The sequence below is a fragment of the Amblyraja radiata genome, chromosome 2 (assembly GCF_010909765.2).
Source record: "Amblyraja radiata isolate CabotCenter1 chromosome 2, sAmbRad1.1.pri, whole genome shotgun sequence".
NCBI lineage: Eukaryota > Metazoa > Chordata > Chondrichthyes > Rajiformes > Rajidae > Amblyraja > Amblyraja radiata.
In genome coordinates, this window is record NC_045957.1 from 125,458,342 (window position 1) to 125,746,699 (window position 288,358).

The 288,358-nt window shown below is 43.4% G+C and overlaps 3 protein-coding genes and 1 long non-coding RNA gene across 6 annotated transcripts; 3 read left to right on the forward strand and 1 right to left on the reverse strand.

Annotated features, from left to right (window-relative positions):
- Positions 1 to 15,064: 15,064 nt before the first annotated feature.
- Positions 15,065 to 116,862, forward strand: LOC116968454 (alpha-2,8-sialyltransferase 8E-like). The gene is made up of 8 exons (XM_033015222.1): positions 15,065 to 15,226; positions 39,615 to 39,704; positions 48,477 to 48,563; positions 55,587 to 55,731; positions 106,600 to 106,712; positions 108,764 to 108,853; positions 115,782 to 116,000; positions 116,752 to 116,862. The coding sequence occupies exons 1-7, from the start codon at positions 15,129 to 15,131 to the stop codon at positions 115,789 to 115,791; spliced, it is 633 nt and encodes a 210-aa protein (XP_032871113.1). The 5' UTR covers positions 15,065 to 15,128; the 3' UTR covers positions 115,792 to 116,000; positions 116,752 to 116,862.
- An 8,949-nt stretch (positions 116,863 to 125,811) lies between these two features.
- On the reverse strand, positions 125,812 to 171,695 carry hacd1 (3-hydroxyacyl-CoA dehydratase 1). The gene is made up of 7 exons (XM_033015233.1): positions 171,502 to 171,695; positions 155,354 to 155,471; positions 155,245 to 155,263; positions 155,075 to 155,163; positions 153,629 to 153,750; positions 131,475 to 131,653; positions 125,812 to 129,700 (listed from the first exon to the last, which is right to left on the reverse strand). Exons 1-7 carry the CDS (start codon positions 171,612 to 171,614, stop codon positions 129,618 to 129,620), a joined length of 723 nt encoding a protein of 240 aa, XP_032871124.1. The 5' UTR covers positions 171,615 to 171,695; the 3' UTR covers positions 125,812 to 129,617.
- Positions 171,696 to 202,714: 31,019 nt separating this feature from the next.
- On the forward strand, positions 202,715 to 270,905 carry stam (signal transducing adaptor molecule). 3 transcript variants are annotated; one of them, XM_033015260.1, is made up of 15 exons: positions 202,733 to 203,149; positions 227,505 to 227,527; positions 228,338 to 228,422; positions 231,645 to 231,720; positions 232,017 to 232,112; positions 240,386 to 240,532; positions 240,691 to 240,781; positions 243,757 to 243,946; positions 247,852 to 247,946; positions 248,167 to 248,255; positions 258,041 to 258,128; positions 262,308 to 262,362; positions 263,790 to 263,943; positions 267,039 to 267,217; positions 268,548 to 270,905. In XM_033015260.1, the coding sequence occupies exons 3-15, from the start codon at positions 228,355 to 228,357 to the stop codon at positions 268,744 to 268,746; spliced, it is 1,527 nt and encodes a 508-aa protein (XP_032871151.1). In that variant the 5' UTR covers positions 202,733 to 203,149; positions 227,505 to 227,527; positions 228,338 to 228,354; the 3' UTR covers positions 268,747 to 270,905. The 3 variants fall into 3 exon arrangements, with proteins under 3 accessions (XP_032871144.1, XP_032871151.1, XP_032871136.1); XM_033015253.1 differs by lacking the exon at positions 227,505 to 227,527 and having other exon boundaries at positions 202,715 to 203,149; positions 267,042 to 267,217; XM_033015245.1 differs by lacking the exon at positions 227,505 to 227,527 and having other exon boundaries at positions 202,735 to 203,149.
- A 7,773-nt stretch (positions 270,906 to 278,678) lies between these two features.
- Positions 278,679 to 279,125, forward strand: LOC116984661. Its single transcript, XR_004415092.1, has 3 exons — positions 278,679 to 278,788; positions 278,988 to 279,000; positions 279,032 to 279,125. It is a non-coding gene; the product is annotated as an uncharacterized LOC116984661 (long non-coding RNA).
- The last annotated feature ends 9,233 nt before the right edge of the window (positions 279,126 to 288,358 follow it).

Consider the following 288,358-nt stretch of genomic DNA (forward strand, 5'->3'; position numbering starts at 1 on the left):
TAACCCGTGCCTGCCTTCTCCCCATATCCCTTGACTCCACTAGCCCCTAGAGCTCTATCTAACTCTCTCTTAAATCCATCCAGTGACTTGGCCTCCACTGCCCTCTGTGGCAGGGAATTTCATAAATTCACAACTCTCTGGGTGAAAAAGTTTTTTCTCACCTCTGTCTTAAATGATCTCCCCTTTATTCTAAGACTGTGGCCCCTGGTTCTGGACTCACACAACATTGGGAACATTTTTCCTGCATCTAGCTTGTCCAGTCCTTTTATAATTTTATATGCTTCTATAAGAACCCCCTCATCCTTCTAAACTCCAGTGAATACAAGTTTAGTCTTTTCAATCTTTCCTCATATGACAGTCCTGCCATCCCAGGGATCAATCTCGTGAACCTACGCTGCACTGCCTCAATTACAAGGATGTCCTTACTCAAATTAGGAGACAAAAACTGTACACAATACTCCAGATGTGGTCTCACCAGAGCCCTATACAACTGCAGAAGAACCTCTTTACTCCTATTCTGAAATCCTCTTGTTATGATGGCCAACATTCCATTAGCTTTCTTCACTGCCTGCTGTACCTGCACGCCAACTTTCAGTGACCGGTGTACAAGGATGCCCAGGTCTCGCTGCACCTCCCACTTACCTAACCTAACCCCATTGAGATAATAATCTGCCCCCTTGTTTTTGACGCCAAAGTGGATAACCTCACATTTATCTATATTATACTGCATCTGCCACGCATCTGCCCACTCACTCAACCTGTCCAGGTCACCCTGCAAACTCCTAACATCCTCTTCACAATTCACACTGCCATCCAGCTTTGTGTCATCCGCAAACTTGCTAATGTTGCTCCTAATTCCCTCTTCCAAATCATTAATATATATGGTAAACAGTTGCAGCCCCAACACCGAGCCTTGCGGCACTCCACTCGCCACTGCCTGCCATTCTGAAAAGGACCCTTTCACTCCTACTCTTTGCTTCCGGTCTGCCAACCAATTTTCTATCCATGTCAACACCCTACCCCCAATACCATGTGCTCTAATTTTAGTCACCAGTCTCCCGTGTGGGACCTTATCAAAGGTTTTCTGAAAGTATAGATACACTACATCCACTGGCTCCCCTTCATCCATTTTACTTGTCACATCCTCAAAAATTTCCAGAAGATTAGTCAAGCATGATTTCCCTTTCATAAATCCATGTTAACTTGGACTAATCCTTTTACTGCTATCCAAATGCCCCATTATTACCTCTTTAATAATTGATTCCAGCATCTTTCCCACCACCAAAGTCAGGCTAACTGGTCTGTAATTCCCCGTTTTCGCTCTCGCTCCTTTCTTGAAAAGTGGGATAACATTAGCTATCCTCCAATCCACAGGGACTGATCCTGAATCTATTGAACATTGGAAAATGATCACCAATGCGTCCACTATTTCTAGAGCCACATCCCTGAAGACCCTGGGATACAGACCATCAGGCCCAGGGGATTTATCATCCTTCAGTCCCATTAGCCTACCCAATACTCCTTTGATGTTTTCCTGGAGTTTATCCAGCAGGCGTTTGGTGCATGGTTTTGTTGTTGTTATTGTGGTCATGTCATCCATGTACGCCCTGATTGGAAGAAGACGCAGCCCACTCTTCAAGCGCTCCGCTCCGACCACCCATCGTGATACCCGAATGATGAGCCCCATTGCCATGGTGAAAACCAGAGGAGAAATGGTACAGTCTGCCATTATGCCTACCTCAAGGTGCTGCCAGGCGGTGGTGTTGTCCTGTGTTGTGACGCAGAACTGGAGATCCTGGAAATAATCTTTAACCAGCTTTGTGATGACCTCTGGGACCTGGAAGAAATTAAAAGCTGCCCAAAGAGTCTCATGGGGCACTGAAGCAAAGGCATTGGCAAGATCTAAGAAAACCACATGCAGATCTCTCTTTTCCTTCTTGGCAGTTTGTATCTGGTGCCAGATGACGTTTGCATGTTCCAGACATCCTGAGAAACCACGTACCCCTGCTTTCTGCACTGACGTGTCAATGAAGTTGTTGCTCTGCAAAAATGCTGAGAGTCTTTGGGCCACAGCACCAAAGAAGATCTTTCCTTCCATGTTCAGAAGGTTGATCTGGCGGAATTGGCTAATGGTTGAGGAGTTCTTTTCTTTGGAAATTAAGATCCCTCCTGCCCTTCGCCATGCCTTAGGTATGATTCCTTTCCTCCATGCCACTTTCATTAACTTCCAAAAGTATTTCAGGCACCAGGGGTGTTCGTATAGAGCCTGTATGGAATGTCATTGGGCCCTGGGGCTCATGCTGTCTTTGCCCGTTTGACTGTGTCTCTTAAGGGCCTATCCCACGAGCATGCGACTGCATGCGGCAAGCACGACCAAACCGGAAGCGGGGGCCGCGCGGAGGTCAAGTGATCCCGTACGAGTTGACGTGAAGTTCGAGCGAAGTCCGCGGGAAGTTTGCGCTAGGTGTACGCCGTCAAGATGCTGCGTACGGCGTCGAGACGCTGCACACGCCCGTCGAGTATTGAATTGAATATGTTTATTGTCATTGCACAAAACTGAGCAACGAAATTCCATTTGCTTCTCCTCCGTTAAAAGAAATACAACACAACAACCAATACACATATGTACAGTTAATAGTAAAATAATAAATACATTTTTAAAAGAGTTTAAAAGAATTTAGCGGTATTCCTCGAAGTTACTTCTTGCTTCCCAGTGTTCACTATTGGAGTTAAGCTCTTTTATCGCACATGGGTAGAAACTATTTTTTAGTCTACCGGTGCGAGCCTGCAGAGACCTGAGTCGCCTCCCCGAGGGTAGCAGAGTAAAAAGGTGGTTGGCAGGGTGGGATGTGTCCTGCTTGATATTTATGGCCCTGCGCAAGCATCGGGCCTTGTATATGTCATCCAAGGAGGGCAGGTTAGCGTTTGTAATGCGCTGCGCAGTTTTTATAATTCCCTGCAGCGCCCTCCTCTCAGCCACAGTACAGCTGGCAAACCACACCAGGATTCCATAGGTGAGGATACTTTCCACGGCGCATCGATAGAAGGACAGCAGCAGCGGCTGTGAGACGTTAGCTCTCCGTAGAGACCTCAGGAAATACAGCCGCTGATGTGACTTCTTCAAGAGAGTGACGGTGTTCATTTGCCATTTGAGGTCCTGGGAGATGTTTATTCCCAGGAACTTAAAGTCGTTGACTCTCTCCACCATGTCTCCTTTGATGTATAAGGGAGCAGGTTCCTCTCTCCTCTTCCTCCTGAAGTCAACGACAAGTTCTTTTGTCTTTGATGGGTTTAGTACCAGGTTGTTTTTGGTACACCAGACGGTCAGTTTTTGGACTTCATCCCTGTAGGCAGACTCGTCATCGTTGTTTATCAGTCCCACCACAGTCGTGTCGTCCGCAAACTTGATGATCCTGTTTGTACTGTGCGTTGGTATACAGTCGTCAGTGTATATTGTATACAAGATGGGACAGCACACATCCTTGTGGCGCACCTGTGCTAAGCGTCAGGACTGGGGAGTAATTGGACCCCATCCTGACAGTCTGTGGGCGATCTGTTAAAAAGTCCTTAATCCATCCACATGTGTTTGCATTAACACCTAGATCAGACAGTTTGTCCACCATTCTGCTGGGGATGATAGTATTAAATGCAGAACTAAAATCTACAAATAACATCCGCACATATGAGCCAGGACGCTCCAGATGTGTCAGTGCAGAATGTAGAGCTGTGTTGATGGCATCTTCCGTTGACCTATTAGCTATATACGCAAACTGATGCTGATCCAGGGTGGGTGGGAGTGAGGACTTAATGTGGGCCAGGACCAGCCGTTCAAAACATTTCATCACGGTCGAAGTGAGAGCAACAGGTCTATAGTCATTCAAGCTCGTAATGAATGTTTTTTTGGGTACAGGTACGATGGTAGCAGTCTTAAAACATTTAATGACAGTGCACGTTAACAGAGAGAGGTTAAAGATTTTGCTAAAAACCTCCGCTAACTGGTCTGCACAGTCCCACAATACTCTCCCTGGGATGCCATCCGGTCCAGCAGCCTTCCAGGGGTTGACCCTGCGGAGTGTTCTTCTGACGTCCTCCGTACTCACAGCGAGTGGCGGGTTGTCAGTGCTGGGTGCGGCTGCAGGTGCACGCTCTGCCTCATTCAGCTCAAACCGGGCGAAAAAATGGTTGAGCTGCTCAGCTAGCGAGTTGTTATTGCTGCAGATGATCGGCCCCCCTTGCCCTTATAGTTTGTGAGTTGCTGAATGCCCTGCCAGACACGCCGAGGGTCCCTCTCGTTGAAATACCCCTCTATCCTTCTTCCATAGGCTGTCTTTGCCTCCTTAATGGCTCTCTTTAGTTTAGATCTGGCAGTGCTGTACAATTCATCACTGCCAGATCTAAAGGCTGAGTTCCGTTCTCTCAGCAGGTTCCTGACATCCCTGGTCATCCATGGTTTATTGTTTGGGTAGCACCTGACCTCCCTGTTGACAGTGACGTTGTCAATACAGTTCTGTATATAGAACATGACTGTGGATGTATATTCATGTATGTCCTGGTTTGCAAACAGGTCCCACTCGGTGCGCTCAAAACAGTCCTGAAGTTGGGCGGCAGCGCCCTCGGGCCAAGTCTTTATGTTTCTCACACTGGGCTTGGTTCTCATAATGAGAGGTCTGTATGCCGGGGTGAGAAAGAGTGATAGATGGTCAGACTGGCCGAGGTGAGGGAGAGAGGAGGCTTTGTATCCATCCCTAATGTTGCTGTACACGTGATCCAGTGTATTTTGACCTCTCGTCGGACACGTGACATGCTGGTGGAATTTAGGGAGGACAGTTTTTAGATTAGCCTGGTTGAAGTCTCCAGCCACGATGAAAATCCCATCAGGATGCGCAGTCTGTAATTTGTTGTTTGATGCTAGCAGGGTGTTCAGTGCTAGCTTGATGTTGGCACTTGGTGGAATATAAACAGCCAGAATAACAACAGCTGTGAACTCCCGCGGCAGGTAGAAGGGTCGACATTTCAATGTAATAAACTCCATGTCTGGTGAACAATGTCTCTCGACAACGTTTACATTCGTACACCACTTGTCATAGGAGTAAATACATAGCCCCCCCCTCTGCTCTTACCAGAGTCACTGCTCCTGTCGGCCCGGTGTGCTGTGCGACCTACCAGACTGATGGTCTCGTCCGGGATCCCAGCGTGAAGCCAGGTCTCAGTTACCACCATGAGAGAGCAGGTTTGTAAAGTTTTGTTTTCTTCAGTGATCAGCTCCAGCTCGTCCATCTTGTTGTTGAGCGATCTGGCGTTCGTCAGAAAGATGCTGGGTAGCGCTGGTCTGTAAGGATCTTTCTTTAGCCTAGCGTGAATGCCGGCTCGACAACCGCGCTTCTGCCGCCTCTGTCTGCGGCGCCTCCCGCACCGTCCTTTCGGTAAGATGATCCCCTCGGACTTCGCTGGGCGGGTGATTTCTGCCGGTATATCGTCGTTGTGGGAGCTCCTTGCGAACTCTAGTTCGCTACACAGCGCCCCAATCCTCAGAAGGTCCTGCCGGTTGTGTTTTGAGTCACAGGTCCACAGACAGACGGACAAGACGGACAAAAACAAGAACATCCACACGGGGGAGAGCAAAGCCGCTGCATTCAGGTGCGCCGCCATTTTCCCAATGTACGGCCTCAATGCGGCTGCGGGCCGGCAGGCCGTTGCCGTGCGGAATTTTTGGACTGTGTCAGTTTTTCGGAGCCCCGCGTGAAGTCGGGACCAGCTCCGCACAACTCCATATGGCTCCGGCGATCGAAGTGGGACCGGCCCCGCGAGGCCGTACGGCTCATGCGACCACGTTAGGTCGCATGCTCGTGGGACAGGCCCTTTAGATATCGATCTCTTAGGTAGGCATAATTCTCCGTGCCTTTCATCCGCAGCGCTTGTTACATGTGAATGGTCTGTGCAGCCCACGTGCCGTCAGCGCTGCTGGAAGCCGTCAATTTCAAACGGGGCTGAAGGCAGCTGAAATTCTGTCTTCGCAGCACTGCGCAGGTGCAGCAGCCTACTGCGCATGTGCTGCGCTAGTTTCTTTTTTTTTTTTTTTTTTTTTTTTTTTTAAATCAAAAATATTTATTCAAATATTAAAATAGTATTGACACTACAATTAAACAAAACACCACCATAATACAAGACGAACAAATATGCTCAGCAACTGCTAAACAATTATATTGCAATCCTTGTCAAGGATACATTCAATCCCCCTCGGTGCCCAGCGGTCCCGGAACTCCCTCAGGGTGCCCGTAGACAGGGCGTATTCCCTTTCCATCCGCACCCGGGCACGGACGTATCCCCGGAAAAGGGGCAGGCAGCTGGCTCGGGTAGAGCCCTCCACCGTCTGGTGCCGTGACTCGCGGATGGCCAGCTTGGCCAGGCCCAGGAGCAACCCAACCAGGACATCTTCAGCCCTACCCTCTCCCCTACGCACAGGGTGTCCAAAGATGAGGATGGTGGGTGAAAAATGCAGCCAGAAGGCAAGGAGCAGCCCCTTTAGATATTCAAACAGTGGCTGCAGCCTCACGCACTACATGTACACGTGGTACACAGACTCTTCCAGCCCGCAACAGTGGCAGGCGGCTGGGCGCTAGTTTCTTGGCAGGGTTTTCAAATATGGATTGGCATTATTTTAAGTGTATCTTAGGAAACAAAGAGAGAAGAATGGAGCTCGTGTACCAATACCGTATTTCCCGGGGTGTGGGGGTGGGGGGAGAGCTCCTTTCACAGCGTTTGGGCCCGGGGTAAAGTTGCGGGGAGGGTAGGAGCTTTCTGAAGGAATGGATCTGGATCATACCAGTAACCCACTTGTGACACTCCTTGCACGGAGCCACCGCATTGTGGGTGGGGGGGAGAGAAGTAGCTCGGGTGGCTGTGAACGGGGCCGGGCCGGACAGGGGAACCGGCCGCCACCTCAGCGCCTTCTGCCGGTCCCCGCTCACCTCTGGCAACTCTCCGTCTAAAAACCTCTCTCCTGCCGCTCGCTGGCCTCACTCATGTCAGCCGCTTCCTGCAAATCCTCGGCTGTGGGAATGTAAGGATTTGCAGGAAGCGGCTGACATGAGCGAGCGGCAGGTGAGAGATGTTCAGACGGAGAGCACTGCCAGAGGTGAGCGGGCCGGCAGAAGGCGTTGAAGTGGCGGCCGCTGTCGTTCTGCTGTCGGGTTCAGGCGGCCGCTCGCAGCCACCCGGGCTGCTTCTATCCCCGGCTACAATGCGGTGGCTTTGCGCCCGGAGTGCCACAGCAGCGGTGAATGAGTGAGTTACTGGCATTATCCCCGACACCCTCCTTCTCAACACTCCTGCCCTCCCCGCAACTTTACCGCTGGCACAAACTCCCCACATGCTGTGAAAGGAACTTTCCCCCCAATTGGTCCCTTGAACAAGTATTATCATTCAATTAGATGACAACATGATTCAACTTTTCCCTGTGGTCCCGTTTTCCCCACCATCTCTCCACCTGCCATCACCCTTTTGCAAACAAGTCCCACTCGGTGCGCTCAAAACAGTCCTGAAGTTGGGCGGCAGCGCCCTCGGGCCAAGTCTTTATGTTTCTCACACTGGGCTTGGTTCTCATAATGAGAGGTCTGTATGCCGGGGTGAGAAAGAGTGATAGATGGTCAGACTGGCCGAGGTGAGGGAGAGAGGAGGCTTTGTATCCATCCCTAATGTTGCTGTACACGTGATCCAGTGTATTTTGACCTCTCGTCGGACACGTGACATGCTGGTGGAATTTAGGGAGGACAGTTTTTAGATTAGCCTGGTTGAAGTCTCCAGCCACGATGAAAATCCCATCAGGATGCGCAGTCTGTAATTTGTTGTTTGATGCTAGCAGGGTGTTCAGTGCTAGCTTGATGTTGGCACTTGGTGGAATATAAACAGCCAGAATAACAACAGCTGTGAACTCCCGCGGCAGGTAGAAGGGTCGACATTTCAATGTAATAAACTCCATGTCTGGTGAACAATGTCTCTCGACAACGTTTACATTCGTACACCACTTGTCATAGGAGTAAATACATAGCCCCCCCCCTCTGCTCTTACCGGAGTCACTGCTCCTGTCGGCCCGGTGTGCTGTGCGACCTACCAGACTGATGGCCTCGTCCGGGATCCCAGCGTGAAGCCAGGTCTCAGTTACCACCATGAGAGAGCAGGTTTGTAAAGTTTTGTTTTCTTCAGTGATCAGCTCCAGCTCGTCCATCTTGTTGTTGAGCGATCTGGCGTTCGTCAGAAAGATGCTGGGTAGCGCTGGTCTGTAAGGATCTTTCTTTAGCCTAGCGTGAATGCCGGCTCGACAACCGCGCTTCTGCCGCCTCCGTCTGCGCCGCCTCCCGCACCGTCCTTTCGGTAAGATGATCCCCTCGGACTTCGCTGGGCGGGTGATTTCTGCCGGTATATCGTCGTTGTGGGAGCTCCTTGCGAACTCTAGTTCGCTACACAGCGCCCCAATCCTCAGAAGGTCCTGCCGGTTGTATTTTGAGTCGCAGGTCCACAGACAGACGGACAAGACGGACAAAAACAAGAACATCCACACGGGGGAGAGCAAAGCCGCTGCATTCAGGTGCGCCGCCATTTTCCCAATGTACGGCCTCAATGCGGCTGCGGGCCGGCAGGCCGTTGCCGTGCGGAATTTTTGGACTGTGTCAGTTTTTCGGAGCCCCGCGTGAAGTCGGGACGAGCTCCGCACAACTCCATATGGCTCCGGCGATCGAAGTGGGACCGGCCCCACGAGGCTGTACGGCTCATGTGACCACGTTAGGTCGCATGCTCGTGGGACAGGCCCTTTAGATATCGATCTCTTAGGTAGGCATAATTCTCCGTGCCTTTCATCCGCAGCGCTTGTTACATGTGAATGGTCTGTGCAGCCCACGTGCCGTCAGCACTGCTGGAAGCCGTCAATTTCAAGCGGGGCTGAAGGCAGCTGAAATTCTGCCTTTGCAGCACTGCGCAGGTGCAGCAGCCTACTGCGCATGTGCTGCGCTAGTTTCTTGGCAGGGTTTTCAAATATGGATTGGCATTATTTTAAGTGTATCTTAGGAAACAAAGAGAGAAGAATGGAGCTCGTGTACCAATACCGTATTTCCCGGGGTGTGGGGGTGGGGGGAGAGCTCCTTTCACAGCGTTTGGGCCCGGGGTAAAGTTGCGGGGAGGGTAGGAGCTTTCTGAAGGAATGGATCTGGATCATACCAGTAACCCACTTGTGACACTCCTTGCACGGAGCCACCGCATTGTGGGTGGGGGGGAGAGAAGTAGCTCGGGTGGCTGTGAACGGGGCCGGGCCGGACAGGGGAACCGGCCGCCACCTCAGCGCCTTCTGCCGGTCCCCGCTCACCTCTGGCAACTCTCCGTCTAAAAACCTCTCTCCTGCCGCTCGCTGGCCTCACTCATGTCAGCCGCTTCCTGCAAATCCTCGGCTGTGGGAATGTAAGGATTTGCAGGAAGCGGCTGACATGAGCGAGCGGCAGGTGAGAGATGTTCAGACGGAGAGCACTGCCAGAGGTGAGCGGGCCGGCAGAAGGCGTTGAAGTGGCGGCCAGTTCTGCTGTCGGGTTCAGGCGGCCCGCTCGCAGCCACCCGGGCTGCTTCTATCCCCGGCTACAATGCGGTGGCTTCGCGCCCGGAGTGCCGCAGCAGCGGTGAATGAGTGAGTTACTGGCATTATCCCCGACACCCTCCTTCTCAACACTCCTGCCCTCCCCGCAACTTTACCCCTGGCACAAACTCCCCACACGCTGTGAAAGGAACTTTCCCCCCAATTGGTCCCTTGAACAAGTATTATCATTCAATTAGATGACAACATGATTCAACTTTTCCCTGTGGTCCCGTTTTTCCCACCATCTCTCCACCTGCCATCACCCTTCGCCCCCCACCCATTCAGTAATTCAGAATAAAGGAGACCAGGAAGCCTTGGGCACATTGAATTGTTACTGTTTTTATTTTTACTTTTTATTTTTACGGAGAGAACAATCTGTGCATGTGCGGTTTAATTTTTTTTTTATAAAGCCGACTGACTGCCTACCCTGAGTAATTACTTGCGCCGCATACCTGCCTTATGTCCATCTGATGCTCAGGTGGGTGGATAGGTGGCATGTCATCTGGAATGGTGACTGGCTCATGCCTCAGGTTGTCACAGTACATCTTCCTCAGGTGCTCCTCCAGTTCCCTTACAGGTACTCTCAGGATCCCGCTCGTCTCCTTGACAAAGAGGCTTTTGACAAACTTATACGGATCTCTGTAGAAACTTGTCCTCGCCCATCTTTCTTCTTGTGTTGCTTTCTCAGGCATTCTGCTCTTCACAGGATTGCCAGGCGCTGCTTTATTTCTGTCTGCAGTGCCTCGAGTCCTTTCCTTTCTGCCTCTGTGGCCTTCCTCCACTGTTTTCTCAGCTTTCTTTCACCAGTCTTTTGATCTCTGAGGGTATCGCCTCAGCGCAGAAGGAGAAGAGGAGGGAAGAGACTGGAGACCTAAGACTTTTGCCTCCATCACAGTGAGGAGATGTTGGGTGGACTGACTGTGGTGGATGTTAATATGTGTTTATTGTTGGTTTTTATTGTATTGTATTGTATGTATGACTGCTTCAATTTCGTTCAGACTTCGGTCTGAATGACAATAAAGGCTATCTAATCTAATCTAATCTAATCTAATCTCCTGCTGCCTCCTGGACTTGTACTGGAGTGCTGGTTCCTTCTGTGTCCTCTGTTTCATGACCTTCACCCCAAATCTCTCCGCCCCATAGTTGTATATGGTGTCTCCCATCTTCTCCAGTTTTCTTTCCACACATCCCTTCAATCCTTCCAGAAGATGGACGAGGTCAGTGTTAATGGTCTCCCACTCTTTCCTCCGGCAGGATTTAGGCCACAAGATTTGAGGCTTTTCCCTTTCCATTTCCCTCTCTACCGCTGACTGTGGCTGGTTGGGTCTCTGGACTCGTGTCCGTTGGTGGGACTGTACCTGGTTGAGCTTCGCCTGGGGTGCTTATACCCTGTGGACTGTGCCACTGGGCTTCACTCGACTGATGCGAGGCCCCACACCAAGCTCTCTCAGGCACTTTTTCCTGCCCTGGTGGATCTTGAGACCCTTCTCTGATGTTATCTTTTCCCAGCCACAGATACAACCGTAGCTTATGTCCTGCCGGTGCTGCTGCTCTGTCAATTGCTGTGCTAGTTGTAATACTCATAATCGATTCTGTTCCTTGGTCTGTTGCCTTGTGGTCTGTCGATGAATCATCTTACGCCTCCGCTCTCGCAGACTCAAGGGGTATTCTTCTTCTTGTCTTTTTCATAGCAATAAGAGTTAGATAGAGTTCTAGGGGCTAGTGGAGTCAAGGGATATGGGGAGAAGGCAGGCACAGGTTATTGATAGGGGATGATCAGCCATGATCACAGTGAATGGCAGTGCTGGCTCAAAGGGCTGAATGGCCTCCCCCTGCACCTATTTTCTATGTTTCTATGGAAGGAAGGAATTGCAGGTGCTAGTTTAAACCAAAGATAGACACAAAATGCTCGAGTAACTCCACGGGCCAGGCATCATCTCTTGAGAAAAGGAGTAGGCGACATTTCAGGACGGGACCCTTCTTCAGGGTAAGACCCAGCCTGAAGAACGATCTCGACCCGAAACATCACCTATTTCTTTTCTCCAGAGAGGCTGCCTGACCGGCTGAGTTAGTCCATCATTTTGTGTCTATCTTTGGTTTAAACTAGCATCTGCAATTCCTTCCTTCAAACTTTTAGAGCAGTTTGTTTCAAGAAACAACCCTTCCAAAATTGCTCAAACTTGTTGCATTTGCCTCTTTGTCTTGAGATGAATCACATTAAGATTGCATCTGAGAAAGGCTTAACTCGCTTTCTAAAGAAAACCAGGACAACTCAATGAAGCTGCACCAACTCAACATTGTCCTGCATTAGATGTTTGGTTTGATTGAGCTGTATCACTAAAACTGATCCGTGCCCTTCCCTTGGGGTCAGAAATACTAAAAGCCATGCTGTGCTAAGGCAACGGGTGTCCATTTGAACTGCATTTGTTCAAGGTCTGGCAGCAATCATTGAAAGGCATTACTCACTGAAAATGAATTGTTAGAGCACTGTAAAATTTTCCATTAAGATCTGACTAATTTTCAACATTTCACTTCAGGCACTCAGGCCAAACCCACGAGTGACTCACGAGTCACTACGGTAAACTCACGGGCTATCACGGGTATTACAACGAGTTTAAAAGTTTCAAATGTTTCATTCAAGAGTACATTTGACTCGTGGAAATCTTTCAACATGTTTTCACGAGTTAACACGTTTCCCGAGTACCTGCCGTTAGCGTTACAAGTCGCTAAGTTCGAGTCAAGTCAAGTCAAGTTTATTCGTCACATACACATACGAGATGTGCAGTGAAATGAAAAGTGGCATTGCTCGCGGACTTTGTGCAAAAAGAAAAAAAAACAAACAACCAAACAAACTACAAACAGAATGGAACAATCACATATTCTTTTACATATTAAATATTGTGGGCGGAAGGAAAAAGGGAAAAAAAACAGCAATTTAAAAAAAAGCAGTAGAGTGGTACAGTAAAAGTTAGTCCCTGGTGAGATAGGAGTTTACAGTCCTAATGGCCTCTGGGAAGAAACTCCTTCTCAACCTCTCCGTTCTCACAGCATGGCAACGGAGGCGTTTGCCTGACCGTAGCAGCTGGAACAGTCCGTTGCATGGGTGGAAGGGGTCTCTCATGATTTTATTGGCTCTGGAGTTGCACCTCCTGATGTATAGTTCCTGCAGGGGGGCGAGTGAAGTTCCCATAGTAAGTTTGGCCGAACGCACTACTCTCTGCAGAGCCTTCTTGTCCTGGGCAGAGCAATTCCCAAACCAGATGGTAATATTTCCGGACAAGATGCTTTCCACAGCCACAGTTACGTCCACGAGTTCCGACGTTCCCGCTACGTTAATTTTACGTGATTACCACGAGTTTGATTTGTTTTTAACTCGGGGTCAACATCTCCGATGACCTCTCTTGGACCCACAATACCTCAACACTGGTCAAGAAGGCTCACCAGCGTCTCTTCTTCCTGAGGAGACTAAAGAAGGTCCATAGTCTCCTCAGATCCTGGTGGACTTCTACCGCTGCACCATCGAGAGCATCCTTACAAACTGTATCACAGTATGGTATGGCAACTGCTCTGTCTCCGACCGGAAAGCACAGGTTCCTCACTCCCCTCCATTGAGTCTGTCCAAAGCAAGCGTTGTCTGCGGAGGGCGCTCAGCACCGTCAAGGACTGCTCTCACCCCAGCCACAGTCTGTTTACCCTCCTACCATCCGGGAGGCGCTACAGGTCTCTCCGTTGCCGGACCAGCAGGTCCAGGAACAGCTTCTTCCCTGCGGCTATTACATGACTTAACTCCGTACCTCGGTGATTGCCAGTCACCCCCCCCCCCCCCCCCCCCCCCCGACACTCCTTCACCCAGAAAAAATTGCACTCTGACGACTGTATTTACATATCTATATTTATTGCTTGTATTCTATGTTCGCTCTTCCAGGGAGATGCTAACTGCATTTCGTTGTCTCTGTACTGTACACTGCACAATGACAATAAAGTTTGAATCTGAATCTGAACCTGAATCAATGGAGGGTGGACTCGCACCGTGTGACAGGGGTTTAAAAGCTCCTCTATCTGTGCAATATCTACATCCATTTGCGATCCGGCTCGGGGCTGGAACGGTGCTCCGGTGGCTGGGATGGCGTTCTGGCGGCGGTGGCCTGAGTCCGGGGTTCGGCCGCGGGCCAGCGGCTGCATCAGCAGGACTGGTGGGCGGCAGCTTCGACCACCCCGGGCCGCGGTGTTTGAGCCGCGGGACAGTTGTAACATCGCCCGGGGGGTATCGCCTCAGCGCAGAGGGAGAAGAGGAGGGAAGAGACTGGAGACCTAAGACTTTTGCCTCCATCACAGTGAGGAGATGTTGGGTGGACTCACTGTGGTGGATGTTAATATGTGTTTATATGTTGTTTTTTATTGTATTGTATTGTATGTATGACTGCTTCAATTTCGTTCAGACTTCGGTCTGAATGACAATAAAGGCTATCTAATCTTACCCAAAAGGCTTGTGGGTGGATTTTCACATTCAACGTGTATTTATTGTGAAGGGAGTCAAGTGGACAAGGCTGTTGTGTTCAAAAGGGAACTGCAGATGCTGGAATATCGAAGGTACACAAAATTGCTGGGGAAACTCAGCGGGTGCAGCAGCATCTATGGAGCGAAGGGTTTCGGCCCGAAACGTCGCCTATTTCCTTCGCTCCATAGATGCTGCTGCACCCGCTGAGTTTCCCCAGCAATTTTGTGTACCAAGTGGACAAGGCTGATTGGTTCTGAACTGTTCAAAACTTCTAGTTTCCCTTTCCCCCTGACTCTCAGTCTGAAGAAGGGTCTCGACTCCGAAACGCCACTCATTATTTTTCACCAGAGGTGCTGCCTGTCCCGCTGGGTTACTCCAGCATGTTTGTGTCTATCTTCGGTATCATCCAGCATCTGCTGTTCCTTCCCACACAACCTGGTTAATAGCTTTTTTTCGCCCAGGCAAAGAACAAACTGCAAGTGGCACTCGACGAGTCAGACTGCATTTTTGGAGAGGAATGGGCAGACGATGTTTTAGGGCGAGTTATTGCTTCACATTAGGGGGCCGGCTATCTTTTATGCTATCAGCCCCGGACACACCCTTTCCCTTTTTTTTGCAGTTTAACCAATTTATTTTCCTCCCGATTGTGATTAAACAAAAAGATAACGTTATTCTCGTTTCACTTCCCCAAACAACGACCTGCTGAGTATTTCCAGCAGCAGTGTCGGTTTTCATTGCTGGTGGAAGTGGCGGTGCCACACACAATGACTCGATGAAGGCGCAGGTGAACCAGACACTTAGGGGATTTTGCCTTTGAACGCAATACGAGAGAGTACCTACCAGAGCAGAGCAGAGGGCGGCATCACTGCGTGTATTTACTACGAAGGAAGTAAAGTGGAAATGAGTGGACGTTGGCGCCCAGTAAACTCCTTGATCTTATCATCATCATATATACTCCACAGAGGGACAGGATTGGATTTAGAGTTCCTTTCTCTAACCTTCACAAGACCAACGATGAAACAGAAGACACTATGTTTCCTTGTCCTGCTGGCTTCTTTATTTTGCTTTTACTCTGTCACCTGGATGAGAAAAGAGAAGGCGAATTATCCCAGGTACGATTTGTGTTCTTTTTGTTTTCAAGCATGCAAATAATTTGAAAGTAAATTAGAATAGCCATATTTTCCTATGAAACAATAGGTGCGCGGGTGTGATTTGGTTTTAATTTCCCCATGAGGAAGAAATTGTGGAGGGGACGTATTGACTGTTTGTTCTTATTCATTGGAAACTTTAATTATTCCTTTCGCAAAGCTCAATATTATTTTTGAAGCGTGTAATCCTGCCCCTCTGTGGAGTAGATATGATGATAAGATCAAGGCGTTTTACTCCAAAGACGTACAGATTTGTAGGTTAATTGTCTTGGTAAATGTAAAAATATGTCCCTAGTGGGTGTAGGATAGTGTTAATGTGCGGGGATTACTGTTCAGTGCAGACTTGGTGGGCCGAAGGGCCTGTTTCCGCGCTGTATCTCTAAACTAAACTAAACTAAACTAACACGGAGTCAGAAAACACAGCAACGTTTACTTCATTGCCTGACTATATTTGAAAAAGACACAAAGTGCTGGAGTAACTCAGTGGGCACATAAACCTTGGCGCCGAATTACTACAGGACTTTGTAGTTTTTATGTCAACCCGACATCTGCCGTTCCCCAGTTGCCTTTATTCAAAAATGCACCCATTCTTTCAGGCATCACAGGAATTGTAAACGAGGAGACATTGACATCTTGATAAATTAACGTTCAGTCCCTCGGATTTTAGACGCATGTTTTCAGGGTCGATTGCAGAAAAGGGCGGAGATAATGATAATTAGAGAATTAAAGATGGGCTAAGGGTGCCAAGGTACCTGAGAATGTAGGTGCCAAAGAATATAGGTGATCCTTGAGCCTAGTATTAAAAGATTCATGTAACACAAACATCGATCATTGGGTCTTATGGCATGGAAAACAGGTTCTGTTTCCCCAAATTGCCCACATCGGCCAACAGGTCCCATCTACAGTAGTTCCACTAGCCTGCGCTTGTGTTATCCATGTACCTGTCTAAATGTTTATTTAACGTTGCGATAGTACCTGCCTCAACGACCTCCTCCGGCAGCTCATTCCATGCACCCACCACCCTTTGTGAGAAAAAAGTTACCCCTCAGGTTCCCATTAAATCTTCCCCCCCCACCCCTCACCTTAAACCTTGGTCGTCCCTTGGCTCGTGATTCCCCAACTCTTGGCAAGAGACACTCTGCGTTAGCCTGATCTATTCTTCTCATGATTTAAATAAATTAAAATTTAAATAAATTTCTTTATTTATATAGCACATTTTTAGTCAACTTGCATTGACCCCAAAGTGCTTCACATAATTACATTCACACACACAGGCAAAGGTGGGTGAAGTGTCTTGCCCAAGGACACACACAGGCAAAGGTGGGCGAAGTGTCTTGCCCAAGGACACAACGACAGTATGCACTCCAAGCGGGATTCGAACCAGCTACCTTCCGGTTGCCAGCCGAACACTTAGCCCATTGTGCCATCTGTCGTCCCTTTGTACGCCTCTATAAGATACCCCTCATTCTACTGCGCTCCAAGGAATAGCGTCCTAACCTACTCAACCTCTCCCTATAGCTCAGACCTTCGAGTCCAAGCAACATCCTCATAACTCTTCTCTGCAAATCTTTCCAGCTTGATAACATCTTTCCTATAACACATGTCCGAAACTGGACACAATATTGTAAATGCGGCCTCACCAACATCTTGTACAACTGCAACATGAGGTCCCGGCTATTGTGAGACACCTGTGGATAGCAGCAACTCATTCGTTAACATTTCCATTCAGTTTGAGGGCGAGAAGGATGGACACTGGTATTTTCCAGTTAACAATCAAATATGTGAGCATTGAAGCACAGTGACCTTAAGGGAGCTGGCATATTAAGTAATGGATTAGTCAATAACTATGAGAGTGTTGACATTCGCGGGAACACGGAGTATAAAGTACAAAGGAAGAACAAAATCAAAGGGAAGAAAAAAAGTAATGGTATCAAACTTAAGAAAACACACACAATATCACAAAGGTGAATCACTAGTTAGAAGACAACAGATAAACCAAAGCCCTAAATGAGAAGGGTGAAGTTTAGGGTGTGAATCAAAGCCATGCAAATAAAACTGATTAAATGCGATTGCTAGTCACGAGAAAGCAAGTTTGGGAAATTGATAACAACAAATGTGGAAATGACATTAAGTTACGAAATGAAAATAAATTACTTTAATTAATAAACCACCTGCTGGAGGATTTATATTTCGCTTGGGCAGTTTTCGGAATTAATTTCTCTAATTTCAAGTAACCCTTGCACTCCCTCTCACTCTGTCCCGTACCCACTCTAGTCATCCTGCCGGTTGCACAGTTTGTATCCCTTCATCCACAGCCAACAATGGACCATTGTGGGCTCCACCCTCCTAAGTCATCGGTGCCAGCTCTGATTTGTTCTGTATCTTTTCATACCTCTAGTTACCCCCACCCCTGACTCTCAGTCTGAAGAAGGGTCTCGACCCGAAGTTACCTCCTCCTTTTCTCCGGACATGCTGCCTGACCGGCTGAGTGAGTGGGCATTGGGGTTGGTGAAGGAAGATAGTCAGAATAAGCAGTGGTGAGAAAGGGGCTAGTTGTTCAAGTCTGCAGTCAAGCGAGTCACAGCTGTTTAATTGTCATATACTAACAATGGAACAATTACATTCTTATTTACTGCAGCTAAACAGGCCTGTAAACACAATGACAGAAAAACGTACACCAAGCAAAACTAAGATAAATTAATAACCGTCATACCGGGGAACTATAAATAGTGCAAAAACGGACATCCGAGGTACAAACAAAGACGGCCATAGTTGCTGATGTTAATGTTGTGTAATGTTCAAAAGCCTGATGGTTGCTATGAAGAAGCTGTTCTTGAACCCAAAGGTTACTGTTTTCAAGGTCCTGTACCATCTTCCTGATGGCAGCAGTGAAATGAGACCATTGCCAGGGTGATATGGACCTTGATCAAATTAGCTGCCTTTTGAGGCAATGCTTCCTAGAGATCCCTTTGATGGTGACGAGGTCATGACTTGTGATGGACCGGGCGGTCTATCACTTTCTGCTGTTTCCTTGGTTCACGCGCGTGTTAGTTGCCAAACCAGGCTGTGATGCAAATACCCAGATCCTTCTCTACTGTACATCTGTCAAAGTTTAATAGAATATTCATCGACATGCCAAATCTCCTCAATATGCTGAGGAAGTAGAGACTTCCTGTGTGATTGTACTGATGGTACACAGAAATTCTGGAGAAACTCAGCGGGTGCAGCAGCATCTATGGAGCGAAGGAGATAGGCAACGTTTCGGGCCGAGACCCTCAATGTACTGATGTGCTGGCCCAGCACTGATCTGCAGTACATATGAACAGCCACCATCCTGAAGCTGTTGACCCTCTCCACACGGATGTGTCTTTACCCCTCCAGAGGCCAACAATCGTCTCCTTGGTCTTGCTGATTGTTGACTTCATGAAGAGAAAGCCAGAGATTTAGAAGAACTGTTGGTAAATTAGCTTTGCTGAATGAAGGTGAAGGTTCAAGTTGCCAACTTTTCAGCAACCACAAGCAAGAATATTCATCAACTTTTTCATATTTTAGGTTGACCTGCTATCTTACTGTGGACTTTGCACACAATGTTAATAATACTATGTGCAATATATGTATATAGATGAAAAACAAATAAATACATAAATGCTACTATGCATATATTGCACATGGTGTATTAACATTATGTGCAAAGTCTCTCTCTGTCTCTTTTTCTCTCTCACTCTCTCTCTCTGTCTGTCCCCTCTCTCTCTCTCTCTCTCTGTCCCCCCTCTCTCTCTCTCTCTCTCTCTCTCTCTCTCTGTCCTCCCTCTGTCCTCCCTCTGTCCTCCCTCTGTCCTCCCTCTCCCTCTCCCTCTCCCTCTCCCTCTCCCTCTCCCTCTCCCTCTCCAATTTCAATTCAATTTAAAAACTTTATTGGCATGATAAAAAAACATTGTTATATTGCCAAAGTATAAAACATGACATACATGTTTAAAATGCACAAATATAAATAAGTATACAGTGCATGGATAGATATGTCCCTGTACATAAACTCGCAATAGACCTATAGCCCTTTATTGATTGCTACACGTTCTTGCAGCTGTAAGCGGTACAACACAATAGCAAGTTTAGCAATTCAATATTAATTTCTTAGTGATAGTTAATGTCAATTAGTGTGTGCGTACATGTGTGCATGTTGGTCATTCACTGTCTCTCAGGTTATGGCATGCTGTTACGTATTGTGCATCAAGATGTGCCGTATTTTCTTCACCAAGGATTATTCTCAGTTTTGATGTTCTTTGAAATCAGGGGTTGCCAGACTGAGTTTTTTCTTTTCTTTTTCTCTCCCTCTCCCTCTCCCTCTCCCTCTCCCTCTCCCTCTCCCTCTCCCTCCCCTCTCTCCCTCTCTCCGTCTCCCTCTCTCCGTCTCCCTCTCTCCGTCTCCCTCTCTCCGTCTCCCTCCCTCTCTCCGTCTCCCTCTCTCCGTCTCTCTCCCTCTCTCTGTCTCTCTGTCTCTCCCTATCTCTCTCTCTCTCTCTCTGCCTCCCCCTCCCCCTCTAGTGGGGTGCCACAGGGATCTGTGTTGGGTCCACTGTTGTTTGTCATGTACATCAATGATCTGGATGATGGTGTGGTAAATTGGATTAGTAAGTATGCAGATGATACTAAGATAGGTGGGGTTGTGGATAATGAAGTAGCTTTTCAAAGTCTACAGAGAGATTTATGCCAGTTGGAAGAGTGGGCTGAAAGATGGCAGATGGAGTTTAGGTCTGTTCCTAATCAGCCGATAGATTTTCTTTAATTCCTCGTTAAACAAAGAAAATTTTTGCTACTCTCCAGTCCTCCACAATCTCGCCTGTGGCTAAAGACGACACAAATATCTCCTCTCTTACCTCTCAATAAACTGGGATTAATCCCAACAGGCTCTAAACCTATCCACATTTATGTCCTTCAACAACTCCAACATCACCTCCTTTTTGATTATCAAAATGCCCTAGCATATTGATCTCACTAACTTCGCCATTCTTTATGTTGAATACTGACACAAAGTACTCATACAGCGCCTAAATCCTCTGACTCCAGGAATAAATGAATTCCTCTTCTTTTCCATGGATGCTCCCCCCTCTCCCTAGCTGCCCTCTTGTTCTTAATGTATTTTGAAAGTGCTTTAGGATTTATTTTAATCCCTATTGCCAAGGACATTTCATGGCCCCGTTAGGCCCTCCTGATTCCATGTTTGAGTTTCTTCCTGCTTTCCTTATATTACTTTAGGATCCTGTCTGATTTCAACTTCCTAAATCTTATATATGTGTCATTTTAGTTTTTGACAAGGTTTACAACATCTCTCATGAACCAAGGTTCCTGAATGTGGACAGAAACAACATTGTAGGACCCTTAGAAACATAGAAAAATAGAAATTAGGTGCAGGAGTAGGCCATTCGGCCCTTCGAGCCTGCACCGCCATTCAATATGATCATCCAACTCAGTATCCCGTACCTGCCTTCTCTCCATAACCTCTGATCCCCTTAGCCACAAGGGCCACATCTAACTCCCTCTTAAATATAGCCAATGAACTGGCCTCGACTACCCTCTGTGGCAGAGAATTCCAGAGATTCACCACTCTCTGTGTGAAAAACGTTCTTCTCATCTCGGTTTTAAAGGATTTCCCCCTTATCCTTAAGCTGTGACCCCTTGTCCTGGACTTCCCCAACATCGGGAGCAATCTTCCTGCATCTAGCCTGTCCAACCCCTTAAGAATTTTATAAGTTTCTATAAGATCCCCTCTCAATCTCCTAAATTCTAGAGAGTACAAACCAAGTCTATCCAGTCTTTCTTCATAAGACAGTCCTGACATCCCAGGAATCAGTCTGGTGAACCTTCTCTGCACTCCCTCTATGGCAATAATGTCCTTCCTCAGATTTGGAGACCAAAACTGTACGCAATACTCCAGGTGTGGTCTCACCAAGACCCTGTACAACTGCAGCAGAACCTCCCTGCTCCTATACTCAAATCCTTTTGCTATGAAAGCCAACATACCATTCGCTTTCTTCACTGCCTGCTGCACCTGCATGCCCACTTTCAATGACTGGTGTACCATGACACCCAGGTCTCGCTGCATCTCCCCCTTTCCTAGTCGGCCACCATTTAGATAATAGTCTGCTTTCCTGTTTTTGCCACCAAAATGGATAACCTCACATTTATCCACATTATACTGCATCTGCCAAACATTTGCCCACTCACCCAGCCTATCCAAGTCACCTTGCAGTCTCCTAGCATCCTCCTCACAGCTAACACTGCCCCCCAGTTTAGTGTCATCCGCAAACTTGGAGATATTGCCTTCAATTCCCTCATCCAGATCATTAATATATATTGTAAATAGCTGGGGTCCCAGCACTGAGCCTTGCGGTACCCCACTAGTCACTGCCTGCCATTGTGAAAAGCACCCGTTTACTCCTACTCTTTGCTTCCTGTTTGCCAGCCAGTTCTCTATCCACATCAATACTGAACCCCCAATGCCGTGTGCTTTAAGTTTGTATACTAATCTCTTATGTGGGACCTTGTCGAAAGCCTTCTGGAAGTCCAGATACACCACATCCACTGGTTCTCCCCTATCCACGCTACTAGTTACATCCTCGAAAAATTCTATAAGATTCGTCAGACATGATTTACCTTTCATAAATCCATGCTGACTTTGTCCAATGATTTCACCACTTTCCAAATGTGCTGCTATCCCATCTTTAATAACTGACTCTAGCAGTTTCCCCACTACCGATGTTAGACTAACTGGTCTGTAATTCCCCGCTTTCTCTCTCCCTCCCTTCTTAAAAAGTGGGGTTACGTTTGCTACCCGCCAATCCTCAGGAACTACTCCAGAATCTAAAGAGTTTTGAAAGATTATTACTAATGCATCCACTATTTCTGGAGCTACTTCCTTAAGTACTCTGGGATGCAGCCTATCTGGCCCTGGGGATTTATCGGCCTTTAATCCATTCAATTTACCCAACACCACTTCCCGGCTAACCTGGATTTCACTCAATTCCTCCAACTCCTTTGACCCGCGGTCCCCTGCTATTTCCGGCAGATTATTTATGTCTTCCTCAGTGAAGACGGAACCAAAGTAGTTATTCAATTGGTCTGCCATATCCTTGTTCCCCATGATCAACTCACCTGTTTCTGACTGCAAGGGACCTACATTTGTTTTAACTAATCTCTTTCTTTTCACATATCTATAAAAACTTTTGCTGTCAGTTTTTATGTTCCCTGCCAGTTTTCTTTCATAATCTATTTTTCCTTTCCTAATTAAGCCCTTTGTCCTCCTCTGCTGGTCTCTGAATTTCTCCCAGTCCTCCGGTATGCTGCTTTTCCTGGCTAATTTGTACGCATCATCCTTTGCTTTGATACTATCCTTGATTTCCCTTGTTATCCACGGATGCACTACCTTCCCTGATTTATTCTTTTGCCAAACTGGGATGAACAATGTTTGTAGTTCATCCATGCAGTCTTTAAATGTCTTCCATTGCATATCCACCGTCAACCCTTTTAGAATTAATTGCCAGTCAATCTTGGCCAATTCACGTCTCATACCCTCAAAGTTACCTTTCTTTAAGTTCAGAACCATTGTTTCTGAATTAACAATGTCACTCTCCATCCTAATGAAGAACTCAACCATATTATGGTCACTCTTGCCCAAGGAGGCACGTACAACAAGACTGCTAACTAACCCTTCCTCATTACTCAATACCCAGTCTAAAATAGCCTGCTCTCTCGTTGGTTCCTCTACATGTTGATTTAGATAACTATCCCGCATACATTCCAAGAAATCCTCTTCCTCAGCACCCCTGCCAATTTGATTCACCCAATCTATATGTAGATTGAAGTCACCCACTATAACTGTTTTGCCTTTGTCGCACGCATTTCTAATTTCCTGTTTGATACCATCTCCAACTTCACTACTACTGTTAGGTGGCCTGTACACAACACCCACCAGCGTTTTCTGCCCCTTAGTGTTTCGCAGCTCTACCCATACCGATTCCACATCCTCCAAACTAATGTCCTTCCTTTCCATTGCGTTAATCTCCTCTCTAATCAGCAACGCTACCCCACCTCCTTTTCCTTTCTCTCTATCCCTCCTAAATATTGAATATCCCTGGATGTTCAGCTCCCAGCCTTGGTCACCCTGGAGCCATGTCTCCGTGATCCCAACTATATCATAGTCATTAATAGCTATCTGCACATTCAACTCATCCACCTTATTACGAATGCTCCTTGCATTGAGACACAAAGCCTTCAGGCTTGTTTTTACAACACTCTTACCCCTTATACAATTATGTTGAAAAGTGGCCCTTTTTGATTTTTGCCCTGGTTTTGTCTGCCTGCCACTTTTACTTTTCACCTTGCTACCTATTGCTTCTACCCTCATTTTACACCCCTCTGTCTCTACGCTCACACATTCAAGAAACCCTTTCCCTTTAACTCCAACCTCCACTATCCCATTCGACACCCCACCCCCCTTATTCAGTTTAAAACCACCCGTGTAGCAGTGGCAAACCTGCCTGCCAGAATGCTGGTCCCACACCTGTTAAGATGCAATCCGTCCCTTTTGTACAGTTCCCCCTTACCCCAAAACAGATCCCAGTGATCTAAGAATCTAAATCCCTGCCCCGTGCACCAGTTCCTCAGCCACACGTTCAGGTCCCGTATCTCCCTGTTCCTGCTCTCGCCAGCACGAGGAACTGGAAGCAAACCGGAGATAACAACCCTGGAGGTCCTGCTTTTCAGCATTTTTCCGAGCTCTCTAAAGTCACGCTGCAGAATATTCATCCCCTTCTTTCCGACATCGTTTGTGCCGACATGCACTACCACTTCTGGATGTTCACCTTCGCCCTTGAGGATTTTCTGCACTCTGTCCATGACATCCTGGATCCTGGCACCAGGAAGGCAGCACACCATCCTCGCATCCCGTCTGTTGCCGCAGAAACCCCTGTCCGTACCTCTCACAATGGAGTCTCCCACTACAATGGCGTTGCCTGCCTTAGGCCTTTTTGGTTCTGGCTCAACAGCCCTATTCGCATCGAAAAGCCAGTTCGCCGTTCAGTGTAAACACGTCTTCTGTCCCGACAGCTTCTAAGTGGGTGAACCTGTTCACAAGAGGTACAACACCCGGGGACGTTGGCATTCCATGCTTCCCTCCCTTTCTCACTGTCTCCCACCTTCTCTCTTCCAGTACCTTAGGTGTAACAATCGTACTGTAGGACTTGTCGAGGAACGACTCCGTTTCTCGGACGAACCGGAGGTCATCCACTTGCTTCTCCAGTTCCCCAACACGGCCCTTCAGGAGCTCTACCTGGATGCACTTCTCGCATTTGTAGCAGCCAGAGGCACCAGCGGTGTCCTTGACCTCCCACATACTGCAAGCATCGCACTGAATCAGCTTGCCTGACATCTCCTTCTTTCGTCTCTACCTCTCAAGCGTATTGCGTGGTCTCCTCTCCCCAGCAGCCTCCTCGAAGACTCTCGAGCCAAAGACTCACACTTTTCTCACAAGGCCGCTCCTCACTGCCGCTCCCCAAGAGCAGTCTTGCTTAAATTGACTGATAAATTGCCTGATTTACCAATTTAAACCAAATTCCTCAGTTTTCAACTGTTTTCCCAGCACTGACTCACTTCTCTCCTCCCACTTGGGCTAGAGCCAATCAGTCGTATCTCTTGCTAAGCTCCTGCTGCTGTTGCTCCCAAATCTACAGCAGTTCTGAGTAAAGTCTGCCTGTCCTTGGCCTCTACTTTTCAACTGTTTTCACCCCTCTGACTCACTTCTCTCCTCCCACTTGGGCTAGAGCCAATCAGTCGTATCTCTTGCTAAGCTCCTGCTGCTGTTGCTCCCAAAACTACAGCAGTTCTGAGTGCAAACACACCATCTCATGCCTGTATTTACCAGTTTTGGATACAAAGAGACAGGCTGACCCTCCGTACCCGGGAGTCATCCCGCAGGTGGGGTGGACTCTGTGCTGGGAGCAAGCTTTAAGAGATATGGCCAACAGCTTATGCCAATAGTTTTTGGATAAGTTTTTAATTGTATGTTATTCAGAAACAAATAAAATCATTTCAAACCAACTTTGATATTTAATATATATTCTTAATATTCTTGGTATTGAGGGAGTGCAGCGTAGGTTTACAAGGTTAATTCCCGGGATGGCGGGACTGTCATATGCTGAGAGAATGGAGCGTCTGGGCTTGTACACTCTGGAGTTTAGAAGGATGAGAGGATATCTCATTGAAACATATAAGATTGTTAAGGGCTTGGACACGCTAGAGGCAGGAAACATGTTCCCGATGTTGGGGGAATCCAGAACCAGGGACCACAGTTTAAGAGGAAGGAGTAAGCCATTTAGAATGGAGACGAGGAAACACTTTTTCTCACAGAGAGTGGTGAGTCTGTGGAATTCTCTGCCTCAGAGGGCGGTGGAGGCAGGTTCTCAGGATGCTTTCAAGAGAGAGCTAGATAGGGCTCTTAAAAAATAGCAGAGTCAGGGGATATGGGGAGAAGGCAGGAACGGGGTACTGATTGTGGATGAATCACTAAAAGTTAGTATGCAGGTGCAGCAAGCAATCAGGAAGGCCAATGGAGTTTTGGCCTTTATTGCTAGGGGGATTGAGTATAAAAACACGGAGGTCTTGCTGCAGCTGTACACAGTATTAGTGAGACCACATTTGGAATACTGTGTACAGTTCTGGGGTCCATACTTAAGAAAGGATGTACTAGCCCTGGAGGCAGTGCAGCGAAGGTTTACAAGATTAATTCCTGCAATGAGGGGATTGACATATGAGGAAAGGTTAAGTAGGCTGGAACTCTACTCTTTGGAGTTTAGAAGAATGAGAGGCGATCTCATTGAAACATATAAGATCGTGAGGGGCCTTGATCGGGTGGATGCACCGAGGATGTTCCCAATGATCGGGGAAACTAGAACTAGGGGACATAGTCGCAGAATAAGGGGGGGCTTTTTAAAAACTGAGATGAGGAAGAACTTCTTCACCCAGAGGGTGGTTAATTTATGGAATTCACTGCCCCGGGGAGCAGTGGAAGCAGAAACGTTAAATATATTTGTCTAAAATAGATGTTTTTTTAGCTGCCAAGGGGATAAGGGGCTACGGGGAGAGGGCAGGGATATGGACCTAGGTATGGTTAGTATAGTAAGACCTGAGTGATCTCCTGGACAAGTGTCGATCGCCTGGATTGGGGTCGGAGAGGAATTTCCTGGATTTTTTTCCCGAATTGGACCTGGGTTTTTATCCGTTTTTTTGCCTCCCCCAGGAGATCACGCGGTTCTTGGGGTGGAGAGGGGTGATAGCGGTATAAAGGGGAGGGTAGTGTCTTGTGTTCTGTGTCTTGTGTCTACTGTTTGTGGGTAAGTGTGACTGTTTAGTGTTCAGCCATGAGCGAATGGCGGTGCGGGCTCGACGGACCTGGTGGTCTACTCTCGCACCTACTTTCTATGTTTCTATGTTTCTATGATCAGCCATGATCACATTGAATGGCCATGATCACATTCTGTAAATGGGCTGGATGCGTTGGAGTTTGTAAAATGTGTGCAGGATAGGTTTTTGCAGCAATACATAGAAGTACCTACTAGAGAAGGGGCGGTGCTGGACCTCCTGGAGGCCAGTGACTAGTGGGGTGCCACAGGGATCTGTGTTGGGTCCACTGTTGTTTGTCATGTACATCAATGATCTGGATGATGGTGTGGTAAATTGGATTAGTAAGTATGCAGATGATACTAAGATAGGTGGGGTTGTGGATAATGAAGTAGATTTTCAAAGTCTACAGAGAGATTTATGCCAGTTGGAAGAGTGGGCTGAAAGATGGCAGATGGAGTTTAATGCTGATAAGTGTGAGGTGCTACATCTTGGCAGGACAAATCAAAATAGGACGTACATGGTAAATGGTAGGGAATTGAAGAATGCAGGTGAACAGGGGGATCTGGGAATAACTGTGCATAGTTCCCTGAAAGTGGAATCTCATGTAGATAGGGTGGTAAAGAAAGCTTTTGGTGTGCTGGCCTTTATAAATCAGAGCATTGAGTATAGAAGTTGGGATGTAATGTTAAAATTGTACAAGGCATTGGTGAGGCCAATTCTGGAGTATGGTGTACAATTTTGGTCGCCTAATTATAGGAAGGATGTCAACAAAATAGAGAGAGTACAGAGGAGATTTACTGGAATGTTGACTGGGTTTCAGCAACTAAGTTACAGAGAAAGGTAGAACAAGTTAGGGCTTTATTCTTTGGAGCGCAGAAGGTTAAGGGGGGACTTGATAGAGGTCTTTAAAATGATGAGAGGGATAGACAGAGTTGACGTGGATAAGCTTTTCCCACTGATAGTAGGGAAGATTCAAACAAGGGGACAGGACTTGAGAATTAAGGGACAGAAATTTAGGGGTAACATGAGGGGGAACATCTTTACTCAGAGAGTGGTGGCTGTGTGGAATGAGCTTCCAGTGAAGGTGGTGGAGGCAGGTTCGTTTTTATCATTTAAAAATAAATTGGATAGTTATATGGACGGGAAAGGAATGGAGGGTTATGGTCTGAGCGCAGGTATATGGGACTAGGGGAGCATACGTGTTCGGCACGGACTAGAAGGGTCGAGATGGCCTGTTTCCGTGCTGTAATTGTTATATGGTTATATAATGACCTTGCTACCTACATTTCCCAAGAAGTTGAGAAAATCCATAAGGTTGACAGTGACATGCATGGGTACAATGAAGTAAATGGGAGATGCTGGCTTGATGGACTTTGGAATACTATATTATACTAATAGTAATAATAATAAATAATAATAGAAGGGTCGAGATGGCCTGTTTCCGTGCTGTAATTGTTATATGGTTATATGGTTTGATGGACAAATTGTTCATTCCCGGAATATCTGTGTTGTGACATTCCAATCTCCATGGTTTTATTGACCCTTATCAGCGACAATGATTGAGACATATTCAACAGACTTAAGAGTTCTACGTAGGTATTTTTCAGAGTGCAGTGGAGGTGTACTATTCTATGATGCTCTGGAAAAATCATGTCTGGAAGTTACAGCGACATGGGTGAGCAGCAGATGAGCTGATGCAGGGACAGATGTTATGGAGTGGAAAATGAGAAAGAACATGGAGTGTAAAATATAGTTACAGCAATAGAGAAATTGCAGATAAAAGAAAATGTTGTGGTTGCAACAAGGTAGATTGGGAAATCAGGAATATCTCCTTGGCTTACGAGGCTCATTTCTAACAGCGAGGAAGAATCTTTTCTTGAATATGATTGTACATGCTTTCAACATTTTGTATATTCAATTCACCAAGAGAAGGGAGAAGAGGGAATGTTGGGGGTGTGAATGTTCCTTGATTATGTTGGCTGCTTTTCTGAGGCTGCATGAAGCGCAAATGCAATCAGTGGGGTGGTGAGGGATTTGCTTGGAGTCTGTAGAAGGGTCCCAACCTGAAACATTGCCCATCCATTCCCTTCACAGATGCTGTGTCTGACTTGCTGAGTTACTCCAGCTCTTTGTGCTTATGCAATGTCCTGTGCTGGCGAGAGGTGTTGCCAAGCCAAGCTGAGACATATCCTGATAGATAATAATAATAAGCCTTTATTGTCATTGTACTTAGAAAATACAATGAAATTAGGAGAGCTGCTCCTGATCAGTGCAACCAAAACATCCAAACAAGACAAAAACACATCCAATGCGTTACTTAAATGCTTAAAATAGTAGATGAATTATAATTATCACAACTAGGTAGAGCATTGCTCTGGGAGAATATTACACTTTAAAATTTAATAAATACTTCGAATAATTTTTTAAAAAAAGAAGAAATATTAGCTGAGTGGTCTGTTTTATAGTGGAATGGATGGCAGCATCTCTTCATGTCGTGTGGATATTTGAGGAATTTAGAGTTCTGATGGCCCAGGGAAAGAAACTGTTCTTGAGTCTGTTTGTCCGGCTTTTGACGCACCTGTACAGTCTACCAGAGGGCAGGAGGTTGAACAGGGACTGTCCAGGATGGAAGGGGTCTTTGATTATCTTCCTGGCTCTACAGAGGCACCGAGAGCAGGAGATGTCTTCCAGGGAAGGCAGAGGGCAGCCGATGATTTTCTGGGCAGTTTTGATCACTCTCTGCAGGGCTCTCCTGTCTGCTGCTGAGTAGCCGGCAAACCACACTGTGATACAATATGCAGCACACTCTTGATGATGTAGTGGTAGAAGGTCACCAGCAGCTTCTCCTCTAAACTGTTCCTCCTTAGCACTCTCAGCAAGTGCAATCGCTGCTGGGTCTTTTTTACCCCCACTGAAGTGTCGGCGGACCAGGAGAGGTCCTCCGCGATGTGCGTTCCCAGTAATTTGATGGTGGAAACCCTCTCGACACAGTCCCCGTTGATGTAGAGCGGGGCAGGGTCCGCTCTGTGCCTTCTGTAGTCGATGACCATTTCCTTCGTTTTGCTGATGTTGAGTGCCAGGTTGTTCGCAGAACACCACTCTGACAGCTTCAGGACCTCGTCTCTGTACGCTGCCTCGTCTGCTCCTGATATGAGTCCGACCACCGTGGTGTCATCCGCAAATTTAATAATGGAGTTTGTGGAGTGGATGGGAGTGCAGTTTACAGAGCATAGAGGAGTGGTCTCAGCACACAGCCCTGTGGAGAACCAGTGCTGAGTGTGATGGTGGAGGAGCAGTGGGGGCCATTTTGACTGTTTGTGGGCGGTTATTGAGAAAGTCCCTTATCCAGGTGCAGGTGAGACGGGGGAAGTCTAGGTCTGACAGCTTGTTGAATAGTATGTCAGGGATGATTGTATTAAAAGCTGAGATATAGTCAATACAAAGGTTCCCCGGGTGTTCCAGATGGCTCAGTGCAGTGTGGAGGGCAGTGGCGATGGCATCCTCCGTCGATCTGTTTGCTCTATAAGCAAACGGATGAGGGTCAAGGTTTGGAAGGAGGCTGGCTTTAATGTGCTGTGAAATTAGTGTATCAAAGCATTTCATGACTACTGATGTTAATGCAATTGGTCTGTAGTCATTGAGTGTTTATGACTAGCTTCTTGGGGACAGGGATGATGGTAGCTGACTTCAGACAAGGTGGAATAATGGCTTGTGTCAGGGAAAGATTGAAGATCTTGGTAAAGACCCCTGATAGCTGGTCTGCACAGGCTTTGAGTACTTGCCGAGTACACCATCGGGTCCAGCGGCTTTCCTTGGGTTCACCGACATGAGCGCGCGCCTCACTTAGTGTTCCTGGAGAGTGAGCGAATGGGAGCTGGAGGTCGGTGGGAGCAGCGTGACTGCATGGGGCCTCGTTGCCTCAAAGCGAGCAAAGAAATGGTTTAGTTCCTCAGCCAGCGAGGCGTTAGCACCGTCAGTCACGGGTGTGTTGCCTTTGTAGTTAGTGATTTGCTGCAATCCTTGCCAACACGGAGCGGGCGATGCCTTACGGTAAGCTCCGGAGCGCTGTGGCCGCCGACTCCCAACATCGCGGAGCTGTGGCTGCGGGCGTCCGGCCGCGGGCGGCGCTGGATTTGGAGCGCCGCGGAGCCTGAGATCGAGTTCGCCGGGGTCGGAGCTCCAACCGGCGCGGCCTGAGGTCTCCGGGGAGGAGGCAGCCGCTCCAGACTTTCCAAGCCGCTGAGGAATGTTTCACCCTATGCCGGAGTTCCATCTTCACGGCAAGAGGGCCCTGAAAATCATCGGACTGGCTGCAAGGCCACAAATGGGCCCCGACCTCGGGTGTTTCACAGAGGAAGAGGACTTAACTTTCTGGTGCCTTTCCCCACAGTGGAAAATTTTGATTCTGCTGTGGGGGGATGTTTGTGTTGAACTCTATCATGTGTTGTGTCCATTTTCTTTATTTTTTTAACCTTTTTCTATGGTTTGTATGGAAACATATTATCTATTTTATGTAAAGCACTTTGGTGTCAAAGCGAGTTGACTTAAAACGTGCTATATAAATAAAACGTACTTACTTACTTACTTACCACACCTGCCGTGGGTTGTTGTGTGTGAGATGGTCCTCCGCTTTTTTTCTTGTAGGCTTCCTTTGCAGCTTTGATGCCTCTCCTCAGTTCTGCCCTTGCCATGCTGTATTGGGCCCTGTCACCCTGTACTTCACTAGTTTTGGGTTGGGATAAACCCGGATGTGTTTTTCACCAGTGACATTATTGGTGCAGTTCTTTGTGTAGGGCAGTACTGTTTCTGTGTATTCCTGTAAGTCCTGTTGTTCAAATATATTCCATGCTGTATGTGCAAAGCAATCCTGCAGCTGAGAGGGTGCTCCCTCAGGCCAGGTTTTTATGATCTTTATGTCCGGCTTGGTTTTCCTCCTGAGGGGAGTATATGCTGGGATGAGGAGCAGTGAGGGATGGTCTGACAGGTCCAAATGTGGGAGGGGTACTGTTCTACATGCATTCTTTATGTTGCAGTAGACTTGGTATCAAAGCAAAAGATGATGCGTACAAATTAGCCAGAAAAAGCAGCATACCAGAGGACTGGGAGAAATTCAGAGACCAGCAGAGGAGGACAAAGGGCTTAATTAGGAAAGGGAAAATAGATTATGAAAGAAAACTGGCAGGGAACATAAAAACTGACTGCAAAAGTTTTTATAGATATGTGAAGAGAAAGAGATAAGTTAAAACAAATGTAGGTCCCTTGCAGTCAGAAACAGGTGAGTTGATCATGGGGAACAAGGATATGGCGGACCAATTGAATAACTACTTTGGTTCCGTCTTCACTAAGGAAGACATAAATAATCTGCCGGAAATAGCAGGGGACCTCGGGTCAAAGGAGATAGAGGAACTGAGTGAAATCCAGGTTAGTCGGGAAGTGGTGTTGGGTAAATTGAATGGATTAAAGGCCGATAAATCACCAGGGCCAGATAGGCTGCATCCCAGAGTACTTAAGGAAGTAGCTCCAGAAATAGTGGATGCATTAGTGATAATTTTTCAAAACTCTTTAGATTCTGGAGTAGTTCCTGAGGATTGGAGGGTAGCAAACGTAACCCCACTTTTTAAGAAGGGAGGGTGACAGAAAACGGGGAATTACAGACCAGTTAGTCTAACATCGGTAGTGGGGAAACTGCTAGAGTCAGTTATTAAAGATGGGATAGCAGCACATTTGGAAAGTGGTGAAATCATTGGACAAAGTCAGCATGGATTTACGAAAGGTAAATCATGTCTGACGAATCTTATAGAATTTTTCGAGGATGTAACTAGTAGAGTGGATAGGGGAGAACCAGTGGATGTGTTGTATCTGGACTTTCAGAAGGCTTTCGACAAGGTCCCACATAAGAGATTAGTATACAAACTTAAAGCACACGGTATTGGGGGTTCAGTATTGATGTGGATAGAGAACTGGCTGGCAAACAGGAAGCAAAGAGTAGGAGTAAACGGGTCCTTTTCACAATGGCAGGCAGTGACTAGTGGGGTACCGCAAGGCTCAGTGCTGGGACCCCAGCTATTTACAATTTATATTAATGATCTGGATGAGGGAATTGAAGGCAACATCTCCAAGTTTGCGGATGACACTAAGCTGGGGGGCAGTGTTAGCTGTGAGGAGGATGCTAGGAGATTGCAAGGTGACTTGGATAGGCTGGGTGAGTGGGCAAATGTTTGGCAGATGCAGTATAATGTGGATAAATGTGAGGTTATCCACTTTGGTGGCAAAAACAGGAAAGCAGACTATTATCTAAATGGTGGCCGATTAGGAAAAGGGGAGATGCAGCGAGACCTGGGTGTCATGGTACACCAGTCATTGAAAGTAGTCATGCAGGTGCAGCAGGCAGTGAAGAAAGCGAATGGTATGTTAGCTTTCATAGCAAAAGGATTTGAGTATAGGAGCAGGGAGGTTCTACTGCAGTTGTACAGGGTCTTGGTGAGACCACACCTGGAGTATTGCGTACAGTTTTGGTCTCCAAATCTGAGGAAGGACATTATAGCCATAGAGGGAGTGCAGAGAAGGTTCACCAGACTGATTCCTAGGATGTCAGGACTTTCATATGAAGAAAGACTGGATAGACTTGGCTTATACTCGCTAGAATTTAGGAGATTGAGAGGGGATCTTATAGAAACATACAAAATTCTTATGGGGTTGGACAGGCTAGATGCAGGAAGAATGTTCCCGATGTTGGGGAAGTCCAGGACAAGGGGTCACAGCTTAAGGATAAGGGGGAAATCCTTTAGGACCGAGATGAGAAGAAACTTTTTCACACAGAGAGTGGTGAATCTCTGGAACTCTCTGCCGCAGAGGGTAGTTGAGGCCAGTTAATTGGCTATATTTAAGAGGGAGTTAAATGTGGCCCTTGTGGCTAAAGGGATCAGAGGGTATGGAGAGAAGGCAGGTACGGGATACTGAGTTGGATGATCAGCCATGATCATATTGAATGGTGGTGCAGGCTCGAAGGGCCGAATGGCCTACTCCTGCACCTATTTTCTATGTATCTATGTATCTATGTCAGTGTGTTTTCCCCCCTGGTGAAGCACTGTACGTATTGTACGAATTTAGGAGGCACTGACTTGAAGCATGTTTGATTGAAATCCCCCGCTACAATGTAAACTCCCTTGGGATGAGCCTGTTGTTGTTTGTTTATGGTGCCATGTGGTGCCATATGGAGCCTGTGCTAACGTTGGCATCTGGTGGGATATAGACAGCTGTCATCGTCACTACTGTGAACTCCCTAGGCAACTGGAAGAGTCTGCAATGGGTGTATACTGTTTGTACACCAGTCATTATGTACATTGATGCAAAGACCACCCCCTCTGTTGTTACCGGAGTCAGCATTTCTGCCTTGGCGATGGGTGGTCAGTTGTACCGCAGGGTCTGGGATCAGCGGGTGTAGCCAGGTTTCTGTTATGATCATCACACAGCATTCGTGAACGTGGGCGTTTGCAGCAATTTGTAATTCCAGTTCCTCTGTTTGTCTCCAATTCCCCAAGAACGGTGCATTTGTAGTAATTGGTAGGAGTCCTTGGCGAAATGTCCAACTTCTGTAGTCTTCCGGGAAAGAGGTGTAAACGTGGTTCGGCCAGGCCAAATTGTTGGTGAAATTTATGCTGAGGAATTTTTATGTTGAAACATTTAGACAGGTACATGGATAGGATAGTTTAGAGGGATATGGGCCAAATGCAGTCAGGTGGACTTGTACAGATGGGACATGGTGGTCGGTGTGGGCACGTTGTGCCAAAAGGCCCATTTCCACATGGTGCGACTCGCTGACTCTAACTTGAAGTTCTTCAGCATTATTGATGCAGACCGGGGTGTGTACTCCATCCTGTTTGATGAAGTCAGCGACCAGCTCCTTTGTCTTGTTGATATTGAGGGAGTGGTTGTTGTCTTAACACCATGTCAGTGAGCTCTCTATCTCCTTGCACTGCATCTGGTCATGGTTTAGAATCTGGACTACTTCAGTGGTTTCAGCTGCAGCCTTATATTTTAAGTTAGTGCAGAATTTGGCCACACATTCATGAGTGTATATGGAGTATAGTATGTAGGTATGTTGCAAAGCCTACCTGAAGCGTCGTTGAAAATCTGTCGCTGCGGGTGTGCGCGATTTTGGCGCCGTTTAGAGGGGGCGGGTTTAAAACGCGATTTTCTCTAAGCTGTTCCAATCGAAAATGTTCAGCCTAGTTAATTATTAACGAAAAATCGCTGGAAGACCCCGTCGCAAAAGCTATTATTAGGTTTAAAGGCCTTGAATAATAGTTATAGTAGTTTAAAAATCAATCTCTAAACCCGCGACCGCCAGCAACCGCAGGGTCTCATAAAGCAAACCACAGAAGGTATGCTGTATATTTTTACATTAAAAAGGGCTTCTAAAGATCCCTTTATACAAAGTTTAATATTGCGAGTAGCTCATTTTGGCCCCATTATATCCCGCAGTATTTTTCTGGGCATTTGGGGCACAAATCTACCGCAATGTGAACGTTCTAAACCAGCGCGTTCCACAGGATCCCACTAGAAAGCTGATTTAAATGGGCATTTATTTACAGCAATTAAACACTAAATTCCTTCCATTTGGCCTATAAATTAATGTAAATGAGATTTAAAAATCATGTTTTATTGTGAATTATTTGTGAATATTATTTGGACATTTAGGCTATTTAAAAATGTTAATCATTTATTAAGAAATGGATAGATGTTTAGATCTAGTAATTTAAGTCTGAAATTAGCTACAATTAGGTAACTAACTAATTATATGCTTTAATTTCAGGTCATCCAAGTAAGATTATTTTATATTTGTTTCAGAATGCTTCAATCTATGATAACTGAAAATTTCATTCAGTTCTCTTAATCTTTAAGAAAGTTATGGGCTTTTGACTGTTCACGATCACAGCTTTTTTGTTGTGTCCATAGAAAATCAATAGGGAACAAGATGCTCATTTCCCAGTATGAAAATGGCCATAACTTTTTAAATACTTGAGATATGAAAGTGAATTAGGTGTCAAATTAAACTTATTTTTATGCTTTATCTGATGGGATAAATTACAGACTTGATTTTTAAAATCTCAAAATTTTGTAACATTGCTATAGTATGGCGTTGAAAATGCATTCTTGCAGGGCATTGGTGTTGAGAATTATTATGGGGAATGTTTTGTCACCCATCCTATTTTCCCACATTTGATCCATATCACTCTAAACCTTTCTTACACATGTATCTGCTCAAATGTCTTTTAAATGATGTTATTGTACTTGCCTCAACCATTTCCAAGGATGGTACAGTGGCGTAGCAGCAGAGTTCCTGCCTTACAGTGTCCGACACCTGGGACTACGGGTGATGTCTGAACGGAGTTTGCTTGAGCACCTGTGGGGTTTTTCCATGTGCCCGGTTTCCTCCCACACTCCAAAGATGTATGGGTTTTGGTAAAGTTGTCCCTAGTATGCATGGTGGTGTTCGTGTATGGGGTGAGCACTGGTCGGCACAGACTCAGTGGGCTGAAGGGCCTGCTTCTGCGTTGTATCTCTAAAGTCGTGCTTCTGTTGAAAAAATGCCCCGAAGGTTCCTATTAATTCTTTTCTCTCTCACCTGAAACCTTTGTCCTCTGGTATTTAATTCTCCTATCCTGGGGGGAAAAAACTCTCTATGTTCGCCCTATCAGTTCCCCTCACGGTGTTAAGAGAGTGTTTTATTGTCATATTGCCATATACACCTCTATAGGATCAACCGTTTTGTCTCCAATTCTCCAAGGAATAAAGTCAGCGAGTTGTAAATAATGGAAATAGGCCCTTCAGCTCAACTCGCCCAAACTGACCAAGATGCCCATCTCCGCTAGCCCTATTCGCCCACATTTGACCCATATCTCACTAAACCATTCTATCCATGTACCTGCCCACATACCCCTTAAATTTTATTATTGTACCTGCCTCGACAACTTCTTCTGGCAACCTGTTCCCTATATTTACCACTGTGTGAAAAATGCTGCCACTCAAGATCCAATCAAATCTTTTCCCCTCTCATCTTAAACCCTTCCCCTCTAGTTCTTGATTCCTTCTAGTCCATGATTCCTCAACACTAACATATTTTCTATGCCCCCCTATGAAATTACTCCTCAGTCTCCTACTCTCCCCGTCCTGGCCTGCCTAATCTCTCCCTTAGGTTCTGGCAGCATCTTCATACATTTTTTTCTGTCCTCTTTTCTGCTTAATGGGATCTTTCTTGTAGTTGGGTGACCATGACTGAACACAGTTCTTCATCAACATCTCGCGCAATTGCACCAAAATGTTTCAACTTCAATATTCAATGCCCTCATTGATAAAAGCCAGTGCGCCAAAAACCCACTTCGCCACCCTGACTGCCTGTGACACCACTTTCAGGGAACTGTGTACTTGCACTCATAGATCCCATTGCTCTTGAATACTCCACAGGGGCCCACAGTTCACTGCAAATGTCCTGGCCTGGTTTAACTTCCAAAATTGCAGCACTTCGCACTGTTTTACATTCCATTTGCACATGTACCTAGCTGATTAAGATCCTGCTGTAATAATAACATCTTAATACCAATCATTGCTACCACCTATTTAAGTGTCATTTATAAACTTATTTTCTATCCTATAATCTATACCAATTGCTAGCTCTCTCTGCATATCATTTGATATAACCTTCCAAAGTAGCTTGCCATACAAACTCTATCAAAAGCCTTGCTGAAGTCCATATAGACTACATCTACTGCCTTACCACATTGATCTTCTTGGTTGGTTCTTCAAATAAACATCAAATTCATGAGAAATTATCCACACACACACAGTTTTGATCAATTCCCATAATCAACCCTCATCTTTCCAAATGCATACATCTCTTCAACATCAGAACTCTCCAGTAACTTACCTACAATAGATGTCAGCCTTACTGGTTGTTCATTCCCAGGTTTTTTCTTTACAGACATCCTTAAATAGAAGCACAATATTAGCAATCCTCCAGTTCTCCAGTTGAGTTTATAGGACTTGTTACTAGAATCCCTACTATAATTGGCACCTTCTTAATATCTTGAGTGGGGGTAGGGGAGACACCTCCAGAGGGCTCAACAGCAACACCTAGCGTCCCAGGCGCGCTCCCCGCCGTTTTACCCCTCTTGCTGGTCACTTTGCAGCCCAGTTGGAGTCCTTCCTATTCAGCCACAGCCACTTGCCGGAAGGCCTGTCCTCGAACTCCCATTCCCTTCAGGAGTCTGGCTACAAACCCTCTACAACCAACCTCTACAGGGAGCAGCTGGGTACACCAGCCGCGTTGTTCTGCCTCAGCTGCTAAATCTGAATACTTTAGACATTTGTGTTCATGCGCTTCACCAACTGCAGCTTCCCGAGGCACAGTTAACTCCACGATGTACAGGGACTTCTGTGAGGTTAACCACAAGATCAGGTCCGGCCTGAGATTAGATGTGATGATCTCTGGTGGAAAGATGAGCCTGGTCAAGATCAGCCTGTATTTACCAGTCCTGGGCAGTGACCAGGAGGGTTGGTTCTTTTCTTGCAAATGGCTTCTCTGGAAGTAAAGTAGGTGAAGTGTCCTTCATTGTCATTCAGACATTTCAGTCTCAACAAAATTGTATACCTTGCAGTCATAACATAGAATAAAATAACAAAACACACAGTTTAACATCCACCACAATGAGTTTTCCAGGCACCTCCTCACTGTGATGGAAGGCAAAAGTGTTAAAGTCCTCGTCTCTTCCCTCCTTGTTCTCCCTCTGCGTTGAGGCGATCCACACTTCCGATGTTGGGATCCCGCCGGGTGATGGTAAGTAAGTCCCGTGGCTGAATCCGAGCTCCGCGAAAGGGCCGGTTCAAACTCCGCGGCCCGGGGCGGTCGAAGCTGCCGCCCTCCAGTCCAGCGGACGAAGCTGTTGTTGCGGGAGCTCCGGAAAACAGGTCACCAACCTGGGACCTGCGAGCTCCCGATGTTGTCCACTGGGCCCGCGGCCGAGTCGCCGCCGCCGCAGCGCCGCCACAGCCCCGAAGTCGGCCAGCCTCGCGTTGGAAAGCCCTGGCTCTGCCTCTGGAGCCTCAAGGTCGGTCCCAGTTGGAGGCCGCCAGATCCGCGATTAGGCCTCAGCGCAGACGGAGACGGAGACGGGGGATACGACAAGAAAAGGTCGCATCCCCCCGAAGGAAGAGACTAAAACAAGTTTCTCCCGCCCCCCACACATACACAACTAAAATAAACAAAATAAACTAAACAACAGGACAAAAGAAAACAAACAAAAAAGAAAAGACAGACGGACTGCAGATTAGCCGCAGCTGCTTGGGCAGCGCCGCCACTTCCGGAAGTTGTCCTGCCTTTACATAAAGGGTAGTGCTCGAGAAAGCAGGCGTTGGGGGAGGGAGGGCATTGGCGATAGTTCTCCTTCCTTCCAAGGTAATCGCCAGTTGTCGCAGGACCTGATTGTGCCTCCAGGTGTAGCAGCCTTGTGAAAGACTGGTTTTGCAGCCAATGAGGATGTGTCTTAATGTTGCTGGGGTTTGGCAGAGAGAACACGATGGATCTTTCCAAGCCACTGGTTTAGGTTCTTGGTTGTGGGAGGAACATTGTAGGTGGCTCTGATGATGAACCAAAGATGGCTTCCTTCCATTTCCCACAAATCCTGTGCTCTCTTCCCAATTTAATGGCATCTTTCCTCTTGCATGGTGACCAAAATTGTACGATATTTTAAACGCAGCCTTATCAATGTATCGTAAAACTGTAACTTCTCTGCCCAATGCCCTTACTGAAGAAAGCCAGCATGAAAAAAACCTTCAGCACTAATTGAAATGATTGTATTAATATTTTAAATTAACGTGTAACAGTGTGAATGTAGTCAAATTGCACTATTGGTTGTTTTATCATTTATTCTAAGCCATATTTTGTGTCCTTTTTCCATAGAATCACACTGCAGGAGGGAGAACACCTACAGAGTCCTAATTCATCAGAATGTGTGGACCTGAGAAAAATCCTAACTCTCAAACCTAATAGGTGACTTTTTAAAATTATGTAATATTCATTGTCGTCCCTGATTATACAAAATAAACCATGGTATTGCATTGGGGTGAAGTGAGCCTTTGGTTTATTGTTAGCGTTCCCACCTTGGAGTCATTGTTACACAACGTGGAAACAGGCCTTTTGGCCCAACGTGCCCACGCCGACCAATGTGCCCCATCTACAATAGTCACCTGCCAGTGTATGGCCCCATACCCCTCCAAGCCTATGTATCCATGTACCAGTCCATATATTTTGTAAAGTTGTGATAGTACCAGCCTCGACTACCTCCTCTGGCAGCTCGTTTCAGATATGTGTATGTGTGTGTGCGTGTGTGTGCGTGTGTGCGTGTGTGCGTGTGTGCGTGTGTGTGTGCGTGTGTGCGTGTGTGCGTGTGTGCGTGTGTGAAAAATTAAAATAAAATTTAATTTAATTTAATTTAATTAAAATAAAATAAAATTTAAATCCTCTCACCTTAAACCCATGTCCAGGCCCTATCAGAGGGGGGGGGGGGGCAACGAGTGCCATTTGGCATGGGGCTCATGCCTGTCTGTTTCAAAGGGATCTTGATTTGAGGGGCTCTAAAAGTGAAATTGGCCTGGGCCTCAGTTCATCTATGAGAGGGCCTGCTGGTTCTTGATTCCTCTTCTCTGGGTAAAATACTGTATGTATTCCTCTCATAATCTTGTACACGTCTATATGATCACCACTCATCCGCCTGCGCTAAGGAATAAGGCCCCAGCCTGCTCAACCTCTCCCTACACCTCAGGCCCTCGAGTCCTGGCAACATCCTCGTAAATCTTCTCTGCACACTTTCCAGCTTAACAACATCTTTCCCATCAGTGGCGGACTGGTCTAAAAATATTGGTTGCTAGGAGACGAAGGGGGCCCACCCACAACTACAATCCTATCACTTAACAGGGGCCCACTTGCCATCACTTGCTATCACTTCATCAGGGGCCCACTTGCCATCGGGTAAGCTGACACCCTGGCCAGTCCGCCACTGTTTCCCACTTTCCCATTACAGGGTAAACAAAACAGAATACAACTCTAAATGTGACCTCACCAATGTCTTTCACATAATGAAATGGCCTGCCAAATTCTACGTTCAAAACTCTGACTGATGAAGGCCAATATGCTGAATCCTTCTTGACCACCCTATCTTCCTGTGATGCCAATTTCAAGGAATTATATAGCTGCACTCCTAGATCCCTCTGCTCCACAACACTCCCCAGAGCCCTGCCATTCATTGTGTCGGTCCTGCCCTGGTTAAATTATCCAAAATGCAACACCATTGCATTTATTTGTATTAAACTCCACTAGCCATTCCTCAGCCCACCTGCCCTACTGATCAAGATCCTGGTGCAATTTTTGACAACCAACTTCACTTTCTCCAATACCACCCACATTAGTGTCAACTGTAAACTCACTCCTCATACCTTGTGCATTCTCATCCAAATCATTAATACAGATGACAAACAGCAATACACCCAGCGCCAAACCTGAGGCACACCACTAGTCACAGGCCTCAAGTCCGAAAAACAACATTTCACTATCACCCTCTGCTTCCTTCAATGATGCCATCGGCTTTCTCTCCTTGGATCCCATGCGATCTAACCTACTATGTGGAACCCTGTCAAATGCCTACATAACGTCTACAGCTCAGCCTTCAACCACCTTTTGGTCACATCTTTAAAATACTCAATAGGATTCATGAGATACAATCTCCCACATACAAAACCATGCTGACTATCCCTAATCAGCACTTGTCCATCTAAATGCATACATGCATTCATAGCAAAAGGATTTAAGTATAGGAGCAGGGAGGTTCTACTGCAGTTGTACAGGGTCTTGGTGAGACCACACCTGGAGTATTGCGTACAGTTTTGGTTTCCTAATCTGAGGAAAGACATTCTTGCCATAGAGGGAGTACAGAGAAGGTTCACCAGACTGATTCCTGGGATGTCAGGACTTTCATATGAAGAAAGACTGGAGAGACTCGGTTTGTACTCGCTAGAATTTAGAAGATGGAGGGGGGATCTTATAAAAACGTACAAAATTCTTAAGGGGTTGGACAGGCTAGATGCAGGAAGATTGTTCCCAATGTTGGGGAAGTCCAGAACAAGGGGTCACAGTTTAAGGATAAAGGGGAAATCTTTTAGGACCGAGATGAGGAAAACTTTTTTCACACAGAGAGTGGTGAATCTGTGGAATTCTCTCCCGCAGAAGGTAGTTGAGGCCAGTTAATTGGCTATATTTAAGAGGGAGTTAGATGTGGCCCTTGTGGCTAAAGGGATCAGGGGGTATGGAGAGAAGGCAGGTACAGGATACTGAGTTGGATGATCAGCCATGATCATATTGAATGGCGGGAGCAGGCTCGAAGGGCCGAATGGCCTACTCCTGCACCTATTTTCTATGTTTCTATGTCATATCCCTCAGAATATACTCGAATAACTTTCTGGCCACAGATGTTAGACTCACTGGCCTGTAGTTCTCGGGCTTTTTCCTGCAGCCCTGCTTAAATGGAGACACAACGCATGCCACCCTCCAGTCATCCGGCACCTCGGCCATATTTCATGACAACTCAAATCTCAACCAGACCAGATGCAATTTCCTCTCTTGCTTCCCAGTATCCTCAGATATATCTGAACAGGCCCGTGATATTTGTCTAACTTCATATACATTAGAGCTTTCAGCACCTTCTCAACCATAAACTGACTGCCATCAAGACGCTTCGATTGACTAGCCCAAGTTCCCTGGTCCTCGTGTTTTTCTCCATGACAAGAACTGAGGAGAAATACTCATTGTGGACATTCATTATCTCCTGTGGCATCTCACACACACAGTGGCCCCCCATGACTTTTTTAATTCTTGACCAAAGCCTCAATTTCTCTCATCATCCAAGCTTCCTTACACCCACCTGCCTTTCCCATCATTCTATTAGAAATATGCATGTCAGCACACTTAAAAACATCCCACTTTCAGGACATTCCATTTCCCTCAAACAACCTACGCTAATCAACGGAGCGAGTTCCTATCTAATATCTGCAAAGTTGGCCTTGTCCCAATTTAGAATTTTAACTGGCCTGCTTTGCCTCTTTCCAAAGCTATCTTATACTTAATAGAACACTGGTCACTGGTCCAAAAAGGCTCATCCATGAACACTTCATTCATTGCACTTCAAGCACTGTCCTCTCCCATGTAGGGACTCTCTATGTATTACTTGAGGAAACCTTCTTAATCACTCTTGACAAGTTCTGCCCCGTCTAAACCTTTTGCACAATGACAATCCCAGTCAATATTGGGAAAATTAAAATCTCCCATGACAATCTTATTATCATTATTGCAGCTACCTGCAATCTCCTGGCACATTTGCTCTTCTAATTCCCATTGCCTATATGGGGCCTATAATCCACTCCCAAAAAGGTGATCATCCCTTTCTTGTTTCTCAGCTCCACCCATATAGCCTCACTGGATGACCCATCTGTAATGTCATCTCTGACCACTGCTATGACATCCCCCTTAATTAATAAAACAACACCCCCTCCTCTTTTGCCCCTACTTCTCTCTCTCCTGAAGCATCTGTACCCTGGAACATTAAGCTGCCAGTCCTGTTGCTCGCTTGACCATGTCTGTAATGGCTATGATGCCCCAGTTGCACGTACCTATCTATTGCCCAGTGTTCTTCTGCCTTGCCTGTCAGGCCTCTCACATTTTAAAAAAGTGCAATTCAAACCAACGGTCCTCCGTCCCTTTCCCCTGCCTATTCAGTCCACTGAACTTTCTGTCATCAGCATCCTTACCGACCTCCAGCCTCCCGCTCTGTTTAGTCCTGCATAGGACACCCCCCGGCCCCCCCGCCAACCTAGATTAAACCCACCCATGTATCATTAGCGAGACTGGCTGCCAGGATATTAGTTTCCCTCCAGTTAGGAAGTTATACCGTTGTGTTCAAGAAGGAACTGCAGATGCTGGAAAATGACTCCCATGGCTATCTGGACTACACTTCTTCCCACCCCGCCTCCTGCAAGGACTCCATCCCCCACTCCCAATTCCTCCGCCTACGCCGCATCTGCTCCCAGGATGAGACGTTCCACACCAGGGCCTCTGAAATGTCCTCATTCTTCAGGGAACGGGGATTCCCCTCCTCCACCATAGATGAGGCTCGCACCAGGGTCTCTTCCATACCCCGCAACACTGCTCTCTCTCCCCATCCCCGCACTCGCAACAAGGGCAGAGTCCCCCTAGTCCTCACCTTTCACCCCACCAGCCGTCACATACAACAAATAATCCTCCGCCATTTACGCCACCTCCAACGTGACCCCACCACTCGCCACATCTTCCCATCTCCCCCAATGTCTGCCTTCCGCAAAGACCGCTCCCTCCGCAACTCCCTTGTCAATTCTTCCCTTCCCTCCCGTACCACCCCCTCCCCGGGCACTATCCGTTGCAACCGCAAGAAATGCAACACCTGTCCCTTTACCTCCCCCCTCGACTCCATTCAAGGACCCAAGCAGTCGTTCCAGGTGCGACAAAGGTTCACCTGTATCTCCTCCAACCTCATCTACTGCATCCGCTGCTCTAGATGTCAGCTGATCTACATCGGTGAGACTAAGCGGAGGTTGGGCGATCGTTTCGCCGAACACCTCCGCTCTGTCCGCAAGAACCTACCTGACCTCCCGGTGGCTCAGCACTTCAACTCCCCCTCCCATTCCCAATCCGACCTCTCTGTCCTGGGTCTCCTCCATTGCCAGAGTGAGCAACACCGGAAATTGGAGGAACAGCACCTCATATTCCACTTGGGGAGCCTGCATCCGTCGGGCATGAACACTGAATTCTCCCAATTTTGTTAGCCCTTGCTGTCTCCTCCCCTTCCTTAGCCCTCGAGCTGTCTCCTCCCATCCCCCAACCCTCGGGCTCCTCCTCCTCCTTTGTTTCCTTCCTCCTCCCTGCCACCCCCTATCAGTCTGAAGAAGGGTTTCGGCCCGAAACGTTACCTATTTCCTTCGCTCCATAGATGCTGCTGCACCTGCTGAGTTTCTCCAGCATTTTTGTGTACCTAGGAAGTTATACCTTCAGGTGTAAGGTTTGAGCCCTCACCAGTAAGAGTGGATATGGGTTCTGGTTCACAATTAGAACATAGAACATGGAAAAGCAACAGCAACAGGGCCTTTAGCCCATGGCTGTTCTGAACATGACATCAAGTTCAACTAATCCTGTCTGCCTCTACCACCACCCCTGACAGCACATTCCAGGCACCCACCACTGTTAAAAAAAAAACATTTGCCCTGAAAATCTCATTTCCTCCTCTCACTTTAATGACCACCTTCCCTTTATGATTTGGCGTCTCCACCTTGGGGAGCAATGTTCTGATTGTCTGCCCTGTGCAAATCTTATAAACATCCATCAGCCTCGGATGCCACAGAGAAAACAATCTAAATTTGACCAACCTGTCCTTATAGCTAATATACTCTAACCAGGCAGCATTCTGATAAGACTTCTCTGCACCCTTTCCAAAGCCTCCACATTCTTCCCATTATGGGGCTGTTCTGCATCTAATACTCCAAATGCAGCCTAACTAAAGTCTTATAAAGCTGCAGCATGACTTCCTGCCTACTACACAATGCCCCTACCTATGAAGGCAAGCATATTATATGCCTTCTTTACCACTTCATCTACTTAGTTATCAGTTCTAAATTGAAATCCAGTTGGTTGCGCATAGCCCGTGTGAATAATCTAATAGGCAGCTATTATCTGTCTATGGAAATCTAATTTCACTTGCCGGCCTTTCAATTTTCCAATCCCTTGGAATACTGAATGAAATTCCTGCCTCATGTCATGATATGACTGCACTAAATTGACATGCACTCCGATGTGAAGCATTCCCAGCTCTCGAGCTGTATTTCAACATAGAAACATAGAAACATAGAAAATAGGTGCAGGAGTAGGCCATTCGGCCCTTCGAGCCTGCACTGCCATTCAATATGATCATGGCTGATCATCCAACTCAGTATCCTGTACCTGCCTTCTCTCCATATCCCCTGATCCCTTTAGCCACAAGGGCCACATCTTACTCCCTCTTAAATATAGCCAATGAACTGGCCTCAACTACCTTCTGTGGCAGAGAATTCCAGAGACTCACCACTCTCTGTGTGAAAAATGTTTTCCTCATCTCGGTCCTAAAAGACTTCCCCCTAATCATTAAACTATGACCCCTGTCAACTCAACAGAGTTTCTCCCTTCTCCTCTATCACCACGAATTCTGCTTCAGTTTCTCTATCTCCGGCTTCTACTTTAGCCGTGAAACATCCAATGATCTGCAATGGTTTAGTTGCGGTGTATGGTTATAACTTCCTACTAAGCCTCCTTGACGTGCACTTGATTTTCTGCTGTTTCAAGCATTCCCAAAGTGATCTGTCAATTACGTTGCTGTTACTACCAGAATCTACAATCACTGACACTGTAACACCTCCGATGGTCACTGCAACTTTCTCGTGATGGCTCTCATTCAATGCAAACCGATAATTCCTTTTAACATCATGTTCACCAGGTTTATCACTGTCTTCATCACTTCTGAAATCACTTTCTACATGACGGACGTGACCCTTCTTTTTCTCCCAAGGTCTATCTTTCTTTTCACTGGACTTCCCTTCCTTGTTGTAATCACTTGTTTTGTCATTTGACCTCCAAGTTATCTGATACAATGGTCATGATATTTGCATATCATCATCATGGCTCATCGTCATAACAGAAGGGAGGTTTGTTTGTGTGATGCTGTGCTGGGCTGCATCCACCATACAATGCAGTTTCTTGCGGTTTTGGATGGAGCTGTTCCCAAACCGAGCTGTGAAGCATCCTGATAAAATGCTTTCTATGGTGCATCTGTAGAGGTTGGTGAAAGTTGCAGAGGATCTGCCAAACTTCCTAGGCCTTCTAAGGAATTAGAGTTGTGGTGTGCTTTCTTAGTGATTCATTCAATATTGGTGGCCCAGGAGAAGGTGTTGGTGATATTGACTTCTAGGAATTTGAAGTTTTCAACCATCTCTCTACTTCGGCACTGTCTATGCAAACTGGGGTATGTGAACCGTTTCGCTTCCTGAAGTCAATCACTATGTCCTTAGTCCCCACCAGACTTGCTGATAAGCTGCTGGAACTGGGACTGAACACTCCCCTGTGTGCCTGGGTCCTGGACTTTCTGACCGCCAGGCCCCAGGTGGTCAAGATGGGGAGACGTACCTCCAACCCCCTCACCCTGAACACAGGATCCCCCAGGGTTGCGTCCTCAGCCCCCTACTGTACTCCCTGTACACACATGACAGGTTCAGCTCCAACTCTGTCATCAAGTTTGCTGATGACACTGTGGTGGTGGGCCTGATCTCCGATAACGATGAGAAGGTCTAGCTGGAGGAGGTGGCTGATCTGGCACTCTGGTGTCAGAACAACAGCCTCCTCTTGAATGTCACAAAAACTAAGGAGCTGATTGTGGACTTTAGAAGGGCTCAACATCCGAGGATGTACATGCCACTGGGGATAAATGGGACTACTGTAGATAGGGTGAGCAGCTTTAAATACCTGGGAGTCCACATCACAGAGGATCTGACATGGACAACACACACTGCCGCATTGGTGAGAAAGGCAAGGCAGCGCCTTTACAACCTCAGGCAGCTGAGGAAATTCAGAGTCTCTCTGAGGATCTTTCAATCCTTCCACTCTGGTGCTGTAGAAAGTATCCTGACGGGAAACATCTCTATCTGGTTTGGTAACAGCTCTGCCCAGGACAGGAAGACTCTGCAGAGAGTAGTGCGTTCGGTTGAACGCACCACGGGAACTTCCCCGACCTTCCCCCCCACCGACCTTCCCCCCCACCCCCCCCCCCACCCTCCTCGCAGGACCTAAACACCAAGAGGTGCAGATCCAGCGCCAGCAAGATCATGAAGGACTCCCTACCACCCCTGCAACAGACTGTTCCAGCTGCTACGGTCAGGCAAGCGCCTCCACTGTCACGCTGCGAAAACAGAGAGGATGAGATTGAGTTTCTTCCCACAGGCCATCAGGACAGTAAACTCAGGGCGTAAATACGAGAAAGTAGACAAAAATGCTGGAGAAACTCAGCAGGTGAGGCAGCATCTATGGAGCGAAGGAAATAGGCAACGTTTCGGGTCAAAACCCTTCTTCAGTTGCATATTTCCTTCGCTCCATAGATGCTGCCTCACCCGCTGGGTTTCTCCAGCATTTTTGTCTACTTTCGATTTTCAAGCATACTGTTTATGTCTTTTTTAATGTAAATACTGGTTCTGTTCTGTTTTGCACAATCCCACAAGCATTGCCACTTCCATTTCACACGAGATCTTGTATGTGTGTGTGACGCATAAAGTTGACTTGACCTGTCTTGCTGACATTGAGAGAAAGGTTGTTGGCTCAACACCAGGACATGAGGTTCTCAATCTCCTTCCTGCACCCTGTCTCATCGTTATTTGATGTCTGGCCCACAATGGTAGTGGTGTCTGCAAATTTGAACATTGAATTGGATTTGTTCATGGCATCACAGTCGTAGGAGTAAATGAGCCACCTGTGGTCAAAGGAGCATTCAGTCAGGAGATGGATAATAAATTACATTGGATAATAATTTGTGACATGCCACATCTTGCCCATTATGGAAAACTCTCTTGAAATCCATCCTTTGAAATATGCCTGTATTTTACTTGTATCATTCTGTCAACACTATGGATTTTCCTTCCTCTTGACCTCTTCATTGTTTTGTGGTCTTAGGTTTACAGAAGATCATTATATCGAACTGTTCAAGAAAATTCAGAAATGCAGGTGGATAAAAAATTCGGACGAGCACCAAAAGATCAGGTAATTTTCCAGTGTTAAAAGATAGGTATTCCTTAAGAATTACAGTATTGAAGCCTTAGACTGGGATGAAGAAAAATTTATTTTGGAACAGACTTGTGGTAAATGGCTTAAAAACAACTGTCTGTGTGTGTCCAAACTTTTTTCAAGATGGTTCTTTTAAGGATTATGTCTGTTGCATTGTAAATAGCAATTTAAATATTTATAATTGTATTTATCAAATATTTTGTATACAAAAGTTCATATTTGTATCGAGAAGATTCCAGATACATCCGTTTCTAAAGGATACGACTCAGTGGGCTGGAATCTAGATCCAGATTTGGTACCAGGGATAATAGTAAGATTAAACCAGAACTTACCAGTTTGAAGTTTGATCTGTATTTTATGAGGAGTTACGATGAGGGATTACGTGAAGAGCCCGCTCAGCACGCATGCGCGGCATACTTCAAAGCAGCGGTGTGGAATCACAGAAAGACACAGTTATTGAAGTAAACATAGTAAAGAAAAGGAGACATCAGTTATCAGTTTGACCCATATTATTGAGGGTGGGAGCGGAGGGCACGTAATCCCTCATCGTAACTCCTCATAAAATACAGATCAAACTTCAAACTGGTAAGTTCTCGTTTAATCTTACTATTTTACTTCGGAGTCACGTGAGTGACTACGTGAAGACTTCAAAGCTCTGTGATTTCAAACCGTGTAACAGTTATTACTTCACTCATTGCCGAAGTCCTTGAGGGAGGAAGTGTGTTATCGTAATCAACCAATGAATCTGTTTGTAGAAAAACACAATGGTATTTTTTAACAATAACAACAAAGAAATTAAATTGCTCCCCTGGGCTTAAATTAAATATTTGCAATCTGTAAAAAAAATTCTGCAAATAAAGCAGGTTTTGCCAACGGCTTATTATAAAATTTTTGAACGGTCTTTCCCCCGACCATCCTGCTGTAGCCAGGATGTGGTCTATAGGCACGTCCATTCTTTTGGCCGTCGACGTGGATGCTGCCCTGGTGGAGTGAGATTTGTACATGTTAGTGTTTATCCCAGCAGCTTTTAGCACCTGCTTGAGCCATCTCAAAATGGTTTGGCTCGTCACCCGACCATAAGGTTTTTTATGACTGACCCACAAGGCTTTTCATCTCCCTCGAATATTTTTGGTTGTGTCTATGTAGGTGGGTCATGGCACATAACCGTGGTTCTGGCGGGTAAGCCCGGAATTCCACGACTGGATTAGGTGTTCCTGGTCTGCTCTGTTTGATCAGTCCCTGGATAACGACAGAGATCTGGTCTGGAGCTGTGAGCATGCTGTCCAGTCGCAATAGGTGTAGTGACTGGACCCTCTGTGCAGATACAAGTGCCATCAACATGAGTGTTTTGAGCATAGATTGTTCCAGGTTGAGGGATCTGGCTGGTGGCCATCCCCTGAGGCATGTCAGGACCACACTGACATCCCATATATGGGTGTACCTTGGTCTAGGGGGTTAGAGTTGTAAATACCCTTCATTAGTTTGACCACCAGCGGGTGGGACCCCATGGCCTGTTGTCCTGGAGCTGGTTTTAAATAGACAGACTTCTAGACACTTCTAGCTGTGTTGATGGCTCTGTAGCTGAGTCCTTCATCGTGGTGAAGGTTCGCCAGGAATTCCAGTACGTTGGTAACTGTAGCGGTTCAGTAGGTGGTCCCTGTATCCAAGCAGTACTTTTCCCATTTCTTGATGCTGGACAAGTGCTGTTTTTCAGTGGATGTTCGGAGGGATGCTGACATGGTGTCGACGGTTTGTTCTGATAATCCCAGTCCCAGAAGTGGTTTGTGCAGAATCTGCAACCCAGGAGTTTGATTTTTTCATGGCACGGGTGGCTTGACTGGGTGTTAATAACTCTGGGTCACTGGGGAATACCATCGGAGTTTCAACAACCATGTCATGGAGTATTGGGAACCATGGCTGCATGGGCCAGTCGGGTGCTATCAAAATATCTGAAGCAGAGTCCATTTGTATTGTGCGTAGTCCCCGACTGATGAGGCAGAAGGGAGGAAATGAATAGAAGAAGAATTTCCCCAATCCAGCGCGAACGCATCTACCGCTGCTGCCTCAGGGTCTGGTTCCCAAGCGACATACATAGGTACCTGGTGATTTAGCCTTGATGCAAATAAATCGATATCTGGCGTGCCATATTGCTTGATAACTTTTGCAAATTTTTTGGGGTTTAACATCCATTCGATGTTGTCATTAAATTTACGTGACCTGGTGTCTGCCACTGTATTTAGCTTACCTGGCAGGTAAGTTGCTGATAGCCAAATATGTCTTTCGACACACCATTGCCAAATTGTGTTGACCAACTTGTCGCATGATACCGATTTTATGCCGCCCATATGGTTAATGTAGGCCACCACCGTAGTATTATCTATTTGTAACCATACATGCAAGTGATGCATATTTGATGCATATGCTTTTAAACCATAAAAGTCACCCAACATCTCTAGATAATTAATGCCCAGTGTAAGTGGTAATGATGACTCTGGGTTAGTCCATCTACCACCTGTGCTGGATATGGAGTTAGTTGCTCCCCAGCCTTGAGCACTGGCATCTGTTTGGATAACTAACGTAGGGTTAGTGATGATAATAGGGCTGAAAACTATGCCAAACGTTTTTTGCCCACCACTGTAGTTCTGATATTGCTTCAGTGGGTAACTTCATGACACGATCATAATGACCTGTATGTCATTTTGGTGCCTGTACCTTTGCTCTTTGTAAGTTTTGACAGTGCAAAGGTCCGAATTGTGTAGCCGGAAATGCTGCTACCATTTTCCCAATTACTCTGCTACTTGTCGAATAGTTGGTCGCTCGTTGACCATTAAATTGTTGCATGATTGTGCCAATTCAACTGTTTTGTCTCTTGGCAATGTTACAGTCACGTAGTCTGAATTAATTGTGAAGCCCAAGTAGTCCATGATTGTGGATGGCTTCAACTTAGATTTATCTGGATGTAAGACAATCCCAGGGTTTCGAACAACTGTTTGGTAGCTGATACAGCTAACATAGTCAATTCCATGGTCTTGCCTACTATTAAGATATCATCAAGATATGCCATGACAATATGTTTTTGTCTTCTTAATATTGCCAGAGCTGGTTTTAGTATCTTGGTGAATAATCTTGGGCTGATGTGAACCCATTGGGTAACGCTTTAAACTGCCATAGCTGCCCCATCCAGGTAAATTTCAGGTATCTGCGATGATCCTTGTGAATGGTACTGAATAGTAAACATCTTTAAGATCAATGCTTGCCATGAAGTATCCTTTGGAAATGAGTTGCTTGGCAGTAACAACCGTTTCCATTTTGAAATGTATATACTTAACAAACATATTTAGTGAAGTCAATGATGATGCGACATCCACCATCTTTTTTGGGTTTAGTGAATATATTTGATACGAATTCCAAGGGTTCATGTTTTCCCATGATACCCTTTGTAATTAGTCTCACCAGTTCAGCTTGTCCCTCTCGTTTCTTTAACGGAGAGGGGAAAATACCCTCTGGGGTGAATGTTGAACTGGTGGCAATTTTTCTAGTATGAATTGTATTTTGTATCCACTAATGCCATTGAGTATATACTGATCACTCGTGATAGACTCCCGTGCTTCTTTAAACAGGTGTAATCTCCCCCCTGTTAGCATTAAGCCCCTATTTTCTATACGCTGGTAGGAACCAGACCCACCTACCTCCATGGTTATGGGTATTCTTCTGTTTCCTGCCGGTCCAACGAGTCTTGCACGTTGTCTGACGTGGCGGTGATGTTGGGGGGTGGCGCATTTTCCATGGGGTCCGCTCTGGGCCCTGGTCTAAAGAAGACTTCCGGGGATAGAATGCGGACCCCGAGCTTTACACCAGTCCCATATGGTAGACATCGACTGATGGACGCGATGGGGTGCTGCTGCTTAGGAATTATTGTTTTTGGTTTGCTCGTCCCGGGCCTGCCCTCATGAGACCGAAAGTTTTTTAAGGCCTCTTCCATATCCTTCATATGCTTTGTGAGGTTTTTGCCAAAGAGCAGTGGGTCTGGCTCAGTGGCTGGGGTTTTGCACAACCCCGCAAATTTAGGATTTTATGGCAGGTTTTATGATTTGTTTACGAAGGTTGTGGTCATCTCCGTATTTGTCCACGGAACGAGCGATGTGACGGCTGACGTCAGGAGCCTGAGGATCCGCTGCAGTTTTAGCTCCTGGTTCCGAATATTTGCCCCAACGTGCCCCCACTTTTGGTTGTTTACAGCCGGCACTTTAAGGGACTCACAGTTCTCTGGAGCTGTATACGTTTCTAAGGCCTCATTGACCACCTGCTCCTGTAGGGGCCTGTTGGAGAGGTGGTTAATGCTGGCCGCTGGTTTGGCCTTTAACGGCCTCCTGCACATGGGGCTGCCACGTAGCGGTCCACCACACCTAGCAGCTCTTCCTGTTCCTGCACCCCTTGCATACTCCCGACATCTTCAGCCAGTGTCCCCTCTTCTTGACCAGCCCAGTCCAGGTCACCAAAGCTACCCTCGGGTAAGGAGGAAGCAATGGACAGTGCAGAAGGCACTGTGGAGGGAGTGCCTGAACTCCCCCTGCGAGAGCGCCCCTCATGAAACGCGTCTCGCTGGAGCTCCTGCTCCAGGAGCCGCTCCATGCGGCTCAGGCGGCTGTCTCCCCTCCCCGTGCGGGTGGAGAGACGTCCCCGTCCGACAAGTCGGAAGCCACCGGCCGGACGCTTCTTCGGTAGCTTTACTTCCAGCCTGCTGCTCAGGCGCTAGCGGGCTGGGCTCGGCACGGTGTCGGGGATAGCGGAGCGCCCGGTAAGCGGTCCTACCGCCTTGTTGCTGCCCCCCCCAGATGGAACGCTCCTCCGTGGAGTCGAGCGGGGAACAGGTTTGTCCAAGAGCCTTTCTTCTCTGCCTGAAATAAAGCAGAAGGCTCCCTGTGAAAGAAAACCCGTCCTCAGAGCTTACCTGACGGTCCGTTCTTTCACTCCGTAGCGGGAGCGCCTGACTCCCGATGCGGCCGCTGTTGCACTGCTGAACGCAATGCCGCGCATGCATGCTGAGCGGGCTCTTCACGTAGTCACTCACGTGACTCCGAAGTAAAATCAGAGGTTTTGAGCCCAGAGACTTTGAAAAATAACATTTTATTCTGTGCAAATAAAATACATTGTGGGTAGAGAGGTGTGTTGGTGATCTGTAGAAGGAATCAGCTGGGGAAGTTCAGTAAGTGATAGTAGGTGGTTTCTTTCCTCACCTTATAATAATGTCTTTATTTATATAGCACATTTTTAGTCAACTTGCATTGACCCCAAAGTGCTTCACATAATTACATCCACACACACAGGCAAAGGTGGGTGAAGTGTCTTGCCCAAGGACACACACAGGCTTCTTTCACCTAAGGAAGCTGGCAAAGGTGAAGCCCATTCTCGAGCGGCAGCATTTTGAAACAGTAATCCATGCCTTTATTACATCTAGGCTGGATTACTGTAACGCACTCTACTCTGGAGTCGCACGAGCTTCATTGGCTCGTCTCCAGCTTGTTCAAAATGCTGCCGCTCGCCTTTTGACCGGAACTCGAAAGAGGGAGCACATTACGCCAATTTTGGCCTCCCTTCACTGGCTCCCAGTGCACTTTCGAGTTCATTTCAAAATTCTTTTATTTGTTTTTAAATCGTTGAATGGGCTCGCCCCACCTTACCACTCTGAGCTGCTCCACCTATATGCTCCTGCCCGGTGCCTCAGGTCAGCTGATCAGCTGCTCCTTGAGGTACCAAGGTCTAAGCGGAAGCTCAGAGGGGATAGAGCCTTTTCTGTTGCTGCTCCGGCACTCTGGAACACCTTGCCGCTGCACATCAGACAGGCCCCCTCACTGTCCATCTTCAAATCCTCCCTAAAAACACATTTTTATTCTTTGGCTTTCGACACTGGCTGAGGCATTGCTCCTGTTTTTAGTGCTTTTAATGTCTTTTAATTTTTAGTGTGTTTTTTATAGTCCTTCGTTTTACGGTTTTTAATGGTTTTTAATTGTTTGTAATAGCTTTTTGTTCATGAGTTCTCATGTACAGCACTTTGTGGCAACTGCAGTTGTTTAAAGTGCTTTATAAATAAAGTTATTATTATTATAGTTATTAAAGGTGGGTGAAGTGTCTTGCCCAAGGACACAACGACAGTATGCACTCCAAGCGGGATTCGAACCAGCTACCTTCCGGTTGCCAGCCGAACACTTAGCCCATTGTGCCATCTGTCGTCCCATAAATTATGCCAAGAAAATTCTGGATTCATTCCAAGAGAATCTGGACGGCACAGTGGCACAGGGACAGAGTTGCTGCCTGAGTCCCGGGTTCGATCGTGACTACGGATGCTGTCCATACAAAGTTTGTACATTCTCACTGTGACCGCATGGGTTTTATCCGGGTGCTCTGATTTCCTCCCACATTCCAAAGACGTGCAGGTGTAGTGGTTCAGTATTCTTAAACAGACAAAAACGCAAATATAATCAGTGATCAAGCAGTACAATCTGTATTTCGCCAGGCGGGTGTGGTAAAACTCTTAACAGTATGCAGATTGCAGACTATACAGTTCTCATCCCCACACACAGGGGCAGTGATCTTATTTCATATATATACTCCAAAAACCAAAGATTCAGCAATACCTTATCTACAGATCATATTACAGCCTCTTGCTTCTTAAGATTGACAGCTTCTACCATGTTTCTACCATGTTTCTAGGAACCATATTTTTATTGGTATGAATTATGGGTGAAGGTTGAAAAGTTTGTAGGAGTGAGTATAACCAAGCCTACGCTTTTTCAGTAATGCCATTGGATCATCGAGAAATGTTGTCTTGTCAAAGTTTTTAATTTAAAAAAATGTACCATCATCAGTGCTGGCCTAGACTTCTGATGCAAATCTTGAAATTGAACTTTGAATCTCCTGACCTCAAAGTGAAGATGTTGCGATTTACATCATGGACGACAGTCAATGGCACAAAACGACACAAAATGTTTTGCTTTCCAGATCACAGTTGGAGAAATGCTGCAATGCAACTCGAAATTTTGTTGTTACACAAGTTAATGCACCACTGGGAACAAAAATTACTTATGAAGCAGAAGCCAAAAAAATATTTGAAATTACTCGAGATACCCTTGAACTGATTCCGGAGGTAAGTTTTGTTTCACTCTGTCTGGAGCTCTGACAAATCTGTTGGAGTTTTTTGAGGAAGTAACAAGCAAGTTAGGCAAAAAAGAATCAGTGTGGAACGCCTTTAAGGTGCCGCACACGAGGCTGCTAAACCAGGTAGGGCCCCATAGTGTTAGAAGGAAGGTACTAGCATGGTTAGAAGATTGGCCAACTGGCAGGTGGCAAAGAGCTGCAACAAAAGAGGCCTTTTCTGGTTGTCTGTCAGTGATTAGTGGTGTTCCACAGGGGTCAGTGTTGGCTCCACTACTTTTCATGTAATGTATTGATGATCTGATTGAGCTTTATGGCCAAGTTTGCAGATGATACGAAGATAGATGGAGGGACAGGTAGAGTTACGGATGCAGGAATGCTGCAGAAGGACTTGGACAGACTGGGAGAGTGGGCAAGGACGTGGCAAATGGAATACAGTATCGGGACGTGTACCATCATGCACTGTAGTCGAAGGAATAAGGGCATAGACTATATTCTAAATCGGGCGAGGATTCGGATATTGGAGGTGCATAGGGACTTGTGAGTGCTGGTGCAGGATTCCCAAGGGTTAATTTGCAGGTTGAGTCAGCGGTATGGAAGGCAAATGCAATGCTGCATTCAATTTGAGGGGACTAGAATATAAAACCTAGGATGTAATGTTGAGGCTTTATCAGATGCTGGTAAGGCCACATCTGGAATACTGTGAGCAGCTCTCCAGGGTGGATGTGCTGGTTTTGGAGAGGATCCAGAGGCGAGAATAATCACGTGGATGATTGGATTAATGTATGAGGACTGTTTGAAGGCTTTGGGCCTGTACTCATTACACTTAGAAGGGTGAGTGGGACATCTAATTGATCTATAGAATAATGAAATGCCTAGATAGGGTGGATATGGAAAGGATGTTTCCATTAATGGGAGAGTCTAGAACCAGAGGGCACAGCCTCAGAATAAAAAGGATGCACCTTCAGAATGAAGTCTTGGAGAAATTTCAATAACAAGAGGGTGGTGAATCTGAGGAATTCATTGCTACAGATGGCTGTGGTGTGGTAATGGGTATTTTTAAGGCGGAGATTGATGCGATCTTGATTAGGAAGGGCATCAAAGGTTATGGGTATAAAGCAGGAGAATGGGGTTGAGAGGGAAAAATAGATCAGCTATGATTTGAATGGCAGAGAAGACTCAGTGGGCTGAATGGCCTGATTCTGCTCCCATATCTTTTACAGGAAAGGTAATTTAATAAATATTTTATCTAATATTAAACTATTCAAAATGTTCTTGAATATATCATTGCTGATCATCTTGGATGCTGAGAGCATCAGATATATGAGTTTTAGCGAGGTGGTTGCACTCAAGGTGCAGGAGAAAGTAGCTCCTGACCTCTGGAAAAGGAAATGGAAGCTGACAAAGAGTGCAGGGATCACCTGTAACCATTCCCTTAAAAAGCAAGTTTTTTCTTATTAAGAAACAAGGGATAACAAATGGTAGTTTACAAACAAAAACACAAGAATTACTTCATATGTTCATAGGTTATAGGAGCAGAATTAGTCCATTCAGCCAATCAGGTCTACTCTGCCATTCAATCATGTCTGATCTATCTTGCCCTCTCAACTCCTGCCTTCTCCCCACAACCCCTGACACCCCGGTCAACTCAACAGCATGAATAGGTGATGTCTTGGGTCTGAAATTTCAATATTTATGTATAGTATTATCTGATCTGATAGCAAGATAAAAAACAAAACTTTTCACTGTAGAGGTCAAAACCAGCAAAGAAAACAATGTTGACTCCGATATGGAGCTGGTACTGCAAGATTTGCATCTACCACTAGATTGAGAGCAGGGTCAAATTGCTCGGAGGAAGGGGACCATGCTGCCATAAGATCTCAGGAATGGACAGAAGAATCTCCAATTACCTCTGATTACACTGTCTGCTTCCCATGTTCATGTCATTTTTAAAGGGCATCTCCCATAACGCCAGAGGGTTGCTGCATGTGGCTTCTATGTCACTTCCTGAAAACAAGGAAATAATCCCAATTCCACACATTTATCTACTGCATGTCCTCCGGCAGTATTTAAAAAGGCCCTACACGGGAGAGGGCAATGGGAGACGCTTGATCTAGTCGTGGGAAATTGTGAGGAGCAAGTGAATGGTGTTCGTGAATTAGCCTTTAGGGACTAGCGACCACTGTTCAATTAAGTTTAGGATAGTTATGGATGGACACGAGTTAAAATTGTAAATTGGGACAAGACAAATTTTGAAGAAATTAGTTATGAACCTGTTCAAGTTGATTAGAGCAGGTTATTTGATGGAAATTGAATGGCAGGAAAGTGGGATGTTTTTAAAAAGAGTGGTGACAGGAGTCTAGGCCATGCATGTTCCTGTTAGAGTGAAGGGTGAGTCACGTGGGTGTAAGAGAGCTTGGATAACAAGAGAAATTGAAGCTTTGGTCAAAAATAAGGAGGTGGCATGGGACAGATATAGGCAGGTGAGATTAAGTATATCCCTGGAAGAGTATCAGGAACGGAGGAGCAAGCTAAAAGAGGGAACCAGGAGGGCAAAAAAGGGACAGAAGATAGCTCTGACAGATAATATTAAGAATATTCCCAAGAGTTTTTAATGTACAAAAAGGGGAAAGGCAACCACAGAGAGAATGGGACCATTCATGAATCAAAGCAATTAACGGTGTGTGTGGTCACAGGAGATGGTCACAAGGTCCTTAAAGGGCCTGTCCTACTTGGCTGTCAGTTGCCCGCCATTTAGGCGACCTCCAAAAATTTAGTCGTCGCGTTGTGACGCACGGGTAGCATGTGGGTAGCGCGGGACGGGCGCATGGAAAGGCATGGAGTATGGAGTTGCGCGCGGTATCGTGGGGCGCTCCAGGATTTCATGCTGCTCCGGCGTGGCGTATCGCTTACGCACGTGGACGTACTGTGATCGCACGCTGACATCCTGACCTCGTACATGTAGGGCGTGGTGACGCATGAATACGTCACCGTGCGTAACCATGCGCCACCGCTCGCCGCCCATACGCAGTTGGCCACAATGAGAAAATAATTACGCCGTAACCATCGATGCTTTCAGAGTAATGCCTTCAGAGTAACACCGTAATAAGTATTTTTGAAACATCCTTTGTTAAGGATGTTTCAAAAGTTATCATCCAGGTAAGGATTGCAGATTTTATATCCTTAAAGAACACTAGTAACCAAATTAGTTTATTTAAAAAATAACCACCACCAATTTTACTAACACCATTTGTAAAAAAAATTGCAAACTAATTCTTAAGCTGGGTTCAAACCCTCAAACTGCTTCAATGGAATACTATTTTGTGTTGTTGGGAGTAATTCAGAAAGTTTAAAAGTAAATGAATTTTTCCAGCAAACAATAATGTTATCAATGTTTCACTTAACAAATGATGTCAATACGCTGACTAATTCTACTTGCAGAGCAGAGAAAATATTGTAAGGCGCATGATGACGGGTGATGATGTGCGTGACTGTCACGTGTAAGTCACTACCGGCCTGTCACGTAAATGACGGCCACATGGGACAGGCCCTTAAGTATTTCTCCTCTTTTTAATGTGGAGAAAGACCAGAGGACTGGGGAACTTGGTGTAGTCAATAGAACTGTCTGAGGGCAGTCAGTATTATGGTGAAGGAGGTGCAGAACGTCCTAATGCATATGAAGGTAGAGAATTCCCCAGAACCTGATCAGATATATCAGAGGAGACTGTGGGAAACCAGAGAGGAAATTGCAGGTGCCCAGGCTGTAATTGATGTCATTAATTACAGGTGAGGTGCCAGATGACTGGAGGCCAGCAAATGGTGTGCCTGTATTTAAGAAGAGCTGCAAGGTCAAGCCTGGGAGCTGCAGGCCAGTGTGCCATCTGCGTTTAGTTGGATAAGGGCTGATTAGGGGCAGTCAGCGCAGTTTTGTACATGAGAGATTGGTGTCTCAAGAATCTGAGATTTTATGACGTTGCGACCAAAATGGTTGATGACGGTAGACATATCAATGGATTTTAGCAAGGCAGCTATCTCTCGTTGGATCCCATGTGATCTAACCATCCTGACTACCCTTGACAGGGTTCCGCATGGTAGGCTAGTCAGGATGGTTAGATCGCATGGGATCCAACGAGAGATAGCTGACTTGCTTGAAAATTGGCTTCATCAAAGAGAACAGAGAGTGATGTCGGCAGGTTGCTTTTGGACTGAAGGTCTGTGATTAGTGGTGTGCCGCAGGGTTAAGTGTTGGGCCCATTACTGTTTGTCATCCAGATCAATTATTTGGATGAGAACATATAAGGCATGTTTAGAAATTTTGCAGATGACAGATTAAAGTGGGTGGAAGTGTAGGTTGTGAAGATGGGTGTCAACAATTGCAGCAGGACCTTGATTGGTTGGGCAGGTGGGCTGAGGAACGGTTGATGGAATTTAAAATAGGGAAATGTGAGGTGTTGCATTTTATGGAAGTCTAACAAGGGCAGGATCAACACGGTAAATGGGAGGATTCTGGGGAGTGTTGTACAGCATAGGGAACGAGTAGTGCAGCTACATGGTTCCTTGAAAGTGGCGTCCCACTTGGGAGTGGTCAAGGCACACATAGGGTGGTCAAGACAGCTTTCGGCACATTGGCCTTCATCAGAGTATTGGGTATAGAAGTGTACAAAATCATAGGAGGAATAGATTGGGTAAATCCAGAGTCCTTTGCCCAGAATAGGGGAAATTGAGACTACACAATAATAGACAATAGGTGCCATTCGGCCCTTCGAGCCAGAACCTCCATTGATTGTGATCATGGCTGATCATGCACATTCAATTTTTTTGTCTACCATCCACATTCAGTACCCCATTCCTGCCATCTCCCCATATCCCCTGACTCCACTATCTTTAAGAGTTCTATCTAACTCTCTCTTGAAAGCATCCAGAGAATTGGCCTCCACTGCCTTCTGAGGCAGAGAATTCCACAGACTCGTAACTCTCTGGGTGAAAAGTTTTTTCCTCATCTCCGTTCAAAATGGTCTACCCCTTATTCTTAAACTGTGCCCCCTGGTTCTGGACACCCCCAACATTGGGAACACGTCTCCTACCTCTAGCGTGTCTAATCCCTTAATAATCTTATGTTTCAATAAGATATCCTCTCATCCTTCAAATTTCAGAGTATACAAGCCCAGCCACTCCATTCTATCTGTAGTTGTACAGGGCCCTAGTGAGACCACACCTGGAGTATTGTGTGTAGTTTTGGTCTCCAAATTTGAGGAAGGACATTCTTGCTATTGAGGGAGTGCAGCGTAGGTTCATGCGGTTAATTCCCAGGATGGCGGGACTGTCATAGGTTGATAGAATGGAGTGGCTGGGCTTGTATACTGAAATTTAAAGGATGAGAGGGAATCTTATTGAAACATAAGATTATTAAGGGATTAGACACGCTAGAGGGAGGAAACATGTTACCAATGTTGGGGGAGTCCAGAACCAACCTATGACAGTCCCGCCATCCTGGGAATTTACCGTGTGAACCTACGCTGCACTTCCTCAATAGCAAGAATGTCCTTCCTCAAATTTGGAGACCAAAACTACACACAATACTCCAGGTGTGTTCTCACTAGGGCCCTGTACAACTACAGAAGGACCTCTTTGCTCCTATACGCAACTCCTCTTGTTATGAAGGCCAGCATGCCATTTGTTTTCTTCACTGCCTGCTTTACGTGCATGCTTACTTTCAGTGGTTGATGAACAAGGACCCCCAGATCTCATTGTTCTTCCCCTTTTCCCATGACATAATTCAGATAATAATCTGCCTTCCTATTTTCCCACTAAAGTTGATAACCTCACATTTATCCACATTAAACTGCATCTGCCATGCATCTGCCCACTCACCCAACCTGTCCAAGTCACCCTGCATCCTCACAGCATCCTCCTCACAGTCCACACTACCACCCAGCTTTGTGCAATCTGAAAATTTGCTAATGTTACTTTGAATTCCTTCATCTAAATCATTGATGTATATTGTAAATAGCTACGGTCCGAGCATCAAGCCTTGCGGTACACCATTAGTCACTGCCTGCCATTCTGAATTCCACAATTTGTGGAATTCCCTGCCACAGAGGGCAGTGGAGGGCAAATCACTGGATGAATTTAAGAGAGAGTTAAATAGAGCTCTAGGGACTAATGGAATCAAAGGGTATCAAGGAGAAGGCAGGAGAAGGGTCATTGATTGGGGATAATCAGCCACGGTGCTGGCTCGAAGGGCCGAATGGCCTCCTCCTGCACCTATTTTCTATGTTTCTATGAAAGGGACCCATTAATCCCTGCTCTTTGTTTCCTGTCTGCCAAGTCTATCCATATCTATGGACCCCCCAATAATAATAATAATAATAATAATAATAATAATAATAATAATAATAATAATAATAATATCTTTTATTGTCATTGCACGTCAGTGCAACGAGATTTAGTATGCAGCTCCAACCGATGAAAAAGAAAAGTAAAATAAATAAATAAGCTGTGTGTCGTGGCCATCCGAGGGAGACAGTCCAGGGGGGGTGGGGGGCACTCAGCAGGGCCGGTTCAGAGCCGCTATAGCTCTTGGAATAAAGCTGTTTCTGGGTCTGGAGGTTCGGGCGTAGAAGGCCTTGTAACGTCTGCCGGAGGGAAGTAGTTCAAACAGTCTGTTACAGGGGTGTGATGAGTCTTTATGGATGCTGACGGCCTTCCTGAGGCACCGTGTGTGGTAGATGCCCTCCAAGGCTGGTAGCTCTGTAAAGCACAATACCATGTGCTTTAAATTTGTCCACTAATCTCCTATGTGGGACCTTATCAAATGCTTTCTTAAATTCCACGTACACTTCATCTACTGGCTCTCCATTGTCCATTTTCCTAGTTTCATCCTAAAAAAATTCCAGAAGATTAGTGAAGCATGATTTTCTCTTCATAAATCCATGCTGACTCGGACAAATCCTGTTACTGCTATCTAAATATGCCGCTATTTCATCTTTTATAATTGACTCCAGTTTCTTTCCCACCATCGATGTTAGGCTAACTGGTCTATAATTCCCTGTTTTAGCTACCCTCCAATCCACAGGAACTGATCCTGAGTCTATAGAACATTGAAAAATGATCACCAATGCGTCCACGATTTCTATAGCCACTTCCTTAAGTACCCTGGGATGCAGACCATCAGGCCCTGGGGATTTATCAGCCTTCTGTCCCATTAGTCTGTCCAACACCATTTCCTGCCTAATTTCCTTCAGTTCCTCCATCACCCCAGATCCTCTGGCCACTAGTACATCAGGGAAATTGTTTGTGTCCTCCTTAGTGCAGACAGATCCAAAGTACCTGTTGAACTCCATTTCCCTGTTCCCTATAATAAATTCACCCGTTTCAGTCTTCAAGGGTCCAACTTTTTAACTAATCTTTTCCTCTTCACATACCTAAATAAGCTTTTACTATCCTCCTTTATATTCTTGGCTAGCTTACCTTCGTACCTCATCTTTTCTCCCCGTATTGTCTATTTAGTTATCTTCTGTTGCTCTTTAAAAGTTTCCCAATCCACTGGCTTCCCGTTCATCTTCCCTAAGTCATACGTTTTTATTTTTATACTCTCCTTGACTTCACTTATCAGCCATGGTCGCCCCTTACTTCCCTTGGAATCTTTCTGCCTCTTTGGAATGAACTAATCCTGCACCTTCTGTATTATCTCGAGAAATACCTGCCATTGTTTTTCCACTGTCATTCCTGCTAGTGTATCTTTCCAGTAAATTTTGTCCAGCTCCTCCCTCATGGCCCCATAGTCCCCTTTGTTCAACTGTAATACTGACACTTCCAATTTACCCTTCTCCCTCTCAATTTGTAAATTAAAACTTATCATATTATGGCCACTACCACCTAATGGCTCCTTTACCTCGAGTTCCCTTTATCAAATCAGGTTAATTGCACAACACTAAATCCAGAATTGCCTTCTCCTTGGTAGGCTCCAATACTAGCTGCTCTAAGAATCCATCACGGAGGCACTCAGAATCAGAGGACATAAGTTTAAGGTCGGGAGGGAGAAAGATTTTATAGGAGCTTGATGGGGTTTTTTTTTGGTGGGTATATGGAAAGAGCTGGTGCAGGAAATAGTTGAAGCAGGCACTATCATAACAAGAGACATTTGGACCGGTACATGGTTAGGATGGTTATGGGCCGAGCACAGGCAAGTTGGACTAGTGGAGATAGGGCATGTTGGTCTGTGTTGGCAGGTTGGGCCGAGAGGTCTGTTTTGGCAACCATCCTCACTATGGCATTAACTATCTTAGTGGCATCTGCAAACTTAATCATACCGCGTACATTCTCATCCAAATGGTTGGTTATAAACCACAAACAGCAATGGGCACAGCACCGTTTCTTGAGGCACACCACTAGTCACAGGATTGCAGTCGATAAACAACCATCCATCACCACCGCTTCCTCTAATGAAGCCAATTCTGTATCTTGTACACCATGCCTCGACCGATGAAAGCATGCGTAAGATACGCCTTCTTTAACTACTTGTATTGCCACTGTCAGGGAGCTAATACTCCTGTACATCAATGCTGTCAAGGGTCTTGCCATTAACTTGCAACCTCTCAAGGTGAAGCACCTCACATTTGCTTTGATTAAACTCCATCTGCCATTTCTCCACCCACATCTGTAACTAAGCTAAATCCCACTGCATTGTTTGGCAGCCTTCCACACTGTCCAATAACTCCAATATTTGTGTTGTCTGAAAATTTACTGACTAACCCACCCACACATATATATCATAAATACTAAAGGTTCCAGCAATAACCATGCTGAACACCACTGATCATGCACCTCCAGCTAGAATAACTCCTTTCCATGATAACCCTCTGCTTTTATAGGTAAACTAGTTCTGAATCCAAACTACCAAGTCACTGAGAATCACATGCATCTAAATCTTCTGGATGAGCCTATCATGCGGGACTGATGCCAAATGCCATACTAAAATCTACATAAACAACATTGACTGCTGATCACCTTCCACAAAAAGCTCAATCAAGTTAGTAAGACATGACCGGCCATGGACAAAGTTATGCTGTCTGTCCCCAATCACCCCATTCTCTTCCAAATGTGGTGGGTTGCCGGGTCCACCGCCATTTTGAGATCGCCATTTTGACTCGTGTCACAACGGGGATCTCTTGCGTCACAACGGAGACCCGTCAGCCACGCCTGCGCAGTTGGGGGAGGGTTAAACCGTCAATGGCACAAGTTTGAACGCGGAAGTCGCCTCTTTTGTCTCAATAATCTGCAATAGAGCGCATCTGGCCCTGGGAATTCACACACCGTAAAACTTTGAGAGACCTCGTACCACTCCTCCTTGATCTCAAACATAGAAACATAGACATAGAAAGTAGGTGCGAGAGTAGACCACCAGGTCCGTCGAGCCCGCACCGCCATTCGCTCATGGCTGAACACTAAACAGACACACTTACCCACAAACAGTAGACACAAGACACAGAACACAAGACACTACCCTCCCCTTTATACCGCTATCACCCCTCTCCACCCCAAGAACCTCGCGATCTCCTGGGGGAGGCAAAAAACCGGATAAAAACCCAGGTCCAATTCGGGAAAAAAATCCGGGAAATTCCTCTCCGACCCCAATCCAGGCGATCGACACTTGTCCAGGAGATCACTCAGGTCTTACTATACTAACCATACCTAGGTCCATATCCCTGCCCTCTCCCCGTAGCCCCTTATCCCCTTGGCAGCTAAAAAACCATCTATTTTAGTCTTAAATATATTTAAAGTTTCTGCTTCCACTGCTCCCTGGGGCAGTGAATTCCATAAATTAACCACCCTCTGGGTGAAGAAGTTCTTCCTCATCTCAGTTTTAAAAGAGCCCCCCCTTATTCTGCAACTATGTCCCCTAGTTCTAGTTTCCCCGATCATTGGGAACATCCTCGGTGCATCCACCCGATCAAGGCCCCTCACGATCTTATATGTTTCAATGAGATCGCCTCTCATTCTTCTAAACTCCAAAGAGTAGAGTTCCAGCCTACTTAACCTTTCCTCATATGTCAATCCCCTCATTGCAGGAATTAATCTTGTAAACCTTCGCTGCACTGCCTCCAGGGCTAGTACATCCTTTCTTAAGTATGGACCCCAGAACTGTACACAGTATTCCAAATGTGGTCTCACTAATACTGTGTACAGCTGCAGCAAGACCTCCGTGTTTTTATACTCAATCCCCCTAGCAATAAAGGCCAAAACTCCATTGGCCTTCCTGATTGCTTGCTGCACCTGCATACTAACTTTTAGTGATTCATGTACTAATACCCCTAGATCCCTTTGCGTTGCATTACAACGCAGCTCCTCCTCATTTAGAAAATAACTTGCCCTATCATTTTTTTTCCCAAAGTGAATGACTTCACATTTATTAGTATTAAATTTCATCTGCCAAGTTGTTGCCCACTCACCTAGCTTATCTATATCCTTTTGCAGACTCTTCCTATCCTCCTCATCCCCTACTTTTCCTCCCATTTTTGTATCGTCCGCAAATTTTGATATATTACACTTGGTTCCCTCCTCCAAATCATTTATATAAATTGTGAACAACTGGGGTCCCAGCACCGACCCTTGCGGAACCCCGCTAGTTACCGGTTGCCATCCCGAGTATGAACCATTTATCCCCACTCTCTGCTTCCTATTTGTTAGCCAATCCTCTACCCATGCTAATATATTACCCCCAATCCCATAATTTTTTATTTTTAGCAATAGTCTCTTATGTGGCACCTTGTCAAAAGCCTTTTGGAAGTCCAAGTATACCACATCCACCGGTTCCCCTTTATCCACCCGGGTTGTTACTTCCTCAAAGAATTCGAGCAGATTCATTAAACAGGACTTCCCCTTCACAAAACCATGCTGGTTCTGTCCGATGAAGTCATGTTTATCCAAGTGCCCCGTTAGTGTTTCTTTAATAATTGTCTCTAACATTTTACCCACCACCGATGTTAGACTAACCGGTCTATAGTTACCCGCCTTCTGTTTACTTCCTTTTTTAAATATAGGTGTTACATTGGCCATTTTCCAATCCACTGGGACCGTTCCTGCCTCCAGGGAGTTTTGGAAAATTATCACCAATGCATCCACAATCCCCACCGCTATCTCTCTCAAGACTCTTGGATGTAATCCATCAGGCCCAGGGGATTTATCCTCCTTCAGTCTCATTAATTTCCCTAATACCACCTCCTTGGTGATCTTAATAGTATTTAGCTCCTCCATTCCTACCGCCCCCTGTTTATCCAGCGTTGGAATATTTTTTGTGTCTTCTATGGTGAAGACTGATACAAAATACTCGTTTAATGCCTTTGCCATTTCCATGTTCCCCACCAACAACTCTCCAGTCTCACCCTCCAATGGACCAACGTTCACCTTAGCCACCCTTTTTCTTTTTATATAGCTATAAAAACTCTTACTATTAGTTTTTATGTTGTTCGCTAAATTCCTTTCATAGTCTATTTTCCCCGTCTTAATTAATCTCTTAGTTATTTTTTGCTGACCTTTAAATGCTTCCCAATCCTCTACCCTCCCACTATCTCTGGCTACCTTATATGCCCTTGCCTTCAGCCGAATACTATCCTTTATAGTTTTACTGAGCCATGGCTGACTGTTCTTACCCTTACCCCTTTTTTTCTTCATAGGAATAAATTTTTCTTGAAGGTTATACAGTATACCCTTAAACGTACACCACTGCTCATGTACCGTCTTATTCTTGAGTCTGCTATCCCAGTCAACTTTGATCAGCTCAGTCCTCATACCTTCATAATCCCCCTTATTTAGACTAAGCACCCTAGCCTGAGTTTCTGTCTTATTTTAAAGAAGAAGTGGTATGAGGTCTCTCAAAGTTTTAAGGTGTGTGAATCCCCAGGGCCAGATGGGCTCTGTTGTAGATTATTGAGGCAAAAGAGGCAATTGTAGAGGCCTCGATAAAGATCTTTGCATTGTCATTAATTACGGGTGAGATCACATGGGGCTGTTCCTGCATGTCATCTTCCTCTTGGCAAATGCAAAGTACTCATTTATCAAACCTACATCCTCTGACACCAAGCATAAATTCCTTATTTTACCCACGAGTGTTTAAACAGATTTATCCTTCTCCCTAGTTACTGTCATGTTTTTAATGAATGTATGAAACCTTTGGGATTTTCTTTAATCTGACGCACCAAATGCACTTTATCACCTTTTTGCCCCTTCACTTGGGACACCCTTTTCACTTCCCTCTGGAAGGCGACTCGGGATTGCCAAAGCTGCCGGACATAAAAACAGTTTTTATCCACGAGTAGTTGCTCTACTCAACAGCCAAACATCTGTAGCCTCCCTTTGATCTGGTATTTTGTTGGTTCACATGCTTGATCAATGGTGTTTTATCATTACTGTTTTATTATTGTTAATGTTTAGTGTTTTCTGAGTCATTCGTAACTGTCACTGTATGTCATGTTTTTACTTGTGGGCGGAGCACCAAGGCAAAGTCCTTGTATGTGAATACTTGGCCAATAAACTTACTTACGTACTTACTAATTGCCTGCTTGATTTTTATTTTCCTGCTTGCTTTACATTCTTCAAAGGCCATGTCTGATTTCAACTTTCTAAACCTTGCATAATCTTTCTTTTTGACCAAATGTACCTTCTCTTTGGTCAACCAAGTTTCTCTTACCTTGCCGTCCTTATCCCTTAATTGGACCATGCCAGTTGTGATCTCTGCCAGTTCCTCCCTGAGTTGGACTAACCATATGCTATTTTCATATCCTTGTACTGCAGGCTTTGTTTTATTTTTTGCACTACATAGTTTAAAAAAAAAAAATTATTGAACTTTTTTATTCTTGTTTATTATATATTCTATTGAGTATTGTGTTTACAACCATGTTATGCAGCTACAAATAAAAATATCATTGTACCACTTCAGTACATGTGACAATAAAACACACTTGACCTGTTTGACTCTTAAAGAAACTCTTTTGGATACACCAATTCCTTAGCTTCCATGATCTTCCCCACAGTAAACTGTAAAATCCTAATACCGTGCTCCAAGCTTCTCATCTGAGTGCATCATTCAAACAGTGTCCCTTCAAGACTTTATGGAATACTAGACCAGGTGCGGACCCGTTGGGTCCCCCTCCCCCACCACTCACCCATACACGAGGCGATGTTCAGTCAAAATGAGGGAGGGGGGTGGAGGGAATCCACTCAGCGGCCATCGGCCGCGGCACCACACAGCACGTCCCGACTCCACACAGTGGCTTTCACGACTCCACACAGTGGCTTTCCCAACTCCACACGGCGGCTTTCCCGACTCCACACAGCGTCTTTCCCGACTACACTTTTACTGACTCAATCAACACTAGTTGTGGACTCAGCCCCACCTCTGGGTTTTTTTTCTCTCCAGCGGGTGCCGGAAGGAGCGTTACCTTCATGGTGACAGAAAGGCGAGAAGACCAATCTGCTGACCTCATGATTTTATAAACCTTCATAACTTTTGTATATTTCCTCCGATTGGAACAAAACTTGGTGCGCTTAGAGCAGAGAACATTGAGTAACATGACGAAAAATCCTAGCGATAAAGGGTACCATTCTTGCGCAATTTATTTTTAAAAAGCAAACAGGAAGTGGTCAAGATGAGAGTTTTAGTAATAGTATAGAAGATAGATATAGATACTAGGCCGAGTGGGACCCATTAGGTCCCTGTCATGCGGGAGGCCTGGTCCCCCAACGCAACCCATTCCCCCAACACAATATTCGACCACTCACTCACAGCCCCCATGGGAGGCCTGGACCCCAGCATAACCCATTCTCCCAACGCAATATTCGACCTCTCACCCATAGCTTCCACAGGAGGCCTGGTCCCCCAAAGAAACCCGTTCCCAAAAGCAATATTCCACCCAATGCAATATTCCACCACTCACCCATAGCCCCCACGGGAGGCCTGGACCCCAACGCAACCCGTTCCCCAAAGCAATATTCCACCACTCACCAGTTTCCCCAACACAACCTGTTCCCCCAACGCAATGTTCCACCACTCACCAATAGCCCCCAACTGCGCAGGGGCTGCTCATTTTGCCTTATTCACTCTCCCTCATTTTTAAACTTAAAAAAAAATCCAATTGCACTTGCTAGCCAGCAGAACTCAGTGTACTGTGACTAAGACAAATGCATTTGCACTTGCTAGGGCTAGCAGGACTCAATGAACTTGGATAGCAACAATGTTATGAGCAGGAATACAATCCCATTGTGACATCATAGCTGTAAGCACAGTAAAGAAATTTGCAGTATCTTTTTGAGACAGGAAGCGGGCGGACGTGGAGTCGAGGGATGCCATGAGCGGGCGGGTGGTCATGGACCCGAGGACCCCGAGTGAGGGGGGCGCGGCCGCTGCGAGTGGGTGGCCAGGCTACGTCACTCGCAACGCGTGAACACAGCGTGCAGCCTTTGTGACGTCATCACGTCATCAGCCAAAGCTGTTCAGTTTTATTTTCTTTCAGATTTTACGTTCTTTCAGATTTTTGAACATTTTGATTAATAACTTGAGAAATAATGCATGAATTTTTCAGATGAGACAATTTCGGAGTCCATCAGATAAATCTCTACAAGAATATGTCAAAACTGTACAGATAGGGCATCGTTATTTCTAGCAGATGTGATCACACACACACACACACACACACACACACACACACACACACACACACACACACACACACACACACACACACACACACACACACACACACACACACACACACACACACACACACACACACACACACGAACACACGATCAGTGTTTTAATAGTTACTAGACAAAGTGGGACCCGTTGGGTCCCATGCCCTCGACATGCGGTTGCAAGGGGGGGGGGGGGGTGTGCTATCATCGTCACACACACACACACTAACCACCCCCCACACACACACCAACCACCCCCTCTTGATATTATATTAATATTATTCATTCGCTCTTTTTACCCCATCCCCCGCCCTATCCACACGCATAGCCCCCAACTGCGCATGCGCGGCTAGAGAGGGGGTAGGGTAGAGAGGGTGAGGGGATAGGGAGGGAGGGAGGGGGAGGGGGAGGGGGATTAGAGAAGGAGAGAGGGGAGGGCGAGCTGTCACAGGGGAGGGCTGGTTCCCGGATGCAATACTCCGCCACGCACACATAGGTTCCAGTAGAAGGAGAGGGAAGGAGGGGCAGAGAGGGAGGGAGGGGCAGAGATGGAAGGGGGCAGAGAGGAGGGGGATGAAAGGGATGGGGGCAGAGAGGGAGGGGAAGAGAGTGAGGGGGGCAGAGAGGGAGAGGGGCTGAGAGGGAGAGGGAGGCAGGGGGGAGTGGAGAGGGAGGGGGGCATAGAGGGAAGGGGGAGCAGAGAGAGAAGTGGGCAGAGAGAACGGGGGAGTCATAGAGGGGGGCAGAGAGGGAGGGGGCAGCGAGGGAGGGGCGGGCAGAGAGGGAGGGGGCAGAGAGGGAGGGGGGGCAGAGAGGGAGGAACATGGCAGAGAGGGGGCAGGAGGGGGAGATAGGGAGGGGTGTTAGAGAGGGAGGGGGTACAGAGAGGGAGCGGTCAGGCAGAGAGGCGGGGGACAGAGAGGGAGGGGGTCAGAGAGGGAGGGTGGGCAGTGAGGGAGGGGGGCAGAGAAGGAAGGGCGGGGCAGAAGGGCAGGGCAGAGGCGGGGGCAGAGAGGGAGGGGGGAGAGAGGGGGGTCAGAGATGGAAGGGGCCAGAGAGGTAGGGGGCTGAGAGAGAGGGGGTCAGAAAGGGAGTGGTCTGGCAGAGAGGGAGGGGTCGGGCAGAGAAGGAGGGGGGCAGGGAGGGAGTGGGGGCAGAAAGTGAGGGGTCAGAAAAGGAGGGGAGGGCAGAGAAGGAGGGAGGTAGAGAGGGAGGGGGTAGAAAGGGAGGGGGTGGAGAGGGAGGGGGTGGGGATAGAGGGAGGGGAGGGGATGGGATAGAGAGGGAGAGAGGAGGGGGAGGGGCTAGAGAGGGAGGAGGTGGAGGGGGAGGGGATAGAGAGGTAGCACCAACCAAGGACGTAGAGCAGCAGCCTTTCCACCACGGGGCGGATGCTGAGCGGGCGGGGTGGGCGGCGAGCAGCTGGCGCCCAAAGGGGTGACGTGGAACATAGCGGAGCAGGCCACGCGGAGCAGAGCCATCGTGACATCATCAGCGAGACCATCTCGTTTATATTCAAAGCTATTTCAGATTTGTGAACATTTTCATAAATAACTCGAGAAATAAAGCATTCAATTTTCAGATAAGGCAATTTTTTGACCACAGCAGAAATCTCTATCGGAATATGTAAAAATGGTACCATTAGCACGTTGTTTTTTTGAGCAATGTGATTATACACCCACACATACATACACACATCCAATAGTTACTAGACTAAGTGGGACCCGTTGGGTCCCAGCATCACACAGGAGGGCTTGTCATCCAACGCAATATTCCACCTCTCCACCAATTCTAATATTGGTGGCCAGTTGGGTGGGGGGGGGGGGGCTTTCTGGAGCGCTAGTATGGGTGTTGTGGGCTGAAGGGACTGGTTTCCAGAGAGCTAGCATGCAAATTGTGCGCCAAATGGATTCTTGGGCTGGCGTCTCAGTCAATCAAGCCTGTTGTGCTGGCAACTCACTCACTCACGGCTGGTGGGCTGGTAGTTGACTCAAGGCTAATCCTTGAAATTCTATTTCAAGCAGGGTATAAGGCCACCAAATTCAAGTGCAGTTTCTTACCACTTCTAGCAGGGTGCAAGGCCACCAAATTCAAGTGCAGTTTCATACCATTTGAAGTAGGGTGCAGAGCCACTAAAGACAGCGAGTCGTGACCTCTCCCTCCTCCCTTGCAGAGACTGAGCCACACCCACATTTCCGGGTTTTATAACCCCACCCCCCCCCCCCCCCACCGGAAAAGGTGTGGCTTTCATGGAGTGATTGACAGGAGAGAGATTCTCAACATTTAAAAAAAAACTAATAACACTTTTATTTTTCATTGATGGGAAGAATTCTCTGCACCTGCTCAGCGGAGGGGGATGGAGTAAGATGGCCAAAAATCACAGCGTTTTATCTAAAATCAATATACAGTGCAAACAGGAAGTAAGTGCATTTACAGTAGTGCCTTTTAACTTCAAGTCAAAGCACCCAAGCCACCATTTGCAGTAAGTAATGCATTTCAACTTCATGCCACCATTTGCAGTAAGTGGTGTCTTTCAACTTCAAGCCACACCCAAGCCATCAATTGCAGGAAGTAGTGCCTTTCAACTTCAAAGCTCCCAAGCCACCATTTGCAGTAAGTAGTGCCTTTCAACTTCATGCCACCATTTGCAGTAATGCCTTTCAACTTCAAGCCAAAGCAACCAAGCCACCATTCGCAGTAATAGTGCCTTTCAACTTCAAGCCAAAGCTCCCAAGCCTCCATTTGCAGTAAGTAGTGCCTTTCAACTCCATGCCACCATTTGCAGTAAGTGGTGTCTTTCAACTTCAAGCCACACCCAAGTCACCATTTGCAGTAATAGTGCCTTTCAACTTCAAGCCAAAGCAACCAAGCCACCATTTGCAGTAATAGTGCCTTTCAACTTCAAACCAAAGCTCCCAAGCCACCATTTGCAGTAAGTAGTGCTTTCAACTTCATGCCAAAGCACCCAACCCACCATTTGCAGTAAGTAGTGCCTTTCAACTTCATGCCACCATTTGCAGTAAGTAGTGCCTTTCAACTTCAAGCCACAATTTGCAGTAAGTAGTGCCTTTCAACTTCAGGCCAATGCACCCACGCCCCCCATTTGCAGTAAGTAGTGCCTTTCAACTTCAAGCCACACCCAAGCCACCATTTGCAGGAAGTAGTGCCTTTCAACTTCATGCCACCATTTGCAGTAAGTAGTGCCTTTCAACTTCAAGCCATTGCACCCAAGCCACCATTTGCAGTAAGTACTGCCTTTCAACTGCAAACCAAAGCACCCAAGCCACCATTTGCAGTAAGCAGTGTCTTTCAACTTCATGCCACCATTTGCAGTAAGTACTGCCTTTCAACTGCAAACCAAAGCACCCAAGCCACCATTTGCAGTAAGTAGTGTCTTTCAACTTCATGCCACCATTTGCAGTAAGTAGTGCCTTTCAACTTCAAGCCACAATTTGCAGTAAGTAGTGCCTTTCAACTTCAGGCCAATGCACCCACGCCCCCCATTTGCAGTAAGTAGTGCCTTTCAACTTCAAGCCACACCCAAGCCACCATTTGCAGGAAGTAGTGCCTTTCAACTTCATGCCACCATTTGCAGTAAGTGGTGTCTTTCAACTTCAAGCCACACCCTAGCCACACCCAAGCCACCATTTGCAGTAAGTAGTGCCTTTCAACTTCAAGCCAAAGCAACCAAGCCACCATTTGCAGTAAGTAGTGCCTTTCAACTTCAAGCCAAAGCAACCAAGCCACCATTTGCAGTAATAGTGCCTTTCAACTTCAAGCCAAAGCTCCCAAGCCACCATTTGCAGTAAGTAGTGCCTTTCAACTTCATGCCACCATTTGCAGTAAGTAGTGCCTTTCAATTTCAAGACACACCCAAGCCAAGCCAGCTTTAGAACCAATAGACATATTTTTGCAAGTTTTAGAGCCAATAGACATATTTTTGCAAGCTTAGAACCAATAGAGACATTTTTTTGCAAGCTTTAGAACCAATAGAGACATTTTTTGCAAGCTTTAGAACCAATAGAGACACTTTTTGCAAGCTTTAGAACCAATAGAGACACTTTTTGCAAGCTTTAGAACCAATGGACATTTTTTTGCAAGCTTTAGAACCAATGGACATTTTTTTGCAAGCTTTAGAACCAATAGACATTTTTTTGCAAGCTTTAGAACCAATAAACATTTTTTGCAAGCTTTAGAACCAATATAGACACTTTTTGCAAGCTTTAGAACCAATAGACATTTTTTGCAAGCTTTCGAACCAATAGACATTTTTTGCAAGCTTTAGAACCAATAGACACTTTTTTGCAAGCTTTAGAACCAATAGACACTTTTTTGCAAGCTTTAGAACCAATAGACACTTTTTTTGCAAGCTTTAGAACCAATAGACATTTTTTGCAAGCTTTAGAACCAATAGAGACACTTTTTGCAAGCTTTAGAACCAATAGACATTTTTTTGCAAGCTTTAGAACCAATAGACATTTTTTTGCAAGTTTTAGAACCAATAGACACTTTTTTTGCAAGTTTTAGAACCAATAGACACATTCTGCAAGCATTTTAGAACCACTAAGGGCACTTACATTTGAGTGGACATGTGTTCAGTGTTATTCACAGCTCAGAGAAACGTGACCCTCTGCCTTCCTCCATCTTGAAGAGTGAGTGAGGCACACCACTTCCTGGTTTTATAGTCCCTCCCCCTTGCCACCAGCGGGGGCAGCAGAGAGAATGGAAAATTTTGTAAAAACATTAATATCTCTGTCATTTTTCATCGACGGAAAAAATCCTCGGCACACATGTGGCGGAGGGGGGATCTGAGCAAGGTGGCCAAAAATGACGGCCGTAGGTGGCGGCGTTCTCTCGGAAATCTCAGCACAGATGGCCAAAACCGGTCAAGAACAGGCTTTTAGTAATATAGATAAGATATATATGTATATATTCTAGACCAAGTAGGACCCGTTGGGTCCCGTTCCCCAACGTAATATTCCACCACTCATCCAACGCAATATTCCACCACTCACCTATAGCCCCCACAGGAGGCCTGATCCCCCAACGCAACCCATTCCCCAAGGCGATATTCCACCCAATGCGATATATTCCACCACTCACCCAAAGCCTCCATGGGCGGCCTGTTCCCCCAACGCAACCTGATCGGCCAACGTAATATTCCACCACTCACCCATAGCCCTCAAGGGTGGCCTAGTCACCCAACACCACTCGTTCCCCAAGGCAATATTCCACCCAACGCAATATTCCACTACTCACCCATAACCCCCGACTGCGCAGGCACGGCTGACCAGTTCTTGTTGTGAAAATCAACCAGCCCCACATGTGGTGGGGGGGGGGGGGTGACGGCGTTGATGCTTACCTCCCCCCATCCCACCCCCCCCCACAATGAATGAAACCTCTTCCCTATTCCACCCCCTGACAATGAAAACCATGATCTTATCCGGAACAGCCGGACCAATCGGTCGTCGGGGCGTGGAGCTGCGCTCCCCCCACGTGGGAGCCGTACCAATCGACCATCGAGCGTTAATTTGGAGCCAATCCATTCAATCGGCCCCACGTGGGGGGGGGGGGGGGAGATAGTGGGCGGCATCGGCGCGCCCCGGAGCCAATCAATCGACCCCATGTCGGCGCGCCCCCCCCCCCCCCCCCCCCACACAATGAAAATCTCAAATGTTTTTTTGAATGGGCAGTTATGAAAGGGAGAGATATCCTGCAGTGTGAATGAAACACTTGGGAAGTTGGCACATAGTTAACACCTCTGGATGGGACACCAAGGGAAAGATATTGAGAGTGGTAATCATTTTTTAAACTCACTTAATTCATTTTAAGAGCATGGCCACCAGGTCCAACAGGCAGTAGGCTTCATTCTAATATGCTGCAAATATAGAACATAGTACAGCACAAGAACAGGTCCTTTGGCCCACAATGTCTGTGATGAACACAATACCAAGACCATCTCATATCTATCTGCACATAATCCTACGGTAACATAATATCTCAATTTCTACACGCAAAACCCTGGATGAAGGCTAATGTACTATAATTCTTCTTTACCCCCCTATCTATCTGTGATACCACTTTTAGGGAATTATGTACCTGCACCTGGATCCGTCTGATCTACAATCCCCCCCAGGGTCTGACCATTCACTGAGGATCCTATCTTGGTTTGCCTTGCCAAAATGCAACACCTCACACTTATCTACGTTAAATTCTATTAGCCATTCCTTGGCCTACTTGCATGGCTGATCAAGATCCTGCTATAATTTTTGATAACCTTCCTCATTGTCTAATTGCCACCTGCCAATTTAGTTTGGTTGATTATTATTGTCACGTGTACCAAGGTACATTCTTTTTCAAATAGTTTCCATAAACTACAAACAGCAATCCCAGATTGTAACCTGAAAAAAATAACATTCCACCACCACCCTCTGCTTCCTTGCATGAAGAAATTTCCAACCTCTCCCTGTAGCTGCAGCCTCCCTGTAGCTGCATTTGCCTCCTTTACCTGTTTGCCACTTTCAGGGACCCCAATAATTATTTATCATAACCTGATGTTATCCAGCCACTGAGGTTTAGACCAAAGCACGGGTGTGGAAAAAGAGCTATGGGCGTGATTTTTGACGGGACTTATCCACCAGCAGTCGGCTTTGGCTTAATGGGCTGAATGGTCTTTTTCAGGACTATAATTCTAACAGTCCAGATCAAAATATCTTGACCTTAGCATGCTCACCCTTGGAGGCAAACCTGTAAGTCCCATAGTCACTCACTTGATTGATGCTGTTTCTCTGACTGCTTTCTGATGCGGGACTCATGAAGGAATGTAATAAGGGAACATGGAGTTGCATTTACACCTTTGTGCACAGGGTCGGAAATCCACACAAACATTGTTGCACATGACTGCTTCTCTTTAGATTTTTGTGAAGAAAATCTGCTATGTATTTGATAATTTGAGTAAGTTTCGGCTTTATTTTTAAGAGTTTGAATGAATTAAAAATGATTTACGTGCTTACATTCTTTATTCCACCAGTAAGTTTTTATAAATATTTTAAATGATTTTGTAAGCTTTTTATCACCTTCATAGACTTTGCTAGCTTTTGTCCAACAGGATGTGACGTTTAGCGAGGTGTCAAAGGTCATTTGCTTAATGACCTTTGCTTAACCCCTGCTGAGTGCCCCCCATCCCCCCTGGACTGTCTCCCTCAGATGGTCACGTCGCAGTTTATTTATTTATTTATTTTTAACATCGGTTGGAAGCTGCATACTAAATCTCGTTGCACTAATGTGCAATGACAATAACAGATATTATTATTATTATTATTATTATTATTATTATTATTATTATTATTATTATTATTATTATTATTATTATTATTATTATTGTTGTTATTTCTTTTATTGGAAAAAAGGGGCTGTTCTGGCTCCCATGCAATTATTTAAAGAGATAACAGATGGATTTTTTGGAAGTCAATGCAACCAACATTCGATACTCTTATAAACATTTAAATCCAAGCGGATTTTCTCTCCTTAATATATATGTGAAGAAATCCGTCAAAAAAGTGCGTTAGCAAATTATCTGTAAAAACCACTGGATCATTGGGACCTCTTTTGGGGAAGGTGCGACCTGTACAGAAAGGACGGGTTGCACTTGAACTCAAGGGGGACCAATATCCTGGCGAGGAGATTTGCAAAGGCTACTGGGGAGACTTTAAACTAGTATGGTTGGGGGGAGGGACTCAAATTGGGAAAGCTAGCAGTCAGTGTGTGAAGCAGGGGGCAGAGAATGGTAGCACTCTGACCCAAAATGTAGGGGAGAGAGAAGAAAAAGAAAATAATCAGAGAATAAGAGAGGGTGGGTTTCTTAAATGTGTATATTTTAATGCTAGGAGCATTGTAAGAAAAGTGGATGAACTTAGAGCCTGGATTGACACCTGGAAGTATGATGTTGTGGCGATCAGTGAAACATGGTTGCAGGAGGGCTGTGATTGGAAACTAAATATTCCAGGATTTCGTTGCTTCAGGTGTGATAGAATTGGAGGGGCAAGAGGTGGAGGTGTTGCATTGCTTATCAGGGAAGATATTACAGCAGTGCTTTGGCAGGATAGATTAGAGGGCTCGTCTAGGGAGGCTATTTGGGTGGAACTGAGAAATGGGAAAGGGGTAGCAACACTTATAGGGGTGTATTATAGACCGCCAAATGGGGAGCGAGAATTGGAAGAGCAAATATGTAAGGAGATTGCAGATATTAGTAGTAAGCACAAGGTAGTGATTGTGGGAGATTTCAATTTTCCACACATAGACTGGGAAACACATTCTGTAAATGGGCTGGATGGGTTGGAGTTTGTAAAATATGTGCAGGATAGTTTTTTTGCAACAATACATAGAAGTACCTACTAGAGAAGGGGCGGTACTGGACCTCCTGTTAGGAAATGAGATGGGTCAGGTGGCAGAGGTATGCGTTGGGGAACAGTTCGGGTCCAGTGATCACAATACCATTAGTTTCAATATAATTATGGAGAGGGACAAAACTGGACCTAGGGTTGAGATTTTTGATTGGAGAAAGGCTAACTTTGAGGAGATGCGAAAGGATTTAAAAGGAGTAAATTGGGACAGTTTGTTTTATGGGAAAGATGTCGAAGAGAAATGGAGTACATTTAAAGGTGAAATTTTAAGAGTACAGAATCTTTATGTCCCTGTTCGGTTGAAAGGAAATCGTAAAAATTGTAAAGAGCCATGGTTTTCAAGGGAAATTGGACACTTGGTTCGGAAAAAGAGGGAGATCTACAATAGTTATAGGCAGCATGGAGTAAATGAGGTGCTTGAGGAGTATAAAGAATGTAAAAAGAATCTTAAGAAAGAAATTAGAAAAGCTAAAAGAAGATATGAGGTTGCTTTGGCAAGTAAGGTAAAAGTAAATCCGAAGGGTTTCTACCGCTATATTAATAGCAAAAGGATAACGAGGGATAAAATTGGTCCATTAGAGAGTCAGAGTGGCCAACTATCTGCAGAGCCAAAAGAGATGGGGGAGATATTGAACAGTTTCTTTTCTTCGGTATTCACCAAGGAGAAGGATATTGAATTATGTGAGGTAAGGGAAACAAGTAGGGTAGCTATGGAAACTATGAGGATCAAAGAAGAGGAAGTACTGACACTTTTGAGAAATATAAAAGTGGATAAGTCTCCAGGTCCGGACAGGATATTCCCTAGGACATTGAGGGAAGTTAGTGAAGAAATAGCAGGGGCTATGGCAGAAATATTTCAAATGTCATTAGAAACGGGAATAGTGCCGGAGGATTGGCGTACTGCGCATGTTGTTCCATTGTTTAAAAAGGGGTCTAAGAGTAAACCTAGCAATTATAGACCTGTTAGTTTGACGTCAGTGGTGGGCAAATTAATGGAAAGAATACTTAGAGATAATATATATAAGCATCTGGATAAACAGGGTCTGATTAGGAACAGTCAACATGGATTTGTGCCTGGAAGGTCATGTTTAACTAATCTTCTTGAATTTTTTGAAGATGTTACTCGGGAAATTGATGAGGGTACAGCAGTGGATGTTGTGTATATGGACTTCAGTAAGGCCTTTGACAAGGTTCCTCATGGAAGGTTGGTTAAGAAGGTTCAATGGTTGGGTATTAATGGTGGAGTAGCAAGATGGATTCAACAGTGGCTGAATGGGAGATGCCAGAGAGTAATGGTGGATGGTTGTTTGTCAGGTTGGAGGCCAGTGACGAGTGGGGTGCCACAGGGATCTGTGTTGGGTCCACTGTTGTTTGTCATGTACATCAATGATCTGGACGATGGTGTGGTAAATTGGATTAGTAAGTATGCAGATGATACTAAGATAGGAGGGGTTGCGGGTAATGAAGTAGAGTTTCAAAGTCTACAGAGAGATTTATGCCAGTTGGAAGAGTGGGCTGAAAGATGGCAGATGGAGTTTAATGCTGATAAGTGTGAGGTGCTACATCTTGGCAGGACAAATCAAAATAGGACGTACATGGTAAATGGTAGGGAATTGAAGAATGTAGGTGAACAGAGGGATCTGGGAATAACTGTGCACAGTTCCCTGAAAGTGGAATCTCATGTAGATAGGGTGGTAAAGAAAGCTTTTGGTGTGCTGGCCTTTATAAATCAGAGCATTGAGTATAGAAGTTGGGATGTAATGTTAAAATTGTACAAGGCTTTGGTGAGGCCAATTCTGGAGTATGCTGTACAATTTTGGTCGCCTAATTATAGGAAGGATGTCAACAAAATAGAGAGAGTACAGAGGAGATTTACTAGAATGTTGCCTGGGTTTCAGCAACTAAGTTACAGAGAAAGGTTGAACAAGTTAGGGCTTTATTCTTTGGAGCGCAGAAGGTTAAGGGGGGACTTGATAAAGGTTTTTAAAATGATGAGAGGGATAGACAGAGTTGACGTGGAAAAGCTTTTCCCACTGAGAGAAGGGAAGATTCAAACAAGGGGACATGTCTTGAGAATTAAGGGACTGAAGTTTAGGGGTAACATGAGGGGGAACTTCTTTACTCAGAGAGTGGTAGCTGTGTGGAATGAGCTTCCAGTGAAGGTGGTGGAGGCAGGTTCGTTTTTATCATTTAAAAATAAATTGGATAGTTATATGGATGGGAAAGGAATGGAGGGTTATGGTCTGAGCGCAGGTATATGGGACTAGGGGAGATTATGTGTTCGGCACGGACTAGAAGGGTCGAGATGGCCTGTTTCCGTGCTGTAATTGTTATATGGTTATATGATTAAAAGAATATCTCATGAGCACCGAAGGTACACAAAATTGCTGGAGAAACTCAGCGGGTGCAGCAGCATCTATGGAGCGAAGGAAATAGGCGACGTTTCGGGCCGAAACCCTTCTTCAGACTGATGGGGGGTGGGGGGGGAGAAGGAAGGAAAAGGGGGAGGAGGAGGAGCCCGAGGGCGGGAGGATGGGAGGGTGGGAGGAGACAGCTAGAGGGTTAAGGAAGGGGAGGAGACAGCAAGGGCTAGCAAAATTGGGAGAATTCAATGTTAATGCCATCCGGACGCAAGGTCCCCAGGCGGAATATGAGGTGCTGTTCCTCCAATTTCCGCTGTTGCTCACTCTGGCAATGGAGGAGACCCAGGACAGAGAGGTCGGATTGGGAATGGGAGGGGGAGTTGAAGTGCTGAGCCACCGGGAGGTCAGGTTGGTTATTGCGGACTGAGCGGAGGTGTTCGGCGAAACGATCGCCCAACCTCCGCTTAGTCTCCCCGATGTAAATCAGCTGACATCTAGAGCAGCGGATGCAGTAGATGAGGTTGGAGGAGATACAGGTGAACCTTTGTCGCACCTGGAACGACTGCTTGGGTCCTTGAATGGAGTCGAGGGGGGAGGTGAAGGGACAGGTGTTGCATTTCTTGTGGTTGCAACGGAAAGTGCCCGGGGAGGGGGTGGTGCGGGAGGGAAGGGAAGAATTGACGAGGGAGTTGCGGAGGGAGCGGTCTTTGCGGAAGGCAGACATGGGGGGAGATGGGAAGATGTGGCGAGTGGTGGGGTCACGTTGGAGGTGGCGGAAATGGCGGAGGATTATGTGTTGTATTTGCCGGCTGGTGGGGTGAAAGGTGAGGACCAGAGGGACTCTGCCCTTGTTGCGAGTGCGGGGATGGGGAGAGAGAGCAGTGTTACGGGGTATGGATGAGACCCTGGTGAAGCACCATTCAGCTTCTTTGGACATGTTCTCTAAGAGTTACAATGGGAAAGCAAACTCGGAAAACTGGTTCTTCCTCAGGAACAACATTCCATTCTATGTCAGGATTTTAAATCTGATCTCTACAGGTAAATTCCTTGTGCAGAAACAAAGAGCTGCTGATGTTAGCGATAGACATAAAAAGCTGGAGTAAGGCAGCATTTCTGGAGAGAAGGAATGGGTGTCGTTTCAGGTCGGGTCCCTTCTTTGGACTAATGTCAGGGGAGTGGGCGGGACAGAGATAAAATGTAGTCAGAGACAGTAAGACTGGTAGTAGAACTTGGAAGAGGAAGGCTTAGTTACTCCAACATTTAGAAACTTAGAAAATAGGTGCAGGAGTAGGTCATTCGGCCCTTAGAGCCAGCACCGCCATTCAATACAGCACTTCCATGTGCCCTCTAAAACCCTCTTAAATTGAACTATTGTATCGCCTCCACCACCACCTCAGGCAATGTGTTCCAGGCCCCCACCACCCTCTGTATAAAAAAATGTCCACAACTCCCCTCTACTTTCCCCCTCTCACCTTAAAGATATGCCCTCTAATGTTGGACATTTCTATCTTGGGACAAAGGTTCTGACTGTCAACCCTTTATATGCCTCTCCTAATATTCCATACTTCGATCAAGTCTCCCCTCAACCTCCGCTCAACCTGTAGCTGAAACTCTCCAAACTGGGCAGCATTCTGGTAAACCTCTGCACCTTCTCCAAAGCTTCCACATCTTTCCTGTAATTGGAGGGCCAGAACTGGATGCAACAATCTAAATCCGGTCTAACCAAGGTCCTATAGAGCTGCATCATGACTTCCTGACTCTTATACTCAATGCCTTTAGCAATGCAGGCAAGTATACCATATGCCTTCTTTACTGCCCTATCTACTTGTGTGCCACCTTCATTTCAAATTCTACGTTTTTGGAAGTACCTCAGAAAAAAATGAAGACATAAGAGAATACAGATGCTGGATTCTTGAGTAAAAAAGTACGAGAGGAACTCAGCGGGTCATGCAGCATCTGTGGAGGGAATAGGCAGGTGACATTTCAGGTTGAGACCCTTCTTCAGACTGATGGAGTTGGGTGGAGAAAGCAGGAAAAGAGGTGAGGGTGGGGTAAAACCTGGCAAGTTATACGGGGATACTTCTGGGGTGGCATGGGGGGGGGGGGGGGGGGGGCATTGTGGAGGGAGGGTGATTGTCGCTAACTTCAACAATTACCAAAGGCTAGAAGTGAAAAGGAGACAAAGGGTTGTCAGAGAAAGAAAGAAGAGCAAAATGTAAGAGCTAGAGGGAGGGATAATAATAATAATAATAATAATAATAATAATAATAATAATAATAATAATAATAATAATAATAATAATAATAATATATTTTATTGTCATTGCACGTCAGTGCAACGAGATTTAGTACGCAGCTCCACTGATGTACAAGAAAGGTAAATAAATACAATTTACCGGATATAGGTGAAGGGCACAGGAAGGTAGGAAAATAAGAGGCAATGGTAGACTTTGAGTAAGGAGGGGTGGGAGATTAGCAGCATAAAGAGGGGCAAGAAACAGGTGGTAAGTGCACCAGGAAAAGGGGGGGAAATTAAAACGGGGGTTTTGCGTGAAATTGGAGAATTCAACATTCAAACGGTTGGGTTGTAGGCGACCCAATTGGAATATTGGCCTCACTATGACAATGGAGGAGGCCAGCAACAGAAAGATTGGTATGGGAATGGGATGGGGAGTTAAAGTGGTTAGCGGCCAAGATATCCCGTAGACCTTGTCGAATCGAGCGCGTGTTCCGTGAAACGGTCGCCTAGTTTATGCATGGTCTTGCCACTGTAGAGGAGGCAACGTTGGAAACACAGAATGCAGTAGGTTTGAAGACGTGCACGCGAACCTCTTGTCTCACCTGGAAGGGCTGCTGGGGTCCCTCAATTAATGTGAGGGATGAAGTATAGGGACAGGTGTTACATCTCCAGGAAGGGGAGGGTGAGGGTGGCAGAAACAATATTAAAAAAATGAATATGATGGAACTGATTGGTTCTCTGTTCAAGGAAGAACTGGAGGGCCCCTGAGGACTTCCTGGTCAGGAATAGAGGTGTAAAGGGACTGGAAGTCCATGGTAAAGATGCAGTACTCAGAGCATAGGAATTGAAAGGTATTAAAGGTTGAAGAATGTGCGAGCTGGCTCAGATGTAGGTCAGAAACGACAAGATCGAATCAAGGTATTTAGAAATAAGTTTGGTGGGGCAGAAGTAGACAGAAACAATGGACATGCCATTGAAGAAGGGTTTCGGCCTGAAACGTCGCCTATTTCCTTCGCTCCATAGATGCTGCTGCACCCGCTGAGTTTCTCCAGCAATTTTGTGTACCTTCGATCTTCCAGCATCTGCAGTTCCTTCTTGAACACGACATGCCAGGGCCATCCTGTTTGTGGGTGTTTTTTGGAAAAAAATTGACATAGTGAACCGGACACAACTCAAGAGATTGATAAATAATCAGAAATGACGGGAAAGGTTGTGCTGAGAACAGAATATTACACTGTTTACAGTCTATTATATGTAAAATATAGCAGAATCATTCTATTTCAGGGTTCATTTGGAAATATTATAGAAAGTAGGAAACAATTAGAAATGGGGAAGGATAGGCAAATCTCAAAGGGAAATTAAGTCAGTCCAGTAAGAAAATCAGACATGGATGATGACAAAACACATGGGATAACGGGAGGCTATTGTATTACAGTGTATTAGGATGTCTAGGGTTAATCAATACATGGGAATATGATATTGCAGCTGTCATACAGACATGGTTGAAAATAAGGCCAGAACTGGCAACTGAATCTTCCAGGATATAGAATCTTTAGACGAGAAGAGCGGGAGGGGTGGAGAGGAAGTTAAATGAGAAGGTGGCATTGCACATTTGATTTAAGAATCACAAGGAACTGCAGATGTTGGTTTATAAAGAAATACAAAGTGTTGGAGTAACTCAGCAGAGCAAGCAGCATTTTGGAAGACACGGATAGGTGTCATTGCCGGTTAGGACCCTTCTTCAGACTAACTGTAGTGGAAGAGGTGGGGACGGAACAATGTCTGTCGAGTGATAGGTGGATACACGTGAGGGGGTGGGGGTGCTTATTCAAGTGGACAAAGGCCTGAAATGAAAAGATAATAGGCTGATGAGAAGATATGGTGAATCCAGAGAAAGGGATAAGGTGGAAGGGTAAAGAAGGATAGTGGAAGAAAGATGTGCACATCTGGGTGGGGTAAAGGGAAAATGGGGGGGGGGGGAAGAAACAGGAGGGAGGGTGGATGGGTGGCTTGTTTCCTAAAATTTGAGAATTCAAAGTTCATACCGTTGGGTTGTGAGCTACCCAAGCAGAACATGAGGTGTTGTTCCTCCAGTGAGCAAGTGGCCTCACTCTGGCAATGGAGCAGGTCCATTACAGAAAGGTCAATATGGGAATGAGAAGCGGAATTAAAATGGTCGCCAACGGGGACATACAGTAAGCCTGGGCTGACAGAGCGCAAGTGTTCGGCGAAACGGTTTCCTAGTCTGCACTTGGTCTCGCCTCTGTAAACGAGGCCACATTGGGAGCAGCAAATGCAGTGGATGAGGTTGGAAGAGATTTCCGTGCATCTCTATTTCACCTGTAAGGGCTGCTGGATAAATGGAGGGAGGAGAAAACAGAGAAACCTTTCAAGAGTATAGAACTTAAAAAAAAAAAAATAGGAGGTTAAATAAGGGTCTGAAATATAACTGACATTTTAATTTTGCAAGAAGACGACCAGATAAAATGGTGCCTCCGTTTGGGACCCAAGCTCAGACAGAGGATGTGGGCAAGATCTTAAATAAATGAATTGCATTCAAATTTATTGTATTTGAAACATTTAGGAGCAGATTGGTGAAATTTAATTTACAAGGTACCCCATTCCTGCTTTCTCCCCATATCACTTGATTCTGTTAGCCCTAAGAGTTAAATCTAACTCTCTCTTGAATACATCATGTTTAAGAAGGAACTGCAGATGCTGGAAAATCGAAGGTAGACAAAAATACTGGAGAAACTCAGCAGGTGAGGCAGCATCTCTGGAGTGAAGGAAATAGGCAACGTTTCGGGTCATTTTGTCCTGAAAAGTTGCCTATTTCCTTCGCTCCATAGATGCTGCCTCACCTGTTGAGTTTCTCCAGCATTTTTATCTATCTTGAATACATAATTTATGTTTGGTTTAATCCAGCATCTGCAGTTTTACTTCCAACACAACCGCTGATGCTAGTCAGTTTAGTTTAATTTAGTTTGATTTCTTTATCTAATATATGTGTGTGTGATTGTGTGTGTGTGTGTGTGTGTGTGTGCGCGCGCACTATAGAGGAAGAACAAGGAGGATTCATTGGACTGATTCTAATGATAGTGGGAGCCTATGGAGAAGAGTGGAAACAGCCCCTTCAGCTCAATGAATCTGCGCTAACTGGCGATCATCCAAACACTACTTCCACCCTACACACTAGGGGCAATTTACAGAAGCCAATTAACTTACAAAACTGCACGCCTTTGGGATGTGGGAGGAAACCAGAGAACCCGGGGAAAACCCACGCGGTCACAGGGAGAACATCCAAACTCCATACAGACTTGTCGAGGGCCGTGAGGTCTACCCCTCCACCAGGGGGGCGGAGGACAGTCAAATATGACGTGCTGCGCTGTTTGCCGGTCTGCTCCACACACGCAGGCTGCTGATGAACGCAGCCTCCAGCGATCCATGTTGGAGTTGAACCGGCCGACCCCTGTACGGAGCCGGTTCAGGGCGACCCACTCTTGGCGGGGCAGGTCCGAGCCGGGTGGGGCTGTGGTGTTCGGTGCAACAGTAAATTGCGGAGGTCGTGAAGTCTGTTCCCAGCTGGTTCTCCATTCTCCTAGTGTGTTGAAACCAGAGCCACAGAGGGTCGCTGCGTGACGGGAGAAGGGGCGACGAGATGAGAAGTTTGGCGGGTGCGATACCCGCAAGCACCGGCAGAAGATCCATCGGAGTAGGGCGTAGGCAGCCAGTGATGATCCGCGTGGTGTCATTGAGGATGGCGTCTAGCTTGCTAGTATGAGCGCTGCGGCACCATGCTGGGGCGGCGTACTCAGCAGCACTGTACACGAGTGCAAGAGCACTGGTTCGGAGAGTAGATGTCCTGGTGCCCCATGAATATCCAGCCAAGCAACGCAGGAGGTTGTTCCGCGCCAAGGGTCCTGATATCACCTATCCAAGTTCCCCAGCAATGCTGCCTGACCTGTTGAGTTCTTCCAGCACTTTGTGTTCTTTTGTGTATTAACCAGCAACTGCAGGTCTTTTTTTTTTCAACTACATACGATGACAAAACCTTATTCGATTATAACGGATAATCGGCAATAACAGAAGCCATTCCCCCCCCCCCCCCCCCCCCCCCTTATGGTCTGATAAAACAAGCATTCATCATACTGCCATGGTATTCTCCTTAGTCAATAGTGCAACTTCCCCTCCACTTCATCCCCACCTCGATCTTGCCTGCAACACCTAAACCTTGGAACAATAAGATGTCTGTCCTATCTCATCCTTGTTAATCCTAAATGAACCCAGAATGAACAATGAGCATTTTGTTATCTCTATCTTAAATAATTAACAAATTACAAAACACTAATTATATGAACATATTATTAATCCTATGTGTAATTTAGAAAGAGACATTTTCCAGGAAAAATAGATGTAAGCAATTTGTGTAATAACCAGAATGGTTTCTCCTTCTCCTTCGGTCAAAAATTAACTCTGCCACAGAAGGTAGTTGAGGCCAGTTTATTGGCTATATTTAAGAGGAAGTTAGATGTGGCCCTTGTGGCTAAATGGATCAGGGGGTATGGAGAGAAGGCAGGTACAGGATACTGGGATGATCAGCCATGATCATATTGAATGGCGGTGCAGGCTCGAAGGGCCGAATGGCCTAATCCTGCACCTATTTTCTATGTTTCTATTACATGCTGCATTTTTTATTCCATATTACTAGTCTAGATTCCACTCTCTCCAAGAAAGGACACAATAAATCAACTTAACCTCCCGTTCATGCATTGCGCACTGATAATTGCAGTAACTGAAAGTGCCGCAGGACTTGTGGGATCGGAAGTGATGTGTAAAAGGAGAGTGGAAGCGGCCATTTTGTGAGCGCCTGTTGAGGTCAAAGCACTGGGTTTGCTGAGCACCCGGCTTTGGCGACCATGTCAAGTAGAGATTTGATTTTAGACTTTAGAGATCGGGTAACCTTTTTTTTCTTTCTTAGTGGAAAGGACTGGGATAAAAATGGATGTGGAGGTTTGGGCGATCCTCCAACAGGAAGGGGGAAATTACGCGCCTATCGAGTACCACTGGTGACCACTCTTGTAGGAAATGTGTCAATTTCCAGCTTCTGTTAGACTAATTGGACTGGCTACGAAGTATCTGGGAAGGGAAAAATGCGGTAGACAGTACATTTAGTGAGTTGGACCCATCAGATTGGTATTGGTATTTGTTTATCACGTGCACCAAGATACAAACTTTGATGGGCATGGTCTCCGGACAAGTAATACAACCATACACAAATACAACAGTCGGCGGTAAACAAAAATAACATGGATGCAGAGATAGAGCTACAGCTACCGAACAAGTACAGGTAGAAACACTGCAAGGTCAACAATGAGGTAGATTGGGAGAATGAGACTACACCTGTACTGAGTGGATATTGAGTTGGATGATCAGCCATGATCATATTGAATGGCGGTGCAGGCTCGAAGGGCCGAATGGCCTACTCCTGCACCTATTTTCTATGTTTCTATGTATAGGCACAGAAAGGGTTGGAAATGAATGACCACCAGGAAGGGCAGGTCTATTTGGGGTGGTAGTGGTATAGCGGTAGAGTTGCTGCCTTACAGTGCCAGAGACCCAGGTTCGATCCTGACTATGGGTGCTGACTGTCTGGAGTTTGTATGTTCTCCCTACGACGGCATGGGTTTTCTCCAGGTGATTTGGTAAGCTTGGTAAATTGGCTTTGGTCAAAACATTTTTTAATTGTTCCTAGTACGTAGGATAGTGCTAGTCTATGGGGTGATCGCTGGTCGGTGCAGACTCGATGGTAGAGGGCTTGTTTCTGCAATGTCTCTAAAGTCTAAAATCTAAAGCAAAAAGTCTAGATCTCTTCTGGCTTCACATTTCATGCCTCTTCTCTCCTTATCTCAAGCCTTTTGTCTATTCATCTCTGGCCTTTGTCAAACCATCTGCCAATAATCCCCCCCTCCCCTCCATTCCTCATCTGTCTTCACCTATCACTTGCCAAGCTTTGTCCCACCTATCCTCCAGCTTTCTGCCCCCTCCCATATCAGTCTGAAGAAGGGACCCAACCTGAAACATTGCCTATCCATGTTTTCTATAGATGTTGTCTGACCCATTGAGTTACTACAGCACTTTTATGCCCTTTAAAAAAAATCACCATCTGCATTTCCTTGGGTACAGGTGCATATTCGGCTTATTCGTGGGATTTTTAATTTCAATGGATTTGAATTTAATATTCTCAGCAAATTAAGGCGAATGTTGAAAGAGCAGCAGACTTAAGGGCCTGTCCCACGACCTAACGTGGTCGCTTGAGCCGTACGGCATCGCGGGGCTGGTCCCACTTCGATCGCCGGAGTCGTATGGAGTTGTGCGGAGCTGGTCCCAACATCGCACGATGCTCCGAAAAACTGACACTATCCAAAAATTCCGCGCGGAAACGGCCTGCCGGCCCGCAGCCGCATTGAGGCCGTACGCACCGCCTCGACGGGTGTGCACAGTGTCTCGACGCCGTACGCAGCGTCTTGACGCCGTACTTCATGCGCGAACTTCCTGCGGACTTCGCTCGAACTACACATCAACTCGTACGGGCTCACTCGACCTCCGCGCAGCCCCCACTTTCGGTTTGGTCGCGCTCGCTGCATGCAGTCGCATGCTTGTGGGACAGGCCCTGTACGGGGATCACTCGACCTCTGCGCAGCCCCCGCTTCCGGTTTGATCGCGCTTGCCGCATGCAGTCGCATGCTCGTGGGACAGGCCCTTTAACATTTCTGGTCTTCACGACTAGGAAGGAGAGAATACAAGGAGGCTTGTATAAAGGGAATGCTTCTGATAATAGGTTGCAACATTTGCCATGGTGATTGGCAATGGAGAAGGTCATGCTTAGTATAATGGGAGCAGGAAAGAACATAAAACTATTAATAAAGTCAGCCAGAGTTTGAGACTGCAAAGGAATATAAAAACAACATTCTCTTAATGCCTCATTAAGATATCAATTTAATAACTTTATTACAGCTTATCCCCATGTCAAACTGGGTTTACCTCAACAACTTAAATCTATATCTAACTTGTTTTCTCTTTTCTAGTTCCGGCTAAGGATTTTCAATCTGAATCAACTATTTCTCCTTTCTACAGATGCTTTCTGACCTATTCATGTTTCCAGCATTTGTGGGGTTTTTAAATTTCAATTGTCCTTTTGCCCATTCTTAACCTATCATTTATTTCCTTGAAGAAACATAGACATATAAAATAGGTGCAGGAGTAGGCCATTCGGCCCTTTCGAGCCAGCAGCGCCATACATAGATACATAGAAAATAGGTACAGGAGTAGGCCATTCGGCCCTTCGCGACCAGCACTGCCATTCAATTAGATCATGGCTGATTATCCACAATCAGTACCTGTACCCCATTCTTGCCTTCTCCCCATATCCCTTGATTTTGCTAGCCGTAAGAGCTCTAACTCTCTTTTTCCTTGTAGAAACAAGGAATTTCCCGAGGGAAATTGAGGCGTTGATCAAAAACAAGAAGGATACATGAGCAGCTGGGATCAAGTGCATCCCTGGAGGAGTTTCGGGAACTAAGGAGTAAACTGACAAAGGAGTTCAGAAGGGCAAAAAGGGGCCAGGAGATAGCTCTCATTCAATATGATCATGGCTGATCATCCAAAATGAGTACCCCGTTCCGGCTTTGTCCCCATATTCCTTGATTCCCTTAGTCTTAAGAGCTCTCTCTTGAACACATCCAGTTAATTGGCCTCCACTGCCTTCTGTGGCAGAGAATTCCACAGATTCACCACTCTCTGGGTGAAAAAGGTTTTCACCATCTCAGTCCGAAATGGTCTACCCTTTATTCTTAAACTGTGTCCCCTGGTTCAGGACTCCCCCAACATCGGGAACATTTTAGACAGAATTGGCAGGTAAAAGGCGGAGAGTGAGGAAGGAGGGTTGTTTTAAACTGCGCGTATTTTAATGCAAGGGGCCTGACGGGTAAGGCAGAAGAGCTTAGGCCATGGATAGGTACGAGCGACTGGGATGTTGTAGCTGAAACCTGGTTAAGGGAGGGGCAGGACTGGCAGCTCAATGTTCCAGGATTCAGAAGAGACTGGGGTGAAGGAAAAAGAGGAGCGGTGGTTACATTGTTGGTTAAGGAGGATGTCACGGCTGTGTTCAGAAGTGACATTACGGACGGTTTGTCTAGTGAGGCTATATGGGTGGAGCTGAGGAACAAGAAAGGGATGATCACCTTGTTGGGGGTGTACTACAGACCCCCGAATAGTCTACGGGATTTAGAAGAACAAATGTGCCGAGAGATTGCACACAGGTGCAGGTCAAGTAAGGGTGTCGTAGTAGGGGATTGTAACTTTCCCAATGTAGACTGGGAAAATCATAGTGTGAAGGGTTTAAATGGGGTGCAATTCCTCAAAAGTGTTCAGGAGAGTTTTCTTAAGCAGTAAGTGGAGGCCCCCACATGTGAGAGGGCAATGCTCTGGATCTAGCATTGGGAAATTGGGATGGGCAAGTTAATGAAGTGTGTGCGGAGGAGCCTTTTGGGACAAGTGACCACAGTTCGATTAGGTTTAAGATAGTTATAGATAGGGACGGAGAGGGTCCACATGTTAAAATGCTCAACTGGGGTAAGGCTAACTTTGAGGGGATGAGAGAAGGTCTCGCTCAAGTTGACTGGAGCAGATTATTTGAGGGGAAAGGAACACCGACCAAGTGGGATGTTTTAATCGGGGAGACCAAGCGTAGGTTGGGCGATCGTTTCACCGAACACCTCCGCTCAGTCCGCAATAACCTACCTGAACTCCCGGTGGCTCAGCACTTCAACTCCCCCTCCCATTCCCAATCCGACCTCTCTGTCGTGGGTCTCCTCCATTGCCAGAGTGAGCAACAGCGGAAATTGGAGGAACAGCACCTCATATTCCGTCTGGGGACCTTGCGTCCGTATGGCATTAACATTGAATTCTCCCAATTTTGCTAGCCCTTGCTGTCTCCTCCCCTTCCTTAACCCTCTAGCTGTCTCCTCCCACCCTCCCATCCGCCCGCCCTCGGGCTCCTCCTCCTCCTCCTCCCCTTTTCCTTCTTTCCCCCCCCCCCCCACCCCCCATCAGTCTGAAGAAGGGTTTCGGCCCGAAACGTCGCCTATTTCCTTCGCTCCATAGATGCTGCTGCACCCGCTGAGTTTCCCCAGCAATTTTGTGTACCCGGGATGTTTTAAAAGTGTGCTGACGAAAGCTCAGGATATGTACGTCCCCGTTAGAGTGAAGGGCAAAGCAGGCAAACACAAGGAAGATTGGCTGACGAGTGAAATTGAGACGTTGGTCAAAAACAAGAAGGATGCATGGGACAGGTATAGGCAGCTGGGATCAAGTGCATCCCTGGAGGACTTTCGGAAACTAAGGAGTAAACTGAAAAAGGACATCACAAGGGCAAAAAGGGGCCAGGAGATAGCTCGGGCTGGTAGCATTAAGGATAATTCTAAAAGATTTTATAAATACATAAGGGGGAAAAGGGTTAGATAGAGAGTGGGACCTCTCTGGAATCAAAGCGGCCACCTCTGTGTGGAGCCACTGGAAATAGGCATGATTCTCAATGAATATTTCTCCTCTGTATTTACCGAGGAGAAAGACAGTAGGACGGAGGAACTTGGGGCAGTCAATGGAAGTGTCTTGAGAGCAGTCAGTGTTACCATCGAAGAAGTACTGAAGGTACTGTCGTGTACTGTCGGGAGTGCACCGTAGGTTCACATGGTTAATTCCCGGGATGGCGAGACCGTCATATGCTGAGAGAATGGAGCGGCTGGGCTTGTACACTCTGGAATTTAGAAGGGTGAGAGGGGATCTTATTGAAACATATAAGATTATTAAGGGTTTGGACACACTAGAGGCAGGAAACATGTTCCCGATGTTGGGGGAGTCCAGAACCAGGGGCCACAGTTTAAGAATAAGGGGTAGACCATTTCGGACTGAGATGGTGAAAACCTTTTTCACCCAGAGAGTTATGAATCTGTGGAATTCTCTGCCACAGAAGGCAGTGGAGGCCAATTCACTGAATGGTGATGCTGGCTCGAAGGGCCGACTGGCCTACTCCTGCACCTATTGTCTTTGTCTATTGTCTATTGTATGAAGGTAGACAAATCTCCAGGGCCTGATCAAATATATCCAAGTACATTGCGGGAAACTAGAGAGGAAATTGCGAGAATCCTGATTGAAATTTTCGAGTTGTCCTTAAATACAGGAGAGGTGTCGGAAGATTGGAGGGTGGCAAATGTTGTGCATCTTTTCAAGAAGAACTGCAGGCAAAATGCTGGGAATTATAGGCTGGTGAGCTTAACATCTATTGTACGAAAGTTACCAGAGAGTATTCTGAGGGTATCAAAGGTATTTTATTAGTCACATTCACATCCACCCAGGTGTAGTGAAGTGAATGCTTTTTGCCATTTTGCAGCACACAAAAAAAGAATACAGTCATAACACCAATGAGAGTCTTAAACACATAGAACATCCCCCCACAATGGCTCCCACCATGAGGGAAGGCACAAAGTCCAGTCCCCAACCCCAGTTCACCCATAGTCGGGCCCATTGAGGCCTCCACAGTTGCCTCTACGGAGGCCCGATGTTCCAGGCTGTTCTCGCCGGGTGATGTTGCTCCGGCGTCGGGAGAGTCCTCCCAGCGGCCTGGGAACCCTGGAACGGCCGCTTCCGTACTGGAGGCCGCGGCTTCCGAAGCCAACAAGGCCGCGCCGGTTGGAGCTCCACAACTGGCGATCTCATCAAGAGATCCCAGGATCCCGATGTTAAGTTCGGCGCTGCCGCCCGCAGCTGGCCGCTACACAGTCCCGCAGCTCCGCGATGTTGTTCCCGGCGGTCTCAGCTCACCGGAGCTCCAGCGCGGCGACCCGGGCAAGGCATCGCCCGCTCCACGATAGCGCTCCAGCGCTGTGCCGCCGCCTAAGCCGAGGTTCTGGCCGGTCCCGTCAGGAAACGCCGCTCCAGGCCCGCTGGTAGGCCGCGAGGACGGGTCGAAGCTGCAGCCCGGAGAAAAGCTGCCTCTCCGACCAGGTAGGGACCCTGAAAAGTAGTTTTCCCCTCCCCCCCCCCACCACCCACATAAAAAAAGTCTAGGCCTCCAAACAAAACACTTAACTAACTAAAATAAAAAATAAAGATGAAGAGACAGACAGCTGCTGGCTGGGCAGCCATGCACAGGACAGCGCCCCCTACTCGAGGGACAGGTTATACAGGCATTTGGATGGGCAAGGGCTGATTACGGATAGTCAGCATGGGTTTGTATGTGGGAGGTCGTGTCTCACAAATCTGATTGATTTTTTTGAAGACATGAACAAAAAGGTTGATGAGGGAATGGTTGATGGAATTTAATGCAGAGAAATGTGAGGTGTTGGGATGTCGAACAAGGGCAGGAACTACACAGTAAATGGTAGGCCTCTGGGTAGTGTTGTAGACCAAAAGGATCTAGGAGTACAGGTGCATGGTTCCTTGAAGGTCGAGTCGCAGGTAGATAAGGTGGTCAAAAAGGCTTTTGGCACTTTAGCCTAGATCAGTCAGAGTATTGAGTATAGAAGTTGGGAGGTCATGTTGCAGTTGTATAAGACGTTGGTGAGACTGCATTTGGAATATTGGATTCAGTTCTGGGCACCATGTTATAGGAAAGATATTGTCAAACTTGAAAGGGTTCAGAAAAGATTTATGAGGATGTTGCCAGGACTGGAGGATATGAGCTATAGGGAGAGGTTGAGTAGGCTGGGATTCTATTCCATGGAGCGCAGGAGGATGAGGGCAGATTTTATAGAGGTATACAATATCATGAGAAGAATAGATTGGGTAGATGCACAGAGTCTCTTGCCCAGAGTAGGGGAATCGAGGACCAGAGGACATAGGTTCAATGTGAAGGGGGAAACATTTAATAGGAATCCGAGAGGTAAAATTTTCACTCAAAGGGTGGTGGGTGTATGGAACAAGCTGCTGGAGGAGGTAGTTGAGGCTGGGACTATCCCATTGTTTAAGCAACAGACAGGTACATGGATAGGACAGGTTTGGAGGGATAGGGACCAAGCGCAGGCAAGTGGGACTAGTGTAGCTGGGACATTGTTGGCCGGTGTGGGCAAGTTGGGCCAAAGGGCCTGTTTCCACACAGGGACTATGACTCTAAGATCCCCTCTCATACTTCTAAATTTCAGCGAATACAAGCCCAGTCGACCCATTCTTTCATCATACATCAGTCCTGCCATCCCGGCCCCAACACCGAGCCTTGCGGCACTCCACTCGCCACTGCCTGCCATTCTGAAAAGGACCCGTTCACTCCTACTCTTTGCTTCCGGTCTGCCAACCAATTTTCTATCCATGTCAACACCCTACCCCCAATACCATGTGCTCTAATTTTTGTCACCAGTCTCCCATGCAGGACCTTATCAAAGGCTTTCTGAAAGTCTAGATACACTACATCCACTGGCTCCCCTTCATCCATTTTACTTGTCACATCCTCAAAAAATTCCAGAAGATTAGCTAAGCATGATTTCCCTTTCATAATTCCATGTTCTTGGACTAATCCTTTTACTGCTATCCAAATGCCCCATTATTACTTCTTTAATAATTGACTCCAGCATCTTTCCCACCACCGAAGTCAGGCTAACTGGTCTGTAATTCCCCATTTTCTCTCTCGCTCCTTTCTTGAAAAGTGGGATAACATTAGCTATCCTCCAATCCACAGGAACTGATCCTGAATCTATTGAACATTGAAAAATGATCACCAATGCGTCGACTATTTCTAGAGCCACCTCCCTGAGGACCCTCAGGCCCAGGGGATTTATCATCCTTCAGTCCCATTAGCCTACCCAATACTATTTCTCGCCTAATGAAAATTTATTTCAGTTCCTCTACCCCCTTAGATCCTCTGTCCTCCAGTACATCTGGGAGATTGTTTGTGTCTTCCTTAGTGAAGACAGATCCGAAGTGCCTATTCAACTCTTCTGCCATTTCCTTGTTACCCATAATAATTTCACCCGTGTCTGCCTTCAAGGGTCCCACATTTGACTTTGCTATTCTTTTTCCCTTAACATATCTAAAGAAGCTTTTACTGTCCTTCTTTATATTCCTGGCCAGCTTCCCCTCGTACTTCATCTTTTCAGCTCGTATTGCCCGTTTTGTTTCCTTCTGTTGTCCTATGAAAGTTTCCCAATCCTCTGGCTTCCGGCTATGTTATACATCTTTTCTTTTAGTTTTATTCTATCCCTAACTTCTCTTGTCAGCCACGGTTGCCTCCTACTCCCCTTAGAATCTTTCTTCCTTTTTGGAATGAAATGATCCTGCGTCTTCCGGATTAAGCCCAGAAATTCCTGCCATTGCTGTTCCACCATCATTCCTGCTAGGATCCCTTTCCAGTCTACTTTGGCCAACTCCCCTCTCATGCCTTCATAGTCCCCTAAGAGTAGCTGGAAGCCAGAGGATTGGGAAACTTTCATAGGACAACAGATGGAAACAAAACGGGCAATACGGGCTGAAACGATGGTAAAGCTTGTAAATTGTCCCATGTGTAGAATAGTGCTAGTGTATGGGGATCGCTGGTTGTGCGGACTCGGTGGACCAAAGGACCTGTTTCCGCGCTGCATCCCTAAACTAAACATTAATCGCGTTATTTCCTTATCATGTATCTGTACACTGTGGATGGCCGATTGTAATCATGTATTTTCACTCTGACATTAGCATGCAACAACAGCTTTTCACTATACAAGCTATTCACATGACAATAAACTAAACTCAAAACTCACTTATAGCAGAAATCGCCAGCTCTGATACACAGAGAAAAAACAAATTAACTGAAATTGAAGAAGTCAATATAGACTCTGGTTGGCTGCAATGTACCCAGATGGCAAATGGGATGCTGTTCCTCAAGCTTGCATCGGTCATGGTATAACAGTGTAGCAAAGCACCAGCAGGTCAAATTGGCAGTGGGATGGAGAATTAATTGGGATCTTTACACCCCGGGTACATTTGGGATCGGGAATGGATTGGCTGATGACTGGTGGAGGCAGGTATTCTCCCAACATTTAAAAGCTATCTAGATGGCACTTGAATCACCAGAGCATAGAAATGCCCTGAATCAAAGGCTGGTAAACAGGATTAGTTTGGATGGGAACTTAAATGTTGGCATAGACATGGTGGGCCGAGGTGTTGTTTCTTTGTTCTGTGTGAGGAAGAATTTGAAGGATCTGGTGAGAGGGTAAAAGGGAATTACTGGAAAGGTTCCAGGATCGAACGATGTTAGTTATAATATTAGATTAGAGACCCCAAAGCAATGAAGATAGAGAGGAGATTTGATAATTGTGAACAAGATGGGTATAGGCAGGATAAAGGTGGAAAAATGATTTTAGTTTGCTGTTAATGTAAGGAATGAGGACACAGATTTAAAAAGCACAATGGGGGCATCATTTAAAAAAATTAATGCCAAGGAAGTAGCTCCAGAAATAGTGGATGCATTAGTAATAATCTTTCAAAACTCTTTAGATTCTGGAGTAGTTCCTGAGGATTGGCGGGTAGCAAACGTAACCCCACTTTTTAAGAAGGGAGGGAGAGAGAAAGCGGGGAATTACAGACCAGTTAGTCTAACATCGGTAGTGGGGAAACTGCTAGAGTCAGTTATTAAAGATGGGATAGCAGCACATTTGGAAAGTGGTGAAATCATTGGACAAAGTCAGCATGGATTTACAAAAGGTAAATCATGTCTGACGAATCTTATAGAATTTTTCGAGGATGTAACTAGTAGCGTGGATAGGGGAGAACCAGTGGATGTGGTGTATCTGGACTTCCAGAAGGCTTTTGACAAGGTCCCACATAAGAGATTAGTTTACAAACTTAAAGCACACGGCATTGGGGGTTCAGTATTGATGTGGATAGAGAACTGGCTGGCAAACAGGAAGCAAAGAGTAGGAGTAAACGGGTCCTTTTCACAATGGCAGGCAGTGACTAGTGGGGTACCGCAAGGCTCAGTGCTGGGACCCCAGCTATTTACAATATATATTAATGATCTGGATGAGGGAATTGAAGGCAATATCTCCAAGTTTGCGGATGACACTAAGCTGGGGGGCAGTGTTAGCTGTGAGGAGGATGCTAGGAGACTGCAAGGTGACTTGGATAGGCTGGGTGAGTGGGCAAATGTTTGGCAGATGCAGTATAATGTGGATAAATGTGAGGTTATCCATTTTGGTGGCAAAAACAGGAAAGCAGACTATTATCTAAATGGTGGCCGACTAGGAAAAGGGGAGATGCAGCGAGACCTGGGTGTCATGGTACACCAGTCATTGAAAGTGGGCATGCAGGTGCAGCAGGCAGTGAAGAAAGCGAATGGTATGTTAGCTTTCATAGCAAAAGGATTTGAGTATAGGAGCAGGGAGGTTCTACTGCAGTTGTACAGGGTCTTGGTGAGACCACACCTGGAGTATTGCGTACAGTTTTGGTCTCCAAATCTGAGGAAGGACATTATTGCCATAGAGGGAGTGCAGAGAAGGTTCACCAGACTGATTCCTGGGATGTCAGGACTGTCTTATGAAGAAAGACTGGATAGACTTGGTTTATACTCTCTAGAATTTAGGAGATTGAGAGGGGATCTTATAGAAACTTACAAAATTCTTAAGGGGTTGGACAGGCTAGATGCAGGAAGATTGCTCCCGATGTTGGGGAAGTCCAGGACAAGGGGTCACAGCTTAAGGATAAGGGGGAAATCCTTTAAAACCGAGATGAGAAGAACTTTTTTCACACAGAGAGTGGTGAATCTCTGGAACTCCCTGCCACAGAGGGTAGTCGAGGCCAGTTCATTGGCTATATTTAAGAGGGAGTTAGATGTGGCCCTTGTGGCTAAGGGGATCAGAGGGTATGGAGAGAAGGCAGGTACGGGATACTGAGTTGGATGATCAGCCATGATCATATTGAATGGCGGTGCAGGCTCGAAGGGCCGAATGGCCTACTCCTGCACCTAATTTCTATGTTTCTATGTTTCTATGTTTCTATGTTACCAGAATGCTGCCCGGTTTGGAGAGTTTCAGCTACAGGTTGAGCGGAGGTTGAGGGGAGACTTGATCGAAGTATGGAATATTAGGAGAGGCATATAAAGGGTTGACAGTCAGAACCTTTGTGGTGTGAGGTCAAATTGTGATGAGCTCGCTTCCTATAAAAATGATATGAAATTCCAATAACAGAGCAACGTTTAAGGGTGTGATTTTTAAAAGGATCAGGCTGAACAAAATACACAATATTCAATTAGAAACTGAAAATGGAAAACTGCAAATGCGGGAAAGCTGAAATGGAAATGAAAACGCTGGAATGACTCTGGAGGAAAAGAATCAGTCTTACTATATTAGGTTCAATTGTTGTTCAATTGATGCTGTAATTGTTATATGGTTATATGGTTCAAGGCCCTTTGCCAGAACTTGGAAAAGGGAAAAAGAAAGTTGTTTCAGATGTGGTGGGATGGGGTGTGGCATTGGATTAGAGACCCCAAAGCAATGAAGATAGAGAGGAGATTTGATAATTGTGGACAGGATGGCTATAGAAATGTAGAAACATAAACTCTCTTTTAAATTCACCCAGTGAATTGGCCTCCACTGCCTTCTGTGGCAGAGAATTCCACAAATTCACAACTCTCTGGGTAAAAAAGTGTTTTCTCATCTCAATAGTCTTAAGAAGGGGAAATCTTGCTTGACAAATCTTTGGGGATTTTTTGAGGATGTAACAAGTAGAATGGATAAGGTAGAGCCAGTGGGTGTGGTGCATCTGGACTTTCAGCAAGCCTTTGATAAGGTCCTTGCTATTGAGGGAGTGCAGCGTAGGTTTACAAGGTTAATTCCCGGGATGGCGGGACTGTCATATGCTGAGAGAATGGAGCAGCTGGGCTTGTACACTCTGGAGTTTAGAAGAATGAGAGGGGATCTCATTGAAACATATAAGATTGTTAAGGGCTTGGACACGCCAGAGGCAGGAAACATGTTCCCGATGTTGGGGGAGTCCAGAACCAGGGGCCACAGTTTAAGAATAAGGGATAAGCCATTTAGAACGGAGACAAGGAAACACTTTTTCTCACAGTGAGTGGTGAGTCTGTGGAATTCTCTGCCTCAGAGGGCGGTGGAGGCAGGTTCTCTGGATACTTTCAAGAAAGAACTAGATAGGGCTCTTAAAAATAGCGGAGTCAGGGGATATGGGGAGAAGGCAGGAACGGGGTAGTGATTGGGGATGATCAGCCATGATCACATTGAATGGCGGTGCTGGCTCGAAGGGCCAAATGGCCTACTCCTGCACCTATTGCCTATTGTCTATTGAGAAGAGAAAAAAACATTTACTCAGAGAGTTGTGAATTTGTGGAAATCTCTGCCACAGAAGGCAGTGGAGGCCAATTCACTGGGTGAATTTAAAAGAGAGTTTATGTTTCTACATTTCTATAGCCATCCTGTCCACAATTATCAAATCTCCTCTCTATCTTCATTGCTTTGGGGTCTCTGCCACACCCCATCCCACCACATCTGAAATAACTTTTTTCCCCACTTTCCCTGTTCTGGCAAAGGGCCTTGAACCTAATATATTAAGACAGATTTTTTTCCTGCAGTAATTCCAGCTCCATTTCAGAGTCATTTTCAGTTCCATTTCAGCTTTCCTGCATTTGCAGTATTCCATTTCAGTTTCTAATTGAATATTGTGTATTTTGTTCAGCCTGATCCTTTTAAAAATCACACCCTTAAACCATATAACCATATAACCATATAACAATTACAGCACGGAAACAGGCCATCTTGGCCCTTCAAGTCCATGCCGAACATTTATTTTCCCCTAGTCCCATCTACCTGCACTCAGACCATAACCCCCCATTCCTTTCCCGTCCATATACCTATCCAATTTATTTTTAAATTATAAAATCGAACCTGCCTCCACCACTTCCACTGGAAGCTCATTCCACACAGCTACTGAGTAAAGAAGCACCCCCTCATGTTACCCCTAAACTTCTGTCCCTTAATTCTCAAGTCATGTCCTCTTGTTTGAATTGTCCCTACTCTCAATGGGAAAAGCTTATCCACGTCAACTCTGTCTATCCCTCTCATCATTTTAAAGACCTCTATCAAGTCCCCCCTTAACCTTCTGCGCTCCAAAGAATAAAGACCTAACTTGTTCAACCTTTCTCTGTAACTTAGTTGCTGAAACCCAGGCAACATTCTAGTAAATCTCCTCTGTACTCTCTCTATTTTGTTGACACCCTTCCTATAATTAGGCAACCAAAATTGTACACCATACTCCAGAATTGGCCTCACCAAAGCCTTGTACAATTTTAACATTACATCCCAACTTCTATACTCAATGCTCTATATAATAACCATATAACAATTACAGCATGGAAACAGGCCATCTCGACCCTTCTAGTCCGTGCCGAACACGTATTCTCCCCTAGTCCCATACACCTGCATTCAGACCATAACCCTCCATTCCTTTCCCGTCCATATAACTATCCAATTTATTTTTAAATTATAAAAACGAACCTGCCTCCACCACCTTCACTGGAAGCTCATTCCACACAGCCACCACTCTCTGAGTAAAGAAGTTCCCCCTCATGTTACCCCTAAACATCTGTCCCTTAATTCTCAAGTCATGTCCCCTTGTTTGAATCTTCCCTACTCTCAGTGGGAAAAGCTTATCCACGTCAACTCTGTCTATCCCTCTCATCATTTTAAAGACCTCTATCAAGTCCCCCCTTAACCTTCTGCGCTCCAAAGAATAAAACCCTAACTTGTTCAACCTTTCTCTGTAACTTAGTTGCTGAAACCCAGGCAACATTCTAGTAAATCTCCTCTGTACTCGCTCTATTTTGTTGACATCCTTCCTATAATTAGGCGACCAAAATTGTACACCATACTCCAGAATTGGCCTCACCAATGCCTTGTACAATTTTAACATTACATCCCAACTTCTATACTCAATGCTCTGATTTATAAAGGCCAGCACACCAAAAGCTTTCTTTACCACCCTATCTACATGAGATTCCACTTTCATGGAACTGTGCACAGTTATTCCCAGATCCCTCTGTTCACCTGCATTCTTCAATTCCCTACCATTTACCATGTACGTCCTATTTTGATTTGTCCTGCCAAGATGTAGCACCTCACACTTATCAGCATTAAACTCCATCTGCCATCTTTCAGCCCACTCTTCCAACTGGCATAAATCTCTCTGTAGACTTTGAAAATCTACTTCATTATCCACAACCCCACCTATCTTAGTATCATCTGCATACTTACTAATCCAATTTACCACACCATCATCCAGATCATTGATGTACATAACAAACAACAGTAGACCCAACACAGATCCCTGTGGCACCCCACTAGTCACTGGCCTCCAACCTGACAAACAACCATCCACCATTACTCTCTGGCATCTCCCATTCAGCCACTGTTGAATCCATCTTGCTACTCCACCATTAATACTCAACCATTGAACCTTCTTAACCAACCTTCCGTGAGGAACCTTGTGAAAGGCCTTACTGAAGTCCATATATACAACATCCACTGCTTTACCCTCATCAATTTCCCGAGTAACCTCTTCAAAAAATTCAAGAAGATTAGTCAAAATCTACTTCCAGGCACAAATCCATATTGACTGTTCCTAATCAGACCGTTTATCCAGATGCTTATATATATTATCTCTAAGTATCCTTTCCATTAATTTTCCCACCACTGACGTCAAACTAACAGGTCTATAATTGTTAGGTTTACTCTTGGAACCCTTTTTAAACAATGGAACAACATGCACAGTACGCCAATCTTCCGGCACTATTCCCGTTTCTAATGACATTTGAAATATTTCTGTCATAGCCCCTGCTATTTCTACACTAACTTCCCTCAATGTCCTAGGGAATATCCTGTCCGGACCTGGAGACTTATCCACTTTTATATTTTTCAAAAGTGTCAGTACTTCCTCTTCTTTGAATCTCATAGTTTCCATAGCTACTCTACTTGTTTCCCTTACCTCACATAATTCAATATCCTTCTCCTTGGTGAATACCGAAGAAAATAAATTGTTTAATATCTCCCCCATCTCTTTTGGCTCTGCAGATAGCTGTCCACTCTGACTCTCTAATGGACCAATTTTATCCCTCGTTATCCTTTTGCTATTAATATAGCTGTAGAAACCCTTTGGATTTACTTTCACCTTACTTGCCACAGCAGCCTCATATTTTCTTTTAGCTTTTCTAATTTCTTTCTTAAGATTCTTTTTACATTCTTTATACTCCTCAAGCACCTCATTTACTCCATGCTGCCTATAATTATTGTAGATCTCTCTCTTTTTCCGAACCAAGTGCTCCGCTTACTGAATAGCTTATCAACTAACTGCTCTTTGAAATTGACGAATTATGTCACTGCCTAAAAATTCATACGGCATTTGTCACACAAATCATAAGTGATAGGTATCATGTGATAGGAGCAGAAATGGGCCATTCGGCACAAGGTCTGCTCCGCCATTCATCATGGCTGATCAATCTCTCCCCCCTAACTCCATTCTCCTGACTTTCCCCATAACCCAGAGACAGATGGAGGGAGGGGGTGGGGGAGACACAGAGAGAGAGAGAGAGAGAGAGAGACGGAGACAGAGACGGGGGTGGCAGAGGGGGGGAGGAGACAGAGAGAGACAGAGAGGGGGAGAGAGGGGAGGGGGGGAGAGAGGGGAGGGGGAGGGGAGGGGGAGATGCTGCCTATAATTATTGTAGATCTCTCTCTTTTTCCGAACCAAGTGTCCAATTTCCCTTGAAAACCATGGCTCTTTCCAATTTTTACTATTTGCTTTCAACCGAACAGGGACATAAAGATTCTGTACTCTTAAAATGTCATCTTTAAATGTCCTCCATTTCTCTTCCACATCTTTCCCATAAAACAAACTGTCCCAATTCACTCCTTTTAAATCCTTTCGCATCTCCTCAAAGTTAGCCTTTCTCCAATCAAAAATTTCAACCCTAGGTCCAGTTCTGACCCTCTCCATAATTATATTGAAACTAATGGTATTGTGATCACTGGTCCCAAGGTGTTCCCCAACGCATACCTCCGCCACCTGACCTGTGTCGTTTCCTAACAGGAGGTCCAGCACTGCCCCTTCTCTAGGAGGTACCTCTATATATTGCTGCAAAAAACTATCCTGCACACATTTTACAAACTCCAAACCATCCAGCCCATTTACAGAATGTGTTTCCCAGTCTATGTGTGGAAACTTGAAATCTCCCACAATCACTACCTTGTGCTTACTACTAATATCTGCTATCGCCTTACATATTTGCTCATCCAATTCTCGCTCCCCATTTGGCGGTCTATAATACACCCCTATAAGTGTTGCTACACCTTTCCCATTTCTCAGTTCCACCCAAATAGCCTCCCTAGATGAGCCCTATAATCTATCCTGCCAAAGCACTGCTGTAATATCTTCCCTGACAAGCAATGCAACACCTCCACCTCTTGCCCCTCCAATTCTATCACACCTGAAGCACCGAAATCCTGGCATATTTAGTTTCCAATCACAGCCCTCCTGCAACCATGTTTCACTGATCGCCACAACATCATACTTCCAGGTGTCAATCCAGGCTCTAAGCTCATCCACCTTTCTTACAATGCTCCTAGCATTAAAATATACACATTTAAGAAACCCACCACCTTATTCTCTGTTTATTATCTTTTTCTTCTTTCTCCCCTACATTTTGGGTCCGAATGCTACCATTCTCTGCCTCCTGCCTCACACACTGACTGCTAGCTTTCTCTATTTGAGTCCCTCCCCCCAACCATTCTAGTTTAAAGTCTCCCCAGTAGCCTTTGCAAATCTCCCCGCCAGGATACTAAAATGTTGCTTAAACGTTGCTCTATTGGAATTTCATATCATTTTTATAGGAAGCGAGCTCATCACAATTTGACCTCACACCTCCCAATAGCTATAACAGCTGCAGCTTACATTTCCTTGTCCAAGATTTCACAAGAGCAGAAGTAATTTTTATCATCCTTGTTGTTTTTTGATAAGACAACGGACCTTGGCCTTAATTTTTTTAATTTATGCCCCCATTGTGCTTTTTAAATCTTTGTCCTCATTCCTTACATTAACAGCAAACTAAAATCATTTCCCCCACCTTTATCCTGCCTATACCCATCTTGTTCACAATTATCAAATCTCCTCTCTATCTTCATTGCTTTGGGGTCTCTAATCTAATATTATAACTAACATCGTTCGATCCTGGAACCTTTCCAGTAATACCCTTCTACCCTCTCACCAGATCTTTCACATTCTTCCTCACACAGAACAAAGAAACAACACCTCGGCCCACCATGTCTATGCCAACATTTAAGTTCCCATCCAAACTAATCCTATTTACCAGCCTTTGATTCAGGGCATTTCTATGCTCTGGTGATTCAAGTGCCATCTAAATAGCTTTTAAATGTTGGGAGAATACCTGCCTCCACCAGTCATCAGCCAATCCATTCCTGATCCCAGATGCACCCGGGGTGTAAAGATCCCAATTAATTCTCCATCCCACTGCCAATTTGACCTGCTGGTGCTTTGCTACACTGTTATACCATGACCGATGCAAGCTTGAGGAACAGCATCCCATTTGCCATCTGGGTACATTGCAGCCAACCAGAGTCTATATTGACTTCTTCAATTTCAGTTAATTTGTTTTTTCTCTGTGTATCAGAGCTGGCGATTTCTGCTATAAGTGAGTTTTGAGTTTAGTTTATTGTCATGTGAATAGCTTGTATAGTGAAAAGCTGTTGTTGCATGCTAATGTCAGAGAGAAAATACATGATTACAATCGGCCATCCACAGTGTACAGATACATGATAAGGAAATAACGCGATTAATGTTTAGTTTAGGGATGCAGCGCGGAAACAGGCCCTTTGGTCCACCGAGTCCGCACAACCAGCGACCCCCATACACTAGCACTATTCTACACATGGGACAATGTACAAGCTTTACCAAAGCCAATTAACCTACAGACCTGTACAGCAGCCGTAGTCAAGATCAAACCCGGATTACAATCTGCCATCCACAGTGTACAGATATGTGATTAGGTGAATAATGTGAATTTCAGGTTTCCTGCATCTGTAGTTTTTCATTTTCTAATTGAATATTGTTTATTTTGTTCAGACAGATCCTTTTAAAAATCGCACCCTTAAACGTTGCTCTGTTATTGGAAACGCAGGAATTCTAACAAACAGCAGCTGTGGAAAGGAAATAAATGAGGCTGACTTTGTATTCAGGTAAGAAGAGAATGGATGGGAAAATAAAAACAATCTTGGGATACCTCCAAGTTGTTGCAGCTACATAAATATTTTTGGACCAGTCACTGCTAATGGAGGAAATGTGGGAGTCAATATGGAGACAATTCACTCCCACAAATAGTAACATGATAATGCTTTGTAACATGATAATGATAATCCGGAAATGGCGGCGCTGTTAACAGCTGCGGCTCGCCTGCAGTCCGTCTGTCTTTACTTTTTTCTGTTGTTTTTTTTGTCTTGTTTTGGTTAAGTTTTAGTTTGTTGGGTTGTGTTAGAGAGGGTGAAACATGTTCTCTGTCTCTTCCTTCGGGGGAATGCGACTTTTTCGTGTCGTATCCCCCTTCTCTGCCTCCGTCTGCGCTGAGGCCTAATGGCGGAGCTGGCGGCCTCCAGCCTGCGACCGACCCCGAGGCTCCGGAGGCAGAGCCAGCCAGGACTCACCAACGAGAGGCTGGCCGTCTTCGGGGCTGAGGCAGCGGTGGCCCGACTTGCTGGTGCGGCGTTCTGGCTTTCGGCGGCGGCCTGGAGCTGATGCAGCGGGGCTCAGAGCTGAGACTGCGGGACCCGGAGCTGGGGCAGCGGCCCGGAGCTGGGGCGGCTTAGCGCAGAGGGAGAACAAGGAGGGAAGAGACGGAGACGAAGACTTTGCCTCCATCACAGTGAGGATGTGCTTGGTGAACTCACTGTGGTGGATGTTTAATTTGTGTTTATTGTATGTTTTGTTATTATCGATTCTGTGTATGACTGCAGGCAACATAATTTCGTTCAGACCGAAAGGTCTGAATGACAATAAAGGAATCTAATTCTAATCTAATTCTAATTCTAATTTGATAATCTGGTTTGTCAGTCATAAAAACACAAAATACATGAAACATGATACATTATTACAGATATGAACTACCCTCTGAGTGAAAAAGTTGCCCCTGAGGTCCCTCTTAAAACTCCCTTATTTCACCTTAAGCACAACCCCCTGTAGTTTTAGAATCTTCTAAAGGAAAAATATTGTGCATTCATTATATCCATGTCGCTCGTGATTTTGTGTACATCATATGCCTCCTGTGCTCCAAAGAAAAAAATATCCAACCTTTCCCTTTACATCAAATCCGCAAGTCCAGGGAGAACTTCTATCTTCCAGGGAAGAACATCCATACCAAAGGATGATTGTAATTATAGGTCGAGCAGAGTTCTTCGACTCTAAAGTGGAAAAGGCATATCCAAACACATTCTAAAATTGAGCAATAATACATCTGCATTTTGTTATTCTGCAATTAACAAATTAACTAGGATATGTTCCCTGCTGTCAACTGGCTTACAATGTTGGAAATAGCAGATTAACAGCGCAATTGCAATATAAAGCATTTCATCCTGAAACGCCACCTATTCCTTTTCTCCAGAAATGCTGTCTGACCCGCTGAGTTACTCCAGCATTTTGTGCCTATCTTCAGTGTAAACCAGCATCTGCAGTTCCTTCCTATACATTATAGTCTGCATTACTGACAGGGCTGCAGCTACTTTACAAATCGTCTGTGATCTGGCTCACACTCACCGTGTGAGTACTGACGACACAAAGCATTTTTTTACACTAAGATCTACAATACGTGTTTAAAAAAAAAAGGGAGATGAAGGTGACTTAGATTCTAAGCATATAAACAGCAAAAAGGTGTGTCAACATTTATGGGAAGACATGAGAATGGTGTTGAGGCGGAAAAATAGATCAGGCATGCAGAGCAGACTCGATGAGCCAAATGGGCTCATTCTGCTCCTTTGTCTTATGTCTTATGAATGTGAGAGACTGAAATGTGTTACTGAAAACAAATATTTTAAAACAAGACTTTATATAAAGTGGAACCATTGATCTGCAGGAAATAACACTACAAATTGGAAATAACCAGTTCTTTAAGCAGATGAATCGATGTGTTTTTGGATTTGTTCTGTTCATTTACTGCCTTTAACTTGTGCTCATTATTGCAGCGGTGATATGTTTATATCAAAATTTGGCAAAATAATTGTTTTAATATATTTATTTGCAGGTGTAATATTCCACCAATCATGGGTTATGAGGATGATGTGGGAACTAAAACTGATGTTGTGACATTAAACCCAAGTATTCTTAAGAAGAGGTGAATATTATAAATTAAAAATTAAACTAAAGATAGATATATATATATATAAATATGTTAAGAATATTGGATGAGGAAAAAGGCTTGTGAAAAGAAGCATGTGATGTATTTTATCTGCATTTTCAACATTTGTTTATTATCAACTTTCTTTTACTTTTTGCCTTCTGGGATCTTCCACCCGACCTCTGATCACTCCTCTGGTCATGATCTGTGTAGTTGAGTTTTGCCATATTGGCAGGCTGCTACTGATCAGGTTTCCCATCAGCAAGAGATAGTAGCCAGTGATAATATAAACCATGATATAATGCTGATAGAGATTTCTGTGTCAGAGGAATGTAGTTGTAATCGATCAACTTTTATCTTCTTACCACCAGTTATTGAAATATGAATCACATTAATTATTAATCCCTAAATTTTCCATCTCCTTGAGCAAAGGATCAAACTTCAAAAGGCTTCAGTGTGCCCAAGTGCGGAATCAATCTTTACCGCCGTTACTAACAGGTACTAGGTGCAGAATGGTTGACCTCAATCCACCAGGACTACACAATCCTGTTTCTGCCATGGCAAGCCCCACTTTAGACCACTCTTTGATCAGCTTGAGGCAATGTTGAATCTTGACTGGTGTACGGGTGTCAGGAGTTATGGGGAGAAGGCAGGGAGAGATAGATCAGCCATGATTGAATGGTGGAGTAGACTTATTGTGCCGAATGGACTAATTCTTCTTAATTCTCCTATCATGTACTCGCTAGAATTTAGAAGATTGAGGGGGGATCTTATAGAAACCTACAAAGGGTTGGACAGGCTAGATGCAGGAAGATTGTTCCCGATGTTGGGGAGGTCCAGAACAAGGGGTCACAGTTTAAGGATAAGGGGGAAATCTTTTAGGACCGAGATGAGAAAAAAAAATTCACACAGAGAGTGGTGAATCTGTGGAATTCCCTACCACAGAAGGTAGTTGAGGCCAGTTCATTGGCTATATTTAAGAGGGAGTTAGATGTGGCCCTTGTGGCTAAAGGTATCAGGGGGTATGGAGAGAAGGCAGGTACGGGATACTGAGTTGGATGATCAGCCATGATCATATTGAATGGCGGTGCAGGCTTGAAGGGCAGAATGGCCTACTCCTGCACCTATTTTCTATGTTTCTATGTTTCTATCACCTATGACTGTAAATGAAGGAAGTATTGGAAAATCCCTGCTCACCAAGCAATAAGGGCAAGCAAGCATATACAGCACAAATTCTGTTTGCATGCATCACTGACGCTGAAAAAATTGGTCAACCTAGTTAATTTAAATGTTTTTTTATTAGTTGTTATTTCAGACTTCTTAGATTTAACAGTTTTACTAATTGTCATTAATTGTTTCTAGTTGTTCCAAGGTGGATGCCTACATATCGGCGATCGTTTCGCTGAACACCCTCCCGCTCAATCCGCCTTGGTTTACGCGATCTCCCAGTTGCTAAACACTTTAACTCCGCCACCCATTCCCACACTGACCTTCCTGTCCTGGGCCTTCAGTCAGAGTGAGGCCCAATGCAAATTGGAGGAACAGCACCTCATATTTCACTTGGGCAGCTTACAACCCAGTGGTATGAATATGATTTATCTCACTTCAAGTAACCCTTGCTTTACCTCTGACTCGGTTCCTTCCCCACCCTAGTTCTTCGACTCATTTTCCTGATTCATTTTACTGTTTATATGCCTCGTTGGTTCCTTACCCTCAGCCAACAAAGAACCATTCTATATTTCCTTGAGCATTGTCTGCTTCGATCTGTCATTTTCACACCTCATCCTTCCATATCTCTAGTCTCCCTCTCCGCTGACTCTCAGTCTGAGGGTCTCGACCCAAAATGTCACCCATTCTTTCATTCCAGAGATGCTGCCTGCCCAGCATTTTGTGCCTATATAGACAATAGACAATATGTGCAGGAGCAGGCCATTTGGCCCTTCGAGCCAGCACCGCCATTCAATGTGATCATGGCTGATCATCCACAATCAGTACCCCGTTCCTGCCTTCTCCCCATATCCCCTGACTCTGCTATTTTTAAGAGCCCTATCTAGCTCTCTCTTGAAAGTATCCAGAGAACCTGCCTCCAACGCCCTCTGAGGCAGAGAATTCCAAAGACTCACAACTCTCTGTGAGAAAAAGTGTTTCCTCGTCTCCATTCTAAATGGCTTACCCCTTATTCTTAAACTGTGGCCCCTGGTTCTGGATTCCCCCAACATCGGGAACATGTTTCCTGCCTCTAGCGTGTCCAAGCCCTTAACAATCTTATATGTTTCAATGAGATAATAATAATAACTTTAATAATAACTTTATTTATAAAGCACTTTAAACAACCGCAGTTGCCACATATCCTCTCATATCCTCTCATCCTTCTAAACTCCAGAGTGTACAAGCCCAGACGCTCCATTCTCTCAGCATATGACAGTCCCGCCATCCCGGGAATTAACCTTGTAAACCTACGCTGCATTCCCTCAATACCAAGAATATTAAGAATATATATTAAGTATCAAAGTTGGTTTGAAATGATTTTATTTGTTTCTGAATAACATACAATTAAAAACTTATCCAAAAACTATTGGCATAAGCTGTTGGCCATATCTCTTAAAGCTTGCTCCCAGCACAGAGTCCACCCCACCTGCGGGATGACTCCCTGGTACAGAGGGTCAGCCTGCCTCTTTGTATCCAAAACTGGTAAATACAGGCATGAAATGGTGTGTTTGCACAACAAGGGTCCTACAATGTTGTTTCTGTCCACATTCAGGAACCTTGGTTCATGAGAGATGTTGTAAACTTCGTCTAAAACTAAAATGACACATATATAAATCCTAAAGGAATATAAGAAAAGCAGGAAGAAACTCAAACATGGAATCAGGAGGGCCTAACGGGGCCATGAAATGTCCTTGGCAATAGGGATTAAAATAAATCCTAAAGCACTTTTAAAATACATTAAGAACAAGAGGGCAGCTAGGGAGAGGGGGAGCATCCATGGAAAAGAAGAGGAATTCATTTATTCCTGGAGTCAGAGGATTTAGGCGCTGTATGAGTACTTTGTGTCAGTATTCAACATAAAGATTGGCGAAGTTAGTGAGATCAATATGCTAGGGCATTTTGATAATCAAAAAGGAGGTGATGTTGGAGTTGTTGAAGGGCATAAATGTGGATAGGTTTAGAGCCTGTTGGGATTAATCCCAGTTTATTGAGAGAGGTAAGAGAGGAGATATTTGTGTCGTCTTTAGCCACAGGCGAGATTGTGGAGGACTGGAGAGTAGCAAAAATGTTCTTTGTTTAACGAGGAATTAAAGAAAATCTATCGGCTGATTAGGAACAGACCTAATATTGTTTTTTGAACTATGGCAGGTCATGTCTTACTGATAATTAATTTTTTGAGGAGACAAGGAGGTTGATCAATGAAGCAGGTCAATGGATGTTGTCTACATGGATTTTAGTAATATGGTCGATAAAGTCCCCTTGGTCGGCTGATTCAGAAGATTAAAATGCACTGTATTCGTGATGACGTGGTTATATGGATTCAGAACTAGCTCATTCAAGAAAGACAGGGGGATGTGGTTGAAACAAGGAACTGCAGATGATGGTTATAACACAAAGTCACTCAGCAGTTCAGGCAGCATCTCTGGAGAACATGGATGGGTGACATTTCATGTAGAGATCTTTCTTTATCTTTCAGAAAGAATGTTTTTCTGCCTGGCGGGCTGTGACCTGTGGAGATCCACAGGCAACTGTGCTGGGACCTCTGGTGCTTGTGATATACATAAATGACATATGTAAACGTTAGATGGGTGAGTTAGTAAAATTGGAGATGACACCAAAATTGCTGGAGTTGCAGACAGTGAGGAAGACTGTCAAACATATGAAATGGGATATAGATCAACTACAGAAATGAGCGGAGAAATGGCAGAAGAAGTTTAATATGAGCAAATGTGAGATAATGCACTTGGGAGATCAAATGTAAGAAGAAAATCTATAGTTGATGGTAACAACAGCAATGATCTGTAGAGGGATATTGGGGTCCAAGTCTACAGCTCCCTGAAAGTGGCAACACAAGTACAAAGATTGGTAAAGACATATGATATCCTCACCTTCATTCGTCAGGCATTGAGTGTCTAAGAGTGAGGAAGTCATAATGCAGCTAAAGGGCCTGTCCAATGAGCATGCGACTCCATGCGGCAAGCGCTACCTAACGTGGTCGCTTGAGCCATAGGGCCTCGCGGGGCCGGTCGCACTTCGATCGCCTGATCCGTATGGAGTTGTGCGGAGCTGGTCCCGACATTGCGCGGGGCTCCGAAAAACTAACCGTGTTAAAAACTGACCACAGCCGCCTCGATGCCGTACGTCACGCACGAACTTCCTGAGGACTTCGCTCGCATTTCATGTCACTCACTCGACCTCCGCACGGCCCCCGCTTCTGGTTTGCCGCATGGAGTCGCTTAGGTCACGCTTGCCGCATGGAGTTGCATGCTCGTGGGACAGGCCCTTAAATAAGACTGGTCAGGCTGTAGTTGGAGTAATGCATGCAGTTTGTGCCTAATCACATCAATGATGTGGAGGCTTTGGAAAGGTTGCAGAAGAGGTTTGTCAGAATGTTGCCTGGATTACTAGTATGAGCAGTTGGACAAACTTGATTTCTTGTCTCTGATGCATCAGATATTCAGGGACACCTGAAAGAGGTATATAAAATTATGGGAAGCATGGATGGGGTGAACAGTTGGAACCTGCTTCCCAGGTTGGAAATATCAAAGGCATTTGAAGTCTTAATATTTTAGATATGCACCTGGCTATTGCAAGGGAATTGGGGAGGGATATGGATAATATGCAAGCACATGAAATTGGTTTGTCTTGGCATCATGCTAAGCAAGATGTTTTCAAGAGAGAGTTATATATAGCTCTTAGGGCTAATGGAATCAAGGGGTATGTGAGAAAGCAGGAACGGGGTACTGATTTTAGATGATCAGCCATGATCATATTTAATGGTGGTACTGGCGCGAAGGGACGAATGGCCTATTCCTGCACCTAATTTCTATGTTTCTAAGATATTGTGGGCCGAATGGCCTGTTCCTGTTCTGTGCTTTTCTATGTTCTAAATCAGGGAAATGAATTTGCCAACACTAGCAGAACAAAATAACAATGTAAATATTCACACGGTGACAAATCATGGAACCAGATTCTAAGCTTTGAAATGAATACTTATGCAGCACAGAATAGACACTTCAGATCATTTCCTACATACTACCCAAGCTAGTCCCATTTGACCACATTTAACCCGACTTTCCTATAGAAACATAGAAAATAGGTGCAGGAGTAGACAATTCGGCCCTTTGAGCCTGCACCGCCATTCGATATGATCATGGCTGATCATCCAACTCAGTATCCCATCCCTGCCTTCTCTCCATACCCCCTGATCCCTTTAGCCACAAGGGCCACATCTAACTCCCTCTTAAATATAGCCAATGAACTGGCCTCAACTACCTTCTGTGGCAGAGAATTCCACAGATTCACCACTTTCTGTGTAAAAAATGATTTTCTCATCTCGGTCCTAAAAGAACTTCCCTCTTATCCTTAAACTGTGACCCCCTAGTTCTGGACTTCCCCAACATCGGGAATAATCTTCCTGCATCTAGCCTGTCCAACCCCTTAAGAATTTTGTAAGTTTCTATAAGATCCCCCCTCAATCTTCTGAATTCTAGCGAGTACAAGCCGAGTCTATCCAGTCTTTCTTCAAATGAAAGTCCTGACATCCCAGGAATCAGTCTGCTATCTTTTCAAATGTCTTTTAAATGTTGTTATTGTATATTAAAATAGGTAAGAACATTTTCATACTCTAATTTATTATCCACTCAATTCAGGAGCCATTTATTTAGATTAGAAATTTGTTATTTATAAAATGTAGAAGAGGACATGTTAGGTGTTTTACATCAGTTAGTCTAATATCTGTTGTGGGGAAATTAATAACAGAGTGACTGGCCACTATGATAATTTTCAGTTGATCACTGACTCCAAGCACAGATCTGTGAAGGATAATTCATGTGTAATGAAGTGTGGCTGGGTTAATATCCATGGTCTTCCCAACCCCATGCAACAAAATCCCTTATAAGAATTTCTTAGTTAAAATTGATGCTCATGAAATTGAAGACACATTATTCACCTGGCTAGGAAGTTGGCTGAAGAGCAGAAGACAGAGGGTAAAGAAATAAATGAGTACTCAATTTGACAGCGTTACCCTACAAGAGTCGGCACTGGGGCCACAACTATACTTTTATATTTGATAAATGTTTATCAAATATAAGACCATGCATCCGACTTCTCCGATGACTTGAAGATAGGAATTATTGGAAACATTAAATTGTAACGAATCAATGAGATTGAGGAAATTAAAATGTAGGCAAATTTGTGTCTCAAAATTGAAATAGTATTTACAAAGGTTTCTGATTTTGGTAAAAATGCAATTATGCTGCTGATGTACCCTATTTAACATGATGACATGATTTGCCACACAGTCTAACAATGGATACCTTTGATATGTGGATGGAAGTGATAGGTTAAATGCACTACAATGTGAGAACAATCTTCCTTCAGCTTTCTAAACATCTTTCCATAAGCTTGGGTACTATCTGATTCACCTCTACCCCATTGCAGACATTGGACTTTATCAATGGAACTGACGCTACAACACTGAGAAATAAATTCCGCACTCTATCTTCCCATTTGCTCTATCTATTGTACTTGGGTTTGACTTGATTGTATCTATGTACAGTATATCTGATCTGTTTGGATAGCATGCAAAACAAAGCTGTTCACTGTATCTCAGCATATGTGACAATAATAAACCTAAACGTTTGTTACACCAGGGCCACTCTTTCTCTTATTGTCTCAATCTTTCTCTTATTGTCTTACTCTTTCTCTATGTCAGGGGCCGATGAGATGTACAGGGAGGTGTATGCATCAACTGACCACACTGGAATGATTTCATACCCCAACCTTGCTATGGGCATGAAATCATTCTAGACGGGGATGGCAGATTTTCATCCTTAAAGGGTATACGTAAACCATAAGGATTTATCACTGCCAGCCTGCTGACGCTAGTTGATAATTAAAACAGAAAATACTGAATACACGCAACACATCTGTGGTAAGAGAAATGGCACGAGCATTTTAGGTGGAAGACTCTCAATCGGAAAGGAATAGTGTAAAAATTGGTACCCGGTCCACTACCTGGTCCACTGAATATTTACAACATTTTCTGTTTTAATTGCAGATTTCCAACATCGACACGTCTTTGATTTTCAAATATTGATGTTAATCAATTCCATCACTTCCATCCAATTATCACTTCCATCCAATTGATGTTTTGATGTTTTGGTGTTGAATTTCTTTATGAATACTGTGTTGTATTTTTATTAGTGTGCTGCAAGGACATCAGAATTTCCCCTGAATAAGGGGATTAATAAAGTATTTATCTATCTATCTATCTAACTGTTCATGCATGTTAAATAAACTTAAATTGAATAATTAAATAAACTTAAATTGAGCTGAAGTGGGGATTCTGATTCACACCCTGGGATCATTCGTCCAGATCCATGGGTTCACTTAAAAGAACAAGAAGTTAATTCAGTATCAATTTGTCAAAAGTAGATGATTCCAAAATTATTTTTGCCAATTTCAAAACGGATTCTGAACTAGCTACCATTAGCAACCTGTACTATGACCTGTATTGGATACTTAATTAACCCCAGCCTGCCTAGTTAACCCCAACCTGTCCAGTTAGCCACAGCTTGTCTAGTTAGCCACAGCCTGTCTCTGAGTTATTTTGGTTTCTGATGACTGTTGGAGTTACTTTGGAAGTCTGACTGAATCCCTAAAAATAATATTTATTTTTACAGATATAACAATCTGAACACAAAGCGAAAGCCATTTATGGAATATGTATCCACCTTTGAAAATTCATTGATTCTGCTGCCTGCATTTTCTTATTCATATGATACTTCAACTTCATTTAAAGTTTCCTACACACTGCATGATTTTGGAGCAAATCAGCGGGCTTTATTTTTTAATCCACCATACATGAAGTCCATTGCTCAATTCTGGAAAGAGCAAGGTATAAGAGAGAATCGTATTTCCAGCGGCCTGCTGATATTAAGTGCAGCTTTGGAGATGTGCGAGGAAGTTTCGTTATATGGGTTCTGGCCTTTCTCCAAAGATCTCCATGGAAACCAATTCTTTCATCACTACTATGACAACGTGCTGCCAAAGAAAGTTCACTCATTTTCCAATGAATTTTACAAACTGTTGCTTCTGCACATGAAAGGCGTGGTAAAAATTCAAGCTGATCAATGTGTAAATATACGGTAAAATTGTTTTCTTAGAACTTATTTTGAAGGGAACATAAAGCGGGTATAAGGCACACACTGGTATGTACATCGATAAACCTTCCCAAACTGTGAGTGACATGAACATTGGAAATAGAAGCAGAACAATTGAGTATAGAAGTTGGGATGTAATGTTAAAATTGTACAAGGCATTGGTGAGACCAAATCTGGAGTATGGTATACAATTTTGGTCGCCCAATTATAGGAAGGATGTCAACAAAATAGAGAGAGTACAGAGGAGATTTACTAGAATGTTGCCTGGGTTTCAACAACTAAGTTACAGAGATAGGTTGAATAAGTTAGGTCTTTATTCTCTGGAGCGCAGAAGGTTAAGGGGGGACTTGATAGAGGTCTTTAAGATGATGAGAGGGATAGACAGAGTTGATGTGATCAAGCTTTTCCCTTTGAGAATAGGGAAGATTCAAACAAGAGGACATGACTTCAGAATTAAGGGACAGAAGTTTAGGGGTAACATGAGGGGGAACTTCTTTATTCAGAGAGTGGTAGCGGTGTGGAATGAGCTTCCAGTGGAAGTGGTGGCGGCAGGTTCGTTGGTATCATTTAAGAATAAATTGGATAGGCATATGGATGAGAAGGGAATGGAGGGTTATGGTATGAGTGCAGGCAGGTGGGACTAAGGGAAAAAAATTGTTTGGCGCGGACTTGTAGGGCCGAGATGGCCTGTTTCCGTGCTGTAATTGTTATATGTTGTTATATGTTAACAAGGCTATTCAGTTACACCACACATTATGATTCCCTTAACATCCAGTCTGAAGAAGGGTGCTAAGGGTTCCACGTTTAGAGTCCCAACCCAAAACATCACTTATCCATGATCTCCAGGGATGCTGCCTGACCTGCTGAGTTACTGCAGCTCTTTGTCATCCTTTGGTCCCAGCATCTGCAGTTCCTCGCTTCTATATCCAGAAATGTGTGAACTCTTGCTTGAATATACATAGTGACCAAGCCTGATCAGTGGTCACATTGAGCACACCATGTTTCCTTGTATGTTGAAATTCTGCTTAGCCACATATTAGTGCTGGTCCTTATTTCACCATCCCTGATATCAGACCCTGTCTCTGAAGCTTTCTAATCCTGGGTTCAGGCCAGCCCCACCCTGCCCCTCCTGTGTTAACACTATGGTGTTGAACATTGGATCTTTCTGCTGTCTCAATGGGTAACAGCAAAGTCAGCACCAACGTGACTTGCACCATCAAAGTGCAGAACTGTAGGGAGCAACCATGACTCCTGTTGGCCCATTATCAGAAAGATAGCAAGAGTACCCTGTGTGGCCAACCCCCTCACTCACACGATTGAGGGAGTTGGGCAATAAGGAGAAATTCAGGAATTAGATTTCTGAAGACTTGGAGATGATTTCAATAGGAAGTACATCTTTGTAAATGGGAGTGACAGTGTTGATGCTGGCCATTCGTTTCTGCAACCTAGAAAATCTAAACCTAACAAAAGGAGTCAACAATTTAGAATGGATACAAGGGGATAGTTTTAACTCAGAGAGCTGTAAGCTTTTGAAGTTCTCTAAGCCTGGTGACCAGAGAAAAGGGGGGACTTGGGGAAAGAGAGCAAATTAGTTTTTAAGCTGCATGGAGGTTGGGGTAGGGTAAAGGTAATAGGATCAAGGAAGGGGATGAGGTAGCAGATGGACAATGGTTTTATTGAATATAGAAGTAGCCTTGAGGATCCAAGTAGTTTTGCTCTACTTCAGATTTATATTCCCATTTCCTTTTGCTTCAGTTTTAGGAAGCGGGATAGTTGAGATATGACTACCCATCATAAAGTACTTATTATTGAGCAACCAGAGACAGATCTGGTGAGAGATACCTCAGCAACAACCTTAAATGTGTGGTCTTTCCTGGTTTATGACCAAGAGCTTGTTGTGGATTGCTAAAGCGGTTTAAATGAAGCCATTGTAATTCTTCTGTTTCCTGGATAAAGATTGTTGTCGCTCTCCCGGGCTGCAACTTTGAAAGTACAATTTGCAAGCTGCCTAGGGAGACAATTCTCTCTGTGTGTTCTTGGCATCAGGTATGTTCATCAGTGTGATCATGATCATGTGGGTTCCTGTAACTCTGCAACATTACAATAGGATTCATGCACCACATGCTGTTTTTTCTGTCCTCAATTCATATGAGGGGTGTCCACATTGGTTAAGATTTAGTCTGTGAATGAAGAATCACTGGTTGGTTACTTCTTTTGTGTAAAAGTGTCAGTTTTCTTCCATCCTAACTTTCTAAATGCTCATCTGCAATGTTTCCATTCAAAAAAATAGTTTGTTTTCAGATTCCTCCAACTGAAGTGCATCACCTCACACATTTCCACATTAAACTCCACCACCCCCCTCACTCGACCTATTCATATCCTGCAACAGAGTCCAAATATCCTCATCACAATTTGCCCTCACACCTCCCAATAGTTATAACAGCTGCAGCTTACATTTCCTTGTCCAAGATTTCACAACAGCAGAAGTAATCTATTTTTTCATCATCCTTATCATTGTTGTCAAAACCAAAGTCGCAATCAAATTGTATTTTGCATTTCAGGGTGTACAACCTTGTTTCATAAATGAAAGTCAAAAACTGCAAATGCTGGAAAGCTGAAATAAAATCAGAAAATGCTGGATAGATTCAACTGGTCAGGTTTCTGGCAGGCGAAACAGAGTTACAGTTTCGTTTATTTTCACGTGTGCCAAGGCACAGTGAAATTTTTTTTTGCGTGTTATCCAGCCAGCGAAAAGACAATACATGATTACAATCAAGCCATTTACTGTGTATAGATACATGACAAAGGAATAACGTTTAGTGCAAGGTAAAGCCAGCAAAGTCCGATCAAGGATAGTTCGAGGGTCACCAATGAGTTAACATTGCAGATCAAAGTTTCTGTGACAGAAATAAGAGAGAGAACAAGTTTGTTTGAAGTTGCAGGGAGGGTGAGGGTGGGAGGGATTGTGTAAAGGTAACAAGGTCAGGACTGCTGTGATGCAAAAATGCTTATGAAGCCATCTGGTTGATAGAATAGTGAGAGTAATAAGCTCCTCATAAAGCGATTTGGCTGGAAGATTAATCTCCCCAAGCACCTGCAATATGTTTCCATTTAGAAAATAGTGTCTTTGGTTCCTTTAACTGAAATACATTACTTCACACTTACCTACGTTAAACTCTATCCACCCCACTCGACCAATCTATATCCTGCACCATTTCAAACATTCATAATTTGCCCTCTTACCTCTAAATAGTTTCAGCAGAGAACAGGCAGAACAGTGTTTCTTTTCACATCATCTGGATATAAACTGCATTTCTCCATGTTTTATGAACTGAACATGGATAGAACATGGATGTTGTATTAAAATAATACATAATCATACGGCCATACTAAAAACACGAGGAGTGTGGATTGGGTGAATGCATGGTTGGGGAATTTAAAAAAACTGGTTATTGATTTAGGATAAGGGGAAATAGTTTTTATAGAAATCTGAGAGGCAATTATTTTTCACACAGAGGATGGGACGCATATGGAACAAGCTGCCAGTTGAGGCAGGTAAACAGGGCCAGTTTGAGGGGTTAGCTTAGATGGGCATTAAATGGGCATTTCAAGCTGCCAAAGTGTGTTTCCATGATTTTGGTGTTTACAAATAAAGTATGAATTATAAATATAAATTGCAAAGATTAACAATTAAAAATATTTTTATTTATTGTGTCTCTGATCTTTGCATCCTTTATATCTTGGTGGCTAAACCAGCACAAAGAACTCCCACAATGGACTGATTAATGTTATATATATACGCAATAGTTCAAGCATAACTTCCCACTGCCTTGCAGTGAAGCCAATATCACCTACACTCATCATGAGCAGCAAAGTAGCACAGTGGTAGAGGTGCTGCCTTAGAGGGACCTGGGATCAATCCTCACTATGGGTGCTGGCTGTATGGAATTTGTACGTTTTTCCATGACCGTGTGGGTTTTCTCTGGGTGTTTTGGTTTCCTCTCACACTCCAAAGATGTACAGGTTTGTAGGTTAATTGGCTTCAGTAAAAAAAATTGTAAATCATCCCTAGTGTGTAGGATAGTGCTAATGCTGGTCTGTGTTGACTCAGGCAGCCGGAGGACCTGTTACCGCACTGTTCTCTAAAAAGTTGATTCATATACCATCATGGATCTGTGAACATGAACTCCAACTCTCTTGTTCCACACTCCTTGGCATTCCACCATTTATAGTGTATTATTTTATCTTAGATACAAGAAAATGCATATGCTGGTTTATCAAAAAAGACACAATGTGCTGGAGTAATTCAGGCAGCATCTCTGGAGAACCTCCAACACTGTATTTTTTTAAATTTTATCTTGTTTGCCCTCCACAAATGTATTGCTCCACACTTATTTGAAATGAATCCAGTTTGCAACTTGTGCTTCCATCTAATCTGTCCAGTGATACCTAAGCCTTGAATTCCTTCCTCAACTATACAACTAATCATTGTATCATCTTGAAACTTAATGAAGTCTAGTTCATTGGTATATACAATGACTGGAGAATGCAACTACAGATTTTGTGCATCCATCACCAGGGAGAAAATATTCTCAAAGATTCCGAAAGTATTTTATTGTCATGTGTACCAATTAAGGAAGATATTCGTATTACCATACAGCCATAATTTAAAAAAGCAACAAGACAGACAACTACATAATTATCCACAACAGCGAATTTCTCACATTTCTCACAGTAATGGAAGGCAATAAAGTCTAATCTTCTTCCTCATTTTGCTCCCACGGTCGGGGCAATTGCTCACGCAGCTGCTGATCGAAGCCCCCGCGTCAGGGCGGTCAAAGCCCCTACAGCTTGGAGCTCCCGATGTCGGTCTCAAACCAGAGACCATGAGCTCCATGATGTTATAGTCCGCAGGCTCCTGCGGTTGGAGCTCAGAGGTCGATCCCTGGCAAAGGAATCACCCGCTCCATGATGTTAAATCCCGCAGGCTCCCGAAGTCAGTCTTCAGTAAAGACCACAAACTCCACAATGTTAGGCCGCAGTTCGGACGGAGATACGATATGGGGAAAAAATGCATCTATCTTTAGACGTAAGCGATTAAATAAAAGTTTTCCCTAAACCCCATCCCCATAAAACCAGCTAAAGAGCACTAAAACATAAATTTAACACATACTGTAAAACAAAGAATGGACAGACTGTTGGCAAGGCAGCCATTGCTGGCGCCACCCAGTGGTAGTTAACAGGAGTAAAGAAAGAAATGCCATAGGTTTTGTTCCAAATGACAGCAGGTCATAAAGGATAGGGGCCTAGGTAGTTCTGTAGAACAGAACAAGGTGCAGATACATAGTTGTTTGAAAGTTGTGAGACAAGCGGAGAGAACGCCACTTGGCACGCTTGCCTACATTGGTAAGGATATTGAGTACAAGAGTTAGAATGTCCTGCTACTGCTACAAAATATTGGCAAGGCCACATTTGGAGTAGTGTCTACAGTTCCAGTCACCTTGCTATGGGAAGGATGTCATTCGAAAGGGTGCAAATTTTTTTTGAGAATATTATTGTCTGCCGGGTGTGAGTTATAAGGAGAGGCTGAATCCCTAGGTCTATTTCTCTTGGAGAACACCACAGAGGGTTTATAAAATCCATGAGGGACATAGTTAAGGTGAATGCCATGGGTTTTTTTCCAGGGTATGAGAGTACAATAATAGATGGCATATGTTTAAGGTAAGAAGGGGGACCAGAGGGGCAGCATTTTAAAACAGAAGGCAGTCAGACTGAATGAGCTGTCAGAGGAGTGGTAGAGACAGGTACAATTTGACATTTAAATGAAATTTGGACTGTTGCACGGATAGGAAAGGTTTGAAGGAATAATGGGCTAGGCATAGGCAAATAGGAGTAGCTTGGTTAGGCAATTTGGTTGGATGAATTGAGCCAAATAAACTTTTTTTACAGTATGGCTCTGTGACTCCATTACAGGCACAATCAAGGAAAATTCCAAAGAATTTGCAGGTATATTAAGAGCAAGAAGCTATAAGGGAAAGAGTAGGCCACATAAAACATCAAAGTGGCAATCTCTGGGTGGAGTTGGAGGAAGTAATAATAATAATAAATTTTATTTAATGGGCGCCTTTCAGACATCTCAAGGACACCTTACATAGTAATCGGAATAACATATAATTGGAATATAACAAGTAATAAAGACATCACAGAGACACAAATTAAAAACAGAATTCAATCCAAAAACAGAAAATCAAAAACACAGTGTGAAGAGGGAGCAGCGGCAGCCAAAGCGCGCCAGCGTCCACTCTCTCTTCACGGCAGCCATCTTGGACACAGACCTACAGGACTACAAATTAGACAAAAAAATCATCCCCCCACAATGGATACCACTGTGGAGGAAGGCACGATGTCCAGTCCCCACCCCATGTTCACCCCAAAGTCAGGCCTATTGAGGCCACCGCAATTGCCTCTACAGAGGCCCGATGTCCCTGGCCGTTCTCACCGGGTGGTCTTATCGGTATTCACAATGGAGAAATCAAGTTGGAAAATTCAATAAGAGTGACGGTAGAATGAGAACAAATTACTGTTAGAGGTCCTAGTAAGGTTAAAACTGATTAAATCCTCCAAGACCCGATATATTTTTGACTGCAATGGGAGGCACTGACTGAAACACTTACTTTTGATCATAGGTGAGGTGTCAGATGAGGGGAAATTATTGAATGTGATGTTAGCAAGCTAAGCTAAGGCTGTTAAGAGAAGCAAAGGAAATTATACAGGCTTTGATCATTACTTTCCAATTCCCATAAACAAAATGCTGACATTCTTGCATCCCTTGCTTGCCAAAAAGTCTCTAATCAGGGAACAAAGTTCAACAATAACCTGCCTATCATTCTTCTCTCCCGTTGCCTTACAGGATGTCCCATTTGTCTTTTCAGCAGCCATTTTAAAAGCACAGCAACTCGTGACATATAGGACACCAGCAGACTTGGATAAAAGGTGCACAGCATAGACATAGTGGTGAAGTCATCTGTTCCATAGGACATTTGTTTCTAAAAGCCCTTCATGCAGGATGCCCCAAAGAAACATAGAAAATAGGTACAGGAGAAGGCCATTCGGCCCTTCGAGCCAGCACCACCATTCATTGTGATCATGGCTGATCGTCCCCTATCAATAACCTGTGCCTGCCTTCTCCCCATATTCCTTGACTCCACTAGCCCTTAGAGCTCTATCTAACTCTCTCTTAAATCCATCCAGTGATTTGGCCTCCACTGCCCTCTGTGGCAGGGAATTCCATAAATTTACAACTCTATGGGTGAAAAAGTTTTTTCTGACCTCAGTCTTAAATGACCTCCCCTTTATTCTAAGACTGTGGCCCCTGGTTCTGGACTCGCCCAACATTGGGAACATTTTTTCTGCATCTAGCTTGTCCAGTCCATTTATAATTTTATATGTTTCTATAAGATCCCCCTCATCCTTCTAAACTCCAGTGAATACAAGCCTAGTCTTTTCAATCTTTCCTCATATGACAGTCCCGCCATCCCAGGGATCAATCTCGTGAACCTACGCTGCACTGCCTCAATCACAAGGCATAGAACAGAACATCACAAGAACAGGCCCTTCGGCCCATAATGTCTATGCCAAACATGATGCCAAGACCAACACATATCTGTCTGCACATTATCCATATCTGTCTATTGCTTGCATATGCCTATCCAAAAGCCTCTACCACCACCCCTGGGAGAATTTATCATCCACTTTTTATTACTGTAAAATAATGAAACCTGCACAAAAGGACCAAAACACCCAGCAGGGAGAAAATAGTTGATTCAACACCTTGACCGAACACAAATGAAGGTGAATGAAACTGAACAAAAAAATCCAGCTAGCATTTTTCAAATCCAATGCGTGTTCCTCATTATTTACAAAGTTTGTATTTTGCAGAAACCTAGCCCATGTTCTTTGGTAAATAGTTTTATTAATGTTCTTTTTCATATATAATAGATGACTTATTTTATTACAAGACGACAGTGTATATTCAGTTGCATGCTGCCTAAATACAATGCTTTTATTCCTATCTACATTCAAAGCTCTTAAAGCAGTTACATTTCAAATAACAACAGGTGTATCTGTGTTAGCTATTGCTGCTAAATTTACCAAGTGATTGTAGAATTCAGCAGGTTATGTCACAATCATGATATGCCAAATAATGTTTGGATATAGATTTTGATGCACAATACTGAAAAGTGTGCAAAACACTGGCTGACATTGGATGTCACATCCAATAAAATTGTACATGATCCAATTTTAATAGCATCAAAGTGAGATGCAAATTAAAAAAATAAAATGGAGCAAATTGCAGAACAAATAATTGAACAAATTGATATAAATAATTGGACAATTTTACGTCAATTAACAATCTCCCTTTTCTGAGAAGTAAAATTTATTCCGTTTAGTAATTGCTTTTTGTTTTGTCTTTTGCTGCTCCTGTAATTTTCAGCCCAGAGCGATGCCCCTTTATCTGTTCAGGTCAAATAAAGAATAATCAAATACCAGAAAGACAAAGGGAAGGTGATACAGAATTTGCTCCAAAATATGCAAGTTTATATCTTCCATTATTTATATGTCAGACAGTCTGTATAACACTCAGATTCATTTAACTTGTGTGTTCTTCACATAGTAACTTCTCACCAGCAGACTTGGTCTCCAAAATTTCCAAAACAACTCTGCCTCAGATCTGCTTATGACCTCAAAGTGACAGAATCCCATTATACAATACACTGACATGAATTTTGGAGGCACATTTTCAGTAATACACTTGTAATTACAGAGTTAAGAATATAGCATTGTTTGGTTTATTTTCATTTACTTTCAAAATATTTTGATTAAATTAAACAATGCAAAATATACATTCAATATATTGTTCTACTAATCATTAAATAAATGCATGCACTTAGGAGGGGTACAAGTGTTTCAGTCATAATAATGTCTGGCCTACACAGCTACATAAAAGATTATACACAAAACAATCTTAAATTATCTTTTGTCATTTAAATCTCTATTTTTTAAGTGTTCAGTTAGATAAATATTAATACTATTCAACATATTGCACATTGTGAGGAAGTAACCTCAGGTTTAGCTGCATCAATCATAAATATAAAGTTTATTATAGTCAGTTATTTAATTAGCACCCATTTGCAAATGAGAAATAAACCTATTGGTACAAATAAAATGTAAACACTTCTGAAAATGTTATGCTTTAGGCCCCATTCTGAATACTTAATGATTTTACAAACTCTTTTCAAAGGGAGTTTTCAAAATGTACATTAAGAGTGGTAAAAGAAAACAGATGTAACCATTCACAGAAATTCCATACAAGAGCCTCGTAGAAAATAAAATGTAGAAGAGAATGAATCAAATGCATTGGGAATAGTCTAATTGTTCTTCATATGTTGATCAACAGAGATTCAATTTGAGTTGAGGCAATGGGGTCAATTTAAATCTTGCCCATTCAGGTGACCAGTTAAAAATTCATATTAGCCATCATTGTTGACTGTTTGCAATGACAAATTGCAGAGTCACAAGGGCAAGAACCTTAAATTCAGCTAAATCATGATGCTTTGATAGTATTCCACTAGAATTTGAATGAAGGCTGCTGCAACTCTTTCCACTTGACAAATGTCAAGTTAGTTAGTCTTATGACAGGAGAAACCCTTTTGATAAAATCAGGAACTTTTCTCTAAGAAGCAAGAAACAATTCCTAGCCTCAGAGGGAAAGTTGCAAATGCCTTTCTTACCTTGGGCTCCTCATTTACACGGCCTCCTAAACATGATTAGTCAGAAGCTAATGGTAGGCTAAGGATATTCAACATTATCCTCAGTAGGTTCTCTGTGTCCCGAGAAAATAGATCAGCAATAATCGCAGCTGCCTTCGGGTGTTTGCTGGGCAAAACACTAGCTCTCCAAACTAAGTTACAATTCATCTTAACATCTACCAACGAACTACAGTTTCAAAACAACCTAACAAAAACAATTTCCAAATGGCAGCCACATACATCTCACCAACAATGCCCAATGCTTGAAAATCATAAAGCTGTGAATGCTGGAAATCTCAGACAAATAACAGAAAATGCTGGAAATACTCAGCAGGTCAGATGCATTCATGAGAAGAGAAACAGAGTCAATGTTTCAGGTCAAAGACATATTCGTAAGATCTGGCACTGAAATGCCCTAGGCTTGTCATTTTCAATTTACTGGCCTTTCCAGACCAATCTAAAAAATAAATTGCACATGTAAGCCATGAAGATTGCATATGGACTGACCATTCATGTCAGCTGGAAATCACATCTTCAACAAAATCAGAATTCCACCAAATGAATTTGATTTCATGGAATTCTGATTTGGAAATCCCCCTGTCCCTTCTACATTTCTGTGGCAACTGTAGAGTGATGGATTTGATTAGCTGTACATTAACTGCATTATACTTCAAAATGTAAGCTTTAGCCTTGCGAAGGACATAAGCTGTTCACATAAAATAAACTGTATATATATTAATACACAGTTCAAAATAGGTTCACTCAATTTATTTTTAATATTTCACTGTAAATAGTGATCGTTTTCAGTTTGTACCTTGCTGCCCTTTTGGTATTAGCTTTCCACTTCAAAAGATGGAATTTCTCAGTGAGGCATGAAATAGCAGAAGGATTATTATAAACTTGCTTATGTACAGCCATCACAAAATATGTTTTAATATAAAAAGCAAGAAGACTCCACAATTCTTTTACAATGTAACGGATGAGCTAGATGGGCTGATTAACGTTTATTTGCATCTAACTTTTAATGTTGGATTTAAACTTAGAATTATTTCCAAAATAACCACAAGATGGGAGAGACAGGCTGTATTTTGATAGAGTAAACTCAAGTGTTTAATATTCACCTCAGTATATTTAATATATTGAAAAAACTGAAGCACTTTGTCCCTTTATAAAATTCCAAGTTACAGAAAAAGTCAGTTCAAGAAATAAATTAGGTAACTAGTCTGATGTGTGTTTGCAGAAAATTCATATTTACATCGTAAAATTTAAGTTATAAATTGAGAACAAAATTTCCAATTTAAACAATACATTCCCAGACTCTGGTCCAAAACCAGGATTAATCACAAGAAGGATAAAATTCATCATGGAATCTTTCTCAATGTACTTTGTGAACATTAGCAGCCCAAATTTAAAGACAATCAGACAATATACACCAGGGTCACCTTTACAGCAGCAGTGCCTCGCACATCAAAACACAAGTCCAATGAGATGGCCAAGGTTTTGGCAGTTGGTGGGCTTGGTTGCTCAAATCCACACCTCACAAAGCTATTTTCTGTTGAAGGCCTGCACAAGATTTGTCATTATTTAATTCGGCAAGGTGGTAAATAGTTGTAAGCGTGTACACTTGTTTCGATATAGATACAGTTCCTGTAGAAAATAGCTTGAAATACAAAATGGAAATTTCTATGGCATTGGAGCTGCCTTTTGTTTTGCAGAAACCCTTTAGAAGTTTGCATCTACTAAAGTTGACAAAATTGTTTCCATATTTAACGACTATCCGTAAAGTAGCTATGAAAGCATTCTCCCTGTATGCATGAAGATGGTCTTCCTCCCCTCAGACTGCAGTATAAAGGGAGCTTTCAACTGCACACCGGAATGATGCTACAAATTTACTATTAAAACCGAATGTTTAATATCCACTGTGAAGAAGGCAAATAGTTACCCTTGCAGAAGAAATGCATAATTGTTCAGTTAGCCTCCAGTGAACTTCAAAACTTAGCGACTGATTAATATAATTTATAATTACCAAAATAGGGGTAGACAGTTTCAAATATTTCATACATAACTTCATTATATATATTTTGTCTCGCTGTTTATTTCTGTTCCAAGTTTTAGCAACTCGGAATCCTTCAAACGCTGGGATTTTTATTGTTTGGCTTTCATCCCTTTTACACATCAACTTTAGAATCCATTTGGATCAAATTGATTTAGTTTTGTATTGTTAGTTGGTCGAGGTACAGTATATGAATCAAGAATAAATTCTATCTCGGAGTGGGCAAACTTGGTACAAATAACATGGATATTATGGCATAAAAATAATTCTTCACATTGAATTCAAATTCATATCTATTTCAAGCTGTTTAATTTTAACCCACATCCAGACAAGTTTCGAATCAATCTGGAATAGTAATTCAGATCAATTGGTTTACATTAACTGAAATTCAGTAAATTCATACATTTATTACATGTTGTTGGTTTAGATCAAGTTAATTCAGACTGAATGTAAGTTTACATCAGTGTAAATGTGATATAAACAATATATGATCCTGAGAAAAGCACCGTTGTTTCATGACTGGTTTAATCCTCTTTTCCTTTGATCACCTCTCCATGAAGCACCTTCCTCCTTTGGCGAAGCATATGGAAATATAGTTGTGGAAAAACTGAACGGCAAATAAATTTGAAGGAAGAAAATTAGTTAAAAGTTGCACAAAGATGCAAACTATATAAAATGTTCTAAATTTTAATACAACATTTTAATTCCTATATAGAGATAAATGCTTTTATTATGGCTGCATCAAGGTCATTCAGGCCACATGTTGTAACTTTGCTAATGTAAATTATGTCCACTCCAAATGATTGATTTCAGATCGGTAGAAATTCAAACACATGCCACATGGAGGCCAAAGTGTCCAATTTCATTTATCAAATTCCCTTGATGACATTTCCTGCTGTCCGTGCTCTCAAAATGTGGTGTAATCTCATTGGGACAGAGAACTAAGTGAAGCTCTATCGCTTTGTATAGATCAACAGTTTTACAGATGGAAGTATAATTGGTTAGATTAAATGCAATATTCGCAAATAAGTCTACAGGGAGCAACTAAATATTTTTTTACACATGTTTTGAATACTTATTTGTAGGGAATAAATATGATTATAGAATAAAATGGGCATTATGTGCAGACAAAAATGTACATCAGTCAGACTAAACCAATAATCCAAGGTCAATATATTTATCTTCTGACAACAAAAGTGATGGCACACTCAGTCCCATTGGGTTTATACCACATGTGAAAACATGGACAGCAGCGTGCATGAATTGGCAACACCTTGAGTTGTAAGGAATGTATCACTCTCTTCCCAGCTTGAAAATAATATTTTGAATAGTTATTTTGAATAATATTTTGGCAGTTAATATTTTGATTTCATGCTTCTTAATTAGCCAGGCTCAGAAATTCTAGTTAATCAGGTTTCAGATTATAACCAAGGATTTATACAATAAAAACATTGCATCCTAACCCCTGTCCCACTTAGGAAACCTGAACGGAAACCTCTGGAGACTTTGCACCCCACCCAAGGTTTCCGTGCGGTTACTGGAGGTTGCAGGTGGTTGCCGGAGGTTGCAGGTAGTGGAAGCAGGTAGGGAGACTGACAAAAACCACCGGGAACCACTCGGAAACCTTGGGTGGGGTGCAAAGTCTCCAGAGGTTTCCTAAGTGGGACAAGGGCATTACTCTTACAGCAGGCTCCATAATCAAAATACTATTTGTGATATGAACATTTCCATTCAACATATTGATATATTGACACAATACAATGTAATTGTATTAATATATTAAAGCAAAATGAAGATTACATTATTTGTAATCTTTGGTGGGGGGGGGAGGGGGGGGGAGAGAATCCTTTCTTCTTCCCCCCCACCCTCACATCAGTCTGAAGAAGGGTTTCGGCCTGAAACGTTGCCTATTTCCTTCGCTCCATAGATGCTGCCTCACCCGCTGAGTTTCTACAGCATTTTTGTCTACCTTACATTATTTGAAATTAGTAAAAGTTTTATGCTTTTAATAAAGAACTAATTTAAATTGTGTTAAAATCTACTGAAACTAATATTTTTATTTGATTGCATCCATTGGGCTGATTTAGATGGGGTTTTTTTTATCTCTACTATCTTTATAATGTTAAGGAAGGGTATCTCAATACAAATGACATGGTGTTTAATCAATTGATTTTCACATATGCATCTAATCTGCTCAAAAATAAAAGGAGCAGTATAAAAGTAAACATGTTCATGGAAAACAAAAAGATAACATAATAAATCACAAATGATCAAACAAATGATTAAAAAATAGACCACTAAAACTACCACTAGGATGACATTTCAGTTGTTCTTTCCTTTAAGTTCTAAAAAGATCACTCAAACATACAAAATACACTTACGTGGTATATACGAAATCATTATGAGGATAAGACAAATATAGTAGTCGAAGGAGACATTGTACTTGTTTGGAAGTCTCAGAGAATATATGCCAGATTTCTTCACAAAAGGCAAGGCAGTATAAATTGTAAGGAGTTCACCAACAACACCAATCGGATATAAGATGATAAAGAGGTTGTATCTGCAAATAAATGTAAGACTTTATTAAAAACCTTCATTTCCCCTGGATAAAAAGAAATCACTGACGCCTTTGAAAAGGCAAAATATGACCAATTTGAAGTTAAACACAAGGTGTTATATGTCTTGTTAAATTAAGAGATGCATAGACAAATAATTGCAATCACATCCAGTTATATAGTTCAGAGTACATAAACATACCCACTACATAAGTCCACCTTAGAATGTAAATAAATAGGTCATTATAAGATATGTTTATCAAGAAATGTGTATTACACTACAGTCTTGCAAGTCTTGGTCTCTAGTTCAATTACACCTTAGATTTCTGGAAATATTTTTTGTGTTACACTGGTTTCCAATTCAAGATTAATTATCAAAGATATTCATCATCACACAGGACAGTCAGAATAGGAAAAAAAAACAGGATATTGGCTGTGATTCAAGCAGCAAAATAACAAATGGAGCAAAAATCACAACACTGGGGCAAAAATCTCAAATTTATCCCATGTTTGATCCAAAGCACTAAATGTCCTGATCTCAAGAAACTTAAAAAAAAAGTTGACAAGACATGTTGAAAATGTGATCAAAACGGGTTTGGGACGCTAAACTCCACATTAACAAATTAGCTACTACAATTGAGAGGAATAAACGTTTTTTTGATACATCGTACTTGAGGTTTCTCTGTAACCTCCAACTCCAATTTGCTGTATGAACTGTGAATGCTTTTCATTATTTTAATTGCATCCCTTTTACCCGTTTACCATCCATCTTTGCTGCAGCAGTCTAGATTAAGAAAACCTCACAATATTCCCACCTCATCAGAGACATGGGACTGTTTAACAATACTTTAGAAGAAAATGCAAAGATGATAATGAACTTATATTTGAACATAACACGATAATGTTACCCATCATCAAAAGGCTTGTGTTTAAAATCATATTTCACTTTTTTTTTATGCACAAAGTGAAATAAGTGGACTGTAGATGTTTTGAAAGGCCTGGTCTGCATTAAACTGATAATACTCTGATATGAAGAAATAAGTGCTGATAATATTCTGAAATCTCGAGCAATTTTACTCATCAAGCTGCTCGGCCATACACAGTGCGCTGCTACTGAATACTCCACAAAATGCTGCAGTATTTTACAACTCTGCTAATGGCACAACTTCAGAACTATTCTGACAGTTAAAGGTCATGAGATGCTGTGAACCATCAACAACAGCAGGAATGTCTACCAGCATGATCTGTAATATCATGGCCCAGCACATCGCTCACTCAATTATCAGGCTTGGCGAAAGGCTTCTTCATTGAAGAATGCAGAAAGCCATTCAGGGAGCAGCATTAGACATAGCTAGAAATAAGATACCAACCTGTAGAAGCTCCAACACAGGACTTCATGCTTGGCAACAGCAACAATAGCGTGTAGTAGACAATACCTCTGAGAATCAATGGATCAAAATGAAGCTCTACAGCTTTACCATCCCTCGTCAAGAATGGCAATGGACAAGTAAACACCTGACTGGAGAAGGCAGTTCCAAGAACAAGAGGATGTTCACATTTATAACAAGAGGAATCGAATATAGGAGCAAAGAGTTCCTTCTGCAGTTGTACAGAGCCCTAGTGAGACCACACCAGGAGTATTGTGTGCAGTTTTGGTCCTCTAATTTGAGGAAGGGCATTCTTGCTATTGAGGGAGTGCAGCGTAAGTTTACAAGGTTAATTCCCGGGATGGCATATGCTGAGAGAATGGAGCAGCTGAGCTTGTACACTCTGGAGTTTAGAAGGATGAGAGGATATCTCATTGAAACATATAAGATTGTTAAGGGTTTGGACACGCTAGAGGCAGGAAACATGTTCCCAATGTTGGGGGAGTCCAGAACCAGGGGCCACAGTTTAAGAATAAGGAGTAAGCCATTTAGAACAGAGACGAGGAAACACTTTTTCTCACAGAGAGTGGTGAGTCTGTGGAATTCTCTGCCTCAGAGGGCGGTGGAGGCAGGTTCTCTGGATGCTTTTATGAGAGAGCTGGATAGGGCTCTTAAAAATAGCAATCGGGGGATATGGGGAAAAGGCAGGAACGGGGTACTGATTGGTGATGATCAGCCATGATCACATTGAATGGCGGAGCTGGCTCGAAGAGCCATATGGCCTACTCCTGCACCTAATGTCTATTGTCTATAACAGGGGTTCTCAACCAGGGGGGAATTCCCCGCAGGGGGGGATTTCAGGTTTTCAGGGGGGGGAATTGGGACCACAGATTAGCAAACTCAAACTGTTAGAATGTTGATCTTTTTATTGCCTTTGAGGCAGACAATCTTGGAAAGGAGGGGGGGAATGACATTCTGACATATGGTGAAAGGGGTGCATGGGGCAAAAAAAGGTTGAGAACCACTGGTCTATAACATCCCAAATAATGGCAAGGCCCAGCATGCGAGTACTAAAGATAGACTGACACACTCGTGTTCAACAAAAAGTGAAGAATGAATGATCCATCTTAGTTTATAATACTATCATGGCAGCCATGTCATCCGCCAATTCAATGCAACCCAAATGATAAGAAGAAACAGCTGAGAACACAGCAAAGGCAATGAGATCAGCAACATCCCAGCTGCTCACTGAAGACTTGACCAACAGAACTAGCCAAGCCTCCCAGGAAGCTGCTTCAGTCCTGTTACAAAGTTGTTACCCAACAAGGTGGTAAGTTGCTCACGTGTTTACTTTGGAAAAGCAGGACAAATCCAATCACACTAATTACAACCCAATCAATTATTCAACACAAAAATATTGAAAGGTGTCATTGAAAATGCTATAAAGCTGTACTCAATAGCCTGCTCACCAATGTCTAGTTCGCGTGTTGCCAAAAATTCTCAGCTTCCCACCTCTGTGTTGTACGACTAAATCAATCACATCTCTTGTCTGTTTATTCTCATAATCTATGTTTGCTCTCAATTAAGTTTCCATTACTGAATTCCTCTAAACTTCAGGCTTTCTCATTTTGTTTGCTACATTACAAGTTTCCTCCATTAAACTAACACTATTCCCACACGGCTTTTATTTCTTAACAAGGCATAGTATTCATTGCAATTCATAATACTAGTTATTTAAATGATTAACTAGTTATTTACTTTCTTAATAGTAATGCAATGACCATCTACCCAAGTTGAACAACTCCTAAAACCTATGCAATTTGATTGTTGATTGGTAGAGTAGCTTCCGTCTAGCCGCTCTACCAATTTTTTTTCAGATTTATTAGTGTTTTCACTCAAATGAATGCAAACCAGAACAGCAACATACTTGGATAATTCTTTTTTGAACACACTTTCTTTGTCTGAAGTATCTGCAGATGATGCAAAAGTGACATTAAGCACCATTGGCTACAGCCATCCATTGAAAGCAAATTCTGATCCTATAATATCAAAGAACTGCAATTGTCCTGTCTCATCCCGAAACACATCTTTTATACACTTTGCCGTTATATTTTTTAATTTTTTGATTTATATAAAAATACACCATTTCATTCCTTAATTATCACTGTTGCTCACCACAATTTGATATAAGTAATACATTAATTTGCAAAGGGGTGAGGAGTTATTAACTTGGGTAGATGGTCATAGCATTACCAAATTAGAAAGTAAATAACTAGTTAATAATTTATTTATATATATATATAACAAGAGAATAACGCCGAACAATTTTACCCATTGATGAAAAATAAAAGACTTATTAATGTTTAAAAAATGTTGAGATTCACTCTCGTGTCAATCACGCCGTGAAGGCCACGCCCCTTCCGGTGAGAGGGGGAGGGACTATAAAACCCAGAAGTGTGGACTGCCTCAGTCTCTGCAAGATGGGGGAGCGAGAGGTCACGTCTGAGCTGAACACATGTCTACTAAACTGTGAGTGGTTTTACTGACTTGTGAGTGCCCTTAATGTGGTTTGAAAAAGCAAATGTGGTTGTGGTTGGTTGGTTTGAAAAAACAAAGCAAATGTGGTGGTGGTTGGTTTGAAAAAGCTAAGCAAATGTGGTGGTGGTTGGTTTGAAAAAGCTAAGCAAATGTGGTGATGGTGGCTTGTTTGAAAAAGCTAAGCAAATGTGGTGGTGGTGGGTGTGAAAAAGCTTATAATTAAAAGTCTAAACTTGACCACTTCCTGTTTGTACTGTATATTGATTTTAGAACAAATGCTACCACCTATGGCTGTGATTTTTGGCCATCTTACTCAGTCCCCCTCTGCTCATCAGGTACAGATGATTTTTCCCATCGATGAAAAATAAAAGAGTTCTTAGAGTTTAAAAAATGTTGAGATTCTCTCTCCAGTCAATCACGGCATGAAGGCCATGCCCCTTCCGGTGGGAGGGAAGAGGGACTATAAAATCCGGAAGTGTGGGCGTGGCGCATTCTCTGCAAGATGGGGAGAGAGAGGTCATGACTCCCTGTCTGAGCTGTGAACCAACTGAACACACTGAATGTCTACTGAACTATGTGTGGTTTATTTGTGGTTTTTATGTGGTGTTTTATGTGGGTTTGTGGTGGTTTCACCCTGCTTGAAATGGTATGAAACAGCATTTGAATTTGGTGACCTTGCACCCTGCATGAAATGGTATGAAACTGAACTTGAATTTGGTGGCCTTGCACCCTGCTTGAAATGGTATGAAACTGCATTTGAATTTGGTGGCCTTACACCCTGCTTGAAGTGGTAGGAAAACTGCACTTGAATTTGGTGGCCTAGCACCTTGCTTGAAGTGGTAGGAAACTGCACTTGAATTTGGTGGCCTTGCACCCTGCTTGAAGTAGAATTTCAATGAATAGCCATGAGTCAACTGCCAGCCCACCAGCCGCGAGTGAGTAAGCTGTCAGCACGCCAGGCTTGAGTAACTGAGGGGAGATGCAACGAGATCTGGGTGTCATGGTACACCAGTCATTGAAAGTAGGCATGCAGGTGCAGCAGGCAGTGAAGAAAGCGAATGGTATGTTAGCATTAATAGCAAAAGGATTTGAGTATAGGAGCAGGGAGGTTCTACTGCAGTTGTACAGGGTCTTGGTGAGACCACACCTGGAGTATTGCGTACAGTTTTGGTCTCCTAATCTGAGGAAAGACATTCTTGCCATAGAGGGAATACAGAGAAGGTTCACCAGACTGATTCCTGGGATGTCAGGACTTTCATATGAAGAAAGACTGGATAGACTTCCCTGGAGGGAACATTACAGGTTTAAAAATAGGGAACTGGGAAACACATGGGGATTCCACTCTGTTAATGTAATGTCTACCTGCCCAGTAATGTTTTCCCACTGATACTTCTTCATAGAAGTGCTCTATAAATATACCTCCACCATACAAAATTGTATATTTATTTAATTAATTAATAATAAATCCTCTTAATGAACCATCTTAAAATGAAGATGTTAATTCCCGATTAAATATCGAAGGGATACTAAATATCACATATTAAACAATGCTTCTCCCAGATAAAACATGCAGATGTATTCATTTGCAAAGAAAGTCTCATGTAACAGTAATACTTCAGACTGCCTCAGGGGATCAGAAGAAATGTATGAAGTGCATTCCATGACCAAAACAGATGTCTTTAAAATGACAGCAGCTTAACATGAAACTTGAAGGACTACTATTTCAAGAGCTAATTACTAGAACCATCATACAGCAAGCTTGCACAAATCCATTTAGTTTCACCCTTTATACGTGCATGTCTATTTCTAATCAAAGGCAAATAACATACATCATAACTGAATAAATTATCGTTTTGCAAAATTAGTGACACTTCATTCAATGAAATTGAAATGTTACTGTAACATTCAACATGCAGCTTAGATCAATCAGCTACAGCCATTCTGTATACATCCATGTGACTTTGAGGTCTGCAATATTGTCGCTGTGAGAAGTGATTTAAATGCAGTAAAACAGGTTTATTTTCTGAATAATGCTATATTAACGTTTCACTGCATTAAAATACATCACTGTACTACATCAGCCGTCCCAGAATTTTTATGTACACCTGTCTATATAGAAAGGCCAAATGCCCTCACAAATGATCAGTATCTTCTCTCATTCATGGTCTCTGATCACGATTAAACCTCACTCTCATTTGAAAAGGATATGATTTTGGTAAACTCCCAGCTATGATTTGTGTTACTATATCACCGCCCAGATCTTATAGCTGCCTTCTAAAGTTCAAATATGACAAGATTATAAATTTACAATGTGGGTTATTCATTCAAATGATCTATTCTTGACTAAAAGCCAAATTTTAACTACCTAATTTATATTCCTATCTCTAATCCCAATACCGACTCACCATCTCCCTTATTTTATCAGCTCTGGGTGCCCGAAAATACTCCATTCCCTAATTTATCCCTTCTATCCTGACTGCTCCCCTCTTTCACGAGCATCCTCCATACAGCTTAACTTTGTCTTGTTTAATGTTGTTTTGAAATCTTTTGCCACAGGCTCCCTTTCATATCAAATGTCAACCATTAATTATTCCCAAAATCCATCTCTTACTTCGATGTTGGTCCCTGAACAGCATCTTTACAGCAACCTGGCATGATAGTGCAGCAGTAGACTTGCTGCCTTACAATGCTAAAGACCCTGGTTCGATTCTGACTACGGGTGCTATATTTACAGAGTTAGTACGTTCTTCCCGCGACCGTGCGGGTTTTCCCCCAGGTGCTCGGGTTTCCTCCCATACTCCAAAGACGTACAAGTATGGAGGTTAATTAGCTTCAGTAAAGATTGTAAATTGTCCCTAGTGTGTGGGATAGTGCTAGTGCATGGGGATTGCATTTCGGCTAAAAAAAACAAACTGGAGAACGTCCCATCTTTCCTAATGGAAAATGCCCTTGTTTTTCCCATTTCTCCAAATCCCATGGTACCGACTCGGATAACTTTATTTCACCCCCTTCCTCTTATGCTTTGAAAGTTCCCTCGACAAAATTGAAATTACTTGTATCCCTTGTTTGAAAAAAGTACTCAATGGAATTGATTTTGAGATGTTTGAATCCAAGATTTTCTAAGTACGGGGCTTTTTTTTTTCAGACAACAGCAGTTTTTAAATGTATAATGTTTAATTTCAGAAAAAACACAACAAAAGGGTAGCTTCTTTGCAAGGTAAAAGGTGAATGCATCTAAGGCTCCTGAAATGTTTCTCTGCCAACACCAGTACTGGCTTTGGTTAATAGCTGATTACTGATTAGTCAATAACTTCTTTATCATTGTGATGGAATTACCAACAGATCAAAACCAAATCAAGTTCATTTCCTCTAATTTTCCAATTTTTCCATTAGGACTCCCATATTTTTTCTGTAGAATAATCTCCAATAACACAAAATCGTACAACCTTCCCCTCCCTCTCTCCCCATTCCACGTAATTAATGCCGCAAAAGCACTGTTACTGCTCTCAAACATATTATGCATGCTCATTTATACATGTCTCATGCAACGGTCCCAGATACAAAATCGATTGATTACTCATCCCATTCACCCAGCTATAAACATTCTTTCCATGCAAGGAACTGTTAACATGCATTTTGCACAGCTCAATGCTATAAAGAATTATTGTTAGTTGATTCATCTCCAAACATCTTCATTTTGAATCTCTTGTTCTTACTTCTTTACTTTTCTGCATTTTATGTCTGCAGTACATAGAACATAACACAAGAACAGGCCCTTTGGCCCACAATATCTGGGCCAAACTTAATGCCAAATCAAAACTAATTCCTTCTGCCTGCAAGTGATTCATATCTTTCTATTCGTTAGATTTCGTTAGAGTTAGATAGAGCTCTAGGGGCTAGTGGAGTCAAGGGATATGGGGAGAAGGCTGGCACGGGTTATTGATAGGGGACGATCAGCCATGATCACAATGAAAGGCGGTGCTGGCTCGAAGGGCCGAATGGCCTCCTCCTGCACCTATTTTCTATGTTTCTATTCCCTGCATAATCATACCAAGCAACATTCCTGGTAAACCTCTTTTGCACCCTCTCAATAGCCTCCACATCTTTCCTGTCATGGGGTGACCAGAACTTCACACAATATTCCAAATTATAGTTCCAAACTAACCAAACTAACCAATGTTCCAAACTAACCAAAGTCTATAAAGCTGTAACTAGGTGCCCTGACTGATGAAGGCAGGCATACCATACGCTTTCATCACTACTCTTATCTACTTGTATTGCTACTTTCAGGGAGCCATAGGCTTTGACCCCAAGATCCCTCTGTACATCAATTCTATTAAGGGTCTTTCCATCATCTGTATGCTTTCCCCCTACATTCGACATCCCAACAATCAGCACCTCATATGTGGTCAGATCAAACTCTATCTGCCATTTCTTCACCCAATTTTGTGACTCAACTAAATCCTTTGGTAGCCTTCCTCACTGTCCCCAACTCCAATATATTTGTGTAATCTGCAAGTTTACCAACCAACCCATCTACATTTTTGGCAGAGGTCCCAATACATATCCCTGTGGAATACCACTGATCAGAAAACCTCAGCAGAATGACACCCTTCCACTATTATAGGTCAGCCAGTTCTGAATACAAACTACCTAGTCAGTGTAGATCCCATGCATCTTAATTTTCTGTATCAGTTGACCATGAGCAATCTTGTTAAATACCTTAAAGTCTATGAAAGCAACATCCACTCACATCCTCAGAAAACTCAATCAAGGTAGTAAGACCAGGGCTCTCACTTAACTTTTTTTCCCTGTTGCCAGCCGGACAAACTTGGCAGCTTTTTAGGTTGCCAAATGACAGTTTAGGTGGTCATTTAAGACGGCTTGCATGACGCGTGCGATAATGTGCTCGGCCGAAGTCCCGTAGTTACCAGTCGGAATTATGCTCAATGAAGCATTCAAATATTATTTCTACTTCAAATAAAGTCCCAAACTAAACATATTCACCAATCAAGACATGATATATACCACAATGACATGCAGCAAAATTATAAGGCAGTATCTCAACTCTTTTTACACATTGCAATGAATGCAATTTCTATTAGTTCTTTCTACTTCCAAACAAAAATGTGGTTGGATTATTCAGCGTATGATCAACCTGTGTCAATAAATCCTGGACCATGGTAACATATATGCTTAACCATGCATACTACAGATTGATGCAAGCATGTTTTCTGTGAAGGACCGAAATTACCATGACATGGCCATAACATGGGTCGTTATTACTATTGTTACAGAAACATTCTCGCTTCCCACATAATTTATCCACAACAAAATATACAGGTTGCAAGGCATTTTATGATAATAGCTGTTAAAACTGACTATACCCATCTGACAGGTTAAACATTACACTAACTGACAAGAGATGGCCAAAGAACCTAACTGCAGCAAATGTTCTTTTGGTAATATGTTTAAGGTGTCAAAACGCCAAATTATCGGACATTCAGATTAGATGTACGTGTTGTGAACAGCAATGAAGATACCCAGTTTGTACGCACTAGATTTAAAAAAAATTATTGATAAACGCTGTTTCCATCATTCCCACTTCAGAGTTAACGTTAAAGTTTCAACTGAAATATCTCCCGACCAAATTTGTGATGTATATGACCGACTGTAGAAGTAAAACCTTGATAAATCCAACGTATAGTTGTGAATGGTGCTCATTAAATAACTACAGTACTGATACTCCATAGTAAGAGCATTGATTTGCCGTTAAAATGAATTCTGTAATAACGTGTCAACAGTAGCAGTGACAATCGAACACTGCGGTTTTAATGTTTCACGTGTTCACAATTTAATTAATCCATCTTCATGGACTAAAACAAATAATACCATTGGGAATGAAAACACATTTGATTGCATTCCATTATCAAACATAGTCAATGTTCGCTCTGAAGACATTTCCAGCACAATGGGCTCAGGGAGCGGGGGGGGGGGGGGGGGTTTGAGAAGGCAATCGGTGCGGAATGGATGGATTGAGGCAGGTGAATTAGTACGTGTTCGTTGGTGCATGTAAAATTGTGAAGGGAGAGCACGGGGGATGTCAGTGGTGTTGAATGGGGGGGATCAGTACGGGATGAATGGGGGGATCAGTACAGGATTGATGGGTGGATCAGTACAGTATGAATGGGGGTAGACAAAAGTGCTGGAGAAACTCAGCGGGTGAGGCAGCATCTATGGAGCGAAGGAAATAGGCAACGTTTCGGGTCGAGACCCTTCTTCAGACTGTTCCCCCCATTCTTCTTGAATGGGGGATCAGTACAGGAAGGATGGGGGGGGGGGTCAGCGCAGGATGAATGGGGGGGTTCAGTACAGGATGAATGGGGGTGTCAGTACAGTGTGTATCGGAGGGTCTATGCAGGATGAATGAGGGGTTCAGTACAGGATGGATGAGGGGATCAGTACCGGATGACTGGGGGGGTCAGAAAAGATGAATGGGTAGATCACTACAGGATGGATGAGGGGATTGGTGCAGGATAAATTGGGGGACTAGTGTAGGATGGATGGGGGGGGGGGGGGGGGTGGCATGAAAATCAATGCAAGGTGGATAGGGTGATCAGCGCAGGATGAATAGATGGGGGAGGGAGGGTTGATGGGGAGGGGAGCACATGGCATGTCAGTGAGGACTGAATAGAGGCGGCAATGGGGATCAGTGCGGGATAGAGAGGAGGGGTCTCAGGATAAGGGGGGGGTGGAGGGGGCCATACAAGCGAGAGAGCGAGAGAGAGGGGAAGGGGCAGAGGAGGTGGGGAGGAAGGAAGGTCAGCGCTCCTCGGACAACATCGCCCCACTGCCTTGGCCATCCCTGTCCACCGCCAAGTGCCGCCGCCAAAGGGGGAGGCGGTTGGGATCTCCTCGCCACCGCCTCCCCTCCTCGGCCAGCCAACAGCAAGGTGCGGGGCCGAGCGTTGCAGCTCAAAGATCCTATAGCTATAGGATCCTTGGTGCAGCTGCTTCAGACGGTGGAAGGAGGCCTCCCCCTCCCTCCCTCCTCCCGGCGTGCGGGAGGGTTTGTTCTGAAAGCGCCGTTAGCGGATTTGCAAGCAGCGGCCGCTATCAGGGCGGGCGGGGTGCGGGAGGAGGAGCAGATGGAGCCGCTGTCGCTGTGCGGGGCCCGTCATTCGCTCCGACCCTTCGTCACCACTCACCTAATATCTTTGCCCCGCAGAACAGCCATCGCCGACACGAAACGTCACGTTCCTTTTCTCCAGAGATGCTGCCTGACTCGCTGAGTTACTCCAGTTTTTTGTGTCTATCTTCGGTATAAATCAGTATCTGCAATGCCAAGCCGGGCAAAATGACTCGGCGTTTAGGTTGCCCGGCGGCACTTTGGGTGGTCATTGGCTCCTGGGCAACCGTTGATTTCGAGCCCTGAAGACTTACTAACCCAGCCCTGCCCCACACATAATAATTCTGACGGTCCTCAAATATCCTATTCTCTTCCAAACACGAGTAAATCCTATCCCTATGAATCCTCTCCAATAGCTTCTAGACCACGAATGTGGGGCTCACCAGCCTGTAATTTTTTGTATTGACTCTAGTTCCCCATCATAAACAAAGGAATAAGATTGGCTGCTCTCCAGTCCACTGAGACCTCACCTGCGGTTAGAGAGGATACAAAGACCATCAGAAATAGTGTGTTCATTTTCCAATACTTTATGACTTGGCTGTAGCTTCTTAAACGCCGTAATCGGGATACAATGTGCAAACTTCACACCGCAGCAGTCGGTGTCAGGATTGGATGACCCCTATAACATTCTTCTTTGGTCTCACCATCTCAGATATATACCCTTTGGACTATCCATCCTTCCATCACCCCTTCTGCATCTTTCTCTTTCTCATTTTGGGTCTTTGACATGAAACATTAACTGTATGCTACCAGACCAGCTGAATGTTTCCAGCATTTCTTCTCAGATTGCTAGTATCTGCAGTTTTTTTTTTTGGTTTCAAATGAAACATCCATTTGTTTCAAAGTAATGCCACCTCTGAGCATTACCGGCATTCTCATTACCCAACATATTTTCTTGCAAAACTAATTTTTGTTAAATATTCAATAACTCTCACCACCAATTCTCCACCACCAATTCTCCAGCCACCATCTATACTGCTGGCTATTTACATTAGCCAAATGGCTTTAACAACCAGCACATCTTTAACCATATAATAACCATATAACAATTACAGCACGGAAACAGGCCATCTCGGCCCTACAAGTTCGTGCCGAACAACTGTTTTCCCTTAGTCCCACCTGCCTGCACTCATACCATAACCCTCCATTCCCTTCTCATCCATATGCCTATCCAATTTATTTTTAAATGATATATAACCATTAATCTTTGAGATGAGCTAGGAACACTGGAGCACCTGGGGCAAACCCATCTGGTAACAGAAAGAATGTGCAATCTCCACAGACAGCACTGGAGCTCGGGATTGAATCTGTATTGCCAAGTTGTGCAGCATCTGCAATGCCATTAATTGTTCTACAACTTTGCTTACCAATACTCAATCAATTAGATCCCACTCTGTCAATGTGTCTTACACTTCCATCTTCAACGTTTTTTCAACGCTCATCTCTTTTGCAAACTTTTCCTCATTTTGCTCCAATTCACAATTTAAGATCCAACTCCTGCCTGATTCATCCTTTAATTAAATAGGGTGACATATTGAGAACATGGTTGTTACAAAGACAAGTCTAGCAATGCCAAGTACTTTAATTTCAAATTTAGTAATAATAATAATAATAATAATAGATCATCAACTGATGAGGGACTTCACAACAAGACAAATTAAAAAAATCTTAGCTAGTTACCAAGTACTTAATCGAAAATAAAAATCTGATCAATGGTCTTAATGAAAGTTGCTAAATCACAAAGGGGGGGGGGGGGGCAGAACATACATTTTGACCTCTAAATTCAGGTAGACATTGCTTTCTCCCTCCTTCCCCTCCCCTTCCCAGCTCTCCCACTGCCTACTGTCTCCGCCTCTTCCTTTCTTTTTCCCGCTCCCCCCACCCACCCGACATCAGTCTGAAGAAGGGTCTCGACCTGAAACGTCACCTATTCCTTCACGCCATAGATGCTGCCTTGCCCGCTGAGTTTCTCCAGATTTTTTGTCCACCAATAGTCTTAATGAAATATGGAGATCAGAACAAGTCTAATAGCCGGGTTTAAAAAAATTCAATTTTGAACTCCATTCCAAATGTTCAAACTTTACACAATTTTATCTACTTATGCCCAATTCTGCTCATGATTTGTTACATTTATTTCTCCCCCATAGATGGCACCTCAAGTCTAGGATACAATTCCACAGCCACTTGCTGATATTTGGATCTTTGCCCTAGCAGTCTAGCTCGATAAGACCATCATATCAGCCAAAAAAGTCAGCTTCTATACTGATCTCTGAACTCCAATAGAGTACAATGACCGCAATACAAAAATATTGAGCATGGCTTTTATAGAGCACGATAGTATTTAGAATTCTGTCCACGGTAAATACATTTCCCACTCGGAAATGAGGCACAGAAAGAGTGTGGCTTTATTGTTCTCTCATTTTTGAAGGGGGCGCCGCACGATGGCTGCCTCGCCAACGGTCTGTCTTCCCCTTTTCCTACTCTTGTGTTTTTAGACATGTTGCAGACTGTGTTGCATGGTCTTCGCGCCATTACTTGTGATTGGTCAAGGAAAGGGGCCGTACCCAAACTCTTTACTTTACCTGGTATAATGTGCCTTTACCTAACAGAATTGTTTCCCACTAGGTGCTTTTTATTGAAACGATGTTATGTGATGTTTTGTGATTGGGTTAGGGAACTGTCATTCAATGTATTTTGTACTCCTTATTGATGGTTGGCTTGTAGGGGTTGCCCCCCCCCCCCCCCACCTCCCCCATGTATTTTCGCGCCGAGGGTCTATAAGGGTATAAATGAGGGGAGAGCACATTGGGGTGTGCCGATCTTCTGGGATAGCACATTGGAGTGTGCTGATCTTCTGTTCTATTCGCACGAGGCTGATGGGCTCGAATGAGTAGAGATAAGGATCGGACCCGCGGTATTTGACTAGGTATTGTATTGGTGTTGTACAATAAAGAGAGTTGGATTTCCAGTGTTCGTATTCGGTGTTTGACTGAACCAGCCTAGGGGGGTAAGATTAGGACCGGAATTACAGCATGTCCATCGGCACCGCGGCCTAACATCGTGGAGTTGGCGGCCTCTTGCTGGGACTTCTAGAGCCTGCGGGAGTTTTAACATCTTGGAGAGTGCTCCAACTTGCGAGAGCTGCGGACTTTAACTTCGTGGAGCACGCAGTCTCTGGTGAGAGACCGATTTCGGGAACTCCAAGCCGAGTTGGACCGCCCCGTTGTGGGAGCTTGGACCGCCCCGACGTGGAAGCTCGATTGTCGGTTGCGGATGGTTCGACTCCCCTGACCGCGGGAGGAGGAAAGAAGATAAGAATTTATTGCCTTCCATCACAGTGAGGAACGTGGAGGAGCCGCTACGGTGGATGTGTATGTCAATTTTTATGCAGTTGTGTGTCTTCCTGTTTTTTGTTATGACTGTATGGCAAAGCAAATTCCTCGTATGTTGCAAAAAATACTTGACTAATAAATTACGATTATGATTATGATTAACTGCAAAGTAATTTCCATTACACATTTAGCTTATTTGGAAAGAATGAATACATTTTTTGTTTTCACTTCCTAATTGTTAACACCCTCAATGGTGTTAAACGTTTAACAGAAAAAAGCGATTTTATTTAATTATAGCCTTCAACTATGGAAGGATCATCTTTGTAATTGAGTAGATATTTAAATTGTTCCAATGTATTGTCTGTAATGAATGTCGACTAAATATGCACTCAACTGAATTAAGCTTATCCATAGAATTCATCCAAAATTGGACCCAAGAGAGTATAATGCATAACTTTCCTTGGAAGGCTACAGTCTGCCACCCATTCCGCAAGATCATGACTGATCCAACTTTCACTGATCAACTGCACTTAACCATTCAACCACACTTTCCCCATTCATTCTACATCCCTAGATTACTTTGTAGTTTAATTATCTGCCAACCTCTGCTTGAATTTAGTCAATGGATCAGACTCCACAGCTCTCTGTAATGCAAAACTTCAATGATTCATGATGTTCAGAAAAGAAATTCCTCCTGAGCTCAATGTGAAATGGGCACACTTGAAGCTTAACTGTGCTTCTTAGTTCCAGAAATCTCCAAGTGAAACATCCCCTTCTACATTCACGCTGTCACTACCATCAGTGTGACCAACTACCCTCAACCCCCCCCCCCCCCCCCCCCCCCAAATCTTTGCACATCCCTAATCCTTTCCACTCGTCACTTTAATTTCATGTTTCATGTATTCTGTGTATTTTATGACTGTTGGCAGATCAATTCCGCTCCTGGGATAAATAATGTTCCATCGTATCGTATCGTGTGGTCCCACCAACATTCTCTTGTACTTACAATTCCCATTAACTGCTATGCACTGCATTCAACAGTTCCAACATTTTTGCTGGGTTTTTCTTCTTCTCTGTTGGCAGTTAGTAATTGTTAAATGAACAAAATTTGCCTCCACTCTATCACATTCTCAAACCCTGTGCAACTTAGAACACACTTGTTTTCTCATTTTTACGAGTCCTCATGAAGAGCCTGCGGGAGTTTTGACAAGAAATATCGATTCTGTTTTCCTTTCCACAGATGTCTCAGCATCTCATAGAAACATAAACATAGAAACATAGAAAATAGCTGCCCTTCGAGCCAGCACCACCATTCAATGTGATCATGGCTGATCATCCAAAATCAGTACCCTGTTCCTGCTTTCTCTCCATATCCTTGATTCCATTAGCCCCAAGTGCTACAGGTATATCTAACTCTCTTTTGAATACATCCAGTGAATTGGCCTCCACTACCTTCTGTGGCAGAGAATTCCACAGATTCACAACTCTCTGGGTGAAAAAGTTCAGTCCTAAATGGCTTACCCCTTATTCTTAAACTGTGACCCCTGGTTCTGGACTCCCCAACATTAGGAAAAATTTTCCTGCATCTAGCCTGTACAATCCCTTAGAATTTAATATGTTTCTATAAGGCCCCCTCTCATCCGTAATTCCAGTGAATATAAGCCCAGTCATCCATTCTTTTATCATATGTCAGTCCCACCATCCCGGGAATTAACCTAGTGAACCCACGCTGCCTAGAATGTCCTTCCTCAAATTAGGAGACCGCAACTGCACACAATACTCTAGGTGCGGTCTCACCAGGGCCCTGTACAACTGCAGTAGGACCTCCTTGCTCCGACACTCAAATTCTCTTGATATGAAGCCCAGCATGCCATTTGCTTTCTTCACTGCCTGTTGTACCTGCATGCTTATTTTCAGTGACTGACGTACAAGGAATCAAAGGTCAAAGGTATTTTATTGGTCACATTCACATACACCGAGGTGTAATGAAGTGAAATGCTTTTTGCCATTTTGCAGCACACAAAGAAAGAATACAGACATAACACCAATGAGAGTCTTAAACACAAAGAACATCCCCCCACAATGGCTCCCACCATGAGGGAAGGCACAAAGTCCAGTCCCCAACCCCAGTTCACCCATAGTCGGGCCTATTGAGGCCTCCACAGTTGCCTCTACGGAGGCCCGATGTTCCTGGCCGTTCTCGCCGGGTGGTGGTGCTCCGGCGTCGGGAGAGTCCTCACAGCGGCTTGGGAACCCTGGAACGGCCGCCTCCGTACTGGAGGCCGCGGCTTCCGAAGCCGACAAGGCCGCGCCGGTTGGAGCTCCACAACTGGCGATCTCGTCGCGAGATCCCAGGCTCCCGGTGTAAAGTTCGGCGCCGCCGCCCACAGTTGGCCGCTCCACAGTCCCGCAGCTCCGCGATGTTGTTCCCGGCGGTCTCAGCTCACCGGAGCTCCAGCGTGCCGACCCAGGCAAGGCATCGCCCGCTCCACGATAGCGCTCCAGCGCTGTGCCGCCGCCGAAGCCGAGGTTCTGGGCGGTCCGCGACAGGAAACGCCGCTCCAGGCCCGCTGGTAGGCCGCGAGGACGGGTCGAAGCTGCAGCCCGGAGAAAAGCTGCCCCTCCGACCAGGTAGGGACCCTGAAAGGCCGTTTCCCCCACCCCCCCCCCCCCCACATAAAAAAGTCTAGACCTCCAAACAAAACATTTTAACTAACTAAAAATAAAAATAAAACGGTGAAAAGACAGACAACTGCTGGCAGGGCAGCCGTGCACAGGACAGCGCCCCCAGGTCTCGTTGCACCTCCCCTTTTCTTAATCCAACACCATTGAGATAATAATCTGCCTGCTTGTTCTTGCCACCAAAGTGGATAACCTCACATTTATCCACATTATACTGCATCTGTCATGCATCTGCCCACTCATCCAACCTATTCAAGTCACCCTGCCGCCTCATAGCATCCTCCTCGCAGATCACACTGCCACCCAGCTTTGTGCCATCCGCAAAATTGGGAGATTTTACAGTTAATTCTTTTGTCCAAATCATTAATATATATTGTAAATAACAGGGGTCCCAGCACTGAGCCTTGCAGTACCCCACGAGTCACTGCAAATGGTTGTTTGGGGGTTTTGGGTTGAAGTAAAAGCACTGCAAATGGTTGGTGGTCTAAACTTGACAACTTCCTGTTTACACTGTATATTGATTTTAGGTACTTTACCACTTACGGCTGCGATTTTTGGCCATCTTACTCACTCCCCCTCCACTCATCAGGTGCAGAGGATTGAAAAATAAAAGTGTTATTAGTGTTTAAAAAATGTTGAGAATCTCTCTCCTGTCAATGATGCCATGAAGGCCACACCTTTTCCGGTGGGAGGGGGAAGGGATTATAAAACCCGGAAGTGTGGGTGTGGCTCAGTCTCTGCATGATGGGGGAGGGAGAGGTCACGACTCTGTCTGAGCTGTGAATCAACTGAACACACTGAATGTCTACTGAACTGTGAGTGTGGTGTTTTGTGTGGTTTTATGGTGGTTTCACCCTGCTTGAAATGGTATGAAACTGTATTTGAATGTGGTGGCCTTGCACCCTGCATGAAATGGTATGAAACTGCATTTGAATTTGGTGGCCTTTCACCCTGCTTGAAGTGGTATGAAAATGCACTTGAATTTGGTGGCCTTGCACTCTGCTTGAAGTGGTATGAAACTGCACTTGAATTTGGTGGCCTTGCACCCTGCTTGAAGTGGTAAGAAACTGCACTTGAATTTAGTGGCCTTGCACCCTGCTTGAAATGGAATTTCAAGGAATAGCCGCGAGTCAACTGCCAGCCCACCAGCCGTGTGAGCTGCCTGCACATCAGGCTTGAGGGACTGAGCTGCCACCCCAAGAATCCATTTGGCCCACAATGTCCATACTAGCCCTCTGGAGACCAGTCCCTTCAGCCCACAACACACATACCAGCACTCCAGAAAGCCCCCCCCCCCCCTCCACTGGCCACCAATATTGGAATAGGTGGAGAGGTGGAATATTGCGTTGGGGGATCAGCCCACCCGTGTGAACATGGGACCCAACGGGTCCCACTTAGTCTAGTAATATATATGTTATATATAAGGTAGTTAGAATATCCGTAGTCGTACTTGCAGAGCATACCAATATTATTATAATAAAGTTTTACCCATCTCCATCACCCACACTCATCCCTGGAACGCGTGAATAAGAAGGACACCTGCATCAGACTCCTATTCATAGACTATAGCTCTGCTTTCAATACCAGTATCCCAACTAAGCTTACTCCAAACTTGTGGAATTTGGAATCAGCACTCCTCTCTGCAGCTGGATGCTCGACTTCCTGACCAACAAACCAAAATCAATCACCGCAATCAACAAGTCATCCTCTACAATAATCCTCAAAACTGGTGCCCCTCAAGGATGTGTTCTCAGCCCCCTACACTTATGACTGTGCAGCCAATGCAAATCCAACTCAATTTACAAGTTCACTGGATATGAAATAATGACAAGACGGAGTACAGGAAGGAGATTGAGAACATTGTAAACTGGTGCCAAAGCAACTACCTGGCTCTCAATGTAAGTAAGACAATGGAGACTAACCAAAACAAAATAAACAACACAAAAAACACAAAACAAACAGGACTGCCGGTGAGCCGCTGCAGCCAGAGCCGCGCCGCCACTCCGATGGAGCCAATGTAGAGATGGTCGATGGTAGAATTTATGTTCATAAGTCATCTGAGCTGAATTAGGCCATTTGGCCCATCGTCTACTCTGCCATTCAATCATGGCTGATCTATCGTTCCCTCTCAGCCCCATTCTCCCGCTTTATTCCCACAACACCTGACACCCTTGGTAATCAAGACTCGATCAATCTACACCTTAAAAATACCCAATGACTTCCTCCACAGATTTACCACCCTCTGAGACTATTCTGAGGCTTTGCCCTCTGGTCCTAGACTCTCCCACTTGTGGAAACAACCTTCCACATTCACTCTTATCACCTTATCCAGGCCTTTCACTATTCGACAAGTTTCAATGCCTCCTCTCCAGCTAGTATCAGCCCAATGCCATCAAATTCTCATCATATGTTAACCCAATCAACCCCAGTTTGTCCTGGACCAGCTATGTCGAAGCAATGGCAAAGAAGTATACACACACACATCTACTGCCTTAGAAGATTTAGGAAGTTTGGCATGTCCCAAACAACCCTCATTATCTTGTACAGATGTGCTGAAGAAAGCATTTTTAATCGTGATGTAGCACAGCCTGTGTTGGGAACAGGGCCAACCAAGATCACAAGAAATTGCAGAGAGATGTGGACGTAGCCCAGACCATCTTGCAAACCAATCTCCCTTCCTTGGATTCCATCTACTGTTCATGTTGGCTTGGCAAGGCCAACAGCATAATCAAGGACCAGTCTCACCCTGGTCACTCCCTCTTCTCCCCTCTCTCATCAGACAAGAGGCACAGAATTTTGAAAACTCATGCCTCCAGATTCAAGGATAGTTTCATCCCAGCTGTTATCAGACAACTGAACCATCCTCTCACCACCTAGAGTGCAGTCCTGGCCTCCTTTCTACCTCATTGGAGACCTTTGAACAATCTTTAATCTGACGCACTAAATGAAATACCCTTTATCCTGTGGATGGCTTGATTGTAATCATGTAGAGTCTTTTCTTTGACTGGATAGCTCACATCAAATATCTAGAGGAGTCAAGGGATATGGGGAGAAAGCAGGAATGGGGTACTGATTGTGGATGATCACAGTGAATGGTGGTGCTGGCTCGAAGGGCTGAATGGCCTCCTCCTGCACTTATTGTCTATTATCTTTTGACTGTACCTCAGTACATGTGACAATAGTAAATTAAGCTAAATCTTGTTATGAACAATTCAATAAAATTGAAAAGAAGAATTTAAACTATTATTTTACCGTCAGTAGTATTTATCGTCATTCATTCAAGGGCAGGAGAATAAAGATGAATGTTAATTCGCAGATCAATAGAATCGGTTAAAAATAATCTTTACAACATTCCTTTTTGCTGTTGTCATCTTGCAACATTCCTGTTTGCCCTAATAAAATCTAAAACTTAGACTGGTTTATATTTCCAATTCCAAGGAATGCTCTTCCCTTGCAATTCATGATCCAGGCATACTTGCACAAAACACAGAACAAGCCAACATTCATTATTACCAATGGATGCAGAGTAAGACAGTTGTTAAACAATTCTATAATATTTAGCTGATGTTACTTAATCATCTGGAATACTACAGTGCCTAGAAATAATAAATATGGGCATTACTGCCATAAATGTCATAGTTTTTAAGTCGTATATTCACACAGATTGGATATTCAAAGGTTCATTTATTGTCACATACAACAATTGGTGTAGTGAAATTCAAGTTGCCATTGCAGCACACTTGAATACAAAACAACATTAAGGAGAATTTAACATAAAACATAAAAACATCCCCCCCACAATGGTTCCCACTGTGAGGGAAGGCACAAAGTCCAGTCCCCATCCCCTTGTCCACCCATAGTCGGGCCTATTGAGGCCTCTGCAGTCGCCTCTACGACGGCCCGATGTTTCAGGCCCTTCTCGCCGGGTGATGGTGCTCCGGCGTCGGGAGAACCCTCTCAGCGGCTTGGGATGCCTGGAACGGCCGCTTCCTTGCCGGAGACCGCGGCTTCCGAAGCCGACAGGCCGCGCTGGACGGAGCTCCACTACTGGTGATCCCGGCGAGAGATCCCAGGCTCCCGATGTTAAAGTCAGCGCCGCCGCCTGCGGCTAGCCGCTCCACAGTCTCGCAACTCCGCGATGTTCAATCGGCGGACTCAGCTCACCGGAGCTCCAGCGCGGCGACCCGGGCAAGGCATCGCCCGCTCCGCGACAGTGCTCCAGCGCTGCACCACTGCCAAAGCCGAGGTTCTGGCCGGTCCCTTCAGGAAAAGCCGCTCCAGGCCCCGATGGTAGGCCGCGAGGACGGGTCGAAGTTGCTGCTTGGAAGAAAGCTGCCTCTCCGAACAGGTAGGGACTGAGAAATACAGTTTCCCCCTCCCCCCCCACCCCCCACACATAAAAAGAATAGACCTCCAAAAACACTTTTTAATGTACTAAAAATTAAAAAAAGAAATGAAAGGACGGACAGCTGCAGGCAAGGCAGCCAAACCCAACTGGACGGCGACTCCAAATTGACAAATTATTTCAGCAAAGGGAAATCCAAAAGATTCACAGTAATACATTAGGGATATCACAGCTGCGTAGATATCTCACGTCGAAGTCGCTCAATTTATAATGAAGCAACCTTACCAAAAAGCAATTTCAGTAAGTATCCCTTGATGAAATGTCAAAGACAATCTAATGCTCCATATGAAAGTAAACAGGTGCAGGTTAAGCAATTTCATCTCAACTCACGATTCTCACAGCAAGTAGCTATTTCCATTTCACTCCAGCTAAAGCTCCATTAGTAACTGCAGCAGCCAGCATAAAGCATGCAAACCTTTACTTCACACACATCACAAAGCAATACATAGGTCATCACTTTCTCCCACCTGGCCCATTTAATGAAGTAAGGCAAATGGTTGAGCAGATTGAATGTGTAATAAGAATATCGGGTAATCTCTGTCAATGCCCAAGTGACCAGGAAAAGAACGACACTCTCTTCATTCTGTATCTGCAGGTTTTTACATGAAAAAATACAAATTCAGCTAGAAAGCATGTAAATGATAAAGAGTTTAGATCTAGATTCAGAATTGCATCATTTAAAGAAATATGTATACAAATGTAAAACCACCTGTCACAAAAGATCACAAAATTTAGCACAATGTACTGCATGTGCCGATGTCGTAACATTTCACTCCATGCGTTCCAAATAAAAAATCTCCATATTTAGATTTATATACGTCAAACAATAAGATTTTAGTTCAGAAAATAGTGGAATCACTCAATGGGTCTGGCAGTATCTGTGAAAAGAGAAACAGACTTAACGTTTCAGGTTGAAGGCCCTTTATCAGAACTAGGAAAGAGAAAAATCTAAGTTAGTTTAAAGCTGCAGAGAAAGTGAAAGGAGGGATATTGAGGATAAAAGGAATATTTGGGATTGGGCAAGGCTAGAGTTGTCACGGGCTCAAATTGTAGTCGATATATTAATGGCGGCAGAGTGTGATGATATAGGAATGTAAAAATTGTGAAAATGTGCAGCTGGTGGTCCTTGTCCATTTGGACAAGCTGTGCTAATGGCGAGGATGACTTCCTGCAGTTCGAATACAGGCAGATAACACGAGCTAATTGAAGTTGTAGAATTGGACATGGCGCCTAGAAGGATACAATGTGCCTGGGTGAATGATTTATTGTTGCTCCTCACCTCCTTTTAGGCCTTGGTATAACAGTGTCGGTGGCCATAGACAGATAGTTCATAGTGGGATTCTCCATCGCATTCCCACTGACAATTGCATTTATTAACTGCAGCATCCTAATATCAGTATGACACAAAACTTGGAAGTATAGTACACTAAAAAAACGACCGAAATTGGCATTATGGTGCTTAAAAAAAAAAAGCACACAAGTTCCTAGCCTTTGCAAGTGCAAGAACTGAGGCAAGGAAGTCATAATACACATTTCGGAATGACGTTCAGATTATTGTGTACTATACCACACTCTCCATTTTAGGAAATAAGACGGCTTAAGAGATGGTGGAGAAATTAGAAGAATTTCACTGGCATGGTCTTGACGGGCTGCATGCTCTCCTCTGATCCTATGACTCGTGATTTTGTGAACTACAACTGGAGTGTTTGAAGCCAATATCAGGATTCAAGTTCTCTATCTCCCAAGAGAAGTAGGTTATACCACCAGTAGCAGGAATAGGGAAGAGGAGTAGACTTGTCTTTAAGGGAACGAGCATCATTTATCTGACAACCAGTTCCTTTATTTCCTCGTAGAAGCAATACAAGTAACAGGGACAAGACAAACAGGTAATTCTGTACTCAAGGTAAACTTACCGGTCTTATGCTGTGAACAACAAACCACACCATGAAAATTCTGGACAGGACTTGGACCCCAGTAACAAGCACCGAAGTACGCACTATACCTAAAACAAAATGAAAAGTTACTAAGCTATTAATAAAGACAAAATTCCACATTTAAAGCTGTATCAATTCTACAAACTTACCTATTCCACAGTGCACAATCTGGGGAGTAGTAAAAGAAAGAAAAAGTGAGCTTATTACAAACAGGTAAAATTTGTACTGCATATAGCCAGCAAGGAAAAAAAATGTTACCTCTAGCAATGCAAATGTCTGGAAGAACTTGAGTGATTTTTGTATATTCCTGTACAATCCCTTGTGTGTTCTTTTTTGGTAAGAATACCGGATCATGGCCACAGCTAGTACCAGCCACCTTGAGAGAGAAAAACATCAAAAAAATATATAAAATGCATGTTGCAAATTGAACTACATTTTTTTAGATTTTACAAATGAATAACTAACAGCAGAAGGACAATTCTATTCTGAGGAAGCAAGTCATAGGATGTGGAATAAGCCACAAAATTAAAACAGAAATCATCAAACTGTACAACAGGTTAGAGACCATATTCATAATTAGGAGTGATATCAGGAAGTAATGATTCACAGTAATAGCAACAGAAAACCTATTAAAGGTAGGTCAATTGTTAGCCTAACCTCTTATTAGTGCAATTCACCAAGAAAAAAACAGATTAGGGTGATATTTAAATTAGCACTGTTCATGTCGGTGTTACACAATACATTTTAATATGAAAATTGTATCATTTTATAGGCATCTTTATCTAAATACGACTTATTATTAGACAATGGTGACAATGGACATCAATGGTACAGCTTAAATTGAACACATGTTGAAAGACAGCATACAAAGTCATAGCTTTTTGAAATCTATTATGCTATTTTCAATGAGTCACACAAATCCATTTGTGAAACTCATGGGACATTGGTGGTGCTGGGCTGGAAGATTTTCTGGACTTTCCTACATTTTTATTTGTTGAGACTCCAAAACGCTTCAAATTACTTTTGTCTTAAAAAGCGATGTTCACAGTAACATTCCAGTGACACAGGCATGTTTAAAAGGGAGGACAGCCAACAGAACTGGTTAAAATCCAGTGCAGGAACAAAGGGCCAAGTGGGAAGGATTAAAGGAAAGAGGGACCTGGCTTGTGAAGTGGGACCATTGGAACCGGAAGCCCAGTGCCTGAAAATGGGAATCCAGCCAATAGAAAAAGGCAAAGGAACCCTGACCTGAACCAGATGCTGAAAGATTGTTATGGGTTTGGTCACGCTAGATGCAGGAAACATGTTCCCGATTTTGGGGGAGTCCAGAACCAGGGGCCACAGTTTAAGAATAAGAATTAGAATGGAGACGAGGAAACACTTTTTCTTACAGAAGAGTGATGAGTCTGTGGAATTCTCTGCCTCAGAAGGCAGTGGAGGCAGGTTCTCTGGATGCTTTCAAGAGAGAGCTAGATAGGGCTCTTAAAAATAGCAGTCAGGGGATATGGGGAGAAGGCAGGAATGGGGTACTGATTGGGGATGATCAGCCATGATCACATTGAATGGCAGTGCTGGCTCGAAGGGCCGAATGGCCTACTCCTGCACCTATTGTCTATTAGGATTTCCAGATGGTGAATGATTATGTTTTTACTGTATTGTGCTTCTTCAAGTAATCGCACCATGCAGAGGTTTGACCCAACTCCTCCACAATCCAATTGATATCTCTATACCAGATGTATTTAAAGTAGAGCAATCAAGTCATACAGCATAGAAACAGACCCGTTGGACCAACCTATCCATGCCAATCAAGATGTGTATTTGAGCAAGTCCTAATTGCCTGTGTTTGGACCACATTGATCTAAACTATTTCTATCTATGTGCCTGACCAAAGGAAGTCACTTTTAAGTTTTCCAAATACATTTAAAAATGAACGATATTCATTGCTTTACAAAATAGGATATTTGTCCAATTGGATTTGTGTGCTGATATAATATGCAAATCCCTCTTTGAACTCTCCTTATAGAAGGAACATTTGGTTCTAAGCACCAATTTATCAGCTTTTTTTTATCAGGATTTCAAAGCAGCTCAGTTACAGTAATGCTTTTATTTTATTTTTATTTCTTATTTGCCATTGGCAGCGTGGTTTCTGTCTGAAGTTTGAGAAATCACAGCTCAAGTTGCAAATCAGCACAAATGTGGTTAAATCAAAAATATCAAATTAAACTGCTAATCCTATTCAAATACATATGGCAAAGAATAGAAGAAAATGTATAACACTGCATACTGGAGTAATGTACCAAGAGAGAAAAATAGCAACTTTACTATAATCAGTATCCAAGAGAAGACAGAAGATTTTTTTCTTCCTCACCAATATAACGAGTCCCAGATACATTGCTTGTTTAGCCCATATCCCTCCAAACCTATTCTATTCAAATGGTTAGACTTTTTTTGCACAGAGTGACAAGGGCATGGGACGCACAGCTGAGGGGGTTGGTGGAGGCAGATATGATAGTGGCATTTAAGATACTTTTGGATAGGCACATGGATATGCAAGGAATGGAAGGATATGGATTGTGTGTAGACAGATGCGTTGGTCTTGGCATCATATTCGGCACAGATATTGTGGACCGAATGGCCTGTTGCTGTGCTGTACTATCTCATGTCCACTGTCCCATGTCCCAGTAGTGGGAATGTTAGAGGAGCAAAGAACAGCTGTTGGAAGCAAGAAAGAAGGAAGACAGCTAGTGTGTTACTTCCCAAGATCCCTCTGGACGTCAATACTCTCATTTACTGTATACTTTTCACATATTTGACCTCCCAAAATTCTTGTCCATATTAAATTCTATCTGCCATTACAACCTCCCATGTCGTCTACATGTCCATTCTCCTGCTCACCTTTCTCTACTCTGCACTCTTCTGTATATGATTGACATAGAGCCTTCTTCCTCTCACCACTCCCAACCACATCAACTCCATCTTCTTTGCAACACTTTCTCCCAATGCAGCCTAGTGATACAGTAATTAAAGCCCCATGCCAGATACAGGATCAGGTCTGAAGGGCCTCAACCCAAAACGTCACCCTTTCTTTCTCTCCGGAGATGCTGCCTGTCCTGTTGAGTTACTCCAGCATTTTATGTCTATCTCAGGATCAGGTCAAGTTCTATCTCAAGTAACTGTGCTTTCTTGGGATATTTCAAATTCCAATGATATTTAACAATTAAACCAGCAACACTACATATCCATCTCGGGTCCAACAAATTGTGATCAGACCTGCATGAGAGAATGTCTTCAGCACCACAGGTTTGCCACTGTTGGATTCTTCATAGCATTAGTTGGACTATCACAGTTCAACATTCAGCACCAGTGTCCAACTGGTGTACACAAGGTTTTATGCTGTGAACTGCCTATTATAAACCTTCCAAAATGTCACACGTCATAATTTAGCAGACAACATATTGTTCTAAAAAATGTTGATGATTCTGAGAAATTAAATCTAAATCAGCATCCATTGTGCTGAAATAAATGAAAAGTAATTCGACTCAACCAAGTTAATTATCATCACAGCATCAAAATTGCAGTAGAGCAAAGGTTATAATCCAAAGGCACAAAGGTGGAGAAGGACGGGACCCATCTTCAGACGTCGGAAGAAGGGGCCGGACCCAAAATTAGGGACCTATTCATGTTAACATGAACGACTAATGGAAATGTGGATCATTCTAGACATACAGTACATAATTGGAGGTTCCACATCTTAGATACAAAATAATGCCTATTAGAGTCATAGAGTAATACAGTGTGGATACAGGCCCTTCGGCCCAACTCACCCACACCGGCCAACAATGTCCCGTATACCCTAGTCCCACTTGCCTGTGCTTGGTCCATCACCCTCCAAACCTGTCCTATCCATGTACCTGTCCAACTTTTTCGTAAACGATGAGATAATTATTCAGTTGGATTTATGATCCAATAGGGATATTTTGAAGATATTCCCAATAATCTGGCCACATTTTTTCTAAATTACAATATTACTAAAACAGATTTCTTCTTGTTCCACTCCACTGTCTACAAACAATGACTACAATTCAAAAATATTTTGCTGGATGTAATGAGGGCCTGAGGTTGCGCTTTAGAAAGTGCACAATAGCCTGATATTAATTAACAATTTGATTTAAGAGAGTACGAGATGATAGGTGGCTGGATCAATGATTTGTTTGCTGGATTTAAAATGGAAAAATCAATACCTGCAGATGCTGGAAAACTGAAATAAAAGCAAAACAGTGGAAATGCTCAGCAGATTAGACAGCATTTGTGAAAAGAGAAACAAAATTAACTTTTCAGATTTGAGTCTCTTTATCAGGGTTTTCTTTTAAGACTGGAACTCGTCAACATTGTGCAATATTTTTGTTTTGTATCTTGACAAATTGCAACAGTGGGTGTTTAAAATGTAAAATTGATTCTCTGGCACAAATAACAAAAGTAAAACCGTAACAATGAAGTAGTGATCCCTTTTCTACTGTGTGAAGATGCCTTTCTGTAAATATGTAAACTCATCGTGAGACAACAAATGTCCTGTTTTGGACTCCTTATCTACAAAATAAATATGCTTGCCATGGAGGAAGACCAAGGAGGATTCATTAGACTGGTTCTAGTGATAGTGGGTTCCTATACATAGAAACATAGAAATTAGGTGCAGGAGTAGGCCATTCGGCCCTTCGAGCCTGCACCGCCATTCAATATGATCATGGCTGATCATCCAACTCAGTATCCCATACCTGCCTTCTCTCCATACCCTCTGATCCCCTTAGCCACAAGGGCCACATCTAACTCCCTCTTAAATATAGCCAATGAACTGGCCTCGACTACCCTCTGTGGCAGGGAGTTCCAGAGATTCACCACTCTCTGTGTGAAAAAAGTTCTTCTCATCTCGGTTTTAAAGGATTTCCCCCTTATCCTTAAGCTGTGACCCCTTGTCCTGGACTTCCCCAACATCGGGAGCAATCTTCCTGCATCTAGCCTGTCCAACCCCTTAAGAATTTTGTAAGTTTCTATAAGATCCCCTCTCAATCTCCTAAATTCTAGAGAGTATAAACCAAATCTATCCATTCTATCCATACGAGGAGGTATCGTATACTGTAGCTTAATTCTTCAGTGTTGAGAAAAATGAGATTTAGGTTTTTTTTTGTTTTAGATGTACAATGTGAAAACTGCCCTGTCGGCCCAACTAGCCCACACCGACCATCAATCATCTGTACGTTAGTTCTATGCTAGTGTGCAGGATGCGTGAATATTGGAAAAGTACAAGATGGTGAGTGGATAGTGGTACCGTGAGAGCAAAAATAAAAAGCTGCAGAGATTGAAACAAAACTCGACATAAGGTACATCAGTTAATCTTTCAAATTGGCACATCCATACTCAACAATCTCATCAATTAACCATTTCAGCCTTGCATCTCACAAGTCAGCATGCAATTCTTTTCTGATTTTTTTCTGGTAATATCAGATTTTTCCTCACGTATTTTCACAAATCTGGGAAATAGAGTTATTCACTAGCCAATATGCCAATATTAACTCAACCACTACCCCCCCTCCCCCCCCTCCTTCCCCACAAAAACACACACAGCCCTTTTTCACCAACACCACTAAGAATTGGCCTATTCAATCTTTTCTGCATTCTACCCTATCACGGACATTTATTTTAGAAATCAGTCGAATTCTATTTTTTCCTCAATGATGAAAAGTCATCAACCAAAAATGTTTACCCTGCACCTCGATTTTTTTCCCATGTGTATTGCCTGACTTGTAGGTCCATTATTTTCTGTTTTTATTTCCAGCTTTTGCATTTTTTGTGCTTCTGGTTTCTCATTGGTCGTTTTATTAATTATTCATAATGCTTTATCAGTTGATTTTTATAATTTAAATAGAAGGACCAATGATATACTATTTCCAAATCAGGATATATTGAAAATTGGAGTTGAATTTTCTGGTAGTGGTTCTGGTTGTAAAGAATTGAGGTGCTAAATACATTTGTGGTCCATTCATAGAAAGGTACACTTTTCTGAAGACTATACATGGTCAATCTGGAAATATTTATAACTCTTTTTTTCTGTAGAATTACAGCTTCAATATCAATACATGGAATGAACATTTTAAAACATTGAAATCAAGAAATTACAGCCACCAATGGCTCAATGTCAAAATATACCAAATTAGGCACTTTGATAATGTAGGATTTTCATTTTTTCCCCCTGTGGCGTTGGAAAGAATCAACCTTAATCAGGACCACTGGGAAAACTACAACGAACATGCAAATCACAACAATGGAGAAAAGAAAGAAGAAATGGCAAATGATCAGTATAGTTTATAGATGCATCATGGAAAAAGGCCCTTCGGCCCACCGAGTCCATGCCGACCAGCAATCCCTGCACTCTAACACTATCCTACACACTAGGGACAATTTATAATTATACCAATTCACTTAGCTGACCTGAAACCTGTATGTCTTTGGAGCCTGGGAGGAAACTGGAGCTCCCGATGAAAACCCATGCAGGTCACAGGGAGAACGTACAAACTCCGTACAGACAGCAGCTGTAGTCAGGATCAAACCCAGGTCTCAGGCGCTTTAAGGCAGCAACTCTACCACTGAGCCACCATGCCCCCTGATCCTGCCGACCAGGAACATCCAATTTTAATAATCAATTGAATACCTCTTGAATCCAAATATTCTCAGGTTGAATTATAGAAATACTTTGCTATTTAGGAGGTTTAGGTGAAACGCCACCTATTCCTTTGCTCTACAGATGCTGCCTCACCCGCTGAGTTTCTCCAGCATTTTTATCTACCTTTGCTATTTAGGAAGCAATGTTTTCCTTTATAATATGTATACTCAAAACAATACAATTGAGTTAACTGTATACAATGCACCTGGAATTCTTTATAAATCAATGCTTAAGCCTATCATCAACTGAGAAGTTCCCAAAGGAAGCGTTCTCAAGCAATGTAGTACTCCCTCAGGATTGCATTAAGATGAACACTTAGATAATCACGCTCAACTCTTTGAAATGGGAATTGAACAGGAACCCTTCTAACTCAGATAATAATGCTAACAATTGAGCCGCAGCCTGGGTTATGGCCACGCAACCAGAAATTGTTGGATATTTTACAATACCGATTCTATGCAGAAGATATATATATATATTTCTGCTAAACCTTCACAGTTGGGTCACGCAACACCAATTCCACTTAGTATTTCATCCAAGTTAGCATGATTTTTCTTAAGATTATTGGAACATGAACAGTGCATTTAAGATTATATTTATAGAAAATGGTCAGGCTGGATTCACATGGCTACATTTGGGTTGGGGTACAAGTAATATCAGATTTCAATTTCATACCCAATTAGACATCTATCAGAGGGATGCATTGGATGTCAATGTTACAAATGATTGACATAGATAGAAAATTGTCTGAGTGACGAGAGACCATACAAGGATAAGCAGCAAGAACCCAAATGTGTCTTGATTAAACTAAAGGGACATGAATAGATTAAACTAATAAGAAAAATTGTAGCAACCAGAGTTCATTCATCATGGCTTTAAAGTAGACAGCGAGTTAAAGAATGGTGGATCATAACAACACATGGAATACTGTGAGAAAACAGGGAGAATATGTCAGGCTTGGAGGGAAATACAATAAGGATCTGATAAAACTATTCCAAGGATTTCAGTAAGATCCAGAAGGTTAAGCAGAAATGTTATTTACATTTTCAAGAGATTAACGGGAACTGATAATAACAAAAATAATGTTCTCAACACTTGAAGAGTCGTGGATCAGGAGTATGGTCTTTAAATCAAATGAAGAAAAAAATGTGAGGTATGAAAGTCATGCACAAAATGATACAAAATTGATGTACTATTGTTCTGTTTAGGTTTTAGAATGATAAATATTTGTTAGCCAAATAAAGTAAGGACAAAGACAGATTAAGTCACAAATCAAAGAGAAACGAAGTATTGTTCTGTATTATATCAATCATATCTATCATCATATCATATCATCATCATCATCATCATATATCATCACATATCATCATATATACATATACTAAAACTCTGATCTTGTACGTGTCTATGTATATGTGTACATGTGGGTGCCTATACAACTTCGTGAAAAAACTACGTGGTAAAGATAACATTTTTACATATTCCAGTTGACATTTTTCCTGTCGAGGCCGGGATCACATTATTTGAACATTTCAGATTAAAGTTGAAAATCGTCAAAAGACCGAATTTAAACGACTGGCTTTCGCTGATGACGTCACAATGGGCCTGCTCGGTGCCATTTCCACGTGCTGCGAGTGATGTCAACCCCCGATCCCTCCATCTCCTCTCCCACCCACCCCTCCCCCCTCCCCCAGGAGGCTGCTGCTGCGGGCTGAGCCAGCGACTAGACCTGGGCTGGAGCAGAGCCTAGAGCTGGAGCGAGGGAGTATTGCGTTCGGGAACCAGCCCTCCCCTGTGATGTCTCGCGCCTCTCACCACCGCTCAAACTCTACCCCCCTCCCTCTCTGCGCCCCCCCCCCTTCGGTTCGACGCCCGCCCACGGCCTCACTCAGGGTCCACGCCTGCTGCAGCCTTGCTCGGGTCCGCTGCCCGGTGCCTGGTGGGGAGGCTGCTGCCACGGGCTGACCCCCCCTCCCCTCTGCCTCCCCTCCCTCTCTGCCTGCCCCTCCCTCTCTGCCTGCCCCTCGCTCTCTTTGTCCTCTCCCTGTCTCTGCCCTCTCCCTCTATCCACCTCCCTCTCCAGCCACGCCTGCGCAGTTGGGGGCTATGCGTGAGTGGATAGGGCGGGGGAGGGGTAATATTAATATAATATCAGGGGGGGGTCAGTGTGTGTGTGTGTGTGTGGGGGGGGGGGTTAGTATGTGTGCACATGGGGTGGTGTGTGCGTTTGTATGTGTGTCGCCGCAGGCCGCCCCCCCCCCCCCCCGCGCAACCAAGCATTGAGGGGGCAGGACCTAACGGGTCCCACTTGGTCTTACCTATTAAAACTCTGATATTGTATGTGTGTTTTTACATCTTCACGAAAAAACTACACAGCAACCTCTCTCTGCCTACCTCTCTCTTGGCTCTCTGCCCCCCCCCCCCCTCTCTCTCTCTCTCTCTCTCTCTGCCCTCTCTCTGTGCCCTTTTTCACAAGATTTTTACTGTTAAAATCCTTCCTTACAGTTTCCAACACACTTCGATACAAAGTTGCAAGATAGGAACACTCTGAACTGAGTCGTGCAACAGGAGTGGGAGGGCGAATTCAACAGGAGGGGGAGCGCCGATTGGTATTGCAATTGGAACTGCTCCAGCAGGCAGGGGAGGTGCAATTGGAATTTGTTTTTAGGACCACTGCTGAGCGAGGCAGGGGAGTGCTGGAATCTTACATTCGGGAACGGCTTCAGTTGGGGAACCATACCTCCCATGTGGGCTATGGGTTAGTGGTGCAATATTGTGTTCGGGAACGGGTTGCGTTGGGGGACCAGGCCAAAGGAGCGAATGAATAATATTAATATAATATAAAAGGGGGGGTTAGTGTGTATGAGTGTGTGGGGGGGGGGGGGTGGTTAGTGTGATGTGGCGGGGGGAGGGGGGAGGGGGGAGGGGGGGGGGGTTAGTGTGCGTGTGTGTTAGTGACGCAGCAGGCCCCCCCCCCAACCGCGCGTTGAGGGGACGGGACCCAACGGGTCCCACATGGACTAGTATATATCTCTACAACTCTCATCTTGTACGTGTGCATATGTGTCTGTCTTTAGATTTTTGCCAAAATGCTACGTGGTAGAGCATACATTTTTACATATTCGGACTTGCATTTTCCCCCTCTAGGTAGTGACCAGGTTCACTTAGGATTGGATCCTATATTAAAGCTTTAAAAATGCCAACTTTCACAAGATTTTTACTGTTAAAATCATTCCTCACAGCTTTCAACACACCTCAATACAAAGTTGCAAGACAGGAACACTCTGAACTTTGTCCTTCGACAGGAGGGGGAGGGCGAATTCAACAGGAGGGGGAGCGCCAATTGGTATTGCAATTGTAGCAGGCAGGGGAGGTGCAATTGGAATTTATTTTTAAATCCACTGCTGAGGGAGGCAGGGGAGTGCAGGAATCTTACGTTCAGGAACGGCTTCAGTTGGGGGACCACGCCTCCCATGGGGACTACGGATTAGTGGTGCAATATTGCGGTGGGGAACGGGTTGCGTTGGGGAATCTGGCCTCCAGTGTGTCAGGCCACCCCCCCCACCACAATCGCGCATTGAGGGGACGGGACCCAACGGGTCCCACTTGGTCTAGTACTTATTAAAACTCTGATCTTGTACGTGTCTATGTATATGTGGTTGTCTTTACCTCAAAGTAACATCCCCGAACCGCCCCCTCTCTTTCCCCTGCCCCCTTCCACCATCTCCTCCCTCCCCTACTCCTTTCCCATCCTTCAGATGCTGATCTCCCATTGCTTTTATCCACTCTTTCCCCTTCTCCATCCCCTTCCACTTTACATGTCTTTATTGGCATCTTTTCTACCTCTAGTCTTTGTCATTTATCTCATCCATCTGCCAATCAATGCTACCCCCTTTCACTTGTATCCACCTATCACTGGTCGGGCTTTGTCCCATCCCCATCTCTTTTTTGCATCTCTGTTCTAGCTTTCTTCTCCCCTCTAATCAGTCTGAGGGTCATGACGCGAAACATTGTCGGTTTTTCTCCCTCAAGTCAAGTCAAGTCAAGTTTATTCGTCACATACACATACGAGATGTGCAGTGAAATGAAAAGTGGCAATGCTTGCGGATTGTGCAAAAAAACTACAAAACAGAATGGAACAGAATCACATATTCACATAACACATATTTGAGGGAGGAAAAAAAAAGAAAAAACAGCAATTTTAAAAAGACACAACACAACAGTAGAGTGGTACAGTAAAGTTAGTCCCTGGTGAGATAGGAGTTTACAGTCCTAATGGCCTCTGGGAAGAAACTCCTTCTCAACCTCTCCGTTCTTACAGCATGGCAACGGAGGCGTTTGCCTGACCGTAGCAGCTGGAACAGTCCGTTGCAGGGATGGAAGGGGTCTCCCATGATTTTATTGGCTCTGGAGTTGCACCTCCTGATGTATAGTTCCTGCAGAGGGGCGAGTGTAGTTCCCATAGTGCGTTCGACCGAACGCACTACTCTCTGCAGAGCCTTCTTGTAGAGCAGTTCCCAAACCAAATTGTGATGTTTCCAGACAAGATGCTTTCCACAGCCGCTGAGTAGAAGCACTGGAGGATCCTCAGAGACACTCTGAATTTCCTCAATTGCCTGAGGTGGTAAAGGCGCTGCCTTGCCTTACTCACGAGTGCTGCGGCGTGTGATGTCCATGTCATATCCTCAGAGATGTGGACTCCCAGGTATTTAAAACAGCTCACCCTATCCACAGTATCCCCATTTATCCTCAATGGTGTGTACGTCCTCGGATGATGTGCCCTCCTAAAGTCCACGATCAGCTCCTTAGTTTTTTTTGACATTCAAGAGGAGGCTGTTGTCCTGACACCAGAGTGCCAGATCAGCCACCTCCTCCTCATCGTTATCGGAGATCAGGCCCACCACCACAGTGTCGTCAGCAAACTTGATTAAAGAGTTGGAGCTGACCCTAGCCACACAGTCATGTGTGTACAGGGAGTACAGTAGGGGGCTGAGGACACAACCCTGGGGGGGATCCTGTGCTCAGGGTGAGGGACTTCGATGTATTTCCTACCATCTTGACTACCTGGGGCCTGGCGGTGAGAAAGTCCAGGACCCAGGCACACAGGGGGGGTGTTGAGCCCCAATTCCAGCAGCTTCTCAGCAAGTCTGGTGGGGACTATCGTGTTGAAGGATGAACTGAAGTCTATGAACAGCATCCTCACATAGCCCCTTCTGGCTGTCAAGGTAAGAGAGAGAGGTGTGCAGAACCTGGGTCCTGCTGCTCCATCTGTGACTCCATCTTGTCCCTGTACCTCCTTTTTGCGTCCTTCAACGCCCTTCACAGTTGGTAGGACTCTACCTTGTAGACGTCCATATTTCCGGATGCCAGGCCAGAGTTGTAGGCAGTGGTGCGAGCATTCAAGGCAACACGAACTGACCTGTTTTTGATTCGGAAAGGTGCTAACCCTTACCGTGGGGACGATGTTATCGGCTATTGTTGCGATGAAGTCCGTGACTGCTTCCGCGAACTCACTGACGTCACTGGAACTTGTTTGGAACATATTCCAGTCGACATCTTGCAGAATGGCCTCTGACTGGTCGGACCACCGCTTTACGTCCTTCGTCACTGCCGCTTCCCGAAATATCCTCTGTTTATACTCCGGCAGCAGGAAAATGGCAGCGTGGTCAGCCCTTCCGGAACGGCGTATAGCAGTGATCCAATGTTTTTTCCCCCCTGGTGGCACACGTGATGTGTTGGTAGAAATTCTTACCTGCTGAGTTCCTCCAGCACTTTGGTTTTAGCTCAAGATTCCTATATCTGCAGTTCCTTGTGTTTCCAAATGAAAGCTTACCTGCTTAATAACTGTTGTCCATATTCTATGCTCATAAGGCATAGAAACAGACCATTCAGTTTACGTTTAGTATCAACCCTCAAGCTTATTTTACACTTCAATTACACTTCACACATTCTTCCCTCCATTTTCCCCATCAACTCCTGCAGGTTTTCCATTCACTTACACACATTGGGGAAAATCGATAATCCAATACACATACATCTTTGGCATGTGGGAGGAAATCCCGGAAGAAACACACACACACACACACAGTCGCAGGGAGAATGTGTAATCTCCACACCGAAAGCATCAAAGTTCAAATCTGAATCAGGGTCATTGAACCACAAGGCAGTAGCTCTACTAGCCACACTAATAAAATCAGATAATGCTGGAAACACACAGCAGGCCGGGCAGCATCTGTGGGAAGGGAAACAGTTCATTAACTTTTCATGTCCTGGATTCTTCATCAGAACTAGAGGCACCGCAGCTTTATTCTATTTCTCACCAAGTCCCAGTCATCTCATTATTGCCATTTTAGCTGCCAAGAGGATAATGCCACAAGTGCACCATTTTTTGCCTTACATTTAAATTCCTTCTTGTTCCCATCCAGCATTTTCTTGATCGTCTCATCCAGTCAGACAACCATCCAAACCATCAGATCATCTAGCTTTGGATATGTAAATCACAACTATCACCACCACCTTATCTTCTCCAATCCCCCACATCATGCTGCTGCTGCATAAGAAGTTGGTGAGACCACCTTTGGAATACTGTGTGCAGTTTTGGTCATCCGGCTATTAGAACATTATCATTCCGCTGGAAAGGTTGCAGAAAATATTCATAAAGATATTACCAGGATATTACCGATGGTTCTTATCAAATCTTTCCCTCACGCTGAAGGAAAGAAATATAGAAACATAGAAAATAGGTGCAGGAGTAGGCCATTCAATATGATCATGGCTGATCATCCAACTCAGTATCCTGTACCTGCCTTCTCTCCATACCCCATGATCCCTTTAGCCACAAGGGCCACATCTAACTCCCTCTTGAATATAGCCAATGAACTGGCCTCAACTACCTTCTGTGGCAGAGAATTCCACAGATTCACCACTCTCTGTGTAAAAAATGATTTTCTCATCTCTGTCCTAAAAGACTTCCCCCTTATCCTTAAACTGTGACCACTTGTTCTGGACTTCCCCAACATCGGGAATAATCTTCCTGCATCTAGCCTGTCCAACCCCTTAAGAATTTTGTAAGTTTCTATAAGATCCCCCCTCAATCTTCTAAATTCTAGCGAGTACAAACCGAGTCTATCCAGTCTTTCTTCATATGAAAGTCCTGACATCCCAGGAATCAGTCTGGTGAACCTTCTCTGTACTCCCTCTATGGCAAGAATCTTTCCTCAGGTTAGGAGACCAAATTGTACGTAATACTCCAGGTGTGGTCTCACCCAGACCCTGTACAACTGCAATAGAACCCCCCTGCTCTTATACTCAAATTCTTTTGCTATGAATGCTAACATACCATTCGCTTTCTTCACTGCCTGCTGCACCTGCATGCCTACTTTCAATGACTGGTGTACCATGACACCCAGGTCTTGTTGCATCTCCCCTTTTCCTAATCGGCCACCATTCAGATAATAGTCTACTTTCCTGTTTTTGCCCCCAAAGTGGATAACCGCACATTGATCCACATTATACTGCATCTGCCATGCATTTGCCCACTCACCCAACCTATCCAAGTCACCTTGCAGCCTCCTAGCATTCTCCTCACAGCTAACACTGCCCCCCAGCTTCATGTCATCCGCAAACTTGGAGATGTTGCATTCAATTCCCTCATCCAGATCATTAATCTATATTGTAAATAGCTGGGGTCCCAGCACTGAGCCTTGCTAGTCACTGAGCCCCAACTAGTCACTGCCTGCCATTCTGAAAAGGACCCGTTTACTCCTACTCTTTGCTTCCTGTTTGCCAGCCAGTTCTCTATCCACATCAAAACTGAACCCTCAATACCGTGTGCTTTAAGTTTGCATACTAACCTAAAGAGTGGTGTATAAACATAAAAAAGCTGCCACGGGAAACTGTTGTGCCATGTACAATAGCAACATTGAAAATACATTTGGATTGACACATGGATAGAAAAGGTTGGGAGGGCTATGGGCCATCTGACAAATAGGATTAACTCCGTTATCAAACCTGGTTGGCATGGACAATTGGGCTGAAGGGTCTGTGTCCATGCTGCACAAGTAAATTCTCCATGAATATGTCTTCCTTCCCTCCAGATTTCTTGTGTTCTCCGACATGTTCAAAGTCATTACATAAATACAAATAGTTACCTATAATAAAATTTAAGTGTGTTTTGTATCTAGGTCACCATTGCTTTTATCCAGGGAGTTGTGGATCTGTGGAATTCTCTGCCACAGAAGGCAGTGGAGGCCAATTCATTGGATGTTTTCAAGAGAAAGTTAGATTTAACTCTTAGGGCTAAAGGAATCAAGGAATATTGGGTAAAAGCAGGAATGGGGTACTGATTTTAGATGATCAGCCATGATCATATTGAATGACAGTATTGGCTCAAAGGGCCGAATGGCCTACTCCTGCTATTTTTCTATGTTTCTATCCTGATCTTAATATCAAAACGAAAGTTCATGCTTTAGACTCTGATACAATATGAAAAACCTCAAATAATATATACATCCATTCATCATAACACACCTCGGTTTCATGACTGAACATAAAAGACCATAGTGAGAGTCATAAAGCACGGAAACAGCTCAGCTTGTCCATGCTGACAACGATGCCCCAACAACACTAATCCCACCTGCCTGCATTTGTTCCATATCCCTCTAAACCTTTCATGTCCACGTGCCCGTCTTTTAAATGTCGTATAGTGCTTGCCTCAATTACCTCCTGTCAGCTTGTTCTGTATATCCACCACCACAAATAGTTGCCCCTCAGTTCCTATTAAATCTTTCCCCACTTACTTTACGTTAGTATGTTCTCTGATTCTTGATTCCCCTATTGGTAAAATATTGCATTTACCCCTATCTATTCTCCTCATGATCTTCTGCAGCTCCAAGACCACCCTCCACAAGGTCTCTTGTGTAAATCTCAAAAAGACCACCACGTTTTGCAAATGAAACCAAACGGTGTGAAGTTATATAAATTAAGGCAATTGAACGGCTCGTTAAAAAAGAATTATGCAATTTCATAAATATAAAACAAAAATTTCAGAATAAATAACAACTTAAAATTAAAGTGTTCTTTAATGACATTGTGAAACGAGCAAGTGAATCAGATAAACTGATTTTTATAGTCTAGTTATGGAGCTGCAAGCAATACAACGTGTGCACACAGAATGGGTAATAAAATGACCCGCGCTGCGCACTGCAATAACTATTGGACAAATGACAAACAGGTTCATGTTTAGTGTCCTTTTTATAGACCTCGCGTACAAATTAATGGCCTGCTCGACTGAGAAGCACACTCGATGCAAGCTGGGGAAATCCGCCGAGGAAAGCAGAACAACCTCCCCTATGGCATGCCCCTTACCACAGTGTCAGTCTATACTTAACAGTTGCGATGAAAGATGACGCACCTTCTGCGATCAACCAAATATGGAAATGCTAGACTAACCAGGCACTCCTTCATTCAAGGCTCACCAACAAAATTCCACATGCATTTTCTACTTTGCCGTTAAAACACATCGCTGGCATCAAAACGGGTTAAACGCGTCTCTGCAGAGAAGTTTGCACAAACGCTTAATCCTGAAAGGAACTTGTACAAAGAACGTTGCTTCAAAATAGCTGAACCAACGCTTTGCAATTGGAAAAGGCTCGCACTGATATTTGCATCGCGGAGACATTCAAGCTCTTACCCAGCGGTCATGGCAATATTATAGAATGTGAGCCAGGCAGTGGCCAGCGGACTCGCCAGCTTCTTCTTGCTTTCCTTCTCTTCCACCACGCCATCTTCCTCACTGGGCGCCATGGTACTAGCTGACTAAGTCAAGAAAGTTCAGAACAGCTGAAGCCGGCAGCGGCCGCGCGCCTCGCTCGCTCCCGGAGACCCGCGGCCGCGCGCCTCGCTCGCTCCCGGAGACCCGCGGCCGCGCGCCTCGCTCGCGCCCGGAGTTCCGCGGCCGCGCGCCTCGCTCGCGCCCGGAGTTCCGCGGCCGCGCGCCTCCCTCGCTCCCGGAGATCCGCGGCCGCGCGCTAAAAGATCAACATTTCCAAAATATTTTTACCCACCCAATTCTTATATTCATTTCATCTAACAATACCCCCGCATTGTCGCTCTTCAGGCTTTAATTGGTGCATTTTGGTAACAATATTTATCTGGAATGTTACACTTTTGTTTGCAATGATAGCTGCTAAATTTGTATTCTGCAATATGGATGAACGATTTTTAAGTCCTTACTGTACAAGTTAACCAAGGCATCTAATGCTTCCAATTTATGCCTCCAGACAGTCATCATCTCCCCTACCTGAATTCCCTATCTTCCAGGTGCTCCTCTATGGCGAAGTGAGACTAGAAATATTCATTTAGAACTTTGGCTACAACCCTTGGCTCCACATATCAGTTATTTTGTCCATTTGGATCCTCTTTGGTCCACAAGTGGTTCCACTCTTTCTCTGGCTACCTGCTTGCTCTTGATATAGTTATATAATGTCTTAGGATTCTCCTTACATGCCAAGAATATTTCACGGCCCCTTTTTGCCCAGCCAATTCCTTTCTTAAAATATCTCTTACGTCCCCCATATTCCTTGAGACTCACTCAATTCCAGTTTTCTATTCCTGTCCTATGCTTCCTTTTGTTTGTGATTAAACCTTCAATATCTTCAAACTTTGCCTTTCACCCTTACCAGAATGTACTGAACCTGAACTCTTACTGAACAACCTGAACCAGTTTGACCTGGTCACCCCTATTGAAATCTCCAAACTCATCAGCTCTTCCAAACCCACTACCTGCTCCCTCGACCCTCTCCCCACTCCCCTGTTGAAGTCCTGCCTCCCCGTTCTCTGCCCCTACCTCACTAATCTCTTCAACTCCTCATTGTCCCAAGGAATTGTCCCCTCCGCTTTCAAAACTGCTGCCGTTACACCAATCTTATAGAAACCTGGTCTTGATCCCTCCTCTCTCATTAACTACCGCCCAATCTCAAACCTCCCCTTTCTTTCAAAAACCCTGGAGCGTATCGTTGCGTCGCAACTTCATTCCCACCTCCTTGCGTATAACCTACTTGAACCCCTCCAATCTGGCTTTTGCCCCCTCCATAGCACAGAAACTGCTCTCCTCAAAGTCCTCAACGACCTCCTCACCTCTGCTGACACTGGTTCCCTCAACATCCTCATCCTCCTCGACCTGAGCGCAGCCTTCGATACAGTGAACCATAACATCCTGCTCACCAGACTCAAAGACCTTGGCATTGAAGGCTCTGCACTCAGCTGGCTCCGTTCCTACCTTTCCAACAGATCCCACTTCATCTCTCTCCACAACCACACCTCTGCTACAGCCACAGTCACTCAAGGCGTTTCCCAAGGCTCCGTACTCGGCCCCCTCCTCTTCATCATCTACATCCTCCCCCTTGGTCAGATACTCCGCCACTTCAATCTGGAATTCCACTGTTACGCTGATGACACCCAGATTTACCTTGGCACCAAATCCCCCCACAACCCGCCCCTCTCCCATATCAACTCCTGTTTGTCAGCTATAAAAACCTGGATGCAACATAATTTCCTCAAACTCAACAGCGATAAGACAGAATTCCTCCTCATAGGCTCCAAAGCCACACTCAGCAAAATCAATAACCCCTCTCTCACCATCGACGGCACCACTGTCTCCCCATCTCCCCAGGCCCGCAACCTTGGCGTGATCTTTGATTCCACCCTCTCCCTTGAGCCTCACATCCGCCATGTCATTAAAACCTCCTTCTTTCATCTCCGCAACATCGCCAAACTCAGACCCTCTCTCACACCGCCTGCTGCTGAAAGACTCATCCATGCCTTCATCTCCTCCCGACTGGACTATTGCAACTCACTTCTCCTTGGCATCAGCTCCACCTACATCAACCGACTCCAACTGGTCCAGAACGCAGCCGCCCGACTCATCACCCACACCAAATCCTGGCATCACATCACTCCAGTCCTCAAAAAACTTCACTGGCTTCCCATCTCCCACCGGATCACCTACAAAATCCTGGTCCTCACCTACAAAGCCCTCCACCATCTGGCCCCCCCATATCTCACTGACCTCCTCTCCCCCTACCAACCCTCACGGTCCCTCAGATCCACATCAGCCGGTCTCCTCTCCATCCACGTCCAACCTCCGCAGTTTTGGGGACAGAGCCTTCTCCAGGGCAGCTCCCAGGCTCTGGAACTCCCTCCCCCAATTCCGTGTCCCTCACCATCTTCCAGTCCCGCCTCAAGACCCATCTCTTCATCACTGCCTATCCTTAGCCCCACGTCCCCGTCCCTTTTCATCTGTGCATTAATTGCCTCATACTGTGTTTTGTATTGAATTCTGTCTTTACTTTGTGTACTAGTCATGTCTCTACTATTTATTTCATTCCCCTTACATGTTTTTCCTCTACATGCTCAATTTTTGTAAGGTGTCCTTGAGACTCTTGAAAGGCGCCCATAAATAAAATTTATTATTATTATTATTATTATTACTCTTTGTTAAAATGATTCCTCTTGTTAGCTATTGTTCTACATACAAATATATGCTTTCAATATACTTATACTACATCACCTGTTGCACTATTGGGATCAGCCTTTTCCCAAATTACGACCTTAACTTGAGGATCTAGTTTCATTTCCTAATATAATGTTAAATATTGCCTGTCTGTAGTAGGACTCTACACAGCATATTGTCTCCAAAACGTTCTTGGACACATTTGACATATACCACTCCATCTAAGCCCCTTGTACTAATCCTGCTCTAATATGATCTCATTGTGCTTACACCTTTCTGAGATAAACTTACTTATCTCTTTGTGTAATTCCTGCTTGTGTAATTGAGAGATATAGAGCATAACCCAAGCAGTAATCACCCCTCTTATTCCTAAAAAGTATCCACATGGCCCATATGAAGTTTCTCTAATTATCCTCTCTCAGTATCACTGTGATCTTCTCTCTGACCTGTAGTGTGACTCGTCTTTTACGTCCCCTTTCGCCATGCCTGAAACTTCTATGCCCTGTCATATCAAGCCAGTCCTCAACTATGTTCTTGATTTTAAAAGTATTCATATTCAATACTTTAATTATTTATGGATTTTCTTTAGTTTTATTTGCCAATATATTTCATACCGTCTATTTGCTTTCTTAATTTCTCCTTTAATTTCATCCCAACATTTTTCATACTCCACATGGCTTTCTACTCTGTTGCTCAGTCTCATGTAAGCATCCCTTTTTATGCCTTATGTTGCCCTCTCTGTGTATCATAGAGCTCAGTAAAGTGGGAACATGAGGAGCTCATTTAATGCTTTAAGCCATTCAATATGATCTGATCCTTTATCTTAATACCATGTTACTGCTCCCTCCCCATACTTTGTGATGCCTTGTGTGTCTACAAATCTTTCTATCTCATTCTTAAATATGTTCAGTGATTCAGTTTTCTGTGCAAGAAAATTTCATATTTAACCACCCTTTGAATGAAGATATTTTTCCACATTTCATCATTTCATAGAAAAATAGAAAATAGGTGCAGGAGTAGGCCATTCGGCCCTTCGAGCCTGCACCGCCATTCAATATGATCATGGCTGATCATCCAACTCAGTATCTCATTCATTATTTCACAATACAATACTACTTTATTAGTCAAGTATGTTTTGCAACATACGAGGAATTTCATTTGCCAAGTTAGTCATACAAATAAAATGCAACAGAACACAAAATACAATTTAATATAAACATCCACCACAGTGACTTCTTCAGGTTAGTCGAGAAATGGTGTTAGGTAAATTGAATGGATTAAAGGCCGATAAATCTCCAGGGCCAGATAGGCTGCATCCCAGAGTACTTAAGGAAGTAACCCCAGAAATAGTGGATGCATTAGTGATAGTTTTTCAAAACTCTTTAGATTCTGGAGTAGTTCCTGAGGATTTGAGGGTAGCTAATGTAACCCCACTTTTTAAAAAGGGAGGGAGAGAGAAAACGGGGAATTACAGACCAGTAAGTCTAACATCGGTAGTGGGGAAAATGCTAGAGTCAATTATTAAAGATGGGATAGTAGCACATTTGGAAAGTGGTGAAATCATTGGGCAAAGTCAGCATGGATTTATGAAAGGTAAATCATGTCTGAGGAATATTATAGATTTTTTCGAGGACGTAACTAGTAGAGTGGATAAGGGAGAACCAGTGGATGTGTTATATCTGGACTTTCAGAAGGCTTTCGACAAGGTCCCACATAAGAGATTAGTATGCAAACTTAAAGCACACGGTATTGAGGGTTCGGTATTGATGTGGATAGAGAACTGGCTGGCAGACAGGAAGCAAAGAGTAGGAGTAAACGGGTCCTTTTCAGAATGGCAGGCAGTGACTAGTGGGGCACCGCGAGGCTCAGTGCTGGGACCCCAGCTATTTACAATATATATTAATGATTTGGACGAGGGAATCGAATGCAACATCTCCAAGTTTGCGGATGACACGAAGCTGGTTGGCGGCGCGACACTGTTGCAGCGGTCCCTACAGCCTGTCTGTCTGTCTGTCTTTTTTTTTTTTTTTTGTCTAGTTAAATGTAGTTGTTGTGTTTTTTTTAATACTGTTTATAACTGTGTTTAATTGGGGAACGGGGGAAACTTAAAAAAATCTCTTTCCTGCACGGGAGACCCGACCTTTTCCCTGTCGGGTCTCCATTGTCGTTGGGGCCTAGCACCGTGGAGCGGCCTCCAGCCGTAACGGCCTGGGGGCTCCAGTCGCGGAGCATGCGGAGCTGCTGACTTACTATCATGGGGCTGGCCGGTTTCGGAGCATGGGGAGCGGTCGTGGCTCGCTGCTGCGGCCCGACCCTGGAAACTCCAGCGGAAACTCCAGCTGCAGCCGCAGGACCGGTGGACTGGGACATCGGGAGGTCGCGGGTCCGGGTGAGAGACCGCTTTCCGGAGCTCCCACAACGCAACTTCTCCAGTCCGTGTCGCGGGGTTGGAACAACCCGGAGCGGGGCCGTGCATCGCCCGGCGCGGCTTTAATGGCCGCAGGACATTCCAGCGCCCGCCAGGGGCTCCAACATTGTGACTTTTGGGCCTGAAGTGGGGCTGTACATCTCCCGGCGCGGCCTAAAATGGTCGTGGGACTTACCATCGCCCGCCTGGGGCTTCAACATCGGGAGAAAAATGGAGAGCAGGGGAGAGAAGAGACTTTGCCTTCCATTACAGTGAGGAGGAGGTTCACTGTGATGGATGTTTGTGTGAATTAAATTGGTTGTGTGTCTAGTATGAATCGTTTTTTGTTTGTATGACTGTAGAAACAGAGTTTATTTTGAGCCTCACTGAGGTTCACTGAGCCCCCAAACCCCCCCCCCCCATAAAACAACCAGAGAACATTTACACAAACTTTTAAAACACATAAAAAATAGCAACAAAAAAAGATGAAAAAACAGACAGACTGTTGGCGAGGCTGCCAATCGTACGGCGCCCCTGGTGGTTTTAACGCAAACCTCGAGATTATAACTCAGGATAAACCTTCCATCATACATTTTATTTTATTGCAATAATTATTCAATTTACCAATGCTGCAAATGTTCCCTTTTTACCAACCTCTTCATGTTGTCTCATAACTCTGCAACTGGGGATGTTAAACTGCCAGTTCAACATCTTAAGAATTTAAGATTCTTCTCAGTAATGGCTAAAATATCATAACTCCATGTGCCGATCAATGCATTCAGTTCATCTGTCCTCTTCATAAAGTCCAGGTATGTAGATACATTAAAATTAAGCATAGTAGATTCCTTCCCAACTATTTTAACTCCACCTTCCAAGTTTACTCACTAATTTTGTTTTCCATTCCAATCCTGCTTTACTCCCAGCTAAATCTATGCTCAGCTTTCCATTCTCCTTCTATCTTAGTTTAACTTCTCTCCATCAAAATTATCATACGCCAGCAAGGTTTTGGTCCTGGTCCTGTTGAGGTGCTACTGTCTGGCACGTACAGGTCTCACCTGACCTTCCACTGAACTGGCCCAATGTCCCAATATTCTAAATCCCTTCATCTATCCCACCTTGCTATGTAAGCATTAATCTGCATTATCCACCTCTCACTGACATGTGGCACCAGGAGTAACCCAAACCTTACTGGCTTTTAATTTCCTCTCTAATTGGTTGAAATCTGCTTCATCTTCTTTTTCACATACTGTTGGTACTGGAATTGGTTTCACCTCCAGAATGTGCTGTACCCACTCAATGACAATCTTGACTCTGGCACTAGAGAGGCTTCTTCTTTCTTCTTCTATGTAGTTTTTTTGGCGGTTGGCAAACAACTTTTTAGTGCATTACCGCCACCAACTGGTATGGAGTGTGGATCAAATAACATTATAACTTATATACTAATAACCTATATCTTTCCGAACAAATTGGTTACCCTGAGAAAAAGCAATAGGATTTGATAGCACTTATATGAATTCTTTTGTAAAATATCTATTAAATCAAATTGTACTTTTTCTTTTCTGAATCGTTCACTCATTTGTCTTCTTTCTTCCTCATACCTCTCACAATGTATAATGACATGCTCTATTGTCTCTTCTTGCCCACAGTATTCACATCTGCCTGTATTATGCTTGCCTATTATAAAAAGTGTACTGTTCAGACCAGTGTGTCCAAATCTGATTCTTGAAATTACAGTCTCCTCTTTTCTGTTTTTTCCTGCACATCTCATTTCTCCCACTTTCCTCTGGACTCTGTAGAACCACCATCCTTTCCGCTCTTCCTCCCATTGCTTTTGCCATCTTTCCTTCAGTCTTTGCTTAATAATGTCTTTGATTTCAGTTTTACCTATGTTAATACTTAAATCAATCTTACTTTTTTTTGTTACCTCTTTTGCTACCTTATCTGCCATTTCGTTTCCTCTAATGCCAATGTTCTGGTACCCATAAAAATATGACTGTAAGCCCCATCATTTGAATTCTGAATAGTGTTTGTTGTATTTCAATCAAAATGTCTGGTCTACAGTCTGAATGGCTGTGCTGTAAACTCTTTATTGCTAAACTTGAATCTGAACAAATAACTGTCCTTAAAGGCCTGGTATCCTCGACCCACTGTACCGCTAACAATATTGCAATCATTTCACCTGTGTATACTGAGACCTCATTATTGATCCTCTTCCCTACTTTGATGTGAAATTCTGGTACAATAAATGCTACTCCTACTTTATCTACTGAATCTTTTGATGCATCTGTATAAATTTGGACAAAGCTGTAGTATCTGTCAATGTATTCCTGTATGATGAATGAATTATACATACATTGTTTATCGTTGTTTTTCTGTTCTAATATTGTAAAGTCTACTGTTGCATCTGGAAGTATCCAAGGTGGAATTGAAGGTAATGGAACCGTTGGAACCACATTTAATTGTGCTATGCTGATTTGTAATGCTCTCTGGGTCACTGTCCATCCAAAACTTTTTGTTTCCCTTCTCTCCTTTTCCCAGCATGGTTTGACAGTAACTTGTGCTGGGTGTTCTTGACTGTGGCCCTGTAGGTTAATCCAGTAATTCAATGAAAGCTGTATCCTTCTCAACTCTAGAGGCATCTCGCCCATTTCAACCTGTAATGCTGCTGTTGGAGTTGTTTTTATTGCACCTGTACATATTCTCAATGCCTCACTAGAGAGGCAACATAACATCCTTTAATTATAATTAGGACTGCAGAATACCTGTCTACTTCCTTAACTAGAAAATCCCCCATAACCATTATTGTCTCTCCTATATAACTGTGACACGCATGCTGCTATGGTCTTGGATGGTGCCTTGCTCCCTTGAGGAAGTTTGTCCCTGGCAATATTTAGAATCAAATGCCAATATATAACAAAATTTCCTCAATACCTATCTGCCAACATTTTTGTTTGGGTCGCTGTGCCTCCCTGCCTGCAATTTCTTGGAGGAACTTCCTGAAGCATGCCATCGACTACAGATTTTACTTCGGAGTCACGTGAGTGACTACGTGAAGAACCCCGCCAGGACGCATGCGTGTCATATCACTTTCACGCTTGCGAAACGACAGGTGGGGTGGAGCGTTCCCCCGCAGCGGTAAGTTTGAAACCGCGACCTGCAGGTAAGTGATTTACTCTGCGGTAGTTTTTGTCCTCCAGGTTTTGGCCAGTCTGGAGGAGGGGGGGGGAAGCTGGACAAAATAGTGTCCACAAGTGCTGCGAGTGAAGCTGGCTGGGGAGGACCGCGAAGTTGCGGGAGCCAGCAGCAGCTGAAGGCACAAGCCCCGTAAGGGATCAGCTGTGCCGACTTTTGGTCCCGCGCCGGCCAGAACACCACGGCCGGGCGGGAGACTATTCAGATGGGGCCGTCGACTTTTGACAAGTCGAAAACGGCAGGAGGCGGGGTGGAACGACGTTCCCCCGTAGCGATAATTTAAACCTGGACCCGCAGGTAAGAACTGCGGTCTTTTTGTGTTTTCCCATGCTGATTACAGGTGGAGAAACCAACGGGCTGCGACAAAGCTGGTGGGCTAGCAGCGGCCAGTGGCACTTGAATCACCTATAATGGGATCAGCTGTGCCCGATGTCGCCTCCGCACCGGCCAGATCCACTCCGCGGCCGGGCAGTAAGGCAAGACAAAAAATCATCAAAGTCGTGGACTCAGAGGAGTCCGACTTTGAGCAGCCGCGGGCGGCCAGCGACCGTGAGCGCTGGAGCCGGATGGAGCGGTGTGTGGAGCATTTCCGGATGGAGCGGTGTGTGGAGCATTTGCTCCAACGTGACAGGCTCCGGGAGATGGAGTCGAGTCACTGTGGGCCCTATGTAAAACCCACAGCAGCACCTCTTGTAGGGCTGCACAGTGCTTCTCCCTCGTCAGAGGGGAGTACTGGGGGTCAGTTCTGGGCTGATCCTGAAGAGGGGTTTGCAGAACAGAAATCAAGTGTGCAGGGGGTGCAGGAACGTGAAAATCTACTGGACATGGTGTCCAACTTCATACAGCCAGACCAGACAGGCCAAAACCTGGAGGACACCTGACACCGGGTAACTGTATATCCCGGAATGTTTCCTGTCGTAAATAATTGTATATGGAAACTCCTAAACAGCGGGGATAACAGCTTTCCCCCGCACAGTGGATGAGAAGGACATGTCGCAGGACCAACAGGATGCACTGGCACTGCTTTGCAACACACGGCCATAGACAAGCACCCTTACGCACCCACCAGTAGAACAAGACCGACTGGTGAAAGCTCGAAGGTCCGGTACACCAAACATGAGTCTTTCTTAGACCATGGCCCAGACCGGCCTTCTTGGAAGATACGCAAACCTCCAACATCAACCAAACCACAAACCCAGACACCGATGCCTCAACATCAACGAAGGATTTACAAAAAGAAGTAAACCTGCCACGGGTAACTATGGAGGTAGGTGCGTCTGGTTCCCTACAAATTGCAGGGAGCATGGAGGTTGGGGGGGGGGGAGATTACTCTCTTTTCTGGATGCATGGACTATGTTAACTACCGATACTTATTTTTAAGCAGTATCCAGGGATAAACAATATCTTCACCAAAATCAAAAAAGATGGTGGTTGTCGCATCATCATAGATCTGACCAAATTGAATACATTTGTACAAAATATTCATTTAAAAATGGAAACCTTTGTTACTGCTAAACAATTGATTTCCAAAGGTTACTTCATGGCTAGCATCGATTAAAAAATGCTTACTATTCAGTGCCTATACGAGGTGACCACAGATGTTACTTAAAAGTCAACTGGATCGGACAGCTTTGGCAATATAGAGCGCTGCCAAATGATTTAACATCAGCCCCAGGCTGTTCACTAAAATTTTGAAACCAGCCCTAGCGTTTCTACGGAAACGAAAACACATGGTCATGGCATATCTAGATGACATACTTATTGTGGGCAAAACTTTGGAATTGGCCAAACAAACTGTAACAGCCACAAAACAGTTATTTGAAAAACTGGGGTTTATTATCCATCCAGTTAAATCTAAATTAACGCCTTCCACTAGTATGGACTATTTGGGGTTCACCATTGACTCAGTTCACATGTCGGAGACTTTGCCAAAGGGAAAGGCTATAGACTTAATAGAGGCTTGCAATAACCTCATTGACATCAGTAACCGTCCATCAGATTGGTAGCAAAAGTAATTGGCAAAATGGTGGCTGCTTTTCCAGCCACACAATTTGGACCTTACATTACCAAAATTTACAGAGAGCAAAAATACAAGCACTCAAAATCAATGCTGGTCATTTTGACAGACCAATGAAGCTACCAATCAAAGCTATAATGGAACTAAAATGGTGGATAGATAACATTTGGCTGTTTCAATCCAATCATTATCAGCAACCCTTCTATGGTGCTACAAACTGATGCCAGTGCACTTGGTTGGGTGCCACCAATTCCATCTCCAGCTGTGGAGGTAGATGGACTGCTCAGGAGGCATCATTATTACTAACACTGGGCTTAAACTACCTGGAAATGTTGGGTGCATTCTATGGCCTAAAGTCATATTGTACTGGGTCATATCACCAGCATGTTAGACTACAGATTGACAATACCACCGTGGTAGCATATATCAACCACATGGGTGGAAACAAATCGACATCATGTGACAATCTGGCTAATACAATTTGGCAGTGGTGTATCCAGAGAGATATTTGGATATCAGCTACTTACCTACCAGGTAAACTAAATTTAGTGGCAGACACCAGGTCACGCAAATTTAATGAAAACACCGAATGGATGTTGAATAAAAAGTATTTGTTGATATTACAGCACGATATGGAACACCAGATATCGATCTATTTGCATCCAGGCTTAATCACCAGTTATCAAATTATGTTTCATGGGAACCAGACCCTGGGGCAGCGGCGACAGATGCATTTTCGCTGCATTGGGGGGGGGGGGGGGGGGGGGGGGAATTGTTTATTTATGCATTCCCTCCTTTCTGCCTCATCAGTCGGGTATTAAGGAAAATACAGCAGGACTCTGCGTCTGGTATTTTGGTAGTACCCGATTGGCCTACTCAACCATGGTTCCCAGTGATAATGAACATGGTATTAGAACCATGTATCACCATCCCGATAGACCAGACTTGTTGGTTCATCCCGTAACAAGGGATAGCCACCCATGCCATAACTATTTGAATTTATTCATTTGTAGAGTTTAAAAATACCTCTACTACAGCTGGGACTGACGGACCGAACAGTGAAGATGATTTCGGCGGCCCAAAGACAGTCCACCAAAAAACAGTATCTGGTCTATATCAGGAAGTGGGAGATGTATTGTAACAAAAACAGCATCACCTACAGAGATATGAACATTCCGTCTGTTCTGGAATACCTGGCAGGCCTCCATTATGATGAGGGGCTCAGTTATAGTGCCATCAACTGCGCCAAAAGTGCCTTATCGACTTATCTATGGCAAGGAACAGAGCGTCACCCTGTTGGAACTCACCCACTGGTAACAAAACTTATGAGGGGAATTTTTAAAACCAATCCCCCAAGAACCAGCTACTCCCAAATATGGGATGTGAGTATTGTCCTGAAGATGCTCAGGAATTGGTCTCCAGCAACAGCTCTGTCCCTACACAGACTGACATTAAAAACAGTCATGCTAATGGCATTGGTCACGGCACAAAGGGTACAGTCATTACATAAATTAAGACTGGACAACATGACTTCAACATCTGAAAATATTACGTTTCATATATATGAATTAGTAAAGCAGAACAGACAGGGATCAGCAGGCCTCAATATAGAATTTAGGTCATACCCAACAGATGATCGTCTCTGTATAGTAAGACATTTGTCGTTATACATGGAGAAAACGAAAATCATCAGAGGCAATGAAAAGGCACTCTTAGTCAGCCATAAGCAACCACACAAAAGTGTGACGGTCCAGACCATCTCAAGATGGCTGAAACAGGTGCTAACACAGGCTGGGGTGGATACTAATATTTTTAAATCTCATTCCACCAGGGCTGCAGCTACATCGGCAGCTATGCAGTTGGATGTACCAATGGACCAAATCCTCAAGGCAGCAGGATGGTCAGGGGGAAAAACATTCCAACTATTTTATCATAAACCAGTCATGAAACCTGGAATGTTTGCAGAAACAATTTTAAGTTCTGTAATTTAATTTACCCCATAAATAGGGGTTATAATTTTGTGTTAATAAATTTTATGAATTTCAATGTCGAATTCATGTCTAAATTATGTTGACACAATTCCTCCTACAGTCATCAAGGCAGATGTGATGCATGGACTCGTTTCCACGGCATGAAATCACAGAGGTTTAAAATCTTCACGTAGTCACTCACGTGACTCCGAAGTAAAATAGTAAGATTAAACGAGAACTTACCAGTTTGAAGTTTGATCGTTATTTTATGAGGAGTAACGTTGAGGGATTACGTGCCCTCCGCTCCCACCCTTGATCATATACTCAACTGGTATCTCTTCTCTAATCTAACTATATTTAGTATTGTATTGTATTGTATTCAAATTTATTGTCATTGTCTCAGTTAGAGACAACGAAATGAATTTCCCTTACAGGCAGTATCATAAAAATAAATAATAATAAATAATAAAACATATTAAAAATAAAATAGAATTTAAAAAAAAGCACAAACACTGAAAGTCCACGACACAACATAACACAGTGGCACCAAGGTGAGGAAGGCACCATAGTCCAGCCAGCCTCCCCTCCGTTCTTCCCAGATGTTCACTCGTGGTCGAGGCCTTCCTAGCACCCGCAGCCCCGGGTGGCCCGATTTTCAGGCCCTCACGCCGGGCTGGTTACAGTTATCTGTGATTTCACACCGCTGCTTTGAAGAATGACACGCATGCGTCCTGGCGGGGTTCTTCACGTAATCCCTCAGCGTTACTCCTCATAAAATAACGATCAAACTTCAAACTGGTAAGTTCTCGTTTAATCTTACTATTATTATGTACATTGAGAAAGACTGCAAAAGGTTACATTGTGAAGGAATTTGAGGGTCCACAAATACGTAACACAGAAAGTGCAGGCACAGGTAATAGGAAAGACAAATGGGTTGGGAGAGCTGTGTACTCAAAGGAGGAAAGGGAGAGATAACAAATACTGAATAGATTGGGTGGTCTATCAACACATGGCGCAGCTGCTACCAATCTGCAACAATGGGCCACACACACCTTGCTACCCACAGTGCAGTCCAGGGCCCACACCTCAGCACTTTGCAGCTGCACCATTCACAGCCCCCCTCATACCAGTACTCACAGGAAGCCTCCCACACAAAACTGTGAGGCAATCCACTGCTGGATTCATGCCAGGTTCCCTGGTTAACAGTATGTACTGTAGCAGTAGTGAAGGTTAGCTCCTAGTTCTCAGCACGGAATTGTTGTGGAGAAGCAGGTTGTGTACCAGTTTACCAGTGCAACAGCACTGTCAGCAATGTACTGTATCTCTCTGTGCACAATATGATAACGATTCTTTTTAGCAATTAGTTCTATTAATGTTCTTGTTCTTGGAAATGTATCCTGAGTACCAACCAAGGTCAAGTGCTTTAAATATATATGTCCATTTTATCCATCAAGTTAGAATCTTGTCTGTCCAGTGTCAGGTGTTCTTGCAGAATAAAGTTCTGCATAGAAACATAGAAAATAGGTGCAGGAGGAGGGCATTCGGCCCTTTGAGCCAGCACCGCCATTCATTGTGTTCATGGCTGATCGTCCCGAATCAATAACCCGTGCCTGCCTTCTCCCCAAATCCCATAGAAACATAGGAACATGCAATGCCTAACAAGTCATCACAGGCGTTTCCACTTATAAAGAGGAATAATGAAAAACAGTTTACAAACTGCAAGTGTGTGTTCAGCACCTCTGCACGGAGTGAGCAAACATGTATATGGATTTAGCTTTCCTGTTCTGCAGCAAAGATTCATCTGCAAAGCTGCAATGATGCCTCCTAATATCCATCAACATCAAATGTGATGAGTAACAGAAGACAACAGTTTCATTTAAAAAACATGTTTTAAAAAAAAAAAATTAGAAGTACAATATGTTACAGTAATACACACCACATATATCTTATTACATTTGTTGTACCCCTACATTTTTTGAGCTTTAAGAAAGATAGAAATAAAAGAAGTAAGGAAAGTGAGAAAGAGTCATGATAGTGCAGGAAAGTGTTGGGAAAAGAAAGCCCATTAGAAAGAGAATTAGAGAAGAAAGTTAAGAAATAGACCCTAGAAAAGAAAGAAAGAAAGAGAAACAATCGCTCTATTATAAAAAAACTCCGCAAAAAGGGATATACCAACCATATTTTTCATCCCCCGTTACCAGATCCTGGCACCATTTATTTTTTTTAAAATTACTATTGCACTTATGCTTGTAGTAAGTCCATAAATGCAGACCACGTCTTTTGGAAGTGGTCTGCTTTGCCTGCAAGGTGGAGTTTCATATCTTCCAGGCGTAATGTTTCGAACATGTTTGAAATCCACATTCTTATTGTTGGTATAGGAGCGTTTTTCCAGAATTTGAGTATAAGCTTTCTTCCCGTTATTAGCCCGTAATTAAATAAATTATTTTGAAACTCATTTAGTTCAGGGCTACCTTCCATTATTCCAAAGATAATCCATTCTGCTTTTGGTATCAGTTTTATTTTAAATAGTTTTGTGAAGATTTCAAATATTTCGTTCCAGAATTTTTGGATTTTTATACAAAAAACAAAAGAGTACGCTATGGTAGCTTCTTGAGACTGACATTTATCACAAATGGGTGAGACGTTAGAGAATAGTTTATTTATTTTGGTTTTTGAATAGTATAGTCTATGTAATGTTTTGAATTGAATTAGAGTGTGTCTTACGTTGATCGAGCATTTATGCACATATAGTATGTGTTTATCCCAGCTCTCTTTTGAAATTTTTATAGCTAGTTCTTGTTCCCTGTCTCTTCTAAAACCGTCAGTTGTAGGTATTTCTATATTTAAAATAGCGTTATATAAGTATGATATTAGGTTTGCTGATTCGGCCTTTGTCTTCATTGCTTCGTCCAGTAAGTCTGGCGGCATGTTATGATAGTCTTTTGTGTATTTTTTCAGATAGTCACACATTTGAAGATATTTAAAATATTGATTATTTCTCAAATTATATTTCAGTTGTAATTGTTGAAATTATAGTAATTTTCCAAATTCATACAAGTCTCCGAACGTTTTAATTCCTATTCTTTCCCATTGTGTAAATGATTTATCTATAGTAGAAGGTTTAAACGATGGATTATTGAGTATTGGCGATAAAAGAGATAGATTTCTTACTTTTAGGTTCTGTTTTATTTGTTTCCAAGTTCTAATTCCGCTATGTATAATTGGATTTTTATTGTAATTTTTGTTATTCAGATTCATTGGTGAGAGGAGGGTCGCTCCTATATTGCACAGAGAGCAGTCCTCTCTCTCCATTACAATCCAGTCCACCTGCTGGGCAGAGTTGTCCAGCAGGTGAATCATATTTTTAATATTTACTGCCCAATTATAATACATAAAGTTAGGGAGTGCTAGACCACCCAGCTCTTTGGGTTTGCTCAGATGTGTTCTTTGTATTCTGTGGGATTTATAGTCCCATATAAAATTTGTAATGTCTGAGTCCAGTTTTTTGAAAAACTTTTTTGGAAGGTATATAGGGATTGATTGAAATAGATATAGGATTTGTGGTAGAAAAATCATTTTTATAGCATTTATTCGACCTATTAAAGACATCGAGAGCGTTTTCCAGAATTTGATTAGAGTATTTAGTTTCTTAAGTAAGGGACTATAATTGGCATTAAACATAGCATGATAGTTTCTAGTAATTTCAATTCCCAAAGATTTAAATTTTTCTGTGGCTATTTTAAAGGGGAATTTTAAAAGATGTGTTGAGTCTTTTGGTTTTATCGACATAATTTCACTTTTGTTCCAGTTTATTCTGTATCCTGTGAAAGATCCAAAGTCCTCAATTAGATTTAATATGTTTGGTATACTAATTTGGGGTTTTGTGATATACAGTAGCACATCGTCTGCATATAAAGATATTATGTTATTTGAATATTTTGTATTATAACCGTAAATATCCGGGTGTGTTCTGATCCTTTCAGCTAAAGGTTCAATTACCAGAGCAAATAACAGCGGTGATAATGAACATCCTTGTCTATTGCCCCTTGATAATTGGAATTTCGTAGATAGTGTATTATTAGTTAATATTCTAGCCGTGGGTTTGTTATATAATAATTTTATCCATGCGATGAAGTTCTCTCCCATTTGAAATTTTTGCAATACTTTAATCATATAATCCCATTCTACTTGGTCAAATGCTTTTTCTGCGTCCAATGAAATGATTGATAACTCTTGTTCTTGAGGTTTGTGTGAATGCATTATGTTAAGCAGACGTCTCAGGTTATTAAATGCGTGTCTCTTGGGTATAAATCCCGTTTGATCCTCGTTTATTAATTTACTAACATATTTACTTAGTCTTCTAGCTAGTGTTTTCGCTAATATTTTTTGATCCGTATTTAACAATGCAATAGCTCTGTATGAACCTGGTTCTTCTATGTCTTTATCTTTTTTAAGTATTAATGTAATCGTTGATTCTGCTAGTGTTTCAGGTAGGATTTGTTCTTTAAAAGCATATGTATACATTTTCTGTAAACGTGGTGTAACTATGTCGTAAAAACCTTTATAAAATTCATTACTGAATCCATCTGGTCCTGGTGTTTTTCCATTCTTTGGTGTGTTTATTGTGTCTTCTATTTCCTTAGATGTAATTTGTGCTCCCAGTTCCTCTTGTTCCTTCAATTCTAGTTTTGGAAGATTACAATTGTCCAGGAACTTTGAAACTTTATTATTGTCTGTTAGCGTTTTAGATGTGTATAAATTCTGGTAAAATTGAGCAAATCTTTTATTGATATCATTGGGTAGTGTTAATAATTCCCCTCTATCTGATTTAATCTTTAAAATTGCGTGGTCTTTTTCCCGTTTTTTCAGTTGGCGTGCCAGAAGTTTGTGGGGGTTATCCCCGAATTCAAAGTGTTCCTGTTTGGTAATTTGGAATAGTCTTATAACTTTATCTGATAATAAGTTATTTAGTTTAAATTTCAATATTAATATTTTATTGTGTTTATCCATAGTTGGATCTTTAGCATTATCTACATCTAGTTGTCTGATTTGTTCTTCTAATTGTCTTTGTTCGTTCTTATTCTTTTTGTTTTGAAAAGCTTGGTATGAAATAATGACTCCTCTAATAAATGCTTTGAAGGATTCCCATAGTAAAGTAGGCGATATGTCTGGTGTATCGTTTGTCTCAAAAAATAAGTCCATCTATTTTTTTAGATATATACTCCCTTGTGGGTCTTTTAAAATTTGCGAGTTAAACCTCCAAAACGATTTATTCATAGACATTCCTTCCAGTTTTAAAAAGGTTAGTGGGGAGTGATCTGAAATCGTATTGGTGTGATATTTAGGGTTCATAGTATAAGGGATTAGCTTTGTATCCACTAGGAAATAATCTATACGTGAGTATGTTTTGTGTACCATTGAGTAAAACGAGTATTCCCTTCCAGTCGGATTCGCGATCCTCCAAACGTCTGTTATGCTTGTATTTTTTGTGTTTGTATTTAAGAGTTCACTAGTTTTAGATTTCATAATACCTCTCTGTTTTTGCATCGATTTATCTAAGTACGGGTCTAAAACACAATTAAAGTCTCCTCCAATTATAACATTTTGGTAGTTGAACTCTGCGATTGTATTCAAGATTTTATTAAAAAATTGAGGATTATCAAAATTGGGCGCATGTATATTTACCAAGGTGATTGGCGTAGAATGGATCTCTCCTGTAACTATAAGATATCTCACTTCTTTATCTGATATAATGTTCTTTGATTTAAATGGTATTCCATTGCGAATAATAATTGTGGTACCTCTGGATTTCGAGGTGTGTGAAGAGTGATATGTTTGGCCTATCCAATTCGCCCTCAATCTCATCTGATCTTGGTGTTTAAGATGCGTTTCTTATAAAAAAGTAATGTCCGTGTTGTATGATTTCAACTGAGCTAGTATCTTGCCCCTTTTGATTGGTTCATTAATACCCCTTATGTTCCAGCTACAGAATGTGATTCCTCCCATTTTCTTTTGACAACAGAATCATGAGCCTTTCTTTTTTGATTATCTAAACCAATTGCCTGCATTCCCAAGTAGGCATTTGAAAAGATAATGTGTTATGAATGAGATCCCTTCAACGGTTCCAAACTTTTTGAAAAGCCTTCAATCCTGTGAAATGTGATGAGCTACCCCTTTGCTAAGATGGGGCATGAAAATACTGATAAACTCAGAAGCTATCAGAATATGGTATCCTTGTCAAGGTGAACAGAGGCCCCCCCAGAATCCATCGAGTGCCTGAACAACCCTACCTCAACATAGAAACATAGAAACATAGAAAATAGGTGCAGGCGTAGGCCATTCGGCCCTTCGAGCCTGCCCGCCATTCAATATGATCATGGCTGATCATCCAACTCAGTATCCTGTACCTGACTTCTCTCCATAACCCCTGATCCCTTTAGCCACAAGGGCCACATCTAACTCCCTCTTAAATATAGCCAATGAACTGTCCTCAACTACCTTCTGTGGCAGAGAATTCCACAGATTCACCACTCTCTGTGTGAAAAATGTTTTCCTCATCTCGGTCCTAAAAGATTTCCCCCTTATCCTTAAACTGTGACCCCTTGTTCTGGACTTCCCCAACATCGGGAACCTCAACATTGAAACACTATGCACTTTCTATCAGCAGAAAACGCTGGTGGCTGTTGTGTACAGGCCACCTAACAGTAGCAGTGAAGTTAGAGATGGTATCAAACAGGAAATTAGAAATGCGTGCGACAAAGGCAAAACCGTGATAATGGGTGACTTCAATCTACATATAGATTGGGTGAATCAAATTGGCAGGGGTGCTGAGGAAGAGGATTTTTTGGAATGTATGCGGGATAGTTATCTAAATCAACATGTAGAGGAACCAACGAGAGAGCAGGCTATTTTAGACTGGGTATTGAGTAATGAGGAAGGGTTAGTTAGCAGTCTTGTTGTATGTGCCCCCTTGGGCAAGAGTGACCATAATATGGTTGAGTTCTTCATTAGGATGGAGAGTGACATTGTTAATTCAGAAACAATGGTTCTGAACTTAAAGAAAGGTAACTTTGAGGGTATGAGACGTGAATTGGCCAAGATTGACTGGCAATTAATTCTAAAAGGGTTGACGGTGGATATGCAATGGAAGACATTTAAAGACTGCATGGATTAACTACAAAAATTGTTCATCCCAGTTTGGCAAAAGAATAAATCAGGGAAGGTAGTGCATCCGTGGATAACAAGGGAAATCAGGGATAGTATCAAAGCGAAGGATGATGCGTACAAATTAGCCAGAAAAAGCAGCATACCGGAGGACTGGGAGAAATTCAGAGACCAGCAGAGGAGGACAAAGGGCTTAATTAGGAAAGGAAAAATAGATTATGAAAGAAAACTGGCAGGGAACATAAAAACTGACTGCAAAAGTTTTTATAGATATGTGAAAAGAAAGAGATTAGTTAAAACAAATGTAGGTCCCTTGCAGTCAGAAACAGGTGAGTTGATCATGGGGAACAAGGATATGGCGGACCAATTGAATAACTACTTTGGTTCCGTCTTCACTAAGGAAGACATAAATAATCTGCCGGAAATAGCAGGGGACCGCGGGTCAAAGGAGTTGGAGGAATTGAGTGAAATCCAGGTTAGCCGGGAAGTGGTGTTGGGTAAATTAAATGGATTAAAGGCCGATAAATCCCCAGGGCCAGATAGGCTGCATCCCAGAGTACTTAAGGAAATAGCTCCAGAAATAGTGGATGCATTAGTAATAATCTTTCAAAACTCTTTATATTCTGGAGTAGTTCCTGAGGATTGGCGGGTAGCAAACGTAACCCCACTTTTTAAGAAGGGAGGGAGAGAGAAAACGGGGAATTACAGACCAGTTAGTCTAACGTCGGTAGTGGGGAAACTGCTAGAGTCAGTTATTAAAGATGGGATAGCAGCACATTTGGAAAGTGGTGAAATCATTGGACAAAGTCAGCATGGATTTACAAAAGGTAAATCATGTCTGACGAATCTTATAGAATTTTTCGAGGATGTAACTAGTAGCGTGGATAGGGGAGAACCAGTGGATGTGGTGTATCTGGACTTCCAGAAGGCTTTCGACAAGGTCCCACATAAGAGATTAGTTTACAAACTTAAAGCACACGGCATTGGGGGTTCAGTATTGATGTGGATAGAGAACTGGCTGGCAAACAGGAAGCAAAGAGTAGGAGTAAACGGGTCCTTTTCAGAATGGCAGGCAGTGACTAGTGGGGCTCAGTGACTAGCAAGGCTCAGTGCTGGGACCCCAGCTATTTACAATATAGATTAATGATCTGGATGAGGGAATTGAAGGCAATATCTCCAAGTTTGCGGATGACACTAAGCTGGGGGGCAGTGTTAGCTGTGAGGAGGATGCTAGGAGACTGCAAGGTGACTTGGATAGGCTGGGTGAATGGGCAAATGTTTGGCAGATGCAGTATAATGTGGATAAATGTGAGGTTATCCATTTTGGTGGCAAAAACAGGAAAGCAGACTATTATCTAAATGGTGGCCGACTAGGAAAAGGGGAGATGCAGCGAGACCTGGGTGTCATGCAGGGCCGGCGTTAAGCCGATTTGACCGATTGCTCCCAATTGGGCCCCGCGCCTAATGGGGGCCCCGCACTAATGTTCAGTATTTCGTACGGAAATACGAATTCTCTTTGTTAAATAAAGATTTTTTTAAATTCGCCATCCGGATTTTTTTTAAACGAACATGCATAACAACCGCTGCACGGCCATCATACACAAACGATTTGTTAACTAGTGCTGTTAGCACTTCTTAACGGTAAGTAGTTAACACCTTGTTATGCGAAGTCATGAATCTGCATCTATCCACATTCCTCAGTAAATGTTATAGTGTTTTGAACAAGTATTAATGACGCCGTGTTCAAAAGGGAACTGCAGATGCTGGAATATCGAAGGTACACAAAATTGCTGGGGAAACTCAGCGGGTGCAGCAGCATCTATGGAGCGAAGGAAATAGGCGACGTTTCGGGCCGAAACCCTTCTTCAGACTCATTTAATGACGCCGTGTTCCTTTGAATAAAATTCACGCGGCGTCATTAATACGTGTTTAAAACACAATTACATTACTGAGGAATGTAGATCGATGACACGTTGAGAATTTCATTTAACTCACCATCATGAGTGAGGGTCCCGGACCGCGAGAAGGGGCTTCTTCCTGGTGTGCAGGTTAGTCATTCACCTACCGACCCACGTTGTGTCTCTCTGTCTTTTGCTCACTCCCTCCCTCCCTCCCTCTTTCTCTCGCGCTCTCTCTCCCGCTCCCCGTCTCGTCTCTCTCTAGCTCTCCTACTCCCTCTCTATCACCCTGTCCCCTCAGCATTCCCGGAATCATTGATGTTTAGCGGTAGACAAAAATGCTGGAGAAACTCAGCTGGTGAGGCAGCCGCCTGGCCCGCTGAGTTCCTCCAGCACTCTGTGTTTTTTGTTTGGCTCTGAAGTTGAAGGTGGCTCAGCGGGACGGGCAGCGGCTCTGGGGAGAGGGTTGTGTTTCTGGTCGAGACCCTTCTTCAGACAATCACAAGTACTCTCACCGACGCGAGTTCAGTTCGGTCTGAAGAAGGGTCTTCTCTCCAGAGTCGCTGCGCTGCCTGTCTGCTGAGTTACTCCAGCTTTATGTCTATCTTCAATTTCAGAGAAATACAATTTCTCACGGGGGGCTTATAACGTCTCTAAACCCCTCTGGGACCCTCTGAACACCTCTAGCCCCCCTATTTCCCTCTATTCCCCTCTAAACAATTGTAAACACACCTGAACCCATCTGAAGCCCTCTAAACATCTCTAAACCGTTTAAACCCCCTAAGGCCGGCCATGCACGCACACACACAGACGCATACACACAAACACACACACTCAGTCACACAGACACAGAGACACAATCGCATACACTCATAAACACACACACACACACACACACATTCAATCTTTCAAAGTGCCGCTCATTTTATTAGATGTGTGACACTTTCATATAGTTTTTCAAAATTTTAGTATATCAAGCATTTAATGTTTTTTTTGGTTAAAGACGAGCATACTACACGAAATATAAACATACATAAATTTTTACTTTTCTAGAGTAGGGGCCCCGCCATAAATTTTCTAATTGGGCCCCGCAATTCCTAGCACCGGCCCTGGTGCCATGGTACACCAGTCATTGAAAGTGGGCATGCAGGTGTAGCAGGCAGTGAAGAAAGCGAATGGTATGTTAGCTTTCATAGCAAAAGGATTTGAGTATAGGAGCAGGGAGGTTCTACTGCAGTTGTACAGGGTCTTGGTGAGACCACACCTGGAGTATTGCGTACAGTTTTGGTCTCCAAATCTGAGGAAGGACATTATTGCCATAGAGGGAGTGCAGAGAAGGTTCACCAGACTGATTCCTGGGATGTCAGGACTGTCTTATGAAGAAAGACTGGATAGACTTGGTTTATACTCTCTAGAATTTAGGAGATTGAGAGGGGATCTTATAGAAACTTACAAAATTCTTAAGGGGTTGGACAGGCTAGATGCAGGAAGATTGCTCCCGATGTTGGGGAAGTCCAGGACAAGGGGTCACAGCTTAAGGGTAAGGGGGAAATCCTTTAAAACCGAGATGAGAAGAACTTTTTTCACACAGAGAGTGGTGAATCTCTGGAACTCCCTGCCACAGAGGGTAGTCGAGGCCAGTTCATTGGCTATATTTAAGAGGGAGTTAGATGTGGCCCTTGTGGCTAAGGGGATCAGAGGGTATGGAGAGAAGGCAGGTACGGGATACTGAGTTGGATGATCAGCCATGATCATATTGAATGGCGGTGCAGGCTCGAAGGGCCGAATGGCCTACTCCTGCACCTAATTTCTATGTTTCTATAGGTTGCACCATTAACTTAATGGTCTAGTTACCTCATATACCTCGGACTTTGCTGGCTTTACCTTGCACTAAATGTTATCCCCTCATCAATTATCTATAACATTGTAAATGGCCTGATTGTAATCATGTATTGTCTTTCCGCTGGCTGGCTAATGCGCAACAAAAGCTTTTCACCGTACCACAGTTCATGTGACAATAAACTAAACTGAATAACAAATAATTTATCGTATTATTGTATATTTATTGCTGTGATGTGTTAATGTGCTTGTAAAGCTGCAGGTCATCAGTTTCATTGTTCTGTTCATGGTACATATGATAATTAAACACTCTTGATTCTTGACTCTTAGCTTGACACATTCTGGCTGACATCACACGAGTCATGGAGACATAGATGATGCAGCACAGAAATAGGTCCTTCGGGCCACCTTGTCCATGCTGCCCAAATAGTAAACAGGGCCACTCATTGGCCTACATTTGGACCATTGCCTTCTAAACCCTTCCTATCCATGTATCTACACAGCTGCCTGTTAAAAGTCGTAATTAATAGTTTTCTCTGGCAGCTCATTCCAGATAAAGACTGCCCTCCTGAGTGAAAATATTGCTCCAAAGGTTCCTCCTAAATCTCTCCCCTCCTATGTTAAGCCCCTGCCCTCAAGTGCTAGATCTTCTACCCTGGGAAAAAGACTGAATGTTCACTTTATCCGTGCTCCTCATACACTTCAATGAGATCACCCCTCAGTCTCATGTGCTCCAAAGAAGCATGTCGCTGCCTAGCTAATCTCTCCCTATAATTCAAGCTCACAAGCCCAGGTAACATCCTGCTGGACTACTCCTGCACCCTTTATAATTTAATGATATCCTTCCTATCGCTGGGCAACCAGAACTGCGCACAGTAATCCAAGTATAGTTTCACCAACGACTTGGACAGCTGCATCATGATGTCCCAACTTTTGTACTCAATACCCTTCCCAATTAAGGCAAGCATGAGGCGTTTGATCTCCTTTGCGCAAATTTATCCTGATTCCTCCTAATGCTAAACACCTTTTTTTTACCTCAATCTGACTCACCACCTTCAGGGAACCAGGCAGTTGAATTCCCAAATCTCTCTATTTTGCAACACTCTTCAGGGCTCTATCACTTATTTTATATGTTTTGCCCTGGTTTGACATCGAAGGGCCGAATGGCCTACTCCTGCACCTAATTTCTATGTTTCTATGTAAAGAGCAAAACCACACTTCCCAGAGTTAATTTTAATTTGACATTCCTTGGCCCACCTTCTCAACTGAGCTAGATCAAATGTAAGGGGAAGGTCTGTGGTTGAGAGCAAGACCCTTAACAGCATTGATGTGCAGAGGGATCTTGGGGTCCAGGTCCCTAGTTTCCTGAAAGTGGTAACACAATATATAGAGTGGTAAAGAAGTCTTATGGTACAATACAATACAATACAATACAATACAATTCAATTTATTGTCATTTGGACCCCTTGAGGTCCAAACGAAATGCCGTTTCTGCAGCCATACATTACAAACAAATAGACCCAAGACACAACATAATTTACATAAACATCCATCACATTGCTGTGATGGAAGGCCAAAAAAACTTCTCTCTCCACTGCACTTTCCCCCCCGATGTCAGAGTCAAAGTCAAAGCCCCCGGCGGGCGATGGAGAATTGTCCCGCAGCCATTAAAGCCACGTCGGGTGATGCAAGGTCGCGCACCGGGTCTTGGTGTTAGAGCCCCCGGCGCGCGCTCGCAGAGACCCGCCGCCATTCCAAGCCGCGCAGGGCGATGGTGTAAGGCCCCGCTCCAGGAGCTCTTCAACCCCGCAACTCGGGCGGGAGAAGTCGCCGCTGCGGAAGCCCCGAAAAGCGGTCTCCCTCCAGGGACCCGCGGGCTCCCGGTGTTACCGTCCGCCAAACCCGCAGTTGCAGCCACCGAATCTCCGGGGGTCGGGTCGCAGCAGCGTCCACCACAGCTCCACCCGCTCTGGACTCGGCCAGCCCCACGACGGTGAGGTGAGTAGTCGGCACCACAGCCCCCGGTCTTCCTGTTGGAGGCCGCTCCTCGTTGCAGCCCCAACGACAATGGAGACCCGACAAAGAAAAGGTCGGGTCTCCCGTGCAGGGAGAGATTTAAAAGTTACCCCCTCCCCCCCACACCACCCCCCCCCCCCCCCCCCCCACACACATACCCCAACAAAAATAACAAAAACTACATAAAAACATAGACATAAAATAATAAAAACGCAGACGGACTGCAGAGGCCGCTGCTGACGAGAGTCGCGCCGCCTACCGAATGGTATGCTTGCCTTCGTTGATCAGGGTATTTAGAAGAGTCAGGATGTCATGAAAAGCTTTATAAGACTTTGAAGTATTGTGAGCAGTTCTGCTCGCCCATTACATGAAGAATGTGGAGGTTTTGAAAAGGGTGCAAAAGAAGTTTATCAAAATGTTGCCTAGATTAGGAGGTATTAGTCTGAAGGAGAAGTTGAACAAACTTGGATTGTTTCTCTAGAAAGCTGGAGGTTGAGGGGAGACCTGAACCTGGTGGTGTGGGAATTCAGGCTTCTGTAATTCATGTCCTATGGTAGCAGTTGGAAAAGGGCATGGTCCAGATGGTGGGGATCCTTGATAGATGCAGAACCTCATGGCAATGCTTTCGATGGAGGGGAGGGTTGTGCCCATAAGGGGCCGGGCTGAGGCTACCACTCCATGTAGCCTCTTGCATTCCTGTGTGTTGGCATTTCCACACCAGGTCATGATGCAACCACTCAGGATACTTTCTACCATACATCTGTGGAAATGTGTTAGGACATTTGGAAACATACAAAAAAAGGCACTATCCTATTATTATCATGGATATTTGGACCTGTACCGATTAAATCAATGAGGATAACGATGCTTATTTAACTTGTTGGTATGCTTATTTAACTCGTTGAATATGTAAGATCACCTCATTCAGATCTTGTTCGCATATAAGGTTAAGAGTAAATGGCAATGAAGCATTTATTATATTGAATATGATGGATATAAATAAGTTTGTATTTATTAAGAGCTTGCTACGATTTATGTCTAGAAATTGAACTTACCCTTATATAATGTACTAAAATGGCACTATCTTGAGTGCTAATGCCCAATTGGGTAATTCACAAAAAAAATGCAAGATCGGGCTTAAACACATGCTTAAATAAAAAGCATTAAGATGGTTTTCATTCAGATTTAGGTATTCGTCACAAAGGAACGCAAAATGAGAGGGGATCTTATAGAAACATAAAATTCTGAAGGGAATGGACAGGCACGATGCAGGAAAAATGTTCCTGATGTTGTGGGAGTCCAGAGTCAGGAGTCACAGGAGTTACATTACTCAACACTGTACCTCGGTGATTGCCAATCACCCCCACCCCCTCCGGACACTCCTTCCACCAGGAAAAAAAAAATTGCACTACTATGACTGTATGCACGTTAATATATTTATTTATTGCTCATATTCTATGTCGCTCTTCTAGGGAGATGCTAACTGCATTTCGTTGTCTCTGTAATGTACACTGCACAATGACAATAAAGTTTGAATCTGAATCTGAATCTGAATCTGAATAAGGGGTAGGCCATTTAGGACTGAGGAAAAACCTTTTCATCCAGAAAGTTGTGATGGCCATGGAGGCCAATTGACTGGTTATATTCAAGAGAGAATGAGATATAGGATCTTCTTCTTCTCCCCCTTCCCCTTCCCCTTCCCCTTCCCCTTCCCCTTCGCCTTTCCCTTTCCCTTTCCCTTCCCCTTCCCCTTCCCCTTCCCCTTTCCATTCTCCTTCCCCTTCTTCTCCTTCTTCTCCTTCCTTCTTCTTCTTCCCCTTCTTCCTCTTCCTCTTCCTCCTCTTCTTCCTCCTCCTCCCCTCCTCCTCCCCTCCCCCTCCTCCTCCCCCTCCCCCCCTCCCCCTCTCCCCCCTCCCCCTCCTCCCCCTCTCCCCCCTCCCCCTCCTCCCCCTCCCCCTCCTCCTCCTCCTCCTTCCCCTCCTTCTCCTAAAGCTGCGGCGCTGCTGCTGTCTCTGTTTGTTGTAATTCGCCTGACTGAGGTCAGTTGACAGGGCTCACCATGGGGATGTCGACAACATGAGCCCCTTAGATATAGCTTAGGGCTAATGGAAGCAAGGGATATGGGGAGAAAGCAGCTACGGGGTACTGATTTTAGATGATCAGCCATTTAATTGAATTAATCGTATAGAATGGCGATACTGGGTCAAATGGCCGACTCCTGTACCTATTTTCTATGTTTCTATGAGATGCTGAGACACTCAGCAGATGAGTCAACATTGGTGGAGAGGAAAACGGGATCAACATTTCTTGTCAATGGCTCTTCATCAGAACTAAAAAAATAAGTAAACAAGTGTATTCTAAGTTACATAGAGCTGGGGGAATGTAATAGAGTGGAGCCAAATTGTGTTAATTTAACAATTACTAAGTGCCAACAGAGAAGAAGCAAAACAGCAAAAATGTTGGAACTGTTGAATGCAGTGCAGAGCAGTTAATGGAAATTGTAAACGGTGTTGACTCGAAGGGCCGAATGGCCTAGACTTGCACCTACTTCCTATGTTTCTAAAACCTGCATCATAATGGCAGACACAAAGTGCTGCCGTAACTCAGTGAGTCAGGCAGCATCTCTGGAGAAAAAGGACGAGTGAAGTTACAGTCAGGACCGTTCTTCAAACGTCTGAAAAAGGGTCCTGACCCATAACTTAATCCATCCTTTTTCTCTAGAGATGCTGCCTGACTCACTGAGTTACTTCAGCACTTTGTGTCTATCTTTGGTATAAACCAGCATCTGCAGTTTTTTATTTTTGCATAATGCCAGAGATGTTTTGTAGTAAATGCCTACTATGTTCTGTGTGCTGAAGCAAAGCAAGAATTTCATTGTCCTATACAGGGACACATGACAATAAACTCACTTGATGTAAAATAAAGTGTTTGCAAAGTGACACTAGTGTTTCACTTAAATGCAATCTTTTAGGAATTGTAAATAGTTATTTTTATGCTGATTACAGAGAAAGGGACCATAAAGAACTTATTTCCATCGAAACTACAGACACGCTGCAGAAAAGGCACCATGGAGAGAGGGCACGGACACAAATCTGGACGAAATGAATAACAGCACACTCCAGGGTATATAACAACACCATATGATCCAATGTTTGAAGAAGTTCTGTGCTGTGGGGAGCTCCAAGCCATTGTGAGATATGAGCTAATCAGTCTCACAGACACCACAGCTTTTTGGATTATGGTGCATAACATAGAAACATTGCAAATATCTAGGGAAAACAGTGATGTTTTTTTCCATAGATTTTGAGTAATGAAAAGCTGATAAAAACATGGAAAATAAGTGCAGTAGTAAGCCATTTGGCTCTTTGAGCCAGCATCGCCATTCAATGTGATCTGACAGATGTTCTGAAGAAAACATTTCACTTTCTTCACATCTCTGCTGTAGAATTTATTTTATTTATGATTTATAAGCAAAGTTTTTAGGTTATACATTTTTGCACCAAATGAGATTAGTAGTTGTGAAAATTGTTGTGACTGACACCAGACAAATATCAACTATGCTAAGCGGATTTGTGCAAAGAAACCCCGAAACCAATTTCCAGATACAATTCTAACTACTGGGAATTATTACTGACGTGAACTAACCTCGGGAAAATTGCATTGATTGTATTTAAAAAAAATACACAAATGGATCTATTTGAATTGTCAACTAGCATGAATTCTGTAAAAATAAATGAATTATGTTGCCACTTTATGTGGATCCAGTCTGGGAGTTATCTTTTTCTACTCAACCAGCTTAGTTAATGGTGGTGCTGTTGAGCCATTTTTGATGTTGTGTACGATAGACCCCTTACGTTCTGCTTCTGCTGTTCTTAATGGTTCTTTGAAAAAGTGTGCAACATTGAAGGAATACTGATTCAGCAGCTGAAGCAGGATGGTAGGTGATAATCAGCAGCTTTCTCTCTCTGTATTTTTCCTTACACTGTATACTTTTTGGGGGCTAGGCTTAATTTAAAAAAACTCCCAGGGACTCTCTTTTCCAAATACAATTCACTTTTTTCTCTGAAAAAGGGTCTTGACCCGAAACATCACCCATTCCTTCTCTCCAGAGATGCTGTCTGTCCCGCAGAGTTACTCCAGCTTTTTGTGTCTTTCTTCTTTTTTTCGCATTTATGTTATACCCAGGGTGGAGCAGTATGGGATGCATTCAAGCATCAGTCTTGATCATGTCCACAAATCCCAGTGGAGAAGCTGAGGGAAATGTTCAAGATATGGAGGAGATTACAAGAGATTACACTCAATGCAGAGTGTAAAAGAAATCTTGGCTGATCTCTTCACACTCTGGACATGAGATTTGTTGCTTGGACAGAGGGCATTGCCCAGATATAATGAGGATGGAAAAACTGGAAGCAACTATAGATACAGTGAACCAAGAAGTGTTGGGGAACCAAGAACTGGAGGGCATAGGGTTAAGGTGAGAGGGTGAAGATTTAATAGGAACCTGCAGGGCAACATTTTCACATAGAGGAAGAGGCTGCGGCAGTTACAATTTTCCAACATTTAAGGGACATTTGGACAGGTACATGAATGGGAAAGGTTTAGAGGGATATACAGGCCAAACGTGTGTCAGTGGGACTAGCCTAGATGGGCATCTTAGTCAGCATGGACGAATTGGGCTGAAGGATCTGTTACTGTGCTGTATGACTTGTGAATGACCTTACAAATCGTGAGGTGGGTGACATATAAAGAATATAATTGTATAGGTTTGGGGGTAAAGAGAGATGGGGAAAGCATAATGCTAACACAAGCCTAAACTAACAGAAGAATTTGATAATTTATCGCTATTCCTTTGCAAACATTGGACTTTGTGAAACTGGTGTGCTACAGTGCCGAGAACTACATTCTGCACTCTGTATCTTCCCCTTTGCTCCACCTATTGTACTTGATTTCGGTTTGATTGTATTTATGTATTGTGTTATCTCATCTGATTGGATAGCACACAAAACAAATATTTTCAATGTACCTCGGTAAACTCAACAATAATAAAACTAAACCTAAAATGAAGCTTAAAATCAGTATCAAAACACATGTTGAACCACCAGAATAGAAGAAATAGATAATCGGTTCAAACTGCAAGCCAGTGGAGAAGCTGAGGGAAATGTTGAATGTTGAAAGCCAGAATATTGATTTCTCTAACTTCAGATAGCCCCGGCATTCCCTCTCTCTCTATCACCCCACCCAAGTCGCACTAGCTTTAAGTTTTTACTCAACAGTTAACAATGGCCTGTTTCCTTTATCATCCTTACTTTCATTGTTCTTTATCTCTCTACATCATCGTCTATATCTCTCGCTTATCCCTAACCAGTCTGAAGAAGGGTCTCGACCTGAAGTTCCCCATTCCTTCTCTCCAGGGATGCTGCCTGTCCCGCTGAGATACTCTAGCTTTTTGTGTCTATCTTCAGGGAATAACAACGTTAGGCTGAAATGAGTGGGAAAATAATATGTGCAACATGGTTGGAAGACAAAAGGGAGGTAGTCATTGATGTATTTCACAACAACCCAAATGACTCTTTGGGGTCATACATAAATTTCACCGTTGAACTAAAATAAAAACGATGACAATTGTTGGAGACAGGTGTAATACCACACGTCAGCGTTGCTCCCTTATAACCGAATTGCGCGATTACATTGCTGACCTCCTGGATTCCGGGCCAGTAAAGAATAAAGACAACGGGGCAGCGATTACAATGAAACGAAACGTGCAGAATGCAGTCAGTTGTTGCAGATACGTGTTTTGTGTGATTGCATATATTACTTTACATCCCTGTGTATTTTCAAAGCTTATGGGAACAATTACCATAGCTGTCGCCTCCCCATCACGCAGTATTTTCAGGCAGTGCAAGAGGCGCCCTGATTTCCCAACATGCTGTGTTTCCATGTGTAGACTGTCTGGATTTGGGCAGCTGGGCAGCGTCGAGGGTTGGAAATGAATGCTGGCGGCTGTGGGAGCATGGGCAGGAGCTCGTGACAGTGATAGAACGGAACCCGGAGCTCGCGCCAGCGATAGAACGCGACCCGGAGCTCGCGCCGCCGATAGAACGGGAGCCGGGACGGCCATCGCGGGGAGGTTGGAGTGAAGTTGCCGCTGACTCAATCCTCCCCCCTCCCAGATAGTGGGAGAGTTCTGGCCACAGAGTGAGCCAAGAGGGTGGCGTACATTGAAACACTCCAAGGAACGGGAGAGCCCGACTGCAACAAAAACAAACCTACACGGACAAAATAGATATGCCTCTGTTTACCGCCAATCCGTTCGATCAAGATGTTGGTGAGTCTGGGAGAGGATCCGTACGAATGGCTGCTTTGAAGTCGGCGGTGGTGTACAGTCCCCTCCAAGCTTTTGTTCAGGCTCTGTTAATGCTGATAGATAGATTTGAGCCTTTGTTTCTGATGGCTGAAGATAATATTGTTGAAGTCCTGCTGAGTATTTGTCAATATTTTTCCCCCAGTAAAAATATTCATCGACACCAATCGTAAATCATTTGCGAGGACAGATTTAATCTAATCTAAGATTAAATGGTTTGATAACTAATCCTAGTTTCCAAGTAAAATATGGAACTTTTGCTTTAATGTATTAATGATTTAAAACCTCGCTTAAACTGAAAGCAATAATTCGTGAATGCCGACCATAATATTTTGAAAAATCACAGCGTGGCACAGGTTAGTTGGAGTGTTAACGGTGCAGAGAAGAAAGAAATTAACTGACGTGTAGTTTATTTTGAAATATTCGCAAATTATACTTCATTTTCGATTATATATGATATATATACATAATATATGCATTAATTCTCAAAGAACTTGTGTATAACAAAGAACAACGGACGCTGATTTAGAATTATTAATGACTGACGAAACACATTAATATTTCATCTTCACCTTCATTTAGATTTTGGAGCAAGGACCACTTTTCTCCCATCACCTAAAAATGGGTCGCTTCTTGGATGATATATTCCATGATGCCCTGACCACGTTGAATCTGGCTGAAATATGTTTATGTGTTCATAAGGTTAATTCCCGGGATGGCGGGACTGTCATATATTGATAGATTGGAGCTGCTGGGCTTGTGTACTCTGGAATTTAGAAGGATGAGAGGGCATCTTATTGAAATATATAAGAGTATAAAGGGATTGGACACGCTAGAGGCAGAAAACATGTCACAATGTTGGGGGAGTCCAGAACCAGGGACCATAGTTTAAGAATAAGTGGCAAGCAATTTAGAACGGAGATGAGGAAAAGCTTTTTCACACAGAGAGTTGTGAGTGAGCGTAATTCTCTGCCTCAGAGGGTGGTGGAGGCTGGCTCTCTGGAAGCTTTCAAGAGAGAGTTAGATAGAGCTCTTGGGGATATTGGAATTAGGGGATATGGAGAGAAGGCAGGAACGGGGTACTGATTGTGGATGATCAGCCAGGATCACATTGAATATGGCTCGAAGGGCCGAATGGCCTACCCCTGCACCTATTGTCTATTGTGTTATATTTATTTGCATTACATAGTTTGCTATAAACTTGCAGAGTATGTAACTGCATTTTGCTATTCAAAAATATTTTCTAATCTCTTACATAATTACAAAGTTGGGCATTATATCAAATCTGAAGGTAATGGCAAGAGGTAAATCCCTGTATTGTAATTTTGCCAAATTCGTGTGACAGATTGAATTACCTTAAATTATGGAAACACTAAATTTTAAAGTTGTTATTCCTGTATATATAATGGCATACATTGCATTAAAAATTTGCCTGTATAGAATAGCAATGTTCAAGTTTAATGTTTTTATTTTAGGACAGATAAGAGGGGAGTTGATGCCATGTGTGAAAGATAATAAATTACAGGGGAATAAGAAGAAGGGAAATGGACCAAAGGGACTGCTGCCCGTAGAGCCGGTATGGTCCAGTTGAGCTGAATGACCACCTCCTGCGTCATTATAAGAAAACATCGTAATATTTATGTCGATTGCATCAGCAGAGGGAATGTTTCAATGCTGCATAAGGTTTGGAATAACTATGGATGAAAAGAAGAGGGACGAGCACTTGGATTCTAACTGGACAGTTTATTGCTTTTTATTTAAATTATGTACTATTTTGATTATTTGCCCTTTAAAAAAAAATCGCTCTATGTATGTCAGGGACTACAGGTTGTTTGGATGCAAAAACTGAAGTGTGCTCTTAATTTGCTGCTATTCTTTCATTAATCTGGATGATGGATAGTTTGGAGATACTTGATTCCCACAATAAATATAATACCCGATCAAAGCAATGTAAGCAGTGTCATTTTAAAATCAGATTAATGGACTCGTAGACTTTTCAAAAATCTGGATAAATATTCTTGTGCAGCACCAGGAGTGTAGTGCTGTCTTTCAGAACAAGTTATACCAAGCTGCCCTATTAATTGATTGGGATCTGGATGTCACTCACAGGGTAGCATTTATTTTCCATCCCTAATTGTCCCAGAGAAGATGGTGGTTAGCTGTCACTTGAGCTGCTGCAGTTCTTCTGATGAAGGTACTTCCACAGTACTGCTGGATAGGGAGTTCCAGGATTTAGATTCAGTAATCATGAAGGAATGGCAATATATTTCCAAGTCGGGCTTGTGCGTGATGTGCATATTGTGGTGTTCCCAGGCATGTACTGTTCTTGAGTTTTTTTGTTGATAGGGGTCATGGGCTTGGATGGATCTGTCAGAGTAGCAACAATTGCAGTCCTTGTTGTAGATGGTAAATGGTGCAGCCACTCTCAGAATATGAGTCATTTGTGATAACTATCCTCTGACCTACTCTGGTGGCTTTGACATTTATATGGCAGATTCAGTTGAATTTCTGGGCAATGTTGACCCTCAGGATATTTGAGTTCACAAATTCACATGATAAGAGCAGAATTAGGCCATCCGGCCCATCAAGTCTACTCCATCATTCAATCATGGCTGATCTATCTTTCCTTCTCAACCCCATTCTCCTGCCTTTTTCCCCATAACCCAGTGCCGTCAAACTCTCATCATATGTCAATGAGGGGGACTTGGCAAAGGTGATGACATTGAGTTTGAAGGATGGATGATTAAATTCACTAATATTGGAGATGATAATTTCTTGGCACTTGCTTATTACAAATATTATGCCGATTCTCAGCCCTTGCTTGCATGTTGTCTTGGTCCAACTGTGTGTAAGCATTGACTGCTTCATTGGACAAAAAGTTGTGAATCGGTTCATTAAAGATTGTGCAGTCATGAGACAACATTTCCACATTTAATCTTTGATGGAAAAGGTCTTCAATGAAGCAGTTAAAGGGAGGGTTTACGTGGCCACGTAGTGGGACCCAAAGCAGATGAGAAAATTGAGGTAAATGTACAAGTTAAAGAAAATAAGTTCAGAGGCAGGAGATGTCGGGCAGGATATGAAGCAAGGAAGGTCTGATAGACTAAACTGCATTTATTTTAATGCACGAAGCCTGACAAGGTAAGGCAGATGAACATAGGAGCATGAGTAGGTACATGGAGCTATGATTATAAAAGGTATTTCTAGACTGTCAGCTCAATATTTCAGTCTGTAGAAGGTACAGGTATGATAAAGATGCTGGTAAGAGAGGAGGGCTTTCGTATTTTTTGTTCAGTAGAATATCTCCGCAGTCCTGAGAGGTTGTCATTGAGGCTCTTCGGTGGAACTGAGAAAGGGAAGAAATAGGTAGCAGGAATTAGTGGAGCAAATGTGTAGGGAGATCCCAGAGAGCTGGAAGAATAATAGAGCTTCCAGTGTAGGTGAGTTTTACTTCCATCATATTGACTGGGATTGCTGTAGCACTAATTGCTTGGATGAGATGGAATTTGTTAAGTATATCCAGGATTATATAGATGATCCACGAGAGTATGGGCAACATTGGAAATGAGGCAGGGCAAAGTGACTGATATGTCAGTGGGGGAGCATTTTGGGACCAGTGACCACAATTCTATTAGTTTAAAAATAGTTATGGAAAATGTTGATGATATTAGACAGGAACTTGTAAAGGTTGATTGGGACAGACTGTTTGCAGGAAAAGGGATGCCTGGCAAGTGGGAAACTTTGAAGGTGAGATAGGAAGAGTTCTGGGGCAACATGATTCTGTGATTCTATAACTCTGAGATGACTGGGTCAATCCCTGATCAATCAGGGTTCCCTAAAAGGGCCTGTCCCACTATGGCAACCTAATTTGCGAGTTTAGAAGAGTTTGCGCTCGCCACAAACTCGCAGCATGGTTGACACGTGGTCCTAGGAGGTCACTGTAATGCTCTTCACAGAATCATGTTGTCCCAGAACTCTTCCTATCTCACTTTCAAAGATCTCCCACTTGCCATTCATACCCTTTCATGCAAACACATGTTCACTGTCCTGAGTAACTCCTGTAGTGTTTTCCTGGTATTGGGATGACCACAGCATTTGTTGTTTATGCAAGGTATGATTTAGTTGTGCCACTATTGGAATGTAATCCGATTCATCCTCATTGACTTCAGTTTTATCTTGGCTTATGGACACTGCACTCAACCAAATACTGCCTTGATACCCATAAGACATAGGAGCAGAATTAGATAATTCGCCCATCGAGTCTGCTCTGACATTCAATCGTGGCTGATCTATTTCTCCCTCTCAAACCTGTTTTCCTGCCTTCTCCCTGTAACCTTGGATGCCCTATCTCCACGTTAAAAATATGCAATAACTTGGCCTCCACTGCCATCTGTGGCAAAGGATTCCGCAGATTGGCCACCCTCTGTCTAAAAAATACCCAGGGAAGACACTCCCACTCTTGTTCGACCCTTGGATCCATGTTTGGTACATGGGTATGATGGGGTATGGAATGGAGAGTTCTTGGCTAAACTCAAACTGGGTATTAGTAAGCAGGTCATCGGAGCGTAAATGCTGCTTGGTTGTCTTCGTGATTATTTTATGTAGATGATGAGCATGGATTAATTTGTGGTAATTCGCCAGGTTGGATTTGCGAATGGGACATACCTGGGCAATTGTTGGCAGTATTGTAGGTGAAGCAGCTTGGCAAGAGATGCAGCAGATCTTGGAACACAGGTCTTCAATACTAGATTCAGAACACTGGATGGGTTCATAGCCTTCGCAGTATCCCTTGTTCTCAGCAACTTCTCCATTTCATGTGGAGTGGATCAAATTGGCTGGAAGCCACTTCTCTAATGGTGGAGGTCTTAGAAGGAAGCTAAAATGCATCATCTACATGGCACCTCTGTTTGAACATTGTTGTGGATGCTTCAGCATAGTCTGTAACATTGATGCTTGGCCCCATACATCATCGAGAATGGAAGCATCCTCCTGTTAGTTGTTGATTGCCATTTATAATAGTGTGGCAGGGTTTAGCATTGATCTTATCCATTATTGTGAGTTTAGCTTTAAGGTGAAAGAGGCAAAGTTTAAAGGAGTTGTGCAAGGTTTGTATCTAGAAAGTAGTAGGTGCCTGGAACGTGCTGCTGGGGTGGTTGTGGATGCAGATACTATACTGACATTTAAGAGACTTTTAGATAGGCAAATGCAAATGCAGGGAATGGAGGGATTTGGATTATGTGCAGGTAGATAAAAGTTGGATCGTGGCATCATGTTCGACACAGTCATGATGGGCCAAACAACCCATGCTATGCTGATCTATGTTCTATCATTTTGCCTTGATTATTGCCTGCTGTTTTGCAGAATAGCTGGAGAAATTTGATCGTGTTGCTGTATTGAAGGAGGGCAAGAAGTTTTTTTTTCTCATTTTCTGGTTAATTTTTCTCCTATGTCTGCATAAAACACAATCTGGCCAATATCACATTGCTGTTTGTGGAACCCTTCTTTGCATAATTTCATGTTCTTTCACCTTGCATTTCAAAAGCCCTTCTTTGGCAGTAAACCTTTTAGTTTAGTTTAGAGATACAGCATGGAATCAGGCCCTTTGGCTCACCAAGTTCACATGGACCATTACCTGTACACTAGTTCTATGTTTTCCCACTTTTGCATCCTTCACGCTAGGGACAGGGCCAATTTGCAGAAGCCAACTAACCTACAAACGTGCATGTCTTTGGAATGTGGGAGGAAACTGGAGCACCTGGAGGAAGCCCCGCAGCCACAGGGAGCATGTGCAAACTTCACACAAGCTACATTCGAGGTCAGGATTGAACCACTGTGCTACCCCAAAGTCATGGTGAAATTTGTGAAAGACACAGTAAATTTAGAGACACCACGTAGCACAGATGCTGGAATCTAGAGCCAAAACCAAGCAGCTGACAGAGCTTAGTAAGACGAGCATCATCTGTGGTGAGAAAGTTTCAGGATGGAGAAAGAAGTTAGCTGATTTAAAGAGGATGAAGGGAGTGCTGAGATGGGGCCAGTAGTGAAAGATGAATCAAAGAGAGGTGAGAGATGATGGAGGCAGGTGAGGGAGGGGTGGAGCTTAGTTTGGGACACAATGGCAGATGGGTGATGGGTAGAAGCAGACAAGCAGGGCAGATGGAGTCCAGTATGGAAGGGATGTGTGATGGTTGAGACAGCTGCTGGAGGTTGGTAAGTGGGGACACAAGGTTGTCCAGCGGTATGTTTTTTACTCTATAACTTTATACCCTTCATGATCTCCTGCAATTTGACAATTCCACCCTGGGGAAAAAAAGTGTCTTGCCCTGCCTTTGTTTCTCATGATTTTATATGTTTGTATCAGGTTGTCCCTCAGCCTCTCTTGCTCCATAGAGTCATAGAGTGATACAGTGTGGAAACAGGCCCTTCAGCCCAACTTGCCCACACCCGCCAACATGTCCCAACTACACTAGTCCCACCTGCCTGCGCTTGGTCCATATCCCTCCAAGCCTGTCCTATCCATGTCTAACTGTTTCTTAAACGAAGGGATAGTCCCTGCCTCAACTAACTCCTCTGGCAGTTTGCTCCATACGCCCACCACCCTTTGCGTGGAAAAAGTTACCCCTCGGATTCTTATTAAATCTTTTCCCCTTCACCTTGAACCGATGTCCTGTGGTCCTCAATTCCTCTACTCTGTGCAAGAGACTCTGCGTCTACCCGATCTCTTCCTCATGATTTTGTACACCTCTAAAAGATCAAAGTTTGAAAAAATCCAAGTTTGTCTAAATTTTTCCGATACCTAATCCAGGCAGCATCCTGCTGAACCTCTTCTCCTCTCACCAAAGCCCTCCACATCCTTCCGGTTAAGAGTGACCAGAACTGCATGCAATGCAGTTTCCTTATTTGTCTCTATTGCCCTTTTTAACTAAAGTAACAGCATTAAGACTTATCCAGTCCTCTGGGACCTTGCCTGTGGCTAAGGAGGATATAAAGAACTCTGTCAAGGCAATCTAGATTATTGTCTCCCCACCTCGATGTCTTGGCATAGGTTTCATTAGGCTTTAGGGAGTTAGTCATCCAGATATTTTTCAAAAGACTCAACATCTCCTTGTTATCTTGTCCTAGCATATCAGTATACCCCTCCCTGATCTCACTATCTCTTGTGTAGTTCTCCTTTATAAATACAAATGCAAAGTACTCATTTAGTATCTTGCCCACTTCCTCTAGCTCCAGGCATAAATTCCCTCCTTTGCCCTTGGCTCCTACTGTCTCTGCAGCTATCCGCTTGTTTTTCATGTGTGTAAAATGTCTTGGTTCTACTTGCCAAGGACATTTCATGGCCTATTTCAGTCCTCCTGATTCCCTATTTTATTTTCTGCTTTCTGAATAATCCTCAAGGGTCCCATCAAATTTCAGCTTCCTGGAACTTACATGCTTTTTTCTTTTTAACAAAATTTATAATGCCTCTCATCATTCATAAAAACATAGAAAATAGGTGCAGGAGTAGGCCATTCGGCCCTTTGAGCCTGCACCGCCATTCAATATGATCATGGCTGATCATCCAACTCAGTATCCTGTACCTGCCTTCTCTCCATACCGCCTGATCCCTTTAGCCCCAAGGGCCACATCTAACTCCCTCTTAAATATAGCCAATGAACTGGCCTGTGAACTGTGGAATTCTCTGTGGCAGAGAATTCCACAAATTCACCACTCTCGGTGTGAAAAAAGATTTTCTCGTCTCAGTCCTAAAGGATTTCCCCCTTATCCTTAAACTGTGACCCCTTGTTCTGGACTTCCCCAACATCGGGAACAATCTTCCTGCATCTAGCCTGTCCAACCCCTTAAGAATTTTGTAAATTTCTCTAAGATCCCCCCTCAATCTTCAAAATTCTAGCGAGTACAAGCTGAGTCTATCCAGTCTTTCTTGATATGAAAGTCCTGACCTCCCAGGAATCAGTCTGGTGAACCACTCCCTCTATTCAAGATTCCCAAACCTTGCTTTCCTGTCATGTTTTCTTGCAAGAACACAGTTGGTCCTAAATTCTGATCAGCAAGTATTTAAAAGACTCCAACATATTATATAAGGACTTGTCCAGCCTCTCTAGATTTATGCCCCAGCTTCTGCCTAATACTGTTATAATTCCCACAATTTGGCAGTTCTGCCCGAGGTCCAGTCTTATTGTTATCCACAACTACCTAAAAAACTGAGGAGTATGATCACTACTTCCAAAATTATCTCCCACTGAATCTCCATTTGTCTACCCAGGCTTATTTCCTAAACCCATCTAAAATTCTGGCAATTAAGAAGTTTCAGTCAATAATGGCTCAATAGAAGTTAGTGAGAGACATGCCGAGCTTCCTAAGCCTTCTAGTGAAGTTGTTGCATTGGTGTGCTTTCTTCGCCATTGGTTTGATATGGTGAGTCCCAGTCAAGTTGTTGATGATATTTACTCCTTGGAACTTGAAGCTTTGAACCATCTCTACTTCAGCGCCGTCAATGTATACCAGTATATGTGTACCGCTTCACTTCCTGAAGCTGATCACTTTCTCATTTGTCTTGCAGACATTGAGGGAAAGATTGTTGTCTAGACACCAGGTTATGAGGTTCTCATTATAGACATAAAATGCTCGAGTAACTCAGCTGGACAGGCAGCATCTTTGGAGAGAAGGAATGGGTGACGTTTCGGGTCGAAACCCTTCTTCAGACGCCTTCCTTCTCCATCTCCTTCCTGTACTCCGTCTTGTCATTATTTGATATCCGGCCCACTACGATGGTGTCGTCTGCGAATTTATGAATTGAGTTGTATTTGTATTTGGTTGCACAGTCGTGGGTGTATAAGGAGTAAAGATGGGGGCTAAGAACCACAGAGGACAGGAGTTGAGGATTATCGTCGGGGATGATTTGTCACCTATCCTCACTGATTGTGGTCTGTTGGTCAGGAAGTCGAGGATCCAGTTGCTGAGATGAATGCTGACTCCAAGTTCCACGAATTTGGATGGGATAATGGAATTAAAGGCAGAGCTGTGGTCTATGAATCGGAGTCTGATGTAGGTGTTTCTCTTATCCAGCTGTTGGACCTGTTGTGGCGGGAGGCGAACTGCAGTGGGTCAAGATTGCTTGGTAAACTGGTTAATGCATCTCATAACCAGCCTCTCAAAGCACTTAATGATGGTGGAAGTCAAGGTCACTGAACGACAGTCATTCAGGCATGAGTTCTTGCTTTTCTTCGGCACTGGGATGATAGTGGTCTTCAAGCAGGTGGGTGCCTCAGAACAGAGTACGGAGAGATTAAAGATGTCCGTGAGCGCTCCCTCCCTTGGTCAGCACAGCTCCTAGGGATGTGGCCAGGGACTTTACGTGGGTTCAATCTCAGGAAGGCCGATCTAACTTCTGTAACAGCAACCCTGGGAAGAAGCACTCTTGAGTCTGAAGGACGGATGTCATTGCCCCGCTGGCTATCTGTTCAAAGCGAGCATAGAATGCATTAATTTCATCAGGTAGGGCTGTGCAATCACCAGCGATGTGCCTGACTTCGCTTTGCAGCTAGTTATAGCATTCTGACCTTGCCACAGTCTGTGGATGTCTGAATGATTTTACTGGGACTCAAGTTTGTCCTGGTGTGGATGGACACTTGAAAATGTGACAATGGAATTGTGAAAAAGGAGAAATTAAGACACTTTTAAAAAATCTTTTAAAAAGGCCGAAACTTTGCCTATTTCCTTCGCTCCATAGATGCTGCTGCACCCGCTGAGTTTCTCCAGCATTTTTGTGTACCTTCGATTTTCCAGCATGTGCAGTTCCTTCTTAAACACCTTAATTTTTGAATATTGTTTAAAAACGACTTTGGTAAATTTGAAATTAGAAAGGGGGAAATTGTTAAGAGGTGCGAGTAGCTTGAGAGTTGCTTCCATATCCAATAGAATGGGGAACCACGTAAATAAAGATATGACCGCTGACTCGGAAAGTCCGTTACAAGAAATATGGAGTGAATTTCCACAAAAAGCTGACCGATTGAGAATTCTTTCCGGAGTATTAAGTAGAGAATTAGGGAGTGAATTATGGCCCAAAGGGGGCATAGATACAGTAAAAGGATTGAAATGCATTGAGCAGATTGTCTGGCATTGCAGCAATAATTAATTGAGTTGTGGAAACATTATTACGAGGAACAGAAAGTGAATAGAGCGGTGGAAAGAATGGCAAGTTGGAAGGAAGCAACTCTAAAGCGGGGGATAAAATTAGAGGATACTGAAGCATTTGAACCACCAGGTAGCCTAAGGGAGGAGCCTGAGAGTATTAAAGATAAGCAGAAAAGAAAATCTTCCACAAAGAAACTGGCATCCATAAGTTTTAAGCGTGAGGATCCGATGGTTGGCACTGGGTACGAGGGGGATGATGATGATTGTTTAGAAGATTGGGAAAGTGTTAAAATTAGGAATTCACTTCCACCACCTTATTCATCTTGCAATCCCCATGTCACAGATACACATTGTGGAGCTTGTGAACGGAATAGACAATTAGATTCCATGGCACAGACTTCCTTAAACCCGACCGCTCCATCTATTGCAGATAGTCCTAGAGTTCACAGTACCAGAAGCCAGACTCAAAAAATAACTCATAAGGAGAAAGAAGAGCGTATCCCTTGACAAAAAGGACAAGCAGTTAGAGAAGGAAATAAATCATTTAGAAGATACCGTGAACCCCCTGGTGAAGGGGAAGATACATCTGGGAGTGAGACAACCATTGAAGATGCTAAGGTAGATCTTGAAACTAAACAAACAACCCTTAGACAGTTCCCTGTAATGGAAATGCCTAATCCTTCTTTTGATCCAACCAGTGCAAATAATTCCTGTACAATTAGAGTCTATTCCCCATGGAAGCCTAACGAGATGATGGATACTGAGTTGGATGATCAGCCATGATCATATTGAATGGCGGTGCAGGCTCGAAGGGCCGAATGGCCTACTCCTGCACCTAATTTCTATGTTTCTATGGCTATTTTTAGTCAAATACCCGATAGTAGGAAATCATCCGCTTCTTTTGTGGATCACTTCAATCAATCAATCAACCTTTATTGTCATCTTGCAAAGCAACAGTTGTACAGTGCAAAATGAGAAGACGTTTCCCACGGAATACCGGAGCATCTCACATAAAACTTAAACATTTCACACATACTAAAAACAATCCAGTCCCTGATAAAACAGTACGAGTAGTTAGAAAGTGCAGGTAAAAACAGCAACATTAAAATACAGTAAAAAAAAAAACCATAAGAACTACAATGCGAGTTTATCACGCAGATTTATGGGCGGTGATCCAGCAAATAATTACCCCAAGCGAGCATACCAGGTACCTAACGAATTTAGGACATCCGTAACATGAAGCTCTCGCAAATATAATCGCAGACAATGGTGCAAGGGAAGATGCTGTTTTAACAGCCCTTGCAAACACCCTTCAAAAACCAATTGATTTGGCCAGAATACTAGATGTAAGAGCAAAAAGGGGAGAAGGAGTAGATGAATTTTTAGAGCGATTCTCTGAATTATATATGGATCAATCGGGTGACTTAAATTACAGAAATTGAGTAAATCCCCTCAATATTGTGCCCTCTTATTGAATTGCCTTCCCACCAACGTAGCAGAATCCATCAAGACCAATAACATGGACTGGACAGAAAACAGTGCCAGTCAAATGGCTAGGGCTGTAAGATATCACTGGAGGGACATAAAGAAGCAGGGTAGCCCGCCTGCAGTAAAACAAAAAACTGAATATGTGATCAGAAAAGAAGTACCACGATTCGACCCTGAACCATGAATCCCCCGAGTACCAACAAACTGGACTGGGAGAAAATAGTCCCGTAATATCCAGACCGATATTATAGAGAAGCATCTGCCCTAGTGCCAGTCCTCCAAAGACCAGGTTCGAGGACATAACAGCCATCAGGAATGGGCCACTGTAAAGGGCCTGTCCCACTTTCCCGAGTTATTCACGAATTCTCCTGAGACATTCACGAATTCTCCTGAGTTTTCAAACTAGCAGAATGTTCGTAACGAGTCCGTAGGAGGCCGTGGATATATCGTAGCGGCTCGTTATGCCAGCCGTTGGTACTCGGGGCATCAGGTAAGTCGGGACGTTGTTTCAGCATGATGAAAAATTTCCACGAGTAAAAAAGAATAGCCCCGAGTACCTACGGCTGGCATAACGAGTCGCTACGATTTATCCACGGACTCCTACGGCCTCCTAGGGACTCGTTACGAGCATTCTGCGAATTTGAAAACTCGGGAGAATTTGTGAATAACTTGGGAAAGTGGGACAGGCCCTTTATAATTGCGGAGGGGTAGGTCATTGGAGTAGGAGGTGCCCAAATAAAGAAAGGAACCGAAGAGGGGGTCACAGAAGAAATTTCCAAGATCAAAGAGACTAGAGGGATCAATGGGATCCTAGAGAGCACAGAGGGAACTGGCAGGAAAATCAAGAGCCGAGGGGACAAATCTCCTTTCCCCAGAATAACCCATTCACACGCCTATGATTAGCAAACCTAACAGTGACTAGATGCAAGTCTGATGATAAACCTATGTTGTCTCTTCAGGTTGAAGGTAAAATCTGCACCTTCCTAGTAGACACAGGTGCATCCATGTCATCTCTTCAATCAATTTATAATTTACCAGAATCAAGAGAAGTTCAGAACCTGTCTGGGTTTCAAGGCCAAGTTTACCAGTATCCCATCTCTGAGCCAGTCAAAGTAGTATATGGAGGAAAGGCAATCAAACATAGATTTGTGACAACTACTGGATTAGATTGCAACCTGATGGTGAGAGATCTACTCTGTGCTTTCCAACTAAAAATAGAATGTGGCATAATGGTGACCTCCTGGGCTCCCATACGACAACGTTACACCATAGATCTGGATGAATAACCCCCACTTCACATCACACTGGCTTGCATTAGGAGTGGGAAGAACAGAGAGTTGGAAACCTTCTTTAAATCATACGAAGGACAGAATTGGGAGATCGAAATGTTGGCAAAAAGGGAGCTGCTGAGAATGCTAAAATACCAGCACAGTTATGGAAAAGAACTGAAGAAGTTGCTCCTCACGTCACCCGAAAGGTGAATTTCCTGGCCAAAGCTAAAGACCAGGAACGATGGTAAGAAAGGCAATTACCTTGACAGACCCGAATAATTATCAATAGCAAAATTTGTCTCATCAATATGTTGTTGAATTTTATCAGGCCCCAAGGAAAGTTGGGGAGTGAGGTATACGAGTATGTGGACCCTCAAGTGTGGGCGGAGGACACAGCTCGGGTAGGTTGCGTGAACATCAATCCCATCCGTGTATCTCTCCAGAAAGGAGTAACACTTCCTTCAATCCAACAATATCCATTAAATCTACAGGCCATCAGCAGCATTGACAAATTAATTTGGGGTTTGCTAGAACAAGGAATATTGGTGAAGTGCCAATCAATCTGTAACACCCCTATTCTTGACATTCCAAAACCGGGAAAGGAGGGCCAGTATAGACTCGTGCAAGACCTAAGGGAACGGTTGTGTTGTGGGACCACTTCACGCCCTAGTGCCAAACCATGCCCATTTCCTAGCCCAAATACCGGCTGAAGCAAAAGTCTTTCAATAGTTGACTTACAACATGCATTCTTTTCTCTTCCTCTTCATGAAGACAGCCAATATTTGTTTGCCTTCACATATAGGGGCCAACAATACACCTGGATCAGATTGCCTCAAGGATTTATCAATTTGCCTACTTTATTTTCCAGGTGTCTGCAGGATCAACAAAGTACCTTGAAGTTCAAAATGAATTCAACATAAGTGCAGGATGATCTATTAGTGGCCAGCAAAAATGAATCCAGTAAGCAGAAAGATACTGCACAACTACTAAACCATTTAGCTGATCTAGGATATGTGGTCTCACCATCAAAAGTACTGGTAGCTCAGGAGAAAGTAAAATTTCTAGGAATTATAATTTCGGCCACCGAAAGATGTCTTGAGAAGAGCAGACTCGAACCTATCTGCGAATTTCCAGTCCCAAAAGAAGCCAAACAAATGAGACAATGGCTGGGCATGGTTAATTATTGCAGACCCTGGATTCCAAATATAGCTCTAGAAACCAAGTAGCTAACACCCTATACCAGCAAGGAGGGCAAATTTAAATGAACAAAGAAAGCACTGGAATTTTGAGATTAAAATTTGAGAAATTAAAAAGATCATTGATGCAAGCCCCGGCATTGGGAAGGCCATTATACGAATCCAGCTGTATTGTACAATTCTATCTGACTGTGCCACTTCGGTACTAATGCAAAAGCATGGGGATAGACATAGACCAGTTGCATATTACTCCTCTAAATTAGGTCCAGTAGCTAGGGGACATCCTCTTTGTACTCAAATCTTAACTGCAATCTGTCTTCCCGTTTTTGCTACCAAATTTAGATAACCTCACATTTATCCACATTAAATTGCATCTGATATGCATCTGCCCACTCACCCAACCTGTTCAAGTCACCTTGCATTCTCATAGCATCCTCACAGTTTACACTGCCACCCAGCTTTGTGTCATCTGCAAATTTGTTAATGTTACTTTGAATCCCTTAATCAAATTTATTGATGTATATTGTAAATAGCTGCAGTCCCAGCACCGAGTCTTGCGGTACCCCACTAGTTACTGCCTACCATTCTGAAAGGGACCCGTTAATCCCTACTCTTTGTTTCCTGTCTGCGAACCAATTTTCTATCCATGTCAGCACTCTACCCCCAATGTCATGTGTCCTAATTTTGCCCATTAGTCTCCTATGTGGGACCTCATCAAATGCTTTCTGAAGGTCCAGGTACACTACATCCACTGGCTCTCCCATGTCCATTTTCCTTAAGTACCCTGGGATGCAGACCATCAGGCCCTGGTGATTTATCAGCCTTGTTCCATCAGTCTACCCGACACCATTTCCTGCCTAATGTGGATTTCCTTCAGTTCCTCTGTCACCCCAGATCCTCTAGCCACTAGTATATCAGGAAAATTGTTTGTGTCCTCCTTAGTGAAGATTGATCCAAAGTACCTGTTCAACTCATCTGCCATTTTCTTGTTCCCCATAATAAATCCACCTTTTTTCAGTCTTCAAGGGTCCAACTTTGGTCTTAACTAATTCTTTTTCCTCTTCACATACCTAACAAAGCTTTTACTATCCTTCTTCATATTCTTAGCTAGCTTACCTTCGTACCTCATCTTTTCTCCCCGTATTGCCTTTTTAGTTATCTTCTGTTGCCCTTTAAACATTATGCAATCCTCTTGCTTCCCACTCATCTTTGCTGCATTATACTTCTCTTTTATTTTTATACTGTCCCTGATGTCCCTTGTCATCCACGGTCACCCCTTACTCCCCTTGGAATCTTTCTTCCTCCTAGGAATGAACTGATCCTGCACCTTCTGTATTATTCCTCGAAATACCTGCCATTGTCGTTCCATTGTCATCCCTGCTGGTGTATCTTTCCAGTCAACTTTGGCCAGCACCTCCCTCATGTCTCCATAGTCCCTTTTATTCAACTGTAACACTGACACCTCCGATTTACCCTTCTCCCTCTCCAATTGTAGATTAAACCTGACCATGTTATGGTCACTACCTCCTAATGGTTCATTAACCTCATGTTCCTTTATCAAATCAGGTTCATTACATAACACTAAATCCAGAATTGCCTTCTCCCTGGTAGGCTCCAATACTAGCTGCTCTAAGAATCCATCATGGAGGCACTCCACAAACTCCCTTTCTTGGTGTCCCGTACCAACCTTTTTTCCCAGTCTACCTGCGTTGAAATCTCCCATAACAACTGTAGCATTACCTTTACTACATGCCAATTTTAACCCCTGATTCAACTTGCACCCTATATCCAGGCTACTGTTTGGGGGGCCTGTAGATAAGTCCCGTTAGAGTCTTTTTATCCTTACAATTCCTTAGTTCTATCCAATTCGGTATAATAATGCTACCCAACACCGGTGATAGCAAATTAGTTCCTTTGGGAGACACAAAATGCTGGAGCAACACAGCGAGACAGGCAGCATCTCTGGAGAGAAGGAATGGGTGACGTTTTGGGTTGAGACTCTTCGGACTCATTGGGATACAGTCACAGGTCTGTTCATAATCCTTTTACTTTAGTTTAGAGATACAGCGCGGAAACAGGCCCTTTGGCCCATCGGGTCCGCGCCGACCAACGATCCCCGCACAGTAACACTATCCTACACTCACTAGTACCAATTTTAACATTTACCAATCCAATTAACCCTTGATATGCCTTGCACGGATTTTGGGTGTTATGAAGAGAACCTCATGCCAAAGGAAGCCCATTTCTGACTTGTTCTTAAATCCTCGGTACTTGTGTGGTTGGTCCAGTTAATCTTCTGGCCAATGGAGACCTGCAGGATATAACTGATGGGGAACTGGTTAATGGTAATGTCACGATAGGTAGTCAGACCTTTTGGTTGGAGATGATCATCTTTGTAGAGTGAATGGGCATCTTTGTAGAGTGAATGTTAATGAGTCAATGAATAATTTATTGGCAAGTGATTGCTGGTTAATAGCACACTTGATTTTTAGCTTTCATCGCTCTGCTAGCAGATGAGAGTGGATTGATTGGGTGGCAATTAACTGAGGAAAAAACACTGTGCTGGCAATAGGATAGGCGATGGGTAGAGTTGGTGATCCGAATGTTAAGATTTTCACATAGAAAATGGTGGCTAAAACGAGCAGCTGAAGGATGAGGGGGAGGGATATTGAGTTACAATGTGTAAAAGACAATAAGTGAGTTTGGTATTCCGAAAAACGCAAGGAATTATGGGATTTGTCAAAGGTCAGGCGAGAAAGAAAAAGCGAACAAAGCGCTGACTGTATAAACTGTATAAATAGTAAGATTAAACGAGAATTTACCAGCTTGAAGTTTGATCTTTATTTTATGAGGAGTTACGATGAGGGATTACGTGAAGACCCCGCCAGCACGCATGCGCGACATTCTTCAAAGCAGCGGTGGGGAATCACAGAAAACACAGTAATTGAAATAAACATAGTAAAGATAAGGAGAACTAAGATACCAGTTGACCTTTATAATTGAGGGTGGGAGCGGAGGGCACGTAATCCCTCATCGTAACTCCTCATAAAATAAAGATCAAACTTCAAACTGGTAAGTTCTCGTTTAATCTTACTATTTTACTTCGGAGTCACGTGAGTGACTACGTGAAGATTTTAAAGCTCTGTGATTAGAAACCGTGTAACAGTCCATGCTTCACTCACTGCCGAAGTCATCCAAGGGAGGAAGTATGTTATCGTAATTAAGCATGAATCTGTTTTATAAACCAATACCGATATTTATTTTAAACAATAACAAAGAAAATAACGCTCCCCCGGGCTTAAATTATATATTTGCAGAGTTTAAAATCCTCTCTGCAAATGACACAGGTTTTACAATCAGCTTATAGAAACATATAGAAACATAGAAATTAGGTGCAGGAGTAGGCCATTCGGCCCTTCGAGCCTGCACCGCCATTCAATATTATCATGGCTGATCATCCAACTCAGTATCCCGTACCTGCCTTCTCTCCATACCCTCTGATCCCCTTAGCCACAAGGGCCACATCTAACTCCCTCTTAAATATAGCCAATGAACTGGCCTCGACTACCCTCTGTGGCAGGGAGTTCCAGAGATTCACCACTCTCTGTGTGAAAAAAGTTCTTCTCATCTCGGTTTTAAAGGATTTCCCCCTTATCCTTAAGCTGTGACCCCTTGTCCTGGACTTCCCCAACATCGGGAGCAATCTTCCTGCATCTAGCCTGTCCAACCCCTTAAGAATTTTGTAAGTTTCTATAAGATCCCCTCTCAATCTCCTAAATTCTAGAGAGTATAAACCAAGTCTATCCAGTCTTTCTTCATAAGACAGTCCTGACATCCCAGGAATCAGTCTGGTGAACCTTCTCTGCACTCCCTCTATGGTAATAATGTCCTTCCTCAGATTTGGAGACCAAAACTGTACGCAATACTCCAGGTGTGGTCTCACCAAGACCCTGTACAACTGCAGTAGAACCTCCCTGCTCCTATACTCAAATCCTTTTGCTATGAAAGCTAACATACCATTCGCTTTCTTCACTGCCTGCTGCACCTGCATGCCCACTTTCAATGACTGGTGTACCATGACACCCAGGTCTCGCTGCATCTCCCCTTTTCCTAGTCGACCACCATTTAGATAATAGTCTGCTTTCATGTTTTTGCCACCAAAATGGATAACCTCACATTTATCCACATTATACTGCATCTGCTAAACATTTGCCCACTCACCCAGCCTATCCAAGTCACCTTGCAGTCTCCTAGCATCCTCCTCACAGCTAACACTGCCCCCCAGCTTAGTGTCATCCGCAAACTTGGAGATATTGCCTTCAATTCCCTCATCCAGATCATTAATATATATTGTAAATAGCTGGGGTCCCAGCACTGAGCCTTGCGGTACCCCACTAGTCACTGCCTGCCATTGTGAAAAGGACCCGTTTACTCCTACTCTTTCCTCCTACTTATTGCAGAACTATGGAAAGTTCTTTCCGAGGACCACCCCGCTGTTGCCAGGATGTGGTCTAATGGCACGTCCATTCTCTTAGCCGCCGATGGAGATGCTGCCCTGGTGGAGCGAGATGTGTAAATATCAGTATCCACCCCAGCAGCTCCCAATATCTGTTTGAGCCATCTAGAGATGGTTTGTTAGGGTTGTTCGAGCTGAGCAGCTTGTGGCGTTGGGCTCGGCTGTACAGAGATTCCGTCGGTGACTGTGGACCGCAGCGTGTGCTGTCCAGGTGCCGCCGGTCGCCCCCCCACTACTGGGACCCTCCTGGGCCATCGCAGCAGGACGGGGTACGACCTTTTTTGTTTGTCTTCCCTTGTTCATGTTCTCTGTAACGATAAAGCAGAACAAGGATTCCAAATACGACCTCGGAGTAATTTTTACTTACCTGGAGGTCCCGTTTTTAAACTTGTTGCGGGAGAGCACGTTCGCTGTTGCACTGCGTGAGACGCTATGTCGCGCATGCGTGCTGGCGGGGTCTTCATGTAGTCACACGTGACTCCGAAGTAAAATTCTTATCTTTATCTTTATTTATGATTTATGTTTAAAAATTAATTTAATCTGAGGAACGAGGGTGCGAGGTAGTGGGAGAGTGGGGTGTAACAGTGAGATAGAGGGGGCAGATGCGAGTGGGATATGGGGGGAGAGACTGGACCGGCGGAAAGACAGCTCTCGGTAGCTGCATGCACACAGACCCGTGCTTCATCCGCAGCCAGGATCAAACCCGGGTCCCCGGTGCCGCAAACACTGCCAGGCCACCACTGGACCATCCCCGTCCATCCATCTCCGTCTTCCCCCCCCCCCCCCCCCCCCCCCAAGTGTCCCATCCCTGCCTGAGGACGGCCAGAGACATCCTAACCATAGGGACACCGGCCTGGAGCAGCGGCCCCCAGGCCCACAGCCAGCACAGATAAGCACCAACCCCAGCTCAACTCCGCCTGCCCTGCCGGACCAACCGACAGCCCCAGACCGATGGGACAGCAGCGCCGCCCCCCACCTCCGCTCCAGGCTTCCGCCTCAGTGGCCGGCCAACCCAGCTGGATATGCGGAGCCCATCTGGAGCCAGCTCCCCCCTCCCGCGCTGGCTGCAAGCCCAGGGCCACCCCTGGACAGGGACGGGACACCCGGGAGGGGACGGCGACGGCCCGGCAGCAACTCAACAGCGCCCGCAGTGCCGGAGACCCGGGCCCGACCCTGACCCTGACCACGGATGAAACACAGACCTGTGCACAATGCAGCACCACAGCTGCCGAGAATGTTTATAGCGTGTGCCTATGACCTGGGCATGCGCAGTCGGAATAAGCGAGTTCGGTATTCCGTTGCCTTGAAATTAACAGAATAGTGAAAGTCAATGGAATTCTTGAGCCAACTTCAGCTCAACTCCCGCCGGGCCAACTGACAGCCCCGGACCGACGACACCAGCGGCCCCAGGTCCACAGCCAGTGCGGAGAAGAAGCGCCAACTCCAGCCCAACCCCGCTCCCCGATGGGCCGGGGGACCGCCAGCGGCCAACCCCCCCCGGCACCGGTGAAAGCTGAACAATAACCATACACACAGAGCGCTGCAGCAACTCGGCTTCCCCGCACCGGCTGCAAGCCTGGCCCTACACCTCCGGCTTCCTCCAGTCGCCCCCGGACAGGGATGAGACACCCGGGAGGGGATGAAGAAGGGGACGGCCCAGCAGCAACTCAACAGACCCGGGTCAAACACCGACCACGGATGAGCATGATCTTGCTCACTCAACAAAGCAAAATAGAAATATAGAAACATAAAAAATAGGTGCAGGAATAGGCCATTCGGCCCTTCGAGCTTGCACCGCCATTCAATATGATCATGGCTGATCATCCAACTCAGTATCCTGTACCTGCTTTCTCTCCATACCCCCTGATCCCTTTAGCCACAAGGGCCACATCTAACTCCCTCTTAAATATAGCCAATGAACTGGCCTCAACTACATTATGTGGCAGAGAATTCCAGAGATTCACCACTCTCTGTGTGAAAAATGTTTTTCTCATCTCAGTCCTAAAAGATTTCCCCTTTATCCTTAAACTGTGACCCCTTGTTCTGGACCTCCCCAACATCGGGAACAATCTTCCTGCATCTAGCCTGTCCAACCCCTTAAGAATTTTGTAAGTTTCTATAAGATCTTCAATCTTCTAAATTCTAGCGAGTACAAGCCGAGTCTATCCAGTCTTTCTTCATATGAAAGTCCTGACATCCCAGGAATCAGTCTGGTGAACCTTCTCTGTACTCCCTCTATGGCAAGAATGTCCTTCCTCAGATTAGAAGACCAAAACTGTACGCAATACTCCAGGTGTGGTCTCACCAAGACCCTGTACAACTGCAGTAGAACTTCTCTGCTCCTATACTCAAATTAATAAAGCAATAAAAACAGCAAAATAATCTTAGCTTTTAAAACAAAGGAACCATAAATACAACTTTTTCATAGTTTGAAAGTAGTATTTTCTTACCTAGAAGAATCAAAGCTGGAAAAAAGAAGAAATGAAGGTCCACTGCTTCACTGTTCCACTGTTTTCCAAGGCTGTTTATGCATATTGACCTTTGAACTCGCTTATTCCGAACTATCTTATTGGACAGGTCGCTTATTGGACAGGTACAGGCAGTCCCCGGGTTACATAAGGGTCTCTTTCCTGAGGACGGCCTGTAACTGGTTTCTGAATAAGTCAGAAACATGTGTTTCCCAAAGTAATCTTAATTGTATGTATATACTACTTACACTTGCAATAATTCTTTAATTTCATTTAATAACTACCCTAACACAGCCGATAATTAAACTAATTGTCCAGTATTCAATCATTAATGCATAGATTTTAAATTAAAATAAATATTATTACTCGCTAGGAAAACACTTATATAATGTTATGGGAGAATTTGCGATCACCCCATAAACTAGCACAATCCTGCACACCAGGAACAATTTATAATTTTTACCCAAGCCAAATTAACCTATAAACCTGTAGGTCTTTTGAAAGTGGGAGGAAACTGGAGCACCCAGGGAAAACCCAAGTGGTCACGGCAGTACGTACAAATTCCGTACAGACAGCACCCGTAGTCAGGATTGAACCCGGGTCTCTGGCATGGCAAGGCAGCAACTCCACTGCTGCCCACTGTTTTCTCCCAAGTGCCAATTCAATTCCATTTTTGAAAACCATCTCCAGTACATGACTGCCCACAGTGCAGTTAAACACTTAATATTCCCTCGCAACCGTATTGTATCTTTATTTCAAAATTATTGATACATCCTATGATGTGGCAGCAGACACATCTGAGGGCTTGAATACAAAAACAGGGATGTAATGCTGAGGCTCTATAAGGTGCTGGTAAGGCCACATTTGCAATATTGTGAGTAATTTTGGGCACCCATATCTGAGGAAGGATGTGCTGGCCCTGGAGAGGGTCCAGAGGAGGTTTACATGAATAATCCCAGGAATGAGGAGGTTAACCTATGATGAGTGTTTGTCAGCACTGAGCCTGTACTCATTCGAGATTAGAAGAATGAGGGAGAACCTCATTGAAACATACAGAATAGTGAAAGGCTTGGATAGAGTGGACGTGGAGAGGATGTTTCCACTAGTGGGAGAGTCTAGGACTAGAGGTCACAGCCCCAGAATTGAAGGACGTTATTTTAGGAAGGAGATGAGAAATTTCTTTAGTCAGAGGGTGGTGAATCTGTGGAATTCTTTGCTACAGAAGGCGAATGAGGCCAAGTCAGTGGATATTTTTAAGGCAGAGATAGATATATCCTTGATTAGTACAGGTGTCAGAGTTATGGGGAAAAGGCAGGAGAATGGGGTTAGGAGGAAGAGATAGATCAGCCATAATTGAATGGCAGATTTGCTTTGCTCCCTTCTTGTGCAGCGGGGTAATATTGGAAATTTTCCAATCAGCTGGAACCACTCCTGACAAGTGATTCTTGAAATATCACCATCAATACCTCCACAATCTCTAAAGCCATCTCTTTCAGAACCCTAGGGTGCGGTCTATCTGGTCCAAGTGACATCCACCTTCAGCCCTTTCAGCTTTCCAAGCACCTACTCCCAAGTAATAGCCAATCCACTATCTTCCACTCCCCGACTTGAATTTCAGGCACATTTCTGGTCACTTCCACTATGAAGACTGGTGCAAAAAAGTTATTCAACTCCTCTGCCATTTCTTTATTCCCCATGATCACTTCTCTTGCATAGTTTTCCAGCATTCAACGTCCACTCTTGTCTCTTTATTACACTTTATATAACTGCAGAAACTCTTGCTATCCTCTTTTATATTATTGGCTAGCTTACCTTTGTATTTTATCTTTTCTCCCCCTATTGCCTTTTCAGTTAATAACATCCTAATCCTCTGGGTTCCTACTAATCTTTGCAATGTTTAATGCATTCTCTTTTTGTTTTATACTATCCTTGACTTCCCTTGTCAGCCACGGTCACCTCTTTCTTCCCCCTAGAATCTTTCTTCTTCTTTTGAGTGAAAAGATCCTGCATCTGCCACATTATTCCCAGAAGTTCCTGCCAAATTCGGTTTATTACACATCAATGTATGCTCATTAATGTTCATTAATGTATTGCTGTACAGATGTTTGCACAGTGAGAAAAAAAAACATTAAATGCAATGTCTCTTTAAAAAAAAAAAAAAAAAAAAGTTTATTCCACATTTGCTTTTATTGATTGTTTTTAACCCTTTTGGTAGAAAGGTTTTTGATGTTTTTAAACAGGAAGGTTGCACTTTCAGTTTAATGTTGTTTTTACAGTAGTGTACACAAAGTTGTGCATTCAGCAAACTGCTAACATGTTTTTCACTAGCAATTATTTAAGAGCCCTGTATCCTGTAGATATCCAGGACATCAAACCAGTGTAGTCAAGTCAAGAGAGTTTCCAGATAGGACAATGAAATTCTTGCTTGATAGTGTACATGGAATTTAAGTGGATAAGAAGAGGCTGGTTCCTGTTGAAATGCATTCTGTATTAGCACCATTGGCCTAAGGTACAAAATGCTGAATGACATTACTTTTGAAATGTGGTTCCTACTGGGTAGGCTACTTCTCATTAAGATTTTTCTCTAACTGCCAATTAATTCACTTTTTAGGTTGGGTTCAGTCTGAAGAAGGGCCCTGACCAAAAACATACTTTGTCCATTCCCTCCACAGATGATGGCTGACTCGCTAAGTTCCTCCAGCACTTTGCGTTTTGTTCAAGATTTGGAGGAACCTGATGGGCATGTTTTTCACACAGAAGATGTTGGGTATATGGAAGAAGTTGCCAGGTGAAATAGTGGAGGCAGGTACAATAACAGCATTTAAAAGATATTTGGACAGGTAGTTGGATAGGGAAGTGTGAGTGGGATATGGGCCTGGAGCGGGCAAATGGGACTGGCTTGCTTGGATGGGGCATCTTGCTCGGCATGAGTGAGTTAGGACGAAGGACCTGTTTTCATGCTGTATGACACTATGATTTCCATATAGGTAGGTATATGATGTTGGATAGCAGTTGACTAATCCCTCACCTAATTTCCCTCCATGACCCTGAGCTAATTGTGACACCCTTCATGCCATTTTCACTCGGCAGCTAACTGTGTAACGACCTAGTATGTCTGATGTTGCTTGAAGCAAAGTGAACGATCTGCAGCAAAACATTTGTGGACTTCTTGTTTGGTGTGCAGTGGTCCCACTGGAATTAATACTGGGAAAAAACTTTCAACGTTTTCTTTTCAATTTCTCCTAGGAGTCAAGAGTTTCAGGCAAAAGGTGATCATCAGACTAGAGCACTTTTCAAGAAATGTCCTCTTCTAGTGAAATCTAAAAATAGTGTCATGTAAAACTGTGTTTGTCGGGTGAATTGCCTGTATAGCAAAGTTAAAATGTTCAATAAAAGTATCTTTCTCCAGCTTCACTTAGTACCTGAAAATGGACTGGGGCTGCACAAATTACAAAGATCTTGCAGGGTCTAAGAACAGATGCATAGGTCATTGTCTCAAAATTAAGAGGGTCATCTGTTCAGGATGTATATGAGAAACTTCTTTATTTGAGCGCATAGTGAGCCTGCAGAAGGCACAGTTGGTGAACAGTAGGCTTCTGGATATTGGGGAAGTCAAGGTTAGTGCAGAAAATTGGAAACTGAAATTAAAGATAACTTCTGTTCATTTCGAATGGTGGATCAGACATGGCAAGACTTGTTTCTATTTACTGTTTTACTTTATTGATGGCTGCAAAATGCAAGTTTGGATCAATTAATAACCAGAATATTGTTGGATTTTTTCTTTCTTCTCCCTACCCAACATTTCTGCAAGAATATCTCCATCGGGACTGCATCTCTTCGGGAACCACCATCTCAAGGTTAATCAGTGGTGCCCAACAAATGCTGGTCTTGTCATTGACTCTCACATCCTTAAAAAAAAATTGAAATGCATCTTAAATACTTTAAACCTTGATGGCATTTTGTGAGATTGACATGACTGTTTGCCTGTGTTTCTCAGAATAATTGTACTCAAATGTTTGCTAGTTAAATGCTTTCTGGCACATATGGTTTGCTTCATTTTTTTATTTATAATTAAACAGAGAAAGCGACAAGTGAGATGAATACTTCAGAGGACTGGGGCCTCATATTGGACATCTGTGACAAAGTTGGACAGTCTCGGACTGGGTGAGTGAGAGCATTTTAATTTCTAAATGCCATCACTGTATTTGTATCATAAATAGTGAATTGTCAGAAAAGGATATTTAAGTAAAGCATTTGGAATCTGTTTCCAAATTAAGCAACTCGAGAGCCAAGTCAAGTATTGCGTTTCTCTTGGGGAGAAGATTAGCAGTACATTATGCAGGCATTATACAATTAAGATACAATGCATTAAGTGATAGAGGCAGAGTCAGTTGTGTATTTCAAAAGGAAATTTGATGGGTGATTTAGAAGAAATAAATGGTGGAGATATAGAGCCAGAGCAGAGGGTTAGAACTAATTAGATAGTCAAAGATTTGGCATGGTTATGTTCGGTTAAATGTCATTCACCTTACTGTGCTCTGTAAGTTCTAACCGGGCATTGCTTTAACATGCATGTATCTCACATTTGTCACAACTATCTTTGGAACCTGCTCTTTTTCTCTTTCTTTTATTTCAAATTGTGTATTTTCCCTCTGGGCATTAGTGCTCTATTCTGTTTGTTTCCCGTATGGTGAGAAGGAGCTGAATGCAAGACTGTTGCCAGGGAATGAATATGCACTTCTTCACAGACTTGCAACCTGGTTTTAACTTTAATCCATAAATATTTTGCAACATTGAGCAGTTTTAAATGAATAGATAATAGATGGAAGATTGAGGGTTGTAGTCTTCTTCTTCTTAAGCCCCTTTGCTCCTCTAGGGAGCATAGGATTGTAGTGGAAGGTAGATATTCTGGCTGGAGTTCTATGACCACTGCAGTTCTGTAGGGATCTGTGCTGTTATATAGTTTATGATATACAGTTTTCATGGACCTCTTTACGACGGATTTTGGTTGTGGTGGATGGACCTACCGACCTTCGCTGCAAGGTTGGGCTGCCGATGCCACCGCCAGCCTGCACCGTCTCCCTGCCGGCATCCAGGACGGATCTACTGCCACCACCGCCGGCCCACACAGCTTCCTCGGCCACTTCCAGGTCGTATGTGCCTGCCTGCCGCCTCTTCCCCCAGCCGTCAAATCACCTGGATTCCAGACCCACTTCCTGACTGAGAGCCTGAAGAAGGATCTCAACCTGGAACGTCACCTATCCATGTTATCCAGATATACTGTCTGACCTGGGTTACTTCAGCACTTTATGTCCTTTTGTGTATTGACCAGTATCTGCAGTTGTTTGTTTCTACTACTTATAAAATGATAATCCCTTACTTCATTATAGCAGACAATCGACAATAACAGACACCATCCCAACCCCCCCCCCCCTCCCCCACTATGTTCCTTGTTACTGAGGTTTATTGAATATAAATAACCTAGGCATAATTGTAACTGGATTAGTGAGTAAGTTTGATGACAACACCAAAATTGGAGGAGTTGCAGACAGTGAGGAATGCTGTCAGATGATACAGCAGGATATAGACTAGCTGCAGAAGTTGGCGGAGAAATGGCAGATGGAGTTTAACCCGAGCAAGTGTGCAGTGTTGCATTTGGGAGGATGAATGTAAGTGGAATGGATACAGTTAATGGCTAGACCCTTAACAACAGAAGGATCTTGGAGTTCATATCTCACTGAAGGTGGTAGCATCAGAAGATGGTGGTTAAGAAGGTGTAGAGTATGATTGCCTTCATTGCTAGGGGCATTGGATATAAGAGTCAAGAAGTCATGATGAAGCTCTGTAGGACGTTGGATATGGCGCATACGGAGTATTGCGTCCAATTCTGGTCACCCCACTACAGGAAAGATGTGGAGGCTTTGGAGAGGTGCGAAGGAGATTTATCAGAATGCTGCATAGATTAGAGGGTTTTGGCCACAGGGAGAGGTTGAGTAGACTTGGATTGTTTTCTCTGGAATGTTGGAGGTTGAAGGAAGACATGGTAGAAGTATGCCTTGACAATGTTATTCCATGTACAATGCTGTTCGCCAGGAACTTACTGTATTTTGTTCCAATGCTAATGGTCTTTGCCGAAACAACTAGTGTGGGGTAAGAATGCACTTGAAGAAGTCTCATTACCCAACTCTTGAGCTTATCCCCTCACTTCCTCTTCACCTTTTTTTATTTTATGTCCTGTTAAAAAAATGTGTTAGTTAGTTGGAGGTCTTTTATGTGGTGGGTGGGGGGGGGGGGAACTTTATTTCTTAGTCCCCTACCTGGCCGCCGAAGCTGTAGTCCCGGCCGGTCCCTCCAAGCTGCTTCTTCGCCCCGTCCTCGCGGCCTGCCATCGAGAGTGGAGTGGCGTTTCTTGTCGGGACCGGCCGGGACTACAGCTTTGGCGGCGGTGCAGCGTTGGGATACCAACAGGGAGCGGGCGATGCCTTACCGGGTCGCCGCACGGTAAGCTCCGGAGCGCTGTGGCCGCCGACTCCCAACATCGCAGAGCTGTGGCTGCGGGCGTCCGGCCGCGGGCGGCGCTGGATTTGGAGCGCCGCGGAGTCGGGGATCGAGTTCGCCAGGGTCGGAGCTCCAACCGGCGCGGCCTGAGGGCTATGAGTGCCCCGGTCTCCGGTCTCCGGGGTGGAGGCAGCCGCTCCAGACTTTCCAAGCCGCTTGAGGAATTGTTTCACCCGACGTCGGAGTTCCATCTTCACGGCAAGAGGGCCCTGAAAATCATCGGACTGGCTGCAAGGCCACAAATGGGCCCCGACCTCGGGTGTTTCAGAGGAAGAGGACTTAACTTTCTGGTGCCTTTTGCCTTTTGGTTCTGCTGTGAGGGGACGTTTGTGTTGAACTCTATAATGTGTTGCGTCCATTTACTTTATTTTTTTTTTAACCTTTTTCTATGGTTTGTATGGAAACTTATTATCTATTTTATGTAAAGCACTTTGGTGTCAATGCGAGTTGACTTAAAACGTGCTATATAAATAAAACTTACTTACTTACTTCCTGACTGCATGTGCTGTACTTGGGCAAATCGCAACCCATGACCCACAACCTCTTCACTTCCACTGTGCCTCCTCATTTTGACTTTTAACGTCGTATTTGTTTTCTTGGAGTACTTGCATTAGTGCAACCTTTGAACCTTAGTGGAACCAAAGAAACCTTAGAACCTTAGTGGATTTGGGGTTAACTAGTTTGCAGTGTCAGACCAATGACTAAAACCTTGTAATGAGCCTACAGAATGGCTTAGAGGACAGGCATCTATTATTAGAGGGTGTAAGTTAGAAAAATTAGTGTTTTAAAAAAAATAGAAGTTACTTAGACTGTACTTTTAATCATTAGGCCAAAAGACTGCTTAAGAGCCATTATGAAAAGAGTGAATCACAAAGATCCTCATGTTGCTATGCAGGCACTAACTGTAAGTAGTACTTTTAGTATTTTTTGTATCTTAAACATTTTTTCCCTGCAGATTTATCCCACCTGTTCAAACACGGGGTTTAGCTACGCTTACAACTGTAAAATACAAATCAATTTTGATAATCTTAGATTGAGTTTAGCTGTTTTATTACTTTTTTGTCATGTGAATGGCTGAATTGAAACTTAAATAAAATTATAATTTATGTTAATATCATACAGTAATGCTAAAATGGAGCTGTAATCTAGTAACAGTTTTATCACTGACAATGTTTTGATTCACAAAATTTTATTTTGAAGCTGCTAGGAGCGTGTGTATCAAACTGTGGCAAAATTTTTCACCTTGAAGTTTGCTCAAGAGACTTTGCAAGTGAAGTAAGCAATGTCTTAAACAAGGTAAATATTTTCATAGTTTAATATTATTCAATTGATTAGGTTTTGTTTCACGTTAATTGACTTTGTTAGTTCACAAGTTATCGGAGTAGAATTAGGTCATTCGGCCCATCGAGTCCACTTTGCCATTCAATCATGGCTGATCTTTGCCTCCTCATCTCAGTTTCCTGCCGTCTCCCCATAACCCTTGACACCCGTTCTAATCAATAATTTGTCTATCTCTGCCTTAAAAATATCTACTGACTTGGCCTCCACAGGTCTCTGTAACAATGAGCTCCACAGATTAACCACCCTCTTCCAATCTGCAGCGAGTACAGGTTCAATGCTGACAAACGCTCATCATAGGTTAACCTCCTCATTCCTGGGATCATTCTTGAAATCTCCTCTGGACCCTCTCCAGAGCCAGCACATCCTTCCTTAGATATGGGACCCAAATTTGCTCTCGGTACTCTAAATGCGGCCTGACCAGCACCTTATAGAGCCTCAGCATTACATCTCTGTTTTTGTATTCCAATCCTCTTGATATAAATGCTAGTATTGAATTTGCCTTCCTTAATACCGATTCGACTTGCAAATTAACTTTTTGGGAATCCTGCACCAGCACTCCCAAGTCCCTTTGCACCTCCGATTTCTGGATTCTTTCTCCATTTAGAAAATAATATATGCCTTTATTCTTATTACCAAAATGCATGACTCTGCACTTTGCTGTACTGAATTTCATCTGCCACTCTGCCCACTCTCCTAACCTATCCAAGTCCTTCTGCAGAGTTCTTACTTCCTCCACATTGCCTGCCGCTCCACCTATCTGAGCATCAGTTTTCCTAGAACCTTCTCCTTAGTAATCGCCATTCCACTAACTTCCACCCCCTGACTCTAGGATTGCAGGCAAACTGCTGGAGTCTTCCACTGTGAAGACTGATGCAAAAAAGTTATTCAATTCCTCTGCCTTTTCTTGATTTGCCATTATCACTTCTCCTGCATCATTTTCCACTAGCCCAACGTCCACTCTTGTTTTGTTTTTTTAAACTCTATATATCCGTAGAAACTCATGCTGTCTTCTTTTATATTATTGGCTAGCTTACTTTCGTACTTCATCTTTTCTCTCCGTATTGTCCTATTAGTTACCTTTTGTTGTTCTTTAAAAACATCCCAATTCTCTGGCTTCCCACTAATCTTTGCAATATAATATACCTTCTCTTTTGCGTTTATGTTGGCCTTGACCTCCCTTGTCAGCCACGGTCATCTTATTCTCCCCCTGAAATCTTTCTTCCTCTTTGGGATGAAATGATCCTGCACCTTCTGAATTATTCTCAGAAATTCCAGCCATTGCTGCTCTATTATCATTCCTACTCAAGTTCTTTTCCAGTCAATCTTTGCCAACTCCTCCCTCATGCCTCGGTAGTCCCCTTTGCTCAGCTGTAATACCGACGCATCCAATTTCACCTTCTTCCTTTCGAATTGTAGGTTAATTCTTAACATATTCTAGTGGTTTCTTGGGGTGGGAGATTGCAACCTTCACGTGGTCCGCCCTGTTTCGACAAATGCAATCAACCTGGTGTGCACAATCAAATAAGATCAAATAGAACAAGTTGTCCTACAACTTTAGGCTGTGCACGCCATACGCAAGAAGAAGTGGTGGTTTCTTTACGTCAAGTTCTCTTATTAAATCAGGTACATTGCACAACACTAAATCTAGAATTGCCTTTTCCCTGGTAGGCTCCACTACAAGTTGCTCTAAGAAACTATCTCAGAGGCTTTCTACAAATTCGCTCTCTAGGGGTCCAGTGCCAGCCTGATTCTCTCAGTCCACCTGCATTTTGAAGTCTCTTATGACCACTATAGCATTACATTTCCTACACGCCGATTTTATTTCCTGATGCAATTTCCTGATGCTACTATAGTTTACACCAGGTTACTCCTCTGTCAAACAATGGAATATGCTGGATCTTTTGCATACAATAATGTTATCAGTCTTTAAATAAGCTGTTATCTCTTTTATGATCCTTTATCAATGTTGTTAGAGACGGTGTCATTATGTTTAAGGTCTATTCTAACTTTGAGTATATAAATTAAGAATCCAAAGTGCAGATTTATAATAGTGTTAAACTAAGTTATTTTGTCAGTCCAATTCAAGAAAACTTGATTCAAACCATTGCTGCTAAAATTAATTCTTTATTCTGACAGCGCTGGATAATTCTTTAAACTTTCCAGCACAGAGCTACAAACTCTGGGGCAGGTCGATAGAACTACTACCTTGGGACAAACGTAACACATTATATAGGTATTTGACAATTATGATACAGAAGGAGTGGCAAACTATGAACCAATCATTATGGTTTACTATACATTTAGCTTATTTGCATTAACCAATCAACTAAATCCTTTCCAGTAATTGACAACACGTATAGTCACATGATTTTCCCTTTTCTGGCCCCTTTACAACCCTTTTTCCCCTCTGTGGTTTTCTTTAACCTCTTTGCTCAACAGAGGAGAGAGGAGAGAGTGTGCCTTTTTACTTCAACGCAAACCCAAACAACTATTTGCAGGCAGTGCTTTTTCACCTCTAACCATATTTTCATTTTCAAACCAAATTAAGGGTACTCACAGTGCTGTAGACATTTGTCAGTGTCATTCAAAGCTCTGATTGAGGCACACCACTTGCAGAGACTGATTGAGGCACACCACTTGCAGAGACTGATTGAGGCACACCACTTGCAGAGACTGATTGAGGCACACCACTTGCAGAGACTGATTGAGGCACACCACTTCCTGGTTTTATAGTCGCTCCCCCTCCCTCCAGCAGGGGCAGCAGAGAGAATAAGGAATGTTGTAAAAACATTAATATCTCTGTCAATTTTCATAGACGGAAAAAATCCTCGGCACACACACGGCGGAGGGGGGCTCTGAGCGAGGTGGCCAAAAATGACGACCGTAGGTGGTGGCGTACTCTCGGAAACCGCAGCGCAGAAAGCCGAAACCGGTCAAGAACAGAGTTTCAGTAATATAGATTTTCAGAGACCACCTCTCAGAATATAAAATACACATCATACAGCAATCACACAATACATACACACAAAACATATATTTTCACTTTTGGAAAAGAAAGTTATTTCTAAAACTTCAGATTTAAACAAAGTCTAATACTTACAATCCTAATTAAAACACAATACACTTCACAAATAATTTTCCTACTTCATAGTTAAAATACAGTTACTTAAGGATTAAATATGAGTTTTGCCCCATTCTTACAAAGTGGTAAGGACTTAAGTTATTTCTACAATCCCCAACCACACAAAGGCCACTAATTCACACTTGATAAATTATAATTGCTTCTTCCCAAGCTCGGGTCTAGTTTCATTCTGAATTACAACCTCCCCCTTCTATCTCTGGACGAAAGGAATGTAAGGCCTCCTCACTAATAGCATTCCACACAGCAAATGGAAGATTATCAAAACAGAGTTACTTTCTCAGTTTTCTATAAACATAAGAAACCACCCTTATAAACAACCATCACCTATGCCTCATCTCTTATCTCAACATAAATACATTTAAACTGCACAAACCAGATAACAGACTATTATCTAGCCTTGGTGCCCACGACCAATATAGACAACCATAAATCCCCTTTATTGCACACCCGCGGTCAAAGATGTGCCACAAAGAAAGGACACATGATGCTCATGTCCTGAGAAGAAACCCATCAATAACCTATACTCTAAACACCTAACTAAACCAATTACAACTTCTGACAGCGTTATAGCTGCTTCAAAGCAAACAAAGCTATGCCTATTCACATCAGCATCTCCATGTTATGATAAGCCATCTGTTCTATGTTTGTGTGTTCTTTATTTCTTTGTGGGGCCATGTATTTCTGAAAACCTCAGCTCCAAGTCCTTCTCTTGCAACTTAACATAAGTTCCTCACACAAAAGTTATCATCTGATTAATTCTATTGTATAATATTTCCTCAATAGGACTTTTTAAACAGTGCTGCAAATATTATGCTTTGCTGTTCCTTATTATAGTGTCCTTTGGAGCTTTGATGCACTTAATACCCTTTATAGTCAAGGAAATAACATGAACATATTTTTTTCTAAGTTCAGTTTTGTTGGTGCTAGCTGATTCGCTAATTCAGATTTGATAAATTATGAAATGTTTGAATAGAGTCGTACAGTGTGGAAACAGGCCCCTCGGCTGAACGCAGACCAACTGTTTAGATTAGTTTAGTTGCCCCATTTACACTAGTCCCACCTGCCTGTGTTTGACCCAATGTGTTCTTAAACATTGTGATAGGACCTGCTTCACCAACCTCCTCTGGCAGATCATTCTATATACCTACCACCCTTTGTGTAAAAAGGTTTTGGACTCCCACTTTCTCCAAATCCAAGGCGTGACCATGGACACTCGTATGGGCCCCAGCTATGCCTGCCTCTTTGTCGGATACGTCGAACATTCCCTGTTCCAGGTGTAAACTGGCCCTATCCCGAACTCTATCTCCGCTACATTGACGACTGCATCGGTGCTACTTATGCACTCATGCAAAACTCACTGACTTCATTAACGTTTCTACTAATTTTCATCCTTGCACTCAAATTTACTTGGACCATCTCAGACATCTCCCTACCGTTTCTTGATCTCACCGTCTCCAACACGGGAGATAGACTATCGAATGACATTTATTATAATCCTACTGACTCCCATAGCTATCTAGACTACACTTCTTCCCACCCTGCTTCCTGCAAAGACTATCCCCTACTCCCAATTCTTCCATTTACGCCGCATTTGCGCCCAAGATGAGGTGTTCCATACCAGGACATCTGAGATGACATGTTTAGGGAATGGGGGTTCCCTTGTTCCATTATAGATGAGGCCCTCACTCGGGTCTCCTTGATATTCCGCAGCTCTGCTCTTGCTCCCCTTCCCCCCCCAGTCGCAACAGTCCCCCTAGTCTTCACTTTTCACCCTATCAGCCGTTGCATACAGCAAGTAATCCTCTGACGTGCTCCGGGTGTCGACTCCTATATATCGGCAAGACCACGCGCAGGCTCAGCGATCATTTCGCCGAACACCTCCACTCAGCCCTCCTAAACCTACCTGTTCTCCCATTTACCAACCAGTTTAACTCTCCCTCCCATTCCCACGTTGACCTTTCTGTCCTGGCTGCCTCCATTGTCAGAATGAGGCCCATTGCAAATTGGAGGAACAACATCTCATATTTCGCTGGAGCAGATAACCCCCCAGTGGTATGAATGTTGACTTCTCTAACTTCATGCTTCCTTGCTTTCCCTCTTTATCCTTCCCTCCCCCCTTCCCAGTTCTACGACTAGTTTGACTGTCCTTGTGGTACACTTTATCTCTGTTTACTTTGTTGTTACCTTCTCCTAGTTAATCTTTTCTGAACCATTTCAAGCTTGACAATATCTTTCCAATAACATGGTGCCCAGAACTAAACACATTATTCTAAATGCAGTCTCACCAACATCTTATGCAACTGCAACTTCTATACTCAATACTCTGACTGATGAATGCCAAAATGCCAAAAGCCTTTTTGATCACTTTATCTACCTGCGACTCGACCTTCAAGGAACCATGCACCTGTACTCCCAGGTCCCTCTGCTCTACGACACTACCCTGAGGCCTACCTTTACTGTGTAGGTCCTGTCCTTGTTCGATGTCCCAAAATGCCACACTTCTCTGTATTACATTCCATCAACCATTCCTCCACCCACCTGGCCAGGGGCGGAAAACCCGGGGGGGCCAGAGGGGACACGTTCCACCCCCCCCCATGTTTTGAGAGGTGGGCGACATCCCCGCCAGGTTAACCTGCCCGGGCTTGCGGGAAATATGGCTAGCGCGGAGAAGCAGCGCTGGTGTCCCGTCAGTCCAGACAGGGCTGTAGTTAACCCGGTCAGACAGGCGCAGTTGAGCTGCATTTAGCGCTGGATTGAGCCTCCGAAGACTCGCGCGCGTGTGTGTGCATGCGCGTGCGGCCGCCAAAAAATTGTGTTCCCCGTCCCCTCCATGTTTTGATAGTGAGTTCCGCTCTTGCACCTGGCCAATCGATCCATCCCCTATATCCGATCTCCATCCCCTGTGTCACGTTTTCACACCCTACACTTCCTATATCTCTGTATATCCCTCTCCCCTGACTCAGTCTGAAGAAGGGTCTCGACCCGAAACGTCACCCATTCCTTCTATCCAGAGATGCTGCCAGTCCCGCTGATTTACTCCAGCATTTTTTGTCGATCTTTAGTTTAAATCAGCATCTGCAGTTCCTCCCTACTCATGAAAGACAGTACCTTCAGGTACAAATGGGATCAAATTGCCTTGTTGAAGAGAACCCTGGCAACATCTTTGTACAAAACTCCCCACTTGCAACCCCCGCCACCCGAAAACTTGGCATGTCACATGTCCCAGTAAAGGGCATATGACCCCATTTCCGGGCTGTACTCAATGTTGGGCCTGAGCCAGTGACTTAAAGTTGGGTAAAACTAATTGACTTTTTGTCGCTGTTTTTATCTCCCCTGCTGAAAAGGATGAGATAAGGTCTTATTGTTATGCCACATTTATAGGAAATTATCACTGGAAAGTTGTTATCTTAAACTACTGTAGAAAGTTCTGAGTGCCATACTAGCTCATCCATGCTTTACTTTTGACAGCTGGTATTTAAACTGGAAATTTAGCCATGGGGAAGTCTCGAGAGGTTTGTGAAGCCGACTTCCATCTGTTATCTGGAGCTGAACTTGCAGCATCGTCAGCAAAATATTTAAATACTTTGACGTTCTTTATATTTTCTTTTTGTTTTTTGATCTGCCCTGTTCTATATATTTTAATATACTTCCTGGACTCATAACATTTCCTCTGGATTTAGTGCAATATTTGCAAAGTAGGTCATTCTACTAATGCAACTTGGTTGCAAATTGCCAGTCACCTCTCCTTGGTAAAGACCTATTATTGCAGGGTGTAAATTAATGTTACAGCTGCTAGATCTGTGGCAGAGTCTATAAAAGTATTAAGATATTCTGGAAGTAACCTAATAGTTCACATAAAACAGTCCATCATGTTAAGAGTGACAATGCTTTAAAGTGCATTAAGGCCAGAGCCTTTCATTATATAATCTGCACCTTGGCCTCATTTTTAATTATTGGGGGTTTTTCAAGAGATTATGTGCTATTGTTAATTTTATATCCCATAACTCTTGTGGCACAGCAATCCTTTCAAGGGGAGTGATTTAGAATGTAAAGAATGCAACATAAGATTTCTCCTTTTAAATGTGGTCCTGAACTATTGATTCAAAAAAATGTTGGATGTGGTTTAAGAGCTAGACTTGTTTTCAAAAATCTGCGTTTTCTTTCACAATTCCAAAGTTTCTTAACCTATATATTTCCTGTGAATTTCGTCCAAATTTGAAGTGATTATTTAAGGTAAATAGCACAATACATATGATTTACGTTCATCAATGAATTGTATATTTCTACAAATTGTATTATTAAACAGAGAGTAACTTTTTGAGCAATAAAAATGATGTGATCTACGTCATCACTGCAGAATATCGAAGGACCAGATCAGATCAAGAGCAGGAAAGCATATTGCGATATTTGACCGTGGGCCGAGGAGCTTTATCGTTTCATTTCTTGACCCAAATCACATATCTACCTGTATTTATAACATATTGTGTAAAAATATTATAGACATCTTACCTGAAACTCATCAAGACCAAAATCTGCACATATTTTTAAAATATGAGAAAACCCACCAATTTTCCAAGTAGTAATTGTTCAATCAATGCTCGTTTGACATTGTCGGACGCACATTGACCAATCATGCGCTCTGTTTCATGGTAGCTAGGCAGCGAGCACTCTGGGACATTGGCTGCCTCCTAATTACATCAAAACAATAGCACGGTTTAGAAGGAATGAAGGTAATGCTAACCTTGCTCATAATTCATGTAATATATGGTTTAAATAGACCGCAGCACAGAATTAGGCTCCCCATAGTAATATGAGCATTGAGCACTAGATGGCGCTTACTTTTTTGATCTAATTTTCAAATTAGCTTAATTAATTAGTGTGCAACCTTTGACACTAACGAGTTCTGAATTCCTTCCCAATTATATTTTATCTAAATCTATGTCAAATTTCAAGTAGATACCAGACATGAGTCACGAACGTTAAATTCTAGACACATTTTCGATGCTCAGCCCACAGCCTATATGTCTGAGAAGAAAACAGCAATTTAAAAGGTCTTGAGGATCTGTGTTCTTGATTTTCATTTCAGGGACACCCAAAAGTCTGCGAGAAGCTTAAAGCCCTCATGGTGGAATGGGCTGAAGAATTTAAGAATGACCCCCAACTAAGTCTTATATCTGCAATGATTAAAAACCTAAAGGAACAAGGAGTTACATTTCCTGCTGTAGGTTCTCAGGTAATGCATTTTTGTATTTGTATTTTCTGCAGGAATTGCCAGCTGAATAGGTCGCGCTTTCTTCATCAGCCAGTGTTGCCAGAACTTTTGCATTGTTCATTTCAATCATTTTTTTTGTTAGTAGAGTTGTTTATTTGTAAATTCTGTGATTGTGATAGGCTGCAGAACAAGCAAAGGCAAGTCCTGCTTTGGTAGCCAAGGATCCCAACCTAACAACAAACAAAAAAGAAGAGGATGACTTGGCGAAAGGTGACTGAATACATTTTTTTAAAATACACACATTTTTCTGTTTATTGATAGAAATTAGCAAGTGATTTAGTTTTATTGCCGAGAACAAAAATAATTAAACTTAATGCACAGTAATGCTGACAATTGCTCTAAAATGTGTAGAAACAATGAACCTGGTGTACAAAAACAGACCCAAATATCTTGCATTGCCTGCCTCTTCCCAATTTCCCTTGGAGGTATTATTTTCCATTGAAATAAATAGGGTCTCTGAACTAATGTTAGTGGATGGACCAATGTTGTAATTGTTGGGAAATGGCAAGAAGTTGGTAACCACCGTTGAACTTGATGAAAGAATGCACTGAAGCATGGAATTTTAAATCCATTCAAACATAATTCTTTATATGGTTCAATTTGAGTAAACAGCTATCAATATACAGTGCCCTCCACAATGTTTGGGACTAAAACCCATCATTTATTTATTTGCCTCTACACCCCAATTTGAGATTTGTAATAGAAAAATATCACATGTGGTTAAAGTGCACATTGTCAGATTTTATTAAAGGCTATTTTTATACATTTTGGTTTTACCATGTAGAAATTACAGCTGTGTTTATTTATACATAGTCCCCCCATTTCAGGGCACCATAATGTTTGGGACACATGGCTTCACAGGCGATTGCAATTGCTCAGGTGTGTTTAAATGCTTCCTTAATGCAGGTGTAAGAGAGCTCTCGGCACCTAGTCATTCCTTCAGTCTTTCCATCACCTTTGGAAACTTTTATTGCTGTTTATCAACACGGGGACCAAAGTTGTGCCAATGAAAGCCAAAGAAGCCATTATAAGACTGAGAAACAAAAATAAAACTGTTAGAGATATCGGTCAAATCTTAAGCTTACCAAAATCAACTGTTTGGAAACTTCATTTGAGGAAGGACATTCTTGCTATTGAGGGAGTGCAGCGTAAGTTCACAAGGTTAATTCCTGGGATGGCGGGACTGTCATATGTTGAGAGAATGAAGCGACTGGGCTTGTATACACTGGAATTTAAAAGGATGAGAGGGAATCTTATTGAAACATATAAGATTATTAAGGGATTGAACATGCTAGGGGCAGGAAACATGTTCCCGATGATGGGGGAAGTCCAGAACCAGGAGCCACAGTTTAAGAATAAGGGGTAGGCCATTTGGAACGGAGATGAGGAAAAGCTTTTTCACGCAGAGAGTTGTGAATCAGCGGAATTCTCTGCATCAGAGGGCGGTGGAGGCCAAATCTCTGGATGCTTTCAAGAGAGAGTTAGATAGAGCTCTTAAAGATAGCAGAGTCAAGGGATATGGGGAGAAGGCAGGAATGGGGTACTGATTGTTGATGATCAGCCATGATCACAGTAAATGGTGGTGCTGGCTCGAAGGGCCGAATGGCCTACTCCCGCACCTATTGTCTATTGCCTATTGTCTGTTAAGAAGAAAGAGAGCACTGGTGAGCTTACTAATCGCAAATGGACTGGCAGGCCAAGGAAGACCTCCACAGCTGATGACAGAAGAAATCTCTCTATAATAAAGAAAAAATCCCAAACACCAGTCCGACAGATCAGAAACATTCTTCAAGAGTCAGGTGTAGATTTGTCAATGACCACTGTCTGCAGAAGACTTAATGAACTAAAAGAGCAACCACAATTCTGGAAAAATGTCTTGTGGACAGATGAGATGAAGATTAACTTATATCAGAGTGATGCCAAGAGCAAAGTATGGAGGAGAGAAGGAACTGCCCAAGATCCAAAGCATACCACCTAATCTGTGAAACACGGTGGTGGGGGTGTTATGGCCTGGGCATGTATGGTTGCTGAATGTACTGGCTCACTTATCTCCATTGATGATACAACTGCTGATGGTAGTAGCATAATGAATTCTGAAGTGTATAGACACACCCTATCTGCTCAAGTTCAAACAAATGCCTCAAAACTCATTGGCCGGCGGTTCATTCTTCAGCAAGACAATGATCCCAAACATACTGCTAAAGCAACAAAGGAGGTTTTCCAATGCTAAAAAATGATCAATTCTTGAGTGGCCAATTCAATCGCCTGATCTGAACCAAATTGAGCATGTCTTTTATATGCTGGAGAGAAAACTGAAGGGGACTAGCCCATAAACAAGCATAAGCTAAAGATGGCTGCAATACAGGCCTGGCAGGGCATCAGAGAAGACACCCAGCAACTGGTGATGTCCATGAATCGCAGACTTCAATCAGTCATTGCATGCAAAGGATATGCAACAAAATACTAAACATGACTGCTTTATATGACATTGCTTTGTCCCAAACATTATGGTGACCTGAAATGGGGGGATTATGTATAAGTACTGCTGTAATTTCTACATGGTGAAAACCAAAATGTATAAAAATGGCCTGAATTATAATCTGACAATGTGCACTTTAACCACATTTTTTTTTTCTCTATTACAAATCTCAAATTATGGAGTACAGAGGTAAATAAATAAATGACGGGTCTTTGTCCCAAACATTATGGATGGCACTGTAGTACCGCTCTCTAGTTGGTGATAGGATGATTCAGTTGCCTGATAACAGCTGGGAAGAAAATGTGCCTGAATCTGGAGGTGTGTGTTTTCACACTTCTGTACCTCTTGCCCGATGGGAGAGGGGAGAAGAGATTGTGTCTAAGGTGAGACTAATCCTTGATTATGCTTATGGCCCAGCCCAGACAGCGTGAAATGTAGATTAAATCAATTGGAAGGGAGGTTGGTTTGTGATGATCTCGACTGCGTCCACAATTCTCTGCAATTTCTTGTAATCTTGCATGGAGCTGTTCCCAAACCATGCAGTGATGCATCCCAATAAAATGCTTTCTATGTAAAAACTGAAGTGTTACAATCTCACTTCTGCAGGTAATTGACTGTTTTTTGTTAATGTTGATAAAACAAGCAGAGGAAATTAAATTTTTATAATTTTGTTGAGCTACATTTTAGTATCTGCTGACTTTTATAGCCATTGAATTATCATTGAATGAGCAAAGACAGCAACAGACTACGGTTTCTAGTCTTTATCCAAACAAGTCAACCCTTACCACCAGCAAACCTGAAGGACGGAAGGTGCGAGCCATCTATGACTTTGAAGCTGCCGAAGATAATGAGCTCACCTTCAAAGCTGGAGAGATAATTACTGTACTAGATGACAGGTACATGGAAATCATTTTCCTTCTTATTATGAACTTTTCTTTAGAAACATAGAAATTAGGTGCAGGAGTAGGCCATTCGGCCCTTCGAGCCTGCACCGCCATTCAATATGATCATGGCTGATCATCCAACTCAGTATCCCGTACCTGCCTTCTCTCCATACCCCCTGATCCCTTTAGCCACAAGGGCCACATCTAACTCCCTCTTAAATATAGCCAATGAACTGGCCTCAACTTCCTTCTGTGGCAGAGAGTTCCAGAGATTCACCACTCTCTGTGTGAAAAATGTTTTTTTCATCTCGTTCCTAAAGGATTTCACCTTTATCTTTAAACTGATCCATTGTCCTGGACTTCCCCAACATCGGGAACAATCTTCCTGCATCTAGCCTGTCCAACCCCTTAAGAATTTTGTAAGTTTCTATAAGATTCCCCCCTCAATCTTCTAAATTCTAGCGAGTACAAGCCGAGTCTATCCAGTCTTTCTTCATATGAAAGTCCTGACATCCCAGGAATCAGTCTGGTGAACCTTCTCTGTACTCCCTCTACGGCAAGAATGTATTTCCTCAGATTTGGAGACCAAAACTGTACGCAATACTCCAGGTGTGGTCTCACCAAGACCCTGTACAACTGCAGTAGAACCTCCCTGCTCCTATACTCAAATCCTTTTGCTATGAATGCTAACATACCATTCGCTTTCTCCACTGCCTGCTGCACCTGCATGCCTACTTTCAATGACTGGTGTACCATGACACGTTGCATCTCTCCTTTTCCTAATCTGCCACCATTTAGATAATAGTCTACTTTCCTGTTTTTGCCACCAAAGTGGATAACCTCACATTTATCCACATTATACTGCATTTGCCATGCATTTGCCCACTCACCCAGCCTAACCAAGTCACCTTGCAGCCTCCTAGCATCCTCCTCACAGCTAACACTGCCCCCCAGCTTCGTGTCATCCGCAAACTTAGAGATGTTGCATTCAATTCCCTCGTCCAAATCATTAATATATATTGTAAATAGCTGGGGACCCAGCACTGAGCCTTGCGGTACACCACTAGTCACTGCCTGCCATTGTGAAAAGGACCCGTTTACTCCTACTCTTTGCTTCCTGGTTGCCAGCCAGTTCTCTATCCACATCAATACTGAACCCCCAATACCGTGTGCTTTAAGTACATAGTGAAAATGGTTATAAAATTTAAAGAAGATGGTTATCTAAAATTACAGCAGGTATTTGATCAATTGGGCAAGGGCTGAGGAATTGCAAATGGAGTTTAAGTGGATGATGGAGATAAGTACGGGACGTTGCATTTAGGGTAGTCAAATCAGGGCAGGAACTTCACAGTGAATGGCAGGGCTCTGTGGAGTGTTGTTGAGCAGAGGCATCTCGGAGTACAGGTACATAGTTCCTTGAAAGTGGTGTCTGAGGTAGAAGGCAGTTGGAATATTGTGTTCAGTTTTGGTCACCTGGTTATAGGAAGGATGTTAGCCTGGAAAGAGTGTGGAGAAGATTTACAATAATGTTCCCAGGACATGAGGTGCTGAGCTATAGGGTGAGGTTGGGCAGGCTAGAACTATATTCCATGGAGCACAGGAGGATCAGGGTGATCTTATAGAAGAAATTATGATCATGGTGGGGAGTAGATAGGATGAATGCACGGAGTCTTTTACCCAGAGTAGGGGAATCAAGAACCAGATATAGGTGTAAGGAGAGAGGGGAAAAGTTTAATAGGAACCTGAAGAGCAGCTTTTTCCACATTGAGCAGTGGGTATATGGTCGAACAGCTTGAGGAAGTAGTTGAGGTATGAACTATAGCAGCATTTCAAAAAGATTGTACAGGTACATGAAAAGGTTTAGAGGGATATGGGACAAATGCAGGCAGATGAACTAGTGTAGATGGGGCATCTTGATTGACATGAGCAAGTTGAGCCGGTGCCTATTTCTACGCTGTATAACTCTGACTCTTCATAATTACATAATTGGTTTGATGGTAGGAAGCAAAGGGTGATAGTGGAAAGTTGTTTTTCCGACTGAAGGCCCATTGACTAGTGGTGTGTTTAGGGATCGTTGCTGGAGCCTTTGCTGTTTGCCATCTAGAACAATAATTTGGATGTGGCTGTACAAGGCATGTTTAGTCTTTTAGCAGGTAACACTAATGTGTATATTGTAGACATTGAATATGGTTGCACTGGTAAGTGGACAAGGAGTGAAAAATTGAATTTAATTCAGGTACATGTGAGGTGTTGCATTTTCAATAGACAATAGGTGCAATAGTAGGCCATTTGGCCCTTCGAGCCAGCACCGCCATTCACTGTGATCATGGCTGATCATCCACAATCAGTACCCTATTCCTGCCTTTTCCCCATATCCCCTGACTCCGCTATCTTTAAGAGCTCTATCTAACTCTCTTGAAAGCATCCAGAGAATAGTCTCCACTGAATTCCACAGATTCACAACCCTCTGTGTGAAAAAGGTTTTCCTCATCACCGTTCTAAATGGCTTGCCCCTTATTCTTAAACTGTGGCCTCTGGTTCTGGACTCTCCCAACATCGGGAACATGTTTCCTGCCTCTAGCGTGTCCAAACACTTGATAATCTTATATGTCTCAATAAGATATCCTCTCATCCTTCTAAATTCCAGAGTTATCAAGCCCAGCCGCTCCATTCGATCAACATATGACAGTTCAACATCTTCAACATTCAGAAGTTTCATATGTAGGATATCCAGGATAGGACTTCCACAGTGAACTGTCATGACCTGGGGAGTGATGTAGAACAGGGAGGCCCCGGTATAACATTATCTTGAAAGTGATATCATAGGTAGATAGAGGAAAAGGCATTGGGTATGTTGACCTTCATCAGTCAGGGCATTGAGTATAGAAGTTGGAATGTTATGTTAGTCGTACAAGAGGTCGATGAGGCTTCATCTGGAGATTTGGTCACCCTGTTATAGCAAATAAGCCGTTAAAGTGGAAAGGCTGCAGAATAGAATTATAAGGCTGTTGCCGGGACTCAAGGGATTTCGTTATAGGTAGAGGTAGGACAGGTTAGCACTTTAATCCTTGGAAAATAAGGGGTGATCTTATAAAGGTGTATTAAATCATGAGGGGAAGAAGGGAACCAAAGGTTTAAAGTGGGATGGGAAAGATTCACTACCCGTCCTGGTCATTGTTCCTTGCCCCTACTCTTTAGACTTTGGACTACGTACTCCTGTTGGGAAGAAGGTTCAGAAGCTTGAAAGTGAACACATTAGACTCGGAAACAGCTTCTCCCCCTCTATTACTCGGCTTTGGTCCCTAAAGCTGGGATACCATCTGATTCATCTCTACTCCATTGCATCCATTGGACTTTGTATATGAAATCGATGCGCGACAATGCTGAGAACTATATATCCTGGACCGTATCTTCCCCTTTTGTACCTATTGTACTTGTGTGTGATTTCATTGTATTTCCTGATCTGATTGGGTAGCGTGCTCTGTACCTCGGTACACATGACAATAATAAACCTAAACCTAATAGGAATCTGAGGAGCTATTTTCTCACATGGTACATGTATGGAACAAATTGTCATACAAAGTTGTTCAGGTAGGTACATGACAACACTTAAAAGACATTTAGACAGATACATACATGGATAGGAGAGGTTTAGCAGGAAATGCAGGCAACTGAGCTGTATGATTCATTTCCTAATAGACTTAACTGATAATGCTTCATTAGATAGACACTGGCTTTGTACAATTAAATGCAGGGTAAAAATATATATTTAGTTAGTAAATATGGGATAATGAGTATTTCGGAGACTTCAATGAAGTAATGTTAGAATTTTTGGGTGCACCATAAGATTCTCTGGGATAGTAATTTTAGATTATCAATACTGAACTGTGGTAACCTTCATTCACTATCTTCACTAGTGATCCAAACTGGTGGAAAGGTGAAACATATCAAGGTATTGGATTATTTCCATCAAATTTTGTGACAGCAGACCTAACAGCAGAGCCAGAGATGTGTGAGTAATTATTACATTAATTAAAATAAATGGTTGCTTTTGTATTTTAAAAGCAACAAATTGCAATTTATTTGATATATTCCCATTGCTAACTTTAACGTGCAAAAAATGGTAGAACTTGAAATTGCCTTTCAAATTTGATTGGAAAGTCAATTATTGTTGTAAGCTTTGGTGATTGTAATTGTAAAATTTGGCTAATGCAAGGTTTTGTCCTTTATAGTGAAAACTGAAAAGAAAACTGTACAATTTAGTGATGAGGTACAAGTTGAAACGATAGAACCAGAACCTGAACCAGTTTATGTTGATGAAGTAAGTAATTGTACGTTTTTCAGTGTAATGGAAGATGTTTTTAAATAATAGCACCTTAAACATTATGAAATATTCCAATTCATTTCAAATGTGTGTTATCTCATAATTTGATACTGAGCTAAAATTTGATACTGATATGTAAAGTGCAGCTCAAAGAAGAAAAAAAACTCTGAGGGGGGGGGGGGCTGGGGGGTGAATGGGTTTAAGCAAGGATTACCAAAGCTTAATGGACCTGTCCCGCTTACGCAATTTATTTTTTGGGCGATACAGGCGACTGCCGCAAAAATTTCAACATGTTGAAACATTTTCGGCGACATTTTTGCTGTCGTAGGTTGTCGCCAGGTGTCATAACAAAAGGAATTGAGTATAGGAGCGAAGAGGTCCTTCTGCAGTTGTACAGGACCCTAGTGAGACCACACCTGGAGTATTGGGTGTAGTTTTGGTCTCCAAATTTGAGGAAGGATATTCTTGCTATTGAGGGAGTGCAGCGTAGGTTCACAAGGTTAATTCCAGGAATGGCGGAACTGTCATATGCTGAGAGAATGGAGCTGCTGGGCTTGTATACTCTGGGATTTAGAAGGATGAGAGGGCATCTTATTGAAACATATAAGATTATTATTCAGCCTGTAGTCTGAAGAAGGGCTTCGGCCCAAAACGTTGCCTATTTCCATTGCTCCCTAGATGCTGCTGCACCCGCTGAGTTTCTCCAGCACTTTTCTCTACCTAAGATTATTAAGGGTTTGGACATGCTAGAGGCAGGAAACATGTTCCCGATGTTGGGGCAGTCCAGAACCAGGGGCCACAGTTTTAGAATAATGGGTAGGCCATTTAGAATGGAGGTGAGGAAACACTTTTTCACACAGAGAGTTGTGAGTCTGTGGAATTCTCTGCCTCAGAAGACGGTGGAGGCCAGTTCTCTGGATACTTTCAAGAGAGAGCTAGATAGGGCTCTTAAAGATAGCGGAGTCAGGGGATATGGGGAGAAGGCAGGAACGGGGTACTGATTGTGGATGATCAGCCATGATCAAATTGAATGGAGGTGCTGGCTCGAAGTGCCAAATGGCCTATTCCTGCTATTGTGTCGGAGGTAAATTCCATTAAAACTAGTCCCTGGCAGTCTCCTAAAGAGTCATGTTAGTGAGACAGGCCCATAAGTCTTTTATGTGCTGAAAGCAATGTCCTTAACAGTAGAACAATTTTAGGAGCGCAAGAAGCCAAAATTGAGAGGTTCTTTGGTTGGAGGAGATCACAGAAACTAGTCAGTTGGGAAAATAAATAAAGATTTTGAAATTGAAGATCAGAATTAAATTTGTTTACTTTATTGTTTTATGGATTCATAGAGTGATACCGTGTGGAAATAGGCCCTTCGGCTCAACTTGCCCACACAGGCCAACATGTCCCAACTACACTAGGTCACACCTATCTGCGTTTGGTCCATATCCCTCCAAGCTTGTCCTGCCCATGTACCTGTCTAACTGTTTGTTAAATGTGGAGATAGCCTATAAGCATGAACACACTAATATGTGATGGCTAAGTAATACAGTAGCCGAAACGCTATTAACGCATACAGGGACATATAGATGGTTTACACAAAATCCCCATACCTAAGGGGTGGCCTACAGACCCATCCCGCACGGTATAGATCCACATCTCCTCCCTTCACCGGGGAAGTAACCAGGGACCCATGCGGGGACAGCGCCGGAGACCCGTGGGGTGAAGCTGGCGAGCGGGACACCGAACGTTGTGGTGAGGCCGTAGGGGGCACGGCCAGTGGCTGATCTGCAGCAGTAGAGCGCGAGGGTAGAGACAGTCCGACAGTTGGAGGGTACATCAGACGTGTGACCTCTGGATACGAGACCACAGGACGTGGTTCCTTCACAGGAAGGAGATGTTGATGATTACGTCTGTAAAGGCCTCTGTCAGCGCTCACCAGGTAGGAGCGCTGTGAATGTGACCCAAACGGCCATAGACCTTGTCGGTCTGAAGGCGAACAACATACCCATTAGAGAGAGGTTTAAGTGGTTTGTTGGACTTGTCGAAAGATCGTTTCTGTGCATCGCGTTTCAGCTGGAGTTGTTTCTGGACAACAGGAGGTGAACGGACCTGTGGCTGCAGCAGCTGCTGGGGCACGGGCAGGGCAGCACGGGTTTGACGCGACATCAGGCGTTGGGCTGTAGACCCCAGTATCGGGTCACGGGCGATGTTCCTTCAGTTAAGCAGGTCCAAGACTACATCAGATTTAGCAAGGTATGAGCGAGCCATTAATTGTTTGGCGCTACCGACCGCCCGTTCTGCGAGTCCGTTGGACTGTGGAAATTCAGGACTGCTGGCGACATGGCGGAAATCCCATCATTGAGCAAAGTGTTTGAAACACTGACTGGTGAACTGACTGCCGTTATCAGATAGGAGACGTGCAGGAGCGCCGTGCACGGAGAAGTGGCGTGACAGCTTTTGGACGACTGCGTCGGATGTGATGGTCTGGAGTAGGTCAATTTCGAACCAGCCCGAATACGAGTTCCCACGGACAATGAAAAACTTCAGTTTGTGAGCTTGTGACTCCAGGCGGCAATTCAGTTCAGTTTGTGATCAGATCAGAGGGTCTGGACGGGTAAGCGAGCTGGCAATGGCAGTGATAGTGAATATACAAGAACGAAGCTAAGTGAACAAAATAAAAACCGATACACTTAAACACAGAGTGGGTTGGCAACCATTTCTGACACCATGTAGATAACCCAGTCGTTCTCACAAACATGGTACAACAGAGTTTTATTAAAGATCACTTACAGTACACTTCAGCATGTTGTTATAGCTGTGTAGCGACAAATAGACTAATAGCACGAGCTGGGTTATGATAATATAAACCGTGTAGTGGACGGAGCTTCTAATAATAAAGCACTAAAATTGTTTAGTGGAGTATCCAATCTGCAGCATCTACCCGATCTATTGCTCTCATGATTTTACACACCTCAATAAGATCACCCGCTCATCCTCCTGCACTCCATGGAATAGAGTCCCAGCCTGTTCAACCACTCCCTATAGCTCAGACCCTCCAGCCCTGGCAACATCTTTGTAAATCTTCTCTGTACCCTTTCTAGCTTGACAACATCATTTCTATAACATGGTGCCCAGAGCTGAACACAATACTCTAAATGCAGCCTCACCAACGCCTTATACAACTGCAACATGACCTCCCAACTTCTATATAACTGATGAAGGCCAATGTGCCAAACACCTTTTTGACCACCCTATCTACCTGCGATTCCACTTTCAAGAAACCATGTACCTGCACTCCTAGATTCCTTTGCTCTACAACACTCCCCAGAGCCCTACCATTCACTGTGTAGGTCCTGTCCATGTTCGACTTCTCAAAATGCAACACCTCACATTTCTCCGTATTAAATTCCATCAACCATTCATTCCTCAGCCCACTTGTCCAATCGATCAAGATCCTGCTGCAATTTTTCACAAACATCTTCACTATCTATAAAACCAGCCACTTTTGCATCATCTGCAAACTTGCTAATCTTGCTATGTATGTTCTCATCCAAATCATTGATATACTGTAGATGACAAACAGTAACGGGCCCAGCACCGAACCCTGAGGCACACCACTAGTCACAGACCTCCAGTCCAAGAAGCAACCTTCCAATATCACCCTCTGCTTCGTTCCATGACCAATTTTCTATCTATTCAGCTATCTCTCCTTGGATCTCATGCGCTCTAACCTTCCAGAGCAGCCTACCCTATGGAACCTTATTGAATGCTATGCTGAAGTCCACATATACAACATCTACAGCTCTGCCCTCATGGACCTTTTTGATCACATCTTCAATGATTACATTGATTACATGATTACAATCGAGATAATCCAGTTTTGTTGTAATAAAACACCAGTTACCTTTCAGTGGAATCTGATGAAACATTTTGGTGCGGCAGAAGTAAATCCAGATGGAAAGCTTTTGCCTATAAACTTTGACCCAACAACTCTCACCAATTTCTACAGATGTACCATAGAAAGTATTTTATCAGGATGCATCAACCCACTGTAAGGTTTGGGAACAGCTCCATCCAAGACCGCATTAAATTACAGAGCATTGTGGACACAGCCCAGACCATCACACAAACCAACCTCTCCTCCATTGACTCTATTTACGCTTACTGTAATCAAAGATGAGTATAATCTGATCCCGTTTCCCATCAGACATAAGGTACAGAAGTGTGAAAACACATATCTCCAGATTTAGGGACAGTTTCTTCCCAGCTGTTATCAGGCAATTGAACCATCCTATCAACAGCTGGAGAGCGGCCCTGACCTATCTACATCATTGGAGATCCTCGGGCTAGGTTTTTCTTTGGTTCTGTCTTCACTAAGGAAGACATAAATATTCTGCCAGAAATAGCAGGGGACCGGGGGTCAAATGAGATGGAGGAACTGAGTAAAATCCAGGTTAGTCGGGAAGTGGTGTTAGGTAAATTGAATGGATTAAAGGCCGATAAATCCCCAGGGCCAGATAGGCTGCATCACAGAGTACTTAAGGAAGTAGCCGCAGAAATAGTGGATGCATTAATGATAATTTTTGAAAACTCGTTAGATTCTGGAGTAGTTCCTGAGGATTGGAGGGTAGCTAATGTAACCCCAATTTTTAAAAAGGGAGGGAGAGAGAAAATGGGGAATTACAGACCAGTTAGTCTAACACCGGTAGTGGGGAAAATGCTAGAATCAGTTATTAAAGATGGGATAGCAGCACATTTGGAAAGTGGTGAAATCATTGGATGAAGTCAGCATAGATTTATGAAAGGTAAATCATGTCTGACGAACCTTATCAAATTTTTCGAGGATGTAACTAGTAGAGTGGATAAGGGAGAACCAGTGGATGTGTTATATCTGGACTTTCAGAAGGCTTTCGACAAGGTCCCACATAAGAGATTAGTATGCAATGTTAAAGCACACGGTATTGGGGGTTCAATATTGATGTGGATAGAGAACTGGCTGGCAGACAGGAAGCAAAGAGTAGGAGTAAACGGGTCCTTTTCACAATGGCAGGCAGTGACTAGTGGGGTACCGCAAGGCACAGTGCTGGGACCCCAGCTATTTACAATATATTAATGATTTGGACGAGGGAATTGAATGCATCATCTCCAAGTTTGTGGATGACACGAAGCTGGGGGGCAGTGTTAGCTGTGAGGAGGATGCTAGGAGGCTGCAAGGTGACTTGGATGGGTTGGGTGAGAGGGCAAATGCATGGCAGATGCAGTATAATGTGGATAAATGTGAGGTTATCCACTTTGGTGGCAAAAACAGGAAAGTAGACTATTGTCTGAATGGTGGCCGATTAGGAAAGGGGGAAATGCAACGAGACCTGGGTGTCATGGTACACCAGTCATTCAAAGTAGGCATGCAGGTGCAGCAGGCTGTGAAGAAAGCGAATGGTATGTTAGCTTTCATAGCAAAAGGATTTGAGTATAGGAGCGGGGAGGCTCTACTGCAGTTGTACAGGGTCTTGGTGAGACCACACCTGGTGTATTGCGTACAGTTTTAGGGCCGAATGGCCTACTCCTGCACCTATTTTCTGTGTTTCTAAGTTTAATCAGACTTAACTGGACTTTATCTTGCACAGGTTGATTCCCTTAATCCTGTATCTATCCACTGTAGATGGCTCGATTGTAATCATTTCCGATGACTGGTTATCAAGCTACAAAAGCTTTTCACTGTACCTCATTACACGTGACAATAAACTAAACTAAGCAGATATCTTTGGAAAAAAACATGGCACCAAAAAAATTGAGGAATCTAATTAAATAGCAACTAAGAGTTGCTTACTGATCAGAATTCTAGATTTCCACTGATCTTTGTGCAGTAAAGATGTTTCCTTTTTTCACACTTAAATTACTTACCTCTACTTTAAAAATGTGGGTGCATATTTTCCAGGGTGGAAATGTCCAACACTAGAGGGCATAACTATGTCGAGAGGGGGAAAGTTTAATGGAGATGTACAAGGGCAAGTTTTTTACACGGAGTAATGGGGCGACTGAAATGCATTGCTGGGGTGGTGGAGGCAGATACGAAAGTGACTTTTCAGGGGCGCATGGAAGTGGATAATGATCACGTACAGGCAGATGAGATCAGTTTAACTTGGCGTCATGTTCGGCTCAAAGATTGTGGGCCGAAGGGCCCGTTCATATGCTGTACTGTTCTATGTTTTACAGTGCTCCCTTGTTTTGAATTCCAGAATTTGAACAATTAATTAAAAACAGGAAATATTCAACAAGTCAGATAACATCTGTGGAGAGAGAAATGCAGTTAATGTTTCAAGTTGAAGAAGCATAATCTCTCCACAAATGTTGCTTCATCTGTTGACTGTTTCTAGCATTTTCAGTGTTCATTTCAGGTTATCAATATTGCAATTATTTTCTATTGAATCTATTTTCAGTTACTCAAATAGATAAACCACCAGTCTTCTAAACACAACCTCGTTATGTTAATTTTAATCTAGCCAGTACACTTTATATTCCTACAATGCTATTATTATATCGTGGGTCTAGACGGCCTCGGAGCGTGGGGAGCAGTGGTGGCTCGCTGCTGCTGCCGGAGCTCGGAGGCTCCAGCTGTGATATCGGGAGCTCGCGGGTCCGGGTGGGAGACCGCTTTTCGGAGCTCCCGCAACGCAACTTCTCCAGCCCGTGTCGCGGGGTTGGAACGACCCGGAGCGGGGCCGTGCATCGCCCGGCGCGGCTTTAATGGCCGCGGGACATTCCAATGCCCGGCGGGGGCTCCAACTTTGAGACATTCAGACCTGGAGCTGGGCCGTACATCGCCCGGCGCGGCCTTAATGGCCGTGGGACTTACCAACGCCCGCCTGGGGCTTCAACATCGGGAGAAAAATGGTGCAGGGGAGAGAAAAGACTTTGCCTTCCATCACAGTGAGGAGGAGATTCACTGTGATGGATGTTTGTGTGAATTGAATTGTTTGTGTGTCTTGTAGGAATTGTTTTGTTTGTATGGCTGTAGAAACAGAGTTTCATTTGAGCCTCACTGAGGTTCAAATGACATTGAATAAATATTGTATTGTATTATTGTATTGTATTAGTTCCTGATGATGCAAAGTGCTGGAGTAACTGCGAGGCAGGCAGTATCTTTGGATGACATGGATAGGTGACATTTTCAGATGGTACTTTTTTTCAGACCCAATCTGATGCTCCGTTCCTAATGCTCAATACAGAAAAGCTAAATATAAATATTGTCTAACCAAAGATTAATATGACTGAACAATGACGCCTTAACTTTTGAATTCCAAATTCTTTGAGATAAATGCCAGTTTTTCATTAGCCATTTTGATTATATTTTGTATGAGTGTACTTCATGATATTGAATAATTAAATCGCATATACTGCTTTTCACAATTAAGATCATAGAAACATAGAAAATTGGTGCAGGAGTAGGCCATTCGGCCCTTCGAGCCTGCACCGCCATTCAATATGATCATGGCTGATCATCCAACTCAGTATCCTGTACCTGCCTTCTCTCCATACCCCCTGATCCCTTTAGCCACAAGGGCAACATCTAACTCCCTCTTAAATATAGCCAATGAACTGGCCTCAACTACCTTCTGTGGCAGAGAGTTCCAGAGATTCACCACTCTCTGTGAAAAAAGTTTTTTTCATCTCGGTCCTAAAGGATTTCCCCATTATCCTTAAACTGTGACCCCTTGTCCTGGACTTCCCCAACATCGGGAACAATCTTCCTGCATCTAGCCTGTCCAACCCCTTTAAGAATTTTGTACGTTTCTATAAGATCCCTCCTCAATCTTCTAAATTCTAGCGAGTACAAGCCGAGTCTATCCAATCTTTCATCAAATGAAAGTCCTGCCATCCCAGGAATCAGTCTGGTGAACCTTCTCTGTACTCCCTCTATGGCAAGAATGTCAGATTTGGAGACTATAACTGTACACAATACTCCAGGTTAACTGTGAATCACCTGTTTAACTGTGATTGGATGGCCTCTCACTGCTCTGTGTGGAATTCCATCTGATATAATTTTGTCCACTCTTTTTAACTTTATTTAGTACTAGACCAAGTGGGACCCGTTGGACCCTGTTCCCCCAAGGCAATATTCCACCAGTCACCCATAGCCCCCAACTGCGCAGGCACGGCTGACGGGATCCCGTTGTGACGCCAGAGATCCCCGTTGTGACGCGAATCATGGCAACCATCCCTCTGCCTACCCCTATACTCCTCCATTCCCACTCATCCCCCAGCACTCCCTCCCCATCTCTTCAACCTCCCTCTTTTTCCCCCTCTCCTCCTCCTTTCCCCCACTCTTTCCCTCACTTCTCCCTCCTCCTTTTCCCTACCCTCAGTCACTCCCTCCCTTCATAACCCCTCTCCCCTCCCTATGCCCCTCCTCTCCCTCTATATCCCTGCTCCCCCACTCCTCACCTCCCCCCTATCCCACTCTCCCTCCTCACCTCCCCACTGCCCTCCTCTCCTTCTATTCCCCACTCCCAACCTCCCCCCCTCCTCTCTTATCCCCCTTCCCCCACTGCCCTCTCCCTCTATCTCACACTCCCTACCTCCCCCATTCCCCCCTCCTCACCCTCGATCCCCCCTCCCCTCCCCCACTTTTCCCTCTCTCTCCCTTCCCTACCCCTCCTCTCCCTCTATCCCCTTGCTACCCCACTCCTCTCCACCCCCCTATCCCACCACCCCACAATGAAAATAGCGATGGTTTTTTAAAATGAAACCCCCTCTATCCCACCACTCCACAATGAAAATCGCGTTTTGTCTTTAAAATAGCCTAAATGTTAGCTGTTAATGAAAACGGACTTTGGTTAAAACAGATTTATTTTTGAAAAACGTGATTTTTTAAATGTAATTGAGATTCGCCATCTCATTGTGAATGAAAACGGAAGAATTTGAATAAAACGGATTAATTTTTTTGATGATTGCGAGTTTTCATGTAAATGAGATTCGTGATCCCATTGTGACATCATTGTGACGTCAAACCTTGCTGACGGGCAGTGCAAGTGGAAAAGTGGTTTAAAATGTCAATAACGTAAAATATAACATCAATCCGAACGAAACTTGGCGAGTAAGGTGGGCCAAAAATTGTAGCGCTATCGTGTACTGTTTTGGCGGGGTTTTGGAATATTGCGCACACGCATACATACAAACAAACAAATATATATATTATATACACACACATACACATATATATATATATATTCTTTGTAAACGTCGATATAAATCTCTGTTCAATATTCTAAGCTATTTATGTTGAGGAACCACAAAACTAACTTTTGTGGTATGTTGCCAATCATTTAATGAACTCTTGCTCAGTCTCGTGTTCCAACTCGCCTAGCTGTCAACCCATGTTATAAAGTATAGCCGCAATGGTGTGGACTCACTTTTGTTGATCTCTTGTATAACACGGTGGGAAGGCGGCCGTTCCTGGCACCCCAAGCCGCTGGGGGTTCTCCCGACGCCGGAGTACCATCACCCGGCGAGAACATCGGGCGCCGTGGCGGCGACTGTGGAGGCCTCAATAGGCCCGACTTTGGGTGGACAAGAGGATGGGGACTGGACTTTGTGCCTTCCCCCACAGTGGGAAGCACTGTGGGGGGATGTTTTTATGTTTTGGTGTTGAATTTCTTCATGAATACTATGTTGTATTTTTATTAGTGTGCTGCAAGGACATCTGAATTTCCCCTGAATAAGGGGATTAATAAAGTCTAATCTAATCTAAAACTTTATCAAAAGCAAATTCCTATTTTTATTTACGTCATTAGGAAAAGATGGATCATCTATTACGTATGCTGCAGAGTGCTAACCCCACTGATGGTCAGCCAGACCCAACAGAACTACTGCATCTGGAAGGTAGGAATGCTACATGTTTCCTATTACAATTGACTTTTTCTGCAGTTCACTGCTGTATTAATGTAAGCCATACATTTATAAATGTTGGTACACATGTTTTTTTTTTTTAAACTTAAATTGATTTGGTATTGATTTTAGACATGGGGCTGAGAAAATGTTAAGCCAAGCCACACAAGGAGATTTTGGATCTGGGAGCAGAGCTTGAAGAAACAAAATGGCTGCTTTGACAGTGGAATGATATTAAAAATGGGCAATGGAGATGCAGAGTGGGAACTTGGAGAGATACGAGAAATTTAAAATTAATCTATTGCCAGATTGAGAGCTTGTATGATGGATGAACGAGACATGATGTGCGATAGGACGCAGCCAGAAGTGTTCGAATAATTTGTTTATATATAATTACACATTATACATTATGGCAGATGAAGGGTTTGCAAAAAGATAATTTGAATAGATTATCATGGTTGAGTGTTCCCACTGCCGATCAGACCATGGATGTGAGATGGATGGTGTTTGTATATAGATCTGATAAAGTCTTGTATTGCGAAGGTTTATCTCAGTCAAATTGCAAAATACTCTCAGATAATGGCCAAGAATAGGAATAATAATGCAATGGAATTTGTGGTAGGTCTCTCATCATTTAATAAGTGGAAATGCTGCAGGTCCAGAGGCATTTGTGGAGAAAGAAACTCTTTTTTTTAATCTCCACAGATGGTACTCAACCTGCTAAATATACTCATTTTCTGTTTCATTTGCAAGGGGTCAAGTAGGTAGTGGTGAGGCAAAGATCATTAATTTGCATGTTTTCAGTTGAAGTCACTATGAGGAAGCCTGCATTGGAAACTAGGCGTATAAGTACATTGTTCCCTTAAAGTGACATCAAGGTAGACAGATAAGTGAAGAAGGCGTTTGGCACCCTGGCCTTCATCAGTAAGGGCATAGAGTGTGGGAGTTATGACATTATGGTACAGTTGTGCAAAACTGGTGAGATTGCACTTGAGTATTGTGTTCGGTTTTGGTTACCCTGTTGTAGGAAAGATTTTATTAAGCTGAGAAGACTTGTAAGTTGAGGATAGCTGCAGGGATAGGTTGGCAGGCCTTTATTCCTTGGAGTCTAGGAGGCTGAAGGTTGATCTTTATAGAAAATCATGGGGGGAATAGATAAGGTGAATGCACACAGTCTTTCCCACCCTCACAACCAGTAGATTATGATCTATCCTTTCTAACCCACCCTTGTAAGGCGACATATCCATTCCTGGCATTGACCTAGGAAACCTCTGAACTATAATAATATAATTTCTTAAATAGGAAGACCAATAGTGTACACACCACTTCAGATGCTGTCTCACCCATGTCCCCTATAATTGAACCATGGCCTCCCTTTTGTATATTGCTATCCTACTTTACAACAGCCTGCAATGTGCTCAACCATTAGAGTGCATCCTACGCTAGGGAAGGGAAACTGTATTGACTAGCTTGCTGACAGATTAACGAATATGGTAGTTTTGCTCGCGTCAGGTGTAATTAGGGTCTAGTGAAAGTGGGCCCTCATCTACTATGATGTTTTGCACACTTCTAATAAAATACCTTTTAAACCTTCCTGAGTAGCTTGAGTGAACCACTGCAGGAATATTGGGCTCTTCAGTTTAGCAGCAACTCTTGTCCTCGTACAGGTCCCACCTGCGTCAGAAGTGATCCCAGTGATCAAATACTTTAAGCCCACCTTTATACACCAGCTCTTGAGCCACTCATTTCTACCCTTGCCAGCACATGGCACAGGGAGTAATCCTGCAATTATGACCTTGAACTTCCTGCGTTTTGACATTCTGTCTAATTCCCTAAAGTCACTTTGCAAGGTCTCTTCCCTCTTTCTACACACGTCATCAGTACCAATGTGTACTGCAACCGTTAGTGGATCTATCTTCCCCTTCAATATATTCTGTACCCACTCTCAGATCGAACCCTGCAGCTGGGAGGCAACATGACATTCTATACTCTCGCTCTCAGTCACAGAAGCAACTCCTGTTTGTTCCCCTCGCTGATGAATCAGCCTCCATTACTGCTCACCTAGACGTTTTGTCGAATTGGAAATCACTTGGAACACTGTCACCTAGATAATCATCAACACAGGAGCACCGCAAGGTTGTGTGCGCACTCCCCAACTCTACTCTCTCTGTACCTTGACACTGCTCCGACATAATCATTAATTTCACTGACTGTACAACTTTTGTTGGGTAATGATGAGTCAAGAGTACAGGAAGGAGTTAAAAATCTGATTTAAAGGTCTCAATCAGCAAGACCAGTGAGCTTTGTTGACATCAGGGGGGAGTGGGGGAGGAAACCGGCCAACAGGACCATTGCAAGAGGATGTATATATATCTCTGTGGATCTGTCCTGGGTCCAACACTTCAATGCAAGGACAAAGTTCATCAACACTGCCATATCCCAAGCAGTGTGAGGAGATTTAGTATGTTGATGAATACACTATCGGACTTCTACGGATGTATGGAAAAGTGCATACTGATAGGTTACATTGCAGCCTGGTGTGGTAACCTGGACCCCTCGGAATGAAGGACTCAAAGGAGGTTAGTAGACATAGGCTGGTCCATTACGGGTACTAAACCCCCCACTGTCGAAGGGATCTATATGATGTGCTGCCATAAAAACGATGCCATGCTCTCATTTCACTTCTAGGGAAGAAGATGCAAGAGCCTGAAAACAATGCCTACAAGTTTAAAGAACAGTTTCTTCACCGGCAAGCACAGGCTCTTCAACACTGCATAACACTAACCACTTCCTCAGCAACAATGATCTTTTCTCGACTGTGTCTTCGGTTGCACTGCGGACTTTTTTTTAATGCACTATTATGGGTCTATAGTATTACAGTATTTATTATATTTTTGACTATATATATTTGTCAATGTGTTATTTCAGGGGTGTTGGAAACATCCCTGATTTCCCATATATTGCAGGGGGGTCATGCCACAGTCCTCACTTCCACATCTTTTATTACCAGTCTCTTGCAGTTAAGAAAGTGGAAAATGAACTTGACCTGATCATTACTCACCCTGCTTACCGAAACCCTGCACTCAGCAAACCCTGCACTGTGAGCTCAACAGCAGCACTTCAACCTCCCGGCCCTTACAAAGACTGATTATAAAATGTTTGTGTGATTCATCTACCATCTAATTTTCCTTTATAACCATATAACAATTACAGCACGGAAACAGGCCATCTCGGCCCTACAAGTCCGTGCCGAACACTTATTTTCCCCTAGTCCCATCTACCTGCACTCAGACCATAACCCTCCATTCCTTTCCCGTCCATATACCCATCCAATTTATGTTTAAATGATAAAATCGAACCTGCCTCCACCACTTCCACTGGAAGCTCACTCCACACTTTATTAAATGATCAGACACACACACTTTTTATTACACCAAGGTGTACTTATCTCTCGTAAAAAGTGTTATCAGAAACTATCCTTATCATTATTTAGATTACTAAATGGCTTTATTGCGCACTCAAACTTTTAATTCATTAACTATCTTTTACTCAATTGCTATTTTAGTATTTGGTGTCCAATCTGACCTGCCCATCTTAATGTAAATATGTGCTTTTTATCTGTTTGATGCTATCTATAATCTTTTTAGTTAATTACACTTGTTGAGACCTTCCTTGCAATTCTTCTATCACCTAAAATGTATCTACACTACTGAGTTCTAAAAGATGGCTTTAAATGTCCCCTGTCAATCTCAAATCGCAGATCCCTTAACTTGATTTGCAGTTCAGTTTGGCCAACTTTGCTGTCATACCTTCTTAATTGCCCTTATTAAAATGTAAAATACTTATCTTGCACCCATTCCTCTCCATCTCAAATTGAATGTAAAATTCAATGATATTATAATTGCTGCTACCTCAGATGCCTTCACAATGAGGTCATTAATTCCTACCTTGTCCAATATCTAGCCGGCACTCTGTTGGCTCTAGAGAGTACTTTCTGAAGAAACCTATCCCGGAACCGTTTTAAACTCTTCATCTAGGTTAGCGTTGTAATGGGTATATTTTTGGACTGGCTAGTTAATCAGTTATCTTCTGCATATACCTACACAATTATAGACTAACTTCTGTACTTCTCTTTTCCCATTCCCAAACCTTTCCATTCTCCAAATTTCCCAGGTATCTGTCACCAGATGGGGCCACTCATAGATCAGAAGTTAGAAGAAATTGACAGGTAAAAGTCCTATTTTCACATTTGTTCGCAACGTATGCTGGAGAGTGCTAATAGCCCTTGGTGTTGTCAACATCAACTGGAGCCATTGAAACCTCCAGCTATCTGTTCTAACACTGGCATGAATACCTCCAGATTACCAACTACTGACCTTCCTCATCTGATGAATAAATCCTCCTGCATGTTGAAGATCACTTTAAAGGATCACTGAAAGTTGCAAGGGGACTGAGTATAAACTGAGCACAGAATTGAATTGATTCGTCACTTTTCACTTTATAGATGTTACTTGTAGACATATGACCACCGACTGGTTTGTCACACAGCATTAATTTTACATTGTTTGTCCATTATTCTTTCTTGAACTGTCACATCTTCAATGTGTTGTATTTTATAATGTTAATACTCAGCCGGCATTCACACCTGCATCTAAAGCAATGTCAGGACTGGCACCGCCCCGTCCTGTGCCCTCTTAAATTTCCTAAGCTTCATACTATCAAAATCAGAAATAAAAAATAAAAATTGTTTTTGTCAGAAGTAAAATGTGGCATGATATGCCACCTGGAGCTGCAAGGTACCTTCATCTTTGCACAGTAGATACAGAGCGATTTTCACTATTAGCACAGATATCTGTTCCTTCTATGTTCTTGATATTATTGCATGCATGATGATGGGATTCAGACTGGCCCAAACTGCGTGTGGGAAATGTTACATGCACTTTTGGTTGTCGAACACAGAGTTTGAGAAATATCTGACCCATTAACATTTCATTTTGTGTTATAGACAATAGACAATAGGTGCAGGAGCTGGCCATTTGGCCCTTCGAGCCAGCACCGCCATTCAATGTGATTATGGCTGAGCATCCCCAATCAGTACCCCATTCCTGCCTTCTCCCCATATCCCATGACTCTGCTATTTTTAAGAGCCCTATCTAGCTCTCTTTTGGAAGCATCCAGAGAACCTGCATCCACTGCCCTCTGAGGCAGAGAATTCCACAGACTCACCACTCTCTGTGAGAAAAAGTGTTTCCTCGTCTCCGTTCTAAATGGCTTACTCCTTATTCTTAAACTGTAGCCCCTGGTTCTGGACTCCGCCAACATCGGGAACATGTTTCCTGCCTCTAGTGTGTCCAAGCCCTTAACAATCTTATACGTTTCAATGAGATATCCTCTCTTTCTAAACTCCAGAGTGTACAAGCCCAGCTGCTCCATTCTCTCAGTATATGAGTGTCCCGCCATCCCGGGAATTAACCTTATAAACCTACGCTGCACTCTCTCAATAGCAAGAATGTCCTTCCTCAAATTAGGGGACCGAAACTGCACACAATACTCCAGGTGTGGTCTCACTAGGGCTCTGTACAACTGCATAATTTTATTCTGTTATTTTACATCCAATGGTAGCTCTTATACCAATGTAATAATTTGTGGTTTTAGGAAGCATTCTGAACTGTCAGATCTAAATGTGAAAGTGATGGAAGCTCTATCCCTGTATGCTAAATTGATGAATGAAGATCCTATGTATTCCATGTACGCTAAACTCCCGAATCAGCAGTATTATGTGCAACCCTCCTCTGTAGCAGTCTCTCAGGTATTGTAAATAATTTTCCAAACAATTTTTTTTCTTGATAGTTTAGCTGAACATCATATATTCAATCTCTCATGTAATCAAAAAACCTGCAGATTTAATATTTTGTGCAGCGAAGGAAAGACAAATGACAGTTTATACCTTGGCATGAGGAACTGCAGATGCTGGTTTACAAACAAAAGACACACAGTTCAGAAGTAACTCAAGCAGTTCAGTTCAGGCAGCATCTCTGGAGAACATGATAGGTGATGTTTTGAGTCAGGACCCTTCTTCAGACTGATTGTAGTATGAGGAGAAAGCTTGAGGAGAGGTGGGGAGGGGGGGAACAATTTCAGGCAAGTGAAGGGTGGATATAGGTGTGGGAGCTATGGCAATGGGTGGACAAAAGCCAAATTACTATCAGAGAAGAATGGTGGAAAGTGAAGCCAGAGGAATGATTTAAATAATATGACCTTTGTAAAAAAAAATGGAGGGAATTCAACATTGTGTACCTCTTTTCGAGTAGGGCTTCAAGGAAAATGTTGGGGACTATAGGCCGGTGAGCTTAACAACTGTAGTTGGTCAGTTACTGGAGAGTATTCTGAGGGATACGATATACAGGCATTTGGATGGGCAAGGGCTGATTAGGGATAGTCAGCATTGTTTCGTACGTGGGAGGTCGTGTCTCACAAATCAGATTTTTTTTTTAATGGTTGATGAGCTGCATTTGTTGTGTACATGGACTTCAGTAAGGCATTTGACAAGTGTCCGCATGGTACGCTGCTCTGGAAGGTTAGATCGCATGGGATCCAAGGAGAGATAGCTGAATAGATAGAAAATTAGCCTCATGGAAGGAAGCAGAGGGTGATGGTGGATGGTTGCTTTTCAGACTGGATGCTTGTGACTAATGGTGTGCCTCAAGGTTCGGTGCTTGGCCTGTTAATTACTACATTAAGGACGACAGATGGCACAATGGGCTAAGTGTTCGGCTGGCAACCTGAAGGTGGCCGGTTCGAATCCTGCTTGGAGTGTGTACTGTCGTTGTGTCCTTGGGCAAGACACTTCACCTACCTTTGCCTGGGACTAGAGACGGAAATTAGCTACTGATTGGCTACAATCTCGCATATTTACATGCAAATGTTCATTAATATGCACTGTCCCTATAAATGAAACATTATTATTATTATTATTATTAATGTTTGTCATCTACATCAATGAGAACATACAGGGCAAGATTAGCAAGTTTGCTGATGATACAAAAGTTAGTGGTTTTGCAGATAGTGAAGATGGTTGTGAACGATTGCAGCAGGATCTGGTTCAATTGGCCAGGTGGGCGGAGGAATGGTTGATGGAATTTAATACTGAGAAGTGAGGTGTTGCATTTTGGGACATCGAACAAGGGCAGGACCCACACAGTAAATGGCAGTCCTCTGGGTAGTGTTGTAGAGCAGAGAGATCTAGGAGTACAGGTGCATGGTTCCTTGAAGGTCGAGTCATAGGTAGATAAGGTGGTCAAAAAGGCTTTTGGCACTTTGGCCTTCATCAGTCAGAGTATTGAGTATAGAAGTTGGGAGGTTGTTGCAGTTGTATAAGACGTTGGTGAGACCGCATTTAGAATATTGTGTTCAGTTTTGGGCACCATTTAATAGGAAAGAAACCCTTCTTGAAAGGTTTATGAGGATGTTGCTAGGACTAGAGGGTGTAAGCTATAGTGAGAGATTGAGTAGGCTGGGTCTCTATTCCATGGAGCACAGGAGGTTAAGGGGAGATCTTATATAGGTATACAAAATCATGAGAGGAATAGATCGGGTAGATGCACAGTCTTTTGCTCAGAGTAGGATAATAGAGGACCAGAGGACATAGATTCAAAGTGAAGGGGAAAAGATTTAATAGGAATCCAAGGGGTGACTTTTTCACACAAAGGGCGGTGGGTGTATGGAACAAGCTGCCAGAGGAGATAGTTGAAGCTGGGACTATCCCATTGTTTAAGAAACAGTTAGACAGGTACAGGGATAGGGCAGGTTTGGAGGGATATGGACCAAGCGCAGGCAAGTGGGACTAGTGTAGCTGGGAGATTTTTGGCCAGTGTGGGCGAGTTGGACCGAAAGGCCTGTTTCCACACTACATTAGCCTATGACTCTATGAGTAAACTTGAAATATTCCTTGTCATAAAGTCCATGGTTAATTTTTAGAAGTTACTTTAACACTATTAAATCAGAAAATGTTGGAAATACCTTGAAATTCGGGAAACATCTCTGGCAAGGCAAACGGTTAAGTTCCTGAAATATTGTGTACAGCATCTTGTGGTCATCAGATGATAGTAAAGGTGTCATTAAGCTAGATAGGGTGCAGAAAAGATTTACAATTATGTTACTTCAACTAGTGGGCGAGAAGTATAAGACAGCATTGAATAGGTTGAGTGTTTTCACTGAAGTGAAGGAAGTTGAGGGGTGATCTTATAGAGATTTATTTATAAATCATTATGGGTATGGATAAGATGAGGTAAGAGAGAAATTTTTAAAATAAAATCTGAGAGGCAAGGTTTCTACATAGATGGTGGTGAGTAGTGGGTATATGGAACAAGCTGCCAGAGGAAGTGGTTAAGGCATATGCAATTACAACCTTTTAAAACAAAATCATTTAGATAGGTGCTTTGATAGGAAAGGGTTAGATGGATATAGACCAAATGCACAAAAACGTGGCTAGCTCAGGAAGGCACCTTGATTGGCATAGTGAAGCTGAAAGTCCTATTTCTGTACTATGCTACTCTGATTGTATGAGACATCTGGACCAATAGATGGTGGGAGACTGATACCAGCAATGGTCTGAACTTGTCTTGATTATGATGTTTTCAAGTTGTTTCAGTACCTGACAGTGCCATTTTCAAACAGATACAAATTTACATGAAATAGTACACAATCTCATAACTTTTGATGATTGTAGTCTTTGCCATAAATGTGGCCTGATCTGATTTAGGAATGGTTACATTATTCAAAGTGGGGAAGCCAAAATGTCTTTGATGGCATGTTTCTTTGGCCGAAAGTGAGAACTTGGTTGCTCATTGTAGTGAGTTTGTACATTTCAGATGTATTTAATGCCACATGCTTGAACTTTTTTAGCAGGTATATTCAGGACAGCCTCCCAGTGGCACTTATGTAGTATCTGGTACATATCAAATGGCTTCAGTCCAGGGTTATAGTCTTTCAGCAGATCACATTCCATCACTTAGTCAAGCTGGTGTCCCTCTAGCAGCAAGTTCAGCCCTGTCCACCCAGCAAGCTCTGACGTCTTTTACCAAGTAAGTGTTTTTGTGTTGATCGATTATCATTTGTATTGTTCGTGAACTCTCTTGCAGAATTTTTAAACCCATTTTAGCAGGTGTATATCTTCTTCTTCTTCTTCTTAAGCCCTTTGCTCCTCTAAGGAGCATAGGCCATTGACAAATGTCTTCCACCTCACTCGGTTGTTGGCAGTTCTTTCGAGATCTCCCCAGTTGAGCCCACTCTCAGACATTTCTGTGTATATGTTAGCTGCTAATTGGAAACTGGAGTAACAAGTATTTATAATTATTTGGCTAATATGAATTAAAAGAATACTTTTCTTTGAAAGGAGAAACTAGTATTTTCTGGTATTTCATGGCTCAAATATAGTGTTCATGTAAATTTTTTAAAAATCCTAAATTACAGGGGGACATTGATAAACTTGCAATTTAAAAATGTTGTAACACAAATGTAAAGTAGTAAACGTTGGGAGGGAAAGCTTGTTTATAGGTGCTTGATTGATAGAGTACAGATGCAAACAAATCTTAGATTAACAATTAAACCATTCAGCTGAAATTGCACCACAGTTTAGCAAGGTGACAAATTGAAATGGAAGGATGATGCACTCATGTCGACAGTTTTACTGAAGTGGCATTTAACTTGGGAACGGTGGAGATAGTCACGGACACAAACCCACATCGTGACTCAGTTTAAACATCAGTGGCTGAGTATCTTGCCTCATTACGGTGGCGCAGCGGTAGAGTTGCTGCCTTACACCGCTTGCAGTGCCAAAGACCCGGGTTCGATCCCGACTACGGGTGCTGTCTGTATGGAGTTTGTACGTTCACCCCGTGACCTGCGTGGGTTTTCTCTGAGATCTTCGGTTTACTCCCACACTCCAAAAACGTACAGGTATGTAGGTTAATTGGCTTGGTAAAAGTGTAAATTGTCCCTAGTGTGTGTAGGATAGCGTTAATATGCGGGGATTGCTGGTCAGCGTGGACCAGGTGGGCCGAAAGGCCTGTTTCCGCGCTGTATCTAAACTAAACTAAAATTATTAAGCTGTCTTATGGGCCTGCCCCACTTGGCGATTTTTTTCGGCGACTGCCGGCATCATTGATTGACGTATCAGGTCACTGAAAAAGTCGCGGCGTGTTGACGTATTGACGCACAGTGTTTCCTCAAGTGTCGCAACTTTTTTTTGTCGCCGCTGGATTTCGAAATGTTCAAAATCTTTTACCGACCCTGTATGACGCCGGCAGTTGCCGAAAATATCGCCAAGTGGGACAGGCCCTTTAGTGGTTTATATTGCAATTAAATAGAACCTAAGTTTAAATGTGATTGATTCTCCTTTTTATTCTCTTTCAGTGCTATGCCAGCAAATACATACATAAATCAACCAACAGTGTATAGTCAAACTGCCCCTTCAAATGTTGACGTGTCAAGTTACCAGAGTACAGGATTAAATGGACAACAGATGCCAAGCTACAGTGTTTCCTCTACAACCAATGGCCAACAATCTAACAGTCAGCAACAATCACCTTACTCACAGAAAGCACTTCTATAGGGGATATTTTTCACCAGTTTTATTCTTAATGCTGGCTGAGAATAAACAGGTAGTACTTTAATTTACAGCAATTAAAGCTGCATCGATATGCGCAGACTACTCTGAACTTTTTTTTTAGAACCATCTAATGCTGAAGGAGGACAAATGGTAACCTACCCATGAAAAAACATCATGTTCTTAAAATGACAACAGCCATTTGTGCTGTGCATATTCTCCTATTTTGTGGAATAAAATGGAACTGACAGCTGGTATGTGTAAATAATATTGGTTTATTGTATTAGTATTACATTTGATAGCCATAAGTGAAAATGTGAAGATAAACTGTTGCAGTTGATATAGAAATTAATTCATGGTGGATTTAATATTAGATTATCAATTTTTTGTAGTAATTTTAATTTATTTATATATAAAATAGTTAATGTTTCATCATCCCTATGATGTGAAGGATTCAATCTGCATAGCCACATTTTGCACTCAAATAAGACTACACTGTTGCTCTGCTCATTCTGGTTATAAAGAGAAAATGCAAACAATCGAGTTATTACATAACTTTCTATGCATTATATGCTGCTGCTTTTTCACCTCCCGTTTTAGTTTTTTTCTCAAACATTATGTCTTTTTTCAAATAATTTCCTGATTCACTCTATGCCTAATATGGGAAATAAATCCCATATTTTTAAAGTTAATTTTTCAAATGAAGTGTCTGAAACTAATTACAACTATATGCAGTATAAAGCATTATCCTTATGTCCTGTTTTTACGGTCTGAGTAGCAAATTATTGCTTAGCATTTTATCTTGAAAGATGGGAAAAGTATTTCTATCTAAATGTAAAATTAGAGTGAAACTTTGAATAATAACTCTAATTACAAACTTTTTTTTAAATGACATATCTTGTAGCACAAAACTAGTGGTTCAGAGAGTTTTCCCTTTGCTTGCGGCTCCATACATTTAATCGCCAAAGACATAGCTTTGAAACAAAAGCTGCTCTGGATCCCTGTTCATAATTGGAATGAAACTTATCATTGATTGGGATTGTATGATCTGATTGTTTTTTTTCAAATGATGGTTGAAAAAATAATAATTTAGAATTCAACAATATTTCAGTCCTAATTTTTCTTGACTACGTGTTTAAATGGAAAATTGCGTGCTGCAGCCAGGTTAAAAGGATTGTCTTGTCCATTGAGAAGCTTCCTAATTTATCTTCTGGATTAGAACCCTCTTTACATTTATAGACTTTCAGACTCTCACTGAGAGGTATTTCGATTTTCATTGCATAACTGGACTTGGCAGATAATGTGGAGAGGCACATTTGCAGACTAGTGGAATTTATTTTCTACAGTTACTCTTCTTTTAAAGGCACTATCATTAAAAAATTACTATGCTGTATTTCCGTTCCAACATCATTTATCATTCTGTTTGAAAATACATTAAAAAAAGCTGCCGTTCAACCTTTTAAAAGATGGTGCTCCTCTAATTTAGTGTCCATAACTGGAGGTGTGAAGTTTGCGAATATGTGTTGCATTTTACATTTTTTTAATTTAATATTTTGTCTGCTTTGAAAATTTAAAAAATGCTTTGTCTTGTTCATTCAATGTATTGCAAACCAAATGTAATTCAACTCGTGTGATTCAATATTTGGTTATTTGGTTAATATTCAGGTTAACAGATATAAACATCCGTTTTTATTTTCTCCTGTTTGCTATTAAATTCATGAATGGTCCACAATTTTGCAAAAACTGTTTATCACATGCTAATCGTGTAATACTGGTTCAGTTGTGTTCAGTTTCCCATTCACGCATTCTTTTTGGAGTGAACTTGATAGGAAATGAGGGAAAAAAACTTTGCATAAGATGTTAAATTTTATTGATGAATGCTTAAGTATGTTTCATCATATAAAGTTTTAAACTATGCTTTAAAGCTCATGCTGTTAATTGTCTTGAAAGTGTGTTTGTGTAATCTTTGACCTTGTTAACTGTCAAATAAGTTGTAACAAAATGGTTGACTCCAATGCAGCAATTCTAAAGCCTCTCATAAGATTTCTTACTCTATTGCATGTCAAAGGCACAGAAAAGAGAAAATACAGATAATCTTCATTGATCGAAAGTTTCACAGTTGACCTGTGATCAACTAAATGGTTTAAATAAATAGTTTAACAGATGTTGTCCTAGTGTCAGTGAATTCAAATAGTTTTACATCAAGAATTGTAATATAGTTCCTGTTTATGTGGGATTCACTATAAATCACCACAAAATTATAATATTTTGCACTTGGGTTTATAAAACAATTACGTGATTCTTCATGACATCAGCACATTCAAGGAAAGGATTTGCAAGTGAATTTAGGGCAGCAGGGCGAAGGCTGCAGACACCAATAGGATCAACAAACTCACCAGAAAGGCTGGCTCCGCCCTGGGGACAGAGTTGGATTCATGGGGGTGGTCTTGCTCAAACTGCGGAGCGTCATAGACAATGCAGCTTGCCCCCTCCATGACACACTGGTCATCCTGAGGAGTACCTTCAGCAACAGATTTGTTCCACCAATGACTGGTTCAGCCATGATCACATGGAATGGCGGTGCTGGCTCGAAGGGCCGAATGGCCTACTCCTGCACCTATCGTCTATTGTCTCTAAGATGCAGGACAGAACGCCACAGGAGATCCTTCCCTGTGGCTATCAAACTTTACAACTCCTCCCACTTCTGTCGTGGGGTAGACTGAGACTGACTCCCCCTCCAAACCCCATCCCAATCTTTGCACATCCCCCAAGCCTGTCCGCTCGTCACTTTAATTTCATGTTTCATGTATTTTGTGTTTTTATGACTGTTGGCAGATCAATTTCCCTCCTAGGATAAATAAAGTTCTATCGTATCAAACCGTATTTATCGTAATCAAAGATGCAGAGATGCTTTTGAAAATGCATCTGCAATTTTTAATTTTGGTAGTGTTTAAACAAAAAATAGGGTAGCAAGTTCCATTAAAGGAGTAATTAAAACAAATATTTTAAATTAATAGTTTACAAATGTATTTCCCTTTCCTGTCCATGTCATAGGAGCAGAATTAGGCCATCAGCCCATGTGGTCTATTCTGCCATTCAATCATTTTTCCCTCTCAATCCATTTTTCCCTCTCAACCCATTCTCCTGGTTTCCCACTGTAACAATTGACGTCCTTTCTAATCATGAACCTATCAATGTCTGCTCTAAAAATACCTAATGTCTTGGCCTCCACAGCCGTCTATGGCAATTAATTCCATAGACCTTCTGGGACAAAGCAATTTCTCCTTACCTCCATTCTACATTCCACCTTATTTCCAGTCAGGGAAGTATGTTGTTAATTAATCAGTGTTTCATGCATGTCTTAGCAGTAGAAGACATCAAATATTGTGGCCGTTGTTATATTTGCCAATGGTTGTATTTGATTAGGATTTTCATGAGCAGCGTATTTTGTTGGTTAGTGAGAATTTATATAGTTTAAAAATTGGAATCCATTTTAAGGAGGACTTTAAAAATTAGATATTAGGAAGGCTTTCAAGGGGGCAGAAAGTAGTGGAGTTATTCAATCGATCAGTCAGTATTTCTGGAGGACATGGAGAGTCAATGTGTCGGGTTGGGACCCATCTTCGACTGACCTGAAATGTCACCTATCCATCTCCAGAGATATTGCCTGACCCACTGAGTAACTCCAGCACTTTTCTTCGACACAACCTGCAGTTCTTTTAATCTAAGGTTTAGATGGATGTGGCCCAAATGCAGGCAATGGGATCAGCTTAGATGGGGTATCTTGGTTGGCATGGACGAGTTCGGCCAAAATGCCTGGTTCATAAGGTAAAAAGTGATAGGAGTAGAATTAGGCCATTCAGCTCCAAGTCTACTCTGCCATTCAATCATGGTTGATCTATCTTTCCCTCCTAACCCCATTCTCCTGCCTTCTCCCCATAACCTCTGACACCTGTAATAATCAAACCTCTGTATCACTGCTGTAATATATCTACCGGGGTTTAATTGTGAGGCTATGACCTCTAGTCCTAGTGGAAACATCCTCTCCACATTCACTCTATCCAAACCTTTCACTATTCTGTATGTTTCAATGAGCTTCCCCCCTTATTCTTCTAAACTCCAGCGAGTACAGGCACAGTGCCGACACGCTCATATGCTAACCTACTCATTCCTGGGATCATTTTTGTAAACCTCCTCTGGACCCTCTCCAGAGGCAGTAACATCCTTCCTCGGATATGTGCCCAAAATTGCTCAAGTTTCTGTGCTGTATGAGTCTTTGATTCGATTTTGCAGAAGAATAGTCCCATGTATTTGTATGGTTTGCAGAAATTCTGAGATGCTCCTTGCAAACTGAATGAACACATTTGCTGGTGCCTTTACCGGTTTGGCCAACTTTAGCAGCAGCCGTAGGCACCGCAGTGCAACAGTGAGACTGTAGGATACATGGATAGCACTATTTGTCACCCTGGCTTAAGAAAAAAAAAACATTCAGAAAAGCAATGTGTGAGCTCAAGGCAGAGGAAGGGAAGCAGGCAGGTGGTCAGAATAACCTCAGAATGCATCTCACTCTAATTCCAACAGATTTGTCAGGCAAAACCTCCCCTTCACAAAACCATGCTGATTTTGGCCTATTTTATCATGTGCTTCTCAGTACTTGGAAACCCATCCTCAATAATGGACTCTCAAATCTTACTAACCACTGGTCACGCTAACCGGCTTATAGACACAAAATGCTGGAGTAACTTAGTGGGACAGGCAGCATCTCTGGAGAGAAGGAATGGGTGACATTTCAGGTCGAGACCCTTCCTCTCTTCCCTTGCTTCCATCTTGAACACTGGAGTAAAATTTGCAATTTTCCAGTCCTCTGGGACCACTCTTGTTTCTCGAGAGATCACTATTAATGCCTCCACAATCTCTAAAGCTATCTCTTTCAGAACCCTGGGGTGTAGTCCATCTGGTCCAGGTGACATCCATTTTCAGACTTTTGAGTTTCCCAAGTACCTTCTCCTTAGTAATAGTAACTTCTGCCCCCTGACTCTCTTGAATTTCTGACAGGTTGCTGGTGTCTTTTGCTGCGAAGACTGATGGAAAAAAACCTATTCAATTTGTGCACTGTTTCTGTATTCCCCATTCCTACTTCTTCAGTGTCATTTTCCAGCAGTTCAATCTCCACTCTTACCTCACTTTTGCTCTATATATACCTGAAGAACCTTTTGGTATCTTTTATATTATTGGCTTGCTTACCTTCATATTTCATCTTTTCGCCCCTTGCAATTTCTTTTCAATATTATATGCCTTCTCTTTTTACGCTGTCCTTGACTTCCTTGGTCAGTCAAAGTCACCTCATTCTCCTTTGATAAAGGCCTTTGATAACATGCCGCTTGTGAGTCTGCTGAGCAACGTGTGAGCCCGTGGTAGGAGATGAAAGGGTGGGTAACAACCAGAGGTTGTATTTCACATTAGTACTGACACCGGGTAATAAATAAGGGTGAGGTTCTGAGGTAGGAAGCTGCAGATGGGTTTGTTAACATGTTTGCAAATGGCACAAAAATTAGCGGAGTTGCAGATAGTGAAGAATGCTGTCAAAGGATAGTGGTTGAAATGACAGTGAAAGAGCATTTTGCCAATGGTGACCACAACTCAAGGAGACACAAGAGAGACTAAAAATACTGGAATTTGGAACAAAAAAAAAGGAGATATGATAAGACAGAGCAGGAGATAAGAAGCACAGCTGACAAGGGAATTTGAAAGAAATGTATGAAAAGGGAAAGAATTAAAACAATAAGAGAATGGTTTAAATTGGAAAATTCAATGTTCAGAGTATTATATATCATCAGGTCCTGGGGATTTATCCACTTTTACTCTTGCTAAGACATCGAATACTAGCTCTTTTTAACGTTATTTTACATAAATTTCCTGCCACATTCATAAAATGTTCAAACTTCAATGTGCTACTACACAATGAATACAGATGACAAATATTCATTTAAAACCCCACTGATTCCCTCTGGCTCTATGCAGACTGTCATTCTATCCCTGGTTTCCCTCTTGCCCTAAATATATTTATAAACACTGGTATTTTCCTTAATGGGGTCTACCAGTTATATTTCATGCCCCATTTACTCTCAATTCTTTATCCACAGACCAAGCCCATCACTCTCGAAGCTCCTCTGGTTTTCAGTTTCCATGTGCTTCCTTTTTTTCTTTTCTTTATCCAAGCGCCCATATCTCTTGGCACTAAGCGATGAGAGATAAAAAAACTAGTTCGTCCTGAAATCTCATTATTTCACTTTTAAAAGCCTCCCACTTGTTGGATGTAGACTTATCTGCAAGAAATTTGCCAGGTTTTATCTTATGATAATGAAATTAGTCATCCTTCCATGCAGGATCCAAATTTCTGGAGGAACTGAGCAGGTCAGGCAACATCTTTAGAGAGAGATGGTCGTCAATGTTTCAACTATTCCTATGCCTCCAGGGATGCCGAGTTAAAAGTATCTGTCATATGAACTGACAATGGAACATTGAATTTCTTATTTCCCCGCATCTTAGCAAGCCTATAAGTTTTGTCTACCAAGAAAACATGAGTAGATAATTGCTGATCTTTAGACCAATTATTTATATTTTTCAAATGCTGTAAATTTAAATGTTTCTGTACTTAGTTATTTGATTCATTTATAGCAACAAAGATGCCCTATTTATGGCAAGGACCAATATAGAACAAGGCATAATTTATCATTAGTGTACAAGAAGCGAAGCAAAACGTACAAATTATCAGAGCTGCGTGAGTTTCACTGAAAACCTATATGATTTCAGGAAATAAAGTCAAGTTTCTGTCATGTGAAATCCTGCAGTTTTTGGCTCTGTATTCTAACGATTGTTGTAGCTGAAATTTGGGTCTATTATGAAGACAGTAATGTGCCTGTCCCACTTAGGCGATTTTTTAGGCGACTGTCACAGTCATAGCAGGTCGCTGAAAAAAACGGCGACTGGACCCCCGTACGACAATGTCTACGACAAGCTACAACAACCTACCACCAAGTCAACGTCAAGCTATGGCAAGCTCCCACCAACCCCAATTGTCGCGACTTAGGACATCCACCTATGACGACACCTACGTCCGTCCGCGACAAGCTACGACCCCGTCGGCGACAACTTAAGACAATTCACGTCATTTTGGCCTCCAAAACAATGGAACCACCCAGTTTTACTATAAAAGAGGTTGTAGGGTGGGGTTTCCAATCAGAGGGCATTGCTCTCACAAGAAGAAGAAGCTGCAGTGTAATGCTTGTGTTTGTGTTTGTTTTATTGATCAAAATATATGAAAATTAAATATTTGAAAGTGATGCCATGAGACACTACGCTGAAATATAATATCTTCGTACATCAATTTGCGGTCAAAATGTCAAGCATTTCCTTTATTGATATTGAAACAAACAAAAGTTTTAACAACCAAAAAGGTTGATAAGAACATACAACAGTGCATACTAAAATATTATAATCACACAAAATTTGAAATTGTCTATAATAAATCTATAAATAATTATCACTTTTTACCACAAAAAAGGGTTGATTTATCATTAGATTTGAAAGAACATACAACAGTGCACTCCCATACGCCAAGGAGGGTCGTTGAGTTTCAATAAACTTTAAACTTAATACTTCAAACATAATACGTACAAAAATATACTGGACTTAACATCATTTATGGACACATATCACTGATAGGTGATCTGTGCCCACTAATCCTGTGAAACCCAAACTTAAGTCCCCACTTGCGTCATGAGTCTGTTCTGGTGTCACTGGTGCAGATCTGGGTGTGTCAAGGCAGGAGTAGTATGTGTATGCAGCTGAGAGTGCAGAGAAGCTACTAGATCTTGCAGGCTGCAAGACATTGTATGTGGAAGTAGTGGCTAACAGCTATGATGGTGTTGATGTAGACTGCTGCTGTGAATAGGACTGCTGCTGTCCTGTGGAACTGGGTGGCCATCGGTGAGCATGACATCACTGGTGGTGGCATCTGTGGTGGTCCCATCAGTGGCTGGCTGCAACGCGGAAACATTTCAATATTAAGTGGAAGGCAAATAAAACTTTTCACAAGTTGTGTGTGACAAAGAATTTCAAGTCCAATTCACAAAAAAGTATAACATTAGATTCCTGGTGAGCCTGCTGTTGTGGCCCCATCAGTGGCATCAGTGGCTGTCCCATGTGTCTCATCTGTTGCTGAGTCTGCAACATACATGAATTCATTGTGAATATTTCACACAAAAACATACATTTTAAGGTCAAATATTAAAGTCAAATGTCCCCAAAATTCCACAAAAAATACTTAAAATATTTACTGACTGGGAGAAGTTATGGGTCATCGTAATGGCAGCCAGGGTAGTTGGCCTATGAAAGTTTCCCAATCGTCTGGCTTCCCACAACTCTTTGCTGTGTTATACACCTTTTCTTTTAGTTTTATTTCATCCCTAACTTCCCTTGTCAGCCACGGTTGCCTCCTACTCCCCTTAGAATCTTTCTTCCTTTTTAGAATGAAATGATCCTGCATCTTCTGGATTATGCCCCGACATTCCTGCCATTGCTGTTCCACCGTCATTCCTGCTAGGATCCTTTTCCAGTCGACCTTGGCCAGCTCCTCTCTCATGCCTTCATAGCCCCCTTTGTTCAACTGCAACACTTCTGATTTAACCTTCTCCCTCTCAAATTGCAGATTAAAATTTATCATATGATGGTCACTATCTCTAGTGGTTCCTTTACCTTAAGATCCCTTGTTAAATCTGGCTCATTAGACAACACTAAATCCAGAATTGCCTTTTCTCTGGTCGGCTCCATTACAAGCTGCTCTAAGAATCCATCTCGGAGGCACTCTAGAAACTCCCTTTCTTGGGGTCCAGAACTAACCTAATTTTCCCAGTCTACCTGCATATTAAAATCTCCCATAACCACAGTGGCATTACCTTTGTTACATGCCAGTTTTAACTCCTGCTGCAACTTGCACCCTATATCCAGGCTATTGCTTGGGGCCTGTTGAGTCCCATTAGTGTCTTCTTCCCTTTACAATTCCTCAATTCTAACCACAGCGACTCTAGATCGTCAGTCCCTATGTCACCCCTCGTCAGGGACTGAATTTCATCCCTCACCAACAGAGCTACCCCACCTCCTCTGCCCACCTGCTTGTCCATTGTATAGGACGTATAACTCTGAATATTCAGTTACCAGTCCTGATCCTCCTGCAGCCATGTCTCAGTAATCCCCACAATATCATATCTGCCAATCTCTAACTGAGCCTCAAGCTCATCCACTTTAATTCTTATACTTCGCGCATTCATATATAATACTGTTAATCCATTACTCACCTCACCTTTCACATCAATTCCTATTTCACTTGGCTATACTCTCCTATCCCTTCGTGAGCTTTGTCCCGTTAATTCTGGTGTCTTTCTTAACTTTTCCTCTATTCTCTTTCCCTTTAACTCCATCCTTGTATTTCCAATTTGTCTCCCCCTCTCCCCCTTCACTATTTTGTTTAACCCCACCCGTGTAGCAGTGGCAAACCTGCCTCCTGCCTCCACTGCCTCATGTTTCCACTAATTATAGTTAGAGTTATGTTTACAGGGTGATAGTGAATTGGATTTGCAAGAGATTGAGTTCCTGTAATACAGATACTTTGGCAGCAGAAATAGCTTAAAACGCATTAACGTCCTATCTTAAATTTATTACATCAGATGATAGTTGCTATACTCATAACTCCCTGTTGATTCTGTGAATTTAGTTTGGTATGGCAATGTTATCTAAGATGCACACAGGCTATTCTTAAAGCACAGGATTAAATGGCTTTAAAAATCCTTTGAAAAATCTGACTGCTTTATATTTTAAGAGTTTGTAATTCAATTATGGTATAGATTATTAGCAGCACGTTCAGACACAGATAATTTGTCATTTAGAAGCCCCTCATAGGTCCTCCAGGACCTCATTGGTCCTTTGCAGGACCTTATAGGTAGGAAATAAGTAGGAAAAGGGATGAGGCCCTGCACAGTGCATATAGGAAGTTAGACGAAAGGTTAAAAAGCTGGACCTCAAGGGTAGTAATATCCTGATTACTCCCAGTGCCAAGTGCCAGTGAGGGTAGCAATCGGAGAATAGGATGGATGAACATATGGCTGGACTTGGTGTAGAGGCAGGGTTTCATATTTTTGGGACCATTGTGGTCTCTTCTGATGTAGAGACCACCTGTACAAGAACCTGAGGAGAGATTCACTAGTATTACTCGGAATAGAGTGGCGGGGGATAGGAACCACAGTAGAAGGTCAGCAAATGGAAGGATTGATGGGAAGGTAGAGGTTATGACCAGTAGGTCTCAAAGGAAGATAGACACAAAATGCAGGTAGACTGGGAAAATCAGGTTGGTACTGGACCTCAAGAAAGGGACTTTGTAGAGTGCCTTTGTGATGGATTCTTAGAACAGCTTGTCTTGGAGTCTACCAGGGAGAAGGCAATTCTGGATTTAGTGTTATGTAATGAACCGGATTTGATAAAGGACCTTGAGGTTAATGCGCCATTAGGAGGTAGTGACCATAACATGGTCAGGTTTAATCTACAATTGGAGAGGGAGAAGAGTAGATCGGAGGTGTCAGTGTTACAGTTGAATAAAGGGGACTATGGGGCCATGAGGGAGGAGCTGGCCAAAGTTGACTGGAAAGATACACTAGCAGGGATGACAGTGGAACAACAATGGCAGGTATTTCTAGGAATAATACAGAAGGTGCAGGATCAGTTAATTCCTAGGAGGAAGAAAGATTCCAAGGGGAGTAAGGGGCGACCTAAGGGACAACGTAGCAAAGATGAGCGGGAAGCAAGAGGATTGGGTAATGTTTAAAGAGCAACAGAAGATAACTAAAAAGACAATACGGGGAGAAAAGATGAGGTACGAAGGTAAGCTAGCCAAGAATATAAAGCAGGATAGTAAAAGCTTCTTTAGGTATGTGAAGAGGAAAAAATTAGTTAAGACCAAAGTTGGACCCTTGAAGACCGAAAAAGGTGAATTTATTATGGAAAACAAGGAAATGGCAGTTGAGTTGAACAGGTACTTTGGACCTGTCTTCACTAAGGAGGACACAAACAATCTTCTTGATATAGTAGTGGCCAGAGGATCTGGGGTGACGGAGGAACTGAAGGAAATCCACATTAGGCAGGAAATGGTGTTGGATAGACTGATGGAACTGAAGGCTGATAAATCCCCAGGACCTGATGGTCTTCATCCCAGGGTGCTTAAGGTAGTGGCTCTAGAAATTGTGGATGCATTGGTGATAATTTTCCTATGTTCTATAGACTCAGGATCAGTTCCTGTGATTGGAGGGTAGCTAATGTTATCCCACTTTTTAAGAAAGGCGGGAGAGAGAAACCAGGGAATTATAGACCAGTTAGCCTGACATCGGTGGTGGGGAAGTTGCTGGAGTCAATTATAAAAGATGAAATAGCCGCACATTTGGATAGCAGTAACAGGATTGGTCTGAGTCAGCATGGATTTACGAAGGGGAAATCATGCTTGACTAATCTTCTGGAATTTTTTGAGGATGTAACTAGGAAAATGGACAATGGAGAGTCAGTGGATGTAGTATACCTGGACTTTCAGAAAACATTTGATAAGGTCCCACATAGGAGATTAGTGGGCAAAATTAGGGTACATGGTATTGGGGGTAGAGTGCTGACATGGATAGATGTGTGGTTGGCAGACAGGAAACAAAGAGTAAGGATTAACGGGTCCCTTTCAGAATGGCAGGCAGTGACTAGTGGGTTACCGACCAGTTGCTTTCATGTCTCGTACTCTCCAAGGTAGTGAATTGCACTACCCATCCGTCGAAAAGGAAGCTACAGCAATTATTGAAGCAGTGAGGAAATGGAGTCATTTCCTTGCTCGCCTGCACTTCACTTTGATAACAGATCAGCGTTCAGTAGCTTTTATGCTGGATAATCGGAAACGAACGAAGATTAAAAATAGTAAAATTTATGAATGGAGGATTGAATTATCTGCATATAGTTATTCAATTGAGTACCGCCCTGGTAAGGATAATGTTGCTCCGGACACATTAACTCGAGCATTTTGTGCCTCTGTTCATTCTTCTGCACTCACTGATCTTCACAATGGGCTGTGTCATCCTGGAGTCACTCGTTTGTTACACTATGTTCGTTCCAAAAACTTACCCTTCTCTACAGAAGATGTGAAGATGACATGTGCTTCATGTAGAATCTGTGCTGAATTAAAACCAAGGTTCTTCCGTCCTGAAGAAGGAAGATTGATCAAAGCTACTCAACCTATGGAACGTTTGAGTATTGACTTCAAAGGGCCTTTACCATCCTCCTCTCGAAATTTTTATATACTTACCTTAGTTGACGAATATTCGAGGTTTCCATTTGCCTTTCCTTGTCCAAATATTTCAGCTGCGATGGTTATCAAATGTTTAGATCAACTGTTTTCATTCTGTGGATTTCCAAGTTACATACATTCTGATAGGGGCACCTCATTCATGTCAAAAGATTTAAAGGACTACCTTTCTAAGAGAGGAATTGCAACAAGTAAAACAACACCATATCATCCTATTGGAAATGGTCAGGTTGAGAGGTATAACGGAATCATTTGGAAAGCAGTGAAACTGGCTTTAAAATCAAATGATATACCAGATCAGCAGTGGGAATGTGTTCTACCAGATGCATTACATCCATCAGATCTCTACTGTCAACTGCTACCAATACTACTCCACACGAGCGGTTCTTTAACTTCAAACGGCGTTCTTCTAGTGGTACTTCTCTGCCATCATGGTTGACTAGCCCTGGGCCTGTGTTGCTTCGTCGGTATGTCCGATTAAATAAGAATGAGCCTTTTGTTGATGAAGTTGAACTGACTGATGTCAACCCTTCTTATGCAACTATCAAGCATCAGGATGGACGTCAGTCAACTGTCTCACTTTGTGACCTTGCACCATGTCCATCTTCTCCATCAGCTCCGTCACTTCCTGATAACACTAATCGAGAACTTCCTCCGTCAGCTCCGTCACTTCTTGATAACGCTAATCGGGAACTTCCTCCAACACTTCCAGCATCCTCTCTGGAAACTTCTACAAGAAATTCTAAAATTGAAAATCTAAATAACAATATGAGTGAAGTTGATGACCAAGCAAAATATCTACCCCCAGCTATTGAAACACCGGTATCTCCTGAGGCTCCAGTGCTGCGACGGTCATCAAGACGTATTAAACCTCCTGACTGTCTCAACTTATAAATAGGAGGGGAGAATGAAGTGGGCAATGTGCGCATGTGCGGAGCTCTTCTAGAGTGTGCGAATGCGCAGGACATTTCTGGAGTGTGCGCATGCGCAGGACATTTCCGGAGTGTGCGCATGTGCAAAGTATTTCGGGCGGGAAAAGCCTGCGGAATCAGCCATGTTTGCCAGACGTTTCTGAGTTTGTGTATTGCAGAAATAAGTTGCTTAAAGCTTAAATAAAGTTAAGTTAATTACGAGTAGTGAAAGTTTCATTTATCTCATAACAATTTAAGCAACTTATCTCAGAAGTCAAACAGTCCGACTTGGGATGGAGAAGCTACTGAAACCACAACGCTTGGATCTGGATCCCAACTCACCTGCTGCTGCAAAGAATTGGAAGCACTGGCTTCGTATACTAAATAACTAAATAACTTCCTTGATGAGTGTGGCAATGATGCACCAGACAGACTCAAGACATTAATAAGCTCCGTCTATTCTGATGTATATGATTACATAGAGGAATGTACAACTTATGATTCTGCTATTGATGTATTAAGCAAACTCTTCGTTAAGACACCCAACGTGATATTCGCTCGACACCTCCTTGCTACTCGGAAACAAAAACCTGGTGAGTCACTTGTTGAATTTTTACAAGAACTTCAAAGACTTAGTAAAGACTGTGCCTTCAAAGCAGTTACGGCTGATCAATATCGACAGGAAGTTATTCGAGACTCTTTTATCAATGGTTTGGCATCGCCTTTAATACGACAGAGACTATTAGAACACAAAACCTTGGATTTACAGTCAGCTTACAATCAAGCTTACTCTTTAGACTTGGCTCAGAAAATTTCAGATGCTTATGGCTCATCTAATGTGTATTCTGCTGCAACTACTACAAAAGAATTTCACCCACGTACTAATATGGAGCAAACTGAAATAATTTCTACTGATAAAGGTGCCCTTGCCGCAGCATATAATTATTTAAAACGGAACTGTTACTTTTGCGGGGGTAATATTCATAAGAGAGAGACATGTCCTGCTCGAGAGGCAACTTGTAATAGTTGTGGCAAGAAGGGACAACTTGAGTATGCAACTCTAGAGTATGCAAGTCCAAAGCAACTACTAAAAGTGTGACTGCTGCCATGTACACGCCTTCTTTATGTGCAATTACAGCTGCATTTCCTCAGAGCTTGTCTCATGCAGCTAAAACGCTATCCATTAATGGCTATACACTTAATGTACTACTTGATTCTGGCAGTTCAGAAAGTTTTATAAGTGAACAAGTTGTGTATCGACTAAATCTAACTACAATTCCTTCAAATAGAGAAATCTCGATGGCTCTGACAACTCTCAATACTCAAATGATTGGATATTGTATTGTAGACTTTATTCTGAACAAACCTAGCTATAAATCTGTATGTTTTGGTATTTTGAAAAATTTGTGTAGCGATATAATTCTAGGTCAGGATTTCCAGAAACTGCACAGATCACTTCAAATAATGTATGAAGGAACTATGCCTGATCTTGTATTGTCAAAGCCACCAATATTGTGTGGTCTTTCTGCTGCATCTGTTTAATGTCCTTCATTATTCACTAATTTATCCTCCAAGTGCAAGCCAATTGCTACAAAATCAAGACATTTTAGTAAAGATGATAGGAACTTTATCAACACAGAAGTAACTAATCTTTTACAAAAAGGGATTATAGAACCCAGTTCTTCCCCTTGGAGGGCACAAGTTGTCGTGGTTAAGGACCCCTTGGAGAGACATAGAAAGAGACTCTGCATTGATTACTCTCAAACTATAAACCAGTTCACGGAGCTTGATGCATATCCATTAGAAACATAGAAACATAGAAATTAGGTGCAGGAGTAGGCCATTCGGCCCTTCGAGCCTGCACCGCCATTCAATATGATCATGGCTGATCATCCAACTCAGTATCCCGTACCTGCCTTCTCTCCATACCCTCTGATCCCCTTAGCCACAAGGGCCACATCTAACTCCCTCTTAAATATAGCCAATGAACTGGCCTCGACTACCCTCTGTGGCAGGGAGTTCCAGAGATTCACCACTCTCTGTGTGAAAAAAGTTCTTCTCATCTCGGTTTTAAAGGATTTCCCCCTTATCCTTAAGCTGTGACCCCTTGTCCTGGACTTCCCCAACATCGGGAGCAATCTTCCTGCATCTAGCCTGTCCAACCCCTTAAGAATTTTGTAACTTTCTATAAGATCCCCTCTCAATCTCCTAAATTCTAGAGAGTATAAACCAAGTCTATCCAGTCTTTCTTCATAAGACAGTCCTGACATCCCAGGAATCAGTCTGGTGAACCTTCTCTGCACTCCCTCTATGGCAATAATGTCCTTCCTCAGATTTGGAGACCAAAACTGTACGCAATACTCCAGGTGTGGTCTCACCAAGACCCTGTACAACTGCAGTAGAACCTCCCTGCTCCTATACTCAAATCCTTTTGCTATGAAAGCTAACACACCATTCGCTTTCTTCACTGCCTGCTGCACCTGCATGCCCACTTTCAATGACTGGTGTACCATGACACCCAGGTCTCGCTGCATCTCCCCTTTTCCTAGTCGGCCACCATTTAGATAATAGTCTGCTTTCCTGTTTTTGCCACCAAAATGGATAACCTCACATTTATCCACATTATACTGCATCTGCCAAACATTTGCCCACTCACCCAGCCTATCCAAGTCACCTTGCAGTCTCCTAGCATCCTCCTCACAGCTAACACTGCCCCCCAGCTTAGTGTCATCCGCAAACTTGGAGATATTGCCTTCAATTCCCTCATCCAGATCATTAATATATATTGTAAATAGCTGGGGTCCCAGCACTGAGCCTTGCGGTACCCCACTAGTCACTGCCTGCCATTGTGAAAAGGACCCGTTTACTCCTACTCTTTGCTTCCTGTTTGCCAGCCAGTTCTCTATCCACATCAATACTGAACCCCCAATGCCGTGTGCTTTAAGTTTGTAAACTAATCTCTTATGTGGGACCTTGTCGAAAGCCTTCTGGAAGTCCAGATACACCACATCCACTGGTTCTCCCCTATCCACGCTACTAGTTACATCCTCGAAAAATTCTATAAGATTCGTCAGACATGATTTACCTTTTGTAAATCCATGCTGACTTTGTCCAATGATTTCACCACTTTCCAAATGTGCTGCTATCCCATCTTTAATAACTGACTCTAGCAGTTTCCCCACTACCGATGTTAGACTAACTGGTCTGTAATTCCCCGTTTTCTCTCTCCCTCCCTTCTTAAAAAGTGGGGTTACGTTTGCTACCCGCCAATCCTCAGGAACTACTCCAGAATCTAAAGAGTTTTGAAAGATTATTACTAATGCATCCACTATTTCTGGAGCTACTTCCTTAAGTACTCTGGGATGCAGCCTATCTGGCCCTGGGGATTTATCGGCCTTTAATCCATTTAATTTACCCAACACCACTTCCCGGCTAACCTGGATTTCACTCAATTCCTCCAACTCCTTTGACCCGCGGTCCCCTGCTATTTCCGGCAGATTATTTATGTCTTCCTTAGTGAAGACGGAACCAAAGTAGTTATTCAATTGGTCCGCCATATCCTTGTTCCCCATGATCAACTCACCCGTTTCTGACTGCAAGGGACCTACATTTGTTTTAACTAATCTCTTTCTTTTCACATATCTATAAAAACTTTTGCAGTCAGTTTTTATGTTCCCTGCCAGTTTTCTTTCATAATCTATTTTACCTTTCCTAATTAAGCCCTTTGTCCTCCTCTGCTGGTCTCTGAATTTCTCCCAGTCCTCCGGTATGCTGCTTTTTCTGGCTAATTTGTACGCATCATCCTTCGCTTTGATACTATCCCTGATTTCCCTTGTTATCCACGGATGCACTGCCTTCCCTGATTTATTCTTTTGCCAAACTGGGATGAACAATTTTTGTAGTTCATCCATGCAGTCTTTAAATGTCTTCCATTGCATATCCACCGTCAACCCTTTTAGAATTAATTGCCAGTCAATCTTGGCCAATTCACGTCTCATACCCTCAAAGTTACCTTTCTTTAAGTTCAGAACCATTACCTCGAATAGAAGAGATTATCAATACATTAGCTAAGTATAAGATATTCTCTACTTTTGACTTAAAAAGTGCTTACTACCAAATTCCTCTGAAGGAATCAGAGAAGAAATACACTGCGTTTGAAGCAAATGGGAAATTATATCACTACTGCAGAGTTCCTTTTGGTGTAACTAACGGCCTGGCTGTTTTTCAGAGAGAGATGGACAAACTTGTTGAACAGGAAAACCTTAAAGATACTTTCCCTTATCTTGATAATATAACTATTGCAGGAAAAGACCAAACTGAACATGATGAAATGTACAACGGTTTTTAGATGTTGTACATTCTAAAAATCTAACATTAAATGAGGCTAAGTCAATAACATCAGTATCATCAATTAATATTCTTGGTTATTGGGTTGGAAATGATATAATCAAGCCTGATCCAGTAAGACTCCGCCCACTCCAAGAGATACCTGTTCCAGCTGCATTAAACTCTCTACGAAGGGTTCTTGGGATGTTTGCATATTATGCTAAATGGATACCAAATTTTTCTGACAAAATTCAACCTTTGATTAGAGCAAAATCTTTCCCCCTTGACTCTTCAGCAATTGGTGCCTTTACTTCTTTAAAGAAACAATTGGAATCTGCGACATTACACGCCATCGATGAGGATCTCCCCTTTGTTGTTGAATGTGATGCCTCTGATTTAGCAGTATCAGCAACATTAAATCAAGGAGGACGACCAGTTGCTTTCATGTCTCGTACTCTCCAAGGTAGTGAATTGCACTACCCACCCGTCGAAAAGGAAGCTACAGCAATTATTGAAGCAGTGAGGAAATGGAGTCATTTCCTTGCTCGCCTGCACTTCACTTTGATAACAGATCAGCGTTCAGTAGCTTTTATGCTGGATAATCGGAAACGAACGATGATTATAAACAGTAAAATTCATGAATGGAGGATTGAGTTATCTGCATATAGTTATTCAATTGAGTACAGCCCTGGTAAGGATAATGTTGCTCCGGATACATTAAGAATAGCATTTTGTGCCTCTGTTCATTCTTCTGCACTCACTGATCTTCACAATGGGCTGTGTCATCCTGGAGTCACTCGTTTGTTACACTATGTTCGTTCCAAAAACTTACCTTTCTCTACAGAAGATGTGAAGATGACATGTGCTTCATGTAGAATCTGTGCTGATTTAAAACCAAGGTTCTTCCGTCCTGAAGAAGGAAGATTGATCAAAGCTACTCAACCTATGGAAGATTTGAGTATTGACTTCAAAGGGCCTTTACCATCCTCCTCTCGAAATTTTTATATACTTACCTTAGTTGACGAATATTCGAGGTTTCCATTTGCCTTTCCTTGTCCAAATATTTCAGCTGCTATGGTTATCAAATGTTTAGATCAACTGTTTTCATTCTGTGGATTTCCAAGTTACATACATTCTGATAGGGGCACCTCATTCATGTCAAAAGATTTAAAGGACTACCTTTCTAAGAGAGGAATTGCAACAAGTAAAACAACACCATATCATCCTATTGGAAATGGTCAGGTTGAGAGGTATAACGGAATCATTTGGAAAGCAGTGAAACTGGCTTTAAAGTCAAATGATATACCAGATCAGCATTGGGAATGTGTTCGACCAGATTCATTACACTCCATCAGATCTCTACTGTCAACTGCTACCAATACTACTCCACACGAGCGGTTCTTTAACTTCAAACACTGTTCTTCTACTGGTACTTCCCTTCCATCATGGTTGACTAGCCCTGGGCCTGTGTTGCTTCGTCGTTATGTCCGATTAAATAAGAATGAGCCTTTTGTTGATGAAGTTGAACTGACTGATGTCAACCGTTCTTATGCAACTATCAAGCATCAGGATGGACGTCAGTCAACTGTCTCACTTTGTGACCTTGCACCATGTCCGTCTTCTCCATCAGCTCCGTCACTTCCTGATAACACTAATCGAGAACTTCCTCCGTCAGCTCCGTCGCTTCTTGATAACACTAATCGGGAACTTCCTCCAACACTTCCAGCATCCTCTATGGAAACTTCTACAAGAAATTCTAAAATTGAAAATCTAAATAACAATATGAGTGAAGTTGATGACCAAGCAAAATATCTACCCCCAGCTATTGAAACACCGGTATCTCCTGAGGCTCCAGTGCTGCGACGGTCATCAAGACGTATTAAACCTCCTGACCGTCTCAACTTATAAATAGGAGGGGAGAATGAAGTGGGCAATGTGCGCATGTGCGGAGCTCTTCTAGAGTGTGCGAATGCGCAGGACATTTCTGGAGTGTGCGCAT

What these genes read in the sequence shown, in the direction of transcription:
- LOC116968454 (XM_033015222.1), top strand. Translation starts at nt 15,129, where the DNA reads ATGAAACAGAAGACACTATGTTTCCTTGTCCTGCTGGCTTCTTTATTT. An exon ending in GAGAAGGCGAATTATCCCAG is followed by an intron (nt 15,227 to 39,614) that starts GTACGATTTGTG and finishes CTTTTTCCATAG; the next exon opens with AATCACACTGCAGGAGGGAG. An exon ending in GAGGCTGACTTTGTATTCAG is followed by an intron (nt 106,713 to 108,763) that starts GTAAGAAGAGAA and finishes ATTTATTTGCAG; the next exon opens with GTGTAATATTCCACCAATCA.
- hacd1 (XM_033015233.1), bottom strand. Translation starts at nt 171,614, where the DNA reads ATGGCGCCCAGTGAGGAAGATGGCGTGGTGGAAGAGAAGGAAAGCAAG. An exon ending in TACTTCATTAAATGGGCCAG is followed by an intron (nt 131,654 to 153,628) that starts GTGGGAGAAAGT and finishes ATTTATTTGCAG; the next exon opens with ATACAACCTCTTTATCATCT. An exon ending in AATGATTTCGTATATACCAC is followed by an intron (nt 129,701 to 131,474) that starts GTAAGTGTATTT and finishes TTTGCCGTTCAG; the next exon opens with TTTTTCCACAACTATATTTC.
- stam (XM_033015245.1), top strand. Translation starts at nt 203,110, where the DNA reads ATGCCTCTGTTTACCGCCAATCCGTTCGATCAAGATGTTG. An exon ending in TAAGCAATGTCTTAAACAAG is followed by an intron (nt 232,113 to 240,385) that starts GTAAATATTTTC and finishes TTTTCATTTCAG; the next exon opens with GGACACCCAAAAGTCTGCGA. An exon ending in AAGTTAGAAGAAATTGACAG is followed by an intron (nt 262,363 to 263,789) that starts GTAAAAGTCCTA and finishes TTGTGGTTTTAG; the next exon opens with GAAGCATTCTGAACTGTCAG.